Below are 288,358 nucleotides of genomic sequence, written 5' to 3' on the forward strand. Positions count from 1 at the left end.
GGGTGTGTCATACTCACCAAGTTCCCTTGATGCGGGACCGCTCGACTGCGTGCTCCCCTCCAAGCAGCTCGCCACCTCCCCTCATCTGTACCACATCTGGACATTCGCCAGCCGCGGGCGGGATACTTCTCAATCGGCTCCCGAGGGCCAATATCCGGATTGCGCTGTCCGGTCTTCTCGCAGTTCCGCGATGGTCCTGTAGTCCTCAAAGGGGGCAACGGCAGAGGGGGCTGCGCTGCCGGGTCGCCTCGCTGCAAGGGCCTTGGACTTGTAATACCAGGCCAACGGACATCAACCGATCTCAGCAGTGCCTCCAACTTGTCGGGGTGATTCTCCCGGGGCCGGCAGAGCCGTCCGCGGACCTCCGGGCTGGGGAGGCCCCAACTCCTCATGTGTCCCCAAAAGGAGTATGAGACACACACAAGAAGCAAGGCAGTACTGCAGTTTATTATAATAACGGCAGGGATGAGTCTCGGTTCGTATGCATCCAACGGGACTCTCACTCGTAGTGGGGCTCGCAGGCCCTTTTTACGGCAGTATGACGCGCTACTCGCGTCACCTGGGAACGTTAACACAAAACCTATCGCCACTCTGGATTGGTTCCCTGAGTGGTAGGGTTAGTATAGGTAACATATGGAAAGAAATATTAGTGGATGAGGATGGGTCCGGTGGTACGCTTGGGTTGTCCCTTGCAGTTGTTACTTTAGAATGGTTACAGAGGGACCCTTGGTGATTGGCTAAGAGTAATGGCGTCAATAATAAGCCCCCCTGTATTCTGAATGGTTCTCCCGCGAGCCCCAAGCCTGGGACCATTGCCGTTCCCAGCTTGCGGTGTACCTGTCATTAGCAACAATGTGCAACTATGTGTTTGTGCAGACAATGGACAAGTGTGATGATCGTAAAGATGAATCACCCACCTTACGCTTATTCCATCATGGCCGCGCCGGGTTGTGAACTTAGCGCTAGCAACAGTCTAGTTGTTTCTTCCCATTGAGCAACGCAGGATGCTGAGGTCACTTCCTCTCCTGTATATCAGCCGAGAATTCCTGGAGACCGACGCGTTGCTACTCTCTTAGGAGTATACAAACGCTTCGTGAGTATAGCTATCACTGCCCTTCTACCTACCTTATTTTTACATTCTCAATTGTTGCCTCTTACCCACTTCTTACTTCTCATTCTTGGTTTTTAATCTGCACACAGAGTTCGGCATTCGAACAGAACGAGATTCTTGAGCACGAACGTAACAAGCCACGCCTCCCTTGTACGCGTCTGCACTCAGCATTGTTTCGTGCTATCCATCCAGGTCGGTCTTCCTTTTAGACCGGTTTATTACGATCTTAGTCCGACAGGTCACGGCGTTATTATATATTGAACGCATTGTGTTTACCGTTACAGTGCGACACCTCACGTACGGCCAGGGAGCTCCTACCTTCGAGCCGTTTATTTACATCAAACAGCTGAATACTGTCACGTAAGTGGCCAGTCTTGGTTCCTTCGAAAACATATCTTGCTTAATTATTGTTCCCATTCTTATCATTTCTGTATTTTCACAACAGTCTGAGAACGCATGGATCTTCCTTCCAACAACTAGTCGTCTCTGACTTACACCTATTGTGGTAATTCTAAACCTTTCTTATCTTTGTTCCTGGTTTAGTTCACTCTTCATTCCTATACTGAACCCTGTGTTTCTCTATACATATTTCATTCAGCATCGGATCAGCATAAATAACACCAGAGCGTAGAGACGGATCTTCAGTTTCTTCCTGCCCGTCTCGTGGAGTCAACGCTCCCCAGCAGCACTTCGCAGGGTTTTCTCCCCCGTGAGGGTTTCCCTGTGATTCCTCCGGCTGCCAAGCATTTGAGCTGGCCTCCGGAGGGGTTTTCAGGGGAATTTCTTTATTCAGCTGGGAAACCAATTTGCAGGCACACTTCATGCTTGATCTTCAAGCCGGCTAGGATCCTACCGTCCATCCATATTCCAGGTAGGAGATTCTACGTTATTTTTGTTCCAATATACGAAGGCTGTTGTATTTTGAAGACAAGTTCAGATTGATTGATCATAACAGTTAGCAACGCCCAAAAAAGAAAAGGCATGCTGCCTTTCTCTATTGGAACAAAAACTTAAGAATCTCACAAAATGGATCCACAACCGCAACAGCAGATCCAACAGCTGATCGCTGCAGTCCAATCTTTGACCACCGAGGTTCAGCAACTCCAGCAGGAGAATGCTGCCCTAAGACAAAACCAACAACAGACAGCACAACAGGTAGCTCATCAAGTGGCACAACAAGTAGCACAGCATGCTGCTACCTCCCGTATTCCTCATTGTTCAGAGGTCTCACCAGGTCCTCTTCCTGGAGGTCAATTTGATGGGAATCCTCATAAGGTTAAGGAATTTTTAGACTCTTGTACCATACAATTCACCTTCAAGAGTGCCTTTTTCCATACTGATCGGGACCGTGTAGGTTACATTGTTTCCCAGATGACCGGATCAGCACTAGCCTGGGCTACGCCCCTGATCACCAACAATAATCCTATATTGGATTCGCACACAGCCTTTTGCAATAGCATCCGTACGATGTTTGGCCGACAAGAAATTTGAGCTGGGCTCCGGAGGGGTTTTCAGGGGAATTTCTTTATTCAGCTGGGAAACCAATTTGCAGGCCCACTTCATACTTGATCTTCAAGCCGGCTAGGATCCGACCGTCCATCCATATTCCAGGTAGGAGATGCTACGTTATTTTTGTTCCAATATACGAAGGCTGTTGTATTTTGAAGACAAGTTCAGATTGATTGATCATAACAACAGGTCCGCTCATGGGCTTGTAGACAGATCTTTCCCATCTTGCCGCTTCGTTGTTGCAACCTGTGTCCCAGACGTGGGACACTGGCGGCTTTCTGTCTCGTGAGTTTGGCACCTTGTCAGTTTGGCCTGGTCACGTGTGGAGAGACCGTAGCTGGAGCAGAATTATGAGCATTAGATTTGTATTTCGTCTCTGAGGGCTTGGCACTTACAGGTGTAACCTTGGCGCTGGACTCGCGGCATGCGAGTTGCAACATCGTGGCCTTGGCTGTGAGCTCTCGCTGGGGGCTCGTCCTGCATGGTCAGCCCTTGTACTCTTGTTCTGAGAGGCTTTTCATTGCGAGGCCCTGCCTGGGGACTCTTGCTTGCGGCCTACTCGGGCATAGTTCATGGGTGGCGGTACATAATCCATAGCACGGAGATCGCGGGGCGACAGAGTGTCACACGCAGCATTAGATATACATGGTGGTGTCGTCATATGGATGGGTGGCGGAAAAAGCATCAGCAAGCATGTACACAAGCTCTTTGGCGTCTTGTGTTTTTGCTGTGCTTTAAAGAGGCCTATGTAAAAAAAAATAACAAAGATGAATGTCAGTGGGTGTGTCAGTCACCTACGTCATAGCACTGAGTATGTTCTTTGTGTAGGTTGGTGTGTGAGTGACCAGTGTGCATGGTGGCACGTGTGTTCTTGTCTGTTGGCTATGTCGTTATGGCATCTCTAACAATGTGGATACTTGTGGCTGCTGTTCTTAGTCGAGCTCATCCATGTCACAGGAGTCGGCTTGAGCTTGGCGTGCTAGTGGGCATGCTCCACTTATTTTTAAGTTTCTGAACCAGGGTATTTTATCATCTGGTAAATAGACAAACTCGTCTTGTGGGGGGTGTCTGGGCCGTGATCCTCTAGGCCATGGTGTGGATGAGATTGGGGGAGGGTCTGTCCCATTCTCCCACTTCAAAGTCACACATAATGGCTGTGCCCTAGTTCACCTCCTCAAGTACTGGTGATGAGTTGCAGCAATGACAAAGAGTCTGCACGCACCATTGATTGTGCATGCCCCATGGAGGAGACGTTGCCCTGGCTTAGCAGGTAGAGAGTTCATTTTGGAGTCAAATGGTGGCTCATTGGACTCTCCAGGCCTGCATTGGGCAGTATCTGGGCTGTGTTTGAGCCTATGAGGACACAGGAATCCCCATAGCAGGATAGCCGGCCAACCACGCAACTGCGCGTGATCCGTTGATATGTTGTCCTTTTTCGCCAGTTACCTGGCAAAGGAGTTGACATATCTGTTGCTTAACTACATAACAAGCTGAAGGACTTCATTGCGGGCACTGCGTTCTGTGGTGTGCCCCTCCCACACGCAATGTGCCAAACAAAAGGGACACTTGGACACATAAAGAAGGGAGCATGCCATCGCACAATTGGCTGATACTCTGAGAGGAATTTCTTCATTCGACCCTAAAAGGGAGGTTCAATACATTTGCCCATGTGTACAAGGTCACGAAAATAGGGAAGCAATAGAAACTAATTCAAAGGTTATGGCAAGCACGCCATGCACTTGGTTATTCCTAGGCTATTACATGGAAAGAAGGATTCAAGAACTATATGTTGGAAGTATATGGTCCTAATTATTCGAGTGAAAAGAAAGAGGTTGTTTCATTGTCGAGGTCCAGCTGTAAAATAATTTCTTAAGACTACCTGAATCCATCGAGATGGGCAACCGACTCAGTTTGATATATGAATCGCCAAGATGGACAAGCATTACAAGGTGTAGGGGAATAACCTTTTGGCTTATCACTTTGCCATCATACAACAGAAACATTATGAGACCATTGAGGAGTATGTTTCAGCACTGAGACAGTTGGCTATAAAGGGTTGTTTTGAACATTGTCAGAAAGAGTACATTTGTGACAAGTTGATGATAAACGGAAGAGCAAGAGTTCCTCTCGTCTAATGGAAACTAATCTATTCACAGTGAAGCAGCTATTTCCCATTAGAGAAAGAGACCTTCAACATAGGACAAGGTCTTGGTGTCTAATGGGAGCTAGTCTGTTCTGGAAAAAATAAATTAACCACCTTTTTGAAAGCACAGAAGCATCCTTTTCTGCAGCAGTTAGTGGTCTATATCTGTGAAAGCTTATATTATCACTAATAAAATGACCTTACAATCTAATATTTCCCATCAGAGATGACTTAATAAACTGTGGTAAGGGGAAAAGGACCAAAGTGTGCCTTTCACATAATTATAGTTTTAGGTGAAATTAGCTATTTCCCATTAGTAACCCGGCGAGAGACAATCAGAAGGCAAGAGCTATTCTGATTGGCTCTCGCCAGGTCCCTACCCGGCCGGGAATCCCTTCATCGGGATTCCATGGCATTTGTTCCCGGCGGGGGGCGTGGCAGCCCCTCAGCCAATGAGGAGGCTCGAAGCGGGGCCATCCCCGCTCCGAGCCTCCCCGTGGCTGAGAGGCTGCCTTCGCCTCCCGCCGGGGACTCGGGTAAGGAATTTTTTTTTTCTAAATCCCCTCCTTCCCTCCCTCCCTCCCCCCCCACTTACCTTCTTGTTTCTGCGTCCCCGGCGGGGGACGAGAAAAGCCTACAGCCGTGTGGAGACTCGGAGCAGGGCCATCCCCGCTCCGCGCCTCCACACGGCTGGAGGCTTCCCTTGTCCCCCGCCGGGGACGCAGGTACTTTTTTTTCTCCCCCCTCCCACTCCAGCCCTCCCAACCCCACTTACTTTATTTTTGATCCTTTTTCGGGAGCGGACGCGCTAGGAACAGTTGTGTTCCCAGTGCGTCCGCTCCCGATGCCCGCCATGGAAAGGGAAAACGGACTCCGTTTTCCCTTTCCATGGCGGCGGGCATTTTCTTGGTCGTTTTTTTTTCTCCTGAAACGCCGCAGCGCCGAAACGCTGCAGCGTTTCAGGACAAAAAAAAAAAGCTTTTAGTGCCCCGGTCACGCAATTTTTGCGGGCCGGGGTACTAATAGCAATAGAACCCTCGTGTCGGGGGCATTACCGTCTCAGGTAATGCCCCGGGGCTCATAGGTAATGCCCCGGGGCTCATAGGTAATGCCCCCGACGCTCGGGTTCTATTGCTTAATTAGAAAATGGTGCTTTTTTTTCTGATGGGATTTGACATTCTCAGTGAGAATAATCGAAAACCCATTATTATTAAAGACCTGATCACAAGGGAAGCAAAATGGGCCTTCATTCTTATGGGAGCTAGCATGCTCAGTGAGAATAAAGCACTATTTACAATTCGTCCTGGAAAATAGTAGAACTTCTGCATTATTTACCCTTCATCCCATGGTCCTTGCAAGTAGTAGAAATTCTGCACTATTTACCTTTCGTCCCATCATCCTTACAAATAGTAGAAATTCTGCATTATTTACCCATTGCCCTAGCAAATAGCAGAACTTTTGCACTATTTACCCTTCATCCCATCGTCCTTGCAAGTCGTAGAAATTCTGCACTATTTACCCATCATCCCATCATCCTTGCAAATAGTAGAAAATCTGCACTATTTATCCTTCTTCCTTGTGAATTGATGCTAGTGAAAATTCTGCACTATTTAGCCTTTGGCCCTTTGTCCTTGCAAATAGTGTAAATGATTCACTATTTACCCTTCGTCCTGGCAAATAGTACACATTTTGAACTATTTACCCTTCATCCTGGCAAATAGTAGTACTTCTGCACTATTTACCCTTCACCTCATCATCCGTGCAAGTAGTTGAAATTCTGCATTATTTACCCTTCATCCCATTGTCCTTTCAAATAGTAGAAATTCTGCACTATTTAACCTTCGTCCTTGCAAATAGTACAATTCTGCACTATTTACCCTTTGTCCTTGCAAATAGTACACCTTTTTTGCTCTATTGTTTCGGGAGGATAGCTCAGGGGCAACGTGCTTGCCTTGGGAGCAAAACACACGGAGCACCACAGGTTCGATCTCTGGGTCCGCGCTTAGAAACCTCTGGGAATTAAGTGCATTATAAATAACCTATCATATCATATCATATCATATTTACCCTTCACCCTTGCAAATGGATCTTATCTTATTTAAATGGGGTATGACAGACTCTGGGGCTTGCTGGGGGTGAAAGCATAGAGTGGGCTCGTTGGAACACATGCTTTTGGAGTGCAATAATGTTAGACATTTCTCGGTTCAAATAACAAAGAAACTTAACAAGGTGTTGAGAACGAACCTAGACTTTGATTTTGAGACATTGATTCTAGCGGAGTGTTCACTTTTGGAGGATTTGTCCTAACACAGAAATGTTGGCAATTGAGATCAGCACAAGTTGCCAAAAAAGTTATCTTGAGAGATTGGAAACCTTAGATGCGTGGTCTCTAGAACTTCGGAAAAAGTCATTTTTTTAATTGTGTTTTTTTGGTTAACTTTTACCTTTAACACATAAAGAAAAAGAACACTACAAATAAATATACTTATCATATAAAGCATTTCTTTACAGATTCAATTTAAATACACAAGGGCAAAAAGTAGTGCATTAAAAGAGTAATCCATTAACATTCCCTTTCCATTAGTAATAGAAGGTTCTTAAATATCTCTTGCCAGATATAATAGACATTACAATTCATCACTGTTTATCACCAGAATAAATGTGACTCCAAAATTGATTTGAGGAAATAAAACCAATTTCATAGTCCAGCCTTCTATAGCCTTTTTCATAAAAAATGCATAAATGCTTACAGCTTGTTAATAGGTGTCTTATGGTTTTCACCTAAGTGCCACACAATCGGCACACACACTGACCATGTGGAATGTGTTGCCAGGCGCCAAGCTTTGAGAGTGTAAGAAGCTGGTTAAGTCTGGGGCCCATTATAAAATGTCTGACTTTCACATTTCGCAATTTGGTAATACAGGGAATGGGGCATTAGCCAGGCAAACTGTGTTGAATAGATGGTATAAGTAGTTAAATAATACCGTTTTGTAAATCTACTAGCCCGATCCCAAACAGACGATTTTTCTTGAGTTCCTTTTCATTCAAAGTATAATTATCCATAAATCTGCAATCAATTTTCTTTAAAAACTCAACAATTTGAAAAGTCCATATTTTTAGTGCCATGATAGGGTTATTAAAATCAACGAAATCGGAGAAATAAAGATACAATGAATCATGATTATTATAATCACTTAACATCTTCAAATATAATAAACAATTCAAAATCATCTTGCGCATTAATAAAGTGGTTAACGCCATCTCATTGCATATTGCTTCAACCGGAACAGAGCTGGAGAGATCCAATGCTTTCTGCCAAGCCTACCCTCCAATTCACTAAGCCACCTGAACTCTGCTGCAGTAAGGATTTCCAGACCATATACAATGCTTGGAATAATACAGGATTTATATAAATATAACAATCCTTCAATCGATTGACCGCCTTTCTTAAAAATAGAAGAAAGTATTACTTGGAATGTGGCTGTGAACAGAGCTGGAGAGATCCAATGCTTTCTGCCAAGCCTACCCTCCAATTCACTAAGCCACCTGAACTCTGCTGCAGTAAGGATTTCCAGACCATATACAATGCTTGGAATAATACAGGATTTATATAAATATAACAATCCTTCAATCGATTGACCGCCTTTCTTAAAAATAGAAGAAAGTATTACTTGGAATGTGGCTGTGATCTTATTGGTGATGTAATTCATCATGATTTCCTTACCCAGACAGTTGGTGATTTTAATTGCGAGATAAATATAACTGTCCACTTCCTGTATGAGGGGGATTGGATTTGCCAGCTGTATTTCTTTATGCTGCACCTATTCTTTTCGAAAGTCATGACTTTTGTCTTGTTCAAGTTGATCGTTAATTCATTATTATTTGAATATTCATACAGGGCAGTTGTACTGGGTGGGAGACCTAACAGAGTTTTGTCAAGAATGACAATGCCATCCGCACAGGACAACCAGGATATGGGGTGATGATTAACACGCAGGGGGGAAATGGCGCAACCATTCAAAGTGTTATCCATATCTGCTGTGTAAATATTAAATAAAATGGGTGCTAAGGAGCATCCCTGTTTTAAACCATGATTTACTTGGAATGGTTTACTTATAAATTGTCTGTCATTGACTGAAATGGGTATTTACCATTGACAAAGGAAAATCGAGCTTTTTGATGAGATCTGGAAGGGGGTTCTTGGACTTTATTTGAACCTGTTCTATATTGGGTGTGGCTGGAGGTGGGAGCGATGGAGTGGGTATTCCAATAGTAATACTGTATGTTGGCCTTACACTTTTAATACAAAGAATTGAATGCAAAAAAAGGAATGGGTTAATGCTACAATGCTGTCAGTTTGTTGCAAACCAAATGTAATAATTCCTTTTGCCTAATTCATTGTCTGGAAATTAAGATGATTCTTTTCTGACGTTCACAACCATAATTCCTCACCCTTGACTATGCTGCCTAGGGCTGATGGGTGTTGTAGTCCAAAATATCTGCAATGACAAAGTTTGCAAACCCCATACCTAGTATCACCAGGGCAAATAAGGCATTGAAAGGGTAAAACGTCTCTACGTCACAGGTATTTTCAGTGCAGGTCTTTCCCATGCAGCAAATACCACAGAGCACTTCCCCTCACTGCCTGCCCCCTGTACCATCCTGATCTGCTTATTTGAAAGGGGAGACACACCCCTGCCCCCTGCTTCCAAGAAAGTATGGTTTTCCCCTTCACTCCACCATCCAACCGCATCACCACACTTACCTGAGTCTCCCAGTGTGCCACTGCTTCCTCCTCGCTTGCATTCCTCCCCCCACACCCTCTTCCCACTCCAGACCTGCCCACGCTCACCACCCTCCAGGATGACCTAGATTACCCGGCCCTCCTTTGCATCGATGTGAAGACCCACGAGGCAATGGTGTTGTGGTAAATACCTGTGCTGCAAATATGGCACGAGTAAGACACGTCACCATTGAAGGGATGTTTTTTTTCACTGGGCAATTTTGGGCAAAGTGGAATACTGTGCAAAATTGTCCTCACACCATTGCAACCTTTCTGTCACAGGACCCACATTTCCCTAAAAGTCTATGGGCCTCATTACACGTTGTGCGGTAAAAATGCCAAAATACTGGCATGGCGCTATCAACGTGTCCGCCCTCGCAAGAGTGCGCTAATAACGTACCATTACGAGCACGCGGACACTTAGCATAGCGCCATGCTGGTAAACCCCCTACCGCCATGGCGGTAAAGACCCAAAAAAGTCACCTACTGCCCTTGACGAAAGTGCAGATTGCACCTCCGCCCTCCTGCTGCATGCAAATAGCGGTCACCGCAAGTAGCGGTGACCGTTAAATTGCGGAACCGGAAATAGCGTCATCGCACACGAACGGGAAAGAGCACGCGGCCATCTTTAAAAACACAATCCATTGCCATCCTCTGCCCCCTGGACCTGTTTTGAGTCGTTTGCAGTTCAAAATCATCCGGGACACCTGCATCATGCCCAAGGCATTAAAAAAAAGTACTGACATGCAGCGCAAGGAGAAATTTACAGCAGAGGAATTGAATATGCTGACACAGACCCTGGCTGAGAATGCAGAGGTTGTTTTTCCAAATGACATGCGGCGGCCAACATTACTCCAAAAAAAAGCCATCTGGGAGCAAGTTGCAGTCAAAGTCAGTGCAGTGGGCACCAGCACCCGCACGGTGCATGAGTGCAGGAAGAGGTGGGACGACCTCAGACTGCGGGTGAGGGGCATCCTTGCGGAAAACCACCGCATTGCCAGTGCAGGTGGAGCTGGTTCACCAATCAGACTAAAAGAATGGGAGGTGACCTGTGGAAACCTGATTGCTGTGAAATCCATTGAGGGAGTAGGCACCATGGAGCAGGGCGTGGGTACCACTTTGGATGGAGGTGAGTGTACACATGACAGGATGTGATGTGAATGTACTGTTCCCCCCATATGTGAGCACAGACTCCTCTCATGCATGGACACACATCCACACATGCATCCATCCCTCACCATGTCAGTGTCAGACCCAAACACACACACATGCACACATCACCAGAGACAAGTTCCAAACACAACCATGCATGGATGAGGCACTGAACTGGCACATCACCTGCATCCACAACTACTAAGTCCCAATGGCCACAACTGCATCATTTATGTAATCTGCATTAAGTATATTGAAACGCAACCAATGCCATCCCCCTTCTTCTCCCTGACAGGCTCACATACAGATGGTGAGGATGCTGCTAATGCATCCCAGGCACCAGCTACGAGTAAGAGGCCAAGGGCACAGGACTCGGAGGACACCCCCACAACATCCAGGGGAAAGGGGGGGAAGGTCACACCTGATGAGCTGGAAACATCGTAGGAGTGCCACTGCCAGGGCAGAAGTAGCTGCACCACAAACTGCAGCCCCACCACTGGAGGTGAACCCACAGGCACCAATACCAGCCACCGAGGGCCCACCATCAGCTGCAGCAAGCTCCGCTGGTGAGGCAGCCGCCACTACCCCCTATCTGATCCTGAGGACACCCTAGTTGGGCCAATGGAGATGCACACCCCAAGCCCCCCTAGAACCGCAGAGCCAGCACAATTCCAGACACCTGGATCTGATGTGACTGTTGAGGACAACAATCCAGCCATTATGTCCCCCATGGTGGCTTCACCTGCTGCAGTGGATGCATCTGGGGGCACATCATCTTGTACACCATCACCCAGCACTGCCCTCCAACTGACCACCATCCTGCAGTGTCAACACGAACTGACTGTGCTGGTTGGCCAGCATGTTGAGGAGGCTGCCCATCTCAGGGAGAATATTATGGAAACGGCGAGGCACTCCACTGAGAGGATGGACCGAAACACTGACAGGCTGCGTAACGAGATATCCAGGCTCCGGGAGGTCCTTACTCGCATGGCCGACACAATGGACCGCCACTTCTCACAACCAGGCCAGTCTGCCCCATCGTCATCTTCCGGCTCTAGACAGACAAGCCCCCTCCGGCGCTCAACACGCACCACCAGGCGCACGTCTGCCCATCCTCCAAATGCTGCTACAGACAATGGCAAATAGGGGGTCAATGGAGATTCCTCTGCATGCATGGGCCAACGCAAACATGGCAGACACATGAGGGACTGTTGTGGGGGTGGGGGGAAGGGTGTTATGGGTCTGTTGTGGGGGGTGGAGGGAAGGGTGTTATGGGTCTGTTGTGGGGGGAAGGGTGTTATGGGTCTGTTGTGGGGGTTGGGGGGAAGGGTGTTATGGGTCTTTTGTGGGGGTGGGGGGAAGGGTGGTGGGATGTTTGGGGACTTGCACTTTTTCACCTTTCCGTTACTCAATACACTGGTTTCTGATCAAAATACAGGCTTGGACATCTTCATTGTGTTTGTGTACTTTATTGGCAACAGGGTCCATTGCGTGCTTCCAAACATACACCAGTGCATTACTACCCATATCCATATGACAGTACGAAAACATGTTCTTCAGAATATTTGGTTCATCAGATGCTGTCTCACAGCAAGTCCCTCCTGCCCATCCCCTCTTGCAAGCTGCCCATCCCCTCTTGCAAGACCTGTATCCCCTTCACCTCCGTCCTCATCACCATCATCATCCTCATCAGGTGCTTCTATTTCAACGTCAGGGGGCAGTGACACATTCTGTCTGATACACATATTGTGCAGCATGACACATGCCATGGTGATCTTGGCCAACTTCTCATGTCCATACAGGAGAACGCCACCAGACCTGCTAATGCACCTAAAATGTGACTTCGAAAGCCCAAAAGTCTGCTCGATCACGATGCGGGTACGGGTATGTGCACGATTGTATCCCTCCTCGTGCCTGTTCTGTGGGTTCCGTACAGGTGTGAGGAGCCAGGTCTTCAGGGGATAGCCTGCATCACCTGTATGGGGGAACGAACGGGGTCCTGTTACTGTTCACCTCAAGAGCGTCCTGTTCATATCACACAAATTGACATTGCATTGTGATTCAAGTACACAATTCACAGCATACATGCAGATGGTCTGTGTGACAGCAATGTGCAAGTGGGAGGTCGACCCTGCAAGTGGACATGCCCCATTAATGCCTCCAACAGTAATTGACATGTCCTGGGTGAGGCAAGGTCTTCGGTGTCCCTGGGCCCAGGCAGATTTGGTTCAACACTGCTGGTGTACTGCCATTCCAACATTGATGTTGCCATGCAGAGAGGCATCACTGCAGTGGTGCTATAGGTGCGTCGTGAAATGCTATGGCTAGGGGTGATCCCTTTGCATGCATTATAGGGCACATTGCATTATTGATGTTGTGCTGGACTAATTCAGGATGACTATCTTGATGGCATGTGTGAAATGTTTGTATTTTGTGGCCATGGATGTTGTGCAATGTGTATGTGGATGGATGTTTAATGTTACTAGACCTGGATTGTCATCTGTGTTGTGTAGCTTATACTTGCATGTCGGTTCATCTCAAGTACGTTGCCGCCTTCCCAGATGGGCATTGGCGTACATCTGTATGTGCATTTTGCCGACAGCTGACAAGCTACACCCATTTCGGGTATGTATCTCTCCCCCCCCAATCACACCCAGTTGGAGTATGTATCTCTTCCCCCCCCAATCACGCTGCCATGTGCTTGCCCTGCTACTCACCAAGTAGCCACGAACGTTGTGCGGTTTGTCGCTCCATGTAGCGTGGGATAGTTGAGTTCCGCAGGACCATGGAATCATGGGTTGATCCGGGAAATCGGGCACAGCAATGTGTGATTATCTTGTTGGCGTCACATACCATTTGGACATTGATTGAGTGGAATTGCTTCCTGTTTCGGTAGACTACTTCATTGTGATGTGGGACCACCAATTCCACATGGATGCAGTCGTTTGCCCTATGCAACTTGGGATGCCTGCCAGTGAATAGAAGCCAACTTTTGTGTTTGCAATATCCTGGGCAGTCCGTGGCATGTATATGTGTTCATGTGCATGCTTCAGGAGGGCATCGAGTACCTGGTTCAGCGTGCGGAAGAATACTGGTTGTGAGATGCCATGCATCTGTCCCACTGTATGCTGGTAGGTGCCTATGGCCAGGAAGTGGAGCACACTCACCACCTTCAGTAGCGGGGGGATGGCAGTTCTGATGTCTATGAGGCTCACAATGTTGTCGTGTATCTGGTCCACGATGCTGGCGATGGTATCCCGGTCCAGACAGTACAGGGTGTGTATCTGCTCAGGGGTTAGGTTGAATGGACTGGCTCTGATCCTGGGGATTGGTGGGTGCCTCTGTGGTATGATTAGGTGTTGTGGTGGTGCTTGCTGTGCCTGTCTTGCCCTCCTCCTCCTCCTCCTCCTGCGTCTCCTTTGTGCTGCCTGTTGTTGTTTCAGCTGCGCTGCAATGAGGTCCTCCAGGCCATGTAATGCTGCCAGTATTGGAACCATCTTGGTGTGGGAAGGGGTGTGGGAAGGGGTGTGCTGTGCTCCTTTTGAGCTGCCACAGTCTCCATTGCCTCCACCTGTGCTGATTGTGTCCACCTGTGGCAGGTGCGAACACTGCTCAGTTCTCTTAACGGGTGTTTCGCGATGCCGGTATTAGCACCATGGCGGTAAGGGGTTTGGGGGGCTTTACCATGCCGCTATTGGCATGTCCACTAGCCTTGTGATGCTGTGCTAATAGCGGCATGGCATAATTTACGGGATGGAGGCTCAAAGTTTATTAGCATTAGACCGTCAAGTGTACGTAAGCGTGATAATGCTACGTAGCTCATGCCTTCCTTAAACACTGTCTTTCCTATATCTATCATTGCTTTCTCTAGGGTAAGACCTTGGTATTTATGAATGGTAACTGCATATGCAAGAGTTAGAGAAAATTGCTCTCTACGTACATACATGTCTTTGAAGAGAAGGAATCGAGCCATTGAGCGCCCTATCCTTTTTACTTCTGAAACTTTATCAAAGCAAATATTGACAAACTGAATGCTGCTATCACGTGGGTATGATTGAAAGCCAACAACTGTGCCCAGTGCTCCATTAACTAGTCCTTGCTCTACGTCAAGGTTACGTTTAAGCATTACTCTACAATTTAATGATAATTTCCATACTTTTTCCAACCCAGCTGTGTTGGAGATTGAATGTTCTAAACTATTTAGTCTTGTTGTGGCTTGCTCATACATGGGTACTGTCAAACCATGTACGTCTAGTTTGTCTGTGGCGCTAATTTTTATTATTGCTTGCATTTCTTTCTTTAACATTGTTTAATTGAATTTGAAACAGCTTGCAAGAGTTGGCATTAAGGCCATACAATTGACATTTGTGTGCGCTATCTGTTCCATAACATCAGTTCCACATGCATTATCGCCATAAAGTACATGTATATGCCGCTTTATCAACACAGCTTGTGCTTCTTGCGATAATACACCAACTCTAATACTTTTGAAGATGTTGCATAATGAGATCTGCAGATTGCTGCATGTTCTCAGTTAATTCTCTGTATTGGAAATGTTGCCAAAGGTTAACCTTACCTATGCTACCAACAGTTTTCTGGCAGAGTTTGTGGCCTAAGGTTTTAAAAATCTGTTCACCTTTCACTCGTGTCAATTGTAGAAGATCTCTGAAAACGATAATGTGTTTCCCTGCAAAGAGTTCTTCGTTATTACTTTTAAGTACTTCTTGCAATCTGAGATGAATCAAAGCCAACATTAGATTGGAGACCATGCTCACTTCATCTATTAGTAGCATTTTCATTTGTTTCAATACTCTACGTAATTCCATTGCAGCTTCTGCAGAAAGTTTGTAGTAGTCTAATTCATTTTGATGCTCTACTGGAAGCAGTAGTAATCGGTGTAAAGTCACACCGCCTATGTTGTAGGCAGCTAAACCTTTGGGGGCTGTTACACCAGCTGACAATTTGTTGTTTGTCAATTGTTGAAGGAACTTGCTGATAATTTTGATTAAGAATGTTTTCCCTGATCCAGCTTCACCACTGACGTACAGCAGTGTAGGTGTGTAATTGTGGCAGGTACATTCTTTATTTTCGTGTTGTACGCCATGCAAAATTTGTTTTGTTACCTCTTCAAAAATAGTGCGCTGATCGTTGTTAAGTTTTCCTTGATGTACAGTTAAGTCCTCTGTATCTTCTTGATACTGATACATGGTGTTTTCTACTTCTGCCATAGCAACTTCAGCCTCATTTGCTATTAGTGGTTGTCCTAATGGTTCTTGACTTCCTGTTACAGAAGGTTGACTACTGTCAGAAGAGTCTTTATCTAGTTGGGCCTGAATTTCTTCTTCCTGTTGCTGCTTATTGTGTAACATTGTTTTGGACTGCGTAAAGTTAACATCGGTGATAGTGCTTTCATTTGCTTTGAAAGCATCTTCATAGCACTCATAATTATCTAGTATGTCTTCCTCTTTTCTCCATGGTTTGAAAAGCTGCAACAGAGACATGTAATATAGTTCTTTCTGTTGAGGAGTTTTTAATGACAATTTCACATGATTAATTAAGCTTTGTTTGTTAAGTTTCCCTAAGCTCCCTTCACAATCGGTCACTCTATATCGATGTTTGCTTTCATCTGGTTTTACATTATTTTTGTATTCAAAGTTTTGAGCTATGTGGTATAGACACATGCTTTCCAGAGTGGTACTCCTGTTTGGATAGTATGTGTCCAGTAAATAGTTTTTTAGAATGTCTTGGCTGTTGGGATCATTTCTAGCAATTGTTTCTATGTCCTCATATGATTTTAGCACTCTTTTTCTAGATTTTGCAGGACCAAGACTGAGCCATGCTATGTTGTCTGATTTTCCATACAAAGCAGTGCCGGTTAAACGATCTGCTGCTTCATAGGCCCCACATTCTCTATGAGAGAGCATTTTTATGCCTATGCTGTACAATTTCTGTGATAATGTTTTGTCTGATGCTAGGTCATCCCAGAGGTCTTGAAGCACTGTTTTTTCTGCTTTTGTTAAGTAGGCTGTAACATATCGTGCAACAGCAGTTGAATTCTCTGCAATGTACTGCACATCTATGTTTGCATTCCATAATAGGGCAATGATTGCATTGTAATCATTGATATATTTTGATTCTTCCCTTCTTTTTATGTAATACGTGTTTTTAGGTGATTTACCTTTAACACTATGTCGAACTGAAGACATGAAGTTGTTTACTTCACCTGTTTCTGTAACTGGTCTAGGGAAACCAAAGCGGCATTTGGTGTAGTATTCATCTTTGTTTTGTATTTACGGTGACAATATTTGCCACATGTGTGTCTTTGAAATTGTAAAATCTGCCCTTGCAGCTCACTATGTGTCTGTTGTGATGGGATTTCACATGTGACATATTTTTGGATAAACTGCAAAACAGTGCTATCACTGTTGTGCCCAAATTGCGGAGCACCTTTGATCCATAACAGCATGTGAATATGTGGTGCTCCTCTCGCTTGATATTCTTTTCTCCAAAAGAAATGTTGCACTTCTCCAAGGGGAGGAACAGTTTTATTGCAAATAAAGTGTAGCATTGCAATGAAACGATGATGGAAATATCTTGAGACATTAACTGGATCTAGAGAGCAAAGTTCTCCCGGTGTTAATATATCTATGTTTTTTTTGTTGCTGTTTGCTATGCGTAAGAACTCATGCAAATCTTCCCATGCATATTCTGCACAACTTAGCGTAACAAACCTAGTTGGTGGTCCAAGGTTTCTGATTATGCAATGCACGTCTCCGTGCCGAATGAACCAGTATTCCTTTGTACCACGCATGTTTGCAAACAAATTTGTTATACTTGATTGTAAAACCTCATCTTTTTCTTGTACTTTTTGTATTAACTGCGTAGCTGACATATTTTGAAAGTGCGTTCCAGATTTAAGAATGTGTGCAACTCCATAACATAGTGTTGCTAATTGACTTTCATCGGGTAGGTGGAATATGTATTCCACATTTTGCCTAATTCTGGGTTCTTGCGAATACATTCGTAATGAGCGGTATTCTGATGCCCCAATCTGAATGTGCCTATCATCATATCTCCCACCTTTGCCAGTAGGAAATAGCAGTGGAAAAGCACATGCTTCTATACTTTTTTTCCCAAATACTCATTGGTGACCCTTTGGTTTGTCGCATTTGGTAAGTTTCTGGTGCATCATCTATGCTTTCATTGGAATGCAATGGATGAATTGTGTAATTGTCCAAAAGAGTGGATACTGTAGCTGGATCCAGACGTTCGAATTGCCCAGTTTCCAATGGCTCTTGAATTATTTCAGTTGTTTGCCTTAAGCTTTCATCAATATTTATTTCCTTGTAGTACTCATTGTTATCTTTTAGATATTGCAATGCTTGTGTAACTTTGTGTAAGTTTACTAAATGTTGCCAATTTTTTTATCCTTTGTTGGTACTCCATTTACCAAGACTATTAAAGAATGGTCTATTGAACGTTCCACTCCTAGAGTGTGCACATTTTCCATTAGATCTAATGGCAAGTAAACTACTTTGCCACAAATTCCTTTCACCAATTCAGAGGAAGGTACATTTGCTGTTTTTGGATGAAGGCGTATAATTGCTTGAAATGGGTGGACTGTTTGAATTATTATGCTCTCATACAAATTGAGCTGTTGCAGGATTTTTGGTAATGGAAACAATTCCAAATTATTTGTAATTGCACGTGAAAGATTGTGGTTATTGTCTAATTTTGCAGTACAGTAACTGCAACATATTAGGCGTTCAGTTATTTCATATTTGCTTTCAGCTAAAAGGTACAAAGCTAATTCAAACCATTTAGAGTCTTCATTGTTTTCTATTTTGTATGCTATGTCCACATCTTTTTTGTTCCTTTTGTAAAACGTTCTGTGGCAACATACACACACATGGTTTGGTACTTCAGCTGATGACCTTTTAAATGTTAGTATTTCTTTTCTGTATATGTGTAATAGAAGGTTGCTATGTGCAGAATTGTCACTACTATGCTCCAAAACTGTTGCATTTTCTACGTGGCTTTCACTTCCAAAATACTTTTTCTGAATACGGTCCATTTCTTCTTGTAAGTATTTGGATGTACCATGCAGAAGAGTGGTATTTAAATTGCCTAATTCTGAAGCTGGACTTTTTGCACAGTATATTTTGTACACTCAATTTCTTACTTTGGAATTATGTACTGCTATTCTTTTGATATCATGGAAGGTACTTTTGCAAATAGGGCCAGAAAAACAGGCTAATGAATGTCCTTTTAGTCCTGTGACTTTCCGCACTACACAAATATCCATATTTTGCAGCACTTTCATTTTACTTTTGTCTTTACCTTTTACATATTGATTGAGGAACTGGCGTAAAGATTTGAAAGCTTTGTTTGGAATGGCACACATTGATGTGCACTGCCATTTGTATACTGGACGGTGTGGTTCTGCTGAAACAAGAGGTAATTCTGAGTTTTCAGAAGACAGTTTTGTAAGCAGTATTTCTTGTTCCATGATGGTAGTATTGATTTTCTCATACCCTCGTCCACTGCTATGGATGGCAATTGTGTTTGATTTTGTTTGTATACTTCTTCATTAAAGTATGGCTCTGTGCTTGTTGTGTGACTCCATTCACCACCACAAACATGCAAAAAATTATTTTTGTTCACATTCCGTTTATTGCTGAGTTTCATTTGTAGTTTGGTACTTAGTTTTGTTAATGTTTTCATCCTTTTCAAAATTAATATGAACAACTTCCTTTTGATAAGGATGGCACTGTCCACGAGTGCTTGTAGAATTAACTTTCTACGGTACGCTTTAAGGGGCGAGGATGATTTTGGTCCTCTTCTTAGTAGATTCTAAAGGACTCTGTGACAAAACATTTTTGCTAAAATACTTTTTTTACTATGGGTTATTCTTACACTATCAGAATTATTAGGACACTTTTTGATGGAGGAGGTACAGTTTCGGTAGTTGAGACTTCTTTTATTATGTTACCCAACTGCATTAGGTGGTTTGTACCAAGATTCTCCACTAACTCTACAACAGGTGGATGCTTACATTGGGCACCTTTATTTTTATTTGCTCTAATTCTGCGTTCCTTTCTACGGAGCTGCTTTTTGATAGGCATTCTTTGGCGTCTGTTGAGAAAAAAAAGTATACCTTGGTATGTTGTCCAATGTATGTGTGCTGTGTGCATGTGTGCATAAGTGTGATGGGGAAGCTCTTTGGCATGGTGTGTCAACACACAGTGACCTCTAACTATCATTTGGTAAGGCTACTTTACTGTTTGTATACTAGTACAATGTGCTTTAGATGAGAGTACAAAGTGCCCTACTTGTGACGAGAACCATTATTAATAACCGAAATGGCGAAATGCCAAAAACTTGCTACCACAACTTACTTTCACAATCTAACCTTCTAAGGATTCCCTATGTTATTTCAGTACCAAACACACAGGGATTTGTCAGCCATTCCACCTGTTATTCTTTTTTCAATAAATGGATATTTGTAGGTAGAATGGTTTACAAATGAATGCTTGCTTTGGTGCCCAAAATAAACAAATAACCCATGCAGCCTCTTTAAGGAGTAGTTACAATATGAAGGTTGTACTGTACTTACTTTTTTGTACAAGATGACCAGGTTTCTTCGGATATGTCGTCTGCAGTGTAGATGCTGTTTATGCTCAGGACAGTAGTCTTCACTGTGAATTAAAAAAACAATATCAATTACTTTGTGTATTTGCAGCGGTCATGATACTGCAGACTTTACTTGTACTTCTTTCGTCAGAGGATTTAACTTTCATATTTCAACCCAGTCCACGTGTACATTTCACTTCTCTCTATGCAGTCTTTCCACACTACTTTCAATATGGTACTTGAAAGTCCTTCAAAATAACTACATTTTTTAAGTGTTAGGAAATGCCTTGTTCTTTACAAAATGTAGTATGCATAGGAGAGAGGTTTGTAAGCGATAGGGCAAAGTACTAGATGGGCAAAAATTTTGTACTTGTTAATGAAAAGCACAATGTCCAAAAATCGGGAGACCCTCCGAAGGACATTTGAGCACCACAATCGGGAGTGATTACTATTCTCATAAAATCACATTGCAAGTAGCATTACTATAGGCAGTACAGAGCGCAGAACTCTGACATTTTCACATACAAAATTGAGGTCTGCCCTAAATTCTACTTCTCAACTCACACGCTTTTGGTGGGTGTTACCCGCCTTGTAAAGGGCAGACTCACCCACCAAGCCTCCTGCAGGGCCATTCAATCCAATGGACGTCTCACCCGCCAAAAACAAAATCGGCTGATTTCACCCCCCTTTAAGACAAAAATGGTTGAGAGCTATGCCTAAATAGGCATGCTTGCAACGTATGTACAGGTTATGCAGATGACAGTAAGCGGTTGTGCGATTTGTTAATGACAAATCGGCATTGTTGCACTTTAAAAGGGGGAGCATTGTTATGTGTTCCCTATGGAAATTTACCGCCATTATTTTGTCTTTTTTACCTCATAAGGGTTCCAAAAGTACTCTGATTAAAATGTACATACCTGTACTCTATACTGATGCATGTGCACATGCATGGAGCTGTACGTAGAAATTCGCAATCCTTGCACAGTCGGTTGTGATGTAGGTGCTTTGCAATGGTATGCGATTTTCATTAAGAATCATTGACAGTAATTTTGAAGTGCGCAATGTTGATGACGGAGTTAAAATTAGCAATGTTCTATGTGATTGGTGGATGATTATGCACCCGCTTAGTTGTGTCCAATGAGGGACTCGCTTTGGTACCGCTGTAGAAAGGGTGGAAGGACTGGGTAAGAGTTATGTGCCGCACGTAGGCAACGCTTGTCCGCTGGTAGGGCGGGTTTCTACAGCAAATCCTGCATGGAAAGACGACTGTAGGCATCAGCCAATCAGATGTTCACATTAGTCTTTTGTGTAGAAAGACGGTGCGCACACTGAAAATGGCAGAGGAGCAGAGGGTCAGGGTTTTGCTGCTTGCAGACATTTTTGTGCAAGGCTTACAACACTATGCCGAGAGTAGGCATGTGGCACACCATTTCGATGTGCCAGGAGTGGAGGTGGTGTGGAGCGCTGACACTGATGCCAATGCTGCGGCAATTCTGCAAGTTTGCAGAGACATGCGTCGAATGACCACTCCTCATGTGGTAATTTTGCACTGCGGTGCTTGCCACTTGGGATACCTGACTTCATGTACTTTGTTGGCAGATTTGGCACAGTTGTTTGAAGCACTCATGACCATCTTCCCAACATCAAAATGTATTTTTTCTGCTTTACTCCCGAGAGTGCAATGGAACAACACTTTTGTTTTCTGTCCAGATCAAAGCATTGGGAGGTGCATCATCAATCGCGGCTTGCGTGCATTCAAGCTACGAGTTGGTATGTTTTTTTGTAGCCACGATAACATTGCTCCAAGCAATGCACATTACTTTGAAGTAGATGGTGTTGCGCTATCCTCTTTGGGAAATGCGATGTTTTTTTTTGGAACATAAGACTTGCTTTAGAGAAGGTTCTGTAATGTTTGCACGAGTAAAGCAAGGACAGAAAATACAAAAAAATACATAACATACCACATGTCTGTATGATATGTGGCCAAAAATTAAAAAAACAGCTCTTTTCAGAACCTACCTTAAAGGGGAAAAAGAGGAATAGTACTTTAATGTACCGTCGTCACGCTCTGATCCTGTACATGTCCGCGAACATGGCGGTAGTTAGCAGCCAGCACATATCACCACCGGGGATTGAAGGGTGGAGCCGCATGTAAATGAGAATGAGCAGAGCTAGGGATTGGTCCATAAAGTTCAGTAGGTGTGTTCTGACCGACGTATTTTAGTAAGACCATCTTCTCCCTCATAGGACACCACACAGCAATGGCTTTCCATGCTCGAAAACAGATTATCTGGATTGTGGGAGACTCATGGATACATTGGTTGAAGGTGCATGCAGAAAGCTGCAGTTTATCTACAAATCTCGGATTTTCACATGCGGAAGTGCACTGGCATGGCGTGCGTGACATGAGATGGGTGGACTTGGTACCTCTTTGTGTTACTTTACAGACAGAGCGTCCTCCAGATATAATCATCATTCATTGTGGAGGAAACAGTTTAGTCAATGTATCTGGCATTTCTTTACAATTTGCCATGAAGGAAGGACTCGCGAAGCTCATGGACATGTTTCCAAATTGTGAAATACTTTTTTCCCATATTGCCCAAAGACAAAAATGGTTGCGTTCTTCAGCATTTGGTCCACAAATGGAGAAAGCGAGACGCAATGTGAATAAGGCTGTGTGTGCCTTTTTAAGAGATGTTGGCCTGTCCTCTTTCCACAATGAAAACATTTTGTTTCGTAGCAGTTTAATTTTCCGCAGAGATGGAGTCCACCTCACATATGCTGGTAATCAGATGTTTCTTCACAATTTACAAAATGCAATGCACCCTCTTTTGCAATCACACTAACCTATCTGACAATACGTTTTCCCCAATTCACTGTTTTTGACCCACACAACACACCACCAAAAGGCTCTTTTCAGAGCCGCCACTTACTCCCAACGTACACTTTATTGTGTTTGCGGCGCTTGCACCCTCCCCTTTTCCCCTCTACAACTGTCCACAAACTTTTGCTCAACTCCGCAGGGGTCTACAGCCTTCACTTCATAGTTCTATTGTTACACTGAGAAAGGCGGCTCTGAAAAGAGCATTTTCTGTCATTTTTGTTGTTTTTACGTTCATTAATTAACAGCACTCGACACACTAGGAGAAGAGGCGAAAGGAGGGTAAGGAAGGGACACCAGCCACAGGGATAAGAAAGGGCAACTCAACGGACAAATATTACGGGTGATCTTTATTTATGTAAGGAGCAAATCTTCTGGTGCTCGGTGACTGCAGCCTCAAAAGCACTTCGAAAACTCTCCTCCCTGCAGAGTACTGCGTCACAATACGTGCACACTACTGTCACCTTTGAAAGGTAAGGGTCCACAGCATTGCGAATGGCTTGTGAAGCAGCTGGAGGGAGGCGCTCCCCCACAGGAGTGTCTCTTGTGGTGGGAGGAGCAGATTCCGAGGATGCTGTGGAGGAACTCAAACGACTACCCTCTTCACATGGCACCACCTTGCGAATGTCCGCAGTGTGGAACGAAGTGGGGTGTCGCTTCATGGTTGTCGTACCAAAACTGTACGCTCCAAATCTCCCATGACTCAACACGACATCGCACTGGTTACACTTCACCAGGTTCACACGTGCTTTTGGTTCGTTCCCATAAACGGAAAACAACCGCCACACCAACGACTCGAGCCGAGTGCTACTAGTGCAGAGTTCCTCCACTTCATTCTCTTACTCCTCTTCTTCCTCAATCTCTACATCCTCACCCATGTATCTCTCTGCAGGCCCTTAGTGAGGTGGTGATGGTGGAGGGTTTGGGGGTGGTGCAGAGGCTAATAACCCAACAGCAGCCATGGAAGCTATACCGATTAGTTTCCTTTTTGTCACTACAGCAGTAAAGGCAACACACCTCTATCTACTATAGCTAGAAGGACAATGAAGATGCGCTCGGGGGTGTGGCCTTTTGAAGGGGTGCAGGGGTGTGCCTCACGACCGTCTTCATCCCTACAAAGCGGTACACACATTTTACACAGCAACTCCTGAGGTGGCTATTGTTTGGGATGTGTGAAATTACATTTTTACACTCCTCAATAGTTAGCCTTGTGTCTACAAGTTCATTTTTAGTGTTGCGGAAGCACACAAACCGCGGAAACTAGTCCCCACGCGCAGCGTAGGTGCGGTCACAAGATGACGTCCTCAACACATCCTCCCCCTTAATGAAAGTCCCCTGGATAGCAAATGCAAAGAATCAAACATGCGCATGCGCACAAGTGTCCTACGGACAGTGTTCGGGTTCTCTAACTACTTCAAAGTGCGACACAAGTGAGACGGACAGTTAGGAACTGACGCAATGTTGGCAATCCTTTTGTTTGTACTGCACATGTGCACGCATGCAATGTTCACTGTACGGACAGTTCCAGTGTCCTTAGGACAACTCCATTTTGTTTGCCTACGAACTTGCCGGCCACTGTGCCTGTTCTATGGATGGCACCATTTTGACTGTGCCCAATATGGACCTCTATACTGTCCTTCACACACTCCCTTTTTACTTATTTACACCCATTCCGGACATCTTGTGTGTTCTACGACCATGTATTATTTTGTTTCCAAGCGGTACGCCAAGGTAGTATATCCTTTGGACACCCCTTTCTGTTTATGTACGCACATTTTGAAAAGATGGTGCAGTCACAAATAACATCCGTCTTACTTGGCATTAGACAGCACCCACATTCCATTGCTTGCGGATAGGTCGAACAGGCGCGCTGTTCGCGAACATTTTATGTCTTTTTAAAAAAACTATTCACGCACAAACTCTTTCTCTACAACTACTGTACAAAACCATTTACTACGCACATGCACACACATTAATCTAAAGAAACAGCGGGGGAAGCGGACACTGAAACAAATATGGGGGAATTTGGATTTAAAACAGGCTGGTTATGAGGAGAAGATTTGTGAGGGGAAGAAGGGATGGATACTTCATAGAAATGTCTATTTTCCTCTTGCAGGTTTGGGGATGGGTCACTAGGGAATGGAGAAGCAGGGCAGGTGCAGGTGGGGCAATGGTACCGAAATTTTCCTCTCACAACGTCCTCTACAAACTCCCGTAAACTTTGAAAATTGTTGTTAAAAATGTCCACTTTCTGCTCTATCCTTTTTATCCTGTCTTCTTCTATCTCGTTTGTTGCCCTTTCCTCTTTTTTTTCCTGGTCAGTTGAAAAAAAAAACACCATAAGTTAAATGCCTATAAAATACTGGTCACTATTCTCCATATGCAGACCATTGTGTACCATTGTTGTCGCTGTCTTCAGACATTTCCCCGTGCGGGAAATACTCCTCCAGCCACTCCAAAGTACTAGCCATTTCTGAGTCAAAACAACAGAAAGAAATTATTATTTCTGCACCACATACCAAAAAAAAACACACCCACATAAGAAAATGGCCTGCACTCACTCTTTTGATGTAATCTCCCTTCGTCCTACTCCGTCCGTCCACTGTCGTTCCAGGCTGCCGAGTTTCTATGAAGTGCTTATGCTGGAGGCATCCTTTCTTTTTTTTTTTGGTACCATCCACTTCATTCTACATGGTTTTTAAATGTGTTGTTTTCTTTTCAAACCTTCAGGTTTCCATATTTACTTATTACTACTTACAATCTTTATGCCCTTCTTCAACGTTTCACACTTTTTGTATAAGACAATGGTACATTTTCAGATACCCCCCACCTCTTTGGGTAATGGTGATCCTGTCCGCCCCCGTCCGCAAACAGGCGCTCAGTCCGTCCCTTTCTAAAATCAATAGGGAGGGGGTTCTGTATGTTCTATGTTAAATGTATGTCAAGTACATACATTATACTACATATCTCTCAAAATCACATTATTACAGTGTATATTCTGCTCAACAACTTCATTGCCACAATTTCATGCTTAGGTTCCACCTTCCAAAAACCTGTACAATTCCCTACTAAAAAAACTTTGCTAAGGGGACGTTATGGTTAAGTTGCCCTCCCAAAAAACAGTGAAATTCACTACAAAAAAAACTTTGTTTAGGGGACGTTATGGTTATGTTGCCATAACAAAAACCTGTTCACTTCACTAAAAAAAACTTTCCACCTCCCCTTTATGGTTCAAATTAAAACCGAAAAACCCATGAAATTCACCAGTTATGGTCAACTAAGCCCCCAACCCTGCCACCACCCCTGTGCACTGCTAACGCTGACACCCAGACCATGAAAGATGTCATCTCACTTGTCAATGATGCCATCAATGACAACATCACTTGTTTAGCCCCTTTCTTTCCCTTCCATGCCATACATATACATGTACATTTAGTAAAAAGACTTCACTAAAGGAATGTTACACTTCACAGTGCAACCAAACACCACTGCACATTCCCCCTTTATAGTAAGCTAAGCAACCATAACTCACACCATCTGCGTGCATTGCTAAGACTAACACCCAGGACATCAAAGATGACATAACAAATAACATTGATGACATCACTGATGACATCACATGTGTAAATAATATTCCTAAAAAGTCCGGACCTACAAGGGTTTCTTTCTACTATGTTGGTAGCAAGATGTGAGGGGTGATTGTTTAATGTTACACATGTAATAACTAGCTCACAAATCTAGACTTAATACACACTTGTGCTACCACAAACTATACATATGATGACCCAACGCATATAAATGAGCGGCGCATACAGGGAAACTGGAGTAAGTTAGAAAGAACTAGTAGCATCCAACAGTTTATCTTCCTGTATACAAATTAATTGTGTGTTTGAGGCCTACTATTGCCCCATGCATGTGCATCATGAGCTGACACCAGACCCTAAGGAAAGTACTTTAAAAACACACGACAAGGGTATTGTTTTGCTATACAGCACCTTTTCTATTTTCATATTGTGCTGGTCAGTGATTAAAACCACCTAGCCTACATTTTTCAATGCACCAAAATAAGTGAGGCAAACATATGATGTCATCAGTGATAGTAGAAAAAGCAATTAGAGCTAGGGAGTCCTCTTTTTTAGGGGGCTGTGTGGCTGAGGACCAAGTGTGAACATATATATAAAGAAAGGCCACTGAGAACAGCTACCCGCCTACACACGTCGTGGGTGTATCTAGTTGCAACAGGTGCTAACAATCATGTAAGTCAATCGATTAGAACATGAAAGATAGAGATAAACATATTTTAATTTATAAGTATAAAAACACTCAAAATATTTCATAAACAAGACAAAAATGCATTTTGTTTACACGAAACATCACATAAAACAATACACAATTTATGAAAGTCAATATTTTCTAACAGTCCAACCCTAACAAAATTATTGAATTGAAACAATGTTGTGAGGTTAGTAAGAATGTGAGGTAGACATGATGCTATTACATATATCCTCAATTAATCATTCATTTGTCCTTGACTCTGTCCACACAGATGTGTTTCTGGGTTCTAGCAGCAATTTTAGACCACACTCTGTAGATGGCTTAGACTGCTATGAGATGTGTGCTGGGCCCGTCTTCAGGACGTTAAGTAATGGCATCAAAATTTAGATGGCAGAATGAAATTCATTGGTTGACCTTTCACAGTGTAGCAATCTAAAAACCAAAACAAACAAAAGTGTTTGGTGACATAATTTTTTTTTTTTTTTTTTTTTTTTTTTTAAATGTTTTGTTTGACTTATCAAACTTTTCATTTTTCTTTTTTCCTTAGTCTCTTCTTGCCACTAGATTTCGATCTGCCTATTCTTTTACACTTCTTTGTTGATTTCGTTCCAGAACTTGATCACTGTAATGATCAACCACTGATTGTTTCCTTGGAGCAGCGTTGCCCAACGCTCTTCTGTTGTCATTTGTTGGTCTGAGATTTTAAAGAAGTCTCTAAATAAGTCACGTTTATTTTTTAGCTCTGGGCACACCATGATTAGATGGAATAATGTTTCTTGCTGCATAGGGTCTTTACAGTAGCGACAGGTTGCTGAATTACTACGTGTTCGATCTATTAATGACAAGTATTCGCGTGTTGGTAGTATGTTCAAACGAAAGCGGAGAAATAGGTCACGAATTTTCACATCAGGGAATTGGAGTAAATATGAAGGCATCTCGTTAATAGCTCTTACTTCCATGTCAGCGTTTAGATGTCTTTTAAATCTTTTCTGGTCTTCGATCGTTCTTATCCAGTCATTTTTCTGAATTTTTCGTTTCGCGTATTGAGGTCTGTTTCTCAGCATTTCCTCGCTAATTTCTTCTTCTTGCATTTTTTCTTTGATTTCGCTTGTCCACTTTGTTAAGGCTGCAACTTGAGATGGATGTTTTTTATCTTTCAAGATTTCGAGTGTTGGGATTATTTCCTCCGAGATGATTTTTCTGTATAGGTCCATTTGTTTCCACAGTACAATGGATTGAATAGATTGGAGGGCGAGTTCATATCGAATTCTAGAGATTGGAAAAGATTTTGGTAGAGCAAGGGTTTTTCGCCAGAATATAGCTTCGTATCTTGACCATTTGAATAGATGCTGATGTATCAGAGATTCGCTCGCATAAGTCAAAATCGGAATGACTTTCTGTTTATACAATAGAGTTGTAGGTTTTACCGTATAGGTACCATATTTGCAGTGAAAGAAGCGGCCTTGTCTTGACAATGATATTGTTTTTTCTTCGATGTTTTCTTGCCATTCTTTTTCGTTCTTAGATGGGTTGATCATTACACCTAAGTATTTTATGGATTTGGTTGACGCAATGTTTTTATGTTCCAGGTAGAATTTTGGCGTCCATTGCTTCTTAGAGTTTTCAATTATGAGTTTCATCATTTTGGTTTTATCTGTGTTAATTTGTAGATCGTTTTCCTTCATGAAAGTTTGCGTTTTGTCCAATGTTATTTGGAGACCTTTTGCGGTTTTGTCCATGATAATAATGTCATCAGCGAAAATTAAGGTTTGAATTGATTCACTATTTATCTTCGGTGGATTCGCAGTAGTGTGTTTAATTTTTCGTTCAAACTCATGAGTGTAAAGATTATAGAGGCAAGCCGCCAAGGGGCAACCTTGTTTTAACCCATTCCATGTGAGAATTGGGGCTGTTGCTTTTCCGTCATTTGAAAGTCGAACTCTAATTGACGTGTTCGAATATAGCTGTTGTATTGGGTGGAGAATGGTCGATGGACAGCCCCAAGCAGCCAATTTGGACCAGAGAAGTTGTCGATTAACAGAATCAAAGGCCATTTTTAAATCTATGAAGATTGCGTATACCTGCTGTACTTTTGTGAATGCTTCATATTTTATCATATTCAGCAAGAGAAGGTTGACGTTGGTACTTATTTTTGTGACAAAGCCAGTCTGTCTTTTTGCTTGTTTACCATTATGAATAGCCCAAACAGATAGTTTTTTCTCGAGATAGCCTGCAAAGAGTTTACCCAACGGGTCCAATAAGGCTATTGGTCTGTAATTGGCTGGGTTTTTTCTATCTCCAGCCTTATAGATTGGTATTAAAGTAGCTACTGACCATGTACGAGGAATCTCTTTCGTCTTTTCTATCAGATATAAGAGATGTACGAAAAGTTTGGCCCAGTGTTCTGGATTTGCTTTGAGGTTGCTGTTTGCTAGCCCATCAGGTCCTGGGGCTCTAGATGAATTCAGACTCCTCATGGTGGTGGTAATATCATCTATGTCCCATTTTAGTGACCAGGGGTCGGTATCTTCTTGGAGAACTGATGTTGGTTCGAATACCGGTTTCTTATATAGGTTTTGGAAGTGTTTAACCCATATATGTGGTTCCACTTCTTGGATCAAGGTTTGATTTTTCGATGTTATATTCATCAAGGACCACAATTGTCGCGTGTTTTTTCCATTTAATGCTTTCAAAAGTGCTTCTGCGTCATGTTGTTTCATTATCATTTTGTGTGATTTCTTTATGTTGGTGAATTTTTGTTTTTCCTTTTTTATTTCACATTGATAGTCTCCTTTATTTTTCTTTATTTGTCGAAGACGTTTGTAATGTTTCTTTTTTTCGAGAAAGATTTGTAAATTGAAATAGTGAGTGTGCGTCTGTTTGACTCTTTGTTGATTTCTCGATGTAGATTGTTGATACTTCTCTAAGATCCAGCCATAATTTAATTTAGCTTGGTCCTCCAGTGGTGAGTCTTCAAATAGAGTAGGTAAGTCTCGTGTTTGATGGTCTTTGATTCGGAGCCGGTTCAACCCGTTGTTTATTTTTAGTTCAGGAAGCTTCAAACCTTGATCACTTGAAGGTTCGGCTCGCCAGGAAATAATAATTTGACGATGGTCACTATTTGGATTCATGGAACTCGCAGTGGAAGTTGTGATATTTCGAATACCTTCTGTTGTGAAGATATAATCAATTATTGTGTTGGAGTTCTCCCGTGACCAGGTCGGCAATGGGATGCCTTTATCGTTCGTGGGTTGGACACTTAGGTATATGTTGCGTAATGTTATTTCCTTGATCCATTTTCTCGCTCTGGATGACATTTCATTAAGTGCCAATTTACTTCCTCCTTTGTCAAACAGATGGAAGTTGAAATCTCCTGCCAAGATGATTTCGTTTGTACTATTGCTGATGTTCAATAAGTTGATTTCATCACATATGGAATCGATGAATTTATTGTCAGACATAGCTGTGGGGTTCCAATATATGTTAAAAATTGATAAGCATGTGTCTTTTGCAGGGTAGGATGGATTAGATTTCTGTATTGACGGAATGCTGATGGATAGGAGTTGTGCCCACGGATGGATTATTTTAGTTTCTATTATTCGCCATGTAGGTTGAATTTTTGATAATATGAGCATTCCTGATGCTGGTCTCCCTTGTTGTGAACCTATGGCCGGATTCATGAATGAACTATAGCCATCACACACTACTTCCTCTTTCAACCAGGTTTCTTGGAGACATATGATATCGACTTGTTCAAGTATAGGTGTCTCATTTTCAAAAAGATGTCTATGTCCCCTTGTGTTCCACGAACATAAGATTGTATGGGGTTTCAATGGGGCTTTTCGTTGTTATAGATACATTTTCTTTGTTCTCCGATTCACGTCTAAGTTAGCGATGTTTCTTAAACTTTCTCGTGACATGTTATTTTTGTCATTTAATCTTAGAGTTTTGTCATTCATTTTTTTTCCACCTTCTTGAATAATTTTTTGGTCACTTCGGTTCTTGGTTATATTTTTAGTAAAGATTTCTAGTGTTCTTATTTTTTTTTCCGCCATCAAACGAGATACCATGATTTCTTCTGTTTGAAATCCCAAGGTCAATAAGTGATGTTTGTTGTTGAGGACACATTGCATTGTGTCGTAGTTGGAGAAATCTACATGAGCTTCTTCCATATATTTTTTATTCGGAAATATGATTAACTCAATATCTTCCGTTTTTATGTGGGACAATTGTGGGATTGCCTTAAACAATCGTAAAGTATTAGATCTGTTTAAGATGACAGGATCCTCATTGCTCAATTTCTTTGGATATATAGCTAGTCGATATGCACATGAAATGTTTGACGGATTTCTAAAAATTGGTCTGAATAGTTTAGGGGTTACATGAATTGTTTTGTTGCCACTGGATTCAATGGCTCTTTCTGATTTATTAGCTGGCCATATTTCTTCAGTGGAAACTGCTGAATATGCCAGAGAGATGTTAGTTTGAGTGTAGTCAAGAAGTGAATCTTCATATTCATCTATTACAATGTGGGATTCATCTTGGGAGTTTATGGAAATGGAGTTATGGTCACTTACATCGTTTTGTGTAGAGGTATCTGTCAGATTAATAGGATTTGGAGTTTTGATTCGTGTTTCCTGAATGATTACTTCTTTAGATATCGCTTTTGGATCAAGGGTTCTCTGGTTGCCTTGTGCCGTAGGATTTAGAGCTCTAACTCTTTTTCTAGAGTTCGGGGTGGTTTGTTGATTGATTACATCTAAAAGTATATCTAGTGGTTCCGGCGTTAGCTGATTGCCTTGTGATGTAAGATTTAGAGCTCTATCTACTTTTCCATCGATCAAAATCGGTTGTGGAAGAATAGGCTGGTTATTAACCAGAGAGTTACTATTGGTCTTTGTCCTTTCGTTATTCGTTTTCTGAGCATTTAGTACCTTTCGCAGAAATGCACGTGACCCATTTTTTGTATTTTTTTTGTGCTTTGGTTTAATAGCTGTTTCCTGCCCCACTAATCCTCGTTTTGACAAATCAAAAATATCAAATGGGGTACAAGCGGGTGGTTCCGTGATCTCTTGCCCCGCAGAAACCAAGGCTTGTGGAATTGGAACTGGATAGAGTTGATGATCGTATTGGGTTGTTTGGTCTATTTTCCTCATATTTAAATTAGATTGGTTTTCTGTCTGAGTTTGTTTGGATGTACATTGTAGGTTCATTGTTACTTGTGCAGATTTTTTTACTTTGTCATCCACCATTTTTTTGGTGATAGTTGAAAAAGTGTCCATTAGGCTTAATTTGTCAGCTCTATCGGCTCTCGCCACTTCCGCTAGTCTATTTTGCCATGTTCTTGATGATTCAGCTTCATATTTTAGTCTTTCTTGAATGGAGCTTATTAGGGATTCAAACTGTGTTTGCTTGGTCAAGAGCATTGCTAGCAATGTCGCTTGGTCTTTGATGGAATCAACCATTGCTTCTTCGATTTTTAGAAACGGTATCATAGCTGTCGATAACACTGCTACCAAAGTATTTTGTAGATCTAGCATCGTCGTAGGCAGTCTTCGTTGGTATTCGGGAGAATTACTTATATTCCCAGGGTTCACACAGATGGAAGAATTTGTTTCATCCAGGTTGGTTTCCATAGGTTCCTTCACCCGCGAAGCGGTTCTTAACAAACCTATTGGGGTAGATGACTCGATTTTTCCGATTTGATTTGGTGTGAACAAGCCGCCACAAACCTCAAGTTTGTTTCCTTGTAAATCTATAATTGCGTCGAGTTCTGTGATGTCCAATGAGAGACGTACACTTCGTGCCATGAGTGGATTTGTGGGATCATCATTTGTCATAGCAGTTGGGAGATGTGTTGCTTGCCATTGCTGTTTGGCTGCCCTCGCACGCTCTTGAAGAGGCGTTTGATGGGAATTTTCGAGTCGCGAATTATATCCTAGCATCTCTGGATGTGTAAGCGACTTAGGAGGGTCACGTATAGGACATGCGTCATCAAGATGAGACAAGGAAGCTGGGGCAGTACATAATATTTGTGTGTCTAATTTATCATGAGCAAGAGTGTGGGTTACAAAGTCGACATTGAGCAAGCAAGCCTGATCTACAGATTTCGCTTTGATGATGTTGTGTTTGTTTGGTGATTTTAAATTAATCGTTATGGTTCCATCAAGATCTCGGTTGTTGGTCGTTTTTTGTATAGGCACTATCGATACCTCTCGTTTTCCCTGGAGCCTTGTACGGGGTTTAGTGGGTTCCATAGAGAGTTCCGCCTCCTATCGCCGATCCAGCCGCACAGCACAAAACAGCCTCGCCCTTTTCTCCACCTCGGGCTTCTCGCCGCAAGGGTGAGGGAGTGCCGGATATGAAGGCACTTCCTGTAGGCGTGGCCAACGGGCGTCAGGTGACGCGTGTCACGTGATGAGGAAGCGATGGGGAAGCACACCGCCCGCTTCAACTGCTATCGGCTCCTGCCAATAGACTGATGCGAGTTGGAGCGGCGCTTCGCCTTTCCTTGTGACTGCAGGTAAAAGTTTGTAGCTCAGGTAATCTCACCACCGCACAGCCGCACAGCACAAAACAGCCTCGCCCTTTTCTCCACCTCGGAATTCTTCTGGTGACATAATTAAAATCTGGATGGAAATGTCGTGTCTCTATCGGTGTGCACATGCAACTATTAACACTAACCTTTTCATTGCTTCTTTGGCGTGTGTGGCATCGAATTAGATCGGCATCTAAACCGAATTCAATTGTGAAAACTGTGGGATCTCACAGTTGTTGGAACTGAAAGAGAAATATGAGGCAAATCTTAGCTACTCATATTCAACAAGCCTGTTTTTATTTTTTTTATGGCTTAACTGTTCGTATTGAAAAGTTATTTGTTTTTTTACTTTTTGTGCAACTTAATGCATGTGTCATGATTACAGGAAACGAAAGCATGAACATTTGATTACATTTAAAGAAAGAACCTGAGAGTCGGCTACTATAAGTTATAATGCCGTATGGCTGTGGCCACTATTTAGAGGACTTTTAGCCAACTGTATGGTTTATTGTGGTTGTTTTAACCAAAATGTACTTATTCAATTGCATGTAGCATGCAGAATGGATTTTACCTTGAGGCGCAGTGGAAGTTGTAACTGCGCGAGGCTTTTGGGTCTCTCGTGTTCTATCCGACACTTGGAAAATTTCTGGACAAACATATGGTCTGCGAAATATAAATGCTTAGAATGAGTGATACACAGCGGCACAAGTGCATCTAAAAGTTTGAAATGCACCGTGAACACTCGTTCGCTTACCTAATTGGTATACTCCTATCAGTAAACCGCTGCCCGCCGCACTGTGAATCATTTGCGGTGGCTAGTTATGCTTGCCGGAAATGAATGCTAAAGCATGCTAGAAGCTGGAATGTTGTTGGGATAGCAATGCGGTGTCATTGATACGCCATCTTGAAAGGAAACATGGCGGTTCTAACCGAGCAGATTTTGTCAAGTAAATTTTAGGCATATATCTTGTAGTTAGAGTCACAAAAAAATATATTGTAATGGGCAATATTGAAATCACCATACTTTCCAAAAGGATGAAAACCAACATTGTTTGCACAACCTGAATCACTGCTATTGCTCGAATTCGAACACGAGACACATTTTTTCTAAGGTGTTGGCCCATTAGGGCCTTGTGCAGGGCCTTGGTTGGCATTCATTGATTGAAAAACCCTGGGACCAAATACGGATAAGTGGTCTCTTCTTTGTAGGTTTGTATATCTTTTTTTAGCTTCCAAATGTTTTGGTCTATGGTGAAAGTCTTAAATTTCGCCTTATCTTCTTGTTATTTTTCAAGCAGTGTTTTAGTCTCTGGAATAACATATTCATCTCAAATCTTTTTTTATAGGATGGCCAGTTCTTTTTTCTGTTGTTTTGCCTCCTCTCCAATCAATGAATGCCAACCAAGGCCCTACACGAGGCCCTAATTGGCCAAAACCTTATACAAAATGTGTCTCTTTTCGAATTCGAGCAATAGCAGTGATTCAGGCTCTGCAAACAATGTTCCGAATAACAGAGGAGGTAATTCCTCACGAGGCCAGTTTTTTCAAGGACGGGGCAAAAGAGGCAAAATACGACAGCCAGGCCACCACGGAATGGGCATCCGCCAATGGCAACCCCCTCCCCAGAGGTCTTTCCTTTGTGCCCACTAAAGGTGCCAATATTTTTCAATCTTGGTGTTGGCCCATTAGGGCCTTGTGCAGGGCCTTGGTTGACATTCATTGATTGAAAAACCCTGGGACCAAATACGGATAAGTGGTCTCTTGTTTGTAGGTTTGTATATCTTTTTTTAGCTTACAAATGTTTAAGTCTATGGTGAAAGTCTTAAATTTCGCCTTATCTTCTTGTAATTTTTCAAGCCGTGTTTTAGTCTCTGGAATAACATATTCATCTCAAATCTTTTTTTATAGGATGGCCAGTTCTTTTTTCTGTTGTTTTGCCTCCTCTCCAATCAATGAATGCCAACCAAGGCCCTACACGAGGCCCTAATTGGCCAAAACCTTATAAAAAATGTGTCTCTTTGAGAATTCGAGCAATAGCAGTGATTCAGGCTCTGCAAACAATGTTCCGAATAACAGAGGAGGTAATTCCTCACGAGGCCAGTTTTTTCAAGGACGGGGCAAAAGAGGCAAAATACGACAGCCAGGCCACCACGGAATGGGCATCCGCCAATGGCAACCCCCTCCCCAGAGGTCTTTCCTTTGTGCCCACTAAAGGTGCCAATCTTTTTCAAACTGAAATCGAGATGCGCAACTTCTTCCGCATTGTAACATTAAAATATTCTTTCCGGGACAAAGAACCTATAGCTCAAACAACAAGTACGACAGGCCTTAAGCCACCCTCCTCCTTTACCCCACTGGTATCAATGGTTTCTCCTGAGATCATCAGTTTTGAAAACAAGGTGTTACGAGAGATGAAATCCCTTATTAAAACAAAGAACAAATGTGTCAATAATCTCTCTAAAGAAGAAAAAACAGCTCTCACCGGTTTAGAAAACAATGATTTATTTGTTATAAAACCAGCCGATAAAGGCGGAGGAGTGGTGTTATGGGATACTCAAAAATACAAAGCTGTAGTCAACAAACAACTTGAAAACAAATTTTTTTACAAACAGCTTAGTGGCAATCCAACTAACAACATACGGGATGAAATCAACAGTCTGCTGTTACATGCATCTAACGAAGGATGGATAGATGACGATGAAAAGTCCTTTCTCACCACTAGCCATCCTACCATCCCAGCCCTATATTGTCTCCCAAAAATCCACATAGACGCCCTTAATCCCCCCGGGCATCCTATTGTAGCCGCAATCAGTTCTTTGTTAGAACCTTTATCCATCCATACGGATTACTTTCTTAGACCGTTTGTACTAAAAATGAGGTTGTACGTCCAGGACACAACCAGTATGATCAAAATTGTCAACGATCTAGCCATCGATCCCAATGACATCTTGGTCACATTGGATGTGGAAGCGCTATACACCAGCATCCCCCAAATACAATGCATCGAGATTATACACACATATCTCGAAAAAAGAGAAGACCTGAAAGTTCCATCAGATTTTATATGCGAATGCATTAAAATAGCATTGGTCAACAACTATTTCATGGTGGAAAACACTTTTTACCAACAACTACAAGGGACAAGCATGGGTGCCACCTTTGCCCACGATCTAGCGAATGTATTCATGGACAATTTACAGCAAAGATCAGTGTACCATGAGGAAAACCCCTTCAAAATGCAAATAAAAGCTTGGCATCGCTATATAGACGATGTGTTTTTGCTATGGCATGGCAGTGAAACATCTCTAGCAGATTTTCTTGTATGGTTAAACTCACAAGACCCATGCATAAAATTCACTATGAATTTTTGTAATCAGAAAATTGCTTTTCTAGATCTTGAGATTTATAAAACACCTTTGGGCATACTTAACACCACTCTATATAAGAATCCAACAGACAAAAACACATTGCTGTCGTTCAAAAGTTTTCACCCTCAATCGCTACGAGAAAACCTTCCCTTTGGCCAATTTTTGCGAATTAGACGCAATTGTTCAACAAAGGGAGATTTCGACAGCAACAGTAAAAATCAGTCTCATAAATTGAAAGAACGGGGATTTCCACCGCACATCATTCGTCGATCAATGAAAAGGGCACGCAACATTAATAGACCTTAGTGTCTGGAGAAACAAAATAGGATCTGTGAAAACAAAATTACATGCGTCTCCACTTACTCCCCTATCAGTAATGATTTGTGCCGCTGCATTTTAAAAAATTGGCCCCTGATTCAAACTGAAGACTTTTTAATTAAAAAACCACGGTTTGCATTCAAACGTATGCCCAACTTACGTGATAAGTTGGTCTACACGTACAAAGTTCCAAAGATACCTCACATTCCACAACAAAAGACATTATGGCATTTACCACCATGTGGGCATTTCAAATGCAGAAACTGCTCGGTTTGTGACTTGACGAAAAATCTCAAGTCCGTCAATTTAAATGGCCGCACTTGGCATTTAAACAGTTTCACGAATTGCAATACACCATGGGCAATATATGCCATTACCTCTCCATGTGGGCTGATTTACATCGGCAAAACAAAGAGACCTATTAAGCAAAGGATCTGTGAGCATTGCTCCTGTGTAAAAAACTCTGTGCCCGACAAACCACTAGTTTCTCACTTTGTCAAAGCCAAACATACTGCCAAAGATATAGAGTGGTTTATAATACAAACAGTTCCAGCTCACCACCGTGGGGGAGATAGAGACCGCAAACTGAGACAACTCGAGCAAAAATGGATTTACAATCTGAATACCGTACAGGCTGGCTTAAACATTGGTATTGATTGGAGCTTGTTTTTGCACAAATAATCCACTGAAGATCCCTTTCAATCAATCAAAAAAAAGTCTCTCCTCGCAGGATTCCTTTATTCCTGTTTTTTAGGAAATAAAATTGGTTTTCATCCTTTTGGAAAGTATGGTAATTTTCAATATTTCCCATTACAATATATTTTTCTGTGACTCTAACTACAAGATATATGCCTAAAATTTACTTGACAAAATCTGCTCGGTTAGAACCGCCATGTTTCCTTTCAAGATGGCGTATCAACGACACCGCATTGCTATCCCAACAACGTTCCAGCTTCAAGCATGCTTTAGCATTCATTTCCGGCAAGCATAACTAGCCGCCGCGAATGATTCACAGTGTGGCGGGCAGCGGTTTACTGATAGGAGTATACCAATTAGGTAAGCGAACAAGTGTTCACGGTGTATTTCAAACTTTTAGATGCACTTGTGCCGCTGTGTATCACTCATTCTAAGCATTTACATTTCGCAGACCATATGTTTGTCCACAAATTTTCCAAGTGTCGGATACAACACGAGAGACCCAAAAGCCTCGCGCATTTACAACCTCCACTGCGCCTCAAGGTTAAATCCATTCTGCATGCTACATGCAATTAAATAAGTACATTTTGGTTAAACCAACCACGATAAACCATACAGTTGGCTAAAAATGTCCTCTAAATAGTGGCCACAGTCATACGGCATTATAACTTATAGTAGCCGACTCTCAGGTTTTTTCTTTAAATGTAATCAAATGTTCATGCTTTCGTTTCCTGTAATCATGACACATGCATTAAGTTGCACAAAAAGAAAAAAACAAATAACTTTTCAATACGAACAGTTAAGCCATAAAAAAAGTAAAAACAGGCTTGTTGAATATGAGTAGCTAAGATTTGCCTCATATTTCTCTTTCAGTTCCAACAACTGTGAGATCCCACAGTTTTCACAATTGAATTCAGTTTAGATGCCGATCTAATTCGATGCCACACACGCCAAAGAAGCAATGAAAAGGTTAGAGACACGACACTTCCAACCAGATTTTAATTATGTCACCAAACACTTTTGTTTGTTTTGGTTTTTAGATTGCTACACTGTGAAAGGTCAACCAATGAATTTCATTCTGCCATCTAAATTTTGATGCCATTACTTAACGTCCTGAAGACGGGTCCAGCACACATCTCATAGCAGTCTAAGCCAGCTACAGAGTGTGGTCTAAAATTGCTGCTAGAACTCAGAAACACATTTTTCTGTGTCGACAGAGTCAAGGACAAATGAATGATTAATTGAGGATATATGCAATAGCAACATGTCTACCTCACATTCTTACTAACCTCACAACATTGTTTCAATTCAATAATTTTGTTAGGGTTGGTTTGTTAGAAAATATCGACTTTCATAAATTGTGCATTGTTTAATGTGATGTTTCCTGTAAACAAAATGCATTTTTGTCTTTTTTATGAAATATTTTGAGTGTTTTTATACTTATAAATTAAAATATGTTTATCTCTATCTTTCATGTTCTAATCGATTGACTTACATGATTGTTAGCACCTGTTGCAACTAGACACACCCACGACGTGTGTAGGCGGGTAGCTGTTCTCAGTGGCATTTCTTTATATATATGTCATCAGTGATGTCATCAATGTTATTTGTGATGTCATCTTTGATGTCCTGGGTGTTAGCCTTAGCAATTCACGTAGATGGTGTGAGTTATGGTTGCTTAGCTTACTATAAAGGGGGAATGTGCAGTGGTGTTTGGTTGCACTGTGAAGTGTAACATTCCTTTAGTGAAGTCTTTTTGCTAAATGTACATATATATGTTTGGCAGGGAAGGGAAAGAAAGGGGCTAAACAAGTGATGTTGTCATTGATGGCATCATTGACATGTTAGAGGACATCTTTCATGGTCTGGGTGTCAGTGTTAGCAGTGCACAGGGGTGGTGGCAGGGTTGGGGGCTTAGTTGACCATAACTGGTGAATTTCAGGGGTTTTTCGGATTTAATTTGGACCATAAAGGGGGTGGAAAGTTTTTTTTAGTGAAGTGAACAGGATTTTGTTAGGGCAACTTAACCTTAACGTCCCCTCAACAACGTTATTTTTGTAGTGTATATATATATATATACATATATATATATATATATTCGAATTATTAATAGACGCAATCCCCGCACTGAAGAAATCTTATCAAAACTTTTAAAAAAGACGTGGATTCAGCATTAAAAAGAAATAAAATTGAAAAGAAGGATTTGAACTTTTGCTACATGAAGTTGTTTTCAACTTGTGACTTTTGAGTATTATTTACATTCCACAAAACCCAGTAAGGAGGGCTGTTTTTCTGAATTTCAGAACATGTACAAAAGTGGCAAAGAAAGACTTTAGTGAGTTTTTAATCCTGTGAACTCAGTAAGATATTCTGCATTACAGAGTAACAAGAAAAGCACAAGGAGTCAGATAACTTTCTTTGATGTGATGGTGCAACTCATTTCTTTGAACTCAAGTGTTTCTTCAAATATGATTTCTGGGGTTCTCTTCAGCAAATTGAGTAGGATTCATTTTAAGAGCCATTTAAATGCAACAACCATCTGAGTACTAAATTTTCCTCTGGGCAATTGCAGAGGATATTCACGTAATGAGTAAATGTTTTCTTAAATATTTTAATATATTTTAATAAAGTAAATGAGTTTAATGAATGTTGTATAACTTCTCATCTATGCAGAGACCGGATGAAGATTGAGGATCCAGTGTCTCAGTTTGTTATTTTATCCACTTTCCCCTTTCCCCCCAGGGTGTCTCGAACTTAACTGTTTAGTCCAGTTGAGAGCGCAACATCTTAGTGGGAATGTGGGGTTCAGCAGCTCCTGCGATGGATTGAAGTTATGGACATGACAGAATGACTCTTATATGAATATATTGTGCCACACTGGGATGGAATGTTGGGGACAGCTAATGTGTCGCACTTGGATGGATCGCTGGGGTGGGAAATGCATCACACTTAGATGGACTTTTGGGGGTGGGAAATGTGTCGCATTTAGAAAGATTGTTGGGGGTATGAAATGTATTGCCACTAACTTACCGTACCAAAACTCACCATTCTGCATATGCACCCTCAAACTCTGAACCAAATGCAACCATACCTCTACTGCACCACAAACCGCATGCACTTCACAACACTGACATGAAAACAAACCCTGCACAATCATACCTCAACACTACATGACGGCTACCAACACAAAACGCACCAACCCTCAGTGACTGATTTCCCCAAGCTGAAGCTGCAAGCAGCACATCAAAGCTCCCCTGCTCTTCTCCCTCTCAATCCCACTAACCCCCTCCCTCCTTACCCCGCAAACCTCCCTGCATTGCAGACCCACCTGAGCGCCAAGAGACCAGGCAAGTGGCAACAGTGTTCGGTACAAGAAACATTAACAAAGAAACAATCTTTACTGAAACAGGTAATACCCAACAATGACTGTCAGCCTTCAGCACTATCAACACGAGGCGTGTCTGTGCCACCCATTGTTCCAGTCAGAGAATAACGTTAATAGTGCCCTACTCTTGTTCAATGGTAGAAGCCCACCATCAATTGATATGTAACACTAAGCAGAGTTTTGTGACTCATTTTTTTCAAGACTCCATTTATACACAGAAAGCTGGACAGTATTCACATAAGTCGTCTGTGTTCCTTTTTATGACCCAATAAAGTTGATTGAAAATGTAAAAAGAAAAAAGGAAATACACCTCGAACAGATGTTCTATCTGCTTGGAGGTCCGAGCAGCAAATCGTCCCTAAACGGGATTGTAGTGTACATACAGCCTCCTTTTTATGTTTGTGGTTCCTTGATGTAATGGCATATATAGGTAGCCCCTGTTAAATATTTCCCCAAGTGCTTTGCTCTCCCACATACACCCCCTCCGGGTAGGCTGACATGGTTTCTCCCTCAAGGCTAGGGTGTCACAATAAATCAGGATGAGATCTCCATGGTGACGAGTTCCATCTATAAAAAGCTGAGAATCCTTGGCTTGCAGCACTGAGGCCGGGGCATTTGCCGGGTCAAGCCTCCAGAGGAGTTGGGGACATCGAAATGTCAGAAGCTGCTATGGGATAGCCGAGACCTACTAGTGGCTGGAAGAGGGCAAGGACTTGAGGGTAAGGGGAGACAGTGAGTAGTAGTATGGAACTAAAATCTAACATGAACAGTCTGACACTTTATAACCCATAAATCTTGAACCCTACTCTGATTCTTCTTCCCAACTTAATGCAGCAATCTTCTACTACCCTATTTTCTGTTGACTTTCTCCATCAAACTCCTCGTTCATCTGGCCACAATAAACTTCCTTTTTTCCACTGCACCTCGTTTACCAACCCTTCTTCTCTGCATTTAATCCCAGTTATTCCCAATCTCTTGACGTAAAAGAACATATTCTTTGTTACCATTCTCAGTCCTGATCTCTGCTGTCAGTCCTTTAATAACGCTTGCTGCCTGAACATGGATGTCTTATTTACCCCCAAAACAACCCGTGCAACTTTTCTTATGCCATGCCTCCACACATCCTGCCAACACCCATTCCCTTCAGTTTTATCACCCGCCTCCCTTACTTGCAACCTTCGTGCTTAATTCATCCCCCCCTTAACCCTTCTCCTTCCTTTTCTTCCACATACCCTATACTTCTCACACTCTCCTCTCTTATGGTACTTCCTGTTTAATTCCCCCCTTTCCTCTGCGGTATCCCTTTGGGCTTTGATTTAGTTTGGGTATGTTGTCCATCTGCAATACACCGCTTGAGTCTACCATGGCTTGGTGAGTTTACGCCTCAAGTTTGAATCCCGGCATGGCTGTTTCAGGCCTTCATCATTCTGAGGCCAACAAAGTGATTTAGTAGCCAAAAGATAATATGATGGCAGTCCAGACACAGACCAGCAGTGAGTCTCTTCTGTTATTATACATGCATACAGTTACTTTGGGGTTCAAGTTGCTCCTAACCTAGTGGACCAGCCAGCGTTCATCCTCATGCACTCCAGCACTGTCCCCCGAATGACGCCTCCAGTACCCTCACACTGCAAGCATTCATCAGCATTCTCCTGGGTTGCCCGTCACACACCTGCATCAGCATTCCATCAGGATTCATGCATGGCCAGCAGGACGGGACACCATTCACTGGATACTACATGTGAGTACTATTCAATTGGATAATAATGACAACACTCACCCATTTCAGTGCTTAGAAGTGTGAATACTCCGGCATGCAGAACTACATACAAAAATGCTCTTTTCACTTTCAGAGTTTACGTCCACTTCTAGGGAAATACTGCCTAGAGCCTTTCGTCATTGTCATTCTTTCCCAACCAATTAGACTTTACAATCTCTCATCACGTGTCTGGTATCTTTCTTGAAATGACCTCTTGCTGCTTTTAGCACAATCTAATAAGTGTGAGATTCTGTTCTTTCCATCTCGACTCTCTTTTCCTTTTGGCCACTGGGCTCTATTCTTTTCCTCTCATTTCTTACCCTATGTTTGATTCTGCCACTAATGTTGACGCTTTTTGGACATGGGTTTAATTCACATATCCTTGGACATTGGAAACTATTAATTCCCTAACTTCCGTCTCCAGAAAAACTGATTTTTGATTTTGTTTGCCTGTCCAAACCACTGTCCCGTGTTTCTTGTTTACCTTCCTTCATTCCAATCCGTGGGGTACCCTCTGCTCCTGTATCACCTTCTCTTTGTTGGCTAGCATGTCTGGCTCACGTTCAGGTTTGGTTCGTCAGGGTCCTTGTAAAGTACCCTCAGACTCTGCACCCTTATATTTCTTTTCTTGTTTATTTCTATGTTCCTGCTCTTAATCTCCCTTATGACTTTCGGGTCCAGTAATCCCCCCCCCCCTTGTCGCTGCTGTGCACAAATAGGCTTATCCTCTGATCTGTTAAATCACTCCTAATCCCTGGAATACCCTTAGCTATTTGCACTGCTAGCAATTTGAGGGCCATTCCGAGTTTGGTGGTATTTCCAATTACCGCTGCCTCCATTTGGTCCAGAGGTTTTACTGTCGGATTATGAGCGGTGGCATGGTGGTGTTAATCCTAATTTTTTTGTCTATTCTATAGGACCCCACTGGAGATTTGCCAAAGGCAGTAATTCTGCTAGCTGAAAAACTGTCACTTTATTTTTTGTATTAAAGTGGAGGAGTCACCTCCAGCACGGTAAACTTGAAATCAGCCTCTTTGGAGCTCATGACATTTTTCCCAGTCCGGAAAAAATGCAGGTAAAATTGCTGGTAAACCAGCACCAGCATTCTTACTGGACCAGGAAAGCACAAGTTTGTTGGTGGGGTCCACATACCTACCTCCAGGTTTGAACTGCCAGTAGACCAGGCCCCCAGCATGCAACATTTACCTCCATGAACCATATGAGACTTCATGGAATGGGGAGTTACCAGCATTCCCGCCGCCTGTAATAACCGGGAAAGCTGATTCTGGTTTGTTGGCATCCCGTCAGTAATTCTTGGTGGGATACCACCAAACTCGGAATGAGGACCAATGTCTTCTTTCCATTGTCTCTTAAAAGAAGACTTGTTGCTCTCCAACTTACTCAGGGGTCATTATGAGAAATGTAAATACTGCATGCAGTGCTTACTGTTACCTTGTGCATTATTCTGGAACATTCAGAGAAGTTCACAAATACTAGGTCTTTATCGCTAATAGAGCATTCATCAAGCATGTGGTATTTCAGAAAAAACGCAAGCAGTATTTCTGAAATAGCCTTCTCACTTTTTGACAACATGTAAGCATGCTTTTCCATACTTTTGAAAAAGGAGGAAATGCATGTGAGGCATTGTTATCACCACCACTCACCCATGGAGAAAAACATCCACAGAAGGGTAAACAATGACCCTTCTATATATTGTGTGTCTCTTTGCCAAGATGGTGTGAGAACATTTTCACCACCTTTGGGAGTCCACTGAATCCTTAAATCCGGAAAGTAGAGGGACATCCCCAACTCTTAGGGCCTCATTACACGGTAGGCGGTAAACCATGGCACTATTAGCGCCATGGTTCATGCCGGTAATTTACCGGTACTGCCTTGGAGGAAAGGGGAATTACCGCCCTATTCCAAGGTTGGGAAGGCGGTAATTCCTCCTTCCTCCATTGCCCTTCCCCATTCCCATTTTTGCCCCATAGGGCATAATGGGAATGGGGAAGGCGCTAATTACGGTACCACAAATTGCGGTACCGTAATTAGCACCCCGGTCCCTTTGCGGGTTCGTTTTTTAACGCCTGCTAAAAGCAGGCGTTAATGTACCAACCCGCAAAGGGACCTCGTAGTAAGGCGGTAAGGGTTTACCGGTACCGGTAAAGTACCGGTACCGGTAAACCCTTACCGCCTACCGTGTAATGAGGCCCTTAGTATTTGTAGGTGGTATTTCAATCCACAATCATGTGGCAATTACCATTCAGAGCATTGTTGATGTATACCACGTGTGGTAACTTTTGAGTGGGGATGACAGTATATAGCGATGCGATCAGTAAAAACAGGCAGTTGTTAAAATAATTCCTACTTGTACAGTTTGTATTCTTCATTTTTGCATTGCTTTCACTGTGTAAATATCAATTTCTTATGCATGTTGTAATTCTGTAAAGTTCCTTCGCAAAAGCAATCTACAACGTCAATAATATTGTAAGGAATTTGATCCCAACACAACTCACTTTAACATCTCTCTTTCCCTCCCATTCGCCAGTGCCCTTTTCTGCCTTTTTTATTTTTCCTTCATCTGCTCTATTCCCATGTCTCCCTTGATCCCATCTTGGTTTTTATGATCACTCCCCCTTTATTGAAACTTCCAACTTCATTTCGTTACAAGAGTTTCATATGAAACATTAGTACCCAGCGAGGGACAATCAGATTGTAACACTCAATCTGATTGGCCCTCGCCATAGCTTTACCCGACAGGGAATCCCTCTTCTACCGTTCTTTTTCTTTGTCCCAGAGGGGCAGGGGGTGGGGTGGTTTGGAAGCCCCTCAGTCCAGGAGGAGGCTCGGAACAGAGTAATCCCCGCTCCATGCCACCACACGGCTTGAGGCTGCCACTTTCCCCCACTGGGAATTGAGGTAAGTGTTCCCCCCCTCCAAACAATACCCTCCCCACCCTCCCAACCCCACTTACCTCCTTTGTTGTCCTTTTTTGGGAGCGAACGCGCTGGGAACACTTCTCTCCTCAGCGCATCTGCTCCCGATCCGTGACAGGCCATCATGGAAAGGAAGAGGGACTACACATAGTCCCTTCTTCCTTTCCATGGCGCCCATTTTTTGTTTACAGTTTTCCAATTTTTTGAATGGCCGCCATGGAAAGGCAGAAGGGACTACATGTAGGTCTCCGTTTTCCCTTCCCTGGTGGCCATTTTTGTTGACATTTTTCTTTTCACTGTGCCAAAACAGAAAAGCAATGCTCTTAGAACCCCAGTCTTGTGGGCCGGGGTACTAATAGCAATAAACCTCTCGCCACAGGGGAATTACTGAGTCTGGTAAAGCCCCAGGGCCTTTGTTAAGGCCCTCGCTTCGTTTGGGCCTGTTAACTATGGGCCCCGGGGCTTTACCAGACTCGGTAATGACCCGGTGGCAAGGGGCTTATTGCTTCATTAATTCTTTTGTCCTTTTCTTCCATTATCCAATCACCCTCATTCCATCAACCACTGTCATTCCTCCCAATTCACTTTGATTCCCATTTCTGAAAGGGATTCCTCCTGTCCGCTTCTTTACGTGTACTAACACCTTTATGCTCACTACACATGTACTCCCATTTCTTGCTCTTCCTCCACTCATACTCGAATACCCCATCCCTTTTCCCCAACTTAATTATTGTAAAGATGTCAGAACGCCAATTTTTTCCAACAATTTGTATTCCAAGATAAGGCTCCTAACACCAGACATTGGATCCACTCTGCTCCGTTCGCACCTACTCTTCCAGCCTGCGCAGCCGCCTGGAATGTGGAACCTCAATTGATCAACTACACATTCCACATTCCACCCAGCTCTACGGCACACATCAAGAGGACCACCAAATGTAATGTGTATTACGATTTGGCATACCCATTTCTCTTCAAAAATGTTGAGAACAACCGGACACAGTGTAGCATTCTTTGGTCTGGGAGGGCAAATGAAAGTGGTCATTCCCATAAATATAATAAAAAACGTAGAATGGATGGACACACCATGGTAGGGAATGAGACCAGGAGAACTTGCGAGTGAGTAAAAGGTATTCTTTATATAAAGATAAAATGGGGCACGCAGAGGACTCTGCTACTCCGAGAGCGCTCTGCCAACATTACAGGTAAAACACATTATAAGTCTGAAACGCGGCATCTATGATCTGTTCTATAAGGGATACACAAACGCTTTTCATTGGACAAGTTAACATGAGACAGTATACAATATGTAATAGCACCAGTGCTGGTTGGCTGGAGCTGGACTTCTTAGTTCTTGAGGCATGTGGGGCAGCTGGGCTCATCAGGGAGGGGCGATAGGTCACGTTTGGTCCACACAGCTATAATTCTGGCTAATCTAGACTTCACAGTAATAATAGGCATGCACGATTTAATATGGCACACAAGGTTCATCATAACACATTAGCATCGATAAATTGTAAAAGCAAGGTGTGCATTCTTGACCCGGACCAGAGTGGGGCTGCTGTGCGGTGGTCCATGTACCTTATCTCGCATGTGATTCTGGGGCACATTTATCAGATGCCTCGAGGATCAAACACGGGTTTCAGGGTTTCTTAGTACATGGAGAATGTATGTCTGCTCTGGATTAGTTATACAGGGGGCAAGTAAGGGTGGCCCATGGTCAGGGGTCTCACCACTGCTACATCAAAGAGGTGAGGGGCTTGTGGTTCCTTTCAGGCGGCAACTCTTAATGGTGGGGGCTGTTTGAGCATGGGCAGTATTGTGGAGACAAATGGTTTTCCAGGGCCAGGCTCCGGCCCAGTCACACACAGGGCAATGATCTCAGAGGAAGAGGAGAGATACAGTGTCAGCGGGAGTTGCTGGGGGCTGTCAGGCTGGCTGTGTGCAGCGCTAGACAGAGGAGAGATGCCGGCTTGCCCCTGAGAGTTTCATGTGAAGCCTAGTTAAAGATGGAGTTGTTGTAAATACAAAATGGATTCCCTGAGGACCTGTGAAACACATTGCTTAGGTGTCATTCAATGACTACCTCCCACCCGTAATCGGGGTTTGGCTCAGGGTGTACTGCCAACAATTGAATGAGCATAACATATGCTTCACCTGCAATGTAGGGGGGCTTAAAACAGCTCCTTCCTCCCATACATTCCCCCCTTTCGTCACTAAAGTAACAAATATGCTAAGGCTTTCAAATGTTTTCATTCTTCTGCCTCAGCCACTGCTTCATCCCAAGCTGGGGGTCCCTTTTATTGGCATCCAAGCCCTGCACACTGATCTAAGACTCTCACCCCTCTGTGCATATTCATCCAGGGTGCAGGTCATGTAAATGCACCCACCATCCCCATCGAGATCGACCCATACCTCTTCATACTATTCTAATTCTGAGGCATACACAAAAAATGAGTAGAAAAAAGATGATGATTGGTATCAGCATTATCATGGCCATACCTAGCCAAGATGGGACCCACTCTAACAGGTTGTCGAACCATGTGCTTGGCTGTGCTTGGCTGTATGCCATCCTCTTCCTTCATCCTTTCGCCGAGACTGTGTACTGATGCTATCACATGTGACAGGGTCCCATTGTCTGCATCGGCAGAAGGCACAAACGTGCAACATGCACTCCCGATTTTTTGGCAAACACCCCCGTCCATTGCTGTGAATAGGTCCAGCACATACCTGTTCTGCATGGTCACCAGTCGCAGGGCTCTAGGTTCTACCTTGATGACGTTGAATCCTTCCTCAGTGTCATTGGCTAACTGGATCAGCTCCCACTGGACAATCTGGAGCCATTTTGCATTTTCTCGAGCCTGGATACTTGGTATGAGTGATAAAAAATAAATGTCTGCTGTATTGAACAGCTTGAACTTGTCAGGAACCTGTGCTAAGAGTTTTGAAGATTCTGACGAGATATCATTTGTTTTCGTGAAACTCTGTCCTGCAGCTGCTCCTCCAACACTACATCATATGTTGGGGTTTTTCGGTTGTAGACCGGGCTGCCTGGGACATTTCAACGGGCACCCTCTCCCCTTGGACGTGGCTTTCAGGAATTACCAGTAGGGCCGGGGCGCAAGTGCCTCTTCATGATGGCGGGATATGCAAGTACACCTGTTTGCCGCACACCCAGTAAGTGTCCATTAACGCTGCCGTTCCTTTCTTCATGTCAGGCAATATGAGTGTCTTATTGCAGTGTTTGTTTGCACCCTTCACAGTGAAAAGAAAGTTCATATGGTATTTCACGTTGCATCTTGATTGGCTTTTTGAGAGCTGTTACCCAAGTTAGTTTGGCAATGTGCTGGGACCAGATTGGAGAGCACGTTTTTTCGATCCATTGAAACATTTCTTCCGACAGTCCTCGCAATGTTTCTGCTCTGCACATCACTTGCTCCTCTTGCCACCTATTGTCCATGAACAGTGTCCCCTTAATAACGAAGAATGGCTCCTTGACGCAAATCACTCCTCGTGGCTTGCTGTGGCAGGTTTTTTCATTCTGCAGCAGTTACAATGAAACTGTGTGTGCTTGGTAGGTGCTTTTAATTCTACACAGTGCAAGATGAATAAGACACTGAGCCTCAGCAATAAGCACCTCTTGAGGTAATACAACTTTTGGGATCTCTGATGCATGGGGTATCAAGGAGCACACATAGCGACTCTCATTAGTTGCTTGTTTTGCCATGTTGCTCATATCTGCATACTACTTATTTGATTGATCTGGGTGACGCAGGTCTTCTACTGCATCTAGACTCATGCCTTGATATGCGTTGTACCGTTTCCATCTCCTGCCCCCCTTTTCCATCTCCTGCTCCCCCAGAGACCAGTCTGAGCTTTTAGTAACTTTTGGTAATGGATGGGAAATATTCCAGTTACTGTCTTTACACTTCTTTCATTATTCTGCTGCCAGAAAATTGTGTCAGGACCTGTGGTGGGGGTTTGTGCTTCATCATATATATAACCACCACTTGAGGTAGGTTGTGTGGCTGTATAGACATTAACATGTGGCAACATAAAGGCATCAGCAATAGGGTTATTCATATTGTGCACATTGAGATCATATTCAGGGGTGTCAATTACTCCAATTCAACCAGTGGGAGTTTGATAGTTTTGTTTTTGTGTAGTGTAGTGAGGTAGTGTAGTGTAGTGAGGTAGTGTAGTCACATTGTGGGCCCAAGTTACTTTAAATCCATCCCACACTAGGTGGGTGCCTTCTTTTACCAACTTAACCCCCTCCCTCCCTTCTTTTATACCCATCAAAATAAAATATATTGCCCAGTAAAGGCCAAGGCACAATAGCATTGTAGAAAAAACAATTGCAACGAAATACAATCGGCACTCATAAGAGTAGGCCCTAGCACTACTAACATTTCCTATATTGCTATCTATTGCTGTGTCACTGATATTGAGGGCCCTCGTTTCAGCCATGTTTGTACCTACAGAGTGAGATATAATGGGTTAAATTCACATTCATCTTTATCATCTGCGTTTTCATGTTTATCATAAAACATTTCAGTACCAAGTTCATAGAAGGCTGAAACAAGTAGATAGTGGTGAAAGGAGAGAGAGGGAGAGAGAGTGAGCCACTAGTCTATTTACATATTTATATACAAATTTTCACTTTGCACGCTTGTAATCATATTCGTTATTTCTCCTTTATGTGATCTTTACACTTTCCTTCCTGGCATACTTGTTTTATGTATCTTTCATCACCTCATGGTACAGCCATGTCGTGCCCCTCCTGCTGCTCTCCCTCAGTTCTTACACTATCATGTGCCTTTCATATGTCCGACAGATGTATCCAGTATTTCAGGCCGTTCACTTTTACTGCTGTTGGTGTACAATACACAACTTCATATTCATATGGGCCATGAAATCGTGGAGCATTCCATCATCTCACGAAACTGTACACATACAGCATCTCCCCGGGCATTAACTGTGTATTGGAGCTATCTGCTGCAACTGTGACTATGTCAGTTTCATTCTCTCTTGTAAAGGGTGGTGCAATTTGTTTTGCTATACTCCTCACTGCTTTTGTCAACTGTGTTAAATATTCCTGGAACTTCTCTCCTAATATTGTGGCTGTTTTGTGAGCATCTGATGCTCTCCTAATTGGAGTTATTGGAGTGTGTATGCGTCTTCCTGTCACTATCTTGTGCGGGAACAAGTGGTGGTCTTTGCTTTGCTGTGTTCTCAGATGAAATAATGCTATGGGCAAGCAATACACTCACTGTGTTTTAGGGTGTGACACAATTTGGACAATCTGCTTTTGAGGAGGTCGTTTATTTCTTCAAAAATCCCATTCACTTGCAGGTGATAAATCGTGCATAATTTATGGTTGATGCCCAGTAAAGATGTTACTGCCTTGAACAAGTCATTTACAAAATGTGCTCCATTGCCAGAACGTGTGATGCCACAAATTCCCCACCGTGGGAAAACCTCTCTCACTAAAAATGTTGCCGCACATTTTGCGTCCGGGTGGGCACAGGGCCATGCTTCCATCCATTGTGAAAAAGGGCAGCCCACCACAATGAGATATCTTTCTCCATTGCACCTTTCTCCCATGTCAGCATATTCAATATGCAGTTCACGGAATGGTCCGATGGGGCGGGGCAGTTTTCCTCTCAATGTTTTTAGAGTCATTATTGAATTATATGTTTGACATGTGGTGCATTCTATTGTCAGTTTTGCCACATGTTCCTGCAACCATGGGACAAACCAGTCTTTCTGTTTATCTGCCGCTATATGCTGCTTTGCTGTGTGTGCTGGGAAGTGCAATTGTTGGAATGCGATTTGTAACAATTCTATGGGCATTACCACTTTCCCTGTGCAATTTTGGCACCAAAGGAGATTGGTTGCTGATTGTGTACATCCTCTCTTGACCCACAATTCTTGTTCCTCAATGGGTGCTGTTTTCTGCAGGTCAATTATCTGTGATACAGTAATAGAGTTATACCCTGCCTCTCTTTCCTCCTCCTCCTTCCCGTTTAGTATGAATTCTCCCTTTATGTTTTTGTTAAAATGTGCATCTTCTTTTGCGGCGGTGTCTGCTGTCGCGTTGCCCAATGAGATGATGTCACTGTTATTAGTGTGTGCTTGGCATTTCACCAGTGCCACTTTGGAGGGTTCTGCCAGTGCCTCTATTAATTATTTTAAAAGCTCTGCATGCTGCCTGGAGACCCATCTGCTCTTCTGAATCCTCTCCTTCCCCACCTTGACAACCCTCCATGTACCATTGTGGTCATGTACGCTGAGTCCATGTAAATTGTTACCGCGCACCCTTTTGCTGCGTGAAGTGCCATGATCAATCCTACTAACTCTGCTGCCTGAGCTAAAAAATGCATTGGTAATCTTTTTTTGCACTATTGTTTCCTACTCTCCGTCTTCCAACCGCACTACTGCTGCTCCTACGTGCTTCTCTCCTGTTTCTGGACAAATTGATGCTGATCTGTCTACAAAATACACTTCTCCCTCCTCCAGGGCATTCTCACTTGCTTTGGGTATCTCGTCACCTTCCCCCTTATACGTGGCACAATCATGGTTTTGCATGTTATCCACTGTCATGCTTCTGTAATGAATGTTGCAGGATTTACTGTTTTACAATGTACTATGTGTATATTGGAACTGGATAATATTACCCCATATGCTGTGGCCCTTTGTGTTGTCAGTGTAGAGTTTGACCTTTTAAGAATGGCAAACAAGGAGTGTTCTATAAAAAAATTCACTGAGCATCCCATTACAATGGTGGCACTTTTTTCAATGGCCAATGCAGCGGCTGTGAGAGTGTGACGATGTAGTAAGCCAGGGGCTTGTGACCTAGAGATGTTTGCTGTGTCAACACTGCTGTCATGAGTGTTCCATTGCAGTGCGAGAATAAGAAGAATTTGCGGTCATAGTCAGGGGTAGCCAGAACTGGCACTGTGGAGGTGAGATCTTTTAATGTGTCAAATGCTGTATTCATTTCTAGAGTCCATGTGATCCCTGAGCTTTCTTTCTCTACCTCTTTTATTGCCTGTAAACAGGGGTCTGGTATATGCTGCATAATCTAGCATCCATGCCCGGCAATAGTTACATATGCTGAAAGAATTCTGCATGTTCTTCACTGTATGGGGCCTGATAGTTGCGAGTACTGCTGCCGCCTTGTCTGGTAGTATTCTTTTACCATCATTTTGTTTCAGTTGCCCTAGATACAGCACTTATTTTAGGCAGTACTGTCATTTGTGTCTGTCTACCTTGTACCCTTTGTAGGCTAGTAATTTTAACAGTGTTATTGAATCTGATCTGCACTGCTTTTCACTTTCTCTGCAAATTAAAAGGTCATCTACATACTGTATTATTGTGCTCTTTGTGTCTATGTTGCCATGGTCTTCATGCAGTATTCTATTGAAAATACTTGGGATCTCACAATATCCCTGGGGCAACCTGCAATGCTCATTTCTTTTTCCGCCCAGGGTAAATTCTGTCAGGTACTGTGAGTCTGGGTCCAGTGGTACTGAGAAAAATGTGTTTTTCAAATCCAACACTGTGAAACAAGTTGCTGTTTTTGGGATGCTGCATAAAATTGACGCGGGATTTGGGACAAGTGGAAATTCTTTCTGTATGACATCATTAAATGGGCGTAGGTCCTGTATCATCCTCCGAGCCCTGCCCTTCACTTTTTTTGATCAGATAAATTGCTGTATTACCAGGTGAGCTTGATTGTACAATTATCTCCTGTTCCAGTAGGGCATGTATTGTTTCTTTTATCCCCTCCTCTGCTTCTCTTGACAAAGGGTATTGTTTTACTCGGGCTAACACTGCACCGGGTTTGAGCTTTATCTTAACAGGGGTTACTTTTTGCAAGAGAAGAGTCATGGGGATTGGTCGTCCATAACGTGGCTGGCACCTGTTGCATGTCGTCATCGAAAAATGCTAGGGGTGCACTGACAATGGCCATGAGGGGGTTTGTACCCTGTCTGTTCTGAATCATTATGTCGTATGGAATTCATATTTCCATTATTATTTCCCCATCAGTGTCAATGTCAATGAATAGCTCCTCATCTGTTAGGTCACGCAGCACCACATTGGGATCTATGCATAGTTGTCAGGTACTGTCAGGTTGGAGCGACATATTATTTACATACAGTATCATATACTCATTTACATTGGGTCAGGGGAGACACATATTTAGTATAGAAAGGTTTTGGGAAGTTATTATGGGTTATATTTTTAAACAGCCAATTTTGCCCTTAACCTTCATTGCAGTCTATGGAAAATGCCCCAAGCCAAGATGGAGGTTCTCAGTCTAAATTCTAATTGGCTGGAGATTGTTTATAGGGAGGACAGTGAACATTCTAAACTGCCTTTCATCGTCTTTGCCCAGCTGAGAGGTTGTGTGCCTTGCAGCTCCTGCTTAACTTGTTCAAGGGTGACAAGTTTCAAGCATTCGAGCGGAATCTTTGAAAGTATAACAGGAGTCGTGTATGGAGTTTGGTGGAGACACAGGACAGGAGTGAGAAATTTCCAATTTTCTGAGAAAAGAAGTTTTCAAGTCTCAATCACAAGATAAGTGACTTTCCATTTTTGATGAACTTTGCAAAAAAGTTATATTAATTTAAAGGGATTGAAATCGCAAATCTGTATCTAAAAAAACTGAAGCGTGTACGTTTGTTTTCATCCCTACGTGTCATTTCAAACTAGCGCGTGATTTTTTTTCCCGTTACTTTGAGCCTGCGCGTGTGACTTTGCGCGTGAGAGTGAAGCGCGAGCGTGAACTTTGGACTCGCGTTTACTGTTCATATACGCGTGGGTTTTTTCTACGTGAGTTCGCGTGTGTGTTATATTACGCGTTTCGTATCTGCGCATGCGCAAGAACTAATCTATGTGGAGTTTTCGCACGAGCTCTCAGAAGTGTCACGTGATAAAATAAAAGCGCATGTGCTTTTTTCCCGCGATTTGGTTTTTGCGCGTATGCGTATTTTTTCGTGGGTTGGACTTTAGCGCGATTGAGTTTTTATCGCGTCTTGGACTTTAGCGCGTGTGCGTCTTACCCGCGATTTGGGTTTTCAGCGCGTGTGCGTATTTCCCGCGACTTGGAGAAAGGCGCGTGTGTTTTTTCCCGCGGTTTGGATTTTCAGCACGTGTGTGTATTTCCCGCGACTTGGAGTAAAGCGCGTGAGTTTATTCCCGCGGTTTGGATTTTCAGCGCGTGTGCGTATTTCCCGCGACTTGGATTAAAGCGCGTGTGTTTTATCCCGCGGTTTAGGATTTTCTACGCGTTTGCGTTTTACTCGCGGTTTGGATTTTAGCGCGTGTGCTGGCTTTTCCACGTGAAGGTTTCATCGCAAGTTTAAAATTCGTTCCTGAGTAAAAGACACTCTAAAAAGAAAATATAAAAACAAATACAAGAACTTAAAAGAACTTCCTTAAACTTATTTGAAGAACTTTAGACCTTGTTCAAGAATCTTGAGGTTGAGAAGACGAACTACAAAGTTAAATATTACATTCATGGACCTACTGAGAAGGCTGAATGATCTTTAAGATTCTGGTCCACAAGTAAGGAAGTCTTGTCTGCTTATCACTTCTCTGGGCATACTGAAGAGAGGTACCAGGTATGGTTTTTTGACTATTTTGGTAAAGGATATAGAATTTAAGGTTAGTATAGTAACTCATTGAGTAATGAGGTGTATTACATGTTTATGTTTTAACTACAGGTGAAGAACCAGCGAGTTGATAGCTTCCAGCCTGGTGTTTGTTTCTTTGTCCCTTCCCCCTTTCCCCTGAAAGTGAGGTAAACTGAGCGGTTATATATATATGTCAGCTCAGAGTGCCACATTTTGGGTGGATTGTCGGGGGTTCAGCAGCTTCCGCAGACACCAGGATCTCAGCCTGACAGAATGAAAGGCCAATAAAAAAAAGTGTCTGCCCAAGCTGTTGCGAACCCCGACGAGACAGCCATGGAGGAATTGGGAGTAATGGTTAGGGAAATGAGAGAAGAGTTACGGGTGGCTCATGAGGAATATTCAAGTCTTTGTCAAAAAATGGATGAGTTAAATTTAAAGGTAACTCAAATACAAGAAAGAGAAGTTGAAGTTTAGGAAGGTGCAGGAAACCCACCTGAGTTGGTGAGAGTAGGAGAATAACAAGAACCTAGACTTCCCAGAGGGGCAGAGGGAGGTTTAGGAACTTTAGTTATGCCTGTTACTTTGGCCGCTCCCGAACGTTTCTTAGGAGATTCAAGAAAGTTTCAAATTTTTCAGACTCATTGTGAATTGCATTTTATAAGTCGTCCAGAGTTGTTTTCCACAGATGCTTCAAAGGTAACATTCACCTTATCATATTTATCTGGAGAAGCTTCTGCGTGGGGAAGTCTTTTGGTGAGTCAAAAGAGTTTGGCTTTGAATAATTATTCCCTTTTCCAGACCGAATTTAAGAAAATGTTTGATAAGAGACAGTTATCTTTAGAGGTTGATGGAGAATTACTGGAACTGCGCCAGGGAGGAAAGGAGTTGATTTCTTATATCACTCAATTTAGAACTTTAATTTTAGAAAGTAAATGGCCAGAGGAGAAGAGGGCTTCCTTATTTTATAGGGGCTTAAAGGATGAGTTAAAAGATGCTCTGGCTGGAGTTTTGGAGCGACCAAATACTTTAGATGCCTTAATTGATTTGGTAGTTCAGTTGGATTTTCGTTTAACAGAAAGACGTTTAGAGCGTAGACGTTCTCAGGGAGAGGTTAGGTTTCCAGGAAGAATGGAGAGGCCTAAAGTTGAGGTGGTGAACAGAGAAGGGAAGTCAAAGATAATTGACCAGCAGAGCCGGGTGAGAGGTCTGTTGTCCAAGGAAGAGAAGGCAAGAAGAAGGGAGAATAATTTGTGCTTATACTGTGGTAGGAGTGGCCATTTTCTTGAAAACTGTCCTTTTACCCCCAAGAAGATCTCCAAATCTTCAGGCAGAGTACAACAAGTGGCTAACACAATACAGACAGCGGTTCTTCACATAACTGTGAACGTATCCTTGATGTTTGAAAAAGTAATTTTAGGTTCTGGGCCAATTATTATTGATTCAGGAGCTACGGGTAATTTTATGGATAGGGGATTGGCAAAAACTCTAGGTGTTCCTATAGTTGCAAAGAAAGAAATGGAGCAGGTCAGGGCAGTTGATGGGACATCTCTTTCTTCAGGTCCAATCACTCATAATACAGAGTTACTTGAGATGGAGATGACTGGAGGTCATAAAGAAAATATCTCTTTTGAGTTAATTGACGCGCCAATCTTGAAAATTATTTTGGGTATGCGCTGGCTTACACTTCATAATCCCAGAATTGATTGGAGTGCAAGAATTGTATCCTTAGAATCAACCTTTTGTCTGGAACATTGTCTTTCAGGAAAATCTTTTGAAGAGAAAGAAAAAGTTGTGAATTCCGTTTCATTTTCGCTTGCAGAAAGAGGGGCAATAGGTTTTGACATTGGAGCAGTTGTGGGTGAACTTCCAACTTGTTATCAGGATTTTTGGGATGTATTTGATGAAAAGGAAGCTGGAGAGTTGCCTCCTCATAGACCTTTTGACTGCAAGATAGAGTTGGAGCCTGGAGCTATTTTACCTAGCAGTAGGGTTTATGCCTTGACAGAAAAAGAGAATGATTATTTGAAAGAATATTTAAAGGAAAATTTGGCTAAGGGATTTATTCGGCACTCTCAATCGCCGGCAGCCTCACCATTTTTCTTTGTGCCTAAAGCTGATGGTTCTCTCAGAACTTGTATAGATTACAGGGCGGTAAATAGAATGACAGTGAAAAATCGGTATCCTCTCCCTCTCATTTCAGAAATGTTAAATCAAATCCAAGGTGCTACCATATTTTCTAAGTTGGATTTACGTGGAGCTTATCATCTTGTAAGGGTCCAAGAGGGGGATGAGTGGAAGACGGCATTTAAGACCAGATTTGGCCTGTACGAGTACCAAGTGATGCCTTTCGGTCTTTGCAATGCCCCAGCGGCTTTTCAATTTTTTATCGATGAGGTTCTTCGGGAATTTCTTGTTGTTTTTGTTATCGTCTATATTGACAACATTTTTCCGAGAATTTGGAGAAACACAAAATTCACGTTCGACAGGTCTTAAGAAAATTGAGAGAGAATAATCTTTACGCTAAATTGGAGAAGAGTCAGTTCCATACAGATTCGGTAGAATTTTTAGGATTTGTGATCACTCCTTGTGGCCTGGAAATGAATCCAAAAAAGGTGGAAGCGGTTCGTGATTGGCCTACTCCAACTAAGGTGAAGGAGATCCAGAGCTTTTTGGGATTTACCAATTTTTACCGAAGATTCATTGAAGGCTTCTCCAGTTTAGTAGCTCCAATTACTCGACTTTTAGGAAAAGGAGTTCCATTTGTTTGGGAAGCTAAGGCTGATGAGACTTTTCAAATTTTGAAGGAGAAATTCATTACCTCTCCTATCTTGATTCATCCTGATACTTCCAAACCATTTTTTGTAGAGGCTGATGCTTCCAATGTGGCAATGGGAGCAGTGTTGTCTCAGAGGCATAATGTTACAGGACAATTGCATCCAGTGGCCTACTTTTCTAAGAGATTTTCACCTGCGGAGGAAAATTACACCATTTCAGACCGAGAGCTTCTTGCTATCAAAGCAGCATTTGAAGAATGGCGAAATTTTTTAAAAGGAGCACGTCACACTGTGACAGTATTAACTGACCACCGAAATTTACTTTTTTTGAAGACAGCAAAAACTCTGACACCTCGACAACTTAGGTGGTCCTTTTTTTTTGCGGATTATGACTTTATAGTTACTTTTAAGCCAGGTAATCAAAATAAAAAAGCAGATGCTCTGTCACGGCAGTTTCCAGAAAGTGAGGTTAAGTCGGTCTGTGAGCCTCTTCCATTGATCGCTCCAGAACATTTTGTTCTTGCTGGGATTGAAAAGGAGAACGAAATCTTCAAGAAAGTACGGGAATCCATTTCTGAGACACAACTTGAAGATTGGGTTCATTTGGATCCAGCTCGCAAAATTAAAGATGGTTTACCTTATTTAGATGACAGACTCTATTTACCATCAATTGAACTTAGAGAAAAAATGTTGAAGGAGTGTCACGAATCAGTTTTGGCAGGACATCCAGGGTATCGGAAGACTCTTGAGTTGATCAGAAGACATTTTTGGTGGGAAAACATTCGACAAGATACCCTTAATTTTGTTAAGACCTGTGAAGTTTGTGCTAGATCTAAGAATCTCATCGGAAAGCCTTCTGGGTTATTGGAGCCGTTACCAGTTCCACCGCGGCCTTGGTACTCAGTGTCTTTAGATTTCATCACAGATTTTCCACAAGATAAAGGGTGTACATCGGTATTGGTTGTAGTTGATTTACTCACTAAAGAAGCACATTTCATTCCAATGAAGGGAGAGGTTACCGCTGATAGTTTAGCTCACAGTTTCTTGCAAGAAGTGGTAAGATTACATGGAATTCCCAGTCAGGTCATCTCAGATAGATGGTCTCAATTTATTTCTAAGTTTTGGAGAGCTTTTTGTAAGAGATTGTGAGTTGAGGTATGTCTATCATCAGGTTACCATCCCGAAACCAATGGGCAGGTAGAAAGGATAAATCAGGAGTTGGAAAAATATTTGAGGTGTTATCTGCAGACAGGTGAAGAGTGGGTAGATTTGTTGTGGGTTGCAGAATTTGCATATAACAACTGTAGTAAGGATGCCACCTCTATGCCTCCGTTTTATTTGGGACAAGGTTTTCATCCTCGTTTTCTTAGTATTGAGATTAATAATAATTCAGGAAACCCAGAAGTCGAAAGGAGACTAGAAGTCATGAAAAGAAATTTGGAAAAGGCAAAAGGGGTGTTGGTGGAGAGTAAACAAAAATACAAAGGGTTTGCTGACCGTAAAAGAAAGATTAGTCCTCAATATAGTGAGGGAGATTTGGTGTGGTTATCAACCAAGTTTTTGAGAATTAAAGGAAGAAATAAGTTTTGTCCTCGTTTCGTAGGACCGTTTGTTGTTGAAAAGGTGATTAATCCAGTGGCTGTTCGTCTTAGATTACCCAGTCATATGAAAACTCATCCAACTTTCCATGTTAGTTTATTAAAACCTGTGGTTAAAGGAACTAGATTAACACCTACTCCTTCAACAGTTGTGATTGAGGAAGATGCTTCCAAAGAATTTCTGGTTAAGAGAATTCTGGACTCTAGAAGAGTAAGAGGAAAGCTACAGTATCTCATTGATTGGGAGGGTTTTGGTCCTGAAGAGCGCACTTGGGAGAAAGCAAGTGATGTGCATGCTCCTCGTTTGGTTGAAAGATTCCATAAAAAATTTCCATTGAAAAGTGGCCCAGGGACTGGGCGTTAGGAGGGGGGTACTGTCAGGTACTGTCAGGTTGGAGCGACATATTCTTTACATACAGTATCATATACTCATTTACATTGGGTCAGGGGAGACACATATTTCGTATAGAAAGGTTTTGGGAAGTTATTATGGGTTATATTTTTAAACAGCCAATTTTGCCCTTAACCTTCATTGCAGTCTATGGAAAATGCCCCAAGCCAAGATGGAGGTTCTCAGTCTAAATTCTAATTGGCTGGAGATTGTTTATAGGGAGGACAGTGAACATTCTAAACTGCCTTTCATCGTCTTTGCCCAGCTGAGAGGTCGTGTGCCTTGCAGCTCCTGCTTAACTTGTTCAAGTGTGACAAGTTTCAAGCAGTCGAGCGGAATCTTTGAAAGTATAACAGGAGTCGTGTATGGAGTTTGGTGGAGACACAGGACAGGAGTGAGAAATTTCTGAGAAAAGAAGTTTTCAAGTCTCAATCACAAGATAAGTGACTTTCCATTTTTGATGTAAAAAGGTTATATTAATTTAAAGGGATTGAAATCGCAAATCTGTATCTAAAAAAAACTGAAGCACGTACGTTTGTTTTCATCCCTACGTGTCATTTCAAACTAGCGCGTGATTTTTTTTCCCGTTACTTTGAGCCTGCACGTGTGACAGGTTAACAGTTAAAAAGCATCAAATACATTACTTATTAAAAATTCCCAAAATAAAATCATATATTTACATATTTCCATTTACAATCCCACATGATTAATATTCAACTGTCACATCACAAAATAATTAAAAATCATCCTACTACATGCACCTATTAATATATGCTACAAAGTATACAAATTCATCACTATGCCCTTGTGAGGATTGTTTTCCAAATATAATATGCTGCTCCTACACATATCAAAGATTCCACTGCATAAATGACAGGCCAAAATTGATAGGTGTGTATCATTCTAATATCTCTGACCAAGTCCCTATACCCCTTATAATAACAAGCCGCTAAGTGATCACATGTTGTTAATAAGTGTCTAATCGTTTCCATACTCATAGCATGGTAATATATTAAATCGGAGAAATAATATAAATCTTAAAGAATCCTGATGCCATCATTTCAATAAGTAATTAAAAGGTTTTGTTACTTTTAAACCTTGCATAATTTAGCATTCATATTTTTTTTAACTTGATATCGTCAAGTTATTGGACACATCCCACTCCATAGCCTTTCTTTTAGGTTACACATGGAAACTAGGTATTTCCTTTTCTTCTAGTGGCATGTTCAGGTGGATAAACTGTAGGAAGTAGAGTACTGTGGTTTGTAAGCTCTGCATGAGCTGATTTTGCTTTTCCTTATCCATGTTTGTGGCTATCATCCCCATAAGACTTTCCTGGTTCTTCTGTTTTAGCAATATCTTAGTGTATAACACTACATCATATCTTCCACAAAGTAGTCAAAGAAACAAGACCGAGTACACATCCGATCACTTCTACTGGGACCGCCTTTGGTAAACATAGCACAGATCTTCATAATTTTCCCTCCAGTTTGTTGAACCATGTCACATATTTAGGCTGAAGTGTTTTTAAGGCATATAAGATACCTGGCACTATACTACTTCTGTAGATCTCTAAAAAAAAACTTAATGGAGTATCCACCATGTCTTGTCAAGTATCTCCTAATAACATTCCACTTACTCACCATCTTATCTTTTAATATATTTTCATAGAATGTCCTAGGGGGTCTATTCACTATTGGTATACCCAATATGGACAGATATCAACTACTTGCAGTACTTCTATATCGAGTTCCAATTAAATATTTTAATGTTGTTTTTATATTTCCAAGCCCCTATTATCATGATCTTTGTTTTCTTAACATTAATACGCAGATTATTATTCATTGCATATATGTGCAGTGCGTTGAGCAGTCTTTGCAGCCCAATTGGTGTCTTATCCATAATCACTGTATAATCAGCATATGTCATCCATCTTTTTTCTGTATTACCAATTTTAGGGGCGTGACAGTGTACAATACTTAGAGATTCCTTCATATCTGCTACATATAAGTTATAAAGTACCGGAGAGATAGCACAGACTTGTTTCAACCCTGTGTTAGTAACAAGAGAAGGAGTGATAATAGAACCCTTATCCTGACAGATATTCACAGTAGTGTCCGTATACATAGCTCTTAAAAAATGCAAAACATTCGGCCAAATTCCCCAGCTCTGAAATGTGTTCCAGATCCTGCCTCTATTGACACAATCAAAGGGTCTGGAATAATCAATAAAGCATATGTACAAACTCTGACCCTTGTTACCAATCATGTCAGAGATTATATGGTTCAACATAAACATATTATCCAAAGTACTGAAGCTGGCCCTAAAGCCAGTTTGCTGAGGGCATAATACATTAATCTTCTCTGATCCAAGTATTAATCATTTTCAGCACCAGTTTGCAGAAAATCTTGCAACTTGAGTCTGTCCTTGCAAACATACGATAATTGGCTGGGGTAGTTCTGGCTCCCTTTTTAAAAATAGGCACTAGAGTTGCTTTACACCAGATATCGGGTATTTTCCCTGTTTGCCAGATCAAGAAAAACAGTTTAATTAATAGCTTTGCCCATTTCGCTGGGTTTTGTTTGATGACAGCATTGACAGCCCATCGGGCCCAGATGCTCTGGAGGAATTCAATTTAGTGATTATCTACAAAATATCCTCATAATCAAATAGGGGTTCTAACAAATGATCCTCCCACAAATGTGTACTTGACCGATATTCATTACATTCCACATAATACAGGAGGCCAACATACTTCATCCATTCTTCGAGAGTAATCACATTGAAAACCTTATTACCATCTTCCATTAAATACCTATACAGGTATCAAAATGTCTTGCTATCATTGGTCTTATATAATTTGAAGATCTTTCTCCAATTGGCATTTTTATTATTATGCCTATAAAGCCTCAGCCAATTCTAAAAATGTCATGTGCAATGTTGCTATCATTCTACCTTTCTGATCCCAGTCCAGGTCCAAATTCGGTTGAATCCTCTTTACCTCTGCATTCATTCTTTTTTCCTCATTATGAACCTCTCTGTCATATATATTATCATGCTGTTTCCTCGTGTTTTGTGTAATGCTAATTCTCTTCATGGTCATTAATATCATCTTGAGCATCTCGATTATATCCATCTGCCCCAATTGATCAGTCTCCAGGGATTCGTTAACAATTGAGTTAAACATTATCAACATTCATCAGATTTAATTTCTCTCTGTCCATACAATCCGACTGCCTGCTGCTGTAAACTGAACATACACTTTTTTACTTTTGTTGTAATGCTTTGTATTATATGATAATGTACATTTTAACACTGTATGGTCACTGAGAGTAGAAAAAATATCTTCAAATTGTTTCAATTGCCCTCTTATACCCTGGCTCTCAAATATGTAGTCAATTCAGTAATTGACTTTCCCATTGGTGCAAGTGTATTCTTCCTTTTCCCCTTTGGTGCTGTTAGGGTTCAGATAAAATAATCCCCAAGTTTGGAAGAGTTCACACCATTTTAGCCCATTAGTTATTTGCACAGAGGATGATTGATATTTCCCACCTCCACCCAATTCTATAGGCGCAGTCATCTCAAATCTACCACATAATTTCTTCCAGTCCTCCACTATATTAGCAGCAATGTCACACCCACGATAATGTCAGAATTGGGGAACTCCCCCATCCAGCCTTCAATGGTATCCAAGATCACTTTAGTTACTGCCTCCATATAGGACCCCCCAGGATGAGAATACACATTAATCAGCAAGAAATCATCAAACTCTCCCATATTTCCAACAATTGCACATAACACACATAACATACTCCTTTACAACCAGAGGGGACTTAGCCCTTATATATAGAGCCCACCGACCGGGCATCGTCCTCCTATGGTAATTGTGGTTCTTACCAAAACATTATAATCAATAATCAGGATAGACATCGCAGTTATCTATAAATTGCATGCCCTCAGTATGTAAGAAGGAGCGGAAACACCCTAGTGTTCCAGGAGATGACTACAGGTTCATAACCTTCCCCTGTTTCTCATTGCTCAAGAAAGTATGTACTATCCAGGATTCACATATCCATGTTCTCTTTATTCCCTTGTTTGCCTATGTTCATATCCATGTTGTCTTTATTCCCTTGTTTGCCTATGTCCACTATGGCACAGCCACAACTTGCCTTTCGTGTTACTTGACATTTGTTTGCAAATAACAATTTTATAGCCCTTCCTCATTAATGGTTCAGAGTTTACCCTAATAAGCTCCACAAAAATGGGCAACACAAACTGAGCAATTACCAAATTATCCTGACTACCTAATTCAGGCAGTATTACTGTTTCAATATCTGTCTATGTTATATCTCGTAGTTGTGGAACAGTATGTAACAATTTTAATATCCAATTCCGATTTAGATAGGGGCTCTCCTCAGAAGTATTGATCTCAATGATCTCCATAGTTTTAACCAGTTTGGAGCCATTAGCTTCCCCAAACTCCTTTGCTGACGAATCTAATTCATTACCTTCATTATTGCTATTACTCACAGCCAATCTTTCCATGTCATCATAATAAATTGCTTTTTTCCTGGAAGACAGTGATTCTATATCTTGTTGGTAGCTATATCAACACAGCTCACTTGTCTTCCCAATGTTACTTCTTTAACTGGACTATCTGCTGTGTTAATCTCTGTTAATATAACATTCCTGTTATCATCCTTCTCTCTGCCCTTCAACCATTTATCCATGGGTCCCACATTTTTATCAAGCGCTTGTCCTTTCGTTACATTTATCATTATATTCAGACCTTAATTCGTATCCATTTCCTTTATTTACACATATAACATTCTTCTTATGTGTCTCAGCCAATGATACACTATTCTTTTTAGGGGGATTCAAATTGGCGACAGTGCCATGTCAGTACTTTTCCTTGCACATTTATTATTGTTGTGCTTCCGTCAGGTTCGCTTTCTGCCCCCATACGAAGAGCCTTCCTCCCCTACCTTTCTACTCCCATACAGAGAACCTTCCTCACCTTCCAAAGTGGTGATCGGGTTCTCTAAGCTGCAACCAGATTTTGTTCCTCACTTGCCATAATATCATGCCCCCGCCAATTCATCCTCTTCTATCGCAGTCCAAAGATCGCTCAGTGTCTGCATATTGACTTACATTAACTTCATTATTCACCACCTGTTTCTCACCACATTGACTATTATACAGCACGATATCGACAATTGTAGCTACTACCATATTTAGTTCCTAATGTTCCTTCCTAAGGGAGGAACAAAGGACAAATACTGCATCCAGTGTCACTGCAATGGCCTCCAATTTGTTCGCAGTATTCATTGACTCTTCCTGTATGGTTTCCGAAACTTCCCATGGGCTATTCTCGTCACTCCGAACTGAGGAATCATGTGCAATTTTTCAGTCCCGGTTTCCTGATAGGTGAGATCCAATAACCTTGCACCTGTTATCCAAAGCCACTATATCTAAATCATTCAAAGGCGGCAATCAAATCCCTAAAGACTGTCGTCTAAATTCCTTACGCAAGTTAAGCAGTGAATTATTATCCACTATGGAGCTATTGCTTAAGGGAATTGCCACACTATCGTGAAAAACCTCAACAGCCTCTTTTCTTTCTTTTACCAAGGGTACCGTCAAAAAAACAGAAATTTAAATTATTCCATTATGGGTTTCTCTTTTCCTTCCTTACAGGATCCCACTATATTTGTTCTGCCAAGTTCGGTTCTCCTTTTCTTGCTTTGTGCACATGTCGACGGAGAGGGAGAACTAGTGAAAGTCGCAAGACGGTTTCTCTACTTTCGCTTTATGTTTTGGGAACGGAGTTTAGGACCCATTTTTAATGTCTGGTAATATCACCGGAAATAAGGCCAATCCTTTCAAAATGCCACTTATAATGAGATCCAATGACAAATACAAGAAAAATATCTCAGAGCAGTTAACTCACCAGCGCCTCGCTCCTCACTCCAAACTGCCTAACTGTCACTTAGTCTTCACTTCCCTCAGGTTTTATGGACCAAGCAGCAGCCAGCCCAAGCCAAGCATCGAGCTCCCAGACCAGGCTAGTAGATGACAGAGCAACCAGACCAAGCCATGCACCAGAGTCAAAGACAGAGTAAAGGATGTAGCAATCACGAGCTGTTTCGTTTTAGCAAGAAAAAGGACTAACATTTCACATTTCGGAATTTTTAATGTGCAAGGCGCTTCAGGGTTCCCTAGCTATCCAAAAAGCATTTCTCAAATGCTAATATTGTTGTGCATTGCTCAGTGTTCGTTGAATTTATTTCTGGCTACCAGAATCGCAATTAGTGGCAACTCCTACTAATTCCAACATCGGCTACATTGGGACAAGTATGTTCTTATATTTGTTTCTGCAACCACAACATGTTTGCCTCCATGAACATATAATTAAGCAATTACACCTTGTGAGTTAGCCATTCATCCCAATATGTCTCTACTGATGTATCTTTAGCACCATAAACCCATTTACAAAGTCAAAGTTTGTTGCTGTCAAAATCAATTTATTATTCATTTTCCTCCCTTGTCCGTTTCTAACTCAAGCTTTTGTTCAATACCCAATTAGCTTAACTTTATTTTATTTTAAGCAAATCGTAAATTTAATAACCCATTTTTCTTTCCTTTACAACAGGTTTTGTTTTTTGATGTGTCAATTGACACCAAGTATGGCTGGTATTCAGGGGTTCATATATGAACCTGAATTGATGGATGAAGAAGTGGAATCAAGGCAAAGCCAGGAAGAAATGGAGGGGATCACTGATAGATAGGACGATTCTACCGATCCCAAACCAATTACAATGGAAGAAGTTTCCACTTGGTACCACTGCCATTACTGTTGACTGATGCCGACATCAGAAGAAAATTTGTGTGGCAAAGAAAAATACATCTGCATGACCTATGTATCGAAGGATTATCCTCTGCTACGATGCATATTTTCTGATTACAAACAAATCCCAATTTAAAGATTTTTTCTAGAAAAAATATTCCTTGTTAGTCTCCCCCTGCAGACTCATATGGCCTGAAACGTAATTTTTAGATAGCTTAGTTTGCATATATTTGATGTCGACACCCGATGTTCAGCATTTATGCTGTGCACAGTTCTAGGGCAGAAGACGTGTCATGGGCAGCAAATCTACTGAAGTTAGCAGCCCCTTCTCATCCTGTGCCATTAAAAGTTTTAAAGGCAATTCTGCCTATGATCATTTCCTGTGTTATAGCAGCAGTGAATCCCTCTTGCCAATCAGCATTATTCCCACAAACCTTAAGCAAGCGGTTGTTATCCCGCTCCTTAAGAAACCGTCACTGAACGCCTCAGTTCTGTCTAACTACCAGCCTATATCTCTCCTCCCATTTCTGATGAAACTGTTGGAATCTCTGGTGTCACCTCTTCTTTCCTCTTTTCTGGAGTCTTCATCTTTTTTTGACCCCTTTCAATCAGGCTTTCGTCAGGGTCGTGGGATAGAGAGTGTCCTGGTATCGGTGGTTGATGATCTCACTATGTTGGTTGATCAGGGTGGAGTGGGCGTGCTGCTATTGTTAGATCTATTGGCGGCATTCAACACTGTCGACCACTCCACCCTTGTGTCCCACATGGCATCAACAGGCCTCTCTGGCCCAGTCCTAGCATGGTTCTTGTCTTTTCTATACGACATGGGTCAATCCCTCTCTCTTCCTCCTTTTTTGTCTTCTGCCTGATCACTTTCTTGTGCTGTCCCTCAGGGCTCTGCCCTGTACCCAATGATATTTAACATCTGTATTCAGCCATTGATTCATATCATCCACTCCCATGGCTTCCAGTGCTACTCCTATGCCGATGACACTCAGATCCTGGTCCATTTAGATCTTGACCAGGCTGGGGTGTCCTCCTGGTTGTGTGCGTGCCTGTTGGCCGTGAGGGGCTGGATGAGCAGCAATTGGCTGAAACTAAATGGGGACAAGACGGTGGTGGGTTCTCCTTCTGATTCTTCCCTTTGGTCTTCTTCTTTCTGGCATACTGCTTTCGGGGTCCTACTTACTCCCATGACGGTGGTTAAGAATTAGGGGTCCATCTTACCTCATCTCTATCTATGATGGCTCAGGTTAATGCAGTATGTAAGTCAGGTCACTTCCTACTGCATGTATTTCGTGGGGTATTAACCTACCTCCCTATCCATCTTCACCCTCAGGTTGTCGCTGCGGTTGTCATCAGCTGAATTGACTACTGCAATGCCTTGTTGGTCACTCAGCCGTGGGGAGTGATACTCCTGCAGCAAATGCTCCAAAACCTGGCTGCCAGGGTGGCCACCTCTATTCCTTACAGGGCCCATATAAGTCTGGTGCTTCGTGCCCTTCACTGGCTCCTAGTGGCAAAAAGGATAGAATTGAAATCCTTCTGCATGCTGCATAAAGCATATTATCATCACAGGGCTGATTATTTTCAGTACAAATGTCAGCCGTATGTCCCAGGGCACGCTCTTCGATCAGGTGATGCACTTCTCGTGACCATTCCTAAGATTCGTCGTCTGGGAATCGGGGGACGCGCCTTTACTGTGGTGGCAGCCAAACATTGGAATGGTCTGCCCACTCCTCTTAGACAGGTTGACAATCATCTGAATTTCCGTCATCTTCGAAAACTTGGCTTTTTTAGGCCTCTCCGGTGGCCTTGATATATTGTGTTCTTCCTCGACTGTGCGCGTTATAAGTATTATTAGTACTCAGTGAGGGACAATGCAATCTCATTGGCCTTCGCCAGAGCATTGCCTGACCGGGAATCCCTCTCCCCACATGTTCCTTCCTTCTGTCCCCAGCGGGGGGGTGTGGCAGCCACTCAGCCAATGAGGAGGCTCGGAACGGGGTGTGGCAGCCACTCAGCCAATGAGGAGGCTCGGAACGGGGTAATCCCCGCTCTGAGCCACCACACGGCTAGAGGCTGCCATCTTCCCCTGCCGTGGATCGAAGTAAGTGTTGTCCCCCCCGAACTCCCAATCCAAAGAATACCCTCCCTGCCCTCCCAACCGCACTTACCCTCTTTTTGTCCATTTTCGGGAACGGACGCGCTGGGGACATTTCTGTCCCCAGCGCGTCCGCTCCCGATCCGCGACAGGCCGTCATGGCAGCCATTTTATTTGTTTACATTTTACCCTATTTATTGAATGGCTGCCAAGGAAAGGGAGAAGTCCCTTCTCCCTTTCCATGGGGGCCATTTTGTTTGTTAACTTTTTCAAATTCATTTTAAATGGCTGCCATGGACAGGGAAAACCCCTTCCCCGGGGGGCTTATTTATTTATTTTTTCTGTTCCAAAATGCACAAGCATTTCGGAACAGAAAATAAATGATCTTAGTACCCCGGTCTTACGGGCTGCGGTACTAATAGTAAGAGGCCCCTCGCAGGGGAGGCATTATCACTTCAGGTAATTCCCCGGGGCCTTCGTTAACTATGGACCCCGGGGCATTACCTGAAGTGGTACTGCCCCCCCAGCACCCCACTGCTCGGGGCCTATTGCTTTATTAACATAACACAACATAACAATTCAGAGTATGAAATGTAAAAATAAATCCTAAAAAATTCAACCTTTTTGTTCACTTCTGTCAAGTGAACAATTTCCATGTTTGAATAGATGGTACAGGCTTGTTGCGTACAGAGCCTATACTTGGTGGATTCACAGAACTCTGGGTGTAAGAGTCAATAAAGTTATGCTAGCCTGTGCTGTGCGAGCCATCAGGGAAGAGTTTCCAAATGCGACTGGTCAGAGGCTTTGTCGATCAAGAGATACAGACCAAACAAGCAGCACATAACATAGTCTCGGGAGGATAGCTCAGGGGCAGTGTGCTCACCTTGGAAGCAAGACAACACAGAGCAAAACAGGTTCGATCCCCGGCTCAGCGCTTAGAAACCTCTGGGTATTAAGCACGTTATAAATAACCTATCATATCGTTTTTATAAACAGCATTTTATTAAAAGATCAGAATTGTACTCACATTTCTTTTTGTATTTAAAATACACGTCAAATATAAAATGTTAACAATGTACTTACTTTGTGAATTTCTTGTTTTATTTCCTCAATGCAAAACATGTTATTGTGTTTCCCATTATTTCGGGTCCCAACATATCACCTTTACTTCGCCGCATTATACAAGTGATGTGTGCATTGTCGTTCTGCTGTGCACGTATGTGTTTTCAAAAATATAAATGAAAGAAACAATAATTTTGTGATAATAACTGTGTTGCTTGCTACACCGCTATATCACAATTATATTTCTAGTGCTACAATATTGTATACATGGACATTTCACGTTAATGAAACATGCCCATAATAATGTTAGTTGAGATCCAATTGCTTATGGTCCTTTTATGTTCGTTCTATTTTGCTCTGAAGCACTTTTTGAGATAGGAATCAATGGTCCACATTTAATCACAAAATGTAGCTGTCAAAAAAGACTACCATAGACCATGCTTGTCATTATACGAGTTCTTAAATCCAAATATCCATTAGTGAGCAAGATGCGACACATAGAGTTGCATGCCCCTTTAAGGGAAAACTGAAAATTTAACAATTTTAATGAACTCCTCAGATACTTTGCTGCCTTTATAATTATAACGAGTCTATGCTAACAGACACATTTAACAGTGACAGTTAGATAGCACAATAGACCATAGGGCTGTTTCTGAGTATGCCATTGATCTATTGTGCATGTCTGAATCATGATGCTATGGTCTACTACCTAACAGTGCTCGCATCCGTAGTTCTTGCCTCTGACATGTTTCCCTCTTGGCATGCGTGTTTTAGAGACACCTTTCTAGTAGGCGGAAGTAGTCATTAGTATAGCAAGCCAGTATACTCCGAACCAGCGTAGAAGTAGCTTTCACTGTAAGAACTGTAATGTATCGTAAAATGTCTTCTGCAAGCATTCAGATTGTGACTTTCCCAAGTGTGAGAATTAAGCCTCTGCTTATGATTTGTATGCTGGGACCGTAAACAGTCACCTCAAACATTGTTGCTTAACGATCTCATGCCATGCCTGAACCGCCATTTCCATTGAAATGCCTGCGTGCTCTGCTGTAAAAAAAAGGGCTGTGCATGGAGGGAGGGGGGTTGCCCTGCTGAGTCTAGGGCAGTGATTAGGTTGCTGTCGTCCTGTATATGCTGGCTTTGCTGACTGCTGTTAAAGATGTTCGACAATTCGCCTGAAGAGTCTGTGGTTGATTTTCCACAACAGGATTGAAGCCAGAACTCGGGTTACCACTGCCCTGCTGCTAAACTCATGGCTCACCAGACATGACTCCCAGTGATAATCGTGGGACCAGGTAAGATGATTTAGTTGCAAAATTGGGAACTGTTGGCAGGTGCGGCCGGGGATTACGGGATGTAAACAGAGCAGACGCAGATGAAGAGCTAACTGAAATTCATGGGTTGGTGACCGAAGTTAATTGCATTGCTATTTGTCATACCTTGTGTATTGTTGGAAACGGATCAGGGTAATGTATGTCTCTGGTAATCTGAAATCAGGAATCTGGAAATTATCTGCTTGCCCTATGACATAAGAGGGAAAGTACCCTGACTACAAATGTATTGATCGGATCAGAAGGAGGAAAAGCAACTGGCCACTGCAACAATAGGAAATGGGAAGCTCTGCAACCATGCACTCTACTGATTTTAGATGACATAAGGCAGCTACGCCAGTCAGCCTAGAGTAGTATAGATCGTATCTTGCAATAAGTGTGCCTTGTGTTATGAGTGCGAAGGAAATATTGTATGAGAGCTCCATACTTGCTGGGTCCAATATTTCCTACCTGAAACCCTGTATATGCAACTCAGTTGCAACCCCAGCTTTCGTTTTCACACTCTCACATATCCTAGTATGAACCTGTAATTGGCTTTGTTTCTTCCGTATTTGTGTCTTGTGTGCAACACTTCCTCAACCCCATCTCTGGAAAGCTGAACCGCTCTGTATTGTGGGTAGTTTAAAGGGGACTGTAGGCTGTGATTTAATACTCACCTGGATATAGATTTGGCCAACACGTGCAAGTGTTTATAAAATTTCTGTAACTGGTCAGGAAAAGAGCTCGTGTGACTCCACTCAAACCTAATAGGATCTACAGAGCAGTCAGCTATGAGCCGAACCAACCCCGCCAGCCTGTGAGCGCAGTAGTGGTCGACGCCAATGGAGTGAGGTACAGACCTGGTTCTGCAATAAGTCATACCTTGTCAAACCCCTGTGAGAATGGGTTTAGGTCAGCATAGAGAGGTGTCACTTCCTTTTAAAGGAAGTCCAGTTCTCATTATGTATAGACACTACTCACCAAAAGTCTGCGAGTTCCTGGATAAATGGCATGAATATACTCAGAAGGATTCACTGAGACACTTTCCTCAGGAAGGCACATTTGACCTTGATAAGATCACCATGTTACAGAAAGCGCTGGAGAAGAAAGGGCAGCTGTACACCAGCAGCGGTGGGATAGCTATCTAGACTGTTTCTCTGAAGCAACCCAAAGGAAGTCACAATTGATGACACAAGCTCTGAAAGATACCCAGGAGAAGCTCCAGGAGCAAGTTAAGTCACTAAAGACTAAGTACTCCAACCTGTAGACTCCCACACATAAAAAGAGGGACAACCGCATGTACCCCATCATCCAGGGGGCGCCCCCTACCGGTCAAGGTTTAACTGGAATGTCCACTGAAGCTGCTGAACCCCCACAGACCCACAAACGCATGGCAAACTCAACTGGTGAGTTAACAGCCGTGCCCGGAGCACACCTCATGGAAAGTGGAACTGGATAAAATAAAAAAGGCTTTCAGACTCCTTACTTCTTACTCTGAAGGGTATCTGCATGGACGAGAAAAGATAAACACTGGTAGGTGGTTTTGTTCTGCAAACACATCCCCTGTCCCTTCCCCCCTTCTTACTTACAAAAGACTCAAAACCTGGAGTTTCCTCTGCTAGCTGTCAGGTCTAGGTGGAGAGGCAAGGGCAGGCTGGGCCTGATTCATTAAGCTCAATGGGATTGTCAGGCACTGGGTTTTCTGAGAGTCTATTTGTTAATTCCATTAACAGACCTTTTAGGGGAATGGGATTATCCCATTCCAAAATGGTAAAGAATCAACTCAAGAGTGGCTGGAGGAAAGGACAGCTGTGACATCACTTGGAACCCTCAACAAGGTTCTAAATCGCCTTTCATCAGCAGATCAGATCCTGAGAGGTCCAAGCAACCAGAGCTCCTGATTTGAGGAAAGAAAACAGATAACCAGAGAGAAGAAGGCTCAAGCTAAGTGTAGAAGCTGATTTTTCAATCCAATGCAATGTACTAAGTAATAAGAGGAAGTCTTACAATTTTTGTGACAGCATGTAAAAGAGAAATTGCACATAGTTTGTTGTTCTAAAGAATTAACAGAAGTTATTCTTGTAACGTTACTTTAAAGAAGTAAAGGTTGAAAGTAACATAACCTGTGTGCGCAAGGCAAAGCAGAATTTGTTTCACATTAAAGACTTAATTTCGAAGTAGTCAGTGCGAGTGGCCTGCGTTAAAGAAAAGGACCAAGCGGTCGTGTTCAGCATAGGGAAGTGTCTAGTTCCAAGGAGAATTGAGCAGAGTAGGAGTACATTGCGTTCCAAAGTGAATTGTGGCATTACCTAGGCAACCTTCCAACGCACCCTAGCGAGGACAGCAGCATTGCGCTATCTAGCACATGTGAGAGGATAGGATGCAGGAAAACAGTTTCATGCGCAGAGCCGACGATGAGTCAAGGTTGGGCCAAAGCAAAGATACTATTTTTAAAAGGATAAGCACAGAGCACAAAGCAAGTACATGGATAAGCGCTAAAGGTGGAATATTCTTCTTAGATGGAAGAAGACGAAAACTTCTGTGAGAGCCAAACTGCTGGTCAATTAAAAGTGTGTAAAGTTCAAATGAGATAGAGTGAGCAAGTCTCTAGAGGCCAAGAGGAGCAACAGCACCCTACATAATAAAATCAAATAGCAGTAAATGGAAGGCTGAAATGGACAAATTAGTGGTCTTTTCACATGTGATTTAGAAGTAAAAAACAAAGGCTATTCATTAGAGCCTTAGCTTAGATAATGGTGTGCTACACTCACTTGAATGTTCAGGGACAGTGAGCAGCAACAAGGTCAACTACAAATGGAAGACTTTGGCTGATGGCCTACCGATGACAGATGATGGACTAATTGGGAAAATGGGGAGTAATCTGATAGGATTCAAACTCCTACATTTCATTGCACGTACGTGCTGCTAAAGACCCAAAAGTCCAAGCTTGGGATAGTATGCCAATCAATCAGTGGGTTCGAGGGACAACCTAACATACAATGTTGCGGGAAACAATCCACTGTTGTTATGTCCATTATAATCAGTACTGTATGTGTTTAGAGGTAGTTTGAGGTGCGCCCTACAGATAAGCGGTAGCCAATGATGCACTAATATGTTCTATAAGTAGATATGTTCTGTTCACCAATCCCTACCCTTGATAGGTTTTGTATTTTGCCACATAGAATGACATCATAGATGATGCATAATGGGGTGTAAGACCTCTATGTAATCAAGCTGCTCTGTGAGTGTGCAAGCATCAGTCTGATGTCTGCCAGTTGACCCTGCTTTATTGAATTGATAATAAAGTAGTACTTTGCCATATTCCTTGAGTCTGTCTGATTATTTGGTTTGTGACCATTATTGTAATTCCATCTAGCACAAAAGATGCTCCAAGGTGCTACAGCACAATTTGGTAGTGGTGCGAATGGTTGCGGTCTAGTCGACATAGGCTAGATCTGGACCCCCAGATGCTCGGCTACTCGCGCCATCAGCCAGACGATCGTGGAGGTTCCTGTGGAGATCAGCGCACAGAGTCATGTCTGAAGAAGATTTGCTTGGCAAGTCCCCCTTTGATGAAATGCCTGTCCGGTCCCCGCAGGTGTCCCGTGGATGAAAGGCAAACTGGTCGGATGAGGGAAGAGTCAATGCTGGAGGACTCAAACTGAGTCATGGATTTAAGTAGAACAACGAATGTGGCAAAATAGGGGGAGGGATTGTTTTGTAAATAATAAGTGTAAAAAGTAATGGGATTTATGGGGGAGATTATAAAGAGAAGTCTATATCGTGAGTCCTGGTTCCAAGGGGACAAGAATGCTGCATACTAAGATAAAGGGTATTAAGGATTCCTGAGGCAAGGTCTGCAGAAGAGTTGCAAATCAAACTCCATAATTGGAGTAAAACAGAGACGAATATAAATTTACAAAGATAGTAACGGAAGACGTACGCAGTAAAACATTTCATTAAGTGCACGTGTGGGGTTATAAAACTGTTAAAATAAATATTTTGTTGTGTCTAGACTGATTAACATAAAACAATAGTAAAAAATAAAAGTGATTAGTGAAAAATATGGACCAAGAGATTGACGTCAATCAGGAAGGGAAAAATCAAAGAAAAGTAATATATAAATAAGGAAGAGACTCTAAATATACAAATAATATAAGAACGATATAATAAAAATTGACAGAAAGTGTAAACGAAGGAGAAAATAAAATATCATTGCATGGATTTATAAAATAATGTGAGTATATCCCGATTTGGATTCTAAAACAATGATTGAAGGTGTCTGCGCCAATTGATCGGCGTGGTATCCTTGATTAAATAAAGAATAGGTTAAAACAACGGGTAAATATTGACGATCGAAACCATTCTGTCATCATGGCGAATACACCTCTTTTACATTTATGTCGGACAGTACCAAGTTACACAGTGAAAATAAGAAAATATCATTTGGAATGGGTTCGAGGCACGACTAATAAAAGACTCATGCCATGGCCTCATGAGGGTTCACTGTCAAAAGAAGTATCGCGGCATATTATGAAATATTTGCATGCCACATATAAGGGAAACAAGTTGCAGAAAAGGCTAGCCATTTTAAAACTTTGGAAAATGTATAAAAGCGAGAAAGAAGATCCAGCATATAGGGAGTGGATTCTCAATCACCATAAATGGGAGAATAAAATGCCTTTGGCTCCCCTTTTCACCTGCTGAAGAGAAGAGTACAGACACAGAGAAGAAATGTTACCCTTAAAAACAGCGGCAGGGTATGTTATTCCAACGTATGTGCGCCCCCTGCTTATATCAGTGAGGATAATTCGGAAGAGAGCAAGAGCAGAGAACACAAAGATATAGTAGCGCACGATGAAAGTAAACAGCGTGCTGAGATAAAGGACAGACAAGATAGACAAATAGAGATAGAGGTTGATGTAGGTTGCAACAAAGGAGAGAGGAAGATTAATTGAGGGAGATGAGAAGAAAAGAAGAAATGAACAAGAATAGGGGAGTAAGAGACGATGAAATAGAATATTTATGCCACAGCAGCATAGTGCCGATTGATGCACAAGAACGATTGGAACAGGAGAGAGGGTCACAACAGCCCTGTAGGGAGCTGCAAGGAATGCTGCAATCAGTATGGGCCAGTGGGCAGGATACAGAAGATATAGAGCAACGGCTGGGGAAGCTATATAGGCAAATGAGGGACAGAGGAAGGTACAGAACCCAGGAAAATATAGAAAGATCTTTATTGAAGGGAATTGAAGGTAGATCAGGTAACGTCATAACAGATGAGTACAGAACATTGTCTTTAAACAGATTAGACCTTGATGACGTAGAAGAAGACTATAGTCATACGAGCTGGGGCATAATGATGTCAGACGAAGAAAGTGAGGAGAATGAGAGGGCACAAGTAGGTTTTCAAAAGAGTCGAGTGTCAGATTTAGAGGACCCTAAAAGTATAACACCTGAATCAACACCCTATGCTGAGCGACCACCAGCACGATCCCCGCTATATGTAAGCAGGTTAAGACCAATACCAGGAAGGAAACAAATGGGAGAGGCTAGCTCTGCCTTGAAGAGAAGGAGCATAGGTAAATAGGATTTTCACAATTCCCATTATTGGAGAAGGGGGAGGATGACCACAATATATACCATGGCCACAGATGGACAAAGATAATTTAAGGTGTAAATTGCCAAGTTTGACTTCCGGTGCGGGAAAATGGATTTATGAGTTAGAGAAGATGGCATCAGAAATGGCGTTAGCTATAGGTGAGATAAAAGGGCTGCTAGCAGCTATCATCGGGGAGAGAGCTGACGCCATTTGAAAACAAGTAGGATACACAGGTGTGACTGCACAAAACACGACACATGATGGAGCGCCATTTAATAATTGCAGAGCAGATGTATGGGGATTGCTCAGAGTGCAATATCCGGATACATCAGAGATGGGTGTGATTATGACTAAGAAGAAGGGAGAGGATGAAGATAATGATGTTTTTATTCAAGTTATTCAGGACAGAAGGTGGCAGGAGACTCGTGTACCGTGGGATAAACTGGTAGAATTATTTTACAACATTTTGTGTCAGGGGCTGCGTGAGACAGTGCAACAGAAATTAAAATAACAGGCGGGAATGGAAGCAAAGCCATGGCCAGAGATACAAATGACAATCATGCATCACTGCCAATTAATTCAGGAGAAAAGGAAGAAGAAAGCAGAAAATAGAAAGCAGAAGGAAGCAAAGTTAGTTCAGAAGGAATTGTCCAAAATAGCCATTGAGGGAGCGGTATCGACAAGTAATGAAGGAGGGGTGACACAGGAGACACATTCAGGGCAGCAACATAATGCAGGATATCCCACAGATCAGAGTGGGTAAAATGTTTGGCCAAGAAGAAAGGGGAATGGGCCTAGAGGAGTAGGATGAGGTGGATTTCCAAACTTTCAAGGAAGAGGAGGATTTAATGGTGGACAGCCACAACAATGTTGGAATTGTGGGAGAATGAGACATATAGCTAGGAAATGCAGAAGCAGAGGAGGTATGCAATGGAATTGGCAAACTCCAAGAGGGGGGATGGGTTATGCTCCACAATATAATACAGAACCGCAGGAATATTATGCCCAAGATCACACGTATGCTCAGACATATGCGCCTCAACCACAACAAATGCAGTCAGTGTTGCTGCAAATGCAATCACTGCAAGGGCAGCCACAGCAGACACCCATGCAAACACAACAGGCCCAGCTGCACCAAACACCAATACAGCAGGCTATGGTACCACAATGGAAAACAACTTCAGGAACACAACAAGTGCCCACACCCAAAATGGGGAGTGTGACTGTGATTGGAGGAAATCCTTTTGCAGGTAATTTATAACCACAAGAGATCAGCCCACACAGTGACTTAATGTGTTCAGTACTATCAGTGACACCAGACCTCATGAGGAACCAAGGGTGAAGGTGACGATAGGAGGCAAGACATTTTCATTCTTAGTAGACACTGGAGCTACTCGTTCCTGTGTCCACGAGGGAAAATATCCAATGTCAGGCACTGCCATGAATGCTCAAGGGCTCTCTGGGTTGACAAATGTAGTTCCTTCTACAGACGAATTGCCAATTTCTATAGGCAAACATGATATGTCAATGCCATTACTATACACTAGGCAGACACCAGTCAATATATTGGAATGTGATTTAATGACAAAGCTTAACATGACAATATCTTTCACTGACAAAGGAATAGTGTGCTCTACTGAGCGATACACTATATGAATGTGGGAGAGTTTATACTAGCCTTTACAGGCTAGAAAGCATTACGAGGAGTGCCTTTAGATCAGAAGAATTTTTGTATGGAGTGACTATTTTATTTTCATGGTTACCCAGGTTGGCAGGTAAAATATTGAGAATACCTGATTAATTTTTGTTCAGACCAGAAATTCCCAAGGACGATGAGGAAAGGCAGATCATACCATTAGAGTTAGAAGCAGCAGTGGTCAGAGATGAAACGGTGATGCTCCATGGGACAGATGATGAAGGAAGGGGATGAAGGACAGTGATAGCCCTCAGTGAGGATACAGGTTGACAGTTTTAACAGATGAAGAACTGTTTAGAGATGACTAATCTGATGATGAACGAGTGTTTTTTAAAAATGATTATCACTTATTGGATTAAAGTAAAGAATATAGAAATAACGCAGAGGATGGCATTGGTAAAAGAAAACTGTCATTTTCTCAGGAAGATTTAGGAGAAGGTGCAAGAGATCTTGTGGACGAAGAGCCCATATGATGTTGATTTATTAAAAGGGATAGGTGCAGTTAAAATTAAATTAAAACCAGGAGCTCTTTTACCATGAGCAAAGCAATACCCCATGTCTAGAGAGGCAAATTAAGGTATATTTGAAAACATTTCCACTTTAATGAAGCAAGGCATATTAGTGCTAGCAGACTCATCATGTAACACGGATGTGTACCCTGTGAAAAAATCAAAGGGGGACATGTGGGGATTTATTCAGCACCTTCACCCTCTAAACAATATAGTCAAAGCTGAGTTTCCTTTAGTTCTAAATCATGCAACGATACTGTGTAACATGCTGTTCGCCGCCAAATATTTCACAGTTGTCGGTTTAAAGAATGCATTCTTTTTGATTCCCCTTCATGAAGACTCACAAGATTTGACTTCCTTTTTGTAGGATCTATTTAATCACTGCGCTGCCCGTAACTGCGACGGCTGAAAACGCCAACGCCAGTTACGGCGCGCAGCAGTAATCATAAAGATCACTGTGCTCGCTTCCCCCGGCCTTCATTACCCCTCCCAACCCCGACCCCATTTACCTTTATGGCAGCACACTTCTGTGTGTGCTGCCTGCACCCTGCTATCCCTGCAGCATCAGCTCCTCCCACTAACGTGGGTTAGAGCTGATGCCACAGGGTGCTTTTCTTTTTTTCTTACATGTCCCCCGCTTAACAAAATGGTAAGCGGGGGACACCCCCTGAACCCCTGACTCCTGTTACTGTGCCTAAGTAGAGCGGTGGACACCCCCGCAACTCCTGCTCTGCTTGAGCGCAGTAAATGTCACCCTCATTTTGTGCACCTCCAAAGTCGCAGTGACTGCGGGGGTGCACAAATGAGGGCGACCTTTTCGTATAGAAATACGCACCTGAAACATACATGTTTGCCCCAGGGGTACTGTTAGTCCCCTTACTTCTTTAATAGAGTCCTCCAGGTGGACTTAGGTAATGTCCAACTTGAAAGTGCAATAATACAGCATGTGGATGACATTTTGGTGTGTAGTGAGACAGAGGAAAGGTGCAGAGAAGACTCAGTTAAACTCATGACCATACTCTCAGAGAAAGGGTACAAGGTAGATAAGGAGAAATTACAATATTGTCAAGAAGATGATTTGTATGCAGGACAATTGATCTCTCACAAAGGGAGAAAAGTGACACCTGAAAGAAAAGATCAGAAGCACTTATGCAAACCGTAGCACCTAAACAGTGAGGGAAATCCAACAGGTTCTAGGCCTATGCAATTATTGCAGGGCTTGGATTTTTGATTACAGTACATACATTCGACCACTTTTTAAAGGGCTCAAAGAAGCGCAGGTAGATAAAAGTACAATAACATGGAGAGGTGAGATAACTGAGGGGTTTGAAGAATTGAACAAAAGCAATTAGTACAGACCCTGTGTTGGGGATCCTAGATTACAACGAAGAGATTTATTTATTCTCCCATTAAAAATGGAGAAGTCATGACAGCAGTTCATACACAGAAGACAACATTAGGAGATGGACACAAACCATTGACATATTATAGTAGGATTCTGCATCCATTAATGAGGGACACTATCCCTGTGAGCAATATTTAGCTGCTGCTGCATTTGCAATTGAAAAAGCTTCAAGTATAACGACGGGGTGTTTAGTAACGCTATTGGTAGAGCATGCATTATTTGCGATTTTAGACCAAAAGTACATTGACCACACAAAGAGCATAGTGCTATGAGGTGACTATTTCCAACCCTGTGATTAAAATTGTTAGCTGTAAGAGAGTGAAACCAGCAATGTTTACACCAGACCCAGTAGGATACGATTGCACAATGTATATTGAGAATTATAATGAAATTCCCCCGTGTTAGAGAAAATGCTATTGGGAGGGTGGAAGTTGTTTTCATTGATAGTTATTCAAAAATTGACCAGACAACTGGGGAAAGGCATGCAGCAGCAGCGGCAGTCAAACTAAAAAAAGGTGAATTTTAGGAGGTAACAAGCATGAGATTGTCTTCAAATTATTCAGCAAAGGTTGCAGAATTAGTGGCGCTCATGGAAGCGCTGCTGAGCTTTGAGGATGAGGAAGTGATGGTGTACTCTGATTCTGCCTATGTGACATCTACTGTACACGCAGGTTTGTCACGCTGGAAGAGGAGGGATGTCCTCCATGCAGATGGCACTACGTTGCAACATGTGGCCCTATTGGATAGGCTTATAGAAGCATTAAGTCTTCCATTGACCGTAGCAGTCATAAAATGCTCAGCACATTTTAAACAAGCAGATTTAATTTCCTGTGGAAACGAAGCCCCAGATGTAGAGGCAAAAAAGCAGTCTATTATCCACCCATATCTAGCTTACAGAAAGAAGACGTTAAACAAATGACAGGACGATGCATGTTAGCAAAGGAGGACTTTAACATGCTGTCTGTTGTTCAGTTAATTGAAATACAAGGCTAGAAGAACAGGATTTATGGAGAAAGCGGGGTTGTTCTTTATCCCCCACTGAGGCAGTTTGGAGGCAGGATAGCACTGGAAAGCCAGTTATGCCTCTATCATTATTGAGAATAGCCCTGGAGCAGCTTCACTACCCAGGACACACGACGTGAGAGAGTCTAGCTGCAACAATTGCAGAACAATGGTTCTTACCCAATCTCCTGGAGCATGTGGCACAGTTCATTGTGAATTGCATAGTGTGCCAGAAATTCACTGCAGGGCACACTTTGCGAACAGTAAGCGGAGCAATTCCTAGACCCAATGGCCCATTTCATAGATTGCTTATAGATTATGTCGATATGCTACAGACATGCACCGACTACAGATATATGCTGGTCATAGTATGTACTTTTTCCAGATGCATAGAGGCAGGTCAATGCACACACCCTGATGCCCTGTGCACTACCAAGTTCCTTGTATGCAAGGTGTTCCCCAGGTCATGTGTGTGCAAAGTTTTGCAGTCTGACAATGGACTTTTTCAGCAGATAGTAATTCTGTTAGGTATAAAACATACATTTTCCTCTGCTTGTCACCCACAGGTGAATGGCGTCTGTGAAAGGTTAAATGGATTGTTGAAGGAGTGCATAGCCAGGTTGAAGATGACTCTGAAAAAGGGATGGCTACATTGCCTGTCCCTTGCTTTATATGCCCTAAGTAATCAGCCTAGTTCAGATCACCCTCTAGGTCATGAGTTGGTGACTGGATGCTGTATGAGAACACCATTGACTCCCTCGACTAGGGTACGAACTGATGCCCACAGTGTAGCGAAGGCACTAGGTGATGAGATGCATGATTACTAAACATCAATGATTGCAAGCGTTTCTTTTATGTCACAACAGATAAAGAACAGATACAAAACAGAAGGGAGGGGTCAAAAAAGTAACAAAGACAATCAATCTTGTGAAACAGAAGATTTGTTAAAACCTCCAAGGCAGTAACCAGGAGACCGGGTGCTAGTGCGGAAATTAAGACACAGCTGGAGTACGCCCCCCTTTGAAGGGCCCCATGAAGTAGGGGAAGCAAGCCTCACTGCAGTGAAAATGAAGGGGCGAATAGCATGGCTACATCCACACAATATGATATTATAGTTTATACAGCGCCTATACACAATGTGTTTCAAAGCACTTCAAGGAAAGGGAGGGAACAAGGGAAAATACAATGACATTCTTACAGGCCATGAACAGTAAGGATGTGAAAATAACTATCGTACTCGCCCTGACGACATTTCAGATAGTGCAAGAGCTAAGACATAGATAAGGAAGGGAGGGGGAGAGTGGGAAGGAAATTAAAACAGGCAGGCGACTACCGTACTAGGCCTGACGACATATCTGGAAGAGCCAGAGAAAACAAAAGGTGAAGCAGAGGGGTGCAGAAAGGGTGGAACAAAACAAGGCAATATTGTACTAGGCCTGACGATATTCCAGATAGTGCTGGAGGGGGGGGAGCAAATAAGGGGATGGGGGAGGAGACAGACGAGGTTGCCATCATACTAGGTCCAGGGACAATTCTGATACAGAAATTGCATAGAAGAAAGTAAGGGGAGGCGGGGAGGAGATAGGAAAAGGGAGAAAGTGAGAAGAGGAGTCAACAGAGGGTAAGCAGTCAAAAGAGTGGAGAAGCAAGAGGGGAAAACAAATACAATTGCAGAAGTCAGTAGTAACACATAATGTTGCAAGCCAGGATACAAGATGAAGATGGGAACAGCATGATTCAGTGCCACTACGAGTACAAGATGCAAAGGAAGTCCAGCATGACAGTTGAGAAAGGGTGATGCACTGTGAATCAATGAGGTCCATAAAAGTAAAATCCAGCATTGGCCACAAGACGGTGATGGTGAAACCAGAATGTATCAGTACAGACTCCTGCAGAAGTAGGCTGGAGGAGGGGGAGGAGCAGAGTAGAAGAATCAAGCAAAACAGGCAACACGATGTCAAACCATATAAAGGCAAAACATCGGCCCCTCCCTAAGAAATCCCAAGAGAAGCAAGAGAAGTAGTTCTGCGTGTGCTGATCCATCCAAACAAAGCAAGAACAGTAGTCTGCACATGCAGACTCGCCAAATGGCCAGAAACAAGAATACAGAGAAGGAAGTGCACACACACACTATAGATTAGGGTTCAATCGTTTTTCAATACCAACTAAAGATCATTGGTTTCCAGATTAGGAAAGGAGAACACTCCTTTTAGACAGGCTCAAGAGACAATAGGCCTCATCACGAGTTGGACGATAGCCCTTGCATGCGGCGGTAACGCTATTACTGCTGCATTTAAGGGTCCTCCCAAATATGAGTCTGACAGCATTTTCACCCAGCTCCAAGCTGGGTGTAAATGTGCTGGAAAAATGCCAATTTTCAGGCGCAATTAGCGCTGTGCTATTATTGTGCACTAATTGCGCCGAAAACTCCCCATTTGGTCCAGGCCCAATGGGCAATGGGGAATTACAGTTACTGCCCAACCCGTGATCCGGCGGTAATACTGCTGGAGGGTTGGTCGGTAACGTAAATACAGTTGGGCAGTATCCCAGTCGGGATACCGCCCAACTCGTGATGAGGCCCAATGAGAGAAGAGTTCAGACTTTGAAGGAGAAAGAAGAGCTTTGACTATTGTTGATGATACCCATCATTAGACTAATATAAACATTCTTATCTTTTCTTTTTCCAACATAGTGCAAACCTATCCAGCCCTAATACAAAGAGGAATAAATATTATCACCTTTTTGGAGGACCCCAAGAATAATTGTATTGTCTCAAAAGTGATAATCGCAATAATACTCCAATTTTTGATGTAGAAGTTATTAAAAAGGAGATAACACATTTGCATATTAAAGTAAATACAAATGGAGAGGCTTCAACATTTTAGAAGTTCGTTTCCGTCCAGAAAGCCGATGGGTTTTGATGGAATGTTGATGATGATATCAGTTGGTATTATGATTTGTGTTTTTCTCCTTATTATTATGGCATTCCGAAATGTGGCAAAAGGTAGTACAAATATAGAAGGTCTTAATAAAACATTTATTATTGTTCTCACTAAAGGCACAGACCGCTTGTTTTATAATTTTTTATTTTTTTTTGATGTTTTAGTTTGGTGTCAAACTTTTCCATCATTGTGAGTCAGATGTGAGATAGTTTGAAGAAAAGAGGGGAGAGAAGAAAAAAAATTAAAAAAAATGTGGTTGTTTATTGTCATGGTTCAAGCCTTTCTTCCATTGGGATCAAGAATGCTAGAGAGGAAGAGAGAAATTGTGTATATATATTTGTTGTTCTTTCCACTGAGGATGGCCGCCCATCTTTCTTCTGTGTTCATTTGTTGCAATGCGAGATCAAAGTAGGAGCCGAAGTGCATGCGTTGGGGTGCAAGAGACTGACATTCCATCACCAGATGGAATATGGTTTCTGGTGTGTTTTCAGCTTTACAGAAGCGACAATAGTTTTGTGATTTGGCGATCTGTCTTGTTGTTGCAAGGTAAGAGTTTGTTGGTAGAATGTTCAGGCGGATTCTCAGAAATATCGATCTGACGGTTTGATCTGGAAATAGTAGCAGGTACGGCTGAGGTTCGTTTAATTTTCTGTTGTCTTTGGTACATTGAAGCGTCTGTTTGTAGGTGTTTTTCAGTTCAATAGTTTTGATCCAGTCGTTCTGTAATAATTTGATTTTGGCATGTTGAGGGCACATAATTAAGAGTTCTTCAGAGATCTCTTCCTGTTCCATTTCTTTGATGATAGATCTTTTCCATTTTTCTAGCACCGTGTTGTTAAAGGTGTTTGGTTGGGTTTTCAGAATTTGAATTGCAGGAGTTTTCTCGTCCGATAGTAGTTTACGATAGATGTCTAATCTTTTCCAACATACAATAGATCTGATAGATTGTGTTGCTAGTTCATATCTTATTCTTGGCATCCGATACGAATGAGGGAGGCAGAGAATCTTAAGCCAAAAGGTTGATTCAAGTTTCATCCAATTTACTTTTTCTGTATTCAACATTGCTTCCGTTCTGTATGTTATTATCGGGATGTATTTCGATCTATAATAGGCAATGATCGGTTTGAATGAACATTTTCCATATTTTCTGTGGAGTATGCATCCCTGACGTGCCAATGTTTGTGCATTTTGTTCCACTTTGTCCAACCATTGTTCTTCAGTCCTGGATTGATTGATTAGTATGCCGAGGTATTTAAATGTTGTGACATTTTCCAATCGAATTCCACTGATGTTAAATTGTGGTTGGTGTATTGATTTTGATTGTGGTTTTGTTAGAGTCATATTCTTTGTTTTTGAGATATTGATTGTTAGCTCATTATTGTCCATATAGTTGCTCAGTAATGTCAAGGCAACTTGCAGTCCAGATGGGGTTTGGTCGAGCAATATTATGTCATCCACATATGCCATAACAGGGACAGGTGTTGAATTTATTTTCGGCGGGTTCATTTGGCTCCTGATCAGATGTTGTTCTATGTCGGATGTGAATAGGTTTTAGAGGGTTGCTGCAAAGGGGCATTCTTGCTTTAAGCCATTCGATGTGGTTATTGGGTTGGTGGTCAGACCTTGTTTTGTAAGTCTTACTTTTATTGAAGTATCTGAATAGAGTAAGATGATTGGTTCCAGGATGTTCGGGGGGCAGTTCCATGTTGTTAGTTTTGCCCATAGCTTTTGCCGTGATATGGTATCAAAGGCCATCTTTAAGTCGATAAATGCAGCATATATCGTGGTCTTGTTATTGATGGCTTCATGTTTGATGAGATGGAGTAGCAGTAGATTAATATTAGTTCCAACATTAGGAGTGAAACCTGTTTGTCGTGTTGAGATCCGGCCATTGGATGTTGCCCAAGAAGTAAGTTGTCTGAGAAGCGTTGTTGCAAAAAGTTTTCCAAGTGGGTCCAACAGAGCAATTGGGCGGAAATTCTGCGGTTGGTCGCGGGGTCCTTCTTTGTGGATGGGGACAATTGTAGCCGATCTCCAAGAGGTTGGAATTTGATGGAGCCTGTTTATGATGTGTATTATCTGGCACATGAAGTTTGCCCATGCCGGGGGATCTTGTTTCAGGACGGCGTTTGAAAGTCCATCAGGACCAAGTGCTCTTGGTGTATTGAGATTTTTAATCATACATAGCAGGTCCCTCGTAGGTGGAGGTTACCGTCCATTTTGCTTTGTTATTGATTGATTCTTTTTCAGGTTGGAACGGACGGTCCGTGTAGATGTTTGAAAAGTGTGCAACCCAAGATTCTTGCGGTACATTGGCCGTTAACTTGTGCTGTTTTTGAGCATTGTCGTTCAGTAAATTCCAGAGTTCCCTTGTATTATTCGATTGGTATGTCTTCATTATGGTTTCTGCATCTGTTTGCAGCAAGATTTTTTTTTGCAACTTTTTCCAATTGTTTTAGGCTTGTTTCAATTTCGAAATCTGTAAGATGTTTTCTGCTGTTTTTGTTTTCTTCAGCTGCCTTACCATTTTTGCCAGGCCCTTTTTCTTTTCTGCTATTTCCTGGTTGTATGAACTGATTTTTTATTGTTTGTTGGAGAGGAAGGAGGATCCATTCATAGTTCAGTTTTTCAAGCTCTGTCTTGTTCGAGGCATGAAGTTTCGTCGATAAAAGAGATATCGCTGCTTGCAGGATGCAGAGCCTTGAGGAAGTTCAGTCAAGTTCAACTGGACATAATTTCAGAGTTGAGTCTTGTTTGATGGTGGCATGTGAAAGCACTGTTAACTTGTTGTGGTCGCTGTTATCAGAGAGTATCGTTTGGGCTGTTTTAACCGATTCGTGCAGGGTTTGTGAGAGGAATATGTAGTCGATAATTGCAGATGAGGATCCTCTTGCCCATGTTGGCACATAGGAGGTGGAGTTGTTCCTTGCATGGTTTAAAAGGTATTACCCAAGTTGTTCGTTTACAATTGTTCGAATGAACAATTGACCGAATTTAAAGGGTCACAATTGACCTTTTCACAATTGACCGTATATATATATATAAATATATATAAATATATATATATATATATATATATATATATATATATATATATATATATCTGTTTGGTAATATATATTTATTTATATATATAGGGGTTTTGGGGTGTTTGGCATTAGGTTGGGGGTTGTGGGGGGTTTCCCCCCACATATATGTTACAATTGACCTTCATAATTCGGTCAATTGTGAAAAGGTCAATTGTAATTCGAACAGTTGTAAAACGAACAATTCGTATACAACCGTTTAAAAGGATGAGATCTCAAGTGTGTATTTCATTCATCCACCTTGTTGCTTTTGGTGAAAGTTGATCATGATTTCGGAGGGTGCCGCTTTGTGTGATTAAATTGATGTTAAAATCCCTGCACAGTATAATTTCTAGGTGGTGACGAGTTCCGACTAGGTTGTCAAGTGTGATGAATACAGCGTCGATGAATGCCTCAGTTGTAATTGCTGCGGGATTCCAATATAGATTCAGTATAGCGATTCTTGTATCAGCAGTTTTTCCAGATTGGTTGTTCTACATCATCGTTATTATTGTTAATTGGATCCAGGGGTTGACGTTTTCACTAGCCAATACTTTCCATTGAGGGTTTATTTTGATTAGATTAAGTAGGCCTGATGCTGGTCTTCCTTGTTTTTTAGTTATGGCGGGATTGAGGAAGGTGTGGAATCCATCGCACGCTGCCGTTTCACTGATCCAAGTCTCTTGGAGACATATGATGTGATAGTTTTCAAGGTCAGTCGAAGGTTGGGTAAACAAATGCATGTTTCCTCTAGTACTCCATGAGCAGAGCGACCATATGATGTCTGGTTTCATTGATTGTTATGATTGGGAATAGACTGAGATTCTTGAGGATACGGTTTCTGTGAATGAAGATTCTAGATCGTAGATTCTTTTGAATGGACGGTCGCTTCTGTTCCATTCTTCCCGTTGTCCGCCGTGAGTCCAAGGTGTAGTATTTCCTGAGTGATCCTTGGTGTGGTTGTTCGTCTGCTTTCTCAGTTGATGTTTTCTTGTTGATGTAGATGCCCAGCAGTTAAAGCCAAGTTTGAGGAGTTGGGCACGTTTTGATAAGATCAGTTCTTGATCATTTGGGTCAGAGAGTTCAGCAACAATCTTGTCTAGATGCTTGTCATCTTTGAAAGTTATTAAGTCAATCTTTTTTGTTGTTATTTGTTGTAGTTGTGGAACTGCTCCAAAAAGGCGAAGATTGTTTGTTTTGTTAAGTATTAATGGTTCAGATCTGTTTGTTTTGTTTTCGATGTGGATTTCGTATATTTGATTTTGTTGGAGCGGATTGACAAATGAAGGAAAAGTACAATCAGTGTTGATTGATGAACGTGAGCTGAAAGAGTCATCTGATACTTGCTCATAAGATTCTGCTAGTGATGAGACAAGAGAACCGGGGTTGTGAGATATATCTGAGGTTTCTTCTAATGAGTCCTCTGAGATTTCTTCATAGATGTCTATTTGTTGTGGTTCGTGATTGTTGGTGTATTCATCTTTTATTATGAAACTTGAGGGCATTGCGGAATGCCTGAGTGGCGGTGTGTCATCTGTTAGCTGGTCTCCATGGGTTGAGAGGTTGAGGAGATCTTCGTCTTGGGTGGATTGTTCGGACGGTGGATCTGTTGGTCTTTGGATCTGTAAGGCCACAGCCTGTTCGTGCTGATTTGAGGTTTTGTTGTCCTTTGTGGAGGGACAACGAATCTTCTCTTGGCTAATGGATGGCTTTGTTCCATCATCTTCTCTGTTGATAATGAATGTCTTTGTTCTGTCATCTTTAATGTTCTTAGAAAGGCTCTTGAGCCTGTTTGTCTTTTTTTGGTTAGTTTTGGCGGTGCTGGTTTCATAATAGTGCCTAGTTTGCCCTTCGAAAAGATCTGGTACTGCTCTGTGGTGTTCTTGATTGGATGGTTGGTATTTTGGGTCTCTAGGTGTGGGGTTATGGCAGGTTCAGTTTTCTGTTGTGTGTGGGTTGCGCCAATGATTTGGACTCCACCAGCTGGTTGTGAAAGCGTTTTCTTAAGTTGAGGAGCTAGTGCCAATTGATCCCTCGTATCTGGTTTCTGTATTATTTGATGTTCATGTTGGGCTTTGAGTAGTGCTAATACTTCAGTGTTAAGGTTGTTTTTTTCTTGACGGTCGCTTCTTGCTATTCCTGAGAGGCGATGTTGCCATCGATTGGATTGCTCTGCTTCCGAATTCAAACGAGATTCAATTGTAGTTATGAAATTATCTATGTAGATCTGTTTGGAGTGTATCAATGCTAAAAGAGTTGCTTGGTCCTTAATATTGTCATTCATGGCTTTGTGTAACTTTATGTAGGGGATCATGGATTGCGAGAGCACTGTAATCAGCATGTTTTGTAGGTCGAGCATAGTAGTCGGGATCCTGGGGTTAGTGTGATCCTCATAATCAGGTTTGTTGGATATTGCATTGGTAGATTTGATTTCTGTTGGGCTCGGATGGGATGTAGGATGTTCATTCTTGGTCAGAGGATCCGGTGTGTAGTAGGATTCATCTGTATCATAGGTGAATTGAGTAGGAATCTTTGGTTTCTTGATAAGTTTGATTCAGTTTCTCTTTTGATTGGTCTTTGTCCAATTCCTTGTGTCAGGGATGGGGAGGAGGTAAGCTGTGGTTGGTGGTTTCCAGTTATATTGCCAAATATTTCTTTTCGTTTATCGAGGCTTAGCACGATTGATTCAATTTCTGTAATATCCACTGAAAGTCTTCTTGCCTTGGTTATGGTTTGGTTATCCACATTTTCTGGAGCTTGAGCAAGTTTGATTGAGTTATGAGTATGTAGCCATGCAAGTTTAGCTAATCTTGCTTTTTACTTCTTCGTTTGTTGAATTAAGCTGTTTGGTGGTTTTTGTAGGGTAATGGTAGGTCATGGTTCAGCTGAATGAGGTTTGCTGATGTTCTGAATGTTAGAATTTTTCAAAGTCTCACGTGGGTCTTCTTTATTGTCAGGCAGAGTCTTGGTTGTGTCAGTGATGTGTTCGCTTGGTTGTTTCTTGGCAGTATCGTTCGAGATCTCATGTTTGTTTGGTTCGAAGGGTGGCAAAGACAGTTCTTGTCGTAGTTCAGCAGGAGGCTTGTAGGTTAAGTTGGAGGATTTTTCTGTTGTCACGGAAGCTTTCTTGGTGATGTTTGTGGCTCGTAATGGTGATGCGAGTCGTTCTTGTGGCATCGAAACCTTCATGTTACAAGTTGGTTGTGTGATACCGTTGACCGTGGTATCGTCTATCGTTGGATCTGGCTTTCCATTTTCTGTGGTTTCATTGATGTTTGGTTGATAGAGGGAATGTAAATTTAAAGACGACGGTGGTGGTAGTTCTTGATGTTCGTCGTGGCTTTGTGAGTAAGCATCTATTGATTGAGTCTCGTTGGATGGTTGAGTGAAGGGGTTTCGAGGTCCTGCAGATGCTAGATCAGGGTCCTTGTCAGTGTTGGTGCCTTGAATAGCATGAAGTTCAGTCGTGGGTTTGATGCTATGGATTTGTGCTTGTATGTTAATCTGATTCTGAGAGCCTTGCTGATTGTTTGTTTGTCTATTTAGATCCAAAGTTGAAGGATCCGTTTTTATTTTGGGAAGGTCATCTGGGATGAGGACATGCTCGATGTCCAGGTCCGCTTTCTGTTGGTGGTGGTTCAGGGCGGGTTTTGTTATCTGAGCTCTGCAGAGTGATTGTTCCAAGGTTAATTGTGAAGAATCTAGGGCAGACATAGCAGCTGTGTTGAGTTTGGTTCTTAGTCTTGATATAGGGCGTACAGCCGGTTGCTGTTTGGGTCCAGTTGCCGACATTTCTTCTTTATTTAATCTAGGGTCTGTATCAATGGCCATCGTACAGGCCTCAGCAGTATCCAAGGCGCTGAGCGTATCACAGTGGCTCTATTGAAGTTGTTGGAGAGATACCTTTAGGTCTCCTGAACGGAGAAAGAGAGCGTTGTTAATGCTGCAATGTAGAATCGCAGGGCGATATTCTTTCTGGATTCTTAGGAGAAGCTGTATTATAGGAGTTTCAGTTAGGATCCAAGGGCAGAGCCCTTTCGGTCTCCTAACAGTGAAGGTGGTGCAAAGTTATAGCTGTATTCTGCAGGATCCAAGGGGTAAGCCCTTTCGGTCTCCTGAGTAGAGGGCGTTGAAGAGGGTCTGTTGTAATCCAAGGGGCTTGCCCTTTCGGTCTCACAACAGATGTGGTCGTTGAGTGAGAGGTTTGAAGTTTGATGTTGCAACTGCAGGCTACAGGATCCAAGGGACAAGCCCTTTCGGTCTCCTGTGAAGAGGACTTTAGAAAGACTCTGTTGAGATCCAAGGGACAGGCCCTTCCGGTCTCTCAGCAGATATGGTCGCTTAGTAAGAAAGTTTTAAGTTTGATGTTGGAACTGCAAGCTACAGGGTCCAAGGGGCAAGCCCTTTTGGTCTCCTGTAAGGTGGACGTTGAAGAAGCTCTGTTGAGATCCAAGGGACAAGCCCTTTTGGTCTCTCAGCAGGTGTAGTCAGTCTCTTTGTGGGGTACTGTTTCCCAGCTGCAGGTCCTTCTCGTTTCCTGAAAGTGTGTTGTCTTGGCTCTGTGTGGATCTGGGTATCACGCTCTTGCAGCTTCCTGTTGCCGGTGATCCTAGTTCTTCTGCGGGACTGGACCGGTTTACACACAGGGTTGGATCTACTTCTGAGTGATTTGTGCTCTTGGTGAGGCACTGGTGCATCAGTGCTTGCAGGATCCGTCTGCATTTGTTGTGCTTTTTGATGTTTGGTCATTGAGCAGTGTTTTGCAAGAGATGAGGTATTAGCTGGGCTTGTGGGTGTTTTCCGGCAAAGCGTAGGCTTAGATTGAAGACTGGTTGAGCAGTGTTTTGCAAGAGATGAGGTAGTAGCTGGGCTTGTGGGTGTTTTCCGGCAAAGCGCAGGCTTAGATTGAAGACTGGTTGTTTGTTGGTATAGCTGGAACCTGATGGTGCGGGCAAAGGAATCCAAATATTCAAATCGGGTGGGCGGTTGCTCTCAGTATGGTCCTCGAGCGACAAGGGCGAGTGGGGTACAGTCCGGGAATATGGGTGATGTGCGCCAGGCAGTTGGCTCGAATGGAGGTTCAAGGGTTGGCCACAGAAGCAGGAACCAGGCGAAGCGGGCAGAAAAAATGGTCTCCTGAGGCAGAGAGACAGAGAGACAGGCGCTCACAGCGTTGTCCACGAACAGTCTGGTAGTGAGGAAGCGGGAGAGTGGAGGGGGGTGGGCAATGTCTTCCTGGTGGGGATGGGAAAGGACGAGGAGAGCAGGTGGCTCTATCAAGTGTGGGGATAGGAACGGCAGCGCAGGGAAGCCGCAGACACTTGGGAGAAAGGCGTCTGGCTGGAGAGCTGAGTCACTGGTGTTACGGTGTTACGGTAGTCGGAAAGCAGAGGCTTCCTAATGCAGTCGCAGGGGAGCGAGGAGATCTTATTGGTCCACCAGGTAAGCGCAGGGAGGTGGCCGCCGGGCGTGAAGGCGGATGCCGGAGGCCGCCGGTGGAGACGCGCTGTGGAGTGCGGCGGGCAGCTGGAGAGGCACACCCCCGTGCCTGGTGCAGTCCACAGGTAGGAGAAGGAAGGCACAGAGGGGGCTACAGATGTCCGCCGGAGCACGCGCCGTGGGAGGGCAGGGGAGGGGGGAGCGGTTCGGAGGTGAAGGGAATGGTGGGGCGAACAGGGGGTCGAAGGGGGGGATTGTCACTCACCACAGGGGCAATGTTGTGGTTGTATTCTGTGCGAAGCCAGCCAGCAGGGGTGTTCTTTCATGGAAATCCTTTGCAGAAATGTCCGAGCGGGGTACAGCAGCGCGGTATTCTGAAGCAAGCAGCAATGGTAATAGAAAGAGGACAAGAGGGGTTTCAGTTCCTCACAAAGTACAGGACCAAAACGCTGTAGAGTCTTGCACAACCACAGACCGAAAGACTCTGCAGCAGACTCCGTGGCCACTCCACGGCTTGCTGGGTATTTTGAAGCAGGCAGCAATGTTAATAGAAAGAGGACAAGAGGGGTTTCAGTTCCTCACAAAGTACAGGAGCAAAACGCTGTAGAGTCTTGCACAACCACAGACCGTAAGACTCTGCAGCAGACTCCTAGGAGTTTATTTCCATTTAAAAGGGATATTGAGGAGAACCATGTAGGTATAAATATATATCTTGAAAATTATCTTAATTTAAAGAATAACATAAGGTACCATCACATGAAAGAGGTGGGCTAAAGAACGTCAGACGAAAGCTGTTATGTTTGTTCCCTAATACCATATGCCATGAATGCGGCAAGAACATTTATTGCAAGACAAAATGTCTACACATGATGCAAAATGCCTCAGTCATCAAGCAGCATGCACAACCAAAGGACAATTTGAAGGAAAATAGGCTATGCTGTGATGGTGATCAAAAAGCGTATTTTCATATGAAGACACCTATGTGAAGACAAGAAGGATGGCAACTGGACAAGGATGGACAAGCAATGAACGTATGTATCCATCCCAGATTGGAGAACGGATAAAGGTTGTCCAGATGAGGAAGCTGAATTGCTCAGACATAACTGAAAAACCAGGAGAGCCAAGATGTGGAGAGAGATCTCAGCTACTGATGTATGGAAGCGTTTTCACTAGTACTGGCCAGCTAAGCGGGGGTGACAAAGATTTGGATCCCAAAAAAGAAGCAGGATGAAGAGAAGATGCTAATAAATGATGATGAGGAGATAAAGATCATGGAAGAAAAGAATTTGGTTGAAATTCCGACAAGAGTGGGGAATATAGAGGAGCAGGTAAACGCATTCTTGACAGTTCCTGCCCCCTCACCATCATTATATTGGAACAGTTGAGGAAAGAGCCATAAATGGGGCCTCATGCATCATTCCTATAATGCATTGAATGTATGAGAGATGTTATGCACTCAGAAAGCCATGCAGAATATACACTCGCACTGAAAGTGTGGAAGGATGCCATATGGAAGAAAGCTGCATGGAAGAATGTTGCTTGCCAAGATGTCAGAATGCATCAATGAATATCATGGATGGACGTTAAAGTGAAATCTGACAAAGTGGTGTCATGAAGAAGATATATGGATCTATGTTGAAACGATATGGAAATACTAAGTAACAATGTAACTGGAGCATTAAGAGTAACATGAACCTAAAGCTAAAGTAATCATGGATCTAAAGAAGATGACATTACTTACTGACCTATAACTGTAAATATATAGTAACACAAGGTAGAAAGATAATGTATGGAAGTTTGCTATATAGGAATATTACACTGCAAGGACGGCCAATATGGCCGTCCTTGCCACGTTATATATTCCTTGCGTATATGCCTTGCCAATATGGCCGTCAGTGTCCAGAATAACCTTAGCAATTACCTTTTCTACATCTAAAAAATATTGGGAAAATGGACGCTGGCTCACGTTGACATTAACCAAGCTACCTCAGAGATAGGCTGAGGCTGCAAGAATCAGGAAACGCAGGAAAACAGTTTTGTGCGCAGAGCCGATGATGAGTCAAGGTTGGCCCAAAGAGAAGATGCTATTTTTAAAAGGCTAAGCACAGAGCACAAAGGGAGTACATGGATAAGCGCTGAAGGTGGGATATTCTTCTTAGATGCAAGAAGACAAAAACATCTGTGAGGGCCACACTGCTGGTCACTTAAAGGTGTATAAAGTTCATATGAGATAGAGTGGCCAAGTCTCTAGAGGCCAAGAGGAGCAACAGCACCCTACATAATTAAAGAAAATAGCAGTAAATGGAAGGCTGAAATTGACACATGTGTGGTCTTTTTCACATGTGACTCAGAAGTCAAAAACAAAGGCTATTTATTAGAGCCTTAAGTAAGATAATGGTGTGCGCACACTCCCTTGAATGTTTCAGGACAGTGAAAAGCAATAAGGTCAACTACAAATGGAACACTTTGGCTGATGGCCTACCATTGATAGATGATGGACTAATTGGGAAAATGTGGAGTAGGCTGACAGGATTCAAACATGTAGGTTTCGTTTCACGTACGTGCTGCTAAAGAGCCAGAAGTTCAAGGTTGGGAGAGTATGCCAACCAATCAGTGGGGTTGAGGGACAACCTAGCATTCAATGTTGCGGATACCAATCCACTGTTGTTATGTCCATTATAATGAGTACTATATGTGTTTACAGGTAGATTGAGGCGCCCCCTACAGATAAGGGGTAGCCAATGATGCACTAATCCTTATTTGTTCTATAAGTAGATATGTTTCCTTCACCAATCCCTACCCTTGATAGGTTTTATATTTTGCCATGTAGAATGACATCATAGATGACGCATATTGGGGAATAAGGTTTCTATGTAATCATGCTGCTATGTGAGTGTACAAGCATCAGTCTGATGTCTGCCAGTTGACCCTACTTTATTGAATTGATAATAAAGTAGTATTTTGCCATATTCCTTGATTCTGTCCGATTGTTTAGTTTGTGGCCATTAATGTAATTCCATCTAGCACAAAAGACCCTTCAAGGTGCTACAGCACAGAAGAACATTTTTGAAGTGTTTTTCCAAGTTGTGTCCTATCCTTTGGTGCTTTGTCTTCCTTCCAACTACACAGCATCTGTGCAAATGTGACTCCCCACAGGGCCTTTTTTTCCTCACAGTATATTAGACTTTTAAACTTAAAGGCATATCCCAGCAGCACTATCACACACTTAAGTACAATTTCAATGCATAGTTTTTCCAAGATTGCCTCACTAATATTGGAGCAAAAAGGGCAAAATATGTGTGTTAAATCACCATCGTTTTTTCACAATCCCAGCACACATCCTATCTACAAAGACCCATCTTCTTCTTCAGTGGTGTCCTGAATAACCTTAGCAATAACCTTTTCTACATCCAGCAAATCCTGAGGTCCAGTGGAGCCCTCTTTAAAATTTCCAAGATGTTTTTCCGTTCGCTGTCAGATACTTCTTTCTTTAAGTGTCTGTGCCACTTCTCCTTCACCCAGTCCAATGGTGACTCCTGTATTGAACAGCGCTGGTCATGTGCCCAGACGACATTTAGGCCCTCTTCACCCAACCTAGTCATTATCTTTCTTCATGAACTTTCGCCACCCACAAGACCAAGAAGAAGACGCATTAGAGACTCCAACATTCTAGATCGGGGCCCTCATCATGGTCATGCATGTGAGACCAGTAATGTGTGAACCACACGGTTGGTGCATGTGTTTAAATGCAACATGGGGAGCCCTATGCGGAATGAACACATGAGAGCATGCCAGTCTCTGTTCCTGGACATGGGTGGGGGTGAGGGATGGGTGCTGATGCCATGTACATGTATGGTGTCCATGTCTGTGTGTCTGACCTGCGTGTCTGTGACTTGTGAATGCCATGGATGCATGACACATGTCTGGTTATCCTTGCATCCACTGTGTCTTTACAATACCAGTATATCCCTAGATTGAGGATCCAAGTGTACGACCAGTTTCATATTCCCAGTGTTTCAAATCACATTATGTTCCCACTTTGACAAACCCAGTAAATATCCAATTTGGGTAAATGGATGTGCATTGACTCCCCTGAGTGTCACTTGTTTATCTTTATAGAAATCACTCGGTAAACGATTTTCCAAACAATCATTTTATTATACAATCTAAAAGAAATATTGGTTGATATTGTGCTGATCCTGCACAATTAAAGCAGTTTCTTTTTTGGATTTCAAATAATTTACCACAAAGTCTCATTAATATAAAGTGCCTTGTTGAAACTGTTATCATATCTTGAGCCTTCGACAAATATTAAAATGTTCAGCACGTGTTTCAGGCCACAGCAGGCACATTCTCAAGGATCCACCCACAATCAATTAAATACGATGTGGCTTTTTTCAAATGTGATAGTACAATGATGTTTGTAATGCTAAGTGCCATAAACAGGCAATAAGTGACACTCAGAAGAATCACTGTGCACCTTTTTTTCCCATGTCTCTCCCAGGTCCTGCGCCTTAACGAGCAGACTAGAAGACTCGGCAGAGAGCTCTGCCTAGTGTAGCTCAGGTTACTCCTGCTATAACTCCACCATGTGCTGCTCTTTTCTTCTGGCTCAGGGGCTCCCACAGACATCTACCAAGCAGATCTTAAGCTACATTAGCACACTGGGCGGGGGAGCCAGCCAATCAGGTGGCCATGAATGTGGGCTTGAACCATCGGTGTAATCCTGTGTTGCAAGCCGCCAGACGGCCGGTTCCACACCGCCATCTTGCCCCCAACCCTCCATATCCCCTGTTTTACATTTTTTATACACCCCACCCCCAAACTTACCTTATTGTGGCTGCAATAGCACTCCCAACTGCAGCCGCACCTTCCCTTCTGCTCAGAACAGCCACCATGGAAAGGTACGGAGCGCCGCCTTCCCTTTCCATGGCGGCCATGTTGGTAAAGGATTTTCCCTCGCATAGCGGGAAACCCGCGCATCCAGTTGTAGGAAGGGAAAAACTGTTCAAGGAAGTGTTAAAAAAATCTATGGAGACGACAACAATCCCTCCCTCATGGAAAAAGGCGATTGTGGTCCCTATCTTCAAAAAGGGGGCCAGGGACAATCCTAATCACTACCGCCCCATCACCCTCCTCGATTCAATAGGGAAACTATTCAGCTCCCTGATTTTGGATAACTTTCAACAATGGACCAAAACTTCAAAAACGGCAGACCCGCTCCAAGCGGGCTTTGTTAAAAACTTGGGCATGACAGCTTACATACTAGCAGTGAGCACGCTCAACGCCAAGGTCTTGGAAGGGCGTCCGAAAATTTACATTGCATTCATCGACTTGGTTCAAGCCTTCGACCAGATCGACAGAGCAGTGCTTTAGGAAAAACTAGAACATCGAGCTTGTCCACCCCAAATCCTGAACCCTATTAAGGCACTATACTCAGGCACTTCGATGTGCGTGCGCCTTAACCACACTGGCCTGCTCTCTTCTTGGATCAAAACAGGCCATGGAGTTAAACAAGGCTCTCCATTGGCCCCAGCTCTGTACAATGCCTATATCATTGATTATTGGGATTTAGAGAACAGAGTCCGCTCCTTCCCTCCGACACTTGGTGATACAAAAGTATCACGTCTCCTGTACCCAGACGACATCATCCTCATGGACCACACGCCAATAGGCCTGCAGAGGCAAATTACCAACCTTGCCGCGTACCTGAAAGATAACAACCTTCAGATGAATAGAGAGAAAACAAAGATCATGGTCCTTGAAAAGCACAAGAGCAAAGGAAAGAGCTTCATGTGGATGATCGACAACCAGCCACTAGAACTTGTGGAAGACTTCAAATTTCTGGGAGTAACTTTAAACAAAAACAGCAAAGAAGCCCCGATGCAAGAGTGCTTACTGGCAAAGACACATTTCCTAACCACCCAGTTTAATGTCATTAACAGGAAATACGGCCGCTTCACATTATCCCCACTACTGACTTTCTACAAATCGAAAGTAATTCCTAGCCTCACCTATGGAACGGAAGCGATGCCTTACCTCCCAGGAAAACTATGGCCGAAGCTAGAAGGACTATATTGAAAGAAGGTCCTTAACCTACCATCATCTCTGTCGATCTCTCTGATCAGGAGGGAGCTAACACTCCAATCCCTAAGTTCCATCATGGCCAGGAATGAACTAATGTTATACAGAAAAACCCTGCTACCCTCACCACCCTACATATTAAAGGCCATCAGCAAGGAAATACATGCAGGGAACTGCAAAATGTTAGGAAACTGGGCCTTTAAGAACATACTTTTTTGGAAAAGGAAGGCAGCTTCGAAGCAGAACTCATCTGTAACCCAGAAAAGGTAAAAAAATTGATTCTTGAAAATGATTGGATCCAAACGCTGGAAGACGCAAGCCTTGTTAAGTCGTTGGCAGATTTACCACTTAACACAATGAAAGTGAACGAAATTCGCACCTACCTGGCAAATGTCCTAATAGGAAGCTATGCAAAAACTTCACGAGAATCCGCTTGAACACCTTGCACACAAACAAGATTTTAGCCTACGGAGTCACTTACTCTAAGTGACTCCGTAGGCTGCCTTTTCTGCACACAGAGGGAAACAAAAGAAACTATAAAACATCTCCTTCTGACTTTGGTGGGGGGCTGACCGTCGTACGCCACGTCATCTGGGCCACCTATTCAAAAATGTGCAGTTTTACGATGAAGAAGAAAGGTGGAGCAGGCTAATGAGCTGGGACAAAACCGCTTGGGCCTTTTTCAAGCTACTGGTCTACTCAAAAAACGAGCAACCGAAACGTTTAATGATTAAAGTGACACATAAATACCTAATTACTGGAGTCAAATGGAAATTGCAAGTACCGCGAACAATAAAGTCGAGGGGCCTGAAGCATGCATGGCCCTTTGTACTAAATGAAAGACACACAGGAAAAATTCTTGGAAAAATTGCTTACATTTCTATTGAAACAAGTAATTAAAAAAAAATGTCCTACAATTTACAGACATCTGTTTATTAGGGTGAATATTCTGACCAATCAAAACAGAAGAGTCCATTATTCACCTAAAAGTGCTTCTTACTGAAGACATATCATTTGTGATATGTTTGCCCCCAACCCCTCAATTGTGGATATTATGATGTTCCCATAATGCTCTTTGCTTTTATGCAAATCGCTATGATTGGGTTTGGTGAAGAGATACTGTGTTGGGCATCCTGGCCAGGGACCATGCCCTTTTGCCCCATCCCCACCTTGCCACAGGCCTGCCCCGCCAAAGAAGTGACAGTTCCCCCCCAAAAAGAAATTCTATTTCCAGCACTGCCAGGCAGCAACTGTGGTATATACCCGGGTTGCACAGTCACTGTATATTGGCAGTTTGCCATTCCAACTATAAAGCCAGGCAGCGAAAACCAATTTGAGCGCTACATTATCCTCTCAGTTTGTACACCCAGTTTTGCAAACCCCATCTCACTTTGCACAATCTCTACCTATTCCAGTTTGACAAGGCAAGTGTTATGGAAGTGTGCACTATCACATTACACTTGCACCCTGTTTGACAATGCCAGTATACCTACAGTTTGAAATCCCAGTTTATATAATACCAGTACAGTTCCAGTTTGACCAGCAAACTACACTTCCGGATTGACAATCAAAGAACACTCTCTCGTCTCACAATCCAATATATTAGAATATTAAAGAATTGCCAACTTCTCAATGCTAGTAGTCTCCCACTTGACAACTCGAATATAGTCACAGTTTAACAATCCAAGTATACCTATATTTACACAATAACATTATATTGACAGTTGCACACTTCAAGTATATTTATCATTTTACAATCGAGTTTGCGGAATCCCATTCTACTTTTAAAAAAATCGCAGTACATTCCCAGTTTTCAAAAGCCCAGCACTTTTCCGTTCTGCACAATCTCTGAATACATCAAAGTTTGGTGAAGGCAGCATATTCCCAGACTCGCAGTTCCAGTCTGCACAATCTAACTATATTCTTAGTTTGATTGGATTTCCAAATGCACCCTAATGTATCCATTCCCAGTATCTTCTCAATGTGTAAATGTTGGCCTGCTCTCAGTTTGCACACTGCCAGTTGTAACAAGGGAGACATGGATCAATGAAAAGACCAAGATGGAAATGCAGCAAGCTACTCTTTATTTGGGGAATATAATATAGGTTGGCCAAAACAAATTGGGTCGTAATTGTAATTAATTTGAAATAAACCCAATTTGAAATAAAATGAGTCTTCCTGTTTCCTGTGGTCCCTTTGGATTGACCCAGAAACCAGCACACATTTTTAGTCAAAAGGGTTCCCACGCCATTTGGCACCCTTCTTCTCAGGGGATCCTCCTGGGCCCTTATCTGCTTCAAGGTTCCTGCAACTTTCTTCTTTGAGGTTCTTCTGATCTCTTCTTTATTTCTGGTTTTGTGAGCAAGGTGTTCCTGTACCCTTCTTTGATTGTCCCCTCTGGATGTCTTCTCTTTGATTCTCAGATCTCGGCTTTAAGGGGTTACCACACCCTTCTTCACTGGTCATCTTCCAATCTCCTCTCTGAGGTCCTCAATGGTATACTTTATGGGGATCTGGCATCCTTCTTTGCTGGTACTCTACTCTCTAAGGAGGCATTCAGGTTTGCCTGCCTTATGTTGTGTCAAGCTGAGCTTAAAAGGATCCCAGTCACCTTCCAAGGTGTCTGACTTGTGCCCACTTTTTTCATTTCCTGTCGTTGTCCATGTCATCTTTGATGACATGCCACATACTTGTTCCTGTTCCTGCTGGGGGGCTTGACTCCTTTGGATCGAGTCTCACCCCATCTGCATGCCTTGGGCCAAGTGTGCCCTCTCATAACTTCCGGATCTGTCTAGCCCCATCCCTTACTTGCCTTGCATAATGTTCTTTCCCGAATTTTCCCTGATATCCCCAGCCACCCTCCTCCTGGCATCTCACGTAGACTCCTCCAGATTATTCTAAACAACCACCTTCTCTCACAACCTCCCCTCCTATTCAGGACTCAAACCAACCTCCTTCTGCTTAATCCAACCTCCTCCAGATGACTCTAACCAATCTTTTTCTGCTTTAACTCAAACTCGTCCAGGTGATGCAAACCAACCGCCTTCTCCTTTATCCCAACCTTCTCTAGATACTGTAGCCAACTCCCTTATGCTCCAACCCAACCCCTTGCAGATGTCTCGAACCAACCTCCTGTGTTATCCCAATCTTCTCCCACCGACACCAATCAAACTCCATCTGCTTTCCCACTTTTGTCTCCAACCGCATCTTCACCCCACTCTTCCTCTAAACTCTGTCCTCTTTCCAACCGCTACTCCTATCTCTCTTCTCTTCTACTCGTTTCTCTTCGGTCTCCAACTCACTCCAAAATCCTGACTTAAGCTCCTCCTCCAAACAGTCACCCTGCCTGACTGGGACTCTGAGTTCATAGACCCCTCCCACACTATGGGGGCTCCTGTAATGGTCTACAGCTGTGTATGTGAATGTGTGGAGGTCTGTGATTGGCTGGACTTAACTGATTCCCGTATGTGTAGTTTGGACCTTTAGGGCCAGACCAAGCCGTTGCAGCGCTGAACCACTATCTTGAATTGTACTGTCAATGCTTAGGTGGATACGCTTGCCTCACATTGTCCAGAGTGTGTCTTTTGCTTGCCAGTGACACAGGCACTGTGTTCATGCTGCTCATTTTGTTTACCTGCAGGAGCTCTCTGGAGTTGTGTTGCAGTGAAATGTGGGCACTGTCTGTGTCTGCAGGAGACAAGAGCATTGCAGGAGAGTGGGGGTGTGTCTCACTCTGATGTTGGAGTCTACTCACTGCGCAAGTGCCATGAGGCAATCTGATGCACCCCGAATGTCTGAGTGGGCTTGGCTAGCACTGCAGGAAAGTATTTGAGCAGGCCGGTGCCAGAGGAAAATGCGATGTTCCTTTGATGCCCAAGTGGGCTCACGAAGCAATTGCTGGAGAAACATATAATGGGACTCTGACGTCAGATGGGCCGACCGAGCAGGTGCCAGAGAAATAAACCTTGTGACTGAGGAAGAGTTCAACATCCAAATCAAAGGGATTTACTCTAATGGTTTCCCTGGCTCACAGTGTAAAGCTCTCTTAAAGGGGCAGTTTTAATAAAAACCCCTGCTGCAGGAATACACAAAGTGTATATATACAAAGTACTACGCCTCAGATTAGCATAATCTGAGTGCGTGACCAGGAGATCCTGCCTAAACCACCTCAGGGCCCATCATCAATTAACTCGTGGAGGCGCTCAGCACCCTTGGTCACCCCACCAGGTGTCTCTAGTTTTAGGCAGTAGACTGCATTACAGAACAATTATAGAGTTTGTGCAATCCCAGTAAACAGCCAGGCCCAGCGTCTAATGAAGGCAAATTTTATGAGTATTGAATCATTTTTCTTTCCTGTGAAATGTGCATGTTCCTGCAAGTGCCACTGCTCCATATTCTGCTGCCCAAGCATTCATTGTGCGCGAACAGCACAAGGAATGGTCAAAAAGTGCACATGCGAAAATGCCGCAGATGCCTGTGGCGCGGGTTCTGTTCCATTCTGTAGGCACTTTTGGTGGTGCTAGATGAAAACAGGTGGTGCTTTGACTCCCTGATTTCCTTGTAATCCTATTTTTATGTCACTCCTTCAAAACGACGGTGCATTTACAAATTAAAAGTTTACCGTGAACAGACAACAATTTCAAAGAAGCTGTCACTTCACGAAGACAGAAATGCATACCATTCAATTAGCCAGGATCAGAGTTCAAATGGGAAGTTAGCATGAACAATGACAATGAAGGCAACTCATGCAAAACCATTCCTCCTGAAATAGGGCTGATTATTATGGCATCTCCTTGGTACCATACCTCCCACATCACTAGGAGCACTGAATTTGATGTGCAATTCACCTTAGAACGATGTACACAGTGCGTCATCTGGGAATCCAAAACCCTGTGTACGTCGTTCTAAGATGAATTTCACATCAAATACAGTGCTCTTACTGACGTTAGAGGTATGGTACCACGGAGATGCCATAATAAGCAGCACAATGTCAGAAAGAATTAACGTTTCATACTTTACATTTCTGGCTAAAAGGTGAGGAGGTTGATTGTCCATCTGGGTTGCTATAGAGAAACATTCTGTTCACCCAGTTCCCTTGGACTGTCTGCTCAGTATGGACAACAGGCTGGTTGTTGATCAGATTCCCCCTTTTGTTAGACATGTTCTGAAAGACTGGAGGAAGAGTTGTGACATTCGTGGTGTAAAGTATCTACTGAGTCTGGAGTCCTCTCTGTGGAAAACCCCAGCTATACGCCTTGATAATCCTACCCTTTCTTGGTCCTCTTGGCAAGCTGCAGGTATTTGGAGATTGGGGCAAGTTCATGATGGTGTTTCTATGGTCACCTAGGTTTAAATATAAATTGAATAGGTCAGAAGTTTGTCGTTATCGAGACTATGTACTGTCTTTGAAACTTTGTTTTCACCCCTGAACGCCTCTCTACATGACGTCCCTCCTGTTTTACATTTGGCTAGGAGAACCCCTCTTTCTGCTTCGCTGCCCTACCAACTTCTTACTCCTACAGAAGTAAATAATGCTTCGGATCTTGGGAGGGCTATTTGGTGCTTTAAATTGGAGTACGAGATCTCAGATGTTGAATATAATCGTATGTGTTCTAGTCCGAACCGGTTCAAATTAGATATGGATCTGAGATATACTCAGCAACGGATTTTGGACTGTATTTATTGGTGCCCTTGGAAAATGAAAAAGTGTAAACTGGCTGAGAATTACACTTGCTGGAACTGTAAATCTGATGCAGGGATCTTCCTGCATATGTTTTGTTCATGTTCTAATATGAAATCCTTTTGGGAAGATGTCCTCCAGCGTGTGAACCTCATTCTGGGTCTTGCGCTTCCCCGTGATCCTTTACTATGTGGCATGGGGTTGTTTCTGATCGGGCTTCAATTGTGTGTTCGCCTGCGCTTTTGGCCCTACAGAGCACTACTCGTGGCTAAAAAGCAGATTTTAAAGTTCTGGAAGAGCGACTTTAGGCCCTCTGTGGAAGACTGCCCACATGATTTATCAATTCTTTCATGTGGAAAAAGAGTGACATACCAGGTCAGGAAAAGAGAAGATATATACTCTGACATTTGGGATATTTTCAATGAGTTTTACTCTTGAGGTATACCCCCTTTATTTTTTCTTCATTTTTTCTTTTTTTCCCTCTTGTTTCTTCTTTCTCCTTTTTACTCCTTCTTCCCTTTCTCTCCTCTCCCCTTACTTTCTTTCCTAAAAGATAATGGTTTACTGTTGTTACATTGTTTTGTAATTGATATATCTTGCTTTACTTGCTTGTTCTTACTTTGTTGTGGATTGGATCAACTTGAACATTTCAATAAATAAATGTAACGGGCCAAGCCACCAGACCCCTCGCCCATTTTGCAGGAGCCGGGTCAGCCCAGGAGCGCTCCCTCGGCTGCTTGTTGCAACCGAGGGAGCGCTCCTGGTCTGGCTTGAACTGTCCAAGGGAAACAGAGTTTGCCTTGGACAGTTCAGTTCTCCAGACGTGCATGCCCAATGAGCCATGCAAGACTGGGGGCGTTTTGCTCTTTCAGCCTTGCATGGCCCATTGGGAATGCTGGCTGGAGAATTGCATGTGTGTATGTTTGAGGCAGTGCTATTGTGCCTCATCACAAATACAAACTAAGCGGGGTGCAGCGTCATCATTGCTCCAGCTCGTGCTTGTGCATAAGCAGGAAGCCTTCTACTGCCTGGTTCCTACTCATACCTGAGCAGGAGCCAGGAGAGAAGGTAACAGTGAGCTGACTCCGGAGCGACATGCAGGTAACGTGTGCAAATGTGTTGTGTGAATGTGTAAGCACGTGTGCTGGGCCGGAGAGCAGCTGCTGGGTATGAGTAGAGGTGTGGTGGTGGCGCACAACAATGCATTTTATTTACTGGCCATCTATTATTGATGGGCATTAAAAAATGATCATCCTTTCTTTCATCAACCAGCGGTTGATGAAAGAAAGGATGATGTGTTATTGTTAGACCAGAAACGACCCTATAGTATGTATAGTATGTTGGCCAGAAACCAATCGCATCATGTGACAAACATCGCAAACGCAGAATTGTCAATGTAACCAGGGGATGTCCATTTTGTGAAATGTCAGCTATTTGTTTTTTTTTTATTCTGTCAAAACGCTTTGCAAAATATATTCTATGCTTTCGAATTCATACACGGTGAAAGGCCAAAGCCTAAATGCTGAAAGACTAACACAGACAGGAATGTCAAACGATACAGAAATACATTGTTTTCCTCCCTCATGAAGTCCTTGAAGGCGAGCAGAAGCCGCATCTAATCAGCAGACCAGGTGCCGGCCTGTCTTGCAAACGATGTAGTAAAAGGCAGTTAAAGCATGAATTATATTCTTTTAGCGGTACTCCTTCGTGGAGACTGGTATTTTCTTCCTCAGAACTGTCTGACCCTTGGTTCATGAAAAGAAACACATAGATAACATGCTAAGGAATGTTTCTCTCCCACGAACATGATATCCTTGCTGAACTAAGAGCTTTATGTTCCCCATAACAAAAAGCTGTCTCTTCTACTGTTGCTAGAATAACTATATTTAGACTGAATAGAGACTGGTCATAACGTGTCATAATTGTCATGATTGTCAATCACCGAACCCTAGCCTGAACGATACATTTATGGGCGGTTTGAATTGCCTTCAAAGATTGCATGTTATGTATATATATTGCTGTTTGAGCGTTGCTCGCTCTCTTGCATCTCACGAGGTCTGGGTACACACGTTGGGAGACATTAGATCCCAGTCGGTCGATTGAGAATACTTTGAAATGAACCAGACTTGTTTGGAAATCAAACCTTGTGTCTGTCGTGTCACTAGAGTATATGGTTATTGTGCTTTAGTTTCCATATGCGGTCTTTATGGCCTATCAAATATGGCGCCTGAACAGGGACCCTCCCCCTTTTGCTCCATCGTATACGTGGAGTTTGAAGAAGGCAAAAACGAGTCGAGGACGAAGCCGTCGAGCCAGGACCGAAAGGTGTTCTAGGCGCCCTGTAGAAGTGTTGAGAGACTCCTTTGCAGATCTGTACACAGCCGATCCCTGATCAACAAGCAGCGCCCAGAGAGCATCGAGGCCAGGGACCTGGAACGAGGCAGATTGAGCCAGACACGCAGTCATGACGATTCTTAGTTGCGTCTGTATACGGACGAATTGCGTCTTGAGAGATCAATTGATTGATCAGGTGAGTCGTGGCCCGATTCTTAAACATCCTGATATTGATCGAGAGTTGCTCTTGCAAGATCAAATGCCCAGGGTAAGAGAAGGGTAAGGATTAACCATGCCTGGGAAATTGTCTTCCTGCTTAGTGGGATTTTTCCACTGTGGTAGATAATCTTTGGAAACTGGCCAGGTCGCACCACCCGCGGGGTTGCCGGCATATGAAATGCATGTAAAATACAGTATAGGGAGTTTGGTGTTTAATGCGATTTGGCATAGGCAGACCAGACATGTATCAGACTTACAGTGGCCTAATGATGGGAGCTTTGAATTAGCACATATAGAACACTTAGAATCAGTATTGCTACACAAGAAAGCCAGACCAGCGGCGTTCGACGTCGTGAGTGACTGGAGAAAGGAAGATAATCTTCGATTGAGAAGTAGATAGAAACACGCATGCAGACATAAAAGGAACGCAGAGAAAGCGCTAGAGCATGATCAGCATCAACAGACAGAGGCCCTTGGGCAGATGGATAGGGCTTTCCAATTAGGTGTACAACAAATATATCTGCAGCAAGATTTGCATACATCAGATGAGCTAATAAATAAAATATTGAATGAGCGAAGAAATAAACATCAAACTACTGACTCAGTTGCACCTCCTCCTTATGTACCTCCCATTCCAGTTGTTCCATCTCCACCAGTAGCAAGTTCCCCTTCCCCTATGCTTGTGACATCATTTCCTCCGCCACCTTCAGAGCATGAGTTAGCCGCTCTAGTAGGCAGTTCTACAGAGATGGGGCCTGAGCAAGGAAGTAGTACAGTGACTCGTAGTACGGTTAGTAAAGAAAGGAAAGAAGAGCTGAGAAATTGGGCAGAAGCATAGGTTGAAGGTGGCGATGAAGCAGCTATGCAAAGTTCCATATTCATAGAGGCAATGGTGAAAAGCAAGTATTGTTAGAATGCATGGGGAAGTATCTTGTGAGAATCTGGAGTGATTTTACTGACACATTGGCACCGCAGGAGTTGTGTGATTTCTTTGTTCTTTCTCATTTACGAGATAATGCGATGAAAGTACGAGAACATGTAGGCCGAATATGTGTTTAAGCACACACTTGATTGATTGCATAGAGAAGTAATGAAGAAAGATAAACAGTATATATCAGATGTCCAGCGACGATTTTTTCCCCCATTGAAACCTGTTAGTGAAGAGATGAGAATTTGTACGCGACATGTGCTTAGATGGATTTCAGATGCCGCCATTTCCCAATTGAAGTGCATGATACCTTTAGTCAGTATACACCAGAAATGCAGAGAAAGGTATTACAGGTCATGGTAGAGTATTTGCAAGATGAATGTATGAAGAATAAGACATGTTGTCCCGCTGATTTAATGACGATTTACAAAAGAGCCTTTTCACCTGAAACTGGAATGACTGCTTTTTCTCTTGATTTAACTTTATTGCTCAGTAAACGAACAAATGTAGAAAAACCTAGTTTGCAATTACCCATGAGGGAAGTGTCTCCCACATTTGTCCCGAAAGTAGAAGTTGCAGCCACCGCAGCAGTTGAAGCGCACATGATAGAAGCCCATTATACTGCGCAGTTTGTACATGTCCCTTTTTCTAGCCAAGAGGTAAATATCAGGCAGACGATCCCTGACATTAGGAAAACTCCGTCAGGGTTCTATAAAGAAATTGAATCTGTTTTGAATTCATCTGTTTTTACATTGAGTGACATTGATTTATTGTTTCCCGTGATTCTTCCTGTAGACATATGGAAACAGGTTAGAAATATAAATGACGCAGCGATATTAGGTGATACATGGGAGGATTTGATTAGAATTGATGGTGAGAGAAAGGCTGGAGAAAAACCGCTGCAAGTTATGTTGGCTTTATCATCGTGAATAGTAGAAAAAATGAAAACTTTGGTACCCGAGAAGAGAATAGTTTGGGATAAATTAACTTGCTTGTTTACAGGGCAAAGATGAAGGAGCGACTGATTATTTTAATCTATTTGAAGAAGTATTTGCAGATTTTAGTGGTCAAGACTTGAGTACTGAACCCGGGAAGAGATTGTTTGTTGATAAGTTTGTGCGAGGGTTGTTACCGAAAATGTGAAATTTAATAATGACATCTGAAAGTGCAAAAACACAAAGTGAAGTATTACACATGGCCCAGTATTATGGGAACAGAGTAAATGCAGAGAAGGACAAAGAAATAAGGGACAAAGGGAATTTGAAAACAAGAGTATTAATGCAGCAAGTAGCAAACAATAATAGAGGTGGCGGGAACGCACAATCCAGAGTCCAATTTGCCAACATGCAAGGTGCTCCAATAGGGATTAATCAATGTGCCTATTGTAGACAAGAAGGCCATTGGTGAGCACAGTGCCCGCAGATACAGAATCAAAATGGGACTTTCCCGAGAAGACAGAATTGAGGTCGCCCGGGAACACAAGGACAGAATAGAAACCAAAGAGCGCCACAATTTCAGAATAACCAGGGGAATCAGAATCAGAATCAGAACCAGAATCAGAACCAACAGCGAAACAGCATGAGTGATGGAAATGTTTTTGACAATCAGTCCAATGCATATTATACTGGCGACTTTACATCGGACGATGTATTGTTTTACTAGGACAGCCCAAGACAGGGGCTGGAACCAGTATTTATTCCCGTAGACCAGAAAGGGCCCTACGTAGAAATGAAGGTTGGGAATACGGAACACATTTTTCTAATGGACACAGGTGCACAAAAATGTTCGATTGACCATCAGCAGGTTCCAGATATACCACTGTCAGGGCATGACAATGTCTCAGTAGGGTTCTCAGGTACACCAGTAATTAGTCCAGTGTCACAATCAGTACCTATAACACTAGGTCCATTCACTGATTCTTGCCCATTTCTTTTGACGAAAAATTGCAGTGAATATTCGTTGGGATTAAGTCTGTTGAAGAAATTGAATGCTGTTATTTATTGTTCTCCTGATGGAGTGTATTTGACGATAGCGCCACAAAAGACTCCTGTATCACAATTTTTATCTAAGCCATTACCGACTGAATTGAGTAAAGTACCGGCTTGTATATGGGCAGTGAACGACAATGATGTTGGTTGTTTAAAAGTAGAGGAAGTGAAAATAGTTTTGAAAGAAGGAATTACATTGCCGCGTATTCCGCAATATAAAATTTCGACCGAAGTGGAGAAGGCATTGAAATGCATTGTGTAAGATTTGATTAAAAGAAATGTGATTGAAGAAACTTCTGGTAGTACTTGCAATAGTCTGATTCTTCCGGCTTACAAAAAAGGAGGTAATGACATACCATACTGTTTCATAATTGATTTGCATAGAGTGAATAACGTTGTTGATCCGCAATTTCCGTTAGTCCCAGATGTGACTACAATTTTGACTATGATTCCAGCATCTGCATCGTATTTTAGTGTTGTAGATTTGAAGAATGCATTTTTCAGCATTCCAGTACATCCCGATAGCAGATATTTATTTGCTTTTACTCTAGGAGGACATTCATTTACATTCACATGAATTCCACAGGGTTACACTGAAAGTCCAAGTGTTTACAGTAGAGCATTAAAGGAACAACTAGATATGCTAGAACTACCAGCAGGTTGTGTTTTGTTACAATACATAGACGATTTATTGATAGCAGCAGACAGAGAAGAGATTTGTAAAGAAAGCACAGTTGGACTATTGACACATTTAGCAGCACATGGACACAAAGCTTCACAAAAGAATTTCCAGTATTGTCGAAGGGAAGTAGCCTACTTGGGCTACCTCCTTTCGAAGGAGGGAAGAAGATTGACACCAGAAAGAAAAGAAAGCATCTATGATATGCCTATTCCAAATACGCAGAAAGAAGTCCGGGCTTTCATCGGCATGGCTTCATATTGTAGGCAGTGGATCACCAATTTCTCCATGATTGAGAAACCGATAGTGGCATTGACAAGGAAAGATGTTACCTTACCTTTGCCATGGAACATGGAATGTCAAGATGCATTTGACCTGCTCAAAGCTGCATTATGTTCAGCTCCAGCTTTGGGCACACAAAATTATGACAAGAGTTTTAAGTTATTTGTGCATGCAAATAATGGGTGTGCTTTGGCTGTTCTGACTCAGGAACAATGAGGGAGAAATAGACCATGCGGCTATTTCTCTTCCACGTTGGATCCTGTTGCATGTGCTTTGCCGTGCTGCTTGCGAGCTGTTGCTGCAGCCGCTGCGTCAGTAAAACAAACCGAGGGTATGGTTTTAGGTCCGGCTTAAACCATCATGGTGCCTCATTCAGTGGACGTTCTTTTAAATAGAACGCAGACGCAACACCTCACATCAGCCAGATTAACAAGGTACGAAATTGTCCTGTTTGCACCGCATATCCAAATTATGAGGTGTTGTGCCTTAAATCTGGCCAAGTTAATGCCTCCTCCCAATGAAAAAGGGGTGAAAAAGAATTCCCTCATGATTGTTTAATGGTTACAGAGCAAGAGACGAAAGGAAGAACTGATCTAACTGATACCCCACAGAAATAGCCAGATGGAGAAATGTTTTGTGACGGTTCTTGTTTTAAATTACCCAATGATACATCGACTGCTGCATATGCCTTCACTACACTGAAAAGTATTGTAGAAAGCAAAAGAATCCCATAAAACGCAGCACAAGCCACAGAGATAATAGCGTTAACCAGAGCATGTGCAATTTCTGCAAACCATAATGTAAACATATAAACTGACAGTCAGTATACATTTGGGGTGGTACACAATTCTGGTCGATTATGGGCTGAAAGGGGTTTCCTGATATCACACGGAACAAAAATCCAAAATAGCACTTTGATAGTGAGACTGTTGTCTGCACTTGCGCTTCCCAAATGATTAGCAATAATGAAATGTGAAGCACATAAAAATGTAACATGTGATGTTGGAAAGGGAAACGCATTTGCAGACCGAATTGCGAAACAAACTGCCACTGATTTACACACAAAATGTATGTTGAAAAAATGAAAGAAGTACCCTGCATGATAGAAAAGGAGATTGCCACAGTTAAAGAGATGCAAGCAGAAGCTACTGCAGATTAAATAAAAGCATGGTGTGAGGGTCCAGCAGAATTAGACTTTGAAGGTTGTTGGGTGGACAAAGAGAACAAAAGATGGATGGTGCCAAATGCCTATGTAATGGCAATGATCACTATGGCCCACAGTCCAACACACATATGTGCTAACAAAATGATTCAACATCTAGAAACAGTATGGCAGAATGCACATATTAGAAAAACTGCTTCATAATCAGCAGCAATGTATTATTGTCATAACCTTTTCTATGTTTCACTTCTTGTGAGGGGAGTGTGTAAGAGAGCACATGGACTGGACTGCTCGTAGTAGGAGCATTAGTAGCAGGCAAAAGAGAGTTCAAAGGATGCACAGTTTCCAGATACCAGAATATTGGGATCAGCGTAATCAAAATGCAAAGCGGTATCATAATCATTAGCATATTATTATTTCCAAACCAAGTTTTTCTAAGAATAGGCTTAGTCTCTATTTGTACAATATCAACAGCATTGGTGCAGGAGTGAGTGTAGGCATTGCTGTAATGTTTATCTCAGGAAAATGTTTCAATGTTCTTCGCGGAAGAGTTCTCCACAGCAACACACGTTAACAGCAAAGCGTTAAAGTAGAAGCAAAGCGTTCAGGCCATTTCAGGCTAGTCTGCTTAATAAATGACAGCAAGCTGATGTGATTTCACCCAGAGCTCCAAAAAGGCAGGAGCAAGCATCACTTGTGTCGGTATCATATGCCCCCCGCTTGTCCCCACGGGGTCGCACTGGTCCTTCACTTTTCAATGGTAGCATTGGGAAACCGCGTTTCAGAGCTTTCAATTTGATGCAGCTTGATACAGCTTATACGCTCCTTTTCCCTAGGCCTCCATTCCCACTTCATCCATGCTGGGAACAAAGGCAGAACAAAACTACAGATCACTTCCGATTTTGTGAACGTAGATTGTACCCTGTGGCTCCAGGTACAGTATGATCGATGAACAATGCACTCTCATTTCCGGATGGAGGATCAGTGCCAGCTTGCGATGCAATGAGTGATGATGCGGCAGTAGTCGGACAGGGTTGAGGCACCTTTGGCCTTTCAATCTTTGTTGCAATCTCCCCAGGCCCTTTCTCGGGCTTAGGAAGCACTTCTGACAGAGGACTGACGATGGTATCTTTGTGATCAAGTGCAGCTGTATTTCTTTCGATGTCAGGATCAGGCAGCTCTTTCAAAGGAAACGGAATTCTTTTTGTGTGTGTTGTGTGGATCTAGGACTTGCGGCCATCCACTCGCACTGCAGTCTGTGTAGCCAGGAGTACCTGATAGGGCCCCTTCCATCGCGGTGCGAATGAAGATTTTCTCTCAAAATCTCAAATCAAGGTCCAGTCACCAGGCTGCAGACTGGCCGGTATACCTGACAGAAAGAGCCTCCTGCACCTGCTGATGAATTAAATGCAAGTTTTGAGTTAACTGTTTACAGTAATTTATAAGAAACGGGTATTCTATGTCTCTCAGCCGTTTCGGCTGCGGACCATTCCAAACATTTGCTGGTCTCCCCATTATTATTCATAGGGGGAGAGTCCAGTCCTTGCTTGTACAGAGGTTTGCATGCACAACAAAGCTAGCAGCAATGCATCCGGCCATTTCAAATTACTCCCCTCGCAGAGTTTACTCAATTTATTTTTCAAGATGCCGTTCTGACATTCCACCAAACCGGCACTCATCGGGTGTCTGGCCGAATGGAATTGTTTGTCTATTTGGAGGCCTGCAGAAATTTGTAATATCACGGCTGCAATAAAGTGCAGACCGTTATCTGACCATATGACACGGGGTAGGCCAAAACGGGAAAAATACTCTTTTAGCATAACTTTAGCTGTAGACATAGCTGTACAATCTTTCAGGGGATAGGCATCTACGCATTTGCTAAATGCGCAGCCCACCACGAGGACATACTTATAGTTTTGGCACCTTTCCCTTTCTATGAAATCAAAATGGATGACTTCAAACGGCATAGAGGTGGGGGAAACTTCCTACTGGCGTCACTGTTCCTTTTCCAATGTTATGTTGTAAACAAGTCATGCAATTTTGGACAGCAGTGTCATAATTGTCATGATTGTCAATCACCGAACCCTAGCCTGAACGATACATTTAAAGGCGGTTTGAATTGCCTTCAAAGATTGCATGTTATGTATATATATTGCTGTTTGAGCGTTGCTCGCTCTCTTGCGTCTCACGAGGTCTGGGTACACATGTTGCGAGACATTGGACCCCAGTCGGCCGACTGAGAATACTTTGAAATAAACCAGACTTGTTTGGAAATAGAATCTCATGTCTGTCATGTCACTAGAGTATATGGTTATTGTGCCTTAGTTTCCATATGCGGTCTTTATGGCCTAGCATTATTACTTCACTATACTAGTATTTTGGGGCAGCCAATCTAGCCATTTCTTACTGTGGCATCACATGTGTACTGTTTAGCTATGATAAAGCTAGCATGTTAAAGCTTTGTGCTATTACTTGGATAGACTGGCATTTTGGGACGGCCAGTCTAGCCACTTCTAGCTGTGGCATGGCATGTATTACTGCATAGCAATGATAAACCAAACATCATATCTATTATTACTTGGGTAGACTGGCATTTTGGGGCAGCCAGTGGAGCCCTTTTTTAGTGTGGTATGGAGTATTCTTTTTGGGCATCCAAGATAAACCAAGCATGATATGTGTTAGGTGGCTAGACTGATATTTTGGGGCAGCCAGTCTAGCCCTTTATAAGTGCACATTTGATTTTACTCTGGGCATGTATGATAAAGCAAGCATGATATACGTTACTTGCCAGAATGGGGCATACTGTGGCATGGCTTTATATTCTGGGCATCTATGATAAAGCAATCATGTTAATTGTTATTACATGTCTAGTCAGTACAGACATGTTTTATTATTGTAACACTGTAAAAAATGTAGATGAGGTGCGCACTCTGGTTCCCAGTTAGATGTACCTGCTAAAGCAACAGTTAGGGCCTCATTACAACTCAGGCGTTAACGCCTGATTCTGATTTTAACGCCTGCTTTTAGCAGGCGTTAAAATCCATGGCGCTAACCTGCCATGGTGCTAATTACGGCGCCGTAATTTACGGCGGCGTAATTAGCGCCTTCCCCACACCCATTATGCCCTATGGGAATGGGGAATGGGGAAGGGAAAATGGGAAATGGGGATTTACCGCCCCACTCACCTTGGAATGGGGCGGTAAATCCGCCATCCACCATGGTGTAAACGGAGTTTACACCATGGTGGTAAAGTTGGTGCACTTAGCACCAAGGTTGTAATGAGGCCCTTAGTCTTCTCCTCCAAATGTTTTCTTGACTCTATCAATCATCAGGGAGGCTGTTTTCCTTTTCCTTTTCAGGTGTGTCTGGTTAATTCTCATTAAAGTCTCTAAGGATTCTGGTACATGTAGTCGCACACTTTTTTCAATGCAGGTGACTAGGAACCAACTCTCCTTCAAAGCACAAATCTTTCCCTTGATAGGGGGAGGGGGGAAACCATGTTTATGGCTCTCCATAGTAAGGCATGATGACCCTAGTGCTGCTGCCTCTTGAGCCCGGAACTCTTGAAACACTGTAAAAATGGAGATGAGGCATACACTCTGGTTCCCAGTCAGATTTACCTGCTAAAGCAACAATTAGTCTTCTCCTCCAAACGTTTTCTTGACTCTATCAATCATCAGGGAGGCTGTTTTTCTTTTCCTTTTCAGGTGTATCTGGTTAATTCTCATTAAAGTCTCTAAGGATTCTGGTACATATAGTCGCACACTTTTTTCAATGCAGGTGACTAGGAACCAACTCTCCTCCAAAGCACAAATCTTACCCTTAATAGGGGGAGGGAGAAAACTATGTTTATGGCTCTCCGTAGTAAGGCATGATGACCCTGGTGATGTTTTATTATTGTGTCATGACAATTGTAAAGGCAAAGCCAATAGGAGTATTTTCTTTTGTGGTGATACTGCCATATATTGGAAGAGCTAGTGTATGTTTTCTTATAGTATCATTACTACCATTATGTGCAAAGCAAACATGAGTATGTGCTTTTATAGGAATTCTTGGATTTTTTTATACTAGCATATATTGTGGGCAAATGCATCATCAAAATGCTTTGGTAAATGCTTCTGTATACTGCTGGTCACTTGAAGCTAATGTTTTTTTGGATTGGAGTTGAATTACGATTGCAAACTGTTTGGCATTTTATGCAGTTTTTCACAGTATGCGTGGTGTATAATGCACCCTTTTAGCCCAATATAAAGAAAACTTCTCTAGGAGGTGGTGGATCCCCCTGGAATCCACCTTGGTTGGTTTGTGCTCTCTCACTACGCTCAGTCACTCTGCACATTTGTGGGGAAAATGTATGCCCCTTCAATTAAATCCTCCAGCCATGGTGAGCAGGTGCAAGTGGATCTAGGTCACCTGGCTTCAGCCGTGCCCACCTGGCGCCTTCCAGGTTGCCGCTCTTTTTCCTCACTTAGCAAGCCCCACCCACCAGTTGTCTTCCTGGTTGATGCTCTTTTTCCCTACTTAAGGAACCCTCCAGCCTCTTTTCCTTTGCAGATGGGGAGAAGGTGCAAGTGGATCTAGCTCACCTGGCCTAAGCCCCTCCCACCTTCTTAGCCCTGTCTCTTCCTTCCTGCTCTTAACTCTCAGATCAAGGGTGTCTTTCGCCCGGTTGTCCGAAGTGAAGGGCAGACAAATAAAGGGGCAATTCCTGCTTGAACCTGTTCGGACCAGGAGGACCCAGGGCCCAACCCCCTGCTCAGACATCAGGTAAGCATGCACCAACATGTGATTAATCCCTCTGTCCCCACAGGCCATCCCCTCCCCCTCTGGTCCCCCTGTGATGTTCCCTTGTGCCCCCCTCCCTTCTCGCACACAGGTGTTGCCTGTTTTGCTGATTCTTCTACCTTGCTCTCCCTCCCCCATACTTCTGCAGGAGTCTGTCCTGATACATTCTGGTTTCACTATCACTGTCTTGTGGCCAATGCTGGATTTGACTTTTATGGACTTCATTGATTCACAGTGCATCACCCTTTCTCAACACTCATGCTGGACTTCCTTTGCATCTTGTATTCATGGTTGCTCTGAATCATGCTGTTTCCATCCTCATCTTGTATCCTGGCTTGCAACATTATGTGGTCCTACTGACTTCTGCAATTGTATTCGCTCTCGCCTCTTGCTTCTCCACTCTTTTTGACTGCTTACTCTCTGTTCTCTCCTCCTCTCCCTTTCTCCCTTTTCCTTTCTCCTCCCCTCCTCCCCTTACTTTCTTCTATGCACTTACTCTATCATAATTGTCCCTGGACCTAGTATGATAACACCTTCGCCTGTCTCGTTCCCCCTCACCTTACTTGCCCTCCCATCCGGCACTATCTGAAATGTCATCAGGCCTAGTACGATAGTCGCTTGTTTTGTTCCTCCCCTCCCTTTCTGCACCCCTCTCCCTCACCTTTTGTTTTTCTCCGGCTCTACCAGAAATGTCATCAGGCCTAGTACGTCACCTCTCTGTTTCCATTTCTTTCCCACTCTCCCCCTCCCTTCCTTATCTATGTCTTAGCTCTTGCACTATCTGAAATGTTGTCAGGCTGAGTACGATAGTTAATTTCACATCCTTACTGTCCTTGGCCTGTAAGAATGTCATTGTATTTGCCCTTGTTCCCTCCCTTGCCTTGAAGCACTTTGAAACACATTGTGTTGTGGCGCTATATAAATAGACTATCATATCATATCATACCACTGCCACTCACTGAGGGTTTATAGTTGTTAGCATCCTGGCATGATTTCCGGGATGCTAATAGCTGTTTTTTAAGTTGGGAAACGGCAGAATGTTGTTTCTCAAATTTAAAAAAAAACTACAAAACAAAAAGTCTTCAATGGACATAAGGAGAAGGGAACTACATGTAGTACCTTCTCTCTTTCCACGATGGGCATTTCCGCAGATAGCGGGAAATGCAGAGAGCCAGCGACAGGTGAGGCAGGTAAATGGGGCCTGAGATGGGATGGTGCGCGGAGTCGGTGGGGGAGGGGCAAGTGGTGAGGGGCAGGGAAGGGGTGCGGGGCGAGGGAAGGCTTTCATCCCCAGGAAGAAACATGGCGGCCTCCTGCTTCTCAGGAGGCTTGGATGGCGGGCTTGCTTTGAAGGTGGGCAATACCATGAGGTAAAGCACACCTTCCAAGCTTTCTGATTGGCTGAGAAAAGCCATTACGTCACCTGCTGGCCCCTAATTTAGTATTTTCCCAGTTTTACTATCACTGTATTTTCCCATTTTGTCCATCTTCTATCCTAATGCACATTTGTACAACTGCAGTAGAGTTCTGGGTTGTAAAACGGCAGCATATTTTCAATCTTCACACTAGTGTGTTCCTAGTTTGAAAGTTCCAGAAAATCCCCAAATCAGTGCCACATTTTATGGGGAGTATGTTGCCATTGCATAAAATGCATGTGGAGTTCAAACTGAATAACCCGCACATATCCATATGTTCCAATACACACAATGAAAGGCTGTCCATTGGTGTTCGGATCATCATACCGCACAGGGGAACAAAGTTTGCATACAGTGACATAAATTGAGAATGGCTAATTGGTTGACACCTAAGCAAAAGGAGGGAAAATAACAGGCGTTCACATCAAGAAAAGGAAGCCCACAAAACCTGCTGAAACGAGAACCCAGCAAGAAGCCCAAGACCCAAAGGGCAACAGAAGGAGATCAGAAATGAGGCAGAGGCCAGAAGGTTACAGCAAAGCAAGGAAGGCAGAAGTCATCAACACAAAAGATGCACAACAGCAGGGGTCAAGTAGAAGGAGGCCACAGAACAGGCTGGAGTCAACGGCACAATGGAAAAAGAGTATCGGGTAAAGCAGAAGGGGTCCACAGCAGGTGTTGGCAAAAAAGATGTTCAAAAAGGGCAGGACGCTGAGCACAGGTAGCCTCCACTGGAGTAATTCCCGGTGAGGAGCATACGCTCACCGCTCTTCTGGGCTTGCCTCACCTGGTGTTGCAAGTGACTGCAGCACATGCATGTTGCCGGCCACCAATGGGTTAACTTGTTTAGCCCCCGCCGTTGGAGAACGAAGGGAGTTCTGGGTAAGGCGCGAGAAGCGCCAGTTACTGTTAGGGAAAGTAAAATAAAGACGTGTTGAGAAATCCCTCCGTGTGCGCGTCCTCCTTTCAGGCCTCGTAGAAGGCAACACTGGCGACGAAGGCTGTCCGTGCGCACAGCGGAGTCCTCCTTTGGCAATCCGCCACATCCTCGCTCGGATGACCTGCCGAGTCTCCTCCTACTCCTCCTCCTCCAGTACGAGTAACGGCAATCTGCCGCGTACGCGTGGGCGTCTGCCTACACGCCGAGCTCCTCTCCTCCTCCATCGTCACGCCTGGTACGGCGTGCCAGACAGCTGCGCGAGCACTGGGAAGTGCGCATTTGGTCCTAGCAGTCCGCCAGATCCTCTCAAGCGATGCGTGCCGGTGATACCACCCACGCCTTCCGGCTGCACGTTCCACCACGCGACATGGAGGCCCATCGGAGCCGAGTGGAAACCTCCTCCTCACAGCACCTGGGGCTCCCTTTCCTGTCACCGGACTCTCAAGTGGGTGCAAGTTCACGCTCACCTGCCTGCTAGGCCTACACCAGTGTGTGTGAACGTCCGCTGCGCGGCCACCACTCCAGGCCAGCAAGTTTGAGGCAGCAAACCACCACACCGCGGGCTGATTGTACACCCGCAGGCTCCCACCGCCCAGCAACATGAGCAACCCTGTGTCCAATCCTGGATCCCCCCAACTGGCCCGCGAGACAAAACCAATACAGCTGCGGCTAGCCCCGCCATTCACCGCACCCGCAGGCTCCCACCGCCCAGCAACATGAGCAACCCTGTGTCCAATCCTGGATCCCCCCAACCAGCCCGCGAGACAAAACCAATACAGCTGCGGCTACCCCCGCCATTCACCATGGCGCCCCAAGCCACCAAGGGGGCGAGATGGACTGACTGGATGGAAGACTTCCAGCACTATGTGAGGGGGTCTGGTGACGGCGACTCCCCCAACATCAGGGAAATCTGCCTCAATTTGGTGGGGGGGGGAGATAAAGACAGTTGTGAAAACGATTCCTGCAGCTGAACAAAACACTTTCACAAACCTGATCGGGGCCCTAGACAAACTCCTCATCATCGAAGTCAACCGCGACTACGAGCGGTATTTATTTAACAAATGCACCCAATTGCCACAAGAGACAGTCGACGAATTCATAACCCGCTTAAGAGTGAAGGGAGCAAACTGCCAGTTCGACGCATTTTCTCTAGAAGAAGCGATAAGGTTGAGGGTCATAGAAGGGTGTCTTTCCCCCGCACTCAAGAAACAGCTACTAAAAAAAACCCTCAACATCCCAGAAGTCAGTGAGCTTGCTCGCATACATGAGAGGGTTGATGCCCAAGCCTCATCCATGGGCAACGCAGGCAACCCCAAACAAGACACTAATGAACTCGTCGCAGCCATACAGCCCCCTCGTCAAGGCGACAGAGGGTCGCAACCATACAGAGCACAAGCTACGCAGGTTCCACGCCAACAGAGACAATGCTACCGCTTTGGGATGTCCTTTCCATACTCAGGGTCATGCCCAGCTTTATCCCAACGATGCACAAACTGCGGAAGAGAGGGACATTTTCACTCTGTATGTAGAGAAGGCATACCATTTCCTCCAATGCGCCCCCAAGCGCCCGCCAGGACGCCTCTCCGCTCGCCGTCCCCACAATATAATCAACCCAGATCCTACCAACAAGGGCAAGGACAGAGGCGATACATCAGAGCCATTGATGAGTACCAAGCACAGGGGTACCCACCACAGCTAGAACAGGCAGACCAAAGCAGATATTTCACGGATGAGTATGACTACCCACCGACAGAATATAGGCCTGAAACATTCCACCATGACGAGCAGGAAGCAGCATACAACACCCCATATGATCAGTACGACTAGGACGAGTACGTCAATCTCATACTTGACAATGAAGAGGCCAGGGAGGCCCCCGAAATCCCGATCAAAAGGGGGAACTACCGATTCCAATTCATGGTCGACTCAGGCGCTACTGTTAATATCATGGGCGAGCAGGACTACGCTAAAATACCAAACCCGCCGACGCTCGAACCATCACACTCGAGAATTTTTCAGTGGGGAGCTGCCACCCCCCTGCAGACAGTGGAGCGCTTCACACAACGTCTCCTCCTGAATGGTCGGCAAGAGGACACAACAATACACATCATCCGTTCATGTGCCAGAAGCCGATGCCTACTCAGCTATCATACGGCATCCCGCCTAGGATTGATTGAGATACACATGAAGGCGGGAGACACCATTAACGCAACCTCGAACAGACTGAATCCGAGGGACTCTGTCGGCACTATAGCATGCTACCAATCACAGAACCTCATCACACAAAGCAACATCACAAGAAAAAATTCCCCAACCTATGCACAGGGCTGGGTAAACTCAAGGCCCCTCCCATCAGACTCCACATCGACCCCTCGGTGAGACCTGTGCCACAACATCCCAGAAGAGTTGGGTTCCACATGCAAGCGGCAGTGTCAGAAGCACTCCAACAACTGCTTTCCGATGGTATCATCGAACCGGCAACAGGGCCAACACCATGGGTATCCCCCCTCGTGGTCGTACCCAAGGAAGGAGGCAAGATCCGGTTGTGTGTGGACATGAGGGTAGCAAACACCGCCATTCAACGGGAGAGGCATCCGGGTCCGTGCATTGAGGACATGATTGTGCAACTAAACAATGCCCGGATGTTCTCCAAGCTCGACCTAATCCAAGGCTACCATCAGCTGGAGCTACATCCTGACTCCAGGCCCATCACAACGTTTGCGACGTACGACAGACTCTTCAGATACCGGGGACTGAATTTTGGTATCTCGTCCGCCGCAGAGATCTTCCAGGAAGCCATACACCAGGTCATTACACCCATAAGGGGCACTCTGAACTACAGTGACGACATCCTCATTTTTGGATCGTCAAAGGAGTCCCACGACAAAGCATTACACGCCACCTGTGCAGCGCTTCAGGAGGCGGGCCTCACACTTAACATCACCAAGTGCCGATTCAGCAAGACAAAACTAAAATTCTTTGGACACATCTTCTCCAGTGAAGGGATGATGCCAGATCCCGACAAAGTCGACACAATCACCAACCTCAGCGAACCACAGCAGGTTGCAGATGTCCGCTCCTTCCTCGGCATGGCGGGATACTGTGCAAGGTACATACCCAATTATGCCTCTCTCACTGACCCGCTGAGAAAGCTTCTGCAAAAAGACTCAACTTTTGAGTGGACCCCCGCATGCCGCCAGGCTTTTGCCAGCATCAAGCAAGCCCTACTTCAACCCCTCGTGGCACACAGAAGTGGTGGTAGACGCGAGCCCAGTTGGCCTTGGAGCCATCTTAGGCCAAACCAGCGGCACAGATATCAACCCCAGACATGTGGTTGCCTATGCAAGCAGGGCATTGTCGACCATGGAACTGGCCTATTCCCAGGCGGAGAAGGAGAGTCTGGCAGCGGTCTGGGCATGTGAGCATTTTCACAACTTCCTCATTGGAAAACGGTTCACCTTGATCACTGACCACCAGGCGCTGCTGTCGTTGTTCGGGAACCCGCACACCAAGATGCCCCAAGGATTGAGCGGTGGGGCATCCGTCTACAGGAATACAACTATGACATTATACATCGTCCCGGGGGTGACCTCAACCCCACTGACTATCTGTCGCGACATCCAGTCGGATCCCCACTGACCCGGAAAGGTGATGTCGCCTTTGTGCAGTACGTAGCATCCAACTCGTTACAACCGGCCTTATCCCTTGAGATGGTTGCCACCGCATCAGCTGCTGACCCTACGACAGCCCTCGCTATCAGCCTCACGTTGACCAATAAGTGGAAAGACCATCACAGGGCAATGCTGGCACACCCGGGAGTGAGCAGACAGGAGATCGAAAGACTGGCAAGGGTGCACAAGGAACTGGCTGTCAAGGACAACAATATTCTTCTCAGAGGGTGCAGGATTGTCATCCCTGCCACATTAAGGAGCGAGGTTGTCCGAACGGCCCATGAGGGGCACAGAGGGGCCGAAAACACCAAAAAACAGTTGAGGTGCCATGTCTGGTTCCCTTTCTTAGAGGCAGCAGTAGAGGAATGGGTGAAGAACTGTCATGCCTGCATACACAGATACCCGATCGCCCGTGGGAGCGAGTAGCCATGGACTTCTATGGGCCCACGGAAGCGGGTGACTATCTCCTGCTTCTAATAGACGAACATTCAAGATTCCCGATTGTCAAACTGGTTACCACCACAGCGTTTCCCCAAGTAGCAGCGGCACTGGAGGAAGTATTCAGCGAGTGGGGAATCCCCAAAGCAGTCAAATCTGACAATGGACCACCGTTCTGTGGACATGAATTCGGGGCACTGGCGAAGCATCTCGGTTTCAGACATATGAAGATAACCCCCCGCCACCCGCAAGCGAACGGAATGGCAGAACGCTTCATGGCGTCAATTAAAAAGACGATACAGAGGGCCAGAGTCGAAGCAGTCAATCCCCACCAGGCACTGTGCCGACTCCTACGAGACTATAGAAACACACCCCATGAAGCTACGAACAAGACACCCGCTGAGCTAATGCTCCGCTACGAATTGCGAACCCGAATACCACGCAACCCGTCAAGCGATGAACCGCCGGACATGGACATACTCCAAAAGGATGCAGAAGCCAAAGAGAGAGCAAGACGAGACACTGACACTCGCCGCCATGCAGTGACGAAAGATTTCCACATAGGAGATGAAGTTCTCGTCCAGCAGCCAACACCCAGAAAGACAGATCCGCGGTTTGCCCCAAGTCCCATGAGGGTAACCGCAGTGAAAGGGTCGATGGTGACAGCCGAAGATCAAAACAGAGCTGTCATCAGGAACTGTCAGCAATTCAGACACTATGTCAGGCGAGAGGGAGCAGAGTTACCTCAGAGACCGATTTCCCCAGAACCGCGAGAGCCGCAAGACGACCTGTGGACCCCACCGGTAGGAGACCCTGGAGGGACAAGCCATGAAGCCGGAACTCATGAAATGTTAGGGCCAGTTGCCCGAGATGAGAGACCACGGCGAGCCATCAAGAAACCTATGAGGCTCGTTGAAGAGTGTTGAGTTGATGTTTGGACATATTGTTCGTGGGTGGTGTTGCCAGCCACCAATGGGTTAACTTGTTTAGCCCTCGCGGTTGGAGAGGTGGAGTTTATGACGGGGAGTTGGGGAACGAAGGGAGTTCTGGGTAAGGCGCAAGAAGCGCCAGTTACTGTTAGGGAAAGTAAAATAAAGACGTGTTGAGAAATCCCTCCGTGTGCGTGTCCTCCTTTCAGGCCTCGTAGAAGGCAACAATGCGAAAAGGAAAAGAGAGGCCAGGTAGTGTAGTTCTATGAAAGAGTGAGTCTGGGCAGGGACACAGCAAGCTCAGGGCTAGCGAAAAAATGAGAGGAGGCAAAAAGACAGAGCGACTGCAAGTCAACAAGAGCACGCCTGTTAGCTGAGTGTTACTGTTCTGACTGTGGAGGACCCTCTACAATTCCCAATGTGTATGAAAATGGTGTTCTTTAATTGAGTCTTCCCCTGAACTGGAGTTGCCCTGTACTTTTGTCCTCCTCCAGGTTTTTTTTCACTTCGCCTCAAATGTATTTGAAATAATCCCGTCTGACACAATAATGCACTTATAGTATCATGACAATATCTAAGGTCGGACTAATTTCCATCCCTCTTCTTCCTGGCTACTAACTACCCAAGCTCATTGCTTCACCTTTTTGTTATTCCTTCCTAGCGCCTTGAACCCAGTTGGTAAATGATGGATTAAATTCTCAAATAATGTGAATTTCAATACTTGTAGTCTCAGTGGAAGTTTAATGTGTTTTATGGAACAATGTCAAGGCACTTATAGGAGGTTTTGTGTCAAACAAACTCAATAAAACCAAGTCACATTTTTAAGAACCTGCAAACATACAATAGAAATTAGAAGAACAAACATTTTAGAAAAAAGGTGGATGATATTATGGTCATTAACAACTCAATGGACCCAACACCACAAATAAACAAGCGTAGTCAAGCAATGTTTAATTTTAACTAATCACATATTTGGGGAGCTGGGCGAAAAGTGAATGGAACTCTTACCACAACAGACTTTAAAGCAGATCAATAAAAAGAGAAGAATAGTAGTAATTAGGAACTGGCATGCTGCAGTATAGGCACCTTTAGACAGGCACTCTTATCTGCACCCACGTTACCGTACTTCTTGCCCACTCCGCATTCCCGCGCACAGGGACGCGTGACACCGGGGAGTGACGAGAAGGAGGTGAGAGGGCTTAGTGGGGAGAAAGAGAACCTTCGCAGAGCAAGCAAAGGTTTGACTAGGTGCTTGTGAATACAGAAGCTTGTTAGATAAATTATTGTGTCCATCACCCGAGGCCCTGTTGGTGCCTCTTTTTTTAATGTTTCTTAATAAACCTTATATTTTACGTGATAATAAATTGGAACAAGTTAGCAAGCGAATACAAGAATTATACAGTAGCGTTCACCCAGACAGAGTACTATTTTCTCCCTCCTGCCACCAAAAGTTATCATCACACGCTTATCTCATAAAAGTTATTTATTATAATACATTCTGGATTAAACGTGACCAAATCTCCCAAAAAAAAGTGTTCGTTCTTTTCCAAAATCCTCTTGCAACCAGTAATATCCTGGCCATTATCTGCCCCATTCAGCTCTTAGTGGTGGTTTTACCGACTTCCATCCGTCTAATATCAGTTTTTCGCTGCCATTGCTGCTTTAAATACCCAGCATTACTGTAGGAAGGAAACATCTACCAGAGAGCCTCCCACTAGAATCAATCTTTCAAAAGTGCAATCCAAGTCTGTCCTCAGAATGGTGTTAATGGTTTCTGTAACTTCCTCCCAAAATGTACGGACATGGCTGCGTTCCCAGATCATGTGTGCCACTCCTGGGTTTGCAACCCAATCACATATCAGGATCATGCAAACCTGCTTCAGCCATTCTAACTGGAGTCCAATAGACTCTACTCAGTAACTTGACCTGCCTCGCTATATCGCCCCAGTTTATTTTTTAAATTTTTTAAAATTGTTTTATTGGTTTAGCATATTTAAACCTTTAACATTTCCTCGTTTCCCACATTACATTACATTACAGCATTACAGTTGTGTCTTGACTGTCGTGTATTCAGAAGAGTTCTATGTCCACAAGTGCCGCACAAAGAGAGTTAATAGTACTCCCTGTACAACCTTTGAGGCCACAGGTGGGAGATCGTCTTCCGGAACCGCAGACCTCTTGGAACCCCGGACCACTGTAAACAAAGCACTGGTTAAGTATACAGCACAACAACCACCACTGACCAAACAAGAACAAATGGAAAGGTCTTACCCACAGAGGCGGTGACTTGATGGTCTGTACTAATATGGTTTCCGGGACCCACTAAGGGCCCTCCTAGCGGGAGACGTGTGCCAGTAGGTCAGGTGTAATGTTCGTGAACCAGGCCCACCTGATATTAAAGTCCTGGACAAGGGAACCAAAGAACGTAATGCCAAAGGGTCGAGCAAGCAGGAGTCCAAAAAACAGTCCGTGATGTAACCCAATAACAGTAAATGGCAAAACCAGGGAGATTCAAGAGCAAATCGGCAATGCAAGGTCAAATTTCCAGGTAATCCAAAAGTCAGAATACATAGCGCGGAACAGTGTCTAAAATTAAACAGCTGTGAAGCATCTGATGTTCCAATGCGGCTGTTTAAATACTGGCGCTTCGTTTCCTTCTCGGACACGTGATCCGCAAGTTCCAATCACGTGACACGCAGGGGCATCACGTGTGCGTGTCTTTTTGGTCACGTGGATCGTGGCCACATCACGTGAGCGAGGAGCTCTGGTCATGGTATGCGGAAGTGCGGCATGAAGCCAGTCTTTCAATCGCCACGTGAGTTTCCACTGAAGTGGTCGTCGCAGCGAGTGAGCAGCTGCAGGCTGGAATCCACGCAATGGCACACGGGAAAGTGAGGAGGGCACAAGTGAGTCCCGGAATCGGGCACAAGAACTGGTGGGATTAGAGGAACCGGAGGGGGCACTGGGGAGACTGGGAACCCTGAGGTGTGCAGGCGTGACAGGGGCACTGGGGAGACTGGGAGGATTGGGAACACTGAGGTGTGCAGGTGTGACAGAGCCCCCCCAAAGGCCCACGACACCGTGGGCAGGAAGGATTGTCCCTATGGAACCGGGCCACCAGACGGGGGGCATGAACATCAGTGGCAGGAACCCAAGACCTCTCTTCCGGCCCATAACCAGACCAATCCACTAGATGCTGAAGGCGACCTCTACAAACACGGGAGCCCAGGACAGCAGAGACCTCGAACACATCAGGGGAGGTCAGGAACACCGGGGCCGCAGGGGCACAAAGTCGCGTAGGACCAGGACAGGGTTTAAGCAGAGAAACATGGAAAACGGGATGAATCCGCCAAGACTCCGGGAGAACAAGTCGATAGGCCACAGGGTTGATCACCCGGGACACCACATAGGGACCAACAAATCGGGGCAATAGCTTCCTACACCCCACTAGCCGTAGGTGCCTAGTCGATAACCAGATGCGAGACCCCACAGAATACAACGGGGCCATCACCCACTGTTTGTCAGCCTGCGCCTTCATGGATGCCTGAGCCTCGAGGAGGTGGATCGAGGTCTGAGAATGTATGAAGGCCGGGTCTCTAACGCAAGCAGCAGTGGCCGGGTTGGCCGAGGAGGACAAATCAGGGATGGGCAAGACACAGGGGTGCTGACCGTACAGAACATAGAAGGGGGAAAACCCAGTTGATGAGTGGACGGCATTGGTATATGCAAATTCTGCAAGAGGTACCACTTGTAGCCATGATGATTGTTGTTGCATGGTCAAACAGCGTAAGTACTGCTCTAGGTTTGATTGAGCCTCTCGGTCTGACCGTCCATTTCGGGATGATATGCCGATGAAAAATGGACGTCGATGCCGAGCAACTTGGTCAGTGCCCGCCAAAAGCGTGACGTGAATTTAGAACCCCTATCCGAGATGAGAACCGAGGGCAGCCCAAAGAGGCAGAAGATGCTCACAAAAAACATCTTGGCCATTGCAGGAGCGGAAGGGATTCCTTTGCAGGGAATAAAGCGAGCCATTTTTGAGAAGAAATCGATAACCACCCACAGAGTGTCAAAGCCCTGGACCCGGGGTATGTCAGTAATGAAATCCATGGTCAAAGTGTGCCAGGGTCTGGGAGGGACAGGCAAGGGGAGAAGGAGACCCACAGAACGGCCTCCACAGTGTTTACATAGTGCACAGATGGCACACGTGTTGACGTAACACTCCACGTCCCTTTTCATGGACGGCCACCAGCACCATCGCTTCAATAAGGCCAAAGTACGTGATTGGCCGGGGTGTCCATGCACAGGGGCGTCATGGGACCAATCCAGAGCCATGTTGCGGGTGTCAGTAGTGGGCAAGCATAGTCTCTCCGAAACGAAGGGTAGACCATCGCGCATCACAGGGTCCCATTCGGACAACTGATCGGGGTGTAGGACAACCCACTCCCGTACAGCCTCGAGTAGATTCAAGGAGTGTGCAAGTGCGATGTCGATATAGTTACCCGTAGCCCCAGAATCTAAGATGATCGTTACCTGGTGAGGGATTTCAGGCGTGGGTTGCATAACGGCTTGCACATGGATCGGCCTGATGCGACCGAAAGCGGGTATAGGATTCGGGGTGAAACAGGAAGTGCTTGACCCAGCCCCCGGGCCTAGGGTCGAGCAGTCTGAAAACCTGATGTCTTGAGTTTGGGCCTACGGGGACACTCCTTGACATAGTGACCGGTTAACCCACAATAAAAACAAGCATTGTCCACCCTCCAATGCTCCCTCTCCATGGGCGTGATCGGACTCCGTATGCCCCCTATCTGCATGGGTTCATGATTGGCGTTGGGGGTAGCTGGGACGACAGATTGTGCTGGAGTGTGAGAAAAACCAGCCTCAGCCCTGCATTCTGAACGCCGGGTATCTACCTGTAAGGCTAGATCGACTAAATCCTGAAACGCGGTTGGCAATGAGGGAACCACAGCGAGAGCGTCCTTCATGGCATTACACAGGCCCCTGTAAAACACGACAGCTTTTTTGCTTTCGGGCCAAGACGTCTCTGCTGCCAGTTGATTAAACCTGGTTATATATTCAATCAGAGGACCTCTCCCTTGTCCCAGATCCAAGAGTTCTAGATCCCTGGATTGTACTTTGTGACGGGTATCGAATACCGTGACATCTCTGTGACAAGAAGGTCAAAGTCATAAAGGGCCGGGTTGTCGTTCTCAAGGAGGGGATTAGCCCAGGCTGCGGCTGTACCGGCTAAGTGGGAGAGAGTAAAGGCTGCCTTAGTGGTTGAGTCTGGAAAGGCCTGGGGCCTACAAGAAAATGTAGTTTACACTGATTCAAGAAGGTCCTGAACTTACTGGGGTCTCCGTGATACCTCTCGGGGGCAGCCAGGGGGAAAGGAGAAGGTAGGACCACCGGTATGGGACCCTGAGGGGGTGACACAGGAGGTGGAGCAGGCTGTGAACTTGATGGGGTATGTGCCTGGTGCTTTGGATATTGTCCAGACGTTGATGTATGGCAGTGTTAACTGCGGCCATGTCAGCACGTAACAGGGTTATGGCTTGCACCATAGCAGTCAAAGGTTCGTCTGCGGCCCCCTCCATGACTACAGGACAGGATGGCTTCACAGTCTGTTGTGTCTTGACTGTCGTGTAGTCAGAAGAGTCCTATGTCCACAAGTGCCGCACAGAAAGAGTTAATAGTACTCCCTGTACAACCTTTGAGGCCACAGGTGGGAGATCATCTTCCAGAACCACAGACCCCTTGGAACCCCGGACCACTGTAAACAAAGCACTGGTTAAGTATACGGCACAACAACCACCACTGACCAAACAAGAACAAATGGAAAGGTCTTACCCACAGAGGCGGTGACTTGATAGTCTGTACTAATATGGTTTCCGGGGCCCACCAAGGGCCCTCCTAGCGGGAGACATGTGCTAGTAGGTCAGGAGTAATGTTCGTGAACCGGGCCCACCTGATATTAAAGTCCTGGACAAGGGAACCAAAGAACGTAATGCCAAAGGGTCGAGCAAGCAGGAGTCCAAAAAACAGTCTGTGATCCGTGATGAGTAATCCAATAAAAGTAGAAGGCAAAACCAGGGAGATCCAAGAGCAAATCCGTAAGGCAATGCAAGGTCAAATTTTCAGGTAATCCAAAAGTCAGAATACGTAGCTTCGAACAGTGTCCAAAATTAAACAACTGTGAAGCATCGGATGTTCCGATGCGGCTGTTTAAATACTGGCGCTTCGTTTCCTTCTCGGACACATGATCCGCAAGTTCCGATCACATGACACGCAGGGGCATCAGGTGTGCGTGTCTTTTTGGTCACGTGGATCGTGGCCACATCACGTGAGCGAGGAGCTCTGGTCATGGTATGCGGAAGTGCAGCATGAAGCCGTCTTTCAATCGCCACAGGAGTTTCCACTGAAGTGGTCGTCGCAGCGAGTGAGCAGCTGCAGGCTGGAATCCACGCAATGGCACACAGGAAAGTGAGGAGGGCACAAGTGAGTCCCGGAATCGGGCACAAGAACTGGTGGGATTAGAGGAACCGAAGGGGGCACTGGGGAGACTGGGAACTCTGAGGTGTGCAGGCATGACAGGGGCACTGGGGAGACTGGAAGGATTGGGAACCCTGAGGTGTGCAGGCATGACCATTACAGCATTCAAAAATACTTATTCATCCATGTCATTGATACTTATTCATCCATACCCTTAAAAGAAAAAAGAGAAGGGAGAAGAAAAAGAAAAGGTTCCATGAATTCCTATCCCTATAAATGCTTCTTTTAGGATCGATTCCACACATTTTTATCTCCCCAGTTTAGTGCTGACAGTGCTATATTCCCCCAAGCCTGATTCCACTTACCTTCAGAAATCTCCTGTCCCAGCACCTGTTGGTGCCTCTTTTATGACCTCTACACAGGATAATATCACTATGAAAAAATACACAAAATTAATGAGACTTTAAGGCACTGAAATGCAGACGACCTACCGTCACATGATTACTTTATTTATTTATTTATTAATAATGTGTTACAGTTTATATTTAAACTTTACACATGTTGATAAATCATATAAAATCGTCCTATTGCTTATTGCATATTACATATTAGTTCTAATCAGCTAAAACAACTAATCAATTGTTACCATTAGGCACAGCATAATTTAAACTTATTACCCTTACAATTCTTCAAATCATTCAAGCTTAATACTGATTGCACACACTGAGAATACTAAAACACATGTGGCAGAGATCATAAACCACTACCATAATCAATGTCCTACTGTTTAAGTAATTCATATTGAGATCTTCAACGTTCTTTCAATTACCAACCATATTCTGAAGGTGGCGATCTGCAGCTGCATACTCTGAGTATTCATGAGACGTTGCCAGAAGGCAGGTTCTCTAATGAACTCCATATCATGGACAAAGTTGCCAAAATTTACTGAATAAGTATCCATCATATTTACGCATCTGGATAATACATGACAAGCTGTTTCTTTGCAACCTTTATTCTTACAAAGTCTACAATATCTCTCTGAAGGGGTTAAGCCGTTGTATTTGCTTTTGTTAGTCAGTAGTGGTAGATTATCGATCCTCAGTAAGAGTAGAAATCGTCTAAGTCTGCTAGAGGGACTGAGGGACAGGTATGGCTGCATTTGTTTGAATGTATAGAGCATGTAATGAATAAATTTATATTTTGAAAGCTTGTCAAGATGTGCATAATTTTCTAGCCAGTCCCAAAGGTCGATTTTTTTTGATAGTGCTTTTTTTTGAGTATCAGTAAGTTTCTCTCCACTCATGGTCCAACATATTGTCCTCAAGAGGGCTTCAATCTCCTTTTTCAGATGGCATCTGGTGGTTACCTTTGTGCTTTCCATGCTAAATTATTTTAATAGCTGAGACTCTGGTTGATTAGACATCCTTAAGTATAGTTCAGCTCTCCTTTTTAGGACAATAGACCCCAGAGAGGAAACCCCAACTTCCAATCTTAACAATGCCATTGGGATACATTGAGGGAGACCTAGGATTTTTCTCCAGAAATTCCCCTCTATCACTTGCAGCCAACTTAAGTCAATCTGTAGTAGCGCTTCTAGTCCATAGACCACCATTGGCGTTAGTACCTGGGTGTAGATTTGACGAATTCCATATAGAGACATTCCACAGTTCTGCCTTGCGAATTGGCTAATCATCGATGTTACTTGTGCTGCCCGGTGTTTTCTTATTTGTATGCAGGTGTGGTAGCCCAGTTTGGCCTCTATTTCGACCCCTAGATATTTATATTGTTGGGTGTATTTAATTTCTATTCCATGCAGAATTAGTCTGGGTCGTGCTATCTTCTTATTTGAAAAAGCCATCACCTGAGTTTTCTCCTGGTTGATGATTAGATCGTTGTTTATAACATATTCCCACAACTTTAGTGCGGATCTCCGTAGACCACTAAATGTGTGGTCCATAATAATCAGATCATCGGCATATGCTAATACCGCACAGTGGATGGTACCGACAACAGGAGGACAATTATGTTCACTTAAAATAACACCTGGTAAATCATATGTAAATAGATTGTACAAGAATGGGGCCGTCACACAGCCCTGTTTGACGCCTCGGTTCTACGGGATCTTCCCTGTTAAGTCCCCCTGATTACTAATCCTGCAAGCTACTGTGTTATCCTCATGCAGTAATTTTAGATTATACAGAAGGGACTCAGGGCAACCCAATATTTCAAGTTTAGCCCACAGTTTTTCACGACGAACCGAGTCAAAGGCTGCTTTAAAGTCTACAAACAAAGCATATAGTGGCGGGTTTCCTTTCCTCATAGCTTTTGTGCGCAAGGTGTCCAGGATAATGATATTATGGGTTGTTGAATATCCTCTCCGAAAGCCACTTTGAAATGTATTAAGTATTTTAGTTTTGGTCGCCCATTCTTCTAATTTCTCCAATAGAAGTGCGGCAAAGAGTTTCCCTGTGCAGTCTAACATTGAAAGTAGTCTGTAGTTACAGGGATCTTTCTTGGCTCCTTTCTTAAAGGTTGGTATTAAATAGGCATGTTGCCATGATTTGGGAATCCTCCCGACCGCTAGAACTTTGCCAAATAATATGCTTACAAATTTAGCCCAGAATTCCGGCTGGCTCCTCAGTACAGCATTAGAGAGACCATTGGGCCCGGGGGCCCTAGATGACTTAAGCTTTTTAATTTTACAAATTAGATGTTCATTTGTTAAGATGAAATGGACAGACCTTGGTGTCACCTTTTCTACCGGCTTACCCACCTCTTCATTGGGGATATTTCGGCACATAAGGAAGTCTGACCAATCATTTGCACTTATTGGGTTGATCAGATCCTTACAACCACCACCCCTTGCTTGGCCCAGTAAAGACCATATGCTTCTCTGATTTTTGGAGCATAAGGTTTGAACCATTGACTGCCATCGCTTAAGTTTTTGCTCACTTCTTTTAGCTTTAATCCACCCTCTGTATTTGTTTTTTAGGGTTCTGCATACTCCATGGTAGTCACTAAAGCATTTACTGGTACATTTAGCCTGTCGAATTTCAGCTCTCAACCTGCGTTTGGCTCTCTTATGCTTTTGTCGTATGTTATTAAAATTTTATCATCTGTCGCTATTTGGTTTACTGCCGATGTCGCATGTAAAGAGGAGAAGGTAGAGGCCCATTGTTCCATCTCATTTAAGGACATGTTTTGGAGCTGGGACAGTATGTTATCGTCCATAGTTTGTACCGAGTTTCCAGCCGCCTTAATGTTTTTATCCGACCAGCGTATTCGAGTGCCCGAATAATTAGATGACATGTCCCCCAGGGGTTTAGTATGTGTGGCTGGCGCGCCAATATTACACATTAGTAATAGAGTAGAGTGATCACTCCAATCGTTTGGGGTGATCTTAAGATCTCTTACATTCAAGGCCATCTGAGGGCTCACAAATATATAGTCCAAGGCACTTTTTGCTTTCCCACTATGCCAAGTATAGTTTCCAGGATTATCGCTTGGGGTTCTGCCATTTATCATCTCCATTTCCCATTCATTGAAGAAGGTCTGCCAAGAGGTACCAATTGGGTCTTTGATTTTATGCTTCATATTATTTGTTGGATTCAGTACAGGATTAATCGTAGAGCCAGCTACGCCTGACATATGGCAATTAAAGTCCCCAGCAATGATTACCGATTTGTTAGTCGGATCTATCACCCATGCTGCTAATAATTCATGAATCGCTTCTTGAAGAGATTCGACTCCATTTCCATAGGGTGGGCTATATAAATTAATGATGAGTATGTTTACTTTATTCCCATCACTTATGCTCTCCATTTCCACTGCAATCACTTTATCGTTTGATAGTGTCTCCAGCTGTCTAGATTTAACAGTGTTTCTAATACCTATGATTAGACCTCCATAAGGTCTCCCTCTCATTCCTTTCATCGCGAAAGATTGGTAAATTGAATAGCCATTAAGCATTATAGAAGTCCTCAACCAGGTCTCTTGCAGACATATACACATGTTTTCAGTTAGGAGCTGAAGGGAACCTGCCGAGGCAAATAAATGCTTAAAACCTCTGCAGTTCCATGATACAAGTGAGGAGGTTCAATTTGAATTCACCACCTTCGGTAGTGCTGATACTAGCCAAGTTAACACATTTTGGACATCAGCTATCGCTACCTGATCGCTTTTCAGTTTAGGCAGTCTTTCAGTAGGTTCTTTTACCACTAATGGAATTTTACGTGGCCAATTTGGGTCCTCTTGGTCAGGATCGGTATCTACTTCAATGTCGACATCTCGAAGGCTTTCTTTATAGTTGCGTATCAGTTGAGCAGAAGAGATAAACTTACAGTGAATGGCGGAAACATTAGCATTGAGCACTTGCAGTGGCTCAACGAATTCGAAGTCATCTGATCTTAGTACTCGTAGTTGTGGAACTGCGTGGAATCTAGTCATTAACTCAGTTCTAGTAAGCCAGCTATTTTCACTTTGCTGGTACAGATTTTTAATGAGGCATATCCTGTTCTCTTTAGGATGAACCTCCTTGTTCTTAGGGTTGACCAGAGGTTCTATATCGCTTTGACCAATGACAGCTGGTATGTTACCTTCGCCTTCTGTTACATAAATCTCCTCTGGCTGTTCTGTGTCAGCTATATTAACAGATACGGGGGTAGTATCACCTTCCATATCGTGATCCCCTTCATCATCTGACAATGCCCAGCTTGTTAGATAGCCAGCTTGCTTCTTCTTACGTTTACCCCCACCTGGAATTAGTTTCCTTGGTTTTTTCTTATTCTTCTCTGGTGTCTCAATCTCCATTATCGGGGGTATCACCTCACCAGCCTTCTTTCTCATTGCAGCTCTTTTAGCGAGTCTCCGCTGTTTACGGGAGAGAAATACTTCAAATGTGTTAACTATATTAGGAGACCTTTCCGGGTTTTCCACTGTCTCGGTTGCTGCTGGAGTTGGAACCGGGCTCACCTCTGAGGGTCTGACAGTAGTTGTTTCTGCAGCAGGATTCTGTGTATGCAGACTTAATGTGGTTTCCAATATGCGTCCGCACATTTTTAGCAGGATCTTGAGTGCAAATTGTACAGATGCAACCGACGATTGTAATTCAGCCAGGTCTATAGGGCTGGGTGATGTAGTGCTGCTTGCGTCCTCCTCTCTAAGTTCAAGCTCGGAGTCATTGTGGATTTCTAAATTAGGTGTTGTTGATAATCTCACATGGCCGGCTTTCAGTGATTGAGTAGTTTCCTCGATCTGGTCTCTAGGAGCAGGTTGTAATGCTTTGATAACCGCAGGCGTCATCGATCTTTGCATAGAGAGGCATAGTTCCAATAGAGAATTGTTATCGATATCTCCATAGCTCACTTGATCATGCATGTCCGTATTACTCGCCTCCCCCTTTTCCATAATGGTAGAGTTGTTTTCAGGGTGCAAGTTCACTGGGAAAAAATCTGTTATTGCACCTTTGGTAACCGGTGCTAGCTTTGTTGGTATTGCGTTGTCCATCGCTCTCTCACCTTTCGTTGGACTATTCCCTAATTTCCGCTGTCGCAGATTATAGGGTGCTTGGAGCTTCTTTCGTGGAGGCATAGGGTTGATCTATTTTAGATTATTATTATTGTATAAAGCTGTGCAGTCTGGAGATTAATCCCCGGTAGTTGTTATGTGCTCAGCAACACAATAGTAGCTTCAGGGTCACAGTGAATGCTCTTGCCTTTCAGTGCACGCTATCTCCAAAATTCAGACCCTAAAGCTCTTATCTTAAGAGTAAGATGAGTATAGTTTATTATGTGCTGCTGTGGATCCAACAGTTAGAAAAATAGGGTCCACAGTAGTGCTTTTTCAGCCCGACTTAGTCACTTAAATGACCCCAGACCAGCTCACCAAGATCCCTATAGATATCACAGTTATGTTATGGTATCAGCAGTCACCTTAATCTAAGTGCTGCAATGCAATGAACATAGGATCAACCCTAGGGCAGGCCGTCTGACAAACGGCTTAGCGTGGGTAAAAATCACGATACCTGTATGTTAGACGTGTCCGGGTCGTACGCCTACCCTGAGGCCAAGTTCCTGTGGCAGTGCCTCTTTTGCTCGCCTCCAGCAAGCTTCCAGCAAGCCCAGAGCACTCCAGGGGCCACACTCGTTCAAGCCCTGGTTACAGCTGTCAAGCGTTGCTGTGGGTGAAACGTGTCAGATCAGTCCGCTGGTCATGCCTTCAGTGGGCCCATTAAATTCCAAGTGCCGCGAGGGAATGGTTTATGGGTCGCGAGTGCGTTTCGTGATGAGCCAGCCCTCCAGCAGGCTTCCAACAAGCCCAGAACTCTCCGGGCACCACACTCGTTCAAGCCCGTTGGGGTGTATCAAACCAGCCGCCGTGAACAGCAGCTCACACCCGGATGACGGCTCGCGGCTCACTCACTCGCAATTCCGTCGCGGCTCCCTCGGTCGCAGTTCCGTTGCAGCTCCGCAGCTCCGGCTCTACGAAACGCGTCGAACGTCGAACGCCGTGAAACTGTCAAGCCGCACCTCTCCAGCGTACCAGCGTACCAGCGTACCAGCGATAACGTGAGGCCGCTTCCGACAGATTACCATCATACCATTTGTATTTGTATTTTATTTATTTATAGTGCGCGTCAGGCCCACAGGCATCCGGGTGCGAAAACTTACTAGACGTAATTACAGAAATATACAAAAATATACAATAGAGCGTAATCTACAGCTGAAAGCAGTTACAGAGACATACAGTAATTAATGGATTTGGGTAGCAGTGTTACATAGTCAGGCAAACTTAAGCAGTTTATCATGAGGAGCATGAGTTAAACAAGGCATTTTCAATAGGGTATAGGGGGCAGAAAACTCTAGGTGGTTGCTTAAATCAGGAGACTGAATCAGATTTGAGCGAAGAGCCATGATTTCGTTTTCTGTTTGAAGGCATTGAATGAGGGATCAGATCTGATGGTGGTGGGGAGAGAATTCCAAAGCTTAGAAGTCAAAAGAGGGAAGCTCAAACCTCCAGCTTTTTGAAGTTTAAATCTGGGCAGAGATAGGCTGTGTGTCTGAGCAGTTCTTTGGGGTCGGGAGGAGGTGTGGTAGGTAAAGGCGGTTAGAAAGGTAAAGGAGGGCCTTGTTAGTCAGGCATTTGTGAGTAAGGGCTAGTGTTTTCAGAGAAATTCTCTGCTTGACAGGGAGCCAATGTAGATTAGTCTGACATCAGAGATATGTTGGTTTCTAGGAATGTTTAATGCCGCTCTAATGGCATTGTTCTGAGTAATTTGCAGTTTGTTGAGGTTAGCCTGGCTGGTCCCCAGATAAAGGGCGCTACAGTAGTCTATCTTAGACATGATGAGAGTTCTGGGTAAAATGATGCTATTATAGGTGGTCAGAAAAGGTCTGCAGGCTGCGATAGGTTTACAGGTATATGCCGTTGGTGATCTGACTGTGTTAGTTTGACTTGTCAGGGACAGGGTAGAGTTGAGATAGATTCCCAAGGTTTTAGTGTCCTTGGATACCTTATTGATGTTGCCATCAATGATGAAAGATTGATATGAGTGATCAAATTTATTAAGCCTTTGAATGGAGCCCAGGATACGGAGCTTCGTCTTATCATCATTGAGGCAAAGTTCATGTTGAGCCATCCAAGCCTGGATGACCAGATATACTTAATTCAATGCCTTGGTGTCAGCTGTGTAGTCACCTGTGATGGGGATGAGTATCTGGATGTCGTCAGCAAAATTTGTGTAAGAGACACCCAGATAATCAAGAACATCAAAAAGTGGTTTAGTAAACACATTGTAAAGTGTAGGTGAGACGTACGAACCTTGAGGGACACCGCATTAAATGGGAGCGGGGTCAGCGGCTGCTGAAGGGGAGAATACCCTCATGTATCTATTACTAAGAAAGGAACTGATCCATTCAGTGGCTGAGTCAGAGAAGTAGGCAGCAGAACGGAGGTGCTGGCACAGGATTTGGTGATTAACCAAATCAAAGGCCGCGGACAGGTCTAGGAGTAATAGCAATGCTAATTTCCCGTTGTCTTTCAGGACTTCGGTTTGTATTTTGAAATCTATCAGTGCTGTTTCGGCCCCGTGCCTGGGACAGAAGCCGGATTGTCTTAGACCGAGGAGGTTGTTATATTCCAGATAGTCTTGAATCTGCAAGTAGGCCACGCGGTCCAGTATTTTGAGAATGAAAGGGACGATGGTGATAGTTCTGTAGTTAGTTGGTATACTCGGGTCTAATGATGGCTTTTTTAGCAGAGGGATCACCCATGCATCCTTGAGATTTTCAGGAACAACACCTGTTTGAAAGGAGGAGTTAATAAAGGTCGTTATAAAAGGGGCGAGGTCATGAGCGGATTCCTTAATAATGGGGGCAGGGCAGGAATCACCTTGGCAGTTAGAAGGTTTGATTCTATTGATAATATCTTCCACTTCAGCAGTAGTGAGTGGAGAGAAGGCAAAAGGTTTGAGATTAGGTGGGACCAAGGGAGCAGTCATAGATGGAATGGTCTGACTATTATCCAGCTGCAGACAGTTTTGTTTGCCTTTAATTTTAGATTGGAGTTTATTCAGTAAGGCTGTCTGGATATTTGCACACCATTTGCTATCTTTAATACAAGTGTTGGGAGGTGTGGCGGGTGATTCAAGTTCCTTTAGAATCTTGAATAATCCTTTAGTATTAGAGTCTGCTTGCATGATGCGATTGTTAAATGACTCCTTTTTAGCATGGAAGATGGCTTCTTTGTAATTAAGGGTGGCTAGGATAAGGCCATCCTTGTGAGCATCGGAAGGATGACTTTTCCACCAGTTTTCAGTGCAGCGTTTCGCTTTGCAGAGCACTCTTAGCTGAGGTGTAAACCAAGAATTGAGGTGCGCGTGTGGTTTAGGCTTTCTAAGTTTAATAGGGGCGATAGAGTTTAGAGCTGAGGGCATTGTGTGATTGTAAGTGTCTGCTAGGATTGTAGGATTAGAACAGGAGTGTGTGACCTTGTCAAGGGAGGGGAATAGGAGGGGGAATAATTTCTCTTTAGTTATATCTCTTTTATTTCTAGTGCGGAGGGCTGGAGCCATCGTTGGTGGAGGGTGTGAGGCTGCTTCAATATTAAAGGTAATGATATGGTGGTCTGACCATAAACAAGGAGCATTAGAGAGTACACTAATGTTGCAGTTAGTAACAGCTAGCCAGTCAAGTGTCCTTCCTTTAAAGTGGGTAGATTCTTGGATGTGGTGGGTGAATCCACAGTGCTTAATTTGTAAAAAAATAAGTGCCAGTGCCCACAAAATTTCTTGGGCCCCATAATGCTGACCCCGGGGCAAGCGGGCGCTGCCCGCAGTGTGGGCGGCCAGGGCCAGTTCACTACTAGACCTAGATCCGCCCACAACCAGCCCATCACACTGCTGCTGTTCCATGTCACATGCTTGGCGCCCACTTTCCTTGTGTCAGCAAAACAATGACACCCGACTTATGCTTGGTAAGTTAACGTACGTCTTACCTTGTTTTCAAGGATGAGGATTAATACCACACAGTAGTCTGAGACTCTCAGAGTCTGACTGCCACCACGGTGAACGTCTGATGAAGTCTCTCACTGCAAACCTAAAGGGGGGCAAAGGCACCAAGTCAATGAAATTGTAAACCTTTGGCGTGATACCTCGTATGCTCAATAGGAAATTCAACTGCTGGAGCCAGAATTGGGATATTTGGGTTCACACAAAAGGCCCCCTGAACTGTATGCAGCAAAAGTGAGGGTAGCAAAAAGAAAGCCTCATAGGACAGAGTGGGCCAAATGTAGGTATTGCAAATGAGACATTTTACTAACAGGGCCCAGTTTCTATGGCAGAGTGAATTTAAGATGACAAGACGTTAATATTTTACTGACCTTCATCACAGCACCCGCAGACATATCAATATCATAGCATAACAGAGGAGAAAATGTAACGTTCGTTCTATCACAGTTAGTCCGCTATTCTAGAATCTCTGGTGCAGTGACTGGCTGGTGAGATTATGTCTGCCTGTCAAATCAAGTGTTACGACTCCAAGACTGCGGGAGGGCCAGTGAGACAATAATGCAATTCTATGTGACAGTATTGGAGCCAGTAGCAGAGGAGGACCAGGGTACACCAATGTGTCCCTACACTTATTAAAACTGCCCTATTGGAACTTAAGGGTGTAAACGTAATAATATAAGCACTCCAGTTTTTGCAGTTGAAGTCAGGGTGAGATTACATTATTTGCCCGGGATCACACACTTATGCTGAACAGCGAAGTAGGGATTTTAACCCACTCTGCAATTTGGGAACAGAACAGCCACCTTGTTCCACGCTTTACACAGAGCAAATATTTAAGTTCTGGGTGTCAACAAGACCTACAATAATACTGTCCTATAGAGTTTACTTGCAAAATACAAAAATTGCATAAAAGCTTCATGACAACATGTAAATACTTATAGCAGCATGTTAGGCCAAAATAATATCAGTGTACCTTTATTTTCCACATCCTGAATGTTAAACTATAAGATGCAAAAGGCAAAATATTCATTTGCCCACTTTCTTTTCAGCGCTTTAAAGCCACAATTCAGCTTGCATGTTCTTTGAGCTGGTCCCGTTCTTTATAGAGCCAACTGAAATCTGGGTCTCTAAATGTAGCATGCAATGAACAACATATAAGCCAAACCTATCTGCCTTTTCAATGCTTGTTTCTGTTTTGAGCCAAGTGCACTGCATTAAGGTTGAAGGCTATGGTTTTCAGCTATTTTCGCTGCTGTCCTCATTGCACATGGGGGAGGTTTGTGTGCTGCTGTATTCAGGTGTCCTTCCATGAGCAATCAACCTGTGGAATGCATGCAGTGATTTGCGATGAGTGGCGGGCGTCGTTAATTGGCGAGTTTTGGCACTGGACATACATTGAACTGATGCAGCAATGTTAGCGTATGGCTCAAGTGTCATGCCCTGTGTTGCAGCCATCAGTGGGTGCTGAAGATTTGATTCCATTAATGCGCAAGCCCGACATCAGAGGTTGAGCATCTTTAGCTCTGTTGTCACAGGGTCAAGTGTTGGAACAGTGATGTACATTTGCATGTCAATAACAACTGTGGTGGTTGTCCATATGTGCGTGAGGCCGATATTTTATTTTCGGTGGAAGTAAAGCTAGATTTAGAGACCTGCAGTGCTCTGGAGGGCAATGGGGTGGGTGTGGTGATGGGAAAAGCTGAGATAGTCCTCGCACTCGTTTCTGTGTTACAAGCCATACACCTTCAGACTGGCAAGGATGTATGCTATGCATGTCGAATATTGTTCTGGGGTGGTCTCAGCCTCTGGTGCTGTGAACAGGCTAATGTTTGTGGGCGCATGCCATTCCCTTCAATGTTGTAAATGCATTGACTGGAATCCATCGGCTGTCGGGGCACTGGAGACACGGATTCCTTCCTTCATGGGTGGGCGGAATTCCGTGATTCTATTCAAGTTCTATATTTGTGAAGTTTCACAGTGCATTGTTGTTCTGTAGTTTCATGCATGATACATTTCTCAGAAGCCGGCTTGTTGAAGCCCTCCCACTTATACATGGCTTTGAAGGGGCGTTTTGTTTGCTGGTATATTCGGGGCAGCGTGCTCATAAGGCGTGTACAAAGGGTGCACTCACTTTGTTGTCTGAAGTTAAGTCCCGCATTCGCACAGTGTTTGCGTTCTACGCCTGTGGGTTACTTTCATTGGGTAGGGTAGGGGTAGGCAACATTTTCATGTTGTTCTTATTGTTTTAAAGAGGATTCAGTTGGCACTGACATGTCTACGATGGGCCGTATTACTCTGAAGTTTTGGAAAAAATGAACCCGGTATGGGCGTGAGAAAGACGATGGGGTTTGGACTTAAGGGTAACCAGGATTTCGTTGAATTACATTTTGTTTTGAAATTGGTTGAAATACTGACTGCATACAAATTACATATATATATATATATATATATATATATATATATATATATATATATATATATATATATATATATATATATATATTTATTTCTCATCACACATTTGCACTTTACAACATGTTTGTACAAACCATGTGCACTACTGTGGCATTAAAAAAAAAAACACAACTGGAAAAAAATTAAGCCCAGCAAGCCAGTTACGTCCACCATGAAGTGAGAAAGTTCATTCACGTCATTGCATTTGACGACAAGACTTTAACTACAGGGATTCCACCGATTCAGCTGCCATTACGGCCATATACATCAACACAGCAATCTGCTTCTATTTATAGACTGTACATTTTGCAACAGACAGTAGAATCAATCTTTCACAATATCTGGGGTCTTAGGCCTGAGAAGCAGTGCAACCCCAGCCCAGTCACTCACGGTGTGATATGCAATTCCTTCTGTGCATTCACCCAGTTAAAGGGTCTGTCAGTTACGAACAGCTCTTAGTAACCATTCCGTACATGCCCAAGGTAAAGCATTCATTTTACCGCGGCATCCAAAGATTGCAATCAATCAGGCCCCATGTTTGTGTTGCACTAATTCAGTTCGTTCAGACGTATGATCCCAGTGCTGTCTGAACGCGTCAGGACATGTGTAATGGGGACGGTCTATTGTAATACGCCGCCAGCATGCAGCCCTGCTAAGCTCTGCATGTTTAAGCAAGGCAATGGACCAGGGAAAAAGCAACGCCTGAAGCGCATCCGTGAAAAGAAAATGGCACATTTTACGGTTGCAAGAGTATTCTTTCTGATCTATTTTCCAGGACATAATAGTGCTGTGCTCTTGCTAATTGCCAAGAGGCACAGCGGCCAGATCGGGATACCCAATTATACCTTTTTTAAATTAATATACCTTACCGTCTGCACCAGGATGAACATTTTAGCGTGATTCAGGCCCAAACTATTACTGATAATACGCCCACTGGTACGGCATACACAGGAACAATCAGGGCAAAATTCACCATGTCCCCCCCACAACCTCCCACGTGGGCACAGCGGCCCAGTGCAGGCCGTTGAGGCCTGTATTATATACATACCTTCAAGCGAAGCAACTAGGCCCCACCACACGTGCAGGCAGGCTCTCTCTTTCTCCTCTCACTCAGCACAACGCCACGACCTGTAACTTAAAATGAAGGTGGCGCTGCGCTGCCTGTGCCCAACATCCACGTGACCCACCCCCACACGTCACCATGTAATTTTCATTTGTTCAGAAGAACTGCCAATGAAAACGTACATTCTGTTTTACTATGCATAGTAACACAGAATGTTAGTTTCCATTGGCTGTTTGTTGTTCATTGCAGTCCCAGGTCCAGCCAGCCATGGCCTGCATCTACAGAGCGCGAGATAAATCACAATGATTTATTGTACTGAAAGTAAAACAAACAAGACAATTACATGTGTGCAGGCCGCAGCAATGAGTTCCGGTGCCCAAAATAGAGTTCCGGGGTTGGCCACCGCCAAACACCGGCACAAATTAAGCACTAAAGTATTAGCAAGGTCAATGGCAGTAGGGTCATTTGGGTCAAGGAGTCCCAGATTGAAGTCTCCTAGGAGAATGATTTGTGAGTTCGTTTTGGATTTATCTAGTAGAAAGGTGGAAATCTCATCAGCAAAGGAAGATGCTGGGCCAGGTGGTCTATAGATAAGGTGTAAGGTGGCAGTTTGGTTAGGCGTTAGTGGTATCTTAACCAAGAGTAATTCAGCAGACTCAATATTGACGTTAGGTACAGCTCTTAGGCCAAGTGAGTTTTTATGAATGAAGGCAACTCCACCCCCTCTAGCTTGAGCGGTGTTGCGATCGCAGCGCGTGATACTGTACTCTGGAGGTATGGCTAAGGACAGTGCGGGTCCAGAAGCAGCATGTAGCCATGTCTCCGATATAGCAATAAAGTCAAGCTCTTGGGTCGTGGTAAGGTCAGCAATGTCTAGTGCATGGGCAGGGAGAGATGTGGCATTGATAAGGGTGCCCTTGATCTGTAAAGCTTTGCTTACTGGGGCTACAGTTTTAAAGTTAGTGTTAGGAGTGGAGTACACATTACATGAGGGCTGTGACTAGGAGAGAGAAGTTTGGGTGTAGTGTGAGTGAGATTGTTGGTACGCCTGTTCAAGTAACAGAATCTGAAACGTAATCTCTTATTTCTAATGCGGATGGAGCAAGGTTGATTTGGTGAAAGTTTCTTTGCAAAGTGTTCCAGCCAAAGAGCTGGTTTATTAAGGTACTGGTTGGTAGGGTCATAGTTATGACCATGCTCATTAACCACTAGCAGAGGGCATCCCATGGTGAGACAAAGTGGAGGCAGTAACTGATAGTGTAAAGGATATACAATAACACTGTCAGTGGGCTGTGTCGGCAGAAGAAAGCGCAAAGTAAGTGAGGGAGAGCAAATAAGGAGTGCAGGTGATGCATAAATGAGAAACCTGGCAGTGATGGACAAGAGAGAGAACAATAGATGGCAGTGGTGTAATACGGTTCACGAAAGCATGATAGACAAAGGAAGTAGTGTAATAGGAGCAACTGGTGAACCAAAAGGAAGTGCGTGCCAGCGGAATGAGAGCTGCAGGAAAAGGTTGGCACATACAGAACAACAACCTAGTAATGCTAGGGCTAAAACAGGTGCTAACAGCCCAGCCAAAGGAGCCCGTTAGGCACTGACAGGGTCCACAAACGTGCTAAGGGGTCTAGTGGATCACAGTGACGAAGTACGGCACCGACTAGTAGAAATTGCTGGGTAGGCTAATTTGTCTCTAAGCAGGAAGCAAATAGTCTAATCAGGGCAGCTAGGCAACTAGGTGCAATCAAGATATTAGCCACGGGAGCCGTAGGCCCCTGGATGGTACTACAAAAATGCAGATCAAATGCAAATAGAAACGAAGGTGCAGCACGCATCACACGCGATTAAGCAGGGTGCATATACATGATATTACAGTCGGCACAGACCATGACATTCATGTTTTACTGTACACTCATCCTGTTTCAGGCTCCTCTGGTCAGGTAAACGCATCAATCACCTTTGGTTTCTTCCCACTGGTCTGTCCATGGAGCATGCACTTACCTTAGTGGAAATGTTTTGTAGCACAAGGAAACAGCGCTGGAGCCCCCATGCCAGGGGGAAGATACTGTTTTAAGTGAAAATGAATAAATAATCAAAGTCAGACTTACTCAGAGTGGAGGGAGCTGGGAACTGCAAGAGGAACCACACAGGAGATTCAGGCTAGGAAGACCACCTGATCAACAATATGCAGCAAAGGGAAGGAGGATGCAAAGAGAAAGGGAGCTTTATTCCTTCTGTGCGCATGCTCAGTTGTGAACTGCTGGTCTGAATGGCCTTTCTTCTTTTATACAGGCAGGACTGGAAATGACTTATGCGCTGGTGCAGACGAGAGGTGTGGAAGAAGTATGGCTGACCAGTAGAATGCGGCCTTCTGCGCACGCGCCATGTCATAGAGTTTCAGGACCAGCCCAGTTTCCAATCGAGAACAGCCGCTTCCTCATCAGACCGCCTGTACTGCCTTTCTGGTTACCAATGGCTTTTATCATTCTGATGGCAATCAGTGGCTTCCATCTGTAGTGGCTCATTGGCATCATCAACCACAGATTTCAACAAGGCACACGAAACACGGAGGCACACTTGAGAGGCCACTGATAATCAGGTACGCTGATGCTGTGTTGATAAGGACTGATAATATTGATGGTGATGAGTTGCCATCAGGTATGGATGGCATGATGTTGGGCACTCTGCCAGTGTTTGGGGAAGATACATATTTTTGGCAAAACTCATAACAAGAGCCAAAAATTAAACCAGTTGCTGCTCCACAAAAAATGGAAATCACCCTATTTTGTGAGACCGCTAGCAGCATTCTACGTGGTACATGTTTATCTACTGGGCCCCATGGTGAATGCTACAAATGATTATACAAGTAAAATGTTGATACAAATGTTTGATAGATACACATATGATTTACAATAATTATGTGAAGATACAAGTACAGTGCTTACAGACTCTTTGAAAACTAGTTCATCACCCCCAAAAAAGTTGTAATAAGGCCCACAACCAAAAGGCAACACTGAGCATGTGGCCAACATGATTAATTTAACCCTTACATTTCCTGGCTTTTAATTCCTTCCCGTGGAAATTAAGGCATATATATAGTGCAATCAATGGGTTAAATAATAAATATGAGAAGTAAGTCTTGATCTAAATCTATGGAGTCTAAAACTGAATACATTGGATCTATCCTAATAGAGCACCTGTTGAAGACCTCTCCAAAAAAAGATTGGGTTTTTAGGCCGCCTTGGAGTGGCTTCCAACGTTCTGGATTCTGCTGCTACGCCAACCCTCCCCACCCCCTTGCCATGTCCAGTCTGCCCTATCTCTGGGCAACTGAAAGGGGATTGGTCTCCATCTGGGGTTTCACCCTCCAAACCCCATGCGTCCCTTCCTTGCCTCATCCCCCACTCCCCATTCTTCTGGCAATATGCACCAACACTCCTCCCCCACAATGCCCCCCCCACGAATCAAACAGCCACCCACCAACACACCAGCTGAAGCATACAGGCCTGCCCCACCATCCCCTTTACACACACACACACTTGGATGCTCCCCTGCAACTTCCTGCTTCTGGCATGCAGTCTTCTCTAGGCTAAGTTTCCTGGGTGGACCAGGAAACGCTTTCTGAAGACTGCATACCAATAAAATTGGCATTGCCTCAGCAGTCGGTCATCCAACTGTTTTTTATGTTTGAGTTTGGGGATAATCTCTGTATTGTTACAAGACAACAAGGAAGACCACTGAGCGATATCTGCTCCACTTGGTGCAAGTCCTTTTTAGTGTGTTAATTCCCTGAAAGTTCACAGCAGGGGAACATAGGTTGTCAGTCAATGTTTCTATTTTCTTTAATTTGTAATGTGCTGCTATCCTGTTTATATTTGATGGACTACAGTGAAAACCCAAATAAAGAACAAATATTTCCTACCCAAATATGTAGTCACATACAGCAGACATGTGCCATAAAACTATTTAAATGCCAAATCTAAGTCACTCAGTGAGTGGAATGATTAGGCGTTGAATATGTATGGCAACCAACCAATTATTTAAATAGTTACTCAAGCTCAGTATTTACATCAACATTGCAAACAATGAGTCCAGGTGTTTTTTCCTTTCAATAACTGGCTCAGATACCAGTTTGTGTTAGGTGAGTTGAGTCTTAAAATCTGATTTTTCTAGTTTTGAAATTCCAAGCAAATACCATTATTGCTGATCTACACTATGCTCCCTGCTGGAAATATCCTGTGGGTCGGGTTGACATTTCATCAACAGCTGGAGACAAAATTGGGTGTTCCCGGTTAAGCTGTTCCAGTCTCTAGTGTGATATATCACTCTTCTTAAGTCACAAAGAATATAGGAAACTATATCCAGTAGTGCAGATAAAAATCGTACTGGTACTTCGTTAGTTATATTCCCTTTTTTCCCTACAAAGGAGTTCCTGGATTTCCCAAAATTTACATGCCATGCATTTAAATGTAGCTTGTGATGTATGCCTCTTTCTTAATATTGCTATTCTGTAGATCTTGAAATCAATTAGCATCTGGCATCATTATTCTTATCTTGTGTGCTGACACCAACTCAAACATTTCCATGTGAAGAGGAGTAGACCAAAGTGACTACCCCTCCCCATCTGGTGATTGGCAGGCGAACATGTCACTCAGTGCCCGTTCCCCGCCCTCCTGTCCAACATTGAAAAAGTAAGAAGCATTATCCATAAGATGCAGCCATACCACCTTACCCCAGGCTGGTGCATTAGGGAATGGATACAATGAAAATTCAAAGAGGCAAGAATAGGTGAAAGGAGTACATATGTACACGTTCAAGAGATATCAAGAAATTCACACTACACTCATTGACGTAGGAAAACACATATATAAGGAAATGCATATATTTGGATACAACATGAATAACATATGGATATATTTCATTAATATAGAAATGTGATTGCAAAAGGTACCCATCTTATTTGAAATGGACGCCATAGCATGCATTACAAATAAATACAGGCCTTAAGCCATAGCATGCATTACAAACAAATACAGGCCTTAAACCTCAGAGAAGTTAGCATTGCTGAAGCCACAGAAATTGTTGTTTAGGCATGATTGAGAAAGTAGAAAAGGGGAGGGTTTTCTCAAGCAGAGCCAGGTGCACAAATCTGGCAGCATTAAATAGCAGAAAACACAATCTTCGCAGTGTGTCACAAGAGCTTTTATTATAAAAGGCTTTGGCAGTAAAGTAAGAAATAGATAAGGTAGATAAATTAGCCAATGGGGATGCGACAGCAAGACTTATGTCCTTGGCAGGTTGGCCAGCCCACGACTTCTCAGAACCGCTTCCATTCAGTCTCTAAGTTGCAAAACAATGTATTTATTGGTCATTTGTTAGGCGCCTATACAATTAGCAAAACTGTTTCAAAGCACCCACAGGGCAACATGGTGGGGACAGAGGAAGGTAGACAATGAATTACAACAAAGATAAATAATTGAAATAATAGTAAACAAATAATGAGAATACCAGGGAGGGGAGACAAACCTACTTTGCCTTGTGAGTGTTCAGGACGTGCAAGTGCAGTGTCGAGGGAGGGTATGGGATAGGTGCTGTGGTGCTCATTGAGAAGTGCCCAGGGTGAAGTGCTAAGAAGAGAAGAACGTAAGTGCAACCACCTGAGGGGAGGGTGAACCTAAGTGAGTGCAGTAGATAGACATTGGCTGGGATGAGAGATGTGGGGGGCCAGGGCCCCGAGGATGTAAGGGCCCTGCACACCAGTCACACTACTGTATGATTAGCAGGGAAGAGAGGAGGAGAAAGAAGAGGTAAAGCGAAAAGTCTTGAGGCTTTTTCGGAAATTAAGGAGGTCCCGCTCAAGGCGCAGAGGAAGAGGGAGGCTATTCCATAGGAGGGAGCCCGCCGAGGAAAGTGATCAACCACCAGCTCTTTGTTTAGCAAACCGCTTCATACGCAGGGTATTGGTGCCAGAGGAATGCAGGTGTCTAGTAGCAGAGTATTTGGTCAGGAAGCGTTGAAGATAGAGTGGTCCTTGGCCCCAGATAGCTTTGTGGATGATACAGAGTGATTAGAATTTAATCCGTGCTGAGACCGGAAGCCAGTGAAGGCTTGTAGGGCAGGCGAGATGCGGTCCCTGGGCTTGAGGCCAAGGATAAGTCTTGCTGCCATATTCTGGGTTAGCTGGAGGGGTCGCAGGGTGGGCGAAGGAAGATTAAGGCAGAGCCTATTGCAATAGTCTAGCCTGGAGAGAGCCAGAGCACGGGTAACACTGAGTCTCTGGGGGAAGGTGAAGAAGGGTAGAGTTCCTTTGAGTTCAACAAAGTTCTGTGATTCATTGAAAATGGGAAAAACAAGTTTTATGCTGGTCAGCAGAGTATGAGGTCAGTGGGAGAGTAAATAATGATGCATCTCAGGAAGAATTTGTTCCCAATCAGAAAGGGCAATGTATTTTACTGATAAAAACCTGACCAATTAGGTTGTAAGATTCATGTTAGAACAGAACTGGTGTGTCTTATATTTTTGGTTATAAATGTATGTTAGAGATAGAAGAACTTTGAGACTTTCTTCCTTTCAGCTTGTACCATGGTTGATTGAACAAACGCTCCCAGCTGGCCATGGGGAAAACAAATGTCTCTGTTATTTGCACTTTGTGTGGCTTTATCCAAAGATGGCTGTATTGTGTTAGGTCTGAAAAAAGACCCCTTATACACATGTATTTCAGAGGGAGCACAACTGATAAGATGGGTTCTTTGCTTTTCCACACCACAGTTTAACTCCTTCTTAATGAGAAAATATTGGAAAACATACAATTGTGAAATTGAGGGTTAAACACAGGGATTTATTTCAGTGGAAATAATATAAGCTTGTGGTAACTGAGTTTTAAGTTTCTTTTTTTGACTCTGCCAAAAGTATATCACAGCACCAAGTTTAAAGTTGGTCACTGAGAAAACCTGACAACAATGTGTTTTTAATGAAACACATTACTGCAGGATAGCTGCTGAGTAAATAGCATTCTGGTGATTGAATAAATATCTTGGACAGAGAAAATCTAGGCCATTCTTCTAACTGCTCACCAAATGCCACTTTGTAGCAAGGTCTAGCAATAATACAAGTGCCAATTGTAGATGTGTTTCAACAAAATGTGTTTATTCTTTGTTACGTCAATAAAGCAATTGGTCCAAATGTCAAATGAAACTAGAGGAGGATCTGCAAATAACAGGGAGGTTCATGATTAAACAGTGTTAGGGATGGGACACCTCAAAGTGGGGCATTTTCGGTTTATCCTACACCTCCAGTCGAGATTTCCTGAAATCAGAATGTTTGTAACATATTCTAAAAGAGTCCTACATTCAGGGACGTCTTATTCTACAAAGCAACGTCCTAATAAGTTGGCCAATGGCAATTAAAAACCTATTCTTAGAAAGTCCTTAACCTCCCAGCTAAATGCTAAAACACAAGTGTTCCAGCGATTGGCCAATAAAAGAGTTCTCAAAATTATTTTCTTAAATGTACAGCCCTATTCTCTAGCACAAAATAAACCTCTCATGGGAAGACTCCTCCATGCATAAGTCACAGCCTTGACCCTTCTCTGGTCTTCCTGCTTTCATTATGGACCTATAGACCTCCCCCGACCTCCAGTCTGCTACTTTGTACTGAGCATTCCTCCGGCACTTTTCACCGCAGTGTTGGGTCTTTTCCCAACATCTGGTATGTGACTTTGTCAGGTAAGTCACTTTCAGACCTCTTGATTCATGCTTCGTTCAGGTCCATCACAGAACTCTGGCTTCCCAGCCTTCAATCAATGTTCAGGTTTCCCACAGAATCTGCCAAACCCTGCAGTTCGCAGTCATGTTGCCTTTCTTCTCTCTTCTGCTGGTAAGTTTGGGGAATGTTATCATCTTCATCCCTGGACTCCACCACGGGTCCACGGACAGATGCAAAATACTTTGTTGCAGTTTCCTACTTTATCTCATAAGTGATTCTTGAAGAGTCTGAAATGGCTTGAAAGGTATATTCTGCAGTAGTAGTTGTATTCATGGTGGAATACTACTGGGTCTCGGTGGGGGCAGCGAGCCTGCATGATGCTGCTCGATCCACCCTCTGAGAGACCCATCTTGGGGTGTCGGTGAACATTGCTATGGTTAAAACTACAAGAAGGACTTTGAGGGAGAGACTATGGGGCTCACAGTAACTTTGCCGGTATCCCACTGGTAATTCTGGTGGGATACTGGCAAAGTGCCCCTACAGATTCCGCCGCCTGATATCCCGGTATTAACGGGATATTCTTTGTGGTGGAAATGCCAGTAAATCCCCATTCCATGGTGTCCCATAGGACTGGACAAAGTTCCAGCTTGTGATGTTGTAAAGTTCTCAGTTCCAACTCAAAAAAGCAAAGTTCCAACTCAAACATCATTCCTTATTATCCATAGTTTTCTTCACTATTGTGTTCCAGAAGAATGTCTCCAGGTATCATGTTCGCAATACTTTCACAGTGCCAGTGGAATTACTCCCTTCCACTGGCCTTCTTCTACTGGGCTATATGGTACACAACAGCAGGGTGTATGGCTTCCTTCCCTTGATCTTTCTTGGCTTCACAGTACACAACACCAGGGGGTATGGCTTCCTTCCCCTGATCTTTCTTGGCTTCACGGTACACAACACCAGGAGGTATGGCTTCCTTCTCATGGTCTCTCTTGGTTTGCAGTTTCATTGTAGAAGGGGGAATGACTCTTCTCAGGGTCTTTGCCACATTTCATGAAGGCTGGGGGAATGACTCCCTTCCCCAGGCCCCACTCAGGCTCTTTGTCACTGTTCGCGAAGGCTGGGAAATGTCTCCCTTCCTCAGGGCCTACTCAGGCTCTTAGTCACAGTTCACTAAGGCTGGGGGAATGACTCCCTTCCCCAGGTCCTGCTTGGGCTTCTTATTTTAGGTGCGGCTCCCAGATCTGTGTTGGCAGACCTGGTTTACTTCTTTTCCTGGTACTGCGATGAGAAAGAGTGATTGTGATACTCTTTGTATGTGGGTGCGGGACCCAGATCCCTGTTGGAAGACCTGGTTTAATTCCTTGCCAGGTACTATGACGAGGAAGAGTGGTTGTGGTGACCTCTTTCTTATGTTGCGGAACCCAGACCCTTCTTTCCTCTTTATATCTTGTTGGTGACAGACCTGGTTCACTGCCCTGCCAGTTACTATAATGTCTCAGATTACTTAAGGAAGTCTCTAAAGTTATGTATGGGTCCCCGACCCTGGTTTCCAGGCTTCTCTTGTACTCCTTTCTTCCCCCAAAAGCCCATGTACCTTTTGCATCTCTGTTGGGGCTTGTTTGCTGGCTGCAAGCACTTCTGTTGCTCTACTTGCCTTCTATTGCTCTCTTTCTGCTTGCACGACAACCACAGCAGCTCCACAGCCTTTGGTGCTGGGCGGCTGTGAGTCTCTCCACGACTTTGTGGTCCGACAGCTCCGCTCCATCGGACCTCTGCTCTTCCAGCTCTGTCAGGTCAGCCAGGGTACTGTAGATCAAGTAGGGATGCCTCTTCTCCTGTTCTCACGTCAACGGCAGCGACTTCTTCCAGGTTCACGGATCCTACTGGGAGGGTCTGACTTCTCTGCTTGGTTTTCCCTCTTCTGTTTTGTATTGACTTTGACCAATCAGAACTCATTAAACACTACAGTGCTCCATAGTGTTTTGACAATTTCTCTTCATACCTCTGAACCTCATTTCCCTGAGAGCTCTCTCTAAGTTGGACTTGACTCTTCTTCGTCTCAGTACTGGTACTACTATGTACATGACACATGTCAAGTTAAAATAGGGTTAGGTGAGGGGGATTGATGGGAGGAATTCAGCATTCTCCCTGAATAGTAGCCCCTAGTCCCATGGAGGGGTTTCTCCCCATGAGATCGGCCCACTGAGTACTACTTGCTGGCTATCAGGTAGCAGCCTCACCTCCCTGGCCACGTGGGAAGGGGCTTGCCTTTGCGGAGAAGTGATGGCATTCAAGGACTCATCACATATCCCTTTATACTACTATATACAGTACTCCTCAGATTTATAAAAACAGGGAATATGTAACCCCCTACGGTTTCTAGAGTGACCTTGACCCCCTTCACTGAGTAGACCATCCCACACAAGTTATTTACTGGTCAAAACCTAAAAACAAGTGTCAGAGTGACTGCGTGCTGTATGTTATGTTGTCTTGTGTTATTTTATGGTATGTTATGTTATGAAGCTTTTTTACTGCACCGAATTGCCACTGTAGCGGTCTGATTGTGCCTAGGCTTGCCTGAAAGTTGGCATATTGTGCCTCTGTATGGTCCCATCCGTCCAACATCCGCAGGAGCTGCTGAACCTGACAGACCAACTTGGGCATCTCGGTTACAGCTGGTCTAAATCACAGCTGTATCCAAAACAGCCCCAGGGGAAAGGGAAAGTGGCTACAATAATAAACAACAGATCCTTATTTGTCTTTGGTAGTTGCTGATTTGCAGGGGCAAGAAAATAGATTAGTTTGTTCCTAATAAGGTTCCTTCAAGTCCATTAGCTCATTCCGATTTTACTGCGCTTCCTTAAACTCTTTACTTAGGCGCGGTAGCGTTCGGCTGTCAGCAGGAATAGGCAGAGGTAGAGACGGAACAGTTCTCTCCCTGATTTCAAGATGCACGTACTATGCAACGTGTGGAGACACTACTGTCTGGAAGATAGAGTCTTGTGGAGGTGCACGCGAGTGAGCGAATGAGCTGCTTGCTGTGCCGTTGAATACGAGGAGACTCCGATTGGGGTTCTCGTCAGGATATCTTCAAATTAATTAACAGGTGACAATCTATTAATTTAGTTTGCTATGCTAGGCAACTTACATACACAAATAGAGGATCCTATATCAACATTAATACCTTTCAAATGACAATTGCCTTTGGCAGCGGTGCACCCTACCTTAATAACCTTCTCGTGTAGGTCAAAACGACTTTTCAAGCTATCTCTCAGGAAGATTGTATTAGGCCCCGGTCAGGAGCTAAAAATCCAGGACCTTCTGAATGGACATCTACAGTGAAAGGCAGTTTAGAATGTTTCAACAAGTACACAAATCCGCTGGGCAAGGACAAGGAAGTCAAAAGCACAAGCTAATCAAATAAACCAGTCGACACGTGTTTCAACCTCACAGGCTTTGTCCAGGCTGTATAGGAATTCAGCTGAATACATTCAAATATGCCACATGATTAAATTGTGCTTTTGACTTCCTTGTCCTTGCGCAGTGGATTTGTGTACTTGTTGAAATTGTTTGGATTGAAGGACTTGATGGGCATATGGTCCATATTTACACAACCCCTTGCAGCAAACTCTCACCTCTTATTCTGGTTACTCTTATCTGTAATTCACAGACAAGTGCAGCTGGTTCATGTCTATTTGACCCCTTTCTTAGTTTGCCAGTTTAGAATGTTGACTGCTTCCCTGGCCAATCAGCTTCTCGTTGTCTTTCCTCCATTTTGGTTTAGTTAAAGCCCTGTTCTTGTGCAACTCTAGTTATGGAAATATATGATTTTGAATATTTTCCCCAGATCCACATCATACTAACCAACCCAAGTTCCCAGAGGCCCCTCACTACTGAACCATGTAACAAAAAATAAATAAACTAAGCAATCTACTAGATTCTTCTTCCTCTGGAGAAACAGCTCCCCACCCAGTGTACCACTACTGGGCAAATACTTAACCTGACAGCCGCTGCTCAGACCGCAGTATTCAAGAGAAAAAGGAGCAAAGGTAAGATGGGAAGATGGGGAAGGAGCATGCTGATGTTACAGACAGTGTGAAAGGAGGATGTGGGTGGGGAAGTCATATTTTGTGATAGCTTGGGTGCATGTAGATCCATTCATGCAGGCCCAGGTATAGTCTAATATTTCAATTGAATGGACTTTCTTAAGTGTGGAGTTTTCAAAAACACTAGATAGTTAATTCAAGTAGTGTTTGGCTGTCTGATGGCTTGAGATGTGCTCCGTGGGTCCTTGAAGTGTGGTGGGCTTTTTGCCTGGGATTACATGTTAACATTTTCCAATGAGAACACTTTAAATAGTAATTCTGGGACTGCCAGGCTAGAAGGATGTGTATGGTCCAGCCAGTGAAAGACTGTGAAAAAGGTGAATGAAGGTGGAGCACAAAGGGAAGGATGAACATGTACAATCAGACTGACACATTCCAAAACATGTTAAAAGCCTGGCCGCCTTAAACGTGAGACGTTCTTGTGATCAGATTGAGGCAGTCTTAAAACGTTCCCAATTCCCAAAGCAGCTTATGTATTGACATAGGGTTATCACAGTGCAAACTCAATTCAACTAGCAGAGGCTGAAAGCTTTACCTTAGCTAATGTGCCTCACATTAATGATGCTAAATGATCAATACTCAAAGGACGCGGAAGTGTAATGGAGGCAGAGAGCAAATAAGTCATGAAATACAGATAGCAAACCTGTGGGCACCACATGAATGTACGAGCTGGCAGGAACTAGCCAAACCCCCTTTACTTGATAGACCAATGTCCAGTAGCACAGCTGCAGGAAAATTACCTGATAGCCAGTAATATATATTGCTTTGTATTCCTAGACAACATTATATTGCTTTAAATGCGAAAATGGTACCTGGCAATTCACATACTAGCGGTGAATTGAAATTCGGTTCCACAGCTGCATCCAACTTGTTGTAAGAAACTGTATGACATTTTAAACAGTCTGATAATGTCATCAATCCTTTCCCAATGGTAGCCTCTCCCCATGTGGCATGGGGACGGCAGTTGTTTCCTGATCCTGACCCTGGGGGCAGTTATATGAGGGAGGACCGCATGGGGGAGGTAACCCTCAGAGGGGTTATAAGACATCAACTGATGAGACATGGTATCCCCCTTTTCCTTTTAAGGATACATCTTCCATTACCGATGCCTTAAGGGCATATTGCTCTGGCTCCCTTCAATAACTCATGGAAGCTACTAAGAATACCTCCCAATGTTCTATACATAGGTTACCAAGAACTGACTTCCATTTCCATGCATGTGAAAGTACTGTGACGAGAAAGCTGAATGTAGTAATGAGGATCAGTAAAGGCGAGAAGCATAAGATGCGCTCTAGTGGTTGCGAGTGCATAATAGGTGCCGGGACATTTTAAAACCCAAACCAGCTGGTTGTTGGGAGATGCTGCTTGGTGAATTGCTGTCCTCTCGGTGCTAACCGAGGGACTACTGTGCTGCAAGGGAGACCGTGGAGCCAACCAGCTCAAGGGGAAGGCCAGAGAAAGAAGACTGCAGGAGCCGGTCCACTGCCTAAAAGCCATGAGAGGAAGAGAGGGGAAGACTTCCTGGCGTTTGTGGGAACCGGAGAGAAGTATCCACACCGCCCGAACATAGAGAAGCACACAGCAGGCAGGCAAGAGCTGCGGACGTGTGAGCCGACAAGCTAAGGCAATGAGCCCAGGAAGTGGGGTTGTCATGCCAAAGAGCCACTTCACGTTCACTGCGGGAGAACTGAAGAATGCCACAGAAAGCCGGTGAGTCCTCAGGAGGGAAGCCTGGACACCAGGGTGCTGCTGCAAGTTTGCCAAAGACACCACAGAAAGCTGATGAGTCCTCAGGAGGGAAGCTGGGATACAGGGACACTTTGGCAACCTTACCAAGGACAAATAAAGATAATGGAAGCACATAAAAGAGAATAGGAGACACAATATTTAAAAAGGGAAAATAACTGAATGAATGCAAGATATATGCAAGTCTGCAAGCGTGTCAAGTGAAACACATGAGAAAAGCCCTGGCTGGAAAGTATACCAGGCAAAGTCAAGTTTGCAAGTGTATAAAGTGAATTACATGAGAAAGTCGTGGCAGGAGGGTATACCAGGCACAGTCAAGTTTTCAAATGTGTCAAGTGAAACACATGGGAACACCCTGGCAGGTAATGAGAAAGTCAAGTTTACAAGTTTGTTAAGTGAAGCACATGAGAAAGTCCTGGCAGGAGATCATTCCAGGCAAAGGCATGTTTGCATGTGCATTAATTGAACACATGAGAAAGCCTTGGCAGGAGAGTATACCACGCAAAGTCAAGTTGGCAAGTGTGTAAAGCGAATCACATGAGGAAGTCATGGTAGTAGAAAACACAAAGCCAAGACTGTGAGAAAAGGTTACATCGAAGTGCAGAAGAAACCTGGCATGGGTGTACACCGGGTATCCTATGAAATTGGAACTAACAACCAAATTATTTTATATGCAATTTTCTTTTGTTGATTAGAGAATTCCAAGGAAAACACATACCCTTAGGAGTTTAAAGTTTCTTGAAGAGAAAACCTGGGGAAGGGAGCAATTCCCTGGAACTGTGAACTTTATCCATTGGGAACTTTTGTGTTGGAGTTATGCCTTTCCTTTTGCACTTGAATATTTGTGCACTTTCAAAGCCAGAGACATTACCATTTCACCTTAGAGTTACTTTTAGAATGTGAGGGCCAGAATACTATTTTGGACACAGGACATTTTTGCTTTGGACATCTTGACAACGGAAAGACCCTTCGTTTTGTTTGAGGTATGGAAACACCTCCTAGAATAGGGGCAGCAAGGCATGTTCTAACCCCCTTTTATTTTGAATAAACGTTTATAGCCAAAACTATGAGCTCTCCGTGTCCGAGTCTCATTCCTTGCTTCTCACACCTCCCTAAGAGAATGTAGAGTAAGCTCTGTTATGTTAACATTTTCTTTATTCTGCTCAGGTCACACTTGAATGATCGAACAACACTAAAGTCCATCCAGAAAGTAGCTAACTGTGCTGCTGCCAGGGCATTTCAGACACCAATCTGTGGAAGAAGGCAAAGTAGAATCACATGAGAGGAAAGGTGAATGGGGAACAGAGTGAAACAAACACGACAGAGCTGCACAGGTAAGGCGACGATGAAGTCCTTGACCATCTGCATGCATACAGTATCAGCACTTAGCGACCAAATCACACCGCTGATCAGGAAAAGGGCTAGTTAGCAATGCCCCATAGAAGACGGGCACACACGAGAGGGGGCGCCTTCAACACTCCAAAGACGCACTGAAACCAGACGGCAAGTGGTTGCAAAATGGGCCCGTCTGTCTTCCATGTGCCACCACAACTTGCCACACGGCAGGTAGAACCCCATGGACTGACCAGCAGGCCATCGGAATTGGGAAAGCTGATGCATCCAAAGTGAATGCGGTGGCCATAAAACATAAATGTAGGCGAAACTGGGAGTATGGAACCCCTCCCGTCCCCCACAAAGAGTCCCAGCCTCATGATCACGTGCTGGACCCCAGGTGCGGACGGAATGGGTAAAACCCACTATGAAGCCACACCAGTACCTGGTGCATTTCCATAGAATGAAATGCTCATAGAGAATGTAAGGCCTGAAAGCATGAATACAGAAAATAAATGGATTTTAAAAATACACAGTGGGTTGGCTGAATCAAAGGTTATATTCTGTTAAGGACTGCACTGTAGCAGAACAACTGTAAAGCATTGGCCCAGTGTATTGTACAGTAAAAAACGGGTGCACAGACATCACTGCAGCGGGATCTCCTTTAGAGGGGAAAAGCTAATAATACCCATTTATAGTAGGAAGAAACCCCGAAATCTCCATTCAGACACTGTTCAAGACAAAAGGAAAAGCTTGGGTACCTGATCCCAGAGGGCGATACCATCGCTTCTCCAGGTGAAGTAGATACACATAGAACACACAATCATCTTCCCAAAACCATGAAACGACAATTTTTGCAACAAGAGCATATCTGCCACACACCGCATACAGGCAATAGAGTGGCTACATTTTGGCCACAACTACACTTCTATTTGCTGCTTACAATTGTAAGAGGACACACGTATATGCTGCTGTACGTACATCTGTCAAAGATACGGACATACAGTGGAGATCAAAGCATAAACGTTTATGCTAAACATTGCAAAACACATGTGCACTGCATAAACTCCAGAGGTGGCATCAAACTCAATTGGTTCCCCGAACCTTGGAAAAAAGCAAGAAAATCTATGACTTGCCCCAAAAAACATAGCCATTAAAACATACGAGGTTGTGCAGCACAATATGCAAACGTAATATGAGAGGCAACAACAGTGTCCCACAGGGATTGCAACACAATATAACAATAATTTCTTAGGCAATTATACCACATGTAAAAAGGGGGCACATACAGGAGAGGCACGCTGACTGTGAAGGGTAATGCATAGATGAAAGGCTCACAGTGCTGGGATGATGGGACGGTGCAGCCTGTGCTAACTGTCTCAATTCCTCTCAACAACCCACCAACCCTCTCTGAGATGACAATTTAGAGCCTTCTCCAAAGCAGGTTAGCAGTCCAGTGCTCACAGGCAAGGTTACAGCTGATGGCCAAGGAGTCTCTGCAATGCTCCTCAAATGCTCTAAGCTCCAGGTGATGCCATCATTTGGCGTTCCTTGCAAATGATGTCAGCACCTGGGCACAAAATCACAACTGCTGGCAAATGGTAAATACCCGCAAATGCATGTATAGAGCCCACCCAGAAATCAAGATCATTGCTCTGAACAAAAAATATTGACTTTGGCAAAAGCTTTAATGGCAAGATGCCAGAAACGCATAGAACAAAAGACAGAGGGCCTCATCAGGGGTTTGGCGGTGCAGTTAAAATGCGACGGTAACGCTATTCCCGCCAAATTACTGTACCCCTCAATCCCGAGTTTGGGGAAAACCCAGAGGCTTCGCCTCCAGCGCCGAGCTGGAGGAGGTGAATGTCCTGACTTTCTGACCATTTTTGGCGTAATTACTGCAACGTAATTACTGCTGCGGTACTTGCACCGAAAATGACCCATTGAGTACAATGGACAAAAAAGAAATGGGGACTTACACCTGCCACTGCAACTTGGGATCCAGCACTAATACTGCCAGATCAAGTTGCTGTAACAGTAATTGCATTGGGTGGTATTCTGGTGGATTTACCACTGGGATACCTCCCAACTTCTGATGAGGCCCAGAGTGTCCAGAACAAGTGCCCCACGACACTTAATATTAAAAAGCAAATGTATTTATACATATGAAAACAATTAGCAACAGACATAAATGTTAAACAATAGAAAAATATGTTCAAAAAATTATGCATCGCATAATAGCAACAAATGACAACCTGTATTGTGCACCTAATTAATCAGAATAGAAGTGTTCAAACTACTATAGAGAAAAATAGATGTCTTGAGTAGAATTTTATATTTGTTACGGTAACTCTACCTGACACCAATGTAAATATTAGAAGTACTAGTTCTACTACTAATGGAAAAAATTAGATGCCTAATCATATTATGGCATGAACCAAACATGTTTCTGTCCTGAGAGCATCAATGCCAGACATTCATCAGAAAGCCAGGGTTACCCAAGGAGGACCACCTCACGCTGAAGAGAAAACTGGAAGGAAAATGGTACCTTTCCATTGTGAAGATTGTATTTCAGTAACTTTCAATCTGCTTCTGGTTCATGCTGGCACCAGTACGTCATTATGATATAACAATCACAGACCCTTCACCAAAACACTAAGCAAACACGGCCCTTCTGGACACATGCCCAAGGGCTATATCTTCAAGTAGCTCATGCTGTTATTTCTGCTCAAGGGCCTGAAGTTGTTACATTTTCAATTTGTTGTCGAAACTGGCAGTATGTTATTTCTGTGTAGGGTCTGCGCATACATGAGCCATGGGCCGAGCAGAGCCAAAGCCATATTTCGTGAGGATGTGGTGAACTGCAGCCATGATTATGGAGGTGGTGGATAAAGAAAGCTGATTCATTGGTACATATGCGAAACCCCATAAGGCAGTGCATGTGGTATGTCAGGATCAGTCCAGGGTGCAGGTACACCCATAGTGGAAGAATCAGAGCAAGGGGAGGGGTCTGTATCACGTAGGTCAGCTGAGCAGAATTGTGAAGGTCCTGAATGATGTTTTAAAACCATACCCTCCAAGGTCGGAGGATGTAGAGTTAGGAAGTTCATTGTTAATGTAACTGATTAAATATATTATGTTAATTTTCTGAATGAGGCTCATTGTGTATAACCCTATAAAAGCCCAGAGGTTTCTGTGCTGGTATCCTGTTTCTGCACATCTGTATGAAAATAAACCTGGCCTTTGCTGCCTGGTTCCTCACTTGGATTATTTGACGAAAGGCTGCACGATTCAACATGGTGCTATATACGCTTCCTCAATCAGTTGCACGTTCACGCCTTAGTGAATTTCCTCTTTCATTTACTGACTCCCTCACTCAGCCAATCCAGGACAAGTTAATCAGCATATTTATCCATTAACTCGTGAATTCACAAAAAGATCCACTTATTTATGCATCAACTCACCAATACACTGACTCGTTTATTAACTCATTAACCCCCTCATTTGGTTAGTTATTAATGCATTCACTTGCACAGTTAATAACTCCCGTTCTCTATACTTAAATTGTAATACACATCTTCACTCACTCATTCGCTTAATAACACCCGTGACATTGTATGTAGTTTTCACTTACCAAAGATAACATGCAGTTTTACTGTCTATCTAGAAATGAAGAGAGATGCTTAAAATAAATAGCCTACAATAAATAATGTATGCGGCTTGCATACCTTTGCATAATATCTTTGCATATGTCATGAGTAGTGAGAGGGGAGTACCATTGATTTTTTCTGTCAGAGCTGTGGCATTTATGGTCCTACTGAAGATCTAACTCCCATAGCAAAGACAGAGAGACTTAAGTAAGCCTGTACCAGGGATCTGTGGCAGACTGCTTACGGTCCTGCTGAAGATCTAACCCCCATAGCAAAACCAGAGTCTGTACCAGGGATGTGTGGCAGGCTGCTCACGGTCCTGCTGAAGAGATTGGTGTAGGATAGGTGTTAAGATAAACATAGTGTTTGAGCAAAGTAAGCATTAGGGTACGTGTTAGAGTTGCAATTAGGGTAAGACTAAGGTCAGGATTAGAGCAAGGGTTTGAGTTATGTCCTTTGTGGAGAGCTAGTGATGAGGATGGAGATAGGTACAGATAACCCCCATATCGAAAACAGAGAGACTTAAGTAAGCCTGTACCAGGGATCTGTGGAAGGCTACTCACAGTCATACTGAAGATCTAAGCCCCATAGCAAAAACAGAGAGACTTAAGTAAGCCTGTACCAGGGATCTGTGGCAGGCTGCTCACGGTCCTGCTGAAGATCTAACCCCCATAGCAAAAACAGAGAGACTTAAGTAAGCCTGTACCAGGGATCTGTGGCAGGCTGCTCACAGTCCTGCTGAAGACCTAACCCCCTTAGCAAAAACAAAGAGACTTAAGTAAGCTTGGGTCAGGGATCTGTGGCAGGCTGCTCACGGTCCTGCTGAAGATCTAACCCCCAAAGCAAAAACAGAGAGACTTAAGTAAGCTTGGGTCAGGGATCTGTGGCAGGCTGCTCACGGTCCTGCTGAAGATCTAACCCCCATAGCAAAAACAGAGAGACTTAAGTAAGCTTGGACCAGGGATCTTTGGCAGGCTGCTCACAGTCATGCTGTGAGCAGCAGATCTAAGCCCCATAGCAAAACCAGAGAGACTTAAGCAAGTCTGTACCAGGGATGTGTGGCAGGCTGCTCACTGCCTGTTATCAGAGGCTGAGTGGAGTTCTGCAGCCAAGGGTGTCAAATGCAGGAAAGGGAAGGCGTACAAGGCCACTCCAAAGGGCAAAAGGGGAGTTTCCTACAAGTAATGGCTCACAGAAGAAGAGAAGCTTCTGAAAGGAAAACGAGGACACTGCACAAAACCTGACAGGTATGACATGGGGCTACGCTTGGCAGACCTCCAATGCCCCCTATCTGCTAATGCAGTGTGGCTTCTCACAGCATGTAGGATCCATTGGGACTGCTTAGTCCTTGAGACCCATGTTAAGCCTCCCTGACAGAGATTGGAGGCCATTTGTGCAAACAGAGCCTTTGAAGGGGATTGCAGTGGGACTGGACTAGCACTAGCTGAAAGAATTATATATTTAGAGGGAGAGGGGAAACTGGCCTAAGCTCAAGCACCCTATCAATCCCCTTTAAATAAACAAAGATTTCTTTAATGTTTGCAGAAGCGTCCTGCCGTCTAAGTGAGGCTTGAGTGCTGCTCTGGGAACCAGACCTTCCCACAGTGGTTCTGTCATTACCCTTTTTTTTGAAGGATCTACCAAAGAGGTCAAATATAGCTTTTCAATCTAAAAGAGTAAAGTAATGTCCTCCCGCAGACCCCCCAATATAGCACAGTAGCCTTTCAACTAACATGACTTGCTTTCTCGAGAAAGCTCAAATCAACATCTCCCAAATGATATTCAAATCTAATCAGCAAAATATGAAGGAAACTAGGCTTAGTGAGAAGGGGAGTGTAAAGAGCCAGTGTGCATCCTGGCCAGTGTCTGCCTATCCTAGACAATGTGAGCTGTGCTGCAGAGAGCAGCAATGAGTACATATTACATGTACCGAGGGATGCCTCATTGTGCCCCATAAACGGTTAATATTTAACAAATTCACTGAGTTATAAATCAGCTTTCACTGTCATCTGCGGTCAGTGATTTTACACGAGCCACTGATTCAGTTCATTTATTTATTTCATTTAGAGTTATGACTTGTTAGTCAAACCTTTCACTATTTACAAACAGAGAAACATTTCAAAAGCATCACATTTAACATTTTAAAAAAACACGGTAATCCAAAATAGAACAAAGTTCGTTAAAAAAGTTTCAATAAATAATTAATTGTAGTAAAAGAAAACATCCCTTAAAAATATAACGGTAGCTAAAATCAGTGATGCTTGGGAACCAGCCAAGATCCTGTTCCGAAGAGCAGACGAGTTGGCAAAATTCTTATTGTGATTGAGTGCCTGGAAGTGCTGTTCGCTTCGTCTGTCCCACTGGACCTTTTTGCATTCAGCTTTCAGCTCTGTGATTCAGCTCCGTGATTGAAGAGAAGGGGACCCGTGGTAGTGATTCTGAAGGCTCCTTCCTCCTTATCCAGGAAGCACTACATATCCAGGTGTGCGCGCGCACCTGCACACGTGCACTGGATAGTGCCTGGAAGCGCTGTTCGCTTCGCCTGTCCCTCTGGACCTTTTTGTAGTCAGCATTCAGGTCTGTGATTCAGCTCTGTGACTGAAGAGAAGAAGACCTGTGGTACGTGTTAAGTCCTGCCTCCGCCGATGTGTCGGCGGAAGACAGGGATCAGAGGGCCCGCGCGGGCAGCCCTCGCTAGCGCAGCTCCGGCTGGAGCAAACAATGCACGGACACGCTCGACTGGTCTCACTGCCCCGGAACTGCCTTCGTGGAGCGGGGGCGGGGCTTTTATTAGACGCTTTGCGTCACCGCGTAGCGGGACACAAGGCGGACATAACAGTACGGATCGGAACGTTGACTGAACATTTATTATATATCTGCTTACCTCTTCACAAGGTTAATATACCTCTTTACAATGTTTTAGGCAGTGATTCTAAAGGCTCCTCCCCCTTATCCAGGATGCACTACATATTCAGGCACGTGCGCGCACCTACGCGCGTGCACTGGCAAGTGCATGGAAGTGATGTTCGCTGTTCGTGTTGCGTGGTGAGTGGATGAGTGTATGTACTGTGTGGTGCGTGGTGAGTGGATGAGTGTATGTACTGTGTTTGGTTGTGTTGTATAGTGACCTGGATGTGCTGTGTACCTGTGTTCCTGTCCTTGTATAAGTTATGTGCTTGTATGGTCGAAGCATAATTCGTGCACCGTGTGCTCATTATTCTATCTCCTGAGCATAGCATATCGTAGCGGGCTGTGGTGGCGGCTGCTTTCTTTCGCACTGTTTCACTACACAGCAGTCAGCAGATGGTACGCTGTGTTCTCTAACAAGTGGGTGTTGCTCACTTTAGTCTCGGTGTCTAGCAGTCTCAGTGACTGTGTTGTGGCCGCTTGACTATGAGTCCTGAGTCGCAGTACTCTGTTGGTGGTTCCATACGTGTTTATGAGCACAAAAGATTCACAGAAAGCGATGGGTTGTAGGAACCAGGTGGCAGCGCTGAAGGTAGTCCCGGGTTCCGACACCTTGGTCGAGGGAAGTCCTCAAAACTGCTGCGCATAGGCTGTTGGATCTGTATTCCCAAACCCATCTCTAAACCGATACCCTCTAGTAAACAACTAACGTCCTATTTCCCCAAAGTATTGCCGTTAAAGAAACTTGACGAGGAACTAGCTTTCAAGGACATTTTTAGTGATCTTAATGAGGCACTGGGTTGTGTTGGGACTAAATTGATTGAAGCGGTGATGATGAAACCCAAGGCTGAAGTGAATATGTATTGTGTGGAGAAAGTGGCTGTTGTAAGACACACCTGAAACGACCCCAATACAAACACTGGTTTCGAACATCAGTTTGAAAATCTGGCCCTAGGCGTGTCCCTATCTAACATATTAGAGGGGCAAGCATGTGTTACGGCTACCCTTCATAATTACGTCAATGCACCTAGCATCACTCCTCTGATACCCCCTCTGATACCCTCGATTAACTTGGATATGGCAAGTGATGATATGAATGATTTGGATGTAGAATATTTGGGTAATCTAACGGAAGGGTCATCCACACTGAGAGGCATGGATGTTCACCCCCAAGAACTGTATGATGTCCCGCTCTGTAACAATTTGACCCCCATAGAGATAAAGTGAGAGCTGAGTAATGGTGGCTTAAAGTGTGGTAATACTTTGGGTAAGGATACGACCAATGGTGAGCACACAGGTGTGACTAAAGTGGGTGAAGCAGTAGATATGATAAAGGTTGTTAATGACCCTAGAGAAGTTGCAAATGTGAGCATGAACGAAGTCATTACAATAAGTATGTCCTCTAGTGAAATGTTTAATGCCTTTGAGCATCTTTTGACCTCTGTTAGATCCAGCCTCCGCGGATGTGCGCGCGGGGAGACTGGATCAGTGAGGATGGTAGGCCGCGCGGTCGCTATGTCGGAGCTCCAACAGGAGCGAAGAAACCACGCAGCACACAGTGCGTAGGATGGCCCGGAACTGCCTCCCGTGCTCGGGGGTGGGGCTTTTATTAGGGCGCCCTGCGTCACTGCGTAGCGGGACGCAGGGCGGATGCAACATTCCTCCTTTATTTCAAACAAGGTTAAGGCTAAACACAAATATGCTATAGACTTCAAATCAAACCAATCTTAAACTTCACATACAAGGACCCTCTTTGGTCACAGTCCACAGGGGGCTGACTACCATACATAGCCTTTGAGCCTGGCGGGCGGTCTTGTGGCAGTTCTCAAACTATAGCGCCCTCCTCTGGGGCTGACCCCCACTGTCCCATTGGGTGGCTCACCTTCTCTGTCCGGCTCACCCATGTCCGGCTCGCTCCACTGCACCCACGTCCTGTCACCCACTGCTGCCTCGTCCTGGAGGGGCGCAGGATCTTCTTCTTTGGACTGAGATGCTTCATCTTCCTGGTGGCCTTCTCCATCGGTCCACAGATTGCGTGGCACCGCCTTGAACCACGACGCATTTCTTGTCACCCAGCGGCGTCCTCTTGTTACCGTCACCATGGTCCCTTACCTGCCACTGACAGTCCATGGGAGCTCGTCGTATCTGGTGTCCAGTTTTGACTTTGTCGGATTTCGCAGCATGACCACTTGGTCGCCCACCTGGTGGTCGGACGGTCTCGCCCTCCTCTTGACACTCATGTGTGCGTTGGCGCTAGTTCTCCTTCTCTCTGTGCGCTCCTCATTGACTTTGTCCGGGGTCCTGCTGGGGTGATGTGGAATCGAGGATTTTATTACTGTGCCGAACATGAGGTCAGCTGGCGGGACACCTGTCGTGCTGTGAAGGGTGACCCGGTAGTTCCGCAGAAACCGGTATAGGTCAATCTTCCACAGGCTGGCGTTCGCCTTTGACACTCTTAGTACTTTGTTCAGGGTCCTCATGAAACATCCTACATCGCCGTTCGCCTGGGGCCACCTCGGCATAATATGATGGTACTTGATGTTCAGTTCGTGCAAATACTGTTTGAATTCCTCCCCTGTGAAAGGGGAACATTGTCGCTCTTGATGGTGGTGGGCAAACCATGTGTTGCAAACATTTTCTCCATGGCAGGGATGACCACCTCCGCTGCTGTGGATTCCACTATTTCGACCTAGGGATATCGGGAGTGGTCGTCAATGGCCACCAGGAGGTAGAGGCGGCCTTCCCATATTGTGCAGAAGTCGATGCTGATGGCATCCCACCGGCCACGACCACGTTCCGCTGACTGAATGGGTTCGGGTTCAGGCGGGGCCCCGGTTATCTGGCAGGGTAGGCATGTACTTATCAGATTTTCAACTTTCTCGTCAATCTGTGGGAACCACGCCCGGTGCCTGATCCGAGCTTTTGTCCTTGCCATCCCTTGATGTCCTTCGTGGGCCAGTGACACTATTCTATCTTGTATGCTCGGTGGGATGACAATCCGATTTCCCCTGAGCAGCAATCCGCTCTCTGTGATCGACAGGTCTTGTCTTACCGTGAACATCCCGGAGAGAAAAACCTTCGGTTCCACTGTTCTGTTGTGGGTGTTTGTCATGAAGGTCTTCCAGTTGCCTGAGATGATGGCGTCCTTCACTAGGTCGCAGCATGGGTCTTTGTGGGTCTCAGACTCAATGTCCTCGATGCTGACAGCCTTTGGCCTCATGGCTCGCACTTCCTGGCATATGTGCTCCTCAGGCTCTTCAGCCACTTGGACTTCTTGTGAGGTTGCCGCTCGAGGGTGCCTTGAGAGGAAGTTCGCCGGGTTTCCACTTCCCGGCTGGTAGGCCAGTTCAAAATTGTACTGCTGGAGGTGCAGCAACCATTTAGTGATCCTTGCCGGTGGGTGTGACGACGTACCCATGAAGATGGGTAATAGGGGTTTGTGATCTGTGATCGTCGTGAATCTCCGTCCATATAGGTATAGGTGAAAATGACGACACCCCCATAGCACGGCAATGGCCTCCTTCTCGATATGAGAGTACCGCTGTTCTGTCATCGTGAGAGCTCTTGATGCGTATGCGATGGGCCTCTTCTCCCCCTCTTTGGTGACCTGCATGAGGATGGCCCCTAGCCCTATGGGGCTTGCATCACGAACAGTTCCGTCGGGAGCTCGGTGTCATAGTACGCCATTTTCGTGTCGGCGGACAGGGACTCCTTAATGTTTTCGAAAGCCTCCTGGCACTCCTGCCCCCATTCCCATTTGGTGTTCAGTTTGGTCAGTTCGCGTAGAGTGGCCAGATTTCGGATGAACCTACCACAGTAGGTGGCCATGCCCAGGAAACTGCGCACTTCAGTGGGTGACATCGGCGGGCTTGCTTGTCGCTTGATGTGCAACCTTCTGGGGGTCGGGGGAAATGCCTGTCCTGCTGAATTTGTACCCAAAAAATGTGATTTCAGATTTGAGAAATTCGCACATTTCCTTATGTATGGTGAATCCAGCGTCTTCTAGCCTGCCCAGTAGCACCTGGAGCCTCTTGAGATGTTCTTCCCTGTCATGTGCGTGAATCAGGATGTCGTTGCTCACATTGAGGACACCAGGTATGTCCCGGATGACCTCTTGAATGGTTTGTTGGAAGACTTCAGCCGCTGAAGATATCCCAAAACTCAGGCGTTTGTATCTCCGCAGCCCAGATGTGTTGAGAATGTGGTAATGTAGCGAGAGTCTCTGTGAAGCTTTAGCTTGTGGTATCCTGCCTCCAGATCAACTTTGGAGAACACTCGCGACCCCGTAAGGTCAGCCACGATTTCGTCGAGTGTGGGTGTGATGTGGCGCTCCCGCTTGATGGCGGTGTTCGGGAGACGCATGTCTATGCAGATGCGGACTTTGCCGGGCTGTTTGGGCTTTCTTGTTAAAACCAACGGGGAGACCCATGGTGTAGGCCCAGTCACCTCCTCTATTATTCCGGCTTCTTCCAGCGCTTTGAGTTCTTTCTCCACCTGTTCTCGCATGTGGAACAGTGTCCTCCTGTGTCTCACTGCCTTCTGCTGTACCGATTCATCAATGTGGAGTCTGATGGTCTTCCCTTTCAGACACCCTATCCCCTTTTGCAGTTTGGGGTAGTGCTTCAAAATGTTCTCGACTTCTTGCACTTCATCGACTTAGCAGATGAACTTGACCAACCCCAGATCTTCAGCCGCGTCCCCACTCAAAAGGCATTCGATCCCCGCCTTCACGACGTAGATTTTCGACCATAGTCTGTTTTCGCCGTGGACGAGAGTGGTGTGGAACCGGCCGACGACCGGTAGAGGCTTCCTGCTGCCGTACGCAAACAGCAGTGTGTCCGTATGCTTCAGATCCGGTTGTGGTTGTAACGTCTGGAACATGCTTGTGGGCATGACGTTAACAGAGGCTCCCGTGTCGATGGTCATCCATACTTGCTGATTTTGAATGGTGACCAAGCATTTTCGCCTTCTGAGGTTCTTTCTCTGTGTTGTCTGCCCCTGATCCAACGCAGACACTAGGTAGACCTTCCTCCCTTTTCTCCATTGTTCCTTACTGGCTTCATGTTGCGTGCCTGAGACATCATCCCCCTCTTCCTTGGTCGAAGAGTTGGCCGTTTTGACTCGTCTTGCACTGGCCTGCTTCTTCTTCTTGGTCCCGCTCTTTTCTTGAGGGTTCTGCGGGGGCTGTGCCGTGGTGCCCACTGACCGGCATACCTTCGCATAGTGGTCCTTCCTACCACATGCCCCGCATGTTGTTCCTTGCGCGGGGCAGTTTCGCCGACCATGTCGCGGTCCACCACACCATCCACACTCTTTGGGACCCGGGACACGTGGTTGCCACCTGTTTTGAGCGTAGCTGCCACCAGCCTCATCCCTCGTGAGTTGTCTGTTGGTGACATGGGACACCATGGCTGTGGTGAGGGCGGGCTGCAGTTTTTGTAGCATTGCCCCCATGTTGGCAGCCCTGGTATGTGCCAGTTCTCTTTGTCGACCCAATTCGAGAATCCGTGTGAGGGAGATGCCTTTTTCACCAAGTACCATCCGTCTCAGTTTCTCCGATTGGATGCCATTGATGAGTTGCCTCCGGATTTCCTTTTTGACGTTTGTGAATTCACAGGAAATGGCTAACTTCCTCAGCCGTGTGTGGTAGGCGTCCAGCGTTTCTTCTTCTGCCTGAATGGTGGTGCAGAATATGAAGGTCTCATAGTCCGGGTTTAATTGGGGGAGGAAGTGCGCCATCAGGGCCTCTTTTGCACTTTGGTATGCATCCTGGCCATCGTCAACGGTTAGAGAGTTAAATATGCGTAGTACCTCATCCCCCACGTGCAGCAGCAGGTGCGACCTCATCTTCCTGGCAGTCGTTGTGTCCTTGCATTCCATCGCCATTTCGAATTTCTGGATCCATAGTTGCCACCTGGGGCCAACTGATGATGGGTCTGTGAAGGGGTCAAAAAGGCTGGATCAATCCCGAGGAACTCCCTTGCGGGCGAGCCTGTGGTGATGACATTGACAGGTTTGCCGCCAATCTTGACGGTGTGCCGGGTCTGGGGGTGGATGTTCAGGTCGCCATGCTGTGGTATGCTTGCCTCACCTCGGTGCATGTCCCCGGGCGAACCCTTCGATTGTTCAAGTGGGCAGCAGTTGCGATATCCGCCACTCACCACGTGCACTTACGCTGACCAAGTCAATGTGGATCAGCTTTGGGCCTCCTCCGACGATTTCTGGAGCTTCTGACTCCTGGGAGGCAGATGGAGAGTCCTGGCGCCTCCACGTCTTGGTAGGCCGCCCCTTGTAGGTTGGGTCAGGTTGATGCAGGTGGGGGATGTTCTCCCCTGGTGAAGGAGGAAAAAAAAATGTTTTTTTTTTTGTAGGTGGGGGTTCACGTGCATGTCCCCCCCACCGGGTGTCCAAAAATTGATTCACAATAGCCATGAGCCATCCGGAGCCTGTCGAGCACCGAGCGTGTGTGCCTCGAGTAAATCACTTTGTCGCCATTGTTAGATCCAGCCTCCGCGGCTCTGCGCGCAGGGAGACTGGATCAGTGAGGATGGTAGGCCCTGCGGCCGCTATGTCGCAGCTCCAGCAGGAGCGAAGAAACCACGCAGCACACAGTGCGTAGGATGGCCCGGACCTGCCTCCTGTGCTCGGGGACGGGGCTTTTATTAGGGCACCCTGCGTCACCGCGTAGCGGGACGCAGGGCGGATGCAACAACCTCCTTAGTAGAAAAGTGTGAACGCTTAGAGAATAAATAGGACATTCAATCCATACTATTACATAAGAGCATCAATCGCAGCCGCAAGACGGTCCATGATGAAAGTACTGGTATGGAACCCATAGAGATAATTGTTTCGGAGCCATACCTCAAGCCACCTCCCTCGACAAATCTACCCCCCTTACTCAAAGTGGGTCATCAATCTAGAAAGGTGAAAAACGCCAGTATTGCAAAATGTAAGGCTAAACCTATCCAGCATGCCTTTAAGTACAATAATCAGATTATACTCCGCAAGAACGCATGTGTGTTGAAAGATGGTGATGAGATTGTGGGCGAGATTGTGGCTGGACCTTCACTGGCTTCGAACTTGCCCACCCCTAAGGTTGTTATGCCACTTTTTTGCAGGGATCTATGGCGAAAGAGGGTGAGCGGTGTAATCTGCACAGTCCTATTGGTAATGCGCAGTCTGTTGAACAAGAATGTTGTACACATTGTAAAGGTGTCTCCCCTCTGTCTGGGTGCGCTGACATATTACCAGTTAAGGTACAGACTCAAAGTGCTCTTCCTGGCATATGGTCATCGATCACTAATAGCACAGCATTGGCTGCACCAGCAAGGACTAGTATAGACCATGGTGGGCAAGTTAAGGCTTTACATCTGAAACCAGTGTCACATGTTCCCAACCTGCCACTCTTAAACAGATCTGCAGTTTTGTGTATACTGCATACTGTAGTTGCGCTCAGAGTAATCACCACAGAGGATATTAGGATTTTGGATCAAATTGAACAGATAGCTGAATTTGTGACTAATTTATGGTTCAAATCTGTTGCTATACTCGATTATATCCTTCGTCATAAGGAGGAACTTTGCAAAGGAGGCTGTACTTGTAAGGTCAGCAATATAGACAATATGGTGATAAGAAAATCACTGAGGCTAAAAAGAAGCTGTGTAAAGATATAGCAGATATATACCCTGTTCACGGGAGTAAAGACTCAAGTATAACCATTGCTTATATTAAATAGAGACAAGAATGTATCGTAGATGGCTAAAATACCATAAAATGAGTCGTGAAACAGAAAGATGGCAGAACATAGCAAAATTTGCCCCTCACAAAAAATCCACAGGGATATGGGAGGTAATTCGAGGTATGAAAATAAGGGAGTTGACCATCAATTGTGTATCTGAAGAGAAATGGTCCAATCATATTAAGTCAACGTTGGGGTATAAAGATGATAATAATGTGCCGCTACTTCTCCAGACTGAAATCTGGGTATGTAAAGCGTCTGTTCTCAACATCATAATGATTATAGAGAGTTAAAATATGTCACGGGCAGCTGGTCCTGATGGCGTTTGCAACAACTTGTTGAATGCGCATGCCCTCTATATCCCGATCTTAGAAATTGGGCTTAAAGGGAAAATACCAGATACATGGCGTATGAGCCATCTCCTGACTGTATACAAAAAGGGAGAACAGGATGTTGGCTATGCTAGACATACCGTCGGAAATATTCACAAGGGTATTGCTAGCAGAGTTGAATCTATGGATTGTCTCTAATAGTATTCTGCCATCCAACCAAACTGGTTTCAGGGCTAAATCCTATATGGTAGATAACATCTTGATCCTCAAAAAAACTGTTGAATATGCTTGGAAGAGGAGAGAGTCAAAGGTTTAATGTGCATACATTGATTTCTCTGCAGCATTTGATTCTGTTATATGGAATAGGCTGTGGAAGAAATTAAGTACATGGAATATCCCACTGGGTCTTCTAAGGATGTTCATGTTGTTATACGCAGACACCATGGTTCGTATTTGGTTGGATGCAAGGGGGAAATTATCGGCTCCTATACCAAACTGTTGTGGAGTGAAACAGGATTGCATTGTTGCCGCGACCCTGTTTAATCTATACTTAGCAGATATGCATATGCATTTTACGAACTTGGACATGTGCCCAGTGAAGGTTGGGTCGAAATTGTTGGGTGGCTCGCACATGCAGATGACCTGCTGTTATTGAACCATACGCCTAGGGGTTGCAGAACATGTTAAATGCATTGGCAGATAATACAAAAATAAATGGTTTGCAGGTGAACATTGACAAAAATACGACAATGGTCTTTTCAGCCAAAAAAGTTCCAAAACAATTTGTGTGGACATTCGACAATGTTAAGCTTGAGCAGGTCAATGAATACAGATATTTGGGCGTGCTTGTAGATGATAGGGTAAAATGGGATAAACACTGGATAACAACTAAAGCCAAGTGTCTGAAATCTGCAAATGCAATTAGCAAATTCATCAGCAAAAATGTAGGATTTTCGGCGCACACTACATTGATGCTATGTGCAGCAAAAATCTCATTAGTGCTCTTGTATGGGGATATGGGGTCACAAATACCTTGCCGAGCTAAAAGATTGAAGCTCCAATATTGTGTAAACTGCTAAGGATGCCCTGCAATGGAACAGTTGAATATCTGTATCTGGAATTGGTCGTCAAGTGCATTGTGTCTGAATGTATACACAGAACAGTAATATAGGTTTTGGAAACCTGAAGGTAATAGACAACAACACCATCATTGTATCCTAAGTACAGGCATATCTAAGGATTGACCACTGTCTATCTATGGGAACATTTGGTAAAATCATGTCACTATATAATAAGTGGTCAGTAGGTTTTGAGTATGACCATCATCGCAATCAACACATGCGGTTCAAAGGTTGGCTGAAAAAGAAAACAGCACAGTATAGGCTGGAGTGTCACCTTGTTGAATTGGTCACTAAGAACCACAGTTGCCACTATTGGCAATATAGGATTTCTCAGACATCTTTGCCTCTGTACATCATGGCTTATCCTAATCCACAGATTTTTAGATGTTATCTGATGTTGAAATGTTATCACTGTGAAGCACTCGAGATAATAGGAGATAGAAGGGGAATATGTTGCTCAAAAAGAATGTATCACCTATATGGGTGTTCTGTGCTAGAATCTTTAGAACACCTTTGTATGAATTGTGACAGTCTTGTACTCAGGAGACCCTCGACCGGCCCATAAAGCCGAGGTTTGCTCCGAGAGTATATTAAGACGAGATAGCTGCACCTTGGGATGGATGAGGGTGCAGATTTATTACTCCAACACCAAACAATAAGGACAACTCAATGGTTTGGCAAATGGAGTCCATTTAATGACGAGTACAAAAAATGGGGAGTTATGGATACCAGCAGTGATGTGATCGTCCTTCTCGCTTCAACTTCATAAAAAACACATCATTTATACTGAAAATTCGTCATGTGTAACACTCAAAAGTTAATAAGTGAGCATTTCTATTGGTTCGGAAAAGGTAGGTGCTATATCTGTATATGGTAACGGAGTGAGGGATTGGGTAAAACACTGTCAGGTGGGTGTCTAAACCCTTCCTTCAAAATGACTATTGTAGACTGTCCCATTGGCTCTACTAACTATAGGACCCTAGATTATTTGGTCCATTGTGATTGGGTTGACACCAACCCCAGGCATAAATGTCCACTTTACTTAGCAGCACGCAGAATGGTCAGCCAGGTGCAGGGTGCCCCCCTCAGCTACCCGGCCTTCCTCCAATTAAGGTTACAATCAATCATCACTTCAACAACACTGTGTCAATTATGTTACTGTTGTTGGCCTCGAAACTGCATCTTCTGTCTGGGAATGTTCCGATATCTACTCCAATATCTACTCCTGGGCGGATGCCACACGTAGGTGTGAACTCGTGCTTCTCCTCGCTTGGATGGTCATGTGATGCATACACCATGAATTTGCCTAGTTTCTCTCCATTCTTATTCGCCTTGCCACCTGCCTATGCTTCCTTATCTTGACCTTTCAGAGACAGGATATTATGTTCTTAGGTTTCAATTAGATGTAGCTACTGTTTGTTCCTTCTGTTGGTATGACCTTGGCTCTCTTGGCATGAGTTGCATCTGCTGAGTTTCAATTGAGCCGTCTCTTCTCATTTTGCTATAATATGAATCTTGTCTTGTTTGGCCTCTAGTAACCTGAGTTGCTTCTGCTTTTTGCGTAAATTGGAATAGCACTTATAATACTGTGCTTCGTTTTGAGGTAGATTATATACAATGGCGCTTGCCGCGCTATTCTTCTACTTAGCATAGCAAGCCATACTGTTTTCTTAGCTTTCTTGCGGTTTCAAGCATATGTACAGGTGTTAGTTGGTTGAATATCTTCATCCTGCTTGCAGCTTAACTCTCTTACATTGTGTTAGCTTCCTATCACTATAAACTTGCAATCTCTTTTTCTCATGGCGTTTTGTCTCCTTGTGTCATTCTTGGTTCGTCATTTGTTCTATCTGTGAGTCCGTCCGGGCTCTCTTGATGTCACTATTCATCTTCCATTAAGACCTTTTTGGTTTCTTCCGGGGCGGTACTTAGGCAATCTTCATTTCGTCTCATTTGTTGGTAGGGTTTTCCCAATGGATACCTTACTGTCCATGGTTGTCTGGTTAGTGGTACTTCACTAGGTGTTGCTCTTCTGATGGGTACTGGCAGAGCCCTAGTGCGGCTTTCTGCTGATTTATTTGTTCATCATACGTCACATATTTTGGTGTGAATGTTCCTGGTACTTCAAAATGGGAGATGGGAGTGCAGGCTTTATTTGGGACCTCCTCTACACTCCCCCCTCTGGCCGATTCATCAACCACTTTCACCTCCTCCTTTGGATGCAATTCACTTGATTCTTCTATATTTATCTTCACTCCATCGCTTGGGTTCATTCCTTCTTTCTTCATCTTCTGGATCTATACATGATAGTTTTAAGAAGTGTCTCTTTGGAGTCCATATTTGTATCACTCCTTTCAGGCTTCCTGCTGTCCTTGCATGTTCCTCTTTATTTCATGTCATTAGATGACATTATCCATTTGGGCTACAGTAAACCCATCTTCCCACATAGGTCCTGTGTTTCCTGTGATAGAGAAACTTTTTACCTTCTGGCACGTGCCTGCTGGCCTACACAAAGTCTCTTATTTCTTCATCAAGTCAGTTCTTTGGGCTTCCATTCAGGCTTGACATCAATCATGATCTTCATCTCTATGGCTTTCTTCGCAGTTTTCTGCCATTGCAAGATTATTATCTTGATAACACAAAATCCTAGCAATATCATCACTATTAGGGCTCCTAGAAACTTGAATATGTCTGCCATCCTTTGTGGGGTCCAAGACAAAACCAGCTGTCATCAACAGCTTCGCCAGTTTCGTCGATCATCTGGTTCTGTAGCTTCGTCAGCATACCTATGGCTTCTGTTAAGGTTCAATTTTCCTCGTCGTGAGAGGGTATAAATGTGCAACATGATTCTCCTATTTTTGCACAAACTCCTCTACCCATGGCTGTGATCATGTCAAGCACATATCTGTTCTGGAGAGTCATCAGTCGATGGCTCTTAACTCTTTCTTAATTGTATTGAATCCTTTTATTGTCGCGTTGAGTGTCTGTAGTAACTCCCATCTGGTTATCTGTAAACATTTAGTATTTGCTCCAACTTGGAATCTTGGCATGAAATTTGTTGCGAACACTGATGAGGTGACGCTGAACAGCCTGTGTTCATATGGGATTGCATGAAAAGCTTTTTCTGATTTAGCAGAGAAGTAATTCTCTCTCTTCATCCGAGTTATTAGTTCCACAGATCTCTTCTTTCTCAGGTGAGCATCTGCTTTTGGGAAACTGTCAATATTCAGGTCACTTTTCGGGATTACCAATGCTGGAATGTGAACGTTCACTATCGTGCATATGCCTCCCCAGTCTCTTGGCAGTCTGATGTATGCTTTGGATCCACATGCCCAATAATGGTCCATAATCACTGCGGTTCCACGTACCATTCCTGGAGCATCGAAAACTCGTCCACAGTTCTGATTCTCTCCCATCTTCCTTGTGCCGTTATTTCTGAAACAGAACTTTGGGCTTTCTAGTGGCACTATCTGCAGGGGTCCTCCTCTGTCTTCGACCCATGTGAGTAGTTTTGCAAGTTTTGGCCATAATGGCTTGCATCCGTTTCGCACTATGTTGATGTTGGCTCGTAGTGACCGAAGACCATACATGCTCGGCATATCACTGCTCCTTTCTCTCATCCGTCTGGTGAAAGCACTGTTCCTCAAATTTGCATTTGGCCTCTATTTTTCCCTCTCCGAGCTTCTTCTGGAGTTTTTCCTTAGAAATTTAGCGTCTGATTTGCTTCTCTTCTGATCTCTGCTCCTTTAACTCCAGGCTTCTCATATCTGATCACAATGTGTTTTGTCTTTCCATTGTTTTTTGCCTTTATGTCCTGGACATAATCGTCTTCATTTGGATCAATTGCTTCAGTTGCCCATTTCAGAGAGGCATCACTACCCATGAACTGGCCTCAGGTCTTGCACATTGCTACGTGTGACATACAGTTTGCTGTCTGGACATCGATTTCTACAGCTACGAAGATCTTGGACTTCCCCATGGTGTATGGTAGGAGTGCACAAACAAAGCATTCCCCTTCTGAACGTCGTCTTCCAACTTTTTTCATGTTGTGGAACCAAATGTTGTTTCCCAGATGTGCTGGTCTGGCCAGGTAGTCGTTTAGCTCATTGTCATCTCCATGCATACTTCTCTTGATTCTTAATGTTTTCCTGTAGTTGGCTATGACTACATCCCTGAATGCATCTGTATGGCTTTTTCTTGCTGAAGTATTCTCAGGTATCCTGGTCCATGGTGCAGGTCTTCTCATCTGCGCCATTTGGGTAGATTGAATTCTGGTAGCTCTTTCACTCTCTTCATACATCTTTCTCTGTCGGGTTAGAAATGTTTGTATCCATTCTGGCATTGGTCTAGTATACGGTTGCACTGTGGAACTAGTGCTTGTTCCTTGCATTGGAATGTATATGCTTGGTACTACAGTCTCTGCGATTTTGTTCTTCAGTTCCTATTGTAGTTCCCTTGCTCGGGCTATGTGCAGAACTAATGAGTCTAGTATCAGTTGGGTCTGTGCAGAGAGTTTCTGAGTGTTGGCTCTTGTTTTCTTAAGGGTTTCTAATATAACTGCTCCTGTTGGTTTTTGCTTTAATTCTTGTTTTCTCACAACATCTGCTGTGGAGTTTCTTGTGGCAGGCAGTCTTTTCTTATCTGCTACTTTGGTGCGTGGTTCTGCAGTCATTGACACTAGGCCTGTTTTGTGTGCATTCAGTGTTTGCATGCGTGTAGTTTTCAGTAATGTTACTTCATTCATCCCTTGCCGACCCTGTCTCCGGCTTTTCCTTTTTTTCGTTACCACAAGTGTGTGTTTATCGTTGCTAATTACATCCATTTCAAGTTCATTCACTCCACCGTCAGATCTTCTAGGGACTGGAATGACTAAATAAGGTCTGGGTGCCTTTGTGGGTTTTATGCGTGCATCATTAGGTGGGTGTACTGAAATTGGGACGCTTTGTGCACCAATAAAGAATGCAGTTCTGATTGTCAATGAGAGTAAAACAATAATGAATATGATACATAGGTATATTATGCCCCTGTAGGTCAGGCGACAGCATTTTCCTCCAAAGAAGCGGGGTTGCCTCTCTTCTTGTGGGACAAGCAGATTGCTGCTCTGGACCCCCATCTCGATCATTCAACAAATGTCAGTGTTCATTGTTTCTGTGTTTTAAGAGTGTCCGGTACTTCTCAAGTGTCCCCCTCTCATGAGTTTCAAATTGTCTCTTTATATCAGGATACAGTTCCTTTGCTAGACTGTGGGAAAAATCAGACGTAAAATAACATTTAAGTGAGTCCTTTTACTGTGTATGTTCAAAATAGGTAAACTCCCAATCCACTCCCCTTATTTGCTTCAATCCTGAGGACATGGTGTATGCCGGTCAATACAAAGGATTAGGGACAAAAATAACAACAAATATGAAATGTGGAGTTCTTGGCACCGCTTCCTTGATCTGACCATCGGTGGAAGGTTCTTAGAATCTCCTCAGATAGCTCCTCTGATGGTTAGAAAATTCCACTTGGAGTATGATTCCGTGTAGGAGCATTCCCATCTGTGCAATATTAGCTGGGTGTCCGATGAAAGTGAGGACATCAAAATCGATTGGTCTCCCCACTAGCTCTGGAAAGTCAGTGACTAGGCGAAAGAGAACATTATGGGCCAACCTGGTATCTTCTGGTGACAGGGACATCCCTCCTGTCCTGCTGAGGTTCAGGATTATATGTTTTCTCCCAAATGTGAACAATGTCTGCACTGTCCAGTCACATGGAGTGCAACCAGAATGATTATCTTATTTAAAAGATGGCTTAAATGTTCTGTATTTGCTGGATCCTGACAGTCTTTGATTATGCGAAAGAACAGTGTGTTGATGAGCTCATCTATTTCTGCTTGTGTTGGGATCATTTGATTATTTCTCACTGTACTCAGGGAGTAAGATAAATTGTTCGGCAATGACAGTGAGGAGTTGCCTTATTGTCTTTTCGTTTTCAGGATCTTGTAGGAAGTCAGTGACTCTCGTAACCTTCCCTACCAATGACGGGTATGATCTTAGCACTAGATCAAGGTAGACTATTATGTCCTTTGTGATGTCTCTACTGTGGGACAACATAAGTGATTCCAAAGAGTGTCTCAGTATTAAATGAATCGGATACTGTATTTGCTACCAATGTAAGTGCCCTCAGTCAAAATTTGGCATACACTTTTCTCAAGGCTTAAGTGTGTCTCATTCCAAAGTTCAAAGTCATCCGACTGTGTTGTGGCTTGTGCATGCCGTTTTCTTCTTCACCCTGAAACTAGGATGCACAGGGTGCCTGTTTTTTATAATGTCCTTATCCCCTTTTCTGCTTAGAGGAAGTGTCCAATTTAAGTCACAATTTGCAAAAAGTTCCTTGTCTTTGTCTGGCTGGTCATGCATCCTTCTTCTGCGTCATGGATCTCGCCTGCACGTGCTGTGGTTCTTCCCTGTCGCTCGTCATTTCCTCTCATTGGGGTGCAGGCAGGGGGCCTTCTCCAATGTAGGGTTTTATATCATGAGAAAAATCCAAGCTCTCCTGCCTTGTAGTTTCACTGCAAACCGAGTGCAGTCCTCCACTGTAAAAGGACCGTTGAACCATGACTCGTCCCACTTTTTCCTTGTGTGATTCCTCACAAAGACGGCCTCTCCAGGGAAGACGGGTGAAACACGTAGACCTTGAACTTGGTCTGTTGTAGTGTCTCCTTCTGTGTTCTGTGCTGCACTGCACCCTTTTCATCGTTGCTGCAGCTGGTCTGAAGTTTCAGTAAGGCAAGATGTCATGCAGTTCAGATAGTTTTGCATTTCAGACCCTAAAACCTCTCTTGTTGACTGGGCATCACAACTAGTTCTATCTCGGGTTGTCAGAGGAATTCCCATTCTTCTTCCTGTGGCTATCTCGTGTGGCGTAAAATGATGGTCGGACCCTGGTTGGTTCCGAAGAGCATACAGTGCCAGCGGAAGGCAGTGCATCATTCCTTCTTTAGAGTGAGCTTCAACTTCGCTATCCTCTCCTTTAACAAGCCGTTGAGCTTCTCACATAGTCCATTACCATGTGGATGGTACGCTGACAAGAATTTATGCTTTATACCAAGCAGCACGCTAATCTGCTCGAACACTGCATTGTCAAAATGAGGGCCATTATCTGACCTCTCACACTCCCCATCTGGGGAACACTTCTCTCACTAAGAATTTGGCCACACAGGTAGAGTCTGGGTGTGTACATGGACCTGCTTCAATCCATCTAGAGAATGGACACACCACAACAATTAAGTATCTGTACCAGTTACATACTTGAATCATGTCGACGTAATCGACATGCAAGTGTTGAAAAGGCCCATTGGGCCTTGGGATGATTCCTCTCATTACTTTTAATGTGTGCCCCGCTGTAAATTGCTGGCAGATTATACAGTTCACTATAAAGAATGCAACATGCTCGGTTAAATTCGATATAAACCAGTCTTCTGCAAATGTTACTGCTAGGTTCTCTTTCGACATGTGCGCCGGGTGATGTAACTCCTCCAGCGCTATTTGTAATAGGGCTACAGGCATTACTGGTTTACCAGTGCTGTCTTGTCACCACAAGCTGTCAGAGGGGATTAAAGAACACCCTCTACGTTTCCACGTATTCTTCTCTTCCTGTGGTGCCTCCACTTGGAGTTCCATTAGCTGAGTTTGGCCCAAATTTCTGTAACTTTCAGGTGCAGTTCATGTAACCATCATTCGTTCATTGGTATGGATAACTTCCACTTCCATGATCCATGATCGTCTCACTTTTGGATGCCCTACGCTTAGCTTCCGGGTCTGCTGCTTGATTTCCGCGTGAGATAAAATCTGTCCCTTTCGTGTGGGCGGCGCATTTCACGACCGCTATGCCCACTGGGAGCTGTAGTGCCTTGATCAGCCTGTCCAATAAGGCTGCGTGCTGCACTGGCGTGCCATCTGCTCGGAGGTAGCCCCTCCTTTTCCAGCGTGCTAGGCCTGCATGCACAGTTGATGTCACATAGGCAGAGTCACTGTACACCGTTACTTCCTGGTGTGCGTGATTCTCAATGGCGAGCATCAACGCCAATAATTCTGCAGCCTGTGCTGAATAATGAGATGTTATTCGTGCTCTAAGAAGCACTCAAAACTCTCCATTCGTTGTGTGTTTCATCACAGCAACACCTGTATATCTTTGCCCATCATTTTGGTCGATCCTTGAGGACCCATCAATAAAGACGATCTTTCTTCCTGCCAAGGCATTTTCTTTCACCCTGGGGATTTCATCATAGAATTCTTCATAATTTGTACAGTCATGTATGGGCTCTCCTTCCGTGACTGGCTTTGCCACGAACATAGCTGGGTTCACTATTTTACATTATCAGACTATTTTAATCGATGGATTTGAAATGATCACTTCATAAGCAGAAGCTCTATGAGATGTCAGTGTGCCCTTTGGTTTCTCTAAAATGGCAAATAGCGAGTGCTCGATTTACAACGTCATTGAGCATCCCATTACAATGGTTGTAGCCTTTTCTATGGTGAACGCTGCAGCAGCTAAACTTTGTTTGCAAGTGAAGTGGCCACTCATCACTGGGTCCAGATTTCCGCTGTAATATGCCAGGGGCTTATACCCCAACGAGGTTCTTTGAGCGAGCACTGCCGGCATAACGCTGCCATTTGTGTGTGAACCCTTTCTCCATGGTCTCAGACAATTCGATCTTTTCCTTCGTCACTTGGGGCTTCTTTAGGGCCTGAAGTAAAGGCTTGGTGTAAGACCTGTAATCGAAGAACCATGCCCTGACATAGTTGCATAGGCCTAAAAAGCTCTGCATCTGTTTTATCGTGTGTGGCTTAGCCGTGTTAAATATGGCTTCAGTCCTTTCTGGGGTAACTTTCTTTCCTTCATGTGAGATCCGCTGGGCTATGTACAGCACTTCTTGTTGACAATATTGTAACTTTTCTTTGTCAACTTTATATCCTTTCTCAGCCAGTGTAGTCAATAGCTGAACAGAATTGGGCCTGCATTGCTCTTCTGTGGTGCTGCAAATCAGGATGTCATCCACGTATTGCAGGACGACACTTTCTAGTGCAATATTGTTCAAATCCATCTGCAGGGTTCTGTTAAAGATAGAAGGAGACTCACGGTACCCCTGTGGCAGCCTCGTGCTTTTCAGACGGATTTGTCTGAATGTGAATGACATCAGATCTTGTGAGTCACGGTGCAACGGGATTGAGAAAAATGCATTTTTCAGGTCAATCAACATGAAATATTTTGCCTCAACAGGTATATTACATAGAATTGTGTAGATGGGTTCGGGACTAGAGGGAACTGGGCCTCAACAATATTGTTTATTGGCCTAAGGTCATGAATTAGCCTCCACGACCCCCCTTTACTTTTTTACACAGTGTACACTGACGTATTACATGATGACTCTGACGTCACTAAGATGCCTTACTCTATCATGGCAGAAATTCTCTTAAAAATCCCCTCATCTGCCTCTCTGGATATGGGATATTGCCGGGCTCTTGGTAGAATTGCTCCTGGTTTCAGTTTAATCTTTGCCTCTCCGACCCCCTTCAAGAGTCCTACGTCATAGGGACCTGTAGTCCATACTGAGACAGGCACCTTTGTCATCATCAAAATATTCAGGACGATTTAGTGCCAACATCATTCTCTGAGGTACTTCTCTTTTAATTATCTTTACCCAAAAGGTGAGACTCACTTCCACCATTGTCTCTCCCATATCTGCTTGTTCTTCAAACAGCTCGTCATTAGTGACATCAGTCAATCGATATCCTTCTTCGATGGTGATTACTGCGCACCATTGTCGGCCGTCATCGTCATAACCATCAATCAATGCCACTCTCCCTTTCACTGCAGCCGTGTGTATCATCAAGGGAAATACTTGTCCCTTCTCCCCCCTTCTCCTCATGCATCAGTATTCAGGTTCTGAATAAGAACTCATCATGGGTTCTCATGATTTTGTCTGCAAGGCCTGGCAATCCTGCCATAAGCACACACATACCATATGTGAACATTTCTGGCTCTAATAGTATGGATCTCATGGTTATGTGTCCTGAGTATGCTCGGATCATTTCGCATACATTTGAGTAGTGCATTCCTGGAGTGGAATACTAAGCCCTTCTCCGTGAACGAGATTGTCATGTTTGTCATGTTTAACTTTGTCATTAAATCTCGACCCAGAATATTTACGGGGGTCTGCCGAGAATATAATAAAGGTACATTCATTTCACATTCTGCTGTGGAGACTGGAAGTGCATTTGTGAAGTGAACACGACTGGTAGCTCCTGTAAAACTCTGAGTATCTATGGCCTCACCGGACAAGGAAACCTTGCCTTCACGTATTCACGAGCATGATGCACCCATGTCAACTAAGAAGGAATATTCTTTATCCCCTATAACGACATACACCCTAGGTTCCCTGTGAGGGTCTGGTGTCACTGATAGGATAGAACACATCAGGGTTCCCAGTGAGCTGCCCTAGTTTATATACAAATTTGGCCCACTGTGTGCTGGTGAATTTCTCCCAATCCCATTGTTACTTCCCATTCCAGGGTTCGTGGTCTGCCCTGTGCCCATCGTCTGCGATAGTTGCAGCGGTGCCTGTTGGGATTGTCCTTGTGGAAAATTCCCCATGCTTTGCGGTTGCACACCTTGTTGCACTCCTGGCGCTTGTTGCTGCACCGTGTGATTCTGTGCACCGCCCTGCTGTAAAACTACAGGTGGATTTGCCAAGCCTGCTCCAGTTCCTTGGCCACTCTGCATCATGCCTTGTTTTCTGCATGTGTGTGCCAAATGTCCTGTCATTCTACAAATCGAACATACTGGCGGTGGTCGGATTATTTGCCCATTTGACATATCTTGGTTACCATTTTGCACATTTTGAAAACCTCCTTGATTATTTTAGAAACCTCCCTGATTGCTCTGCCATCCTCTTCCCCTAAATCCTCTTCCCCTGGGATAAAACCCTGTATTGCCTTGATTAATTTGCTGTGGACTAGCCACCTTCTGCATGCTTGCCTCAGCTGTGCTAGTTATCATGGCTCCTTCAAGAGCATATTTTGACAATTTCTTCTGCACCATTCTCGCTTCCTCACCCTTTCGAGTTGCTTCCCTTTTGCGATTCTTTTTCTGCATCAATCTACAATAATGTGTAATGGTCAACTGTATTTCAGCCCAAGGCTTGGCTTCAAATCCCACCAATTTCTTGAGTTGTTTCTGTATTGGCTCTGGCAGCCCTTGGCACAATATATGGTAAAACACAGGTATAGATTTCGTCCACGATTCATGAGTCTCGCGCACCCATGCATCTTGAAAATTCTGTATGTAAATTAACGGATCTTCAGACTCCTTCATCTTTCACGTCAGTATAGCTCCCATATCAGAAGTGTCTGGGTAAAGCACTCATAGAGCTTTCCATACTGTGACTCTACAATTGTTGAATGGAGCTCCGTGGTGCGCGGTATTAATTGTGGTTACGCCAGGGTAGCATGTTCATGCCCACATATCGTCTGCTCTCTCACCAAGTCTGGCAATTAAAAGACCTTTGAAATCCCCTATAGCTAACATGTTCCCTTCTGTCATTTTTTCTAACTCATGTATTCACTTTCCGGCTCTCGATGTCAGCATTGTAAGCTTGTTTTTCAAATGTTCTTGATCCATGTGTGGCCATGGTATATATTGCGGTCTTACTCCCCCCTTCTCGAGCAACGGAAATTGGAATGTGTAGCCCTCTCTCACTTCTCTCATTTCTCCTATCTATTGCAGGGGTAATATTCCCGCATCGCCGTCTACCTGGTAATGCCCTTAGTCTGTCCACATAGAGCGGCGAAGATACTTCTTCATATCGGTCATGCTGCATGGCAGACTCTGACACTCTTGGTGCAGATTCGCTATTATCTGACCATCTTATTCCTTTTTCCCTTGGGAGTCGTCTTCTGCTCTTTCCCTCTTTCTCATTTTCCTCGCGCTCATCCCTTTCAGAGTCGGATATTGTCTGTCCCCAACTAGTGCAACTTCTCGTATCCTCTTTGTTCCTACTTATTTCTAATCTATCCAGGGATAGCTCTCTATTCCCACTACTTTGGGAGACATCCTCAGTGTCATACAGCTGAATGCTCTCCAGGCGCTCGTCTTCCCCCTCCCCTTGGGGTATTTGTTCTAGCCCCATTTCATCATATATCCTATTGATCATCTCTCTGATGCTTCTGGTGTCGAAGTCATTGTCAATATTTGCCCTAGACGTGCCTGGTACTGAATCATACTCAGGGAAGAATTCTTCGATGTCCTCCCAGTCTACTACTGGAGCAGGTTTTTTAATCTCTCTCCCCAGATATTCAAGATCGCGTGCTCTCTGTCTTCACTTACGTTCTATGTCGTTATCAAATCCCTTGTGTTTCCTCGCCTCTTCTCTTACCCTATCTTCTTCCATTCTCTTTTCATTTCTGCGTTCATCTGCCCTTCTCATTTCCTCATCTCTTTGTCTTTTTATTAGTTTCTCACGTATCCTTTACTCTTCCTCTAGCCTTTGCTGTTTCTGTCTGTCTTGATCATTGGCTGCTCTTGGGTTGCAATTGAGCTGTCTCTCTTGTTCTTCGCGATATAACTCTTCTCGCCTTTGTCTTTCTTTCTTATCCTTTCATCTCCTAACTCCTTCTCTTTCCCCTTTCTTCGTGTCTCATCTAACCTCTCCTTTTGTTTCGCGTCATCAATGCCTTTCCCATCGAGTTTTAGTAGAATTTGTCCTCCCATCCATTCGTCTTTTGCGAATGCTATCTCATTAGTTATGTCTTCGCTCCCTTTCCATCTCTTCCCTTCTCTCTCCTTGTCGAGAGATGCACTTGTCTTTGCCTGATCTTTTCTTTCGTCATCGTGTCTCTCCTTGTCCCTTGGAACTGCAAAGGTAATATTCTTGTCCTTATCTTTCCCTTGATTTTTAGCACTACTATGTGTAGGTGACTCATATGCAGGGTTGGTGTATCCTGTGGCTGCTTTAAGTTCCCTCAACGGGTATAATCCCTCCTCCTTACTTTCTGCAACTTTTGTTTCGGGTGGGGCAGGTGGCGCAGTAGGCATCTCTTCCCCCTCTGTGCATACATTAAGTATCCAATCTGTTGGCGGTTCTTCCTCCTTTCCCTATTCATACATTTTCCATAACTCGAGAACAGCAAGGCGTTTTTCTAACTTCTTGCCTGTATACCTGGCATGCAAATATGTCGTCATATGTTGTAAGGCAGCTTTAGATAAAGACCCATTTTGTGGCCATGGCATAAACATCTTGTGGGCCTTTAAACCACTCGATACTATATTTCTTTAGCTTGGGTGGTAGTTTTGGCAATTGCTTGCATACGTGTGCCAATGGAGTCATGTCTTCCATGCTTAAATTTGTTCCCTTTCTTCTTATATAACACTTGTCAATGTTTCCATGCGGCTTAAACAACTTCTAACAATATAAGCGAGCACCAAACACTGCAAGCTCCAATCCAAATTTTCATAAAATGTTATACCTTCTGACTTAATAAAATAACAACAATTCATATGCGATTTTATCTCCGCTATCCAATCGCACAAAATTCAAATCTGTTTTCTCTAAGAAAATTTCTCTCTTTTTGTTTTCATATGACGTCACAAGAAAAATATGTAAGACAGACGCTTGACAGACTAGACAGACACCAGCTGGACACAGATATCTCTGCCTCTAATCATTACCCCTTTATGGAGTGTATATATATACAGTCTTCTCTACTTCTAATTATATTTAGTTTGTTCCCGCCTCCCTCCGTTACCTTTCCCCTTACTTGTTCTATAGCATGCACTTTTGCCAGAACATTAGTCTTTTTCACTCACCGTTCGTATGGTTCTTCTTTGGACCCTCGGGATCACCCTCGGGATCACCGCCTTTGTTACCACCTTCTTCGAGTTTTCGCCCGCCCGCTCAGCTGCCCGTAGGAATGGGAAGGGATGCGTGGGGAACACGGGTCCCTTCAGGCCCTGACTGAAGTCTGTTTATGCTACCATTGTCTACGGGGAGCTTCACAGTCTACTCAGCCGAATGGCAAAGGACTTGTGATATTGCAGAAGACCTAGAATTACTTTATGTCGACGGTCAATAGGTGTCTTATTCAAATCAATAATCAATAATGGATAACCATCCTCTGCTACCAAGTGTACACAGGAGACCCTCGACCGGCCCATATAGCCGAGGTTTGCTCCGAGAGTATTTTAAGACGAGATAGCTGCACCTTGAGATGGATGGGGGGTGCAGATTTATTACTCCAACACCAATCAATAAGGACAACTCAATGGTTTGGCAAAGGGAGTCCGTTTAATGACAAGTACAAAAAACGGGGAGTTATGGATATCAACATTGATGCGATCGTCCTTCTCCCTTCAACTCCAATGAACTTCATAAAAAAACATCTTTTATACTGAAAATTCGTCATAAGTGACGTGTAATACTCAGAAGTTAATAAGCATTTCTATTGGTTCGGAAAAGGTCACTTTAATATAGGTGCTATATCTGTATATGGTAACGGAGTGAGGGATTGGGTAAAACACTGTCAGGTGGGCATCTAAACCCTTCCTTCAAAATTACTATTGTAGACATCACCAAAAGTATGACGTCCCATTGGCTCTACTAAATATAGGACCCTAGATTATTTGGTCCATTGTGATTGGGTTGGCACTAGCCCCAGGCATAAATTTCCACTTTACTTAGCAGCACGCAGAATGGTCAGACAGGTGCAAGGGGACCCCCTCAGCTTCCAATTAAGGTTACAATCAATCATCAATTCAACAACAATGTGTCAATTATGTTACTGTGGTTGGCCTCGAAACTGCATCTTCTGTCTGGGAAAGTTCCGATATCTTCTCCTGGGCGGATGCCACGTGTAGGTATGAACTTGTGCTTCTCCTCGCTCGGATGGTCACACGATGCAGACACTGTGAATTTGCCTAGTTTCTCTCAATTTGTGCATTTAATTCTTATTTGGCTTGCCACCTGCCTACGCTTCCTTATCTTGACCTTTCAGAGACAGGATATTCTGTTCTTAGGTTTCAATTAGATGTAGCTACTGTTCATTCCTTCTATTGGTATGAACTTGGCTCTCTTGGCATGAGTTGCATCTGCTGAGTTTCAATTCTCTTCTCAATTTGCTAGAATATGAATTTTGTCCTGTTTGGCCTCTAGTAACCTGAGTTGATTCTGCTTTTCGCGTAAAGTGGAATCGCACTTATAATACTGTGCTTCGTTTTGAGGTAGATTATATAGAATGGTGCTTGCCGCGCTATTCTTCTACTTAGCATAGCAAGCCGTACTGTTTTCTTAGCTTACTTGCGGTTTCAAGCATATGTACAGGTGTTAGCTGGTTGAATATCTTCATCCTGCTTACAGCTTAACTCTCTTACGTTTTGATAGCTTCCTATCACTATAAGCTCACGATCTCTTTTCTCATGGCGTTTCGTCTCCTTGTGTCATTCTTGGTTCGTCATTTGTTCTATCTGTGAGTCTGTCTGTAACGCTCACCTGTTCTTTTCCACAGGGACGTCTACAGGCACACACCTGCGGGCTCTTCGGTACCCCACGCCCGTCCCGGACCCCTGGATAAGCGGATTCAGCTCTGGAAGACATGAGGGGCAGCTTAGATGGGTTCCTATTAGATCGCCCACTCCCACGTTCCCGTGCAGGTTCCCTAAGGGCGACTCTCACCTTAGTGATGTTAAAAGTGCGCTCTCCGCCCTGCCGGTCCGGGCAGGGGTGCGTAGATTTGGGGCCGTTCCACCGAGTTGCTTCACTGGCGAGGGCCGGAGTTCAGACTGGCTGCAACTCCTTCTTCAGGTAAGTCTTAAAGTCTTTCTTGATGAGAGTAAGTCTTTATAGGTAAAAATAGTCTTTGGAATATGAGCTAACTCCTGTCCTTGTTGCTGATGGTGGAGGTCACGAAGAAAGCCGAAGACTGGTTCAAGCAGGTAAGCTGAGTCGCCATGCGGCGCTGAAAGCGTCCTTGCAAATGACTAACCTGCTAACTTTTGTCTTGCAGACCTCGACGGGGTGGAGTTGGAGGAACCCCCGAAGGGATGAAGAAATCGGGGCCAGCGCAAGTTGGGCGGCTTCGAAGAGCAGATGAAGCACTCAACGGGAGAGCATTGAGATGATGCCTGCTTCGGATGACTAGTAAGCCACAGGATGCTGCAAAATGGTAAGTATGGCAATGGTCTTGCCTAGGATACTTCCGAAGCCAAAGGATGCTGCTGAGTCGGTAAGCAGCGATGGTCTTGCCTTGGGTACTTCCGAAGCCAAAGGATGCTGCTGAGCTGGTGAGCGGGGCGTTGGTCAGGCCCAGGAAGACTCTGAAGACGATGGATGAAGCTGAGCAGGTAGGGATGCAGAGCAGGAGGAGCGTCACGCTGCAAAGGCAGAATAACGCGAAGCGCATGCTCTTGGTCGGGCGTGGATTAAATAGCTAGGTAGTATCCCAGGTGCCTTTGTGTAAGCTAGACTGTAGCATACAGTTCTCCAGTATTCCGCATGGGGGCGGCCATGCTTATCCATTGGCCATAGGAAGCCTGTCCCAGTGAGCGTCTCCTATGCCAGCAGCGCCAGGACTGGCTCCAGGGTATCTGAGGAGGCCCCAATTGGGTTCGTAAGGGCCTGTGTCCCCTTGAGGGAGATAAGGTTGTGGCACTGTCCGGGCTCTCGTGTCGTCACCATTCGTCTTCCATTAAGACCTTTTTGGTTTCTTCCGGGACGGTACTTAGGCAATCTTCATTTTGTCTCATTTGTTGGCAGGGTTTTCTCAATGGATACCTTACTGTCCATGGTTGTCTGGTTATTGGTACTTCGCTAGGCATTGCTCTTCTGATGGGTACTGGGCAGAGCCCTATTCCGGCTCTCTGCTGATTTATTTGTTCATCATACATCACATACTTTGGTGTTAATGTTCCTGGTACTTCAAAATGGGCAATGGGAGTGCAGGCTTTATTTGGGACCTCCTCTACAGTCTATCTTTGATTCGTAATAGTTTTTTAAAATCTTTTAACAATCAGTTGGATGCGTGTAATGTATCATACACATGGAGCAAATTCATGCAAGGCAATGACATACATTTTATCTTTTATATGGTAACATTTTATCAGAAAATGTTGAAATTTTAAATTGTTTATCTTAAGATGTGTTATTTATTAAATGTTTTTATGATATTCTTGTGAATGTATTGGATGGTTTTATTATGATTGGCTATTCTTTTAACATTGAAGTGGATATCTGTATTGTTTATGTATGTATTATCTGTTGTATAAACAAAGCCGTAAGGCTAGAAGTATATTATCAAATAAATAAAAAAGTGCAGATGTGTCACCGAAGTTAATCTTACACGTTCCACACAACCAAATGTTTCAAAGACTTGACTAAATTAGCGTCCTTACAAAATCTCCACTATCTCAGCATCCTTTCGTGATATTCTGGGTGCCCTCAAGGCTTTGTTTGTGGGAAACAGAATGAACCTTAAACCTAAGAACCGTGATCTCCTCTTTACATCAGGAACATTCTCAAAATACAGAGGCACTGTTTACAAAGATGTCTCAGTTTCTGATACATATGAACATAATGTGTATTTCTTTGTACCTTCTTAAGCAATGACCCAGTCCATGATCCGAGGTGTGTTCTTTACATTAGAGGGGTAAAGAATGAGATCGTCGCAGGACATGTTTATGGAATCCAGCAAGGAATTACTGTGGTGGGTCCAATGCATTAATTCCCTGTTAGAAGAACTATATTGCAGCATTTAATGCACAGAATAATGAAGCCTGTGAAGACTTCAGTATTTTCCTACATAGAGAAAGGTACTTCCAGTTTATCATATCCATAAGGGATAACATGCCTAACTCATGCCTAACTCGTATTTTATTATATATTATAATAGTAGGAACTCATTTCAGCAGGTGAAGCACATGCCTCCAAAATTGACCCTTTCGTTTGGCTCAAAATCCCCTACCACCTCTGCTGCGTGGCTTAAGATAGGTACAATCTTCATTTCCCAATTACTGAAAAGCGCTGTTAACGCATGTTGATACTTTACGCTTAACTGGCTAGATCTAGGCACTTATCTCGTAGCCTTACATGATGAGCTGCGTTCTTTTTTTTTTTTGAAACTTTTATTTACATTACCATTGTTACAGATAGCAAGACAATCAACGGAAAATAAAAATAACAATGCAAATAAGAAAGGAAAATCACAACTATTTACACAGGAAAAGTGTACAAGTCAAGAAACATAAATAATCAAGCCCCTGCTATCAAAAATCAACATCACACCGTCAAAATAACCGCAAAAACCCCGATGAGCTGCGTTCTTATTCTTCGTACAGACTGGAAAACATAGGTTATTGAATTGAATTGAAGGTTAATGAATGGGTTACTTATTGGGGGTCGGATTCAGGCTCCAGAGAAAGTTACACTTGCTTCAATGAGATATTAATGGCCATGAATGAGGAATAAGCCAGCACACCATGTATCTCCTACTGGGTTGTGCACCTCGGTATTGCACAATTGGAGGCACTGAGTGCTTTGAGGCCATGCAATTAACATTTCATGAGATCTGAGTCGGGGTGCTGATGCGAAAGAAGACATGGAATGGAAGATGATATTCAGGTGGATATGACCCATAACCCTGCTCTGCTGATAGGATGCAGGTAGCACCAACATTCCTTCAAAATGATGTTACAGGGCATCTGAAGCCGGAATAATCAATCCTATTTAGATGGTACTTGCGTTCCATTTGTTTGGCAACTATGAAGAGCCAAAATCCTGCCAGTCATGACAAAATGCATGTCAAGTATCTCTGAAAGGATAATGCCAAGCAGAAAGGAAGGGCAAGGCTGATGCAGTGTGTGCAACCCTTTGTTCTTGGTTTGAAAATGTTTCTAAGCCAGATTGCCAGATGTCAAAGGTGGCCAGTGAGAGAATTTTCTGTGCAGGCTCTCTCTCTTTCAAGGCAGTCCATCGTCCATTGCAAGCATGCATCTGTATCTTTGGAAGGCTATCTAGTTATACTAAATGACATAACTGGGCAGGTTCCTGTATTAGCTTTGCTTGGGTAAGTCGTTCTAATTACCCGGCACTGGTAGGGTCTGCAGGAAACCCCCTGTCTAAAAACTACATTCAGGGCAAATTCTTTATCCCTTAGGCTCACAGATCAATTTCGGGTGATCACAGAGACAGCTTTATTTTTCTCTTGAAAGACAAAGAAAACAGCCTCCTATCCCTACCTGGAACCGACCGATCTAACCTAATCAGTGTCCAGTGAAAATGTTGCCATCAAAAATGTAGTCAGTGAAAATGTAGTGAAAATAACTGCAGTGAAAAAGTTGCCCAACAAAATGTATTAAAAAATGCAGCTGAAAAGTAGCCAAAAATGTAATAGCGTTATGCAATTATTAGGGTTAAGGAGGGTTTTGTGGGCTTATGATTGCCTGGTTTAGGGCAAGGATAGGGTAGGGGGGATAGGATTAGAGAAAAGATTTTAGTTAGAATTAGGGTAAGAGTTATGGTGAGGGTGGCTGCTGCAGTGTTGGTGATGTTGGTGTTTGGTTAGTCGTTACGGTAGATTAAGTGTCTGGTTAAGTGGTAGGATGGGGTTATGGTAAGGATAGGGCTAATAGTGTAATGCTTTGGGTACGATTTGAAGAAAGGAACATTGGGGGAGGGCTTGTGATGTTGCTGTAGGATAGGTGTTAGGATAAACCTAGTGTTTCAGCAAAGTAAGCATTAGGGTACGTGTTAGAGTTGCAATTGGGGTAAGGCTGAGGTTAGGATTAGAGCAAGGGTTTGGATTAGGGCAAGGGTCATGTCATTTGTGGAGAGCTGTGGAGAGCTAGTGAAAGGGTTGCCGATAGGTACATTTTCCATTGATTCTATCTTGAGTAACATGCAAGTAAAATGCTTTAGCCCGCTGAAGGCTTAGTGTTCTGTAAGAGTTCAGCGTAGCAATCAGAGTGAGCCAAAGGTTTAGGAACAGAGTCATGGGAGTCATGGAGGTTTTTCTTAAGGTTTGGGTCACAGCCTTGTACTTTTACCATTGATTGTATTGAATGGTTACATGTTTTAAAACAGCTACATTTTCCTTTCCGTTCACATAGAACCTGCCCTCCAGACCCCTCACCTTTATAGGTCACTGGTCATCTGATGGATTTGAAACTTAAGAACATTCTGGTAAAATTCATTAGGCCTTTCAGACCCCATAACCTGCCTCTTTGTACTTAGCCCGTCCCCTATTTCCTCTTCCGGTTATCGCTTCAAATGACAACTTCCTATCCATTGCTTAGCAGCAAGGTGCGTAGTCACCTCTCCCATGGTGACGACATCCTCGCTCTTTGAGCAGTCCATTGTTCATACCAGAAAGAACAGTCTATGCAGTCACGTGGGCCAAAAGGCCGTTAGCCTGAACTCCTGCTGAACTGCACTTTTCCAGTCCTTCACACTAAGACACCGTTGGTGCAATCCCTATTCTGGTTATGGGGCGTATCTGAATGTTCGCTGGCGAAGGTGTTTATCCAGTTACTTCTGCAATGGTGCCGCCTGTGTCAGCAAATACTGTTTTCTTTTACAACTTGTAAAGTGTGTTTATGTCAGGAGGCAACAGGGAAAATCCCAACCAAAAGCAGCAGAAGAGTGCTGAATGTCTAGACAGATGTCAAGAATTCTGGGTTAAAAAAGGCTTCTTGAGAAATGTTGTGGGTTGGATTGAAATGTCATCATCAGTCGACAGCACGAGTCACAAAGGGGTGAATACTGGTCGCCTGCTCCAGGCGGCAATGTGATTGCTCACAGTATAGTCTCAGTCGCAAAAGTTACAAAGAGTGTATGCAAATACATCCTGTGTTGGAAGTAACAATTCTTTTGATTCCATAATTGTTTGTTCCTGGGTTTATGATTAACAATATGTGTCTCCATTACACTTGTGCATTTCGGATGAGTTGTTTTTTTAAACTAAATTGTCACTGAAGAAAAATATTACGAAATAGGAGACTGCAGCACCCCTCCCAATAATGACATAATTATATAATTTTTTTGTGAAAATAGGAGTTTTTGGATTTCTAAAAATATAATTAGCCCGTGTGCAAATGTAACTTGTTATGAATGTCTCTTTTTTCAACAGACTTGCAGTTTCTAGATCTTCAGGTCAACTGACACCTGCCAACTTCCCCCACTCGTGTGTCCTGACACCTGCCAACTTCCCCCACTCGTGTGTCCTGACACCTGCCAACTTCCACCCAGTCGTGTGTCCTGACACCGCGTCATCCATTCCCTGCATTTGGAAGAGATCACGCTACGCAAGAGGAAGTCCTCAATCGCCCACGCAAGAGGAAGTCCTCAATCGTCCACCACGCAGCTCAGCTCCTTCTTAAGAAGAACATCTGTGGGATTTCTCATTGGGGACTGAATGGTCAAAAGCAGGGCTTTATTTCAGTGAAAATAAAACCAACAGCTGGGATGCCTCAGCACTTCAGTCTGCCTTTGTTTGCTCTATCATGGCTCCATTGTAATGGCAGTTTCAAAGTCAAGTCACCAATAGGACTTCATAAGCATGTCTTATAAATGAGCACACGTGAGTGGGGGGCCGGGGTGGCTGGCTGCTGCTAGCAGTGGAACTCAGCCTTGAATGATCAGTGCTCCATGGTTTGAATACACATTTCTGTCCAAAGCAAGGATCTTGCCCTCACCACCAGCCTTTCATTTGACTGCATGCTGGTCACTGCTCTACTGCCATTACACAGTTCCTGTCAGAAGATGCTTTTAGCGCTCTGTAGACTATGGGCCTCATTACGAGTTTTCTGGTGCGAATACAACGGTACCGGTAAGCTTACCGGTACCGTTGTATCCGGACCGTCAAACTCCGAGTTGTGCTCGCGGGTGCCTTTCATTCTGCCAGGTCTGACCTGGCGGAATGAAAGGCACCCGCGAGCACAGCATTTCGGATGCACAGACACCGTTGATAAAACAGGCATGGCTGCCGCCGGAGTTGCATTTTTACCGGCGCCCAGGAATGGGCAAATACCGAGTCCGGCAAGGCCATAATGACCTGGCAACTGCTCATTTCTGGGTGCTGGACAAAAATGCAACTCCGGCAGCAGCCGTGTCTGTTTTACAGGCACGGCTACCGCCAGTGTTGTTATGAGGCCCTATGTATGGAAAACGTTTGCCCCAATTTGCACCATCGCCATTACCAAGTCCGATTACTGCTTTACAATAAGCCTGGTCAAATTAATAAATGATATCCTGAGGTTTAGACTGAATGACCTAAGTGCGTAACCTGTTATAGCCTGAGTAGGTTGTTGATGCTAAGACTTCAACTAAAATCTTAATCATTCCAGTACATGTCTGTTTCCCCAAAATTATGTCATCTTAGTTTTTTAGAGTGCACTGTCAATTCCAAGGAAGACTCATGGCGCTGTCGGGAAAGATTGCCCGACTGAGCCTCACAGGGTATTTAGGCTCCACTGGTTTCTTCTAATCAGGTAGTCTTCCAGATGCTTCCGGAAGGCCAGATGGTTTGAAGTAGTTCTTAACCCATTTGGAATTGTGTTCCTCAAACTGGCTTCACAGCATGAAAAGGTGTGACCTTTCTGCCATGCTCTAGAGACCTTTGGAGTAATCAAAGATCAGAATAGTCCGAATTCCAAATCCATATGGCCTGGAATAGGTTAAATCTGGACTTGCAGGGCCTTTATTTCCCTTTATTTCCCTGCATAATACTTTCCATAATGCCTCATGATCCATACAGAAAACCAGTATTGGCAGTCAATCTAGGGAGGTCAAAGCCAACTTCCTAAGTCTTAGAAGGATCCAGGTCGCTTTGCTCTGTGTCATTTGTAGACACTGTCACTTATGTTTGTGAACGGCCATTTACACGCTGTTCGGGCAGCTTGACATGACCAGCATTAGGACCGTTTGGACCTTGAATGGAAGAATAACCATGAGGAAGATGCGTTTCAACATTCCCATGCCTAGAAACATGTTTAGGACATAGTTATGACCTGTGAGAATAGGTCAGAGACCTTTATGACCCACAGGTTTCTTACTTTGTTGGAAGGTAAAGGACCCATGGCAAGTTGTTTCGACCAGATGTGGGCTGGCCAGGGCACCCTGATTCAAAGTATTCCCCTCTTAGACAGATTCTGTTCTAGACTCAATATAAAGCGCCTAGAAACACTTGTGTACAGGCAGCTTATAAATGCCATATCATATCACTGGGATTCTGAGCATTCCGAGTAACCTTACAAATGATTTGGGTGTCTTCAGCCTAGTTATATACAGGGCATCTAATTGCTAAAGTTATATCAGTGGAGATATGATAGGTTATTTATAATGCACTTCATACTCAGAGGTTTCTAAGCGCCGACCCGGGGACTGAACCTGTGTTGCTCCATGTCGTCTTGCTCCCAAGGTGAGCATGTTGCCCCTGAGCTATCCTCCCGAGACAAATACATATTAAGCATTAAAGAGCCAGAGACTGACCCTGAGGGACAAAGCATTGCAGATTGTAGGCCAAGGAGATAGAGGTCGGGATTAGCACCTTTTATTGTCTATTAGCTAAGAAAGAAGTGTTGCTTTACCATGCCCACTCATATTGTAAAATGAGATTGGAGCATCAGGTCTTTAATGATGTCATATTCTGACAAATTGAGCAACACTACAGCTCCAATCCCACCCACATGCTCTTATCACCTTGAACTGTCGAGCACCACTGTGAGAACTCATTCTGTACTGTGCTCAGCATGAAAACTAACTCTAACTGGCAAAACGACTAAATTAATATTGATTAATGTCTGCAGATGTCTGGTTACCGATCTTTCCAGGTGTTTTTTTGAGGGATTTGGTAAAAAAAAGTGCATAGTCGATGGGTCTGCCTGGGACATTTTTATTTGTGATGTAATCATTGCTAGAATGTGTCCTGGGGGAACTTTTCCAAATATGAGAGAGTTTTTAGAATGTACCTAATTGTTTCTGCAACAAACAAGATTGAAATGATCGTTATACAGATAGAAGCCGGGAATGCATCTAAGGCAGAGCCGGATTGAATATTGTGTTTAATGAGAAGGCTATATCACATTTTTGTCTAATGGCCATAAAGACTCCAAAATCGACTCGGCCTACTGGTTAAGCATATAATCAGTGAGACGCTTGACATAGTTATTAATGCCTTTTTCCACCTTGGAAATCAAATGATGGATCTTTTCAACGGTTTCAATGCAAAACTCCCCAATGCTGTTGCACGGATCTTGATAAGGGGCATCTTACTGGTTATAGATATGGGGTCAGTAGTTGGTTTATGATTGTGTAAAGCTGTTTATAGTGTCAGGACAGCAGTGAGCTATTACTAGCAGTGATTGTTTTTGGTAATAAAATTTGGCATTTATTGTCATAGACAATCCGGGATACTTGTGAAACTTGGGCCTTTAGAGCCCATATCTTTGTGGACTCCTTCCAGGGCTTCTTAGCTATTCATTTATCTACTAAGGAGCCATTGGTGAATCTAATATCATTGAATGTGTGCTGGAATGCGGTGATCTATCCACTAAGTACATTTATTCGGAATTTAGAAAACATGCTATGGAAGTGGAAAGAAGAATTTCTTAATGGGTACATCATATCAGCAGGGGATTTAAATTCAAACTGTTTAATGGATCACAAATTAAGTTTAGACATGCTAAACCCTGGCAGGACCTATCATACTAATCAAAGTAAGAGGGGAAGTCAATGGCTAGATGCTCTAAAAGAATGGAATTTGCGCCTTCGAAATGGTAATATCGAGGGTGATCTGTCACCTGGTGGAGGGGTTGCCAAAAGTCTTGTATCGATGACCATATTAGTCTCAGAAAAACGGTTTAAGCAATGTATACTGTTCCAGGTGGAACCGGGTGCATTGGGGGCTTTGATCCTATTAGATCTGTGGCGGCATTTGATACAGTCAACCACTCCAAAGTGCTCTCCCGTTTAGCTACAGCAGGCCTCTCTGGGCACGTTCTAGACTGGTTTACCTCATTTCTAACTGAGAGGAGCCAAATATTCTCTTCACAGCCTTTGTGTTCTTATCCTGTTGCACTATCCTGTGGTGTTCCTCTAGGTTCTGCTTGGTCCCCTATGCGGTTTAAAACATATGTTCAGTAGATGGGTCGCCTCATCCACTCGTTTTGGCTTTCTTTGGTATTCCTACGCCGACAGCACTCAAATCCTGGTCAGTTAAGATCTCAACCAGGTTACAGAGCCGTTTTGACTCCGGAAGTGTCTGTCGGCAGTGGGGGCAGGGGGCGGGTGGATGAGTGCGAACTTGCTTAAGCTGAATGGGAACAAGATGGAGGTCCTAGTGGTGGGCGCTTCCTCTAATGATGCTCTCTGGACACCTTGTTTCTGGCCTGACACCTTGGGTGTTCTTCCGATTCTGGTGAGGGTGGTCAGGAATCTTGGGATTCGCTTGTCCTCTTCAATTGCCCACAAGTGAACAGGGTATGTAAATTCAGGCATTTTTTTGCTTAGAGTGCTGCAAAATGTTTTATACCTAATGAAATGCAACCTTTGGTAGTAGCATTGCTAATCACCAGTCGTATTGATTATTTGAATGCGCTCTATCTGGCCCAGCCTGCTGACTCTATGGGCCTCATTACGAGGTTGCCCGGTAAGGCAAAAACGATGCCGGTATGGTAATACCGGCATCGTTTACCGTCCTGTTGCATTCCAACCCGCAAACCCGGTATTAGCGGCACCCTAAATAATGGTGCCGCTAATAACGGCATAGGCGCGTACACGCGCCCCTTCAGGGAGCAAATACCGGCATGCCGGTAATAGGGGGAAATCCCAACCTACGCAGACATGCAAATACCGGCATCGCAAAGCCGGTAATCACGGGCTGCACGATGCCGGCCATACAGGCATCGCGGACCACCCACAAACAGCAATCAGGATACAAGGCAGCTGCCACAGGTGCACACAATCCCCACAGGTGGAGTCAATGGAGGCTGGGCCAGTATAAACTGAGCACACCCACACACCACACCCCTCCCCCCCACAGGTGGAGGCAATGTAGACTGGCCCAGTACAAAAGGAGCACACCTACACACCACACCCCTTCCTACACCAAAATGCTACCACTAGCTGTTGCAAGCATGGCGCTGGAGGACATGCCTATACTGCTACAACTACAGCAACAACAGCAACAACAAAAACAACAACTACAGCAGCAACAACAGGCAGCACAGAGGAGACACAGGAGGAGAAGGAGGGTGAGACAGGCCCAGCAATTACCACCAGTGCAGCCACCAGTGCCTTGTAGGCAGCCACCAATCCCTCCACCAGACCCAGCCCATTTAACCTAACCCCTGAGCAGATCCACACCCTGTACCGGTTGGGACCGTGACACTATCACCACCATAGTGGACATGATACAGAACGACATTGCCAGCCACATAGAAATACGCACTGCCATCCCCCCACTACTAAAGGTGGTGTCTGTGCTACACTTCCTGGCTACAGGCACCTACCAACACACAGTGGGCCAGCTGCATGGCATTTCACAACCACTATTTTCACGCATGCTGAACCAAGTGCTGGATGCCCTCCTGAAGCACGCAAGCACCCACATATCCCTACCACGGACTGCCCAGGAGATAGCCGGAACCAAAGTAGGCTTCCATGCACTGGCAGGCATGCCCAATTGTGTTGGTGCCATCGACTGCACCCATGTGAAATTGGTAGTCCCCCATGCCATAGAGGCGGTGTACCGCAATCGCAAGCAATACCACTCCATCAATGTGCAAATGGTATGTGACTCCAGCAAGATCCTCACCCATTGCTGCACCCGATTTCCTGGATCCACACATGATGCCATGGTACTGCGCAACTCCACGCTACCCCATCACATGGAGCGACATGCTGGACCACGTGCCTGGCTGCTTGGTGAGTTGCGCAACTGTCCCATGGCTGTGCTGTGGGGTACTGATGTGTGCGGATGCAGAAGGGGGGGCTACTGCACCTGGGTGGGGAAGGGGGGGGTAGTTCACCAGGGTGGGAAAGGGGGGGGGATAGTGCACCAGGGTGGGAAAGGGGGGATAGTTCACCAGGGTGGGAAAGGGGGGGGAATAGTGCACCGGGGTGGGAAAGGGGGGGAATAGTGCACCAGGGTGGGAAAGGGTGGGGAATAGTTCACCAGGGTGGGAAGGGGGGGAGAAATGTGCACCAGGGTGGGAAAGGGGGGGAATAGTTCACCAGGGTGGGAAAGGGGGGGAAATAGTGCACCTGGGTGGCAATAGCCAGTGAGTGGAGAATGCATGCAGAGCTAAACACTCCTCACCTGAACCAGCCAAACGGAACATGACACATCACTGGGCCACATATCACAAATAATGCATATGGATGACAACAAGTAAGAGGCACAACCAGGCCACCATGGTGATGGCAAGCAATGCATGACTGAACAGGATGGCAACTGTGGCAATGTGGCTAGTGTGACCATGCATAGTGAAGAATATACAGCATGAATTGGAGGCTAAACATTGTTGCACTACCACAGCACATCTTCCTCAGCATGCATGATTACACTCTGCATCATCTATTTAACACCATCCAGTGTACCACACCTCATCACAGTATACATTGCATCTTGGTGACTATTTTGTATATGTACAGGGACATGTGCATGCCCACATCAAATAGCTGCTGCCATGACTGTGTTCCCTGAAGGTGGCAGTTCAGAGTGACACACACCTATTTGTATCTGCTTGCAGGTGATGGAGGATATCCCTTGAGGCCGTGGCTACTTACCCCTGTGTGGAACCCGCAGAACAGCCATGAAGAGGAGTACAATCTTGTGCACACTCCTACCCGTGTTGTGATTGAGCAGACCTTTGGCCTGTTGAAGGCGCGGTTGCGCTGGGGCACTCCTATATAGGCCTGAGAAGGTGGCAAAGATCACCATGGCCTGTGTCATGCTGCACAACATGTGCGTCCGGAGGAATGTACCACTGCCACCTGACATTGACATGCATGGGCCGGGTGAGGATGAAGGGGAAGGAGCCCCCCTGCCAGCACGTGATGCACGGGATGGCCATGCTGTACGCCAAGCACTAATCGACGAATACTTTTGAAACGCAGGGACCATGAAAGTAATGTGCCAGTGACACACTGGCTGCATGTGTACATGCACACTTGTTTTGTTAGAAGTTCGCCACTGTACACTATCACACATTAAATGTACATGCACAAAATGAAGTATGTCCAGCCATTGATTTTCTTGCAAACAACGGGTGTATTTTTCAGACATGTGATAATGTAAACATATTCCCCTCACAACCCCCAGTGAACTCCCTCACCCACCCTACATACCCCAAAAATACCCCAGTGATCTACCTCACACACCCTACAAACCCCAAAAATATCCCAGTGAACTCCCTCACCCACCCTGCAAACCCCAAATGTCCCCAAATGTACACCAAACACTGTTCCCTTGACCAACGTCCATTTGTCCAATGGCATTGTCTGCCCACTCTATTTCTTTGCTATTTTGGGATCCGGGGGTGCCATGTCCAAGTGCTGTGCACTCCTCCGCGTCATCCGCACGGGGCTTGATTGGGCTGAGGTCTAAGGGGTGCTGGCAGTGGAGGTGTCAGTGGCCGGTCCCATGCCTGCCCCAAGGTGTGGGCGCTGCATTTGAGGCAGGTTTGACATCAGGGCTTGCGTAAGTGCCCCCAGACACTCCCTCATGGCAGTTGTGGATGCCTCAACAACAGCAGGTTTGTTAGCAGTGATGGCTGTAGCAATGGCCCTCATGGAGTCATTACCATCAGCAATTTGTTGCCGCATTAGTTCAAGCATTGACTCCTGTCGTGCCTCAACCCTTGACAGGCGAGCCTCGAAGGAGTCGTTGGCAGCAGGAGTGCTGGTGGCCGGGGTGGTGGTAGGCAGGGTGGTGATAAGCAGGGTGGTGGTAGGCAGGGTGGTGGTAGCCAGGGTGGTGGATGGCACTTGCGTGGGGCCCACGTCCAGGGCACAGTCCTCAAAGAGGCATATGTCAGACTCTCCAAGGTCCGAGTCGTGGAGGCATGGATCGTCGCTGCTCTCAGCCTCTGTAGGGGGGGGCTGGTAATGGGGGTTGGGGTGGGTGTGGTGGACATGACTGTGTCACCCTCGTTCTCCACATCAGCATCCGCAACGTCTGCGGTGGTTGGCAGAACGGGAATGGAAACGCCTCCCACTGTTGTGGGTGGCTGCTGCTAGACTCTGGCTGCAGGTGTTTCCTGCTGGGTTTCTGCCCGGTGTGGCACACTGCCTGTTGGTCTGGGCAGTTTGTTGGGCTGGGGTGTGGCGATGGCGGTGGCCCTGGTCCCTTGCCGTGAAGTAGATGCACTTGCACCCCTGTCCTGCCTGCCATCTTCCTCATCGGTGCCTGGGGGATAGAAGAGATGCAGGTCATCAGTGATCCAATTCTTACAGGGGTGTGGCATTTGGTGTTCTGAGGGGGCATGTGGGCAATCAATGCAAGGCTAGTGGCATGACATTGGTATGGTGTCTGTGTGGTGAGTTACATGGGCATGGTCGAGTCATGTTGCACATGTGTTGGGATTGGGATTGGCACTCAGCATGCATTTGCGTGTGGCAGGGTGTGGCACACATTCTTGACTGGATATGTTGATGTGTGCCTGGGACATGCATTGCCTTGCCTAGTCTCACTTCCATGTCACTTGTGCCACATCATGGTTTACCCTACAGGGATATGATGGGTCACTCATCTTCTTCTTGGGATGATGCGGCGCCCACCTCCTGCTCTCAGATTCCCTCTATGGACTCGGGATCTATAAAGGTACTGGCTGTCTCCTCCCATGGAGTCAACTTCACTGGTGAGTGTGGCCCCCAGCCTGTCGCCATGATGGCCCTCCTGTTGTCTGCCAGGATCTTCCTCACCCGGAGGCGGAGGTCATCCCACTGATTGCAACAGTCGCGCACACTCCTTGAGGTCGTTCCCACTGCCGACACCCTCTGTGCGACCTCCTGCCAGACTTCCTTCTTTTTGGTCTGGGCCGCATGCTTCATGTCGGTACTCCTGATGGTGTCCGCATGCTGGGCCAGGGTGTCAGCGAGTATACTAAGCTCAGCGTCTGAAAAACGCTGTTTGCACTTCCTGGGGGTCATCTTCCTGTTTGCCTTGGACATCCTGGTTATTTTCTGCCACAGCACAACACAAATGGACTGGTGGTTGGGGAGGATGGCAATGGATTGTGTTTTTAAAGATGGCCACCGGCCCATTTCCCGTTCCTGCGCAATGACGTAATTTCCGGGTCCGTTTTTTACGAACACGGTATTACCATGGTGGTATTACCGTGCCAGTATTTAGGGGTTGGTATGAGGCAATACAGCTATGGGCGGGTCTCGAGATGCCGGTATAGGGGAGTTGGAGGCCCTTTAGAGGCATGGCGGTATTGCCATTACCGGCATGGGGGAACGCGCGTGCTCGCGCATTCGTAATCACCCGCTATTAGCGGGTTCATACGAGCATGGATCCGCTCATTCCGGCATGGAGCGAACAAATTACTCATGTTCTTTTGGAAGAATTATTCTTTATTATTTGAACCCGCCATTACCGGGCTACTCGTAATGAGGCCCTATACATTGATTGCAGCTGCTTCAAAATCAAGCAGCTCGGGTGGCCACAAATTCTCCTTATGGAGCACATATTAACCCAGTGCTCCGTGCCCTACACTGGCTCCCGGTGGATCAGAGGATTCCATTTAAATCTATGTGCCTGGTCCGCCAAGCTTACTATCGCCAGGGGGCCGAATATCTGCAAGATAAGTCCTGTCCCTATATCCCAGGACGCTTACTTCGCTGTGGCGGTGCCAATCTGGTGATAAATCCTAAAATCCCACTCTCCCGAGTGGGAGGAAAGACATTTTCCTTTGCAGCTGGTACGCTGTGGAACAGTCTGCCATCAGATCTTAGAGGCATAACGAACCATCTTCAATTCAGGCGTGTCCTGAAAACCTTCTTATTTTAATGGGTTTATGGGTGAGGCAGTCTTTCCCTTTGATTTCTCGCACCAAGATGCCTTTGGGTGAAAGTGTACTGTATAAATGCTTATAACAACATAACATAACGTAGTATGTGCCTCCTTTGAGGCTTGGAGAATGTCTCATCAGAAGGAGACTTTTCCTGAGCTTACTATTTCTAAGGGAAAAAATACATTGATCTGGCATTTCACGAATATCAAGAGTTTTCCAGGCTTGACGACTTAACGTTTGAAACCAGTCACGAATTGCTAACCCCTACACATTTTCAACCTTCATTGGTAGTTGTATAGATGGCACGTTTTATAATACCCGTAATCGTTCTAAACGTCCTGACGGTTTCAATTATGAAATCCAGCAATCCAAAAAAGCGCTGAGAGGCTGTATTAAACAGAGTGCTAAAAATCATTTGGATGGGCGGATGAAAGCATAAGAAATCAGACTTGCCAGACAAGCATAAAAAAATAGAGTGACATATATCAAGGACAATACTCACCAATGAGAAGTAGAAAAGATGTTAAAATGTGATAATAAATTACTGGAGCATGGCAAATAGCATGGAAGAATTCAAACTAAATAGTCAAGAAAACCCAATTTTAGAATCCTTGTGAGTAGCACATTTTTCCACCTTGTATGCCTTGCCTCAGGCCAACACAACACCCTTTGCCTCTGAAGGTGATTGGAAACTGTCATTTGATACATATGACATTATTAATATCATTAAGAACAGTGGCAATTCCGAGGCTCCTGGCCCAAATGGACTGAGCAACTGAGTTTTTAAGTTGAATCCGGAACTGTGGGAAAATTATCTTTTTATTCTATTCCCAAAAATATTGGCAGAGAAACGTATGCTTACTACTTGGAAAACTTCACGTGTCGTCACAATATTTAAAAGAGATAATAAATTAGATCCACTGAATTACCATCCTATTGCCTTGCTGGATGCGGATGCTAAGGTTTTCTCAGCATTGGTTCTTAGAGAAGTAAACCACTGGCTATAGCAAAAATGTATATTAAAATTTAACCAAACCGGTTTCCGTAAAGAAGTAGGACTATTGCAGCGCTATGGTTTGCTATTTTTAGGTGCTAACATGTAATGATTTGTGATTTAGCGGTTTTGATTTTATTTATTGTTTGTGTAATGTTTACTTGTAAACTATAAACAAAATAAAAAAACAAAAATGACTTCAGTTTAACCTACCTCCCACAATCATGTGTACACTGTGTATATTTGTTTGCCTGCCAGGAATGATCTTGTAAACTACTTGACTTGTTGGTATTTATATATCCCAATTCTTTTTTTAATTCAGGGGAGGAGGAATGTAGGCTTTTAGGGGGTCAATCTGTAAATGATTTGTAATTGCCCTGGACATTCAATGGCCCTTACATTTTCTGTCAGGTGAGTTATGCAGAGGGTTTGTCATGAAATTGTCTTGTGATCACCAGTGGTGTAGGTGTAGGTGCTTGTTCAACTGGAGCATGACCAGGGTATGTAGGAAAGAATACAGCATAATGTACCATCTACATTAACGATACAGAAGGGGATGACTGTAGCTTATCATTGGAAGTTAGAATTTGGTCCAGGGTGTGGCTTGCTGAATGGCGCAGATTAGCTAGGTTAGTTAACAGCTGGGTTCCCACTTATCTGTTAGATCATCCATGCAGAAGTAAAGCATCTCCAAGAATCGTGATGTGCTTGCATTGTGTTAAAAGAGGAGCAGCTCTGTCTGCCACATAATTGGCGAAGGAGGCATCAGATGCCAGAGGCCAGGAGAGTAATATAAATAATTCTGTTTTGTGTGGGATAATATCCAGAATGTACTAAGGGGAAGAGTGGTTTCCACTAATGTAACTGTAGCTTAAAGTTTAAACCAATTGGTTCTCTGTATTTGGTTCACAGTGCTTAATTTGTGGACGTGTTTGCCAGGGCTCAGCCATGGTTCTTATTTCTGTGCCCTGGCACTTTTTGTCTCAAACTCATTTTGATTATGATGTGGTGTTTTGGCATATTTATTGTTTTAACTGCCAGTCACATAATAAACACCTATAGAATCAGACAAAATATAAATGATGAATGTGTTTAAAGACGCACTTAAACATTTGTCTCATTTTAAGGGACAGTGAGCATGTTATTTTATGTGTATGTTGATTGGTATTTGTAAATCACACATCTGCCGAAGTGAGTACATCCATAAACCACACTAAACCGGTGGGAGTTGCAGCTTTAACCCCATATATGTTGACAGCATGGGGAGCAGCCGGGGGTGGTGGCAACAGGGCCAGGGTCTGCTCATCCTGACATGTCATGGGCGTGTTAGAGCACTTTTCTTTTACGGATTAAGCACTGTACCCCAATCACCCATGCACTCACAGAGTCACAACTATCACAATGCATATCGGACCAACTCAGGCAGGTACTGGGCGGACCCTAGTCGAAGCACCACAGTAACGTTACAGAAAATGATCCATAAACGGATCGAAATCAAGTTCATCCAAACAAAGTGCATCAAACTAAAACCACAGCCGGTGGAAAAAATAATTACTGGTCTTGCGTGAGTGCTTCAAAACTTTTAATGATACAAAAGAGTCTCTAAAATACTTGACAAGGCTCAATATTGAATCCAATGCTTTTCGGATTAAATCTTTCATCCTGGAAGTGTCTGCAATCGATTAAAAAAACAATCCTCATCAAAATCCAAAATGTCAAGATATCTACGATCATGTGTGTAACACTTTCTTTCATATACTTCTGGGTTTAGCTAAGACCGTGGGATGGTAAAAAGAACAAACAAGAAAACATTTATAATATAAAACTGTGGCAGGATGTATGGTAACCAATGTATTGGTACTATGCACGGATTTGTAATGTCCTTTTTTTTTCTTCCCCTGTCTGAGGATATGATGCGTTATTGCCAGCTCCTCATGTTAGTCCTATGTATGTTGTTTTCTGCTGTGCATGGGAGTTCACGTGTTGTATTTCTCTAAATAAAGTGCCTTTCATCCATTGTCTTTTCAGGTTCGGCTCTGGCATTATTTTGCTTGTGTAACATGGAGGGCGGTGGTACCTTCTAGCAGTAGGGGGTGCAGGTGTGTTCTTGAGGTGATTTTACCTCAGTTGTTATCATAGTCCTCCTGCAGGGCACTATGGCTGGAATATCCCATGGGACAGAGAAAGCACAACGGGCGGGGTACAGGGGAGAGGAGAAGGAAAACAGCATGAGGAAAAGATTTCTGATGTTTGCCTCGTTCCTGTCTGCCTTGCACAGGCCATTCTGGCCTAAGTAGTCCCCCTTACCCAGGGGTGTGGCTGACAGAGAGTGAAGTGAGGTGTAAAGGAGCGGTGTGGCAGACAGCCATTGCGCCGTATGCCGCTTAGTCCAGAGCGGACCGTCCACATGATTGACGTCCGTTCCAGAGCGGTAACAAGCTCGCCATTCCTGTGCCACGTCATTGTCCTAAGAAGAAGACAGAGACATTGTGGACAGCATACGGAGGAGGTCACTTTGCTCATGCTTTGGTGGTGTTCACCGGTTTCTACTATTTCATTTTACCTACGGATGCGAAGTATAAGATGCAAATGGTAAGCTTAAGAAGAAAGATTTATTAAGTCACTGACTACTCCCAGTACAGCTCTCTCCTCACAGCTCAATAAATCCAACTGCTGTGTTTAGAACTTGGGGTACAATACATAAGATGCATTCCACAAGAGGGTTCTGTGTTCCATATTCTAGTAACATCATCTAGAACACATCATAACACATCTCCTTCCCTTCAATTGACGTATCCCCTCTTTACCACTGCAATTCCATTTGTATTCCACAATTGACCCTCCTCAGACACTGACAGCCCCTTTCAGCACAGCCTCCACCTGCACGGCGTTTTGTGTTGAGTGCGCCAAGGTTGGAAAAGGGGAAGTTGCCAAGGAACAACTGGTGGTTGAGGGTGTTTTTCCTAGAAAGGTTTGGGGTGATCTGGCAATGGATATTTTAGATCCTGTGGAATTTGGAGGAGGACGAATACAATTTGTCATTGTTTTGATTGATTTACTGTCCCGGTGGACAGAATACAGAATTGTGCATGAGATTAATAGAGAAATATAGTTGAATTTATTCATGAAGTGCTTGCAAGAGAAGGTGTGCCTGGAAGCATTTTGACAGATAATGGAACACAGTTTACCAGAGGGTACTTTGTGGAGTATGTGAAGAGGTGCGGTATAAAACAGCTTTGTATCATCCAGAAGGGAAAGGCATGGTGGGGAGGATGAATAGTTGTATCATGGATGCCATTCGTATGGCCGGTGCGTGTGGCAAAGATAAGAAAGTGGCTATCCAGCAGAGATTGTATGCATTACGTATGTCGCCACATGCGGTTATGAACGTGAGCCCATTTCAATTGATGAGAGGGTGGAAGGCAAATACGCAAGTGGTTCCTTCGTGGCTTGGAAGAGCCAGGGACTCAGATTCTGTAGTGGAAGAATTGAGGAGGAAACTGCAAAAAAAGTAAGTAAAGTGGGTGATGAGAGAAAATAAAACATGTGGAAAAAAGAAACCGAGAGTGGAGTGTGGTAATTGGGTGAGAATAAGGAAAGGTGTGGTGAAGAGAAAGGTGGATATGTTGTACTTTGACCCCATGCAGGTGGAGGCTGTGTTGAAAGGGGCTGTGAGGGTCAGAGGGGGTCAAGTGTGGAATACAGATAGAATTGCAGTGGTAAAGAGGGGATATGTCAATTGAAGGGAAGGAGATGTGCTATGATGTGTTTGAGATGACGTTACTAGAATGTGGAACACAGAACCCTTTTGTGGAATGTACCTTATGTATTGTACCCCAAGTTCCAAGCACAGAAGTTGGAGTTGTGGAGCTGTGAGGAGAGAGCTGTGCTGGGGGTTCGTTGTCAGTGACTTAAGATAACTAATCCAACTGCTGTGCTTGGAACCTGGGGTACAATACATAAGATACATTCCACAAGAGGGTTCTGTGTTCCACATTCTAGTAACATCATCTAGAACACAATTTAACACTTACCATACTGTTATTTTCCTTTTATAGCAAGTCCATGCTGCATTCAATCTGAGGGAAATTGGCGAAGGGGGAAAATTCACTCTTCAGCATAATATATGTTGTTCTTCCCTTTCCGCTAGAATAGGAGGCATGTCAACCGACATTTCAACCGTGAAAGAATACCACAGGTCTCTGTCTGGGTGTGATCTTATACTCGGCATGAAGTTTAGTCGTGACCTGTTTCCTGGGATGTTGGGAGGGCAACGGCGGGGAGATTATCGGTCCCTTGTAGAGTACGGTACAGGGCCAGATCCCTGAGGACTTATCTGTCCTTCACATGTGTTTTAGCTATATTTATTTTTCACAGAGAATTGTTTTGTATTTAGCCCAATTCAGCATGGAAGATCTCTCGAGTTCAGGGAGCTGAGCACTGGCTAATGTAGGTAGATTAGTAAAGGAAGCTTACACTCACATTTAGCTCTAATTCGGGGTTTCACACTTGGCAGCTGGTGGAGTTTTGTCTTACAGTAGCACTTTCGTTGCAAAGACAAACTCCTTTAAGTATTTCAGCGAGCATTGTTTTAACCATGGCCCGATCAGTCGTAGAGTGTTTAGGATTAACCAACTTACTTTCCTTGTCTGTTAGCAATTTATGTTTGTTTGTGTGTGTGCCAGACTGCAGCTGCCACTAGGCCAGTGGTAAACTCAAGCTGATACCTCCTCGTAGACAAAGTCTTTCCAGAGTATAAAGAGGAATGTTGGCAAGACACAGCATAAACATTTGCTATGTGTAGGCACCGGTTTCTGTGCGTCTGCATTTACTTTGTGTATGTATGGTAAGGATAAGGCGAAACATTAAACGTGGTGGGTTCAGGTTTGCCCATTCCCTGGTCGACTCTGGGTTTAAATTAGAATCTTTTGTGTTAACTCACTCATCTTTTCTTACTTATAAAGGCATCTGTAAACAGGGCCCTTCTGGTTATGTAAGTAGGCACTATTTGTTTAATTGTAGCTCTGAAGCACCTGCTACCATTGACATGAAGCAATGTATGATTTAGTAGTTCACTGTTGTTATAACTGCACATACATAGAGTAATATTTATTTGTCCTGTGTACACCGTATTTCAAAGATAGTGCTGCTATTATATAAAAGCCACCCTGTCACAGGGCGGACAAACTCATGGAGTACTGTGCCTTTTTTTATTCTCATTGAAAAAAATATGTGTATTCAGTCCATATATAAGTTAGTGGAATATTGTCTCATTACTGGGAGATAAGGGGTCTGGAGTTAGCATTAATATTCACGCCAGTGGTAGGCACCTATTATTTCAAGCAATACGCACCAGGGCTGTTGTGTTTCCTATTCTCTCCCGAGATTTTCTGAACAAGCGCATGTGCATGATAAGGCGCAGACCCTTATCTCCCGACTTCCCACAGGTTGCTAACACGCCATTCACTCATACCACATTTGGTGGTCATCTACTACCATTCAAGGGCTCATACACCTTACATGTGCATTAATGATTCTAAAACAAACTGGAGACAAAAATGAAAGCTGGCATTCCCCACAATTATAATAAAATAACCAAATAAGAGACACTAATGGACACAGCCCAGTAGGGAATGAGACCAGGACCAAGTGCAGGTGAAGTAAAAGACAAGTCTTTATATAAAGTAAAATGGGGCACACAGAGGACTCTGCTTCCTCTGAGAGCGCTCTGCCCAAACATCAGAAAATGCACATTATATTACAACATCACGTCATCTATGACGTGCGCTATAGGGGATACATAGAATTACGGTCATTGGGCGAAGGGGACAAGACTGTTTCCAAGCTGTAGGGGTGGTGCGCCCGGATTGGCTGGCGTAGAACTGGTTACTTTATGGAGCACGCCGGGTCAGCTGGGCTCATCTGGGAGGGGTGCAGGGTCAGGCGATGTCCAAGTTGTGAAGATATAGACTATCTGACATTTGCCCTTGTGGCCACACATACCTTGAACATTATTTATACGTTTTGACATAGAGGAATTATATTACTTGACGTTTGACCTGGACAATAAAAGCGAGACTACATGGGTCCAGGTGCCTAAACTATTCACAATATTTCATTGACACATTCATCAAATATTCCCTTAGCTCTCACAAGAGAATGGTTTATTGTTTGTTAGTATGAAGAGAATATATTGCCACGCATGGGATTAGTACTATTGGGTGAACTGGGGTGGCACACAGACGAGGGGCATGCAACTGTTACATCAAGGGGCTTGTAGCCTATATTTCTTTAAACGGGGTCTGTGGGTGTAAGGCATATTTGTGGAGACAAATGTTTTTTTCCAAGACCAGACCCTGTCCCGGTCATTCACAGGGCAGTGATGCAAAAGGGAAGGCGAGAGATACAGTGTTTAGTTTGATACTTCTTGTGCCCAGGCTTCTGTGAGAACAGGACAGCCGCGGCGAAGACAGATGGGAGGAGATGGGGGTTGGCTTGCTGACTGTGCGCGAACCTAGGGGAGAGATGCATGCTGGCTCCTAATGTTTCAAGTGTGGTCTAATATAAAATGGAGTCAGTAACTAAACAAAAATGGAGTCTTGTGGCCTACAGGCAAGACACAGTTATGGGTCATTCAATGGGTACCGCACACCTTGGACAGAGGCGCGTTGTTCAGAGGAATGAGCATATCACATGTTTTCACATGGGAATGAAGGGGGGCCTGGGAGACCCTTCCGCCCTTACATTCCCCCCTTTTGTTAAATAAGTAACGAATAATGTAAGTCTTCCAGACGTCTCCTTTTGGCGACCTCTGCCTCACCCCAAGCCGGAGTTCCCTTTCTTGGCATCTAGGCACGACACAATGCCCTCAAAATTTCCCCTGCTCGTGCGTATTCATCTGGGGGTAGAGGTCATATAAATACAGCCCCCATTCCCCTCTAGATCTACCCATATTTCATCATACCATTCCAATTCCCGGGGCTCCTTAATTGTAATGTGCCATAAAGGGGCTACAATGTACCCAGTGTTGTATATTGCTGTAATTCTATATTTGGGTTCTTAGTTTTCTCCTGTATGCACCTGGGCCTCATGTGTCATTTGCACTACTCCTGCTGCATTACCCATTGTCACCATCATCATTGCACTGTTAGGTATATTTTTTGCACAGCATCTGAGACCCAGTTGGCACACACAACAAATAAAAATAAAAAAGACAATGATGGGTATCAATAGCTTCACCGTCATTCCAAGCCATGTGCGGACCCACTCGAACAGGTTATCGAACCATGTGCTGGGCTGTACTCCTCCTTCCTGCTTCATCCTTTCGCTGAGGTTGTGCACTGCTGCCACCACATGTGAAAGTGTTCCATTGCCTGCGTCGGCAAAGGGTACGAAAGTACAACACGCGCTCCCGATTTTTTGCAAACACCACCGTCCATTGCAGTTAGTAGGTCCAAGACATAGCAGTTTTGCATTGTCATTAGTCACAAGGCTCTCAGCTCTACGTTCATAATATAAAATCCATCTTCTGTGTCGTTGGCCAGTTGGATGAGCTCCCACCAGGTTATTTGCAGCCATTTTGCGTTTGCACAAGCTTGAATGCTTGGGACAAGGGACGCGAAAAAAGTCTCTGCTGATGTGAAGAGTTTAAACTTGTCAGGAACTTCTGCTAAAAGTTCAAAGGATGCAGCGGAGATATAGTTTGATGATCTCCACTTCCGGTCTACTGTGCTCTGCAGCCGCTCTTTGGATAAAATGTCATACGAAGAGGGTTCTTCGGTTGTTGACTGGGGCGCCTGGGACATCTTCGCTGGCGCCCTCTCCTCTTGGATGTGGCTTTCCGGTATTGCCATCAGGGCTGAGTGCAGCATTGCCAGGACGCAGGTGCCCCTCCATGACTGTGGAAGGTGCAAATACGCCTGTTTGCCACACACCCAGTTAGTGTCCATTAATGCTGCCATTCCATTTTTCATGTCTGGAATGATGACAATTTTACTACAGTTCTTGTTTGTGCCCAGGGGCACTTTTCCTTCTCCATGGAAGCACAGTTTGTAGTTTATTTCGCATTGCACCTTGATCAGTTTCTCGAGAGCTGTAACCCACGTTAGTTTGGCGATGTGCTGAAACCAAATTGGAGCGCATGTTTTTTCGATCCATTGTAGCTTCTCGTCTGACAGTCCTCGCAGCGCCTCCACCTTGCACGTTATTTGCTCTTCATACCATTTGTTGTCAGAAAACATTGTCCCTTGGATCGTGAAAAAAGGCTCCTTGAGACATATTACTCCTTGTGGCTTGTTGTAGCACGTTTTCTCATTTTGCAGCATTTGTAAGGTAACAGTGTGCGCTTGGAAGGTGCTCTTAATTCGACACAGTGCAAGATGAACCAGACATTGGGATTCCACAATAGGCGCCTCTTGGGGTAACAATACTTTAGGTGTTGCCGAGGCGTAGAGTATCAAAGAGCACACATAGCAACTTTCATTTGGTGTTTGTTTGCCATTGTGCTCCTGTCTGCAGACCACTTGTTGGACTAGTGTGGGTGCTGTGGATCTTCTATTGTGTCTAAACCAAGACTGTGATACTCATCATACCTCTTCCATCCCGCCCCCCTTTTTTGCCTTCTGATCCCCCCTAGGCCATCTTGGATCTCTACTAATTCCTGGTATTGGGTTCGGAATATCCCTGTAATTACCTCCACCCACCACCCATCATTCTGTTGTTCACCCACCTTGTTCCTCCCCAGGGCAGATGTCTGCATTTCATCATTTCCGTAATCACTGTCTGAGGTAGCCTGTGTGGTTGTGTAGGTGGCGTCATAGGACAATGTGTGCGCATCGGGATTGGGGTCATTCATGTCATATACGTTGAATTCATGTTCATAATAATCAGCTATGGAATAGATCAACAGTTTTATTTTTGTACAAAGTGGTGAGGTCTGTAGGGGCATTGTGAGCCCATATTAGCCTAAAACCATCCCATATCAGGTGGGAACCTTCTTGTATTAGTTTCACTCCTCCTTCCCCTCTTTTATATCTATAGAGGTAAAAGAAATTGCCCAGTATAGTACCAAGCCAAACAATAATGGGAAAAACAAAATCACAGTAAAACCAATCCCACACTCATAGGAGAACATTCTAGTGCTACTTTTAGTTCTCCTATTACTATCTACTGTAGAGTCGCTGGCATCGGGGGCCCGCCTGTCTGCCATTCCTGGGCCTACAGAGTGAGATACAATTGGGTTAAGTACACATGCACATATCTTCAATTTTCATTTTCTTTTCACAAACACATTCTGTTTATTCAATTACTTATATTGCATGAATCAGAGGAAATGACACTAAGGAAAAATAATCTACTAGAAAGGAGAGAAAAAAGTAATAGATGGGTACAAGAGACCACTGCGAAAGAAGAGCGAGAAACAATGTAGAAACGTGTAGATCATTCAATTGCTGTACATTTATATTTTACATGTCATGACAATCTTATTCTACTTCATACACAAAGCATCATCGTTTATCATTTACACCTTTTTTTGCTTATGTCTTTACCACTCACTCATTCTTGTTTAATCATCTGTACTTTCTTTGTTGCAGTAACACCATATAACCTCCCTTTTCTTATCTATGCTGCTATGTTTACGTTGTCCCTTCCTGAAAATATTCTCCCTCCTCAGCTGTAACACTATTATGTGCCTTATTCATGTCAGACAAATGAATCCAATATTTCAGCCCCCTCACCTTCACCGCTGTGGGTGCACAGTATATTACTTCGTAGGGGCTGTGAAATCTCGGAGCATTCCATCGGCTCACAAAACTGCGTACATATACCCTCTCCCCAGGCATCAGCTGAGCATTTGGGCTATCATTTGCTGCAGATACTGTGTCATTTTCCGTGTCTCGGGTGAATGGTGGCGCTATTTGCTTTGCAATTATTCTTGCTGTTTTTGTTTGTTTTCTTAAGTACTCTTGGAACTCCTCGCCCAATACTGTGGCTGCTCTGTGTGCATCTGTCATTCTTCTTAGGAGTGAGATTGGTGTATGCATGCGTCTTCCTGTCACTATTTTGTGGGGTGACAAGTGGTGGTCTTTGCTGGACTGGTTTCTTAATTCAAGTAGTGCCAACGGCAAACAGTACACCCAGTTCTTTTTTAGGGTGTGACACAATTTAGATAATCTGCTCTTAAGGAGGCTGTTGATTTTTTTTCTACAATGCCGTTTTCTTGGGGGTGATAAATCGAGCATAATTTAGGTGGGATCCCCAAAATAGCAGCTACTGCTTTGAACAAATCATCGACGAAATGCATTTCTTTGTCGGAGCATATGACGTCACAGATCCCCCATCAGGGAAACACCTCTCTTACTAAAAATGTCGCCACGCATTTCGCATCCGGGTGGGCGCAGGATCCTGCTTCCATCCAACGGTAAAAGGGGCAGACCACCACAATCAAATATCGTTCTCCATTACACCTCTCTCCCATGTCTGCATAGTCAATATGCAATTCACAGAATGGTTCAATGGGGCCGGGCAAAGTTCCTCTCAGTGTTCTCAAAGTAATTCCTGAATTATGAGTTTGACACGTTGTACATTCTAGAACCAATTTTGTCACATGCTCCTGCAAGCTTGGCACAAACCAATTTTCTTGAATGTCTGCTGCTATGTGCTGTTTTGTTGTATGCGCAGGGATGTGCAATTGTTCGAATGCCACCTGTAATAATTCTACTGGCATCACTACTTTACCTGTACAATTTTGTCGCCAAGGAGGTCAGTGGGTGATTGTGTGCATCTGTAAACTGTAACAATTTTATAAGTTTCATATCAACATGTAACAAGGATTGAATCTTCAGTAAAGGACTCACCAACGGAGTAGGATTCTTGAACACGTCTGTGTCCGTGGCTCAGGGGAGACAATGCTTATAGGAATCCCTTTGAAATCCCCCTCTCTCTATCCGTGGCAGACAAAACCCCAGACGGAGAGAAGGACTCCAGGGAAACCTTCGGGGGGAATAAAACCCTGCGTAGTCTGGAAATTCGTCTGCTTCGGGTGTTTTTTTCTAAACAGTGACTGATTCGAAGTTATCTCATCTGTGGTGTCTAATCAGAAAGATGAGAATTACATAGTAAGTAACAATAAGGAGAGAAAATATAATGGAAAGTAATGGAAGAGAAGATGACGAGATTCACCCCTTATTGCTGACTGTAGTGAAGTACGACATGTAGACCAAAGAACTCGGAACCTGGAAACATTCACTACCAAAGTGATGCGTGTTAGAAAAGGCTAATGAGGAGGAACAGTATATGTAACTCTGTCATCTAGTAATATTCCTGATATGAGGAACGAAGATGCTTCTGGGCTGTGGATCGGGGAAGTCATCAAATGACTGTCGGGTGTTGTGACGTAAAGAGTTGACTGAAAATAGAAGACTGCAGAGTTAGAGTAATACCTAGTGTGTGAGCTGATAAACAAGGGAGCTAGCACTGCCCTTTGTACCTCAGAGGTAGCCGGGGAAAGATTGGATTTGAAGTGCGTTGGTAATCCGGGAGAAGTCTGTGTAAGCACAAGAGTTCGTTCCGATCGTAATTGAGGTGAGATTTCAGATCCGAGGGTAGAATTCAATGTGTGCTGATATTTAGAAGACAGGAAGCAGAAAGTGAACATAAATAGATCTCGTAATATGGTCAGAAAGACAAAAGCCTAGGTCCGTACTTACGAAGCGTTGGTTTGGCAGAGTAGCAACGCATCTACTCGTTGTCGAGAGAGCCAGGTATGCTGTGCACGGTACAGTTGGTGGAGCCAAACTGCCATTCGGGAGCCGATCAACTAGACTGCAGCAGGCAGATTGAACCGCCATTTTAGGAGTAAAAATGGGTGCTGCATACCTACGAGTCCAACAATGCCAAAGGGACCAGTGCCTCCTAAGGGGCGTGACAGCATCCTCTTTTTGCCCATAATTCTTTTTCTTCCACCAGCTCTTTTTTGTAAATCAATAATCTGTGTCACTGACATTGAATTGTACCCTTCCCTTCTTTCTTCCTCTATGTTTCCTTTCATTATGTACTCTCCTTGTGGTGCTCTTCCCAGGTAAGCCGCCTCTTTGGCAGCAGCATCCGCTGCCGCATTGCCCAAAGAGATGACATCATTGTTGTTTGTGTGGGCTTCGCATTTAATGCGGGCCACTATTGTTGGCTCGGTCAATGCCTCTATTTGTTCCTTTAAAAGCTCAGCATGTTGCACTGGGGTCCCATCTGTTTTTCTGAACCCTCTCCTCCCCCAACGTGATAATCCTCCATGTACCGTGGTGGTCATATAGGCTGAGTCTGTACAAATGGTAACTATACATCCTTTTGCTGTGTGGAGTGCATCAATTAGTGCTACCAGCTCTGCTCCTTGTGCTGAGAAGTGTGGCGGTAATCTTTTTTGTATTATCGTCTCATACTCCCCATCTTCCATTCTTACCACCGCTGCCCCTACATGTTTTTCCCTGTCTCTGATTTATTGACACTGACCCATCCACAAAGTATACTTCCCCTTCTTCTAGGGCATTCTCGTTTGCTTTGGGCATGTCATCCTCCTCCCTTGGTATGTGGCGCAATCGTGACTTTGCATATCTTCTACAGTACAATCTTCAGTAAGAAACGTGGCTGGGTTCACTGTCCTACACCTCACTATGTGTATGTTTGCGCTAGATAGAATGATCTCATATGCGGTTGCTCTCTGTATTGTCAAGGTTGATTTTGCTCTTTCAAGTATAGCAAACAGTGAGAGCTCAACGAACAGGGTCACTGAGCATCCCATTACAATGGTGGCGCTTTTCTCAATCGTGAACAGCCCGGCTGCGAGAGCCTGTTCGCATGCGAAGTGTCCTGGCATTACTGCGTCAAGTGTTCCGCTGTAGTATGCTAAAGGCTTGTGCCCTAGTGAAGTTTTCTGTGTCAGTACTGCTGTCATCAATGTTCCATTATAGTGTGAGAACAAGTAGAACGAACGATCATAATCAGGTGTCACTAGGACGGGTGCTGTTGAAATCAATTATTTTAATGTGTCAAACGCTGTGCTAATTTCTGAAGTCCAGACCAGTGTTGTGTTTTCTCTCTGCGCCTCTTTTAGCGCATGCAATAAGGGTTTTGTGTATGCCGCATAATCTAATATCCAGGCACAGCAATAATTGCACATGCACAACATTTTTTGCATCTCCTTAACTGTGTCTGGTTTGGTTACTGCCACACTGCTGTTGCTCTGTCAGGTATTATTTGTTTGCCATCCTTTGATATGGACTGTCCTAAGTACAACACTTCTGTTAGGCAGTATTGTAATGTGTGTTTGTTTGTTTGTCTACTTTGTACCATTGTGGGCCAGCACTGTGAGCAATTTTATTGAATCGTGTCTGCACTCTTCCTCGACAAATTAACAAATCATCCACATATTGAATAATGGTGCTCTTAGTGTCAATGTTTCCGACATCTTCAGGCAATATCCTGTTAAAAATACTTGGGCTTTCACAATATCCCTGGGGCAATCTACAGTGCTCATACCTTTTTTCCTCCCAGGGTAATGCTGTTAAATATTGCGACTCTGGGTCCAGTGGTACCGAGAAAATCGCGTTTTTCAAGTCTACCACTGTGAAACATGTCGCTGCCTTTGGAATGCTACACAAAATGGATGCAGGGTTTGGGACAAGTGGAAATTCTTTTTGTATGACGTCATTGAGAGGCCTCAAGTCCTGTATCATCCTCCAAGCCCCGCCCTTAACTTTTTTGATCAGATAAATGCAAGTATTACATGGTGCATTTGAGGGTACAATGATCCATTGCTCTAATAGGGCTTGTATTGTTTCCTTTATCCCCTCCTCTGCCTCTCTGGATAGCGGGTACTGCTTTACACAGGGTAGTATTGCGCCGGGTTTAAGCTTAATCTTAATGGGCGTCACTTCCTGTTGTAGGCCCACATCATTGAGCCCTGTTGTCCATAATATGGACAGTACCTGTTGCATGTCTTCATCAAAGTATGCTGGTGGCGCACTGACAATTGCCATGAGGGGTGTTGTCACTTGTCTATGTTGTATCATTACTTCACATGGGAGGGAAATGTCCTTTATTATTTCTCCATCAGTGTCATTGGGCCTCATTACAAGTTTTGAAGTAGCCATGCCATTCTTAGCAGCATCGCTGCCTCCAAACTGGTGTCCAGGTCCCAAAAAAAGGGAATTACCGGGCCATTCTGACTTTTGCAGGCTCAGTAATTCCCTTTTCTCGGTACCTGGGCCCAGTACATCCCCATTCCCATTCGAGCCCCAATAGGGCTGGATGGGAATGGGGAGGGTGCTACCAACGGACCTGTTAATAACGGGTCTGTTGTTATCTTCCTGGTCTGCTCACGGGTGGCGGTATGCACGTCTGGTCTGGCCCAGACGTGCATACCGCCACCCACGAGCAAACTTGTAATGTGGCGGCCCAGAATGAACGGTGCCAGTATCTTACTGGCACCTTTCATTCCGCAGCCACCAGCCTCGTAATGAGGCCAATTGTCAGTGAGCAGCTCCTCGTCTGATATTTCATGCAGCGCAGTATTGGGGTCTATACACAGCACTCTATGCCACTCACACCCATGCATGTCCATTCCCATTACTGCAATTCTACGTGCAGATACTTGCACACCGTGCAAGTCTATGGACACTATCGACCCTGGCACCACCTATTGTGTAGCTACAGGGTGAAATACAAATTATGATGGTACTCGCCACTCTTGGCATGCTATCTCGGGTACCACCCTTGCCAGTACCTGTATCCCTTACACAAACATCATGAAGAGACTCCAGGACTCAGCGCCTTCAAATGTGTGTATACTTGATTTTACTGAAAAAAAGTAACGGCAAAAGCTTTTCCCAACGCGCATTACTTTTTGCCACTCGAATTTAGACTCCATTTGACCTGGGGATTTGGCCCTGCTAATACTACCGAGACAACAGTCTTATGGATTGGTTATTTCATCCGCACCCCAGATTTGAAAAAGGCTCAGGGGAGCCGAAACACGTGTAATCGTATATGGGCTCTAATGAATTGTGTGACTATATACACACATTTGATGGCGCTGAGTCCTGGAGTCTCTTCATGCTTTTTACTGTACTGTTTTTGGTCGACGTTAGGCTTTTTTACCATCCGAATCCAGTGACCTGCGACATCCACTGGACTAACTTGATGGCCATAAGGTTATGGCCTCTCATCAATAAGTAAAATTAAGATTATTCAAGGGATTGTAAGGAGTCGCCTGTCAGAGCAATTTACACAAAAGCCACTTTTACAAACTACCTTACACAAACATGTCTGGGTCAACGGGTATCCCGCGCATTGCCAGTTCATTAGCTTGTGTGTGTGTATAAGCAACATGGCCCTCATGGCACTTATCCCTGGGGTTGAACACACTATGCCTCTTTCCGTAAAGGATATTGTCATATTAAGCTTGCTGAGGAGGTCCCTTCCCAACACATTTATGGACGAGTCTAGTAATACAACAGGGGTGCTCGCACTGTCTTTCCCCCCACCGTTACATCAAAATCTTCTGTCTATGGAACCTCGACCACCGCCCCAGAAAATCCCTGCGTCTCCATTTTTCTATTCGAAAGTGGAAACCGGCCTTCTTTTAGACACAATTTTTCCGCTCCCGAATCCACCATAAAGATTAATTGTTTGTTTCCTATCTACGCCCCCACCAGTGGTTCCTCTTCTGGGCAAAGGGTCATTGATAGTACTGGACACGCAAGTGCTTTCTGTGGGCTGTCCTATGCTGGGTGTCTCATTGTATCATGGTTGGTGAAAACATTGTCTCCCACTAATGCTGTCCCCCTAAAGGGTGCCGGCGCTCTGTTTGCGGTGGTGGCAAATGGGTTACTGTGTGTATTTGTTATGTGGTTCTGTGATTGGGTTGTTGCTGAGCACTTTGCAGGGGTGCTCTTTGTTCATATGCGTACCTGGGATCTACTTATTCTTCTCGTCTGAATCCACCCATAGGCAGGCCATAGGGGCTGCCGGAGTGGGGGTAGCCGCACTGGTGCTCGTTCTGGTAGGGTGCCATAGGGCGACTATAACATTCTCTCGAGAAGTGACCCCACCTCCCACAATTCCAACATGTTCCTTGGCCTCCTCCTCTGGGTTCTTGTCATCCGTATCCCCCTCTTTACTCCCTGTGGCCACCTCTTCCTCCTCTTCCTCCCCTTCCTTGCCATTGTGGCCCTCCATACTGTTCCTCGCCTGCCCATTGCTCCTGTCCATTTGCTGCCCAATTTGCTGCCATTCTTGCCTGCATTGCTACTGGCCCCACCTCACCATCTACCAGCCGCTCTGCAGGGAGGGCAGCAGCTACTGCTGCGACCTTCACCAATTTTGTTTGTACTCTCTTTTTCCCTCTCTTTGATCCTTCTACAGTGGTGTACTATGATGCTCTGTATCTTGGGCCAGCCCTTGGCGTCTATCCCAGCTATTTTATCCAGTGCCTTCTGTACTTCCTTTGGAAGGCCTCTCTTGATTATGAAGTAGATAAGGGAGGTGGATTGGTCCCAAGCCGTGCCTGTCTCTGCTCTCCACATATCCTGCACCCGAAGAATGTAAGCTGACGCATCCTCATCCTCGCCCATAGTACACTGCATTACTGATTGTAAATCGGGAGTATCCGGGAATGTGTCCCTCAGTGCGTCTCATACTCGGGCCCGTACTCTGTTGAATGATTCCCCATCATGGCGGTCACAATCTAACGTGACCCCAGGGAATCCTGCCTTTGCCCACACCCTATTTGCTTGGTCGCCTACTGCAGAGACCAGCAAACTCTTAACATCTCCAATGGCTCGGGGGTCCCGGTCATTTTATTTTTGTCAAATGCATATATCCACTTGCTCGTCCCTCCAGAAAACAGAGGCAATGTCTTCAATAAGTTTGCCTTATTCATTTGTGCCCAGGGGACATAATGTGGTCTTCCCGCACCTTTGTGTATCAATGGCATCTGTAACTTGCTGTTCTCTCTTCCCATACTCACCTTTCCTCCTTATGTTTCCTGTTACTGGCCCCTTTCCTGTCCTATTTCTTAATCTTCCCTGACATCCCTCCTCTATTCCATCCTTGCCTGGTGATGAGGCCATGAACAGGGACGCTCCCCTGAAACCTCACCTACTGCTTTGTGTGCTTTATTTCCTTCCTCATCCTCCTCTAGATCACTCCAATATTGTTGCTCTCTTTCAGATAACACACCCTCTTGCTCGATACTTACCTGTAATCCTTCTTGATCTATCTGTATTATTCAAGTGGGGATGTCATTAATTCGGAATAGAATCTCTCCCGCTTTCCACTTTTCCCCCACTGTATTTGCTGATGTGTCAGTTGCTCAGTAATTTTGTTTGCGTCATGCTCAATCGCGTTTCCAAATCTTGGGTTAGCTGTCCTATCTCTATTGGAGGGGTGCATGCCTGGCCAAATGAGCCTTTTGGGTCATACAGGGGTGGGACTGGGGCTGTTGCTTGCGGCACAGGAGGTCTGTTTGGTTTTGCCACATTTGTGGGGTCACTGTATCCTTCTGCAGGCTTTGTTAGCATTGGGTATAGTCGCACATGCTCTATTGGGTTTTATTCTCCCCTTCACCCACATTGTCATCTGTTGCCTGGGGAGACATACCTGGACCCTTACTATTACTTTGGGGCACTTCTTCAAATAGTCTCCTCAAGTCCAATATCTCCCTTCTGTTTTGGAGCTGTCTGCCTTTATACTTAATAAACAAGTATGTTGCTACCATGTCTAATATTAATTTATCAAACGACCCACCTTCAGGCCATACCTGGGGCATACCTTCGCCTTTCATTTCTGTGCACCACTGTTCATGGTATTTTTTTATTTTTTCGCTATACCCTGGTAAGCGTTAACAGATATGCACGAGGGGCGTTTCTGCTCCTATTGTACCTTAGTACTACCACTTGTGTATATATGCAAAAGTGAATGGCTAATGTATACTTCCACCAGGCTCAGAAAAAACACAATACTTCTTTTCACCAAAATAATCACAATGCTGTTCACCAAAATGCCTTTTCTTATAGTTCAATTATTTCACTTGTTCATTGCAAAACCATATTTTAACAGAACATGGGCCACGTGACATATAACACTTAATCAGACGGACGCACCACAGATCATTTAACATGAAACACATATGATAACATTAACAATAAAACATATACCCTGCCTGCTGAGGGGCCCCTACTTCCCTGTATCTACTTTTCCCAGACCCTCACCCTTATCCTGGCCCCTTGCGGACCACCTTCTAATATATAAGAAATGAAGAAGAAAAGAAAAAGATGATAGCGTTTCTAACAACTATTCTGAGTCTTCTCTTTACGGAGGACTCCTACTTTGTTCGCGTTGTCATCACTTAGTCCCTGTACTAGTCGAGATAGTACTATGCGGCGCCGCCCTCTAACCCCCTTGCGGAGCTAGGTTCCCATACCTCTATTCACCTCTTATCCTATTTATATACTCCTAATGGCCATATGCGAAGGAAAAGAAAAAAGACATATATATATATATAAATATATATATGTATAAACAGAAAGTCCCTTGTTACAAAAAGAAGAGTCCCCTTTCTCTTCTCCCAATCTATGTTCTCAACCCCCTCAATCTGACTGTCTTCCCGTCTTTTCCTCTCCCACCTTCTTTTAGGGTCTCCCGCACTTGATATTCACGTGTCTGTCTTGATTCGAGAGCCTCCGGACCCGGTCTGTCAAGGTGCCGCCCTGTACTCAACGGCCACACCCGGCTCCGGCGAGCGGTACAAATGGGTATTTGCAAAGCCAGGGCCCATGGAACCTTCTGGCCTATTTGTGCACACATCTAAGGTTATCGGTTGCTGTAGGTGGGCAGCCTTGATGGGGGCGCACCCTGGATCTCGCTGATGTGGCCGGGAGACGTCTCGTGCCAAAAGGACCGAAGGGACGTAATCGCGTCTCGGGGTCACCAAATGAAAGCTGGCATTCCCCACAATTATAATAAAATAACCAAATAATAATAAATAATAATAATAATAATTTGGCATTTATATAGCGCTGCAAACCCTCAGGTATCTGAGCGCTGCTTATTATTACCCACGGTGTGTGGTGCTCATTTATCGACCTCGGAAGGATGAAACGCTGAGTTTGGCGCTGCCGGGATTCGAACCTGCAGGCTCTGCACTGATGTCAAAGCGAGCGCTCTACTCGCTGTGCCACTTGACCGGCTAAGAGACACTAATGGACACACCCAAGAAGGGAATGAGAACAGGACAAAGTTCAGGTGAAGTAAAAGACAAGTCTTTATATAAAGTATAATGGGGCATGCAGAGGACTCTGCTTCCTCCGAGAGCGCTCTGCCCAAACATCAGAAAATGCACATTATATTACAAAATCACGTCATCTATGATGTGTGCTATAGGGGATACATAGAATTGCGGTCATTGGACGAAGGGGACAGGACTGTAGTGTGCTATAGGGGATACATAGAATTGCGGTCATTGGACGAAGGGGACAGGACTGTATCCAAGCAGTAGGGGTGGTGCTCCCTGATTGGCTGGCATAGAACTGGTTACTTTGTGGAGCATGCGGGTCAGCTGGGCTCATCTGGGAGGGGTGCAGGGTCAGGTGATGTCCAGGTTATGAAGATATAGACTATCTGACATTTGCCCTAGTAGCCACACATACCTTGAAGATTATTTATACGTTTTGACATATAAGAATTATATTATTAGACGTTTGACCTGGACAATAAAAGTGAGACTACATGGGTCCAGGTGCCTAATCTATTCACAATATTGAATTGACACATTCATCAAATATTCCCTTAGATCTCACGAGAGAATGGTTTATTGTTTGTTAGTATGAAGAGAATATATGGCCACACATGGGATTAATACTATGGGCTGAACTGGGGTGGCACACAGACGAGGGGCATGCAACTGTTACATCAAAAGGCTTTGGGGTGAGGGAGCTTGTAGCCTATATTTCTTTAAACAGGGTCTGTGGGTGTAAGGCAGGTTTGTGGAGACAAATGTTTTTTTCCAGGACCAGGCTCCGACCTGGTCATTCACAGGGCAGTGATGTAAAAGGGATGGCGAGAGATACAGTGTTTAGTTTGATACTTCTTGTGCCCAGGCTTTGGTGAGAACAGGACAGCCGCGGAGAAGGCAGAGGGGAGGAGGTGGGGGTTAGCTTGCTGACTGTGTGCGAACCTTGAAGGGGAGAGATGCAGCTTGGCTCCTAACTTTTCAAGTGTGGTCTAATATAAAATGGAGTCAGTAACTAACCAAAATGGAGTCTCATGGCCTACAGGCCATATACAGTTATGGGTCATTCAATGGGTACCGCACACCTTGGCCAGAGGCGCGTTGTCCCGCAGAATGAGCATATCACGTGTGTTCACATGGTATGAAGAGGGGCCTGGGAGACCCTTCCTCCCTTACAAAGTCATAGATCCTACCTGTCGATATTGTATCTTTTGTCAGAAAAACTGTGAAAATGAACCATCATCAAAACAAATTCAGAAATCATTAAGCCTAAATAACCCCCCTAAATGAAATAAAAAGATAATAAAAAGATAACAAGGCAGATAAACAGACCTGAACAGGTTGAGTAACTAGTACTGAGTCCATGGAAAAGAGATTCAGTTCCCAAGTTACAGAATAAGATCTGTAACTAGTAAATTCCTTTTACAGTAGAATAACACACATGTACGGCGGTCTGGTTAGATCCTTATCCTTACTGCAGTTTGGCTGTAAATGTGAAAGACTTTTGTATCAATATATGATATAACTCTGCTTTAGCTATCTACTCTCAAACCCACTGCTCAAACTGTCTCTTTTGTTGTGGAATACAATTAAATGCAGTTGGCTCAAACAAATCATTCACAGAGGGGGTGTAATTATCGTGGGACATCTAGAAGTAAAATCACAGTGGGGACAAATTATAGAAGAATCGCAAGGGGAAACCTAGAAGTGGGGCTGCAGTGGAACATGTCGAATCACACGCAGTGGAACACCTGGAGCAGAATTGCAATGGTACAACCTGGGAGAAGTACAGTACAAGGTAGAAAGTAAAAGTGTGAGCAGATGGGTGAGGGGCCCAGACAATCTTGAAGCCACATATAGCAAAGGTACACAAACAACTTTTTAAAAGGGAGATAGAGCTGTAGCAGGAGTGCACAACTGCCATTTTGCAATGTATGCACATCCCTATAGCGAAGGTCATAGATGTTACATGTCATTGAATTGGCCAGGTCATGTCAATGTCTTTATTATTTCATTTTACTCAAAGTGTTTTGAATTATTTCAACCCTTTTATCCCCACACATATGCACCACCTAATTATAATCAGGTACACAAGTGAACTGTTGCATATTAGATATTCAATATAGATTCTAAATCTAGAATGTTCTTTTGGAAAAATGTATTATCCAAATGGATACATGTACACATATAAGACTTAGCTCAATAAACTGGATATCTTTTTCAAAAAAAGTATATAAATGTACGTTGGTAGGTGTCAACAACACAGATGTTTTCTATACACAACATAACATTGGACCTGGGTAGGAATCAGCAAAGGGAAGTTTCCAAGTGTCATTACAAGAATAATAATTTGGTGATTTATGCAGTGTTTTTGATGCCTGATTCCTCCTCTTCTAAGCACTGCATTAATCAATGTCATTATTATTGCCCACGTACGCAACTCAATGTTTCAACAGACTGGGAGTGGTAATGAAGGGTAGATTGGGCTGAGCAGGGTGGCAAAGCGGTGGTACAGAGCACTGTCCTAGTCTCACGGTAGAGGATGCTGCTTAAGCTTTCCTCCCGAGCTCAGTGTTGTCTATGAAGTCACTTGAAAACTTGGGCCACCCTTCCTCACATGTCTCTGAGCCAGCCCAAAAAAATCACAACACCTGGCTTCCTGCCGTGCAACCCATCCCCCTGTAATGAAGAAGGGGTGGGTGGGGACCATTGCCACCCTCCAGTATTCCCTCGGTTTTCCTTGCCGCTCCCTCCCCTTGGAAATGGCTCTCTAACATGGTGGAAGCCACTTTTCCTTCATAGTGACAGGCCTGAATGGGAGGTGCAGGTCTGTCGCAGTGACAGGCCTGGTGCACCCGCTCTGTTAGGCTGGAGTGCGGTGCTCAGCAGTAGGGTAGCCATAGTGACTGCCCTGGTGCTGACTGCGGCGCTGCTCTACTGCTGGAGCGTGGATCAGCTTGTGGATCAAGAAAGGCCTTTGGTATGTTGCAGAGTTGGGCCCACACATTAGCTGCAGGCACCCTTGGTCTTCGGTGTCCTCTTCCGCTTGTTTTGATCCTACTCGGAGCATGGGCTAGGCAGGCAGGCAGATCACTGATCTCCCTGTTTACTTACTCGGGCGACTCTCTTTTCTGGTTTAGGCTGCTGAGCACCCTGTTCGCTGTATGGGACAACAAGGCCTGTCAGGCCTAAGACAAGCCTGAGGTGGGCTAGCAGTACTACTGGGCACAGTGATCCTTCTCAAAACTGGGTCCCTTTGCTTTTTTCCCTACAGGCGACCATTAGGTGAAGTGGCTATTCAGGTAAATCAGAGCACATGATAAAATGATGGCTGTGTTTTCCTTACATTGTGTCACAGGGAAAGGTGTGCAATTAAAGTCTGGTAATGCATGTCAGTAAGAACACAGGGATAGCATACACTGGAAAACAACTCAAAATACATTGATCAATGAAAGTGCACTACATTTACATTTTTGACATATAATGAAATGGCTTAACAGCTACAATGGTGGTGGGGTCATTACGTTTACATAACATAGAAAAGGTTTATTAACCAGCTACTTTGTTTGCATAGGTACCCCAACATTGTATTCGTGGTTACATGAAGTAATACAGTTTATCCCTGATCCAGTACTCTTTTTAGAATGTATTTAGGTCATTGTACGTTTTCATTACTGTGAGCATATGCAAAGGCATGTTCTTAGATCTTCACATAGTCATGTGTTGCACCATAAAGACTCTCTGTTTACTCGTGTTTTCTAGGTTTCAGATCCAGGGTGAGGCAGGAAAGGCCCGACGGAAGCGGCCACTGAAGGTGCGCAGTAGTATAGTGTCTACTTGCGTTGTGGCTTGTCTGGGGGTTGTGCTCGGTCTTACCTCCCCATTCCCCTGCCCAAGCTTACCTGCTGGCTGCTTGGTGCAGCGCCTTAAGTGACCTTTCAGCAGCCTATTTTCCCAGGGAATTCCGTGGTCCTCTCTCTGGCCTCCCGTCATGTGTTGGGCGTCTGGTGAGGGGTCCAGCGTCTCTGGCAGTCATCTGGCCCCTGCCTCTCACTTACCCACTTGAATGCTGGAAGAGGGGCCGCAAGGGAGCCGGAGGTGGTGACGGGGGACAGCATTGCAGGTATGCTGTGTTTCTATGTAGCCGACATGTTGTTTACTTCATGGCCCACTTTTTGGAAAAATAGGAGTCACGAGGTTGAGAATACACAAAGGGGGCCTTTTTATTCTATTTTTCTGTTGTTCAAGTGTTTCTTTACCCTTTTATCATTCCATTTGACCCATTAGGTAGTCTGTGCAAATAATGTTCTGCTGTAATTCCTGCAATCTACACAGGGTATTTCAGCGTATTTCTGGATCACTGCCTCATCGTATCACGAAAAAGCCTCTCACATTTAACAAAATAACCTCATAGCCAGAAACTCTTTGATTTCAACTTCTTCAAAATTGCAAAAACTGCATGCTCTTCATACAGTGTCACCGGGCAGCCCATTGTAATGGCTGAGGACTTTTGTATTGCAAATGCTGCTGCCGCAAGAGATTGCTCACACAGAAACTGACCCTGTATAACTGAGTCGAACAACCCACTATAATAGGCCAAAGGTTTGTGACCTGATGATGTGTTCTGTGTTAGGACCACTATTCATGTAAGCTAATCGCATTGCCCAGACCTGTCCAGTGTATGATTTTTATGACTTCTACGTGGCTGACCTTTTTCTATTCACATGAGTTCCGCCCACTCTCTGACAACACATTTGTTCTCCGAAAATGTATTACTACTGGTCTCCACAAGTGCCCCAGGAGAGCCACCTGCTTCAAACAACCCCATGAATTCACAAAATACCTATCTCCTACAACAATGATATGATATGATATTCTATTTGTATCGTGCTCGTACACAGGTATTTACACAATGAGCTCTCCAGTTCACCAGAGGTCATATCTTCCCTTGCCCTCCAGCACTTGAGCCATCTGCAAACTGACCGCAGCTACCACATTGATCAACTTGAAAATCCTGTTCTCCAACTGCTGACGAAGCCTTTGCAAACCTTTGCCATGATGGCGAAAACACCCTTCTGATAAATCCACAATGCGGAGACCCATGATACACAGAGCAACCCCACCTCATGTATTTCATATCTTTAACTAAATTTGAAAAACACTTCCCATACATCTATACCATTATGTGTGCATTTTATACATATCATGATCTGCTGTCATGATCGCCATTCATACAGCGAAACTCCATGTGCACATATTGATCGCCTGCTTTACCTGAGTGTGCAGGGGCCCTTTGTGTGACAGTGTTTCATTGTTATGTTTCTGCGTTCATGCAAATCTATAAATGTATCTCCTCTACACAAAATAACACAAAGTAACCTAAATGTAACACTTATCCCATTTACCATAAATATTGTAATATTTGTAGCAATTTATGAAAGTGACAGAAATTACGATGCGGTATGGCGCGCAAAGTTTGAACTTTTCCAATTTCCCAACACCCAGTTACCCTTGTTATGCTGAACGGCAGAGGTACATTACAGGCAAGCAGACAGTAAAGGTGTGTGGTCCCCCCTACATTTACCCTTGGTATGCCGAACGACAAGGGTACATTACAGACAAGAAATGACACCTCCTCAGGGCAAAGAGGAATAGCAGCACTTCTTGCAGCACAAGCCGGGGTCACCCGCACAGTCGTGCAAAGTCACTGCAGCAAAAAAAAATGGTTGGGAAGTTGAAGCCTTACAACAATGGAGAAAAAAAAGGAGAGGCAGAACAATCAGGGCAATGAAGAAGCGGAAAAAAGGGAATCGCTGGTCGTCTGTGATGAAAAATGTTATAAATGTTTCCCCAAACTTTACACTGTTGTAAAAATGTGAAATAAACGTGCAGCCTTTAGGTCTCCAAAAACGGTAGAGGCTTCTGTTATTTCGGGCAAGAATGTAGTATAAATGAAATCAGAATTGTTGTACGGGCACACCGAGTGCCAACGTTAGCCCTGTCCTGCACTTTTGGCGCATCCCATCACCAACATGTCCTTATTCATGCAACAGACTGGGTGGGGTCAGGAAGATGGCAGGAAAGAAGAGAGGTAAAGAATACTCTTTTATTCTGCCATGGGCATTGTATTTGGTGTCCAAGGGATAGAAAATGGCTGCCAGAGTAATCGTCTGGCATGCCACGGTTCCCTGACACCCTGCACTGTGCTGTGCTTCAATCAGTGTTGGTGCCAGACTTCAGTGCGCCCTGGCTCATGCCGAGTGCACAGCAATGTGCAGGGTTTCAAGAAATTGTAAGTCTTTCCATTTGCAATAAATCTACAAGTGTTTAGCTTATTTCAAGGTGCGAAGACAGCACACTGTACTCAAAATGCATAGTGACCTTTTGACACTCACTCTGTAATGCAATTTGAGCGCAATCTATCGGGACCTGAAACAGTTCAAAAGCAACTCCTATTGAGGCCCACTGTACAGTCATTATAACATTACTTAATATGGTGGTATGTTAATCATTTTACATAATGCCCAAGTAGTCTCCCCTACAAGCTTCTCTTATGATCCTATAGTCTTATGTCACAAGTTTCTTTAATACCCTGCATACTTACCTTATCACTTCCTTTAATTCTCCCACAACCCCACATTATCAATTTTTACAATGCTGTCATTTTGCCCATATCACCTTTTAAGTTTTGGCGGTTAGGTGCACTTACTCGCTACCTGTAAGCCGAAATTGTTGTATTGCACGGCTTGTGGGTGTTGTTTGGTTATTTACGCACCCATTCACTGCCCATGGTCATGTTAATCCCTGTGGCCAATTTCATCTAATGCCTACCCCTCCCAGCCCAAAACACATGACCCTTGGATCTCTTTGAGGTAGCATTTTTAGGCACTAACATCAAACGTTTTCCTGCGTGTGTTATTTCTAATCAGTCTGCGATTAGGCAACTGTAAATATGGGACTAGTGTAATAGAAATGTCTTAACCAAGTGTGCCTTCAGCCATTTGATTTATACGGGTTCCTTGCACTGAAGTCCTGTTAAAAACAAGCATTGTCAAAGCCAATATTTGTGCTTATTTATAGGCATTTTTCAGGCGCTGCTATCATATAGACAGGCAAACACACGATTTTGCAGCTATTGCCATTTTATGGCCAGGTAGTTCCATTATGGTAGTGCCTGACAAAGGCCTATTATATGCCTACACAAAAGCCCAAACTGTTGCTTTTCTGATGGTTCTTTCATGCTGCCCCATATGTCCAAATCCTGCAAACACACAGGCAGGATGATACCAATCGCTCCCATTCAGATCTGTGATCCAACCTCTGGTCCTCTTTCACCTGACCTGGGGTAACCTCTGCCTTGCTAGATGCCCAGACTCAACCACCCTGGTACCCCAACACACTTTTTCATTGGTCACAAGACATTCTACCATGTCACCCCTGTCCTGGAGGAATTACACTGGCATCCACTCCAGCCTGGCATCAGTCAAGCCAGCCTGCCTCACGTCCAGGTCCATGACGACCAATGCACCTACATATGTGCCTGAAAAACTTTCCAACTGAGAGGCCCAGGCCTAGGGGTGGACTGGCCTATAGGGAACTCTGGAGATTTCCCTGTGGGCCTGTGCACTCTGGGCCTCTTCTATGCGGTATTTCACATGTTCTCATAGGAAAAGGGTTGGGCTTGCTGAAAATGTGTAGTGTGGGGTCACTTTGAAAATTATCGCCAGGGCCTCTCTTGGTTCCGAGTCCACCTCTGCCCAGGCCCACTAGAAGTCACAAATTACAAAGAAATGCGGGAAAACGAGAAAGCAGGCCTTCTCCGTATTCCCTGCAGTTATAAGGAATAAGCCACTAGCAGCGGTTGGACTGGTGTCCCCTCTATCATGCACTTCAGGAAAGTATGTAACATCTCATGCAATTCTAATAAGATCCTTACGAGAAATTGTTCATGAGTGTTTTTCTACCAAGCACCTCATGTAATAAACACGACCCATTTGGTCGATACACATAGTGCAGGACAGGCCGTGCACGACGTGCAACACACAAGCAGCAAAACGAGGGGAATTGCACACCCAGAGGTTTGGAAGCATTGGCTCAAAGGTTTCCATCACATGCTTTGCTTTCATGCATGATAAGTGTAACCTGCCCCCATTCGTCTGCAGAGTGAGCTGGGCAGCCATGACTTAGCAGGCGTTATTGCGAAATGACAATTGCACACATGCATTCAGATGACCTTTGCAAAGCCTGAGGAAATGTACCCAGTGCTTTAACTGCACACCTCTGAACTTGCAAGATATGGGGACTGTAAGATTATTTAGCGTGTTTTTTTAATGCAGCGCCACTGCATGGGTTTAATATATTGCTATAATGCGGTACAGCAAGCTATGTGTTGCCAGTGCAACATGGACATGTCAATGAAGACAGGCTACTCAGTCAAAAACACATCATTTTTTTTCACATTCAAAATGCACACCATTTTTTTTTTCACCTGAAATTTCTCTGTTGCAGGAGACACATTTGAGGATTAATGAACTTATATAATTAACAGTACTAACATGATCCTAACTTCTTAATAATATAATGTGTTCTCAAAGTGCAAAATGAGGCAGGCTGAAAGTCATTTTAAACGGACATTCACATTTTTTTTTCCTTTCTCTTTCTCTGTGCTTTTCACGGTCCTTGCTAAAGAAACAAAACTCGAATAAGCAGGAAATTAGTGGATACAGTTTCTTACTGAAAAGTGAGCTATTGTTTGAAGAAGGAGGGTATGACATGATAGATTTTTATTGGATGCACGTCACATGAAGGGCTGTAACAGAGGTCTCTTGGTGCATCTCCGGGAGGAAGAAAGGCGGTGGGCATTTTTACACAGCTTGGGTGAGAATCCTGAGGGGAGTTGCTGTGGGGCTGCCTGATTGAGAGGTGTCGTCCCAGTCCATTGCTGACTTTCCCAGGCTGGAGATTCCAGTCAATAAACACCGGCTTGAGAGACTGCAGATCAGAACTGCATGTCCTCGCTGGGGTGTTTTGAAGGAAAGCCTTAAGCCATTTAATGAAAGCAACCACTCCGGGGAGTTCGCTGCTGAACAGCTACAATTTGCTGGTAATTATCTTGTATAAAAGTGAGGGTGCGGTATGGTGCATGAGTCCTATGTTAGACAGGCAGCGTAGCGATAGCTTTTCACTGTGTTTAAATGACACATTTTAATGTTGCCAGCTGAAGGCAAAACAAACAATGTAATTTTTCTCTCTCTTGTGCAAATATGAAATGAAATTCGTAGTGTTCTTGCATTTTGTCTTTCTCACGTTTTTATTTCAGAGAGGATTGTCTCACGAGTGGTAATGTATAATTTTAAAATGAAATTGTGATAACACACAGTCTGCCTAAGAGGATTCTTGTTTCTGTTTCATTTGGTGTCTAAAAAAATATTATGCCATAGAGGGAGTGATGCTTAAAGCGCCAAGTTTCTATGCAGATAAAGTAATGTTATGAGCAATTATAAATAGCTGTGTGCATGGTTCCACTCAGTGTATATATGTGTGTGTGATTTCTGAGTGGAACATAATGATATAGTTTGCTGGACGTATATGAGTCAGCAGAAAGAGAGGCGTCTGGAAATAGTTTCACTGATGTAAATAAATTAATGATAATACCACAGGGGTTGTGAATACTGTATGTGAAAATTGTGGTATCCATAAGATGTAGGCCTGAGGTCTCTCTATTGATCACACAAACTGACTAAGTAAGGAGAAAGGGGGTTCTGGATATTGGGGCCACAAATAAAACAAGGAATTATGCTCACCAAAAATACCACCAACAAAATGTATACAGACTAAATATATCTGTGTGCTGAAATAATGCATATCCACTATATTACTATAATACCAAACCCAATCTGAATGCAAGGAGTGATTATTGCTGAATTACTTTATTTTTGGCGGTAAGAAAATACTGCTAGGCCCCAAATCTACACAAAATACCCTACATATTTATGGTGCATTGCAGGCCGGGAAAGTGATCATAGAGCACCTACTGGGCGTGGCAAGTGTGTCTCACACCGCCATCTGTACATTAAAGGGAACCCATTTCATAATAGCAGTGTGTCACTAAAAACGAATTTCAGAATGTCTCAAAGGGAAACCACATTCTCAGACCTAGTGCAATATTTAGAGGCAAGGTTATTCGCACATACATGGGAGGTGGTCATCCAAAAGTACCTCAGAATGGCATGACCGCATTCAGGGTGAGGCGCAGAAAGAAAAACTAGACAATATTTTTGCAGAAGGCAGCATAATTCAGGTCTGCCTTCAAAGATTATTAAATGCAGCCGATAAAAATGCAGAGAAAGACTGTTTGATACGGCTATGCGCCAAAATCTGGTTTATTTTGAATAGGTCCCTGCGAATGCAAGAAAATGGCACCCAGCTAATTAACAGGTTAAAGACTGACTTAGATGGGGCAAGTAAAAATCAGGAAATGTTAAGAGCAGAATTGGATGTATGCGAAAAAGACATGCAGTTAAAATGCAGAGATTTTGATGTTCAATTGTCAAAAAGCAAGAAACAATTTGAGGACAGTGAACAAGAATTGGTACACTTAAAAGCATTGGTGGACCACATCAGACAAGATAAAGTTGAGGTTGTGTCAGAGATGCAGATTTTACAAAAAGAGCATTATGAGAAAGAATGTGACCTCCAAAATGCGGAACAAGAAATGGTTAAAATGCTCCAAGAAAGAGACAAGAGGAATAAAGAATTTAATGAGTGCCAAATGCAAATGTGCAACATGCAGGAGGTAATAAATAAAATCAGTGATGAAAACAACTATTTGCAAAATGAAGCAAACAGGCTCCTTAAAAAGTGTAAGGACTTAGGACAGCAAATGTGCATTCTCATGTCCCAGGAGAGGCGGCAGGTTACCACATTCAATGGAGTTGAGGTGAATTCTATTTCTACCCATAGGGCTAGTGCCCCAGTGACTGGGCCGGTGACTGAACTTGGTTGCAGCGCCCTTGGGGGATTTGATACTCCCATTGGGGGCCGCCACTAATCCCATACACCTGGAACCAGGGTTGAGTCACCAAGTAGTGCAATCCCATGCATTGCAACCAGTAGCCCCATAAAGATAATGAAATCCATTAAAGCCCTGATCAAACCATTTAAAAAAGGAGGGGAATGCTGAATTGAGGATCACTTAGAAGCGGTTCATGACGTTTTTAAAGCACTCCAGATATCTAAGGAACAGACAGGCAATATTTTCATTTAACTTTAGATGCCCCGACGGCCAGTAGTATAAGAGGATTGAATTAACAGCAGAATATGACATGGGCGGAGTTCGAAAAAGAGATCAGGCGTCTTTTCCTCCTTTCCAGTCATTGCAGGAGGCAAAGAAAGTCGCTTACACAATCACTTCTGGGCCTAATACATCCCCTCGCCAGTTTTTACAAGACTTAAAAAGAGCATTTTCTCGCTTTGATGTATCTTTTGACCCCAATTCCAATGAGTTTAAAACTGCCTGCTTCTATGGGCTGCAGAAAGACATCATATCCCAAATGGTCCGTGAATTTGACCGTGACAAGTCCCTGGAATGGATTGTACACCAAAGCACAAAACTATATGAGGTACTCTATTGTCAGGGTAGAGAAAGTGATAAAATGAGAGATACTAGACCTAAATCTAAAGAACCCTCAGCAACAGTGATGGAAATCAGGTCAGCCAAAATGTCCCTTGAGTCTGCTCAAAGTCCAAGTAAAAATAATTTGGCACCTGAACAGAGGGGTAATCAACAAAGGACATCACACACTGCACCAATGTTCCAATCACATGATCCTAGTAATAGGGAGAGTTACATCAGCCCCAGGTACTTAGGAGATAGGCCCCGGGCAGGCTATCGACCTGATATGTCAGGTATGAACAATAACCAGAGACAAAATCAGGATCAAAGAAATGATGGTCCTTATCAGACATTGGGGACACAAAGCAGATTAGATCCCAATAACATGATATATGGTAATCAGGATAGACCCTGATATGGGGATCGATTTGCTGATAATGGGAATCAACATAGGGGCCAGTACCCACAACCTGAGAGACAAGACATGAGACAGAACATGAACTACACTTCACGTCAGTACAATGATTCCCCACCAGGGGACTACAACCAAAGGATGGGTGCACCCTGCTCCCCTCCGCAAATGAATCAAGAGTTCAGGAACCATCCCAATAGAAATCATTCTCCTGAGAGGTATCAGAATAGATCAAATCAGGGAGAAAACAACCAATATCGATCTAGGCCACAGAGAGAGGATTCTAGAGAGATGGAAAGATTCCAGTGCCTCGAGGCCCACGTGAAAATGTTGGCTGAGCAAATAGCAAAGCTCTGCACAACACAAAAACAGTCATCAAAGGAGGGGGCAGATGGCCATAGCAATGATCGGGGGGCTTCTGAAAAGTGACTAAGTACTTATGATACCTGCAGCGCCGAAAAGACAGTTTGCTCTGATGTAATTTTGCATAATGACTCTGAGATGCCTAATGATTTAAAAGTGAAAATACCAGTACATGAATATGTAACAGAAAATGCAAATACTTCTAAAAGAGAGGAACGGTTTAACCTAGAACTAAATCAAACTTTGGGGATATATACAAATAAAATAGGAAAACCTGAAAATCCAAAAGAACAAAGAGACAGGTTTAAGAAAAATGACTCATGCATGGGGAATACCAGTGAACCGGGAGTAAGTGTTGATGCTATAGCTCCTTCCCTGGGCAATCCAAATAATGACCAAACACAGGCAGGAAAAAGAAATCCTCAAAAGTAGGGTACAGGTCAATCACCTGAAGAATTCTTTCAACCACATATTTTTGAAGAGGTTAAAAGGGCTGGTACCATACTGAATAATCACAAATGCACAGAATTATGATGTTGTTACACATGTTCAGTTGGAGGGTTGTAGTGTGACCTCTGATGATAACTGGATGGATGGGCGAACGGTGGCCACACTCCAAAAAACCTCTGAACATGGGGAAATGAATAAAGTCTCTCACACAGGAATGAGCAAAAAGGAGGGAAAAATGTCTTTCAATTTACCGATGTGCTTAGCCAAAAGTGAAAAAGGCCTGAGAAAGGTGAGCCCTGAAATCAGTAAGAATTCGCATTTCTTATGTGTGTTAGAGGAAGTTGAAGACAGGTATTATGCTCCCATCATTGTGGAAGAAAAATTCCATACATTTGCAATGATTGACACTGGCGCACAGGCCACAATTATGTCTAAAGAATTAGTAAAGAGTATCAATGAAGGGAGATCCCTGCAGAATCAGATCAAAGTAAAGGAGAATCAAGGTCCAGTGCATAATTTTAACGGGGAGGAGGTGCCTATTATAGGCGCCACCGAGGTTGACATAAAGATAGGTAAACACAGAATGAAACAGGAGGTATTGGTCACATCCAGTTCTGATATTCCATTTCTGATGGGAACAGATTGCCTGAAAAGGTTATCTCCGCTCATAGATGGGGTGAATGGAGTACTGTGGTCCTTAACCAAAAAACCATTGAGATCTAAGAAACTAAACTCACAAAACAGCAATATAAATGAATGTCACACCGTTGCAAAAACAAATGATGCAGTGGAGGTGTATCTCCAGAATAGTTGAATACCTAGCGTCACTGTTATATTAATGTGTCAAGACAAGATGCAGAGTGAAAATAAAAAATTACCTGTACAAATATACTTAGACCCAAGGAAAGAATGGCAAACTGCCATAGATGTGCACACCTTAAGTTTTTTATTTAAAAGAGAAGACATGCAAACAGAATACTGCTCCTAGAGCAGGTTCAGAAAAACACATTACCACTCTTGCTGAAATACACATGGAAGATGAACAACCATGGGTTCATGTTGGGATAAATGACTATTCTGAAACAATAAAAGCCACTTTAGCGCTTGAACAGGAAAGGAGCTTCATTAATGAGAAATTGTTGCAAAAAATAATGGAAAGGGAGGAGATCCCAAATTTTAGGATTAAAACCAGTATGTCTCTGGTTTGGATGGTCCAGACTTTGAAAACCGAATTGCAGGTAGATGCATGCTGAAAATTAGCATTGGACAAAAAACTATTTACCATAATGTTTGGATAGTGTGTGGAACACAGAATGACTTTTACATGGGCAATGACATCATGCACAGAATGTGTATGGTGCTAGATTTCCTTAATCAAAAGATATGGTCACGCATAGGTGGGCCGGCACCTGAATTTGAAGACAAAAGAAGGGCTTATAATTGCGCACAGATGGTCCCTTATGCAATTGAATTACAAATGAGGAAATATACTGTTATCCCTGCATTCACAAAGCAGTTAGCAATAACACTGAAATGCAAAAATGGACAGCAGATGAAAGATTCTGATGCATTTGTATGTCTGAATGAATCCATAAAACAGCAAGGCTTGGATTATGAATACATTCCATTGGTAGATGTAGGTGAAGGGTCTGTAAAAATTATGGTGAATAATAAAGGTTATCAGAATATTCATTTAGAGGAAAACTCCCAAGTAGGAATGGCCATACAAAAATAACATTACACAGCTGATCTAAATAACATGGTGATTGGAAATATCCCTGATAAGTATGTAGATGCTAAGGGTGAATTGCCAAAATACCTGGACTCTCAGCCCAAAGGGATATTTAGAATTCATTCTGTGTACCCTTATGATTCAAGCGAGACAGTGTGCTGTCATCAAGAGGATTGCATAACATTTAACTTAAATGAAAATGAAATAGAAAATCAGCCCATTGAAGTGGAAGCTGATATGCCAAAACATTTAAATGTGGCAGCTTTACAAAGAGACACAGCCACACAATTAGAGGAAAGTGCCGAGATTCCCATGCCAGAACATTTTCCAGAATTTTTCAAAATGGTAGAGGAGCAGATTTTGTTAGCGGATGCATGTGACAATGAGGAGGATAGAAATGAATTGAGGAGCTAATTTATGGAGTTTAAAGATGTATTTGCAAAAGATGCTTATGATTGCGGGCTAAATAATTTACATGTGGCCACACTTCCAGAAGGGTGTAGCAGAAGCCCAGAATTTCTACACCAGTATAGACTACCGCTGGCATGTTTAGAATCATTGGCAGAGATTATTAAAAAATTGGAGTCGCGGGGAATCATCAGGCCCATTCATATCACATCCAATACACCTATTTTAGGTGTGTTAAAACCAAACGGTCAATGGCGACTGTGTGCAGATTTGAGAGTGTTAAATAAAAGAGTGCCAGTATCCAGATGGCCACTGCCATTCATTGATCAGGGATTAGCTCAGGTACATGGTTCAAAAGTGTTCACCACATTAGATCTCACCTCTCGATATTGGTGTGTGCCATTGGCAGAGGAGATACAGAATTTATTTTCTTTTTCATTTGATAAGACTCAATACGCATAGGTTAGAACTCCATTCGGGTACGTCAATAGTGGGAGTGAATTTGGCATATTTTTGAGGAAGGCTATGCCTGAGGCAGCAGAAAGAGGAACCATAATTTATGTGGATGATGTCCTGATAAAAAATGCTTGAAAAGCCATTTTGAGGAAATAAGACATGTTCTTGGCCAATTGCAGAAAGCTGGCGCCAAAGTATCTTTACAAAAAGCACAGTGGTGCAAGAAAAAGGTGAATTTCCTAGGCCATGAAGTGACTGAACATGGACTAAATCCACAAAAGAAGAAAATAGAGGCCATACAGAAACTAAAAGATCCTAAAAATGTGAAAGAGGTAAAAAGTTTATTAGGAATGACAGGCTACACCAGAAAGTTCATTGAAAATTATGCTGAAATCACTCAACCATTGACTAAACTGCTTAAACTGAATACACCCTGGAAATGGGAAAAAGAGCCGTCTGGGGCAGTGGCTAAATTAAAGGAATGTCTTGTAAAGGCACCATGTTTAGCATATCCCATAAAGGACAGGGATTTCTTTATAGAAATAGGTTTCTCTGAACATTGTATGTCAGCAGTGCTATCACAAAAACATGATTTGAATCACAAAACCATTGCATATGCAAGTAAGGCATTTTCCCAAGTTGAAATTAAATTCAATGAATGTGAAAAAAAAAACCTATTAACCACTATGTGGGCGCTACAACATTTCTGGCCCACTTTTCAGGGAGAAAAGGTGATTATTTAGACAAATCATCAACCTTTGCAATTTTTAGAGAGTAAAAGAATTAGGTCAGGTAATTTAGCGCAGTCCAGAATCACTTCATGGACGCTAGTATTACAGGGTTTTCCTGTAGAAGTGAGATATGGGCAAAATAAAAAAAGGCCAATTGCTCAAGGTTTAGCAGATTTACATGACTGTGCAGCTGAACCAGTATCAAATGAAATAGAAGTGGAACCTAATTGGCAGGAATTTGAACAATCACCACACAAAGCCTTGCCAACTGTTTATGTTGATGGTTGTGCCTTTCACATTGAAAATTACAGTGATAAACAATTAATGTCAGGAATAGGGAATGTCTGGTTGAAGTGTGAAGGTATCCCGAGTATAGGGATGAGATTTGGTGCTAGGAGCAGTCAGGTGGCGGAATTGGCAGCCATTTATAAAGCAATTGCTACTGCAGTTGATAATAAGTTCAGTGAAATTGTCCTGGTGACTCAATCTGATTACGCACGGAATAGCTTTGTGGAATATTTACCAGGCTGGAATGCGAGAGGCATGATTACATACAACAAAAAGCCACTTAAACATGGAAAAATGATACAAGCCATAGACAAATTGGTGTCAGAAAATGATTTAACAGTATACTGGAGGAAAATGTGTGGGCATTTAAAAACTCCAGGAGAGGATAAGGAGGGAAATGATAAGGCAGATCACCTAGCTAAAATTGGGGCGGTGATGGGAGAATTGCTACCTATTCAACATTTACTGGGTGAAATACAAATTGATGCAGTAACACGTTCTAAAGCACCAAAGGAGACAGATCAACCAGTGGTACAGTGGAGTTATGATAAACCAGACCAAGATCTGATTGAGGCAAAAAAAAATGATCGCATTTTGGGAATCTATTATAAACATTGGATAGATCCTGAAAAAAACCCTTGAACAGAAAATTATTGTATGGGAAAAGAAGAGTTGAGGGTGCTATTAAAGAATAAAAAATGAATAAGACTACAAGATGGATTCATGATTAGAGAGTCCATAACAGGACAAATACAGTGGGTGGTACCCCTTTCATTCAGAGGGTTAATGCTACACCATGCGCATGATGCTATAACTGCAGGCCACAGAGGCTCACAGAAAACAATGGAAATACTAAAAGATTATGCTTATTGGCCACATATGTCCCAAGATGTAGAATTATATACTAGAGGATGTCTAGTATGTGCCCAATTTAAACCTGCTTCACCAATGCATAGAGCTCCATTAATGAAAAGAGGCCTAACTCTTCCATGGTCAGATTTGCAAATAGACTACGTAGGGCCTGTAAAGAGGTCGAACAGGGGGAACCGTTATATTTTAAGTGTGGTGTGTTTGATGTCAAAGTGGATAGAGTGTATTCCTGCACCAGATTGTAGTGCGCAAACAGCAGCCACATTGCTGGTGAACCATGTGTTTTCAAGGTTTGGGTTGCCACAAAGAATAGAATCAGACAGAGGAAGTCATTTTACAAGTGCTCTAATGAGTAAGGTATGGCAAATACTGGGTGTGAAGAGAAAGCTGCATATTGCATATCGGGCGGCTTCTTCGGGTGGAGTTGAACGCAGTAACAGGTCTGTTGTGGACATATTAAAGAAATTTGTGGCAGAAGCAGGTTCCAGCTGGGATTTACGTTTACCTTTGGTTTTGATGGCAATCAGATCAACTCCTGCCAAAGCAACAGGTATTAGCCCTCATGAGGTTTTAACAGGTAGGAAAATGGTGTTACCACAACACCTGATATACAGAACACATGAGCAGACACTTGTGACCGCATCCACAGTTCATGAATACATTGATGAACTGAGGAAGCATTTACAACATGCATTTGCTTTTGTACAGAGAAATCTAGAAAGAGCTGCTGACAGTGCAAAGTCATATTATGATAAAAAGTCAACGGTAAAGGAATATTGTGTGGGCAATCAGGTGTATACATTTCATTTTGGAAAAGGTAAACAGAAAAATTCCAAATTTCTAGCAGCCTGGCAGGGGCCATTGCGAATTATAGATAAAGTATCTCCTGTGGTTTATACAATTTTGAAGTCTGAAGGTGAAACAGTAACAGAACAGTTTGTTCATGTGAATCAAATTAAGCCATGTCATCCCAGACATTAAATCAAACACCTGGAGCGTGTAGAAACAGATAAAGTCCCTTGAACATAAAAAAGTAAAGTAAATGGGTCTAGACAGAAGGTAGTGGCAGAGAAGTTAAATAAAGATGGCTGATTATAATAATGGCACATAAACACTGTAACATATGTAAATATACACATTAAAAAAAAATGGAAGCTGAAATTTATGGAGTTGATGTGCAGAATGAAAATGTATTAAATATTGAATGCTGTTGTATGTATGTTTGTTCTCTTTTTAACCTGTGCTTAATTTCAGAAGGCGAGAGAAAAAGGGCGAAATATTTTACAAAGCATGTTTTATTTTTCGCAAAAGGGTGAAACTAGTATTGTGCTACGTACTTAATTTGTTTCTTTTCTATTTGGTTTAGAATATTAACATATTTGTATTTGGAGGACACGGGACCAGAGGACACGGGAGACGATGGAGTCTTGGAGTCCCCTGGAAGAAGATCAAATGATGCCTGCCTCCGGGTGGAGGTAAAGACAAAATAACCCGAATGCCAAAGAAAAGATGACTTCTATGGAAAAAGGATCCAAGAGTGCCAAGATGGAAGAGCACCTGAGTGAACCAAATGATGTGACATCGCCGGTCGGGACATATCGGAGGCAGACAAGTGTCCCAGGGTATGGAGTTCCACACATTTATTATTTTAATTAATTATTTTAATCTGTTATGTTAATTCTTTGTTTTAGTTATTTGTTTTATTTTATTATTTTGTGATTGAACTCAAGTACAAAAGTAAGACACTGGACTATGGATACTTCCATTGGGAAGAAAAATGTAGAACATTTTATAAGAACTGATGGACTCAAAAATGAATTTTAATATTATGATGATTGAACAGTGATTTTTCAATTTTCATTTTTCACACATGAATATTAATTGTATTGGATTGTTACATTTTAAAAGAAGAAAGGGAGCAAGTTGGGTTTCTTCCTATTGTGGCTTGGATCATGGCCAAATTCTCAGAAAAAAGGAGGGGTATGTAGGATTATTTAGTGTGTTTTTTTAATGCAGCGCCACTGCATGGGTTTAATATATTGCTATAATGCGGTACAGCAAGCTATGTGTTGCCAGTGCAACATGGACATGTCAGTGAAGACAGGCTACTCAGTCAAAAACACATCATTTTTTTTCACATTCAAAATGCACACCATTTTCTTTTTCACCTGAAATGCCTCTGTTGCAGGAGACACATTTGAGGATTAATGAACTAATATAATTAACAGTACTAACATGATCCTAACTTCTTAATAATATAATGTGTTCTCCAAGTGCAAAATGAGGCAGGCTGAAAGTCATTTAAACGGATATTCAGAATTTATTTTTCCTTTCTCTTTCTTGTGCTTTTCACGGTCCTTGCTAAAGAAACCAAACTCGAATAAGCAGGAAATTAGTGGATACAGTTTCTTACTGAAAAGTGAGCTATTGTTTGAAGAAGGAGGGTATGACATGATAGATTTTTATTGGATGCACGTCACATGAAGGGCTGTAACAGAGGTCTCTTGGTGCATCTCGGGGAGGAAGAAAGGCGGTGGACATTTTTACACAACTTGGGTGAGAAGCCTGCGGGGAGTTGCTGTGGGGCTGCCTGATTGAGAGGTGTCGTCCCAGTCCATTGCTGACTTTCCCAGGCTGGAGATTCCAGTCAATAAGCACCGGCTTGAGAGACTGCAGATCAGAACTACATGTCCTCGCTGGGGTGCTTTGAAGGAAAGCCTTGAGCCATTTAAAGAAAGCGACCAGTCCGGGGAGTTTGTGTGCTGAACAGCTACAATTTGCTGGTAATTATCTTGTATAAAAGTGAGGGTGCGGTATGTGCATGCGACCTATTTTAGACAGGCAGAGTAGCGATAGCTTTACACTGTGTTTAAATGACACATTTTAATGTTGCCAGCTGAAGGCAAAACAAACGATGTAATTTTTGTCTCTCTTGTGCAAATATGAAATGAAATTCGTAGTGTTCTTGCATTTTGTCTTTCTCACGTTTTTATTTCAGAGAGGATTATCTCACGAATGGTAATGTATCATTTTAAAATGAAATTGTGATAACACACAGTCTGCCTAAGAGTATTCTTGTTTCTGTTTCATTTGGTGTCTAAAAAAATATTATGCCATAGAGGGAATGATGCTTAAAGCGCCAAGTTTCTATGCAGATAAAGTAATGTTATGAGCAATTATAAATAGCTGTGTGCGTGGTTCCACTCAGTGTACATATGTGTGTGTGATTTCTGAGTGGAACATAATGATATAGTTTGCTGGATGTATATGAGTCAGCAGAAAGAGAGGCCTCTGGAAATAGTTTCACTGATGTAAATTAATTAGTGATAATACCACAAGGGTTGTGAATACTGTATGTGAAAATTGTGGTATCCATAAAATGTAGGCCTGAGGTCACTCTATTGATCACACGAACTGACTAAGTAAGGAGAAAGGGGGTTCTGGATATTGGGGCCACAAATAATACAAAGGAATTATGCTCACCAAAAATACCACCAACAAAATGTATACCAACTAAATAAATATATCTGTGTACTGAAATAATGCATATCCACTATATTACCATAATACCAAATGCAAGGAGTGATTATTGCTGAATTACTTTATTTTTGGCCGTAAGAAAATACCACTAGGACCCAAATCTACACAAAATACCCTACAGGACTCACTGCAAAGAAAGTGCTTCTTGGCAGATTCTGCATTAGAAGAGAGCACGTGGTTTCTACATATAGCTCTTATGCAGCAGCAGCAGACAGCAGACACTGAAGCGGCTGAAGTGGTCTATAAACGATATGCTACCTTCCGTCTGGGCCAGATTTCCTGGCGTTCATGTGCTGGTCTTTTCACTTTGCATGGGCCACTTTACCAACAACAACTTGCCTTCCTTCAATACAGATCTAACACACAGAGGTGTCACAACATTAACCAGCCCAACTTACTTATTGCAAGAATCAAGGGGCCTAAAATGTGCAAAGAACTCTGTGAAGCAGCAAGCAGGTAAAAATATGGAAATATAATCCTTGATGTGAAAAAGTGAAAGCAAGTAGGGCTGACTATCACTTTATTTCAATATGCACAGTCCTTCCTACTTGTGAACTAAGGGGGCAGGGGGTGGCACAGACCTCACAAAGAGACCCCGATTCTAGTGCTTGCATTATTTTGCTTGGTCATGAGTACATTTATTTACATTTTGTAACTATTTTTTCAGTGCATTTTGTTTTACTGATAATTCATTTGTTATATTCAATTGCCTTTTAATATGCCCTATTACTTAACAATACATGAACATCTGTAATATCCATTTAGATACCTAAAATTAAATTTCCTATGGCAAGCAAAGGTTTACTTCATATCTCATATGTTCCAGAAAATCACTCTACTGCCAGCAGCAATAGTTTATTTCATTCACATAGTGACCTTAGAAGGCATTCTCCTAGCAAATGCAGCTACCCCCCCACCCCCAGGAGCCAGCACCAGTCAATAGGCACTGATTTATTTTTTAGATGGTGCTGGACTGCTAGAGCTGGGATTTTCTAGAGTGAGAGGAGGGTCTCTTTGAAGTAGGGGCAGTGTACAGGCTTGATTTAAAATTGGAAGGGCAAGGTAGAAAGGAAAGAGGGCAGATCAAATGAAATAAAAGGGTTCAGGAACAAGAACACAGCTAAAAGAAAACAGACGGAAAATGGCAGATGACAGAATTCAGAAAAAACTGACATGTTAAGAAAAAGGGCAGCAAGAGAGCCATAAATGAGAAAGGAAACTGCCAAATATAACAAGCAATGACACTGCATCCTATGTCGCGCCACATATATGATATACCCAGCTACAGCATTGTCGATCCAGTTCTCAGTATCATGTGCCATATGCCGCCTCAAATGCCTTTATCTGCCATCATATGCCAGGTCAGGACATATCTGCACATCTCTAGCAGCATATACCTAGATGCGGGTCTAAGTTGAGAAAACTATGCCACTTGGGAGTTGATGCCGCCTACATATTCTTTAAGAAGACCCAAGAACATATATACAGAAACATAAACTCTCACAGCATAATTGGGTCTTAAGGCACATTGAAATAGGTCCAAATAAAAAAAAAAGTTGTGCAGAACAGTTTGCCACTTCAGAGGACTTAATGACAAGAAGCAGGATAATTCTCAAGGACATATGCAGTGGAGAGGTGAGGAAAGAGGAGGTGGGGAGACTGCATGGACACAGAGGAGGTAAATGTGTTTGTTACATGTGAAAAAAGGGAATTGTGTTAATTGGAGTGTCAAAGATGGAGGAAGGGGAGCGTTCACCTCTAAGGTGTTTTTGACCCTTTGGTATGGCGAGGAGCCTTCATCTGGAGGATTGCAGCTTTCTTGAAGGCTGCCATCCCTTTAATCTAGCATGAATGTAGGATGGCCCTGAAATGTTAGGTTCTGTTACTGGAATGTATACTGAACAGCGCTGCCGTTGCATGGTCTCCAGGTGCTCTGATGGATCTGGAAGACAGGGTGGGTGGGTTAGGTTAGTGAGGACAGAAGCAAACACAAGATAGCTTTGCTGCTATGGGTGATGTTCGGATGTGCCTAGGTACTGTGTAGGACTGCCAGCAAATCCCAGCATGCATGCTCCTTCACTCACTACAGAAGCCCCTAAAGAATTACGTTTCCCATAATGCACTCCACCTCATTCGGTATAGGTGCCCTCAAGGGAACGGCAATGCACATCTACAGGGCCTTCTGTGTAACTCAATGCAATCTGACCTAAGGGTCCTGCACTGAGCCCTACTCAGGAAAGAAGACCAATACAAGTGCATTTCCCAGAATCTATTCGGCCTCACTAAGGTCATGTGCCACGACACATATCAGAATGCACTCTACCCACTTGTCAATTGTTGCTAACCTTTTGGTGCCTTCTTATTTTGCCGCCCTTTTTCCCTAGTCAAGCAGCGCCCCAGCCTTTTTCTCTTTGCAGTTGGTGAGCTGGTGCAAGTGGATCTTCATCAAGTGACCTAAACCCCACCCACCTGTGTAACCCTGCCACTTCCATTGCTTTCTTAACTCTTAGGTCAAGGGTCTTTCTATTCCAGGTGTCCAAAGTAAAAGGCAGACAAACAAATTAGCAATTCTTGTTTGGACCTGTTCAGACCGGGAGGACCCAGGACCAGAACCTCTGTGCTTCTAACATCTGCTAAGTTCCCTCAATAATGTGTTTCACCCCTCTCTCCCAACAGCCCATCTCTACAATCACCACTCACCGCCAACCACGCTGCTCACCAGCACTATCATGGACACCGCATCACAGCAACCTCACCCGTGTCACCATAGACCCAATTAGTACTCCATTATCTACCACAACACGAAAACTGCTGGTCGCCAATATCCACTCAACAATCAGCTATGCGGAAGACTTCACCAAACTCCTCACCACACATGACCTGGACACCATCTTCATTACTGAGAACTGTAATACATTAACCTACGCCGATATCCTAGATATCCCCATCCTAACTGCTACAGAATTCTATAACCAGGACGACCAAACAGGATTGGCAGGGGCACCATGGCCATGCATTCAACAGGACGTCACCACCAATGGCTCATTTCAAAATCTTTCCTGCCACTTCCCACTCTCCCCAAAAGACACAGACAGGTTTCACCTCATGTACAGACCACCCAAGCCCAAAACCTCCATTATCGAAGGCTTCACAGACTTGGCCACCACCATGTCTCTCACGCATGTCAACAACATCCTCCTCAGTGACTTCACCATCCCTGGCAACCCAGCAACCAAGTCAATGAAGAAAGATCTCTACTGCCTACTTGACATGCTGAACCTCACACAGCACATGAAATACCCAACACTGAGAAAAGGTGAAATCCTCTACCTAATCATCACTGACCTGCCCACCGTATATAACAGTCCTGTAATCCTGCTGGACTGGTCAGACCATCTGGCAATTCCATTTAGTCACAACACACCAGTCAAGGAAACCCATCAGAAACCAAGCAAACAAGTCTTCAGATCATTCAAGCACCTTTCAGTCGATGCTCACATGGAAGACCTTGTCAAACTCCACCTCACATAGGCTGATCTACCCCTGACGAACCAGGACTGCGACTTGCTTCCCCAATAACGCAACACCATCCTCACAACCAAAATCAACTGCCTTGCTCAAGAACTCAACTTCAACAGTTGAACTATCAGAAACAAGAAACGACTTGGCGAAACTACTGCAGTGCAGCCAACCCTGCACTGCTCCAGAAATTCCATGCTACACTCAGATGACTGATCACCACTGCCAAGGCTACTTATTACCAAAACGATATAGCCAAGACCAACAATGAAAGCATAGCCCTCTTCAAAGACAGCAAGCACTGCATCAACCATCTGCCCGTCCCACCAGTACCACACCCCATCAAAGAATCCACCACCATCAACACTTTCTTCAACAAGATCAGCATGATCCACCAACACATAGATAACAATATCATAATTAACAGCACACTACACTTCCCATTGCCACCCTAGCATCCCTCAAAGGCACATTGTACCAAACTACATCTTCCCTGCCTCCATACTCAAGACCCTTCCATCTGAAGCCCACCTCCCTTACCTGACAATTCTCAACATTTCTTTAACAAAAGGCACCTTCCCTTCGAACCTCAAGACCGGATGATTCCTCCTTCTTCTCAAGAAACCAACACTGGACCTCGAGGACCACAGCAACTACTGCCTCATCACCCATCTTCCCTTCCTAGGTAGGATCCTTGAAAAAGCATTAGCCACACAACTCCTCCAACAAATCAAAGCCAACAATCTCCTCCAGTCCTACCAATCTAGCTTCAGACCCAGATGCAGCACAGAAACGGATACCATGAAGATGATGGACAATGACCTTAAAATCCTCAATGATGGCATTCCTTGCATCCTGATTTTCCTTGACCTCTCAGCAGCATTTGACACAGTAGACCACCAGGCACTCACCGACAATCTACATTGCCACCTGGGGATCAGCGAGATCATCTTCAGCTGGTTAAAATCCTTCTCACAGCTTCCATCTCTCTAGCCAGCCAGCACGTTTGGAATCGAGGCTTTAGTCACATGTAAAGGCGGCTTGTCAAGCTTCCCTTTGTGATGTGTACACACTGGTCACTAGTCAAGGAGACATGGACAAGCTGTGTCACATGGATTCCCAGATGAGGTTGCCCTCCTCCCACTCACAAGCTCTAGCAGCATTAGAGCTCTCACCTCGCCTTCAGCTCAGGTCCAATAACTTGAGTGGCGGTCACCTACCACACATACAGGCCACTGATGTAGGATTTAACGATGCTCCATTCGCTTTCACTCTGGTGCTTTATTGCATTTCTTAGTTAGGTTCAAATCATTTTAAAATTCTGGCTAGTACAGCAACATAAATGATGCCCACTTCTGTATAGTCAAGGTTGTTAGAGTTGTAGAAATGGACACTTAATAACTGTTTCGCGGACAAGTTCTGTCTAATTAGGGCACATGAACTTTTTCCAACAACCATTTTCAATCCCTAACAACTAAGCACCAGAAAGTACATAGGCTACCCCTTGGGCCCTGTATAACTATAAAATAAGTGCAAAAGATTGTAAACAGTATTACCTGCTGAACTGGGACACTGCCGAGGCCATGGATAACTTAAATGCAGCCCTGATCTCCTGGTTATGACAAGATAGCCAATTGGAGAACCAAGATTGTTGATTTAGACATGTACTATCTCCAGCAAATCTAGCCACATTTGGAGAGAAACATCTAAAACCATATTTCTGACCTGTGACCATGACTTTTGACGTTACTGTGTTCACTATCATGTCTCGTATGTTACAAATGTCATTAAATGTACTCAAGAAAGCATGAAGACTATTTTCGGAGGCCGCCAAAAGAACAGCACAGTGTGTGAAAAGAGGTACTGTTATTTAGGGAGACTCAAGGGACACCTGAGTTAATACTCAAGAGGGCCATGGCAACCCCATAAAAGTGCAAGCTAAACGAAAGGGTGCCAGAGCCCAACCATGCTGCACCAGTCCAGTGACTGGATAAGGCCGTGAGAATGGCAAAAAATCCAAAATGTATACATGCTATGTTAGCAGAGTACAAATCATGAATCCCCCTGATCTAACTAGTATCCAAGTCTAGATCTAGCAAAAGATGCCAGAGTTTAGAGGGGTTACTGGTGCTGAAGGCAGATTTTAATACCAAGGAGGCCGTAAACAGCTTTTGACTTTTAGTTATGAAATATTCGACAATGATGACAAATAAGTTAAAGGCATGGTCAATGGAACCAATACCCGGTCTAAAGCCTTGCTGTAATTCAGGGAAAATACTGTTCTCCGACACCTAATCCTGAAGATGGGCCAAACGTACCTTCCAAATAATCTTACTGTGCAACAGCGATATAGACTTGTAGGATGCAGGTGGACTAGGCTGCACTTTCTTGTACTGACCTGTAGGATGCAGGTGGACTAGGCTGCACTTTCTTATACTGACCTGTAGGATGCTGGTGGACTAGGCTGCACTTTCTTATACTGGCCTGTAGGTTGCAGGTGGGATAGGCTGCACTTTCTTATACTGACCTGTAGGATGCAGGTGGGATAGGCTGCACTTTCTTGTACTGACCTGTAGGATGCAGGTGGGATAGACTGCACTTTCTTATACTGACCTGTAGGATGCAGGTGGGATAGGCTGCACTTTCTTGTACTGACCTGTAGGATGCAGGTGGGATAGACTGCACTTTCTTATACTGACCTGTAGGATGCAGGTGGGATAGGCTGCACTTTCTTATACTTTGCCCTTCTCCCCGCGACGCCAATTCTCTTCGCTTGAAGCTGCCAACAGAACAGCACGCCTCTCACTATCCTACTCCCGCTTCACCTACTAGCCCATCCCACCTTCTCATTTGCAGATCCGCCAGAGCGCCTGGGGACCAACTCCGTTGGTGACGGTGCGCGGTACACATTCCTTTAACATTGAACGTTTGTGCTTTTGTTTGAAATGAGCATGACGGGCAACTTCAGTGGCATGTATCAATAATGAGACATGGAATATAGCCAGTGTTTGCGTGACAGCATTTATTAAGTGTAGAGAAGAGGCTGGGGGATACTGTGAGACTTCAAGCTTTCAACTCGGTTTTTTAGGAAAGTTCCACTTGTTGCGCATTTTGTAAGTACAGCAAGGATGGTTCTTCATATCATGCCCATTACGTGTGTTCTTAGATGTGTGCAAACAAGGACGGTCTGCATTCTCTACGTAAGCAAAAGGGAAGAGCGTTGGCTGGAGTGTTTTGAATGAGCCTCTGGCATTGCTCTGGTCAACCCATCCAGGCCATTGGTTTTCAACGTACCCTGTCATTACAGAAGGGGAAAGACCGTATGCAAATCACACTAGGTTCTACCCCAATAGCATCAGTAAAGCCTGAACTGGTAGGTCATGTCCCTTCTCCATGAGACTAAAAACATCCCTATACATGTACCAGCCGCTTTGGGCGTCATCAGTAAGGTGTAGCTTTGAACTCTAGGCACATCACACTGTTAATATGGAGAAGGACAAATCACTCCACAAAGGTTTGGGGGACTTCATTGATGGAATACTGAAAGCTGAATAGAGCATTGCATAATTCAGGGGGCATGGCCCTGTAATAATAATGTCCAAATTGAACTTGTAAAGTGGTCTTCCACTCATTATCCTGTCTGATTCTTATACAATTGTAGGTAGCATAGGTTTCTAAATCCATGGTTCCATCCGCTCCACTGGCCGCTCCTGCATGGTCATTTGGGGGCCCTTCACACCAAAGGTGAGCCCTTTGTGAATGCACTCTCTACTCACAAAGGTTTACAGACAGCTGGAAGATTTGTGTTCTTCACAAGCACCCCCCACATCAGTTTTCCCAAGTTCTCTTTAGCCCGATCCAAAGCACCCAAGTTCTCCCATGTTTTCTCTCGCCAAACTTAAAAGGGAAGGGTGGAATAGAATAGGTAGACAGGGTAAATCTAGAACCGGAGCAAATTCACTGTTTAGATCCAACACACCCTTGTGTGCATAATTTGCATGAGGGTTTGGAAACCATTGCCTCCTATTTGCTCCCTACCATACTTGTCATCAACATTTGCAATATTGTCTAACACACGATGCACCCTTGGCCCTGATGAGAGAGCCTTTTCCTTGGTGAGCAGGGTCTATGTAATTTATTTCTGTTTTTCCCCATCCCTGGTAGGGCTAAAGAAAAACGAATGCCATCTCTCCACTCTATCCATGGCGTAGAGCTGCATGCAAAGGACGCTGCTCATGCGCAAGGTTTTCACCAAGTGCATGGGGATGCATGATGATGTGTCTGGCTCTGGCAGTGTAAAAGCTTATGTTTGCTTCTGTGAGCGTCATAGTCAAAGCATGTGATGTGAAATGGCTTGAAGGCATGTCTCCGGCAAGGAAACTGCCATGGGTGTATTCTGGAATCTCACCTCCTCAAAGGCACTTTTTTTTAATTTCCCTTGTTTTTTTAGTTGATTTGTTTGGTTTTGTTGATTTTGTTTTCCCAACCACAAACAGAAAAACAATATAGACAGACAATATCTGGTTCTTGCTGAGGTACAGTTGGAGCAGCATGTTACCTTGTGGTTTTGAGATATGTCTGTGTATTTAGGAGCTACTGCCGTAAACATTTCCAGAGGTAATGGAGAACGTGGCAAACTTTACCTCTCCCACTTTGCAATCTCTTGGTCAGCCTGGTGTGAAGGGTTGGGGGATCAGGGGGCAGCGACTTAAACAAAGCTGGTGCTGTCTGTCTCCAGTCCTTGGGTGACCTGGTGTTCAGCAAGGAGGGCAGATTTGTTCTCTGTGGGGGGTGCCTTTCCACTACCTTTGCAAGCTTTAAGTGGCACAAGTCACACTTTAAAAAGCAAACAAAAAATGTCTTGCCTAATGGGGCTAAAGCTCACACAAGCTTGCAGAAATATCTTTGCATTTGTACCAAAATGATGGCACCTACTAACTAATTTTACCTGTTACGTTAATAATCTTGGCATCTGCGGCAAAAATGTAGTTATACAGTCACACTGGAAATTGAGTACTGTGTACATTATGGCTTTACACTCTGTATGTTTTAGCAGAGTCGTTGAAAAATATGCTTCAGTAATGTATACAGTATCTAGTTCAGCCACATACTATAGGCCTCAACCGATTGATCCCAATTACTGACTTCAGTCATAACTCCATGGTAACGGATTTTTTCTGCTCTTCCGAGGATTTCTATGAGCTCAGAGAAATTAAACATTTAGAATAAAATAACAGTTGGCATTATTCTATGTGGTCAGGTGCTCAATGTACTGTATACCAAATAATAACATATAAATGCACAAAAATATCTAGGTGCTCACTTCACAAATCAAAGCATGCCCTTGCTTTTCTTGAAATTCAAACCTTTATTGACTAAGTTGCTTAACATTCAGGATGCCAAAAATATGCAGGCCGCACGGGCACTGAAGTAGGCAATAGTAATGAGACAGCAGAGACAAAACGTTAGAACGTTCTCCTCAAACTGGAAGAATGTGAAAAATGACAGAGGAAGCCTAAAAGATGGAAGACAAAATTACATTTAAAAGAATTGGATGAGAAATGAGATAGAACAACAACAGACAATGAGAAGTCATATGATTCAGAACCAAGACTGAAGTAATGTATGGTACATTACGGGTTGGACATAAGAAAAGATTGTATATCCAACTAGAATTCAGAGGACATATGGAGAAGACATTTTGGAGTGGATTATATTTGCCAAATAGAGTGAGGGAAGATAGCTCAGGGGCGATGTGCTCGCCTTGGAATCAAGACGACACTGAGCAACACAGGTCCGATCCACGGGTCCGCGCTTATAAATCTCTGACTATTAAGCACGTTATAAATAACCTATCATATAATATCACATCTGCGTTATCTGCAATCAACTCGGACCGTCCCACACTTCTGCCTACCCACACCATGCTGGTTGGCTCACCATGCACAACCGGTCCCTTTTCTAGTTCCTTCTTTAAGTCTACACTGCTGCCCGTGGTCTTCCTCCTCAGTACCTGTGTTATTGCATCTCTGGGCCTCATTACGAGTTTGGAGGCAGCCATGGAGCTATTAGCTCCATGACTGTCTCCAACCAGGGCTCCTTTTCAGGGTTCCTGCAATGGGGACTTACCGGATCATTCCGACATAGGAGGACCCGGAAAGTCCTCCTTGCAGGAACCATTCCCCATTCCCATTTGAGCCCCCATTGGGCTCAATGGGAATGTGGATGGAGGTAACAACGGGCACATTAAAAGTGTCCCGTTGTTACCTCCCTCTCCCCCTCGCAGGACCCGGAAAGGACGCCTGGTTTTACCAGGCGTCCGATCCGGGTGCCGCGATGGGAAGCTTGTAATCAGCCCTGACGGAATGAAGGGGGCCGGTCCCGTATCGGTCCCCTTCATTCTGTCAGCGCAAGCCTCGTAATGAGGCCCTCTGTCTATTCACACACAAATCTCGCAACCTCTGTTACTCCTCTTCACTCAATCTCACTGTCCCATGTCTCTTCTCACTTTGGCTCTTTCCCCCTATTTGCCCCGCGCCATTGGAACCCACCACAATTAAAGTCAGCCCCACTGTGGCTTTTGAAGGCGCTCACTCCCCACATCCCAGTAGGGAATGAGACCAAGAGAATGGTATTGGGAATCAGCAAAGGTTTATATAAGATTCAACATCCACAGAACTCTGCTGCCTTGAGAGCGCTCTGCCAAACAATACAGAAACAATACACTTTTAAGGGTTACAGTGTCATCAGTGACGATTTCTATACAGTCTACAAGTTACAGTTTCATTGGTTAGGGAAGGGGTGCGAGTATACCGCTGTAAGGGCTAGCTCCACGAGATTGGCTGGTGACTTGGCGGGAGGTTGGACATCACGTGGTTCATCTCGGCCAGTCCAGCGAGGTGAAGGTTGGGTCAGGTCTGGTGAGGTGGCTGGTTCTGGCTATCTAATCTACACACTTACCCTAGACATATAGTGAATAATAATCATTACTACACCTTTTAAGTTTTTATGAGAGGCCTATAAATTGTATACGTGTGTTTGCATTATCTCACTTTGGGTCAACGGCGAGGTAAAGGCCGTGGGGTCTTGCCCCTCAGGTAACCTGTGAGGAGCAGGATATATAGCTGTCAGGTCTGGCACATCAGAGCAAGCAGGAGGGGGTGGAGTGATACATGTTAGTTTAGGACAGAATATACTGTGACATGAGTCTGGTTTTATTGGGGACTCTCCAGGGGGGTCAGCAAGGAAGGGTCACACTTCTGTTACATCAAAAGAAATAGCTTTGGGGGGGCGCAGGCTTGAACAGGCAGTAATGTTCCAGTGGTGGGGGTAAGAGGTGCAGGAGCATGTTTGCTCAGATGGATTAGCCACAATTAAGGGTTCGGCCCGGTCACACATAGGACAGTGATCTCAGAGGAACAGTGAAAGCAATACATTATTTGTTTGCAACATCTTGTCTCAGAGCATCCCTGAGAAAGGGACTTGGGAGGCACAGGTGCAGGAGGAAAAAGGTGGGGAATGTCAGTGCTCGCTATGAGCGGTGCTGCTGAGAGGAGAGGAGACTTCGCAATATCTCAATGCGGCCTAGTCCAAAGATGGAGTCGAGGGTAGACAAAATGGAGTCCATGTGTGTCTTGCAATAGCCCCACCTCTGCTTATGCCAGGGCCTTGTACCCTAAAGCCGCAGAAGGACAAGGAAGGCGTCCCCCCACTAGTGCAAGAGCAAGTGGTCCTTTCCGCGCAGAATGTATGGGGGGCTCGACCGACCCCCTCCTTCCTTGCACTCTCTTCAAAGCTCAGCTTAATCTTCACTTATTTACTCTAAAGAAGGTGGCTCCGCTGGCCCTCTGCCCTATACTCCCTACCTGACCCCACTAATCCCAGAAGTGTAATGTAATACTGAAATTTGGATACATGTGCACAGTATTCTACTTTTGTTTGAAGCAGTTGCCCCACTAGTTTGATATTAGCTTTGTAAGTCACCTGTTTCTTATATTCTTTTCTTCTTGTTTGTTTTGTTTTGCCCCTGGTCTATTTCCCACTCTGTTCACACCCACATAAACTGGCTCATCACTTGTTATCATATTTGCGCTAATGTACAAGCCCTCTTCCAGGGAATTCTTTCATCATTTGTAAATATGTTGTTGTAAGTCATTTCTGAAAATTGACATCCCTGTTCCTCAAAGAAATACAAGATAAAAAGGATGATGAAAAAAGTTTTTTCACCTAAAACAGTTTAATTTTTCTCACACTTTGTAGAAGATGTATACCCACTTCTATTTCTTATCACCCTTTTCATGAAGACGGGAAACTTTGCTTTGTGTTGTTCAATGAACTAAATGTTAACAAGCAAAGTCTGGCATGTTTAGACATGCATCAGCCTCTCATTTGCTGATGACATAGTCGTGACCTCGCCTCCCAATTTCTTCCTCAACTCTTGCTCGTTGGATGTGATGGGTGGCAAAGGAGGCAGGTATGGATGCTTCTCCCTTAAGGGCCAACCGACCAAGGGGTGCCATGGCATCTAAGCCTGCTTTCCCCAGGTGATGGATTGCAGATGTTGTAGAAGCAGCTGACTGGTCACTGAAATCAACATGCAAAATATGTTAGCACATCTGTGTCCAACATGTTTCATATGTGATATGTGATATGTGAACATGTGATTAAAGAGTTTTAAACTTGCATAAAAAGAAGCCTTCAGTCTTCTAAGAGAAACTCTAGTTTCCCTCACTAATGTCAGAGGGGGGGTTGGATTATATTGAAGACACTGAGGCGAGTATTAGCCATCTCACTAGCATTCTTCTTCACTGTTTTTCAGTTCTCATCCAAGGGGGACAATAAGTACCTCAGGCGAGAAAGAAGATAATTAGGGGTATCTGACTAACTTTATTATGCTTTTTGGCAGCTTGGATTCCCTTTCTGTTGTGGATTATGTTTCTTGCTACTGATATTTAAGAGCAATGCAGAAGAGGCCAACAGCCTAAAAAGCCATATGGATATTAGCAGGGTCATGCCACTAGGGGGAGCTATGACTATCACCCTGTTGATGTAAAACGATCATTTTTCATTTTGTTTCTTGAAAATATGTTAATTTTTGTTCCTTTATTTAAGGGAAAAAAGAAAAGAAAAAAAGATGTTAGTACGTTTACTAGGTTTTAATGTCTTTGCAGCTGGTGAATAAGGTACAGAGGTGTAAAACATATTAGTACCCGGCGAGGGTCAATCAGAATGTAACAAACATTCTGATTGGCCCTCGCCGGTGCTTTACCAGACTGGAAATACCTCAGCTGAGATTCCTTTCCTTTGTTCCCAGCGGGGGGCATAGCAGCCCCTCAGCCAATGAGGAGGCTCAAAACAGGGCAATCCCAGCTCCGATCCTCCACACGGCTGGATTCAGGTAAGTATTTTCTTTCTTCCTCCCTCCTCCCCTGCAAACAATCCCCTGCTCTCCCTCCCAACCCCACTTACTTTCTTTTTTCTCCTTTTTCGGGAGCAAACGCGTTGGGAACACTTCCGTCCCCAGCGCGTCCGCTCCCGAGGTCTGCCATGAAAAGGGAAAACGGACTCCGATTTCTCTTTCCCGGTGGCCATTTTGTTGGACATATTTCTTTTGTTTTGTTGTTCTGAAACGCTGCTGCTTTTTGGAACAAAAAAAATGGTATTAGTACCCCGGTCTTGCGGGCCAGAGTACTAATAGCAATAAGCCCCTCACCGCAGGGGCATTACAGAGTAAGGTAATGCCCAGGGGCCTTCGTTAAGGCCTATAACTATGGGCCCCTGGGCATAACCTGGCTTGGTAATGCCCCCGGAGCTCGGGGCTTATTGCTTAAATAGTAATCTCTCTGTGACCTTAATAGATCAAACCCTCCTCTCACATTAGTGAATAGGATTAGACAGACATTTCAAGTTATCTTCTAGCTGCCTTCCATGCCATTTTCCTTTAGTGTGCTGTGTTTGTATGGGGAGCTTGTAGTAGGCAGGGACATACTGTGGTCAGATTCTGACTTTTTCACAGCAGAGAGCAAAGCTCTGAACTTTTCAGTGGGAAGTGGTTTCTTGAGCTGCTTCTGTCCTCCAGCTTTTCCCTTGAGCTGCAAATGCACGACTGGACCCTTGCACCAAGCGCTAGCAGTGCTGGTTACAAAAGCACATGGGGAGACAGCTCCTTCTTGAGTTCTTGAGAATAGCCAACATGCACTGCCGAGGATGCTGTTGATCCCTTGATTAGTGATCCCAGCTCCTACACATGACCTGGGAAATACCCCATGCCTTACCGGAGCAGAAGCAGCTTCTTCTGGCGCAGTTTCCTTTTTAGCTACGGAGGGGTCTAGAAGAATGGCAGGCTATTTTTTTTAAAGATGCAGAGCACAATACCGGTAACACATTTTACCTGCATTATGTGACCTATCACATTCACAGGATTGTCATCTCAAATCATGAGCCGCGTTTGCTGTGAGAGATTTATTGTGATTTATTCATTTGAAGTTTTATAGTGCAGCAACTTTCAGCACAACAGCTTCCAGGTGCGGTGGGAGATGAATATGGAACAGAATATCGCCTTCCAGAGCCCAAACTTCCATGTGCTTCAGCCATCAAAGTAGTTCTTCAATGATAACTAAATCACTTGGGAGCACTTGCAAAGATGGCTAATCTTCAGTTTCCCTTTAGTATAAGTGGGGATGTGTGATAGAGGGGACACATAACCCACCCCCAATAATCTTGACAGCATTGTGGGAGAAATGGCACACTTCTGAATCTCTTGCCGAAAACTCTTTATTTTGATCTTTGGAAGAATTGGAATGTCTTGTTCAGAATCGATAACAAAGCACATACAATGAAGATGCATTTTTAAATGTAATTTCCAGGGTTTACTGCAAATCCTACATTCTAAAGAAGCTGTACAGTCAGGGAGAAATGCTGCTCAAGGCCCCTTTGGTCCTGGACCAACAACAACATATAGTGACAAAATGTACATAATGTCAACACAACTTTAAAAAAATGATTTATGTGTTATAATTAAATGATCACTTCCCAGATTACTGTGTCTTTGTAGGAACTTTTTTAAATTCGAAAACTTGTTGGGATCATTCTTAGTGATGTCACTGAAATAACTCAACATGTTTTAGATCACTCGGTATCTTCTTTGAGATAAAATAACCTGACTTTCTATAAATTAAATTAATATAATAACTAATTGTATCAACCATTTTGAATAACGATCCTTAAGTAAAGGAATTACCAAAAGGTGAATACATTTAAACCACTACCCTCAATCAAATGAACTAATAAATCTCAGTCTTTAGTTAAACAAGTAGAATCAAACAGTCAGATCTCCTAATGTTGAGCGAAAAGATTAAATGATATGATTAAGAAAGAAAATATGTTGAAACTTATCCGAATTCAAGGTTTTAAGAAAACTATCCCACTTTGACAAAATTCACAAATAGTGGTCCGAAAGAATTTGACCAAATAATTAAAACCTTACCAAGGCCGCAGAGGGACTCTTCAATTTTCAACATTGGACACAGGAAAAGTTAAAGTGTCACAAAGGTGGTAATATTCACTCTGACAGGAATTAAATCTATTCATCATAGAACAGTTTATTTCTAAAAAAGAAGAGAAATAAAAACAAATGGGGTACCATGTGGCCCTCATAAAGGAAACTCCCACATGCATTAACAATTCAGAGGTGTAAGGGTGTGGAAGTAGGAGACTGACACACAGTTGGCATGATTGTTGCTAAAACGGTTATGCAAAAGTGCTCCTGGCTAGGCCCTGATTTACCCAGATGGGTATATACTTATAAAATTTCACAATAATCAGGGTGAGAGATTACACACACTTTGGTAGCTAGATACCTACACAATTAAGAAAAACCTTTAGTTTTTAGTTTTTTCTGAGGGTCAAAAGGATTTTTGCCCCCAAGATTTTTCATGCACATTCATTTGTCATAGTAAAAAATAATCAGAGACACTTGTCAATATACAATTTCGTACATAATACACATACATACAGTCCAGTCAAATTGACTGGATTTGTTGCACACAGAACATTTTTTGTTTCCTTTTTGTATAACGACGGGACTTAATTTACAAATAACATGTAGGCACAATACAGAGTTACAGTGAACAAATATCGATGTTGGTGGTGGACACTGAGATGGTGGAAAAATCATCGACACTATTGTGTTTCGGCCAAAAGAATAAGCTGAATATTGGAGCTTCCAATGTGGTGGCCTTCATCAGGACGGTGAGATTAGTAGTATAGACGAGTGTCCTTATAGTCTCTGTTAGAGAAATGACAAACAGGTAGAGTGGTTCAAAGGGTGTGTAAACCTGTGGTATAATTGCTCAGTACGATAAAGCTATAAATGCTATGTTTAAGATTAAATAGTGATAGTGTTACAGTGACATATCACTGGGCTTACCATGTCCAGGGCTTTTCTACGGTGAAGGGCTTGTGAGCCGTACCCCTGATTTGATTGCAGGAGAAGTAAGAACGCAGTTTCTTGGTGGTTGTGGGTATATCCAACTGCCTTGGAAAAAGACAAGAATGGAGTGACTAAAATGAGTACTGGGAACGTGAGACTGAGTCTCTAATGTTGGACAAAAACGTCTGAGCATCTGAGGTAAAGAGAAAACAACCCTCTTACCTCTTGGTTCCCCTGTTTCAGTTATAGGGAGAGGTTCAAAACACCAGTTTCTTGGTAAATCCAGATGTATCCAAATGCCTTAAATACAGAAGACAAAGTTGGAATATCTCAAAGGGGAGCTGAAAACGTGAAAGAAAGTCTCTTGTATTTAACAGTGAGGTCTACACCTCGGGAGTGGTAAGAGAAGCGCTTCTTACCTCTAGGTTGGTAGAGCAGTGCATGCTCATTCTTAGTGCATGTTAAATGGATAGGCACTGCAGGGTCCAAAGGCGTAATGGGGCTTGCTCCCAGTGGCGCTGAAAAAGAAGAGGGGAAGGCATCCATGAAATCAGCCTCCTCTGTAGTGTGGTGGTCATCCAAAAGCATGGCGTGCCAGACTTTTGTGAATCGCCGTGAGACAGAGTGAAAAAACACAAGAATGGGTATGACGGGATTCAGTCTCGGGGTGTTGATGGAATCCCTGGGCACCATCTAAGCCTGAAACAAATGTAACATACTGCTTATAGTGTTCTCTATGTGAAGCCTCGAGTTTGCGAGATGATGTCTCCGGTACATACATGTGCGCACCGCAGTCGGACCACTGTGTCGCCTGTTACCCCACTGTGCCTATTCTTCCATGCAGGATTTAGAAAAAACAAGCGTGTCTGTGAGAAAGTGCTCTATCTGATTTAAACAATGCACTGTATATTTGTATTTTAGTGGTTCCATCTCTCGCACAATGATCCCAGTGATTTAGGGTTTAATAGAAGGTCGGAAGCTGCATACGCAAAACAAAGAGCTTGGACCTTACTTGGGAATCCTGTGGCCGTGCGTGAAAGCAAGACGCTGAGTCATCCTAGGCAACGCTTGCTTTATTTACATGCCGGTGGCCATTTTGGGCTTGCTAACTTCTGGCAAAAACATGGTAGCCATGGTTACAGCCAATAGTAATGTGCTGCGTTGTAGTGACGTGGCCAAAATTAAGTGTTTGTATGCAAGCCATAGTGCAAGAATGTTGGAATCTGTATTGCTGCTTATTCGTACCTACGGGTCGTGTTTAGTTGTATGTGTGCCGCGGGTGCAGGAGTGTATGTTTATGATAAGTAGATGATATGTGCCAATTTCTTAAAGTTTCAGTATATAACACACTCGGACCTGTGCATGCTCCTGCACCCACGGCACACATACAACTCAACATACAATTTTTTTAAATGAACTGTTGTATGATTAATAGATTTAATTCCTGTCAAGTGTGTAGGTATCTAGCTAACAAATTGTGTATAATCTCTCACCCTGATTATTGTGAGATTGTATAAGTGATTGTTGCTAAAGACTTTTATTTGCGAGAAAATAAAGGAAAACCCCTATCTGACCCTATTACAAAGAGAGGTTTCCCTGCCGCAACTCAACACTAAGGATGTGACCGAACGTCTGAAACCAAAGGTCCATCGTCCTGTGTAAAAACCTATTTCCTTCCCTTAGACTTCTAACTAAACTTAAAAGGTTGGTGAGTTTTCTTAATGCAGAAGAATGGCTCCCTTCTTCTGCACCATGCCAGTAGTCTGGAGGGACTATTTCCTGAGGGAAATACTCCCGTGGCTAGGTTGCAGTTCCTTTCAAAGGCAACACATAAAGTTCCAGAGAAAAGTCACAGTTCACAAATAAAGCAATGTTCTAACTTCAAAACCGTGATGCCAAAAAGAGAATGTCTCCTTTCCCTTGGTCTTTTTCAGGCTTCTCACAATGTTCACAAACACCAGGGGGAATTGCTCCATTCCCCTGGAATTTCTTATGTTTCTGCCAATGTTCACAAAACACCAGGGTGAATGGCAGCTCTCTTCCACTGACCTTTTTTAGGTTTCTCCCAATGCCAAGAGAATGGGCCTCATTATGACCCTGCCGGTCCGGAAACAACGGTGGCGGCAAACCCGCCGTCACCATTGTCTCCAGACCGGCAGATTAAGAGTTTTGCAGGTGGGTGGTGTCACTCCCGCCAGGTTTGACCTGGCGGGAGTAACGCCACCCGCCTGCAGACGGAAATGGAAAGGAGTAAAGGAATTCTACCTCTGAGATTACCGGGTCACCGGGGTTGTAATACCCCGGTAAATCTGGCAAGTCCGGAGGTGGTAACTAATTCCAGGTCCAGCAGCAGCTTATCCTTCTTCTTTTGTGGAATTGCAGTCTTGCTTTGGGGAGCCTCTAGGGAGGGACGGACCCTCGCTTCAGATCTTCTTCCATTTTTATGCTCCACTGTTTTACAGATTGTCCATGTTTACTAGCATCCTGATCTTGGTTCTGCAAGGCATTCTTTATCTATCCTTGCCTCTTCTTCATCTCAGTATTGATGTGCTCATCCTCAACTAAATTACTAATACTCTCCTTCATCCCAGTTTCCACATATGACTCACATAGGTAGTCCCTGTTCTTCCTCATCTCAGAACTTTTTTAGAGAGGCAAAATCATCTACGCTACAGAAGTACATGGAAGTGTGTGGGATTATGGCACCCTTTATAGGGTAAGAGGGTGAGGGAGGTGGGGATATGTTTTGGGCATACCATGTTCTTCCCAGACAGTCATCCCTATTCCCATAAGGGGGATCACTCCCCATGAGATTCACCCACTGAGTACCACCCCCAGAGGGACTATCTGGTAGTGGCCTCACCTCCCTGGCCTCATGGGAAGGGGCTCCCCCTAGGACAGAAGGGACAAAATCCAAGGATTTGTCACAGAGGGTATCACAAATTACACATATCTTCAACATCTTTCTTATTCTTTGCCGACTAGAAAGACTAAATAGTGATGTACCCATCGTCTTCTTTAAAAAGATAGTTTGTGATCACATGATCAGTGTGTGTAGTACATGTCATAGAAATTAAAGCTAGACCTAAACAAGCTACCTTATAATCGAAGCACATATTCTGTACAAAACTTAAAGCATATTCACTAGCTGGCCTATTTAACTAATCATGGCCCACACTTATTTTTTTGTAAAGTAATTTATTATGCGCCTATACATGTATATGTCTCAAGGCGCAGCAAGGCAAGGGGGGGTGAGGGTGGAATGATCCTACTAGGTCTGGTACATTCAGATTGTTCAAGTGCAGGTTATTTATAACACGCTTGGTTTCAAGTGCGATTCCGGGATTCAAACCTGTTTTGCTAGGCGTGGTCTTGCTTCCAAGAACACAAGTGCTTATTTCTTACATTCTGCTCAAACTTCCAGTGTTACGCTGATGACACTCAACTCATTTTCTGGCTGCCCTCAGCCACCTCCTTTCCCTCTCTCTCCCTCGGATTGCCTAACAGCCATTCAAGATTGGTGTACTGCCAACGATCTTTGTCTGAACGCCAGCAAGACGGAGAGTCTCCTCATCGGCACACCATCACCATCCTTTCCCCTCACTCTCTGGCCGGCCTCCCTTGGCACTCCTCCTACCCCCACCTGCGAGGCTAAGAACCTTGGGGTCATCTTTGACTCCACACTTTCCTTCTCCGCCCACATCTCTGAGGTCTCTAAAAAGTCAAACTTCCTACTGAACCTCCTCAGAGGTACTCTGCCTTTCCTCTCCTTCCCCCAGAAGCTCATGGTCTCCCAAGCTCTGGTTATCTCTAGGTTGGACTATTGTAACAGCCTCTTTCTAAATCTACCTGCCTCTACTCTCCGCCCTCTGCAACTAATCCAGAACAGGACAGCAAGACTTGTTCTTGGCCTCAAGCCCTCGGATCATATCTCTCCAGCTCTGAAATCTCTCCATTGGCTCCCAGCAGATGCAAGGATTACATTCAAAACCTTCTGCATTGTCCATAAGGCTTTCTGCGGTCAGGGTCCACAATACCTTCAGCTATCCCTCCGCAAATACCTCCCCTCTCGAGCACTTCGCTCCTCTACCTCTAACTACCTCAGGGTCAGTCGTTTTTCAAAGAAACGAGCTTGGGGTAGATCTCTGTCCTCGGCTGGGGCCTCCCTCTGGAACAGCCTCCCTGCCACTCTAAAACTTGAGGAGAACCATCTCCAGTTCCGGAAGCACCTCAAGACCTTCCTCTTTGCTTCTGCCTTCGCACCCCCTCTCCCCTGCTGACTCTGCTCTCTCTTGGCACTGTGCACCTGGCCACCCCCTGTCCCCTGGGCCCAGGTACCTTCTCACTCTGCCACCCTCCTGCACTGCCTCTTGGCCACCCCTTGCACTGGTGACTGTATCTGTACCCATTCAGTCCTCCACCCCATTTTCTTCTTTTTCTGCACTTATTCAGACTTACCCAGTCTGCTGCCATAAACACAGCACTTGCCACCTGCTGGCTGAACTACCATTGTTTATTGTCTCTATTACATAGTTAGTTATATTTATTATTATCTATTTATCTGTTATCCTCTGCTCCGCACTTTCCACCCCCCACCCTTCCATTCACTTTTCCCTTTTCCCTTTCCCATGTTCTCAATGTCACTGGGCCTAGTAAGATCGCTGTTGTGTTCTCCCGTTTCCCCTCCCTCGCTCTGTCGTGCTCTGAAACACCGGTGTATGCAAAGCACTTAATATTTTCGTTGAGTATCGGTACTCTCAATTTTCATGACGATTTTCCAGTACTCAAAAGAAGGAAAAATCTGAGGTTTCAGTACACCACACTGGATAGTAATGTCCTGGCTCATTAAAAGCACTGCAATTAATACAATGTTTTATGAGATGGCTGAACCTATTTGTAGTTCATCTGCTAATCCCCCCCCTCCGAACTAAACCATCAAACCTGACATCCACTCCATTCAACCAACACTGGTCATGGCTTTCCTTTCCTTTCCTACCCCTCCCCTCTGACTCCCCGTGGAATTAGTGCAGTGCCAGTGCTATTGCAGTACACATTGCAGAGGAGCACGGCAAAAGCTGTTGAAGACACCTGCTGCACCTCATCATTGAAGGTGTCAAAAAGCACAGACTCCCTTGCAACAATTATGCGTATGGCACACAAATCATCCTCAAAATGACCACCCAGAAGAGGCCCGATTTTGGCGAAAAGTCTTGAAATTACCCCAATCGACATCAGGGGTGGCCATACGACGAGAACTCAGCCTGCAATCCTTAAAATGCACAGTGGTGTGTAACACCATAATGCTCTTTAGGAAAAGCAGAATGGACACCAGCAACAAAATCTTCAATATGATTAAATGCGAAATGGATGCCAGAAACTGTCAGATGCTAATAACATGGCAAGAGGAAAATCTAGGTGTATTATGTGATATAGCATCAGACGAACAAGAACTGATTGAAAATCCATGCAAAGTTCTACAAAAAATTAAAGATGCAGATTGGGCAATGACGATCGACGTTACAACAAGATCGAAACTTATGGCTCACTTACCACATAATATATTGAAACGAAATGAGTTGCAAGGCTTCATAAACCAATTTCCAAATAAAAAGGCGCAAAACTTAATTTTACGAGCACGACTCAACATAATGAAAACAAATGAGATACTCCATATCAGAGGACAAACAGCAACTAACGATTATCGTTTTTGCAACAATGCCAGCCACCCGGTCAAAGAAACAATAAGACATTTGCTCATGTCATGCCCAGCAACGAATTTCATTAGACAACAGTATTTGTCACACATGTCCAGTTTTAACATATTATACGAGGAAAATACCTGGTGGTGCAGGCTCATTGGGGGTGATAAAATCACATGGCAAGTTGCAGCAGCAAAAATGTTAGAATATATCGACCAACAACTACTCAACAACAATGGGTGTCAAAATGTCAACAAATGCAACAGTGACCACAACATCCATCAAATGAACCGGCAAATTACAAATTGTACACAGAAAGCGACAAACTGATCAGATAAATAATCGTATGAAATGATGAGAAGAGCTGTATTGTAAAAGTCCAATGTGATTAAACAATAAAAAAAAAATAAAAAAAAAAAAGGAGGGCACAAACACTGCCCTCATCAGCTGCCTTGCTCAAGTGAGCTTGTGCATGGCATTAAATACATTAAAACTCAACCCAGAGATCATGATTTTCTCATCCAATGATGCGCCGCAATCAACAATACCCTGGCCTTCTGAAATGGAAACCTGCCGCGAAATGTAAAAAGTGATCAAGAATCACAAGATTCTTATGGACAATAGCATTACTGCCTAACGACAAATCAACACCTTTGTAAAGAAACGCGTCTACCATTTGTGCTCAACCAGATAGATAATGCCTTTTCTCACCTTACAGCAGGAGGACCCTCTTAGTCATATCGCTGGTTTTTTTATCAGGAATTGATTATCCTCAAGCTCGACAGGAGGAAAGAAACTCCACCAGTCCTATGAACACTCCACTGGCTAACCATCAAAGAAGAGAATTCATGTCAAAGTACTCAACATCATCTGCAGAGTACTTCAGGACAGTAGAGATGCATTAATAAAAGTAAAGATCCTCTAATACCAGCCAGGAAGAGCACAGTGGAAAGAATAGTTCTCAAGCTCGACAGGAGGAAAGAAACTCCACCAGTCCTAAGAACACTCCACTGGCTAACGATCAAAGAAGAGAATTCATGTCAAAGCATTCAGCACCGTCCGCAGAGTACTTCAGGACCGTAGAGATGAATTCATAAAAGGAAAGATCATCTAATACCAGCCAGGAAGAGCACAGTGAAAATAATATTACTCAAGCTCGACAGGAGGAAAGAAACTCCACCAGTCCTAAGAACACTCCACTGGCTAACCATCAAAGAAGAGAATTTATGTCAAAGCACTCAGCATCCTCCGCAGAGTACTTCAGGACCGTAGAGATGAATTCATACAAGGAGAGATCATCTAATACCAGCCAGGAAGAGCATGGTGATCCATTGAAAATGCACTGTTAGAAACCACGTGCTACAGCAGAAAAAGACAATGACGATCATCTTTCCACAACATCGCAGTCAAACACTGGACTGCTGCCAAAGGGAGTCTGCACAATCCATGATTACCTTCCACTGGGGAAAACACTAAAGATCTACTTTGTGATGCCTATATAGTGAAGGCACCACCCAGCAACTGGAAGACCTTCAGCATTTCGCCTTAGACATCGGCTTGTACTGGATGCCACAGTATGTGTCAGCACATTGAGTCTCATTCAAAAAACTAGGGAATTACCATCCGGGTCCCTTACATTTCGAAGTTATTCATGCTATCTTGTCACTTCTCCTCCCTCTTAACCCAATGCATGTTAACCCTGCTGTCCCACTGCCGGATGTACCAAACTGTTTCACTCCCGGCTGTCCCATGGGGCCATGCCCCGGCGTCCCACTGTGTTGCGTACTATACTGTGATTTGCATTCTGGCATCTCAAAGATATGGTCTATGATACCATTTTCACTCACAGATGTTTCATTGCAACCTGTGCTAACCATACATACTAGCATTTCAACTTCTGAGCACAAACTCACTAAACGCAGACAGGCGATGATTCTTTTGAATTGTTTAAGCGCAGACCTAGCTCGAGAGCAGCGGAGCACTGCAGAGAGTGTGGGTAACCAGTGTATGGGCTGGCATCTTTTACCAGTAGCGTAGTACTGTGAGGTCTGTGCGTTGTAATGTGTGCCCATTTGGATTAGTCCTTGGTCAGGTGCTGTTGAAAAAGCCATGTTTTGAGAGATATGTGAAATTGGAAAATTGTGGGGCTATTCGAGCCGGTACCAGAGTTCCAGATACCCAAACACAGCATTTTAATACCCAACAGATGCAAACCAACAGAACACTACATTTCTACAACCAACCTACACACCACAGACTTGACCAAAGCATCCTAACACTAGGGGTGCCTGAGGCTCTGTTCTGTAGACAAACCCATCTATGGCCCAGACACATAACACCTAGAAACACACCTGCATGCATGGCTCAGGGTACTTCCTGCCTGCATGCATCAACACAACTGCAAAACTATCTTGTGTTTTCCCTCTCTCCCCACTAACTCTGCTGTATTTCAATTCCACCAAAGCCCTTGAAGACCATGCAAACGGCAGGTAGCATTGGTGCCCCAGGCAACTGTCAAGGTTGCCTTTTGCAAAGACCTTACTGCGGCAGTTACCTGTGCAGCAATGGTAACTAGTAGTCAATGATGTTTGAAGCTGTCTTAAATGTCTGTCACTCTGTCATGTCTGACTGGACTAATTGTAGAAGAGAGGCTAAAGGAGCAGCGTTAGAGAAGGGCTCCCTGCATAAGGGACTCTGTCATGGGACCCTAGCCTGTGCATATGATTGGTAAATCACAGTGCTGAGTAGATATGATTAGTGGAGCACTGAGATCTAGGTATTCCCATAGACAGAAACGTGGCACCCCTGAGGTTGGGCCACGGGGCCTTCCGGCCAATCAGGGATAGTAAATCCCACATTCTAAGCACCCTGAGCAACGAGAATCAGCCATTTTCCCCACCAGGCAGAAGATAAGTATTTAAGCCACCCCTTCCCCCACCCCAATTTTCACCCTCACCTGCCTTCCCCCACAACCCCAACACCTCCCCTAGTTACCTGAAGCTGCCCATCCCTTGCCAGCCCCTGGACCACTCATTGTTCTGGCGCTTCCCTGCCGTGGCAATGGCTAACATGGAAAAGTAGAAGCAAGTATGTGAAGTTCACTTCTCCCTTGATCTTGGCGACCATCTTGGTTTGTCGTGACATTTCTCAACTTGAAAACGATGATGACCTTGGTAAGCATGCCAGAATGCTAGTAGCAACAAGCCCCTCCACACGGGTGACATCATCGGGACTTGTAATGCCCGGCGGCTCACGTTAAGGCATAGCTTGCTCGAGTCTGTCGCTCGGCCAGGGCCATTACCTGACCCACTGACAGCCCTGTATGTTGGGGTTTATTGCCTAAACAGGGCGAGGAAAAAGCCTGGGCGGTGCACACACAATATCTGAATGTCAACTATCGATAACTGTGCAGATTTATCTTGAGAGGACCATTGAAGGAGAGATAAGAACTGATTGCTTTTGTGCTTTGATAACAATTAACACGAGATCTGAATGCCTCTGAAAGTGCCCGCATAACAAGACAAATGCGCTCTATATTCAATGTGTATCCCCAGGGTGATTATCTTGGCATATTGCAGACATAATGATCTCTACGTTCCTCACACAGCACCGTCCAGTCACCAGCACCACACTGCTGTAAAATGCTTCTGTAATTGTGCGCGTAGCACCCCCGAGGAGCCCACGATAAATGGCCTCTTATTCACGCGGGCCGTCTCAGCAGGGGCGGACATGCATGCGAACAATTAGCATGAGATGCCATGAGTGAATACAGGGGTGCCAGTTAATTAACGGTTTCCGTTCCTCCCCGCTGCCTCTGTTCCCGGGAAAGGCTCCATCGCAGGCTTCCTGTTTCCGTTCAGTATTTCAGTTAAACGGAAAGGTTACCACAGGAAGACTTCGGAATCCAGTGCTGTAGAAAATAACACAACCACCAATAAATACACGCACATCATCAACAGTAACTGATATATTGGAATGCACAACCAATCATCATTCGAGTTTTACAAAGCTCTGGATGGATTCACCTTTATAGGTAGTACTGTGGGGATTACTTACCGGTAATCTTCATTACTCCTAGCCCTACTCTTCCGCATTACAGTACTTACATGTGAGGTATGTCACCTCCCCAGTAATCCTTTCTTTCTTTCTAATTTGTTTAGGTACCGCCCCTCCCTGCGGGATATTACCCATTGCCCCCCTGACCGGCCTCAGTTAACCATACCCAGGGCATAGCCACATTCAGCCAAGTCGGGAGGGAGAGGCGGGACTACAGTACTGTAACAAGGAAGAGCGGGACTTGGAGTAATGAAGATGACCAGTAAGTAATCTCCACATTACCTTCATGTCCCTCTTCTTCGTTCCATTACGGAAGTGTGAGGTTTACTAAATGCAAGAACCAGACACCCCAGCAAAATGATGTACCAAAGCCTAGCACTATTTTATTCCCAAGAACAAAAGGTGACTCAGAAAGTCCCAACCACCAGTACACTGGAACCAAAGGCCCAGTACCCACTCTTTTAAATTCAACTGGTAGTGCATAATAAAGGTATTAGGATTGGCCCATGTGGCCGGCCTACAAATGTCCTCAATTCAGACCACCTGAGCCTATGCCCAGGAGGTAGCCACCATGATCAGAGAAATGGTCATGTGCCACGCCTGGCATGGAGCCTGGGAAATCGTACAGAAAATGTGAAGTGTTGCTCGGGTGTGGAGAGAGTTGCAGGTGCACGTGTCTGTAAGGTGTCTAGGAACCGGTATTACCCAAATTGTTCATTTACAATTTTTCGAATGAACAATTGACTGAATTTAAAGGGTCACAATTGACCTTTTCACAATTGACCGATATGGGTTTTGGGGGGTTTGGCGTTGGGTGGGGGGCTGTGGGGGGTTTCCCCCCACATATATGTTACAATTGACCTTCACTTTCGGTCAATTGTGAAAAGGTCAATTGTAATTCGAACAGTTGTAAAACGAACAATTCGTATACAACCTAGGAACCTAAATGCGAGAAGTCACAAGTAAGAAGTTTCTTAAAAAATATATAATAAAACCGTGTATTTGCAAAAGAAGAAACGTATAAAGTATTGAGGAAATGCAAAGCATCCCAGGACCTGCTGTGTTCATGGCCCATCCAGGGTCACCCACGGTGAAGGGGGGACCATGGAAGAAAGGTTTCCTACACTGTCTCCGGGCTACAAATAGGGGAGGGGTGAATATGGACCGGAAAGTATCCCTGGTGATGCACTGCTTGGGTTATGAGGGGCAGCACATCTGTGAACCTCCAGGGTGTTGTGAGGCTCTTAATGAATTGGAGTGTGCGCTACTTGAGCTGGACGAGCATTTCAATATGATATGATATGATATGGCATTTATAACGAGGCAAGGGAGGGGGAACAGAGGGAAGGCAGACAGCAATCATACTAGGCCAGGTGTCATTCAGATTGCGCAAGTGCAGGGGAGGGGGGAAGGGGCAAGTGCGAGGGGGTGGGGGGAAGTCCAGTGCATGGGATAAAGAATAATAACAATAAGTAAAGTACTGCCAGCTGGTGGCAAATGCAAGGGTAATAGAGCATTATATTGGAGAGATATAATGTTCCAATGAGAGGACAGGAAGTTTACGAGACTATATAGGAATGTGCCACCACATTGCAGGCGTTGGCTGGATCGAGCAAATTTAGTAACACATTTGGTGAGAACATCAGGGACCAATTCATGGTCAGGCTCAGCCATGATAAGATAAGTAAGGAACTATGTCTCAAGGATGACCTCTCGCTGGAGGAGGAGGTCGTTACGACTGTCAAGTGCAAGGAGCATTCCATGAACTTTTTTTTTTATTGTGATTGGTTATATTTTTAAACCTTACACAAAAAATCAGGAAATAGAATACTAATTTTACAATACTCTTATAAATTACATAATATATATATATATATATATATATATATATATATATATATATATATATATATGTCCATATTAAGCATAAAATATCATTAAAATTCATCGTCACTATCCGATTGGTCCTCCAAAAATACTACTAACCTACAAAATACTTTTCTAAAAAAGGTCATCACAATGAGCGTATTCCCTTTGGCGGCTCGCGAAAAGGAAAGCACAGGAGATGTAAGTGCTCAGGAAGTGACGAATGTTGACACTGGAAGTCGCAGAGGTTGGCAAAGGAAGTGAAGGAGAGACAATATGAGGGAAGGAAGAGGTAAAGGAGGGGAAGTAATGATGGGTGAAAAGGCATGCTACCTGTGTGGGAGCATTGGTGGAATCAATTGTACAGGAAGAAAAGTCATCTGTAAGAAATGTATTAATTGGAGGCATTTTGTGAACTATTGCAAATGTTTTAGTGCGTATCATAAGACTCTAAGGGCCTGATTCACAGACACTACGTCTAGTAGCGGAGGCTGCAGGTACAGAGGAAGATTCTGAGCATAGTGATGGAGTAAGCAGAAGTGATGTATGCTTTTGAATGTAGTAGATGATGGGGAGAGTCTCATAGCAGTTGTAACAGTAACTGGGAAAGAGGTAGACATGATGACAGATTCTTGGGCAAAAGTCTCCTTGGTGTACAAGGAGGTGTGGGAGAGAGTATTAGGGGGAAAGGAGGATGTTTTACTGCTGCCTGGCATAAGTCCAGGGGGATATAATATTGCCAGAATCGAGCTGCTGAGGTACTTGACCACAATGTTAAAGCTCAAAGGTAGAGCAGCGGTAGGGAGTATATATGTGACGAAAAACGTGCATCTCTACTCATTTGGAAGGGTTAAAGAAAACTGAAGATTAGACTACATCCTAACACATGTGAACAGGTGCCCATGATGGGCAGGGAGTATTGTGCAGCACTAGAAATTGAGAAGTAAGTATCGAGTTGTGTTTTCAGATGTGTGGGTAAGCTGAAGGGAATTGTACACAGAATAGTTTTAAAGAAAAGTGTGAAGCCGGTTGTTGCAAAGTTCAGACCGATGCCTATGGCATTGAGGGAAGTTGTGAAAGGTGAGTTGGAGAAATGGTGTGAGATGGGAATCATTGAACCGGCGGGTGCTTTGGAGTGGATATCACCATTGGTAGTGGCCCAGAAACCAAATGGTGAGGTTATGTGTGGCATTATGTGAGCTGAATTAGTGTGTGGCAGTTTAGAGCCATCCCCTTCCCAACATGGGGGTGATGTTAGGCTTGGTAGGGGAGAGTATAGTGTTCACCAAACTCGATTTAGAGTCGGCCTAACATCCGGTTGACCTCCTTCCCAAATCAAGGACACTTACTGCGTGAAGGGGTGTTCCAGTTTAGAAGTTTGTGTTTTGGCTAAGTGTCTGTGGCATCTGTCTTCCAAAAAGCAATGTATAAGTTATTCAAAGGGATCACGAATGTTAATTGCTTTCAAGATTACCTCTTAATTTGTGGCAGGGGTGAGAGTGAACATAATCGTGCTTTGCGTGAGGGGCAAGTGATGTTGAGTGAGAGGGGACTCGCTCTCAGAAAGGTGAAATACGTTTTCAGGAAGAATGCGGTGGAATACCAAGTACACAGTATTTCTAGAGTGGGAGTGAAGCCTGGGGAGCAGCTGGTGAGTATGATCAAGGACGATTGAAACACCTAAATCTAAGGCAGAGCTAGGATCATTACTTGGTTTGGTGAAATTTAACCAAAAGTTCATTGAGATTTTTTTCTGAGAAGGTAGACGAGATGAGGACTGTCTTAAGAAGTCAAGGTGAATTTACGTAGAATGAGAAATGTGAGGACGTATTTACTCGTATTAAAGAGGAAGTTGACTTAGCAGGGCCCTTGGACAGTTTTATACGAAAGAGAAGACCATTATCACTACAGATGCTAGTGAAGTGGGATTAGGCGCTGTGATGTTGCAAAGGAGAATGGATGGGAGTGAAGTTGTGAGCGCATGCCTCGAGAGAATTGAAAGCGGCCGAGCAAAGGTATTAATGGATTGAAAAGGAGGCACTAGGATGTGTCTTGGGAGTAGAGAGTTTATGGTTTATGTACCATTGTGTGGGGAGAGCAACATTTACTATAAAGAAGGAACATAGACCGATCAAAGTGTTATTTGAGCACAAAACAACAGACAAAGTGTCGAAACAGCTCACAGGATGGGTGACCTGCATATAATAACATGATTTTGATGCAGAGGTAGTACTGGCGTGGCAAAATGGATTTGTGGATTGTTTGTCCAGACCGCATGCAGGAGGTGCAAGTGCGGATCTGTAGAGGGAATTGTTAAGGATTTCAATCAGGTGATACACTCTGCTCTCGGCCTAGTGTACAGCGCAATGGAAAAACTTATTTAATAAATATATGGATTCAATTATTTGAAAGACGTACCACTCGTATCACACCCCTTATTTAAGAATACCCCGGGTCTCGCTGGACCAGAAATCAGGCTGGTTTGTAAAAGGGATTATTTATTTACTTAGTTAAGATCAAAATCACAATATATATTTTAATAGATACACAACAATCACCAATGGGGTGACAGAACACAGAAGGATGTCATTAATACATGGAATAGGTAATAAGCAAAACAAATGCAGCACAGAAAATAATACTTTTGCGTTGGTTTCAGATCAGATGGCACAATGGTTAGCAGTTCCCCCTGCAACACCCCTCAACACCCCCAATAGGCAATGTAAAGAGATAGGAGGAGAGAGCAGGTATTCAGGAAGGTACAGGTCAAACTGTGTCTCACTTCCCCCTTTCCCCTTCACACAGAAAGAGAAAAACGAAGTGGGCTTTTCAACTGTCAGCATGACTTTTAAAGTGGCTGAGCAAGAACTCTAAATGTGTGGAAAAATGCTTAAATTGTTGTAAATTCCTATGGGAGCCACTTTCAACAGTTGCACACAAACATAAGCAATGATTTAGTCAGCAGAAAACAATTGCAATCTTAAAATCCAAGTTGGAAGCAGTTTAGAGCTATTTTACACGTGTAAAGATTTCTCAGAATGAAATTCGCGGCAAACTTTTCAGTGCGCGATATTCGCGATAACGGGAGAATCGCACTGAGTTGAAATGTTTGGGTTCTATGGATAGGTACAGATGTTAGCTACAACTAGGCGTTGAAATTTTGTTTCTATCACACAAACTGAGGGAGTTACAGAGGTTTTAGTGAAGGATGTTTTTGTGAAATAGGCGCGGGAATTGAAAACAGAAATGCACTTTTAAAAATGACAAATAGGTTTGCTTACACTATATTAAAGACTACCAAAAAGTAGAATGCCACACAGGAAGGTCATTTACGGCTGATCATAACAGTTCAGATGTGATACTCTGCTTTCTGTTTGGTTTGGGAAATACTTTCTTAATCAATCAATGGGAAGTTAGAGTTTAGGAACACATGTGAGAGAGGAGTCCGTGCAAAGATAGTTCTGACAATACTGGTTCTAAATGAAAGATAGGATGGGTATAAGCTAGGGACATGACTATGCAAAGTACATACGCTATAAGACACAGTTCTTCCTATTTATATTCACTGGATAAGTTTTAAGTGGGACCGTCAGGATTCTGGACCGTCAGAATTCTGGACCTACCAGGGACTGACAGCTGGGCACATCGGACTGGGCAGTGTCTGCAAGGTGCTCTGGTCACAGCACGGCACAGGACTGGACAGGGTCAGCAAGGCACTCTGCTCATAGCACGGCACAGAACTGGACGGGATCTGCCCTTCTTGGTTCTGAGGATGTTTTTAATTCATTAGGCAAGCAGTAACAGCACAGCCCAGCTGTATTATGATGCTTCCCCAAGGCTTTTGGGGTTCTGTTCTAGAATTTGAGGCCTAGCTGAGAATGGTTCAGCTATGCAATTGGCCTTTGCTTTGCCGAGTTTCTGGAGTCTGGAGCAAGGAAGATGTAGATTTCAGCAGCAGGGCCCCCTGCCAACATCAGGAGGGTGAGTGGATCTGTCTGTCCCTATGTGTGCTGAGCTGTCTCTATATATGCTATGAAATTACAACATACAGGGCGGGGTGTGGGCCGGATTATCTAAGCTTGCCCCTTTGTGCTGGGATAGAGTCAATGCTTCATCTCCGCCTTGCAATTTGAGTGATTGGCTCAAGGCTGGGTGATGTCAGGTTTTATGATTGGCTTTACAATCCCCAGAGGCCTCCCTTTAGCCACTGGTTTCACAATCAGATTTTACCTTAAATGTGCATTTCTACATTGGTCACCTTTATACAAATCACACATACAGATGCCATATTTTACATAGCAGCTATTCCTCAAAACCCTGTAGCTGTGGGATCTTGTATCCCCTTTCCACAGAATTTTGCCCTTTTCGCTATGAACACTCTTTTCAATTTCTCTGCAACTTTCCACCAATATGCGTGTTTAACATGGGGACATGCATGTACATTTTCACAATTCTGACAGTCATGCATTTGGCGTAAAATAACATTTCTTGCCATTCCTTTCCAGAACATGTCACACGGTTTTGCCGCCTCTTAAAATGTGCAGCGAGAAATTAAATGAACAATTCTGTCATTTTTATATTTTTCACCATTTTGACTAGCAAGTTATAAGTCTTTTAAAAAGTGTTCTTTGTTAATGTTCAGCCACAGATGGTTGATTGTGTCCGCCTCTTTTTGTCTCCCTGCAGTCCAGGAGCAGCCTCCCCCTTGTTAGTTCCTTGCAGAGGCCATTTACGACCCTCTTCACACTTTAAGTTTCCTGAGCTGCAGCTTGTCATTGTTCCTTTTTCCTCTGTAGACAAGATTCTGACCCAACCTAGCAATTAACACTTCCCCGTGAGTTCCTGCTGAAGGGAAATAACAAATAGAATTCTCATTCAAGATTTTAAACCCGTGGGATCAAAAACAACTATGATATGGGTTGCTATCAGTAACAGGCCTCATATAATGCAAACATTTGACTTTCAGTTTATAACATGTTAAAGTTTAAGCAGGAAGGCCCCTGACAGCTGTCATCACAAGTAGCCCTCTGCTGCACAGAGATTTTTTTACAGATCCACAGATAGGCCGCTTTTGCGGCGGAGATCTCTTTATGCTCTTAGCCTTTCAGGACCTTGTAAATTCACAGTGATTCTTTAAACTAAGTGAATTGTAGCACTCAGTGAGAATTTTGAATATTTGACAGGTGTTCTGTACCAGAATTCTGATGTTTCAGCAGCAAAGAAAAGGTGATTTAAAGCAATATTGGAGTTTCATTTAGCAAAGCACTGCTTTTTCCTTCTGCACTCCACTTTCAATTGTCGTGGAGCCCAGTGACACATTTCCGTAGTGAGAGCTCTGTTCCACCACTGACAACATGCATGGCAGATTGGGCAGCCATCTTTTTGTGCGTTGAAAAGTGTGACTTTCAGGGGTTTTGGCGCGCACAAGGGTTTTGCGGCCATTTTGCTGTTTCTGGTCCCACCATAACAGAGTGATGCAGCATAGCAGAGCAAAAGTGGGTCAATACATCCCACAGAATGGAATCAGCAGCTGTACATGATGCATAATGGTATCATAGGAAGGGATGAGTGGGAGGACGAGGGCTGCAATGATGCTGATCGGTCGAGGATAAGAGAGCATGTTAAAGGGAGGGGGCCCAGAAAAGCAAGCATGTCTGAGGAACTTAAGTTGTGGGACATTTGTGAGGAACTCAGTGTGGAAAATGGGATCTTTTACTGATCGGGGAGAGTAATAACGCAGAGTGGACTAAGAGACAGATTAGTTGGCATCACTCAGTAGGCACACTTGGGGGTGACTAGAACTAAAGGTCAGTTGCAAGCAGATTATTCGTAGCCTTGATTGAGTAGATATGTAGAGCATAGGTTGTGTGAGTGTGCAGGTTGCAGAGGTTCAGGGAAGGAGCTGGGCACTAGAAAGCAGCCGTTGGTGGTTCCTAAAATGCTAAAAGGTGTGTGGGAGAAGTAGCTATGGACATTATAGAAATAAAAGTGGTGAGGTGTGGAGAAGTTTCTGGAAGAGATTTTAGCTTGAGAGGGCCTGCCCTATAACATTCTAATGGGCAATGGACCTCAGTTTGTGGGTGAAGAGATGAGGAAGTTCTGTAAGGTGCGTGGATCAAACACAACCTCTTGTGAGGACAGCACTGTACCACCCCCAGACCAATGGAACCGTAGAAAGGGTGGTGGTTAGAGAAGGGGAGGATATCAGGGTGAAGAAAGGTATCATAGGGAGTCAGGGAGCAATCAATTATGGACCTCCTGAGGAGGTCAAAAATGTGCTGAGTGGGGCCGTGCAGTTGAAGAATGGGCATTTGTGGATTTGAGGACAGTTGTGAAGGCAAAAAAGTGTAGAGATCTAAGTAATTATGTACATAAGTTATAACTTCAGTGTTAAAATATTCTCATGCAAGAAAGGGAGATGTGTTGTGATTGTCTAAATCTGTATGTGTTCCACCCCATGGAAAAAAGGGAATGTTTAGAAGGGAATGTGGGAATGGGTTTTCCATCTGGGGCTGTTGGCGAACTAAAGGCCAGAGGTGTGGAAGATGGGCTCATACTGAATACCTAATGAAGAAGTCTTGTCAGCATGCATGCCTCTTGATCGAGTCTGTGACTTGACTGATACATGACCTTATAATAGAGCATCAGTGTCCTTCAACTCACTGTTGCTTGAATTGATTGGAGCCCAAATTCAAACCTACTTATTGAAGTCCACACCAATGGAGACAAATTTAGAACCAAGCGTCAAACTATGACTTCAAGGCGAAAAATGCATTTCCAAGCTTCAATAAGATAGATCGCCAGACCATATACCAGACCCAGAATCACTTTCTGCGTATATAACATTATTAATGGCTGGCATGAGTATTGACAGTATAGTCTGGAGACATCTTTCATTTAGGCCACATATACAGCAATATTAGATCTTAGGCATCGTTGAAGACTTATCTTTGACGTCTGTTACCAAAACCAAAAACCAGATATGAAAATTGGGTTGATATTGCGAATCAAATTGAATCAATTTTCCAAGTAAATGTAATACATTTCTTCAGAAGAAAACAATTCTGATTTTTTGTTGTTGTTTATAATAAAGTAATTATCTTTCATATAAGCTATGGGAGTGTTCTGCAAACTTTGGCACTCGAGATGTGTTGAACTCCAACTCCCAGCATTCCTATCCAGCATAGTCAACAGTGTCCAAATCATCTGAAGAGTTGCAAGGTGCAGGCCTCTGAGCTATGATCTTATTCATAGGATGTTATTTGGGTCTGATCTAAAATTATAATGTCATCTGCATATGCTAGTCAGGGTATTGTTAAGTCCCTAGCAGATGTGGAAAGCACCAAATATGGTGAAGGGTCTCCCCCAAATTTGACAATTACAGGAATGCACCTTTGTCTAAGACCACGGCAGGCCTTATTCTTGTCAGTGACAAGTGAAGTAGCATTTAACCTGACCTGAATGATAGTATTAGAATGAAGCAATATTATAAACCAGCTATCCTGTATACCCCAATTTCTCAGTCTGTTCTACCATTGAGTCCTATTCACTCAATCAAAGGCATTTGATAGGTCTAAACACACCGCACATATAAGTCCTGTTTCCTCGCGCTCACTTGAATTAAGGAAAGAATTAAACCATTCAAGGAGGTTCCAATATTTTTCCTGAAGCCCGTTGGATATTTACTCAAGCTACCTGATTCCAATTGCCCATTCCAGTAAATGCTGCAGGATCAAAGTAGGAAAAATGTTGCTACACACATCTAATTAGGTAACAGGATGGTAGTTTGGCAGGTCTAATCTATCACCCTTTTTGAAAATAGGCACCACAAGAGAGTTATTCCATGATGTTAGGATTTTTGATGTTTCAGTGATCTGAGTAATTGACATGCTTGTGCCACTGGTGCACACATTGGCAACCATCATGGACTATTTGGAACTCATTTGTCTTCATAATACTTTTGGAACAACCCCTATTCACACTTTGGTCCTTAATTTCCATTTGCACGACTTTGGTACTTTCTTATTTAATTCAGCTAACTACATGTACTATAATGCACCTTGCTACAGTTATCAATTCCTGGCTATTCCCATTCATCAGTAGTGGAACCACAATCCCCAGAAGCCCTAGCGATCAGTGCTGCTTCCACCTTCTCAGGACCAGAGAGTGAAGAGGCAGATTACTTTCAGGTGTGCTGCTCCAGGTGCTGCCATTTATCCTGCTTCCGATCAGTGCCCTGCTCCTCTGGGCTCCCTGCCTTGCAGCCTGCTACACTCCTCTGCCTGCAGCCCTGCTCCTCTGGGCTCCCTGCCTTGCAGCCTGCTACACTCCTCTGCCTGCAGCCGGGCTTCTATGGGCTCCCTGCCTTGAAGCCTGCTACACTCCGCTGCCTGCAGCCCTGCTCCTCTGGGCTCCCTGCCTTTCAGCCTGCTATACTCCACTGCCTTCAGCCCTGGTCCTCTGGGCTCCCTGCCTCGCTACCCTGCTCCTCTGGGCTCGCTCCTTGCTGCCCTGCTCCTCTGGGCTCTCTGTCTGCAGCCTACTACAGCTCTCTGTCCGGCTCCTCTGGACTCCCTGCCTACTACAGTCCTCAGCAGTCCACAACAGTTTGCCTGCACCTTGTGCCATCCATTACTGCAGCCCTACTTCCTTGTTTGCAGTCCCCCTATTTCCTGGCTACTGCTCCCTTGCTCTCTTCCTTGTTTGCAACCCCCTGTTCTTGATCCCTGTCCTTCTCTTCCTTGAGTCTTCCGTCCTCCCCTTAGGTTATCCATTTCCGTTATAATGTTTCCTTATTTTCCTTCTGCTAGCTTTCTCTTGTCTTTCCAGCCCTGAGTTACTGTTCTACTATTCTGTGTACTGTTTCCGGTCACCATTCCCTACAGTTAGATACTAGGTTCTGCCCTTCCTTTCTTCCGGATCCTGTTCTGAACCTTGTTCTCTTTGACTTCCTTTTCCCTGGATATTTCCGTTTTCATCTTCACTTGTGTCTTATGTAAATCCTGTGTACAGAGCTTGACGGTTGGTTTCCGGCAGGCAACCTCTGCCCCTTCCCTTGTCGCGTTTTCAGTGTCGTACTTCGTGTCATTGTTTGGTTCCTGCTGGACCCGTACTGGCTTCAGTCTTGTGAAGTACTGTTACCTTGTACGTGCTTTAGGGTTCAGGTACAGACACCCACTGCTGTTGTTCCCAGCCATGAGTATACGGAGTGGGCCCCTGTTATAGCAATCTGTGCAGAAGGATGGAGCTTGCAAAGGTCTGTGGAACACTCTTTCCCATTTCTGCATACACCCCAAGAGGGAATCCAGTTTGTTTGTACCTCTGTAATCCCTGCCCCTTTTTGTTCACAGCTACTGTTGCCTATTCTTCTTTCTTGTTGAGCTTCCTGCTGTGTGTGCTTATCTGTCACCTTACATCAGCACATCCACCCAAAACCTACCTGGGTACCCTGTGCCACTCTTGACAGAGTGCCATTCTTGACAGATACATCAAGGTCAGTCTTCACACTGCAACACCTGGCTTTTCTGCTACACCAGATTCTGAAGTTGTAGAACTGGCAAATGGAACATACCAGTTACAAGAACAGCTCTTGCGCCTTAAAAGACAAACCAAAGACCTCTATGATGAATTCGACTATTTGCATTGTAAGAATCTAGCAAAGGGACACAATTTACCAGACCATCTGACACTATGCCAAACACCAGACATTCTGTCTTTAGAGATTGTAATGATAAGGCCTGGAATGGTAACACAGAAAAAGATACAGACTTATACAGAGCAGATGGAAGACCTGAACTTGTCATATGCATACCATCTAAAGCTTGACACAGCTCATTCACTTACTATCCACAGTAACTCAGGCTTTTGTGCAGATAGTGAAGAATTAACTCCTCCGGTGGGCCGAATCGCTCACACTGCCATTACACCACCAATCAAGTGTAATCATTTGACTGGAGATCCTGCCGAGTCAAAGGATTGTCCCGTTCTTACCCTTGATGGCGGTCCTTTACTCACACTTACAGCCTCTACTGAAGTGACCAAGTCAGAGATGTACTCTGCTTCTATTGTCTTTTGTGCACCAGACCATGAGTCAGATCCTGAACTATACCCAGTACATGTCTGGAATCCAGCTTTGCCAACAGTCAATACCCCAGACCCATCTATCAACTTGGGCACACAAGACTTTGAAGGCAAGCCATCAGAAAGCCTACCCTTTCCTGATCCTACATCAGCCATGCTACCGGGTACAGAATCTGCAAGCCCAATCTTTGCTGCTCCTCCTGCTAGTACTCCTGAATCTGTTACTGATGCAGCATCTCAAATCACTCTTACTGTAGTAGAAGCACCCCCTTCCTATCTGCCTGCAAGGACAGTACCTGTTGCAAAGTCAGTTATAAGTTCTCCTATTAAGGCTACAGCACCTGCACTTCCTACTGCTATTCCTGATCTCCCTACTGCTGTGGCTTCAGAACTCCCTGCAACTCATGGTGTCCCTGCAACATTTGTGACTCCTGAAGTCCCTGCTGCAAATCTTGATGTTGCCATTGCTTCTTCTGAAGAACCTGCCGCTGTGTTTCCTGAAGTTACTGCTACTTCTGATGCTCTCGATGCCCCGAATTCTGCTTCCTCCGCAGCTATGCTCGCTGCAGTTGAATCCTCTGCTTCTGCTACACAACCTGATCCCACATCACCTTCTCTTCCTGATCTACATCCCTCAAACTATCCTGTAGTGGTGATAGTTTCTATCATATCTAATGAGACAACCGAGTGCTTAGAAGATACCATTCCTTTCAAGAACCAGTCCAGGTATATGAATACCGTTGAAGATCCATTTGTGAACAAAGAGACACCCCTGTTTACACTTTGCATTGAAATTCCTGTCTTGCCTGATTTGTCTTCAAATATAAAGATCACGCCGACTACCAATACATCTGAGGATTTGGAAGACCTTCCTAGAGCAACCAATTCAGCTGTATCTCTGGTTCCACCTTTCATCACTGTACCATTGCCAGCCCTAAGGAAGACCACTACTTTCAATGCAATATATGCGATGGAGCCTGCAGCAGATCCTCACAGTTCCTCAGTTCATGAACGCACTGTTGTGTTGTGTGCCCCTAAGACTTTGTCTTTTCTGGATTCAATCCCAAAGCTTCTGAACAATGGTAAAGTTTCCTCCTTTAAAAACTCTCACCTTGCAGCCTTAAACAGTTTTTGGATCTTCATGATGTGCCTTTTTAGTATAACATATTCTCACGGTGTGACAGGCCTTGGACTTGCTCTTCTTGTTGGTCAGTCTTCAGGGGGCCTGGAGAGGGGCATGGAGAGGGGCATACTGTCATGCCTGTGCCACTGGCGCACACATTGGCAACCATCATGGACTATTTGGAACTCATTTATCTTCATAATACTCTTGGAACAACCCCCATTCACACTTTGGTCCTTAATTTCCATTTGCACCACTTTGGTACTTTCTTATTTAATTCAGCTAACTACATGTACCATAATGCACCTTGCTACAGTTATCAATTCCTGGCTATTCCCATTCATCAGTAGTGGAACCACAATCCCCAGAAGCCCTAGCGATCAGTGCTGCTTCCACCTTCTCAGGACCAGAGAGGGAGGAAGCAGATTACCTTCAGGTGTCCTGCTCCAGGTGCTGCCAATTAGCCTGCCTAAGTACAGGGCAGGGCTGTATTTAAGCAGTTGCCTGCAGGAGCTCAGTCTCTTGCATTAAGAGTTCTCCCAGCCCCTTTTTGCCTTGAGCCACGATTTGTATGCTGTTCCTGTTGCAGTATTATCACTGCTTCTGATCAGTGCCCTGCTCCTCTGGGCTCCCTGCCTTGCAGCCTGCTACACTCCTATGCCTGCAGCCCTGCTCCTCTGGGCTCCCTGCCTTGCAGCCTGCTACACTCCACTGCCTTCAGCCCTGGTCCTCTGGGTTCCATGACTTGCTACCCTGCTCCTCTGGGCTCGCTCCTTGCTGCCCTGCTCCACTGGGCTCTCTGTCTGCAGCCTACTACAGCTCTCTGTCCGGCTCCTCTGGACTCCCTGCCTTGCAGCTTACTACAGTCCTCTGCAGTCCACAACAGTTTGCCTGGACCTTGTGCCATCCGTTACTGCAGCCCTGCTTCCTTGTTTGCAGCCCCCCTATTTCCTGGCTACTGCTCCCTTGCTCTCTTCCTTGTTTGCAACCCCCTGTTCTTGATCCCTGTCCTTCTCTTCCTTGAGTCTTCTGTCCTCCCCTTAGGTTATCCATTTCCGTTATACTGTTTCCTTCTTTTCCTTCTGCTAGCTTTCTCTTGTCTTTGCACCCCTGAGCTACTGTTCTACTCTTCCGTGTACTTTTTCCAGTCACCATTCCCTACAGTTAGATACTAGGTTCTGCCCTTCCTTTCTTCCGGATCCTGTTCTGAACCTTGTTCTCTTTGACTTCCTTTTCCCTGGATATTTCTGTTCTTGTCTTCACTTGTGTATTATGTAAATCCTTTGTACAGAGCTTGACTGTTGGTTTCCGGCAGGCAACCTCTGGCCCTTCCCTTGTCGAGATTTCAGTGTCGTACTTCGTGTCATTGGGGGTCATTACGACCCAGGCGGTAAGTACACCAACTTTACCACTATGGTGTAAACTATGTTTACACCATGGTGGATGGCGGATTTACCGCCCCATTCCAAGGTGAGTGGGGCGGTAAATCCCAATTTCCCATTTACCCTTCCCCATTCCCATTTTTGCCCCATAGGGCATAATGGGAGTGGGGAAGGCGCTAATTACGGCACCGTAAATTACGGTGCCGTAATTAGCACCAATGCGGTTTAGCGCCATGGATTTTAACGCCTGCTAAAAGCAGCCGTTAAAATTGGAATCAGGCGTTAAGGGTTAACGACGGCGTTAACCCTTAACGCCTGAGTTGTAATGAGGCCCATTGTTTGGTTCCTGCTTGACCCGTACAGGCGTCAGTCTTGTGAAGTACTGTTACCTTGTACGTGCTTTAGGGTTCAGGTACAGACACCCACTGCTGTTGTTCCCTGCCATGAGCATACAGAGTGGGCCCCTG

General features: G+C 44.0%; 1 long non-coding RNA gene across 1 annotated transcript; it reads left to right on the forward strand.

The window, feature by feature from the left end:
• The first annotated feature begins 42,391 nt into the window (after window positions 1–42,391).
• On the forward strand, window positions 42,392–197,061 carry LOC138473800 (uncharacterized). The gene is made up of 4 exons (XR_011268923.1): window positions 42,392–42,511; window positions 72,109–72,196; window positions 147,212–147,518; window positions 196,708–197,061. It is a non-coding gene; the product is annotated as an uncharacterized lncRNA (long non-coding RNA).
• Window positions 197,062–288,358: the final 91,297 nt, after the last annotated feature.

The sequence above is a fragment of the Ambystoma mexicanum genome, chromosome 8 (genome assembly GCF_040938575.1).
Source record: "Ambystoma mexicanum isolate Mex_15411 chromosome 8, UKY_AmexF1_1, whole genome shotgun sequence".
Lineage (NCBI taxonomy): Eukaryota > Metazoa > Chordata > Amphibia > Caudata > Ambystomatidae > Ambystoma > Ambystoma mexicanum.